We start from the raw sequence: 288,358 nt of genomic DNA on the forward strand, positions 1-288,358 counted from the left end.
CAGCCAGTCCTTGTGACTCATTCCCTGTTTCTGTCCACTCTGGTCTGAATGCCTTGGCCAAGGGGCCTTGAGGAGGTTGTAACATAGGCTGGCCCCTTGCCCATCTGGGCTCAGCAGACAAAAATTAAAGATCTCACCCCTCAGGAACTCACACAGACAGCGGAGGCATGTTCAGTGTGCTGCCTCAGAGACCAGACCTCAGGCCAGATAACGCTGGTTGCCAAGGAGGAGGGAAAAGTCTTTGGCTCCTCCCCCTTCCCTGCACCCCACAAGTCCAGCCCTAGAGGCTCCTCTGAGAGCTGCTCACCCCCTTCTCATTTCCCCTATGGTCTGGGTCTGAAGGTGGCAATGCCAACCAGTGTTTCCTCAGGCTACCCTCCCCGGCCCCTCCCCACCTCTGCCTGAAGACAATGGGCCACGTCTTCCAAGAGAAACGGACTTGTAACTAGCTCTCCATACATTTCTGGACTCACAGTCCTGATTATGTCACTTGAATTGCTCAACAACCTTCAGTGGCTCCCCAGTACTTCATTAATCAAGTCCAAGCCTTTTACTGGGGCTGGCACACGAGCTTGTCTCACATCAGACCCTACTCGATTTATGCTGAAACCCAGCACATCCACTTACTCAGAATCTCTTCCTCACTTTTCACTGCCCTGTGCTCTTACCCCAGAAGCTCCTCGAGCACCATTTCCATCACCTGGAACGCTCTCCGAGACCCCCACTTGCTCTTCGTCTCAAAGGCCACCTCCTCTACAAACTTCCTAGATTACTTCTTCCATCCGTAAAGCTTGCTGCCTCCAGCAAGCCTCTCTATCCTCAGTGGTCCTCACTATGTCCTATCTGGTCAGTCCACAGCCGCTGACCCTGGAGCAGTGGAAGTCCACGGAACACAACCATTGACCAGCCTCAGAGCCTGAGCTAAGTGACTCTCTGAGCCAGCCATTCTTTGCCAATAAATGAGGGGCTAAGTGGACGTTTTCCTATACATAGCTCCTAGAAAAATCAACCATGTATCACCAGTGATGCAACAACGCAGATCACAAGGGACTGTACTGGGTATGAGCCACCATCTTGAAAGCAGTCTCTTCATTGACTGTTGGCCTAAGATGCCTAGGATAGGACACAAATATAGACATCATGGAATGGATCATACTTTCAGAGAGAATTTGACTGAGGAGCCAATACTTTGAAAACCCAAACCTGGAATTCCAATATAGCAGCAGGTAAGTGTCCATTCTTCAGAGGTCACATTCCAGTGAGGGTCATTTAACTGGAGAAGCACAATGATTGGCTAGTTAGTAACACAGTGAAGGCTGGAGCTTGGGTCTCCAGGAACGGGTTTGGTCTAGATTAGTCGGCTCTTGCTGTAAGCTCAGAAGGGACACAGCTCGGAGCTGATGCTCTGAAGACTAAGTGCCACCATGCTATTGTGCCTGCAACATGGAACACTTGGTGGCTTTGAAGTGAGGGCTCTTCCATTCCAGAGGGTTCAGGCCAAAGACAGATGGTTACAGGAAGCAAAGAGCCTGAGTCTAATCCTGCATCTGCCACTAATGGGACTCCCTGACCTGCCCTTCTCCCTCTCTGGGACTCAGCTATACATATATATGTGTGTGTGTGTGTGTGTGTGTGTGTGTGTGTGTGTGTGTGTGTGTGTATACACACAAATTCAAATCCCTGTCAACACTAAACCTTTGATTTGAGGAGCAGACAGACAAGGAAGGGGTCTGGAGCCAAGAACTGTAAGGTCCAGAGAACGTGCCTGCAGGAGGGAACTTCCTTAGGGGACCAGGCAGCCAATGCCGTTAACTTACAGTTCAGGAAACTGAGGCCCAGCAAGGGAAGAGAGGCTTGTCCAAGGTCCCACAACTGATTTTGGCAGCTCCCAGCACTTGAATCGGGCTCTCCTGACTCCCAAAGCCTTTCAGTTCTTTCTCTTTCAACTCCTGTGGAAAGCTGGGAGTGATTTGACCGTCTGGGCACGGGAGGCCAGCAGTCATAAGCATGTCAGAGTCAGGGCCTGGGAATATCTCTGATGGGGAGTCCATGTGCCAAAGCTGCTGGAGGAGGGGAGGCGTAAAGGGCCGGGGGGGGGGGACACCCCAGAGATAAGCTGTCAGCATTCAGCTCTTCAAGTTGGCAAAAGGCAGGGAAGGATACATAGTGATGGAGGAGAAAACAGCCCCACTTCTGGTTCTCCTTGGAGGACCCCCCTCCCGACACTGCCCAGTCTGCCTCGATGCTGAACACTTCCTCTTACGGCCCCATCTAGTAAAGTGTATTTGTCTAATCAGGCACACTGACATGTCTCTACACACCTGCTGCCTGGAGCTCCGCCCATTTGACAAGGATCACAATGCTCTCCCTCTCACTCCACAGAGGTTTTGAGGACCTAGTACATACCAGGCACCATGCTAGGCACTAGGGAAAGATGGCTAGGGCATCTCCACTACCTGTGCAGTGGTTGGTGTTACCGGTTGACTTTTCTTCATAGGTTCATGTGCTATACGCCTGGTCCCCAGTGGGCGGTGCTACTCAGAAACTTTAGGAGGTGGTGTCTAGCTACATGTAGCTTCCTAGAAGCATGCTGTGGAAGACTATACCTGTTGCCTATGGCTGAAATGCATGGGACCAAGTGGCCCTGACAGAACCACTTGAAACTGTGAGCCAAAATACAATTCCCTTCTTTAAGTTGTTCTCTTGGGTGTTTTGTTCACAATGACATCAACGTAAGTAATGCATGAGCATACCATCCGAAAAATCAATAGTCCTCCAGGTTTCCTGGAAACTGCTAAGCGTTGCATAGTTGCAGGTTAAGAGGAAGGCAAACTTGGGTCAATGAGTAGAGGGCTTAACTCTGGCGATCTCCTTTCAGAAAAAGGGACCTGTTTCACATCCTAGTCACCAGCCATCCCTGGAGTGTACAGACTGTCAGCCTGGGGTCTTATTGTCTCTTGATGTCTCTAGTCAACGGTAAAGAATCAACATTAGGGAGAAGAGGCAGGGTGTTTGTATTTCCACCAACTGACCCAGTCATCCGGAGAAATATCAGTGGACACAAAGCCCGGCTTCAAGCCAGCCTGCCCCGCAGAGGCATTCCTCAGTTTGACAGAAATGGGGAGAGCCACCTGCACTTTAGGGAAGCCTGGCTTCTGGCTCCTGCAATGGTGACCTGATCAACTGGACTGTGTCCCTTTCCTCTTCAACGTGTTCTGATACCTGCACCTTTCTGAACCCAGTCGGAACGCCTCACTTCGGCACTCGGCTCCCCTGGCTGCTGGCTCGGACTCAGTTCACAATCTCACCACTGCTGACAGAGCTTCACACCGCTGGCAATGTGGACATCCTGCAGTTTCCCCCATGGCATGGCTCTGTAGATGGGCGAGTGTGCTCGACAGCCATGGTGGCGCCCCAAGCTCTTGTTTCTTGAGTACCCTTATAAAGGAACATGCTGAAGAATAAGGCAGAGGGCAATCCCTGCCCCCTGGTGCTTTCAGGGTAGAAGAAAGGCAACAGCTGCTCAGTACCTGAGTCCAAGGATAGAGCACCCACCCGTGGCTGAAAGATGAGATGAGTAGCCAGGGAGGACTCTCGAGGACTGTCTGGGCTGGGCTGGGAAGTCTTGGCCAGGAGAAGGTGGAAGAGAGGGTAAGGAGGAAGCATCCAATGACCACCAGAGGCAGGATTGTGAAAATCAGAACCACACCTTAACCCTGTTTCCTTTATGTTAATTAGGCTAGGCTTGCTGGCAGTGAGCCTTAGGTCTTCTCTCCCACACTGGGATTACCATTGTGTACCCACTACACCTGGCTTGTTAACATGGGTGCTGGGACCAAACTCGGGTCCTTATGCTATGAAATAAGCATTTTACCCACTGAGCCATCTTCCCAGATAGTCTGAAGAAATGTGAGGCCCTTGGTAATGCAGTTAGACGGTGCCTAGCTGTCAGACACCCATCCCCCACAGTAATGGATGAAGGTCACAGAGGCCAGTGCTCATTCGAGAGATGGAGCAGGGACCAGCATAAGACTTCTCACAGTTGGGGATCAAAGAAAGCATTTTTCCCCTCAGTTTTCACATGACATAGGACAGAAGGAATAAATGATAAAATTGGATGCTGGAAACAAGATATGAACTAAAGTAAATAAATTGAGAGTCAATAGAGATAAGTTTTTTAAAAAAGTCTTGCATCTTGGTCCAAGTAAGTAAGTGAGGAATGGGAGATGCTTGTGGTTAGAGCCAGTTGTATCAAATGGCCCGGAATGGGTGGATGGGGGAGAGGGTCAGGGTAGGGGATTACAGAGACTGATGGAAATGGAAAGCCTAGTTTGCCAGTGGTTAAAAAAAAAATGAACCAGCTGTTGGGCATGGTGGCATTCACCCTTAATCCCAGCACTTCGAGGCAGAAGCAGGCAGATCTCTGTGAGTTCAAGGCCAACCTGGTCTATATCGTGAGATCTGTCTCTTAAAGAATAAAAAATAACACTGGTGCCCACTAAAGGATCTGGAACCTTCTTTTATTCTCCAAACTGTCTGGATGTAATGGAAGTTCTACACTATTATACGGAACTTTGAGTGGCATGTTACAACCCTGAGAGGAGCCTAAGGGGAGGTGGCCAAATGGAGGTTAACGCAACCCAGTGGAAGGACTGAGGCCAAAGGAGAAACGTTTTCATGAGCAGATTCTGACTATACACAGGGATCTGTGGGACTGTCACACAAGAGAGTGGGTCCTTGTTCTGTTCCGTGTTTCCAATAATCAAAACAAGTTGAGAGCCTCCAAGGCCAGACATGGTAGCACATGCTTTTATTTCCAACACTCAGGAGTCAGAAGAAGGTGGATCTTTGTTAGTTCAAGGCCAGCCTGGTCTCTATAAGTGAATTCCAAGTCAGAGTGATAGTGATACCCTGTCTAAAAACAAACAAACAAAACCCACAAAACATACCAAAAAAAAAAAAAAAAAAAAAAAAAAAAAAAAAAAACCTAACACACAACAAGAAACAAGCCAGGGTGTGTGGTTAGTGACAGGTCCCTTGTTTAGCCTGCTCTAGGCCAGGGCTCAAGTTCCAGCACTTAACACAAGTTTGTTCCTGCTTGTGTCCACACAAGCTTCAGGGACCTGAATCCTACCACTTACAAAATTTCAGTATTTTACAGAGATTCTTCCTCTGTATGTGGAAAACTAGAGCCTCAGCAGAGCCTTACAATGAAGAAAGAGTTCAGGAGTCATCGAACTAGCAGCCCGCCCCACCAGCCACCCCATAATGCTTCCTGTTGACAGACTGTTCCATGTTGCCTTCTCTGCTGTTTCCTCAAAGGAGTCCCAGGGCCCAAGGAGTCCCAGATGACGGCACCTTCACTGTCACCTGTGCCAGCTACTCTCCCTGTGCCGTGACCAAACATTTAGACAGCAGCAACTTAAAGGAGAAAGGCTTCCTTTTGGCTCATAGTTTGAAGGCAGGAAAGTCAAGGTGGTGGGAGTTTACGGCAGCTGGTCACTTCGCATCTGAAGTTAGGAAACCAGGAACTTGCTTGCGTACATCGGCCTATGTGGTATGGGAACCAAGCCCAGGGATAATATTGATTTCCTTTAAGACAGGTCATCCCACCTCAAAGAACCTACTCAAGATAATCCCTCAGAGGAATTCCCCCAAACCAACACTAATCTAAGTAATCCCTAAGAGGTGCGCCTGCAGGCTTGCCTCCTGGGTGATTCCAGACCCTGTCAAACTGACAGTGAACAGTAACCATCGCATACACAAGCATTCCAAGTGCACGGGCCAGCTGGAAGCCGCGTTTTCAAACGTTTAACCACTACTCTCAGCAGGAAGCATGTCTTACAACACGGCTGGATACACAGGGACACATAAGAACCGAAACCGGGCATCCTTGCTCACTGGGAGGCATGCTCAAGTTCTCTATTACCTCTCTTCTGTTTTGCATTTTTATTGCTGGTTCTGATTCACTTCGGTGACTTCACGGCCCTCGGATGGATCGAAATGCTCAACTCAGCCCTGGAGTTCCAGACAGGAGTCAGGACGCTCGGGACAACCTCAAAGGCACCGTGTGAAGTGGCAGCCAGGATGGGTGATGTGTCGAAAGGCCGGAAAGCCCAGCAAGTGGGAGGAAAAGGGAGCAGTAGGGCATTGTCTCCATGGCTTCATCTCTGTGGTTTTCTTCGTGCTCACTGAGGGTAACGCTAAGGCTCATTGGCCGAAACCGACTGGGAAAGGTTTCAGCTCATAGAGGATTGGCAACTGTGTGACTGTGTGAGAGGAGTGAGGGCTGTGAGATGTTCATGGTGAAGAAGATTTGTGACATTTCCACTTATTCGTGGTGAGCTGAAAGCAGATGTATTAAAAAACAAACAGCAAACCTGGTTGAACTCTCGTTAATCTAGGATGATTGTAGTGTCCCAAAAGACAGAAGAAAGGCATGCTGGCTTATGGAGAAGCCATCCAGACGATTTCTACAGGGGTTCATGAGCATTTCAGCTCACCCTGCCTAAAGTCTGCCTGTGGACCTTGATTCTGGCTCATGTTAGCTAAAAATTCTCAAGCAGAAAGACCCCCCTGGCCTGCAGACCCCAGAGAGAGAGCCAGGGTATTCGAGGCTCTGGGAGAGAGAGATTTCAAGAGGGGGTTCCAAGGGGGCTACGTCTGTGTGTCATGATAGGTGAAGAACAGTAGTTCTTCAAACCTAGTAGAACACAGTCATGAGCTCAGTGCTGGGAAGGAGGCAGGTCTAGCCCATGTCGCGCCAGCAGTAATGTGCTGGAAAGAGGTGGAAATTGCCAAACTTGTGAAGGTCAACAAAAGAAAGGTCTTCCCCGTGCTAGCTGGGTAGAAGAAAACAGAGCAGAGACACAACAGACCCATCCTTTCCCCATATCCCGAGTCTCATCAGAAGCTGGAACTTAGGTGAAGGCTTCTCAGAGGAGGCCGAGATAGACCCCCCATCCCCCCTGCACAGTAGGAATATAAAAGGTCTTTACAGAGCCTGTTGCAATCAGAAAGACTCAAGAGTTGCAGAGGCTCTGAGCAAAATTAGGGAGAGGGGAAGCCCTCCATGAGCAGGTCTCGAAGAGAGATGTTTAACAGAGGCAAAGGTGGGGCTTAATGACAGGCAGAAGGGATTGGTGCTCCCTGGCCCATCAGGGTAACACAAATGGCCACAAGTATTTGCAGACTGTAAACACTAGGAGGGACAGGGCTTGTCTGGATCTGCAGGGATCTGGCTAGAATGGATGGAAAAGGGCCCAGGGTAGGAAGGAAGCTGGAGTCTGGCATCTTCTCTGGAGACTGCCCCAGACCATGGTGGAAACTTTGGGAGTCTCCTGGACAATTTAGAAAACCTCACAGAGCCAAGAACTAGACACCACCCCAGATAAAGATCTGGGACCCGCTTGTGTTTCTGTACACACCTACAGGGCTTCCTTTGGAGCCCAAAGTCCAAAGCCTCAGACTGGCATTTCTGTTTAGACTCTATACGTGGTGCTGTGAAAACAGGAGAGCTGGGCCTACCTCCCAGGACCAGGGTGCATCAGGGCAGTTCAGCAAATATTTATGGAGCATGACCATTAGCCTATCACATGTGGGATGACTCTCCCAGTGACTTCCATATGGACTTTCATCACCCCCATCTTTCTTGTATGGAAAATTTCTACCAGAAGCAGAGTCTATGGATCTAGTCTGAGCTTCTGTGCAGCACTAGGCTGGTGAAATGTTCAAGGCCAGCTGCAGTTAGAACCTAGGCTGTGACAGTGACACAAAGGTCCTAGGCTAGAACTGCCTCTCAACCTGGGGCCTCAGTTCACCCAGCTTTAATACGAGGGGACTTAGTCCTCTGGCAGTTACAGTCCTTGGCTTAGCTTGTAGTTGCTATGAGAACAGCCCATACAGGTAAGACGGTATTCAGCAGGTTGGAGTGTTACCCTAGTTCTGTGACTACCTTGGGCTGTGTCTGCCCACTATCCCTTGTTTTATTCTCACACGACCAGCCCTTTTCCTTTAGAAAACTGCCCTTCTGTTTTTAGGCCTTTTGATGAATGGCCAGTTACTGTACTTGCCACGAGGCTCATAGTCCAAGCTGGCTCAATTAGATTCTCTCCCATGACTTGACCCTGATGCAGATAAACATTTTAATAGAATCATCCAATTTGTAGCTCCCCCAGAAAGACATGGCCTAAGGAGTCCCTGGGGCTGAGTACAGTTGCTGCTAAATTTCTGGCTTTCTTGAATCTTCTGCAGTTCATGAAGATGAACTGCAGGCTCTTCCTCCCCACTGCATAGCCCAAGGGTAGCTTAGCTCTCCCATAACACCCAGTGGAAGTAGGAAGCATGGGATGGAGGATCCGTTTGTTCTACAAGACTAGGCGTAGCTTCACGTTAGGGTATGTGCTCAGTAATCATGAGACCCTGAGTTCAAACTTTCAACAGCAAGAAAGGAGAAAGGCTGAACAAGAATTACCAAGCATATCCATTTTCCCAGACTTGGCTCGGGACCTTATAGACTGTAGGAGTTCCACTGCACAGAATTGGATCCCCTTTTTAAAGTATATTTTTATTTTATATACAGGTGTAAGGCAAGAGGTTTATTTTCCCTGACTAGAGGGTGACCTACTTTTTTTTTTTCTTCTTTCTTTCATTCTTTGGTTTTTTTTTTTTTTTTTTTTTTTTTTTTTTTTTTTTGAGATAAGGTCTCTCTACTGTCCTGGAACTTGATCTCTAGACAAGGCTGGCCTTGAACTTTGCCTCTGTCTCTCAAGAGCTGGAATTAAAGGCTTGAGCCACCACCACTGGGTGGAACCAGAACTCTTACCACTGAGCTATCTCCTCTGCCCTCTGAGGCAGAGTTTTGAAGCCAGTAACTCCCCTGAGAACAAAGCTTAATGGGTATCAGGGGATGAGACTTGGAGGAAAGGCATAAACAGCTCTGCAGACCCTGCTCTGGAACCAAGCAAGTCCCATTAAACACACGTGACTGAAGCATCCAGGGAGACGTGGCCAGGATTTGCTTCAGGGCACCTGAAATATCATGCACTTCTTCACTGTTACTAGCCCTAGAAGAGAAAAGAGGCTTTCATTTACTCTGCAGTGGAAGGAATGGATTCAACTGGTTTCCTGAGGGATTAGCAAAAGGGGCAGGCAGCTGGAGATTTGGGGGTATAGAGAGTCACAATGATTGACAGGTAAAATGTAAGAAAAGCAAGAAATAGAAGCTGGATACAAGGGATAGTGAGGGGCTGGAGAGATGGCTCCGTGGTTAAGAGTTAAGACTGCTCTTCCAGAGGACCTGAGTTCAAATCCCAGCAACCACAAGTTGGCTCACAACCATCTGTAATGAGATCTGATGCCCTCTTCTGGTATGTCTGAAGACAGCTACAGTGTACTGTATATATAAAATAAATAAATAAATAAATAAATCTTTAAAAAAATAAAACAAGGAATAGTGAGGCATGGTGGCTTTGGCTGCTAAATTATAGAAGCTGGCTCTAGCAACTAAATGGGTGGGGGGACTAGAACCAGCTGAAAGATGGGGAGCACTAAAAGATGGGGAGCATTGAAAGATGGGGAGCACTGAAAGAGGTGCTCAATTAGGCCTGGGAAAGCCAGAGACGAGGGCAGCTCGGGGCTCTGATGGCAGGGACTCATGAGTTATCTGGCCTCCGGATGGTTCTAAACCTTCACTGTTGGTAGTGACTCCCACCCAGACTCACAGTTCTCAATAGAGTCTGACAAGTTCAGAGTCCACCCTTGGAGTGGAGGGGTGGGGCATCCCATGGCTTGCAACACCACTAGGAATAGATGGAATTGTTGGGGTGGGGGGGCGTGGAGTCCCCCAAAGGAAACTTGGTTTTCTCTTCCCCAAAGAAGAAGGAGCTCGGGGCATATGCACACAACAGACGTTCACAACACATGAGATGTCAACTGAGAGAGGAGGGAGATGAGGGGGGGGTGGTATGAGAATTTCCAGGACTCTTCAGATTCTGCCATAGGGGCCAAGAGTCTTGCTCCAGCCCTGGATTGCATCCCTCTAAAAAAGCAAGCTCAGAAAAAAGAACACTGTTTTTACTCTTGAAGGCTTGATAGAATTGTCCCCTTAGCTTCCAGCCACGGTCTACTTCTGCTAGAATAATTACCACCCACCTGTTCTCTGGGCAAGCATTCACAGCCAGTGGATGCACATCTGGCCTGTAAAAAACATGCTTGGAAGTCTCCCAGGCTGCTTGGAACAAGCCGGGGACAACACAGGGTCAGCCACTGATTTGAAAGCAAGGAAACAGCTGGCCTGAGAAAGCCATGGTCACTTAGCCTGGACAGTTGCCCACCCATTGCCTGCAAGGTAGCTCAGTGGATGTGGAGTCGGTATGCCCCATGACCAGAAAAAACACTCCCTGAGACTCAGAGGAAGTCTGAATCAGGAGGGTGGGGTTGGGGGGGACTGCCTTGTTCATTCAGCACACCCATTTCTCTAGGTGTATGGGTGGTCTTTGGGGGGGATATTTTGATTACTTTTTCCTTAACATTACTGTCTACATCACTCTCTTCTAAGCAGCTCAAAGTTAAGAAGACTTGTGGTGGTGGTGCATGCCTTTCATCCGAGGACTTGGAAAACAGAGGCAGGAGGAGCTCTATAAGTTAGAGGCCAACCTGGTCTACATAGCAAGCTCTAGGACAGCCAGGGCTACCTAGAGAGACTCTGTCTCAAAAAAAAAAAACAAACAAAAAAAAAAAACACAATGACAATAGAAAAAAGGGGGGGGAGTGATGTTAATATGTTAATGGCAGATGGAGGCATCAGCAATCCATTGGTGATAGAAGCAACTGTGCTTTGAGATATGAATGAACGGACCTGTGAGCTTCTCACCCATTGATTCCAGGCCTTACAACTCTAGCAGCAGAAAACTTTGCTCAGCGTTCCACCATTCAACCAGCATTTATTAAGTGACATTGTGGGCCATATATGTTAGAAGATACAGCAGCATGGAGTCCAGACCCCGTCCCTACCTGTGTGAGCTTACTTACAGTCCAGTAGGGGAGATAGATGGGGAAGTACTCAGGTAACTAGATCAGCTCTCAAGGGAAGTAGAATTAGGAAAGAGACCCAGAGAAGATATGGGGTTAGGAATGGCAAAGAGAGACATCTGAGCCAAGATCTCAAGGATACCAAGAGGGAAAGAAGTCAGGGGTGAATGAGCCAGGCAGGAGAGATTAGGAGAGAGGCCCCTAGTAGGAAGATACTGTGTTAAGTAGCTGCCCTGGGCAAGACATAAAGATAGCGTGGGTGGCATTGGCCATACCCAGAGACCAGACTACCAGGGCCCTATAGTCCAATCAAGGAAGTGAACAGAAAACTTGGGAACCCCTGTGGCTGAAAAGGGGCTCACCATAACCTCCCCACCTTTCACTGGTTTTCAGCCAATGAGTAATCTTGGCAGAACCACGGGCTTAGTAGACTACAGCTTTAAAACCGCTATTCCAAAGCTAGACCTGTGTGAGGCACATACTTGGGTTGCTAAGGCCGAAGGATGATAAGGTTGAGGTCAAGACTCTGTCTCAAGAAAAACAAAAACAAAAAACAAAAACAAACAAACAAAAAACCGGAAAACTACTGTCCCAGCCTGCTTGCCATTAAACTTTTTTACATATTTATTTTATTTTATATTTATGTGTTTTTGTCTCCCTGTATGTCTGCATGCACCACATATGCACCCGGTGCCCAAGGAGGTCAGAAGCGGGCATTGACTCTCCTAAAACTGGAGTTACAGATGGTTGTGAGCTGCCATGTGGGTGCTGGGAATTGAACCTAGATCCTCTGCAAGAGAAACAAATGCTCTTAACAGCTGAGCCATCATCCCACTCCACACTTTAGACAATTTTGCGACTTGATCCCTGCACGGCACAAGGGGCCGACCCCAGTGCAGCTCTGTTAACTCTGGGCAGCTCCCCATCTATTCTATATGATGTGGGGATAAGTTCCCAAGACACTGCACACCTTAGCAGTTCACAAATGATAGGAACAGTCTCAGCAGTCACTCAAAGCTGTGGCACAGAGGCCGGAACCCAGGATCAGATACTACCCCCTGAAATCCTATGCTGAAAGAATCACTGACTTCCCCCACCCCCAGCCCGTCCCCATCATTGACCCCAAGGCGTAGACAGACTGCCTGCCAGGACAGCAGACCCTACTCAAGCTCCAGCCTTAACATTCCTCTTCACCCAGGGGTCAAGTGCAGGGTATTTTCCCAAGCTTTAAAGAATAGCAGCGCCTCCTGATAATTCTAGTTACTCCTTGGCCACCAGGGCAGTCGGGCTGGAGAACAGAGTAGTCAGCTGGACCTCAAAGTCAGAGTGCAAGGGAAAGAACGGGGTCTGGGGAAGAGGGCCTGGGATAAATCAACAACTTCAGCCCCAGGAAGTAGAAATCTAGCAAGACAGGAGTCTGAGCTGAGGCTCTGACAGCTTCCAGAAGAGGCTGGAATCTTCTTGCCTAAGCCAAGATGGTTCTCATCTAACTAGCCAAGGGTCTGGCCTCTCTGGAGACCCCTAACTGGTCTGTCTGCAGCCGAAGCAGGAACCAAAAGTGGCTGCCAGCCTGAGACAGTAGGTAGAGAGCCCCAGACTGCAGACAGGTGGTATAGGCACTCCAGATCTCTTTGCAGACTGCAAAGGTTCCCGGGCCCAGTAGGTCTGGCTGGAGGAAGGTTTGAGAGATCGAGGATACAAAGGTTATTAGCAGATCAGGAAAAGATGCAGAGTCTCTTGGGTCCTGGAAGAGAGTTTCATCAGCCAGACTGGCTTGGGGCACACTGGTGTAACCACGGCCTCCTCTCTTCCCATCTTCTTCTGCCCTCCCATAGCACACTGCTCAGTGCAGAGAACCTGCTGCCCTTCCCCCACAGGAAGGAAGTGCAAAACATAGGAGCAGGAACCAGAAGACTTGAATTAGGTTTAGCAGCTCCTTCTCTTGCTGTGTGATCTTCAGCAAAGATCTTGGCCTCTCTAAGACTGTCTTGTCTCTAAAAATGAGATGTAGAAAGGTTAACGTTGGCTTTCTATATCCACAGATTCAAAATCCTCAAATGTGACTATCCACAGACTGAACATTGCATCTGGATTGAATATGTACAGACTTTTCCCGTTGTCGTTGCTCCTTGAAAATTCAGCATAACTATTGTATAATGAACATTTACCTTATACTATGTATTGTAAAGAATCCAGAGGTAATTTCAAGTAGGTCCTGTGCCATCTGACAGAAGGGACTGGGCATCCATGGGTTTTGGTATCTGCAGAGGATCCCCCCCAAGGATCGAGAGGAACAAGTACTCTTTGGAGTATAGAAACAATTAGATGAGCAAATGAAGGTAAGACTCTTGTCTCCATGGCTACGCCTAACAGTATGAGGGGGATAGGAAGGGAAACAGGGACAATAAGAGAGAACTATGGAGTTTAAAATGAGGTACTTGATGGTAGAGCTTCAGAATGGTCCAAGCCCTGTGGGCATTGAGGACCTGGGGTGGGAAGATCATTCTCCACTAAAAAGAGGAAGGAGAGAGGAAGTCCAGTTCACAAGGTGTGTAAGCCAAGAGACTGGGGAGACAGCCGCTCCTCTGGGGGATGGCTGGTGTGCTGTGCTCTGGACTTCTGGCAGCCATCACTAAGCTGCTGCTATCCTCATCATCATGGCTGCTGCCTGGCCCGTCCACAGTGATGGTAAGAGCCAGAATGAGTTCCAAGTCCCCAGGCAGACAGCTGCAGCCTCCTTCAACCTCCTCCTCAGGGAGCCAGCATCAGGGGACTGAACTTGGTGGACTGGAGGGAGTCAGGTAGACAACGGCTCCCGGGGTGGAACCCTGTCAAAAACGTGGCCAGCATTATAGACGCCATAAAGCAGTGAATGTGGACAACTGTTGGACACACACTTTGCCAGGCTTTGGAGCTCAGCACTCGTGTGTGGTATTTCACTGGATCCACACAGCCACTGGATGAAACTTACAGCGTTGTTATTCCTAGTTTACAGACAGAGAAACTGAGGCACCAGGCGATAATACCCACCAATAGGCTTATAATCTGTTAAGAAAATAAGACCAAAAGGAGACACTTTGGGTGAGAAAAGGACAAAATAACTGTTTACTTTTGTCCCAAATAGCTCACTTCTCAGTTTCCTTCACTGACCCCATTTGCCCGTAGTCCGAGCTGCTACTATGGTGGTTGGGTACAAAAGGCAGCCCTCACCCACTGTCCCAAAATTCAGTGACGCGCAATCTGAATTTTTCAAAGGAACTAGAAGGGCTGAGGAGGTGGCTTAGTGGATAAGAGTGTTTGCTGCACAGGCATGCAGACCTGAGTTCAAATCCCCAGCACCCACATGAAAAGCTGTGTGTGCCCACAGGCCTGTAACCCTAGGGTTGGAAAGGGGAACGAAACCAGGAGAATTACTAGGTATTGCCGGGTCAGCAGCCTGGACCTAGAAGAAACAGAACAAAATAAAAATATAAATTGCTGGGTATGGTATTGCATTCTGTAATTCTAGCACTTAGGAGGTTAAGATGAAAGGATGACAAGTTCAAGGCCAGCCTGGGCTTCAAAGTGAGTTTCAGAACAGTCCAAGAAACTTAGCAAAGTTCTACATCAAAGCATATGCACTGACACACACAAATCATATGTATTTAGTATAAATGTGTAATATATAGTATATATTCTCCAATAATCTAGGAGGGTGAAAGTTTAGAAGCAATATTTAAAATGGGTGAGGTGGCACATGCCTTTAATCTCAGCACTCAGGAGGCAGACAGATGGATCTCAAAGTTCAAGGCCAGCCTGGTCTAGAGTGAATTCCAGGACAGCCAGGGCTACACAGAAAAAAATCTGACTCAAAAACAAACAATAAAAAAATAACAATATTTGTGTCCTAGGATTAGGAAAATGACAATAAATGGTTGTACTTCTTAAGTGTGTGTGTGTGTGTGTGTGTGTGTGTGTGTGTGTGTGTGTGTGTTTTAATGTTGATGGTAAAGATTATCTGCACCTTTATGCTATTAATGCATGACATTTTCTTTCATCCTCATCATACGGGGCCTGGGTTGTTATCCTCACTTCACAGATGAGGAGAGTGATGCTCAGAGACTTAGGCCACCTGCCAGCTCAGACAGGAGGGGAGTCATCCTGCACACTGCCCTCCTTCCTCCTCTCTGTCACCCCCCCCCCCGATCTCTAACCCCACACCTTGTTTCTGTTGAGATAGACTGTTGCCGTGTAGCCCAAGTTGTCCTCAAACTTGAATCCTCCTGCTTAAGCCTTCTGTCTGCCACCACATTTGTCTGTGCTCTCAACCCCTAAATGAAAGAGGTGGTGACAAAGGGGTACTCCAGACCTCCTGTCTGTGTGTGGAGAGAGGTGACTCTCAATGGGAGAGCTCGGGTTGCACCACGACTCTGTGGGATGGGTTCCCAGATTTTTCCCAGGAAATAACGAGTGCTTTTCCTCTTCCAGTTCCTCTTACGATCCTCATATCTGCTAGCCAAAAGAAAACAAAGAGTTTAAACACTGTAAATTTCCACCATTTCAAGTTACCTCGTGACAGGCTGCATTTCCATATTCTCAAACCGTGGTTTCCCAAAGCTTGAGATGATGTGAGTGGAGTCTCTAAGCCAGATCCTGGCTTAGAGTCAACAGTCAGTGCTTATCACCTAGAGGCCTCTTTCTTCAACCACATCAACAAGTCACCCTGGTCCTCTTGGTCTCTTGGTACGTAAAGCATTCACTGGAGCTGATAGTAATAGTTACTGAGAAGGAGTAGTTATTGAGTTCATAAGCTGTCTCTTTTAATCTTCCTAGCAATCCAAAGATATAAAAATTCTTTCTGCTTTCTCCCATTTACAGAACATGAAACTGGGCTCAGAAAACATGAAATAAGAACATGGCAAGGACGCACAATTCCTCGGCGACAGGGCTAGAATCTGAGCAGCTAAAACAGAGCCTGCACACCCTTTGCCCCACCCTGCTCTCTATGAGGACCTGACAAGAGATGCAGACCACCAAATAAGGGAGGGAGATGGCATCATGCTGGGTGTGAGTGTTTTGGAAGAAGCATATCCTATTGTACCCTAGAAGAAGGACCAAAGAAGGAAAGGAGGGGCTGGAGAAATGGCTCAACAGCTAAGAGCACTTCTGCTCTTACAGAGGACCCAGGCTCAAATCCCAGCACCAGACATAGTGGCCTGCAACTGTCTGCAACACCAGTTTCACGGGATCTGATACCTTTGTCTGACCTTCTTGTATACCAGGTATACATATGATATGTGTGTGTGTGTGTGTGTGTGTGTGTGTGTGTGTGTGTGTGTGTGTAAAACACTTATACACATATACAATATTTTAAAGAGCTAAGGAAAAAGAGAGATGTTTTAGGATGGAAATGATACTTGTATCTACTACATCCCAACTATAGGACATCAGACCACATGAAGATTTGTTTCTCCTTTGAGGAATGTCCTTGGCCAACTGGTCTACCCAGGAAAGCACTCAGCACTTTAAGAGCCTGAGGGAGTGAGAGCTTCATCATGTCCCCAGAAGCACTGTCAAACAGAACAGCAAAAGAATCCCTAGAAGGCCCTGAACAGGGTTGGCCAGGGTCCAATTGCCTCCCTGTCAGCTCCATATAAACTACAAGGCTGGCCTTGATGAATTTGTGTTTGGTACCCTAGGAAGAACGGACAAAGGAAGAACTCACGAGTCTCAAGTCTATACTAGTTCTCAGTAATCATAAGAAGACACTTCCACCTCTCAGAAGCTATATAACTGGTATATGGGGCAGAATGTACTTCAAGACTGAGCAGCTAACAACAGCATTGGAGTCTTCCCTACAATCTGACAAGATACAGTTGAAAGATCAAATAAGGCACACCTGGTGTGTGGCAAGCATCCTAGGAGATCCAGCCTACCTTCTCTAAGCCCATCATGCATGGGACCTCACCTGCATGATCAAAATCTGTCAGCCAGACCCCTAGCTGCCCCATTTGTCAACACATGCATCTTCCTACACTTTGCTCCTGTGTGCATGTATGACAACCCATCCATGAAGTCTCAGTAAGATGATCATCTGCAGGGACCCTGGTACCTTGTACTTTATCTTCCTGGAATTAAAGCCCAAAGTGACCTCAGATGCCCTGAGATGCTCTGAGGAGAAGGTGCTTGGAGGACCCTGTGGCTGTGTTGAGGATTGGGTGAGAGAAGGGTATAGCACTGAAGAATATGGCTTCAGAGACTAGTGAGGTGCCATCGGGTCTGCAGCCTTGTGAGAGACTAATTGGTAGAAACAACTTGCCTTTCTGGGTTGTCTGACTCTATGTCTGTGAACAGTCTTACATCCCAGAGAGCAATGGAGGATCTCTGGGGAGCCACACATCATGGCCATCACTTCTTGCTTGCAAGCTGCTCAAGTACAGATTCCAGAGAAGGCTGGGCTGCTGCTGGGGGGCTGAGGTCTGAAGAGGAACATGTGTGCTCCCAAGGCCTGGGCCTGGCTGTCATAGGTACCAATGGAATTTCTGAGTATGTCTGTAAGTCTGCACCTGTCCCTTCTCACTTAGTCCCAGTCTGGCCCAGGCAAGACAGGCTACAGCCAGAGGCAGAGTAGAGAGGACTGACCAGCACTTCTGAGACCCAGTCTGAGTTCAGAAATCGTGCAAAGCCTGGAGTTCCCACAGTTACTCAGGAATCCAGGTAAGGAGCCCAGGCTTTAGCTGCCAGTGCTCGCAGCTCTCCGCACACAGTTCTGGGGCCATTTTTTTTTTATGGATGTGTATATGCAAAATTTGTGATCCTATCAGATATCATGCCATTGCTACCCACTGTGTGGTCTGTGGACCAGCAGCAGCAGACGTGTATGAGAAACACAGACCCTCAGGTCCTCCCCACTGGATCATAATCTATATGTGAACAAGATCTCTGGTGATTTAAATGCATAAAACTTAGTTCTGAGCAACGTTTGAAGGGTGATCAGGCTCATCCTTATTGGCTATCTAAACACCCCACTTCTGTATCCCATGTGCTCAGGGAGTAGTAAGCACTCATACACATATGATTTCACCTGCATTACCTGAAGTAATTGGAGACATAGTGAAAAGTTGCACAAATTAGTACAGAGCATTTTCATACACATCACCCAGTCTTCCCTTATAGTGGTAGCTTGTATGACCATAGTATAAGTTACAAATGAACAGGAGGAAGTTAACCTAGGCATGAGACTATTAGCAAAACCATAGACCCCTTTCCAATGCCATCAGCCCTGCCCCCATCCTGCACCATTGGCCTTTTATTCTGCTCTAGAATGCTCATGACTTTTAGTCATTGATCTCTTTAATGTCCTACAATCTGTGATGGTTCCTCAGCTGTCCTTGACTTCTATGACCTTGTCTCCTCCAGTGAGACTCTTGAGACACTTGGCAGTCTGTCCCTCCACTTGGGGCTGTTTGCTGTTGTTTTTTTTCTGACCTGTCTGGGATTAGGCTTTCTTGTTTGTTTTGTTTATTTACTTTTTGGTAAAAGCCACTGTGGTGATGTGAGGCTCCTCCCAGGACATCATTTCAAGGGGTAGCAGATGTCGGTATGTCTTACTACCAGGGATGGTGACCTTGATCATTTGGCAAAGCTTGTGTCTGTTGACTGTTCTTTCTTTCTCTCCTTAATAAACATCTCTGAGGAGATTTTTGGTGGCTCTGAAACTGTTGTTTCCATTTCAAGTTTTCCCCGCTGAACCTAGCACCCCCTCCAGTGGGTCTCCAACATGGCTGCTGTGTCTGTCCAGTGATGATTTTAAATTTCCTTTCTATATCCATTAACTGAGATTCTAGTAAAAAGGTAGTCTTTCTTCGTTCTAAAACTTCGCTATTTATTTCAGTAAGGCCTTTGTGGAAATTTGTTTGATCCTGTGGCTTATAATCTGACATATCATTACCATTATTTTATTTTGCTGCTTAAATTGTGTCCCAACTTACTCTTTTAAATTAGTTGTTGAGTCTGTACAACATGCTCCACTCTTTGCTAGAAGCATCCTTGTTTACTTCCAGACTCATCTTGTTAGTAAAGTTCTAATAAATCCATGGTAGATGAAAAAGTAGACAAATATATAAGACCATGTTCCTGCTGGTCTTCAGCTTGGAAGCTATAGGTGATTCAGGTCTCAGTCTGGAAGAACAGATGTTCAGATGCCTCACAGAGTCTCTTGGCTCCATTGTTTATCAAGGAAGAGCTAGAAAATCTTCTAACCTGAAGGCAAAGGCAACAAAGTGAGGGCTGGGAATTTGGCTTGCCCTGACATCCCTTCATGTACTGCCCACATCTACCATATAGAGTAAGAGTGCTAACTCGTTCACATAGCAGAGCCAGATTCCAAATTGTATGACCTCCCTGTGCCTCTGTTTCCCATCAGTAAAATGCAGATCATCAGATAAGCACTTTGTCACTGACCTGACTGATGACTGACTTTGAAGTGTGAAAATGGCTTAGGCCAGTCTGTGGTACATATACACAATCAATAACCAGTAGCCAGGGAGCCTAGCATTCCTAATTAGCCTGTGCTATTGATTCCATTCAGTAATTATCTGTCAAGCATCCACAGTGGAGCACATAACACTGAAACCTCTCAGTCCCACAGTGAGTAAAAGAGATGACAATGCTCTCACACAGTAACACCCTTCTGGAAGAGAAATGGCCTAACCCTAAAAGGCCTTAAAAACAAAACAAAACAAACAACAACAACAACAAAACCACCCGAAAACCAAAACAAAACAAAACAGGGTCTCTCTATATAGTCCTAGCTGTATTGGAACTCATTTTATTAGACCAGGCTGGTCTTGAACTCAGGCTGGCCTTGAACCTCTGCTTCCTGAGTGCTGGGATTAAAGGCACGGACCTCCATACCATGTCTGGCTACAGCAGAGGGAGGAAAGAAAATAACAGTGATATTTGTCAACTATTTAAATCAAACTTTAGCCAATCAAAACCTTGCACTATGCTACAGCAAGGACTCGTGACCCAGTTATTAGCAGGACTTGCTTCCCAGTTCCTCATGGTAAGGACCATGTGCGCTCAACCTAAAGAATGAAGCCAACATTACCACTGCAGAGCCAGTGTGAAGCGAAGAGTCCTGCTGACCTTGTCCAAGCCTCTAAATCAAGATTATGTCCGAAAGTGGGCATGGTGGTACTTGTCTGTGCCTGTATACCAGCAATCAGGAGGCTGAGGCAGGAGGATTGGGGTTCAAGGCCAGCCAGCTATCTAACGAGGCCTGCCTGACATGGGTCCTATGGTCTGCTCTTTAGTTTACAAACCAATAAATCTCCTTCCACTGCTTTTGTCTTACTTTAACCGTTTAGAAAACAAGTTCATTACACACACACACACACACACACACACACACACACACACACACGTATATACATACATGTTCATAGCCCACCCTTGACTTCTCTCTTGCTTGCCTTGCTCTTTCCCAAGCTACTTCCTCTCAGGCTAGTCAGAATGAATCCCCAGTCCCCAGTTTGGTCCCTGGTGGCCTTGCCTTCTCTTCTTCAGAGGATTGAGGGTCCATAGCTTCTCTCAGTCAGCCAGCAGGGCAGAGGCTCCCACTCTGGAAGGTCCTCTTGTGCCATTACCTCATCTCCTGTCTCTGAGATCTCCTGTAACTCTAGGCCTGGGTAGATTAGGATGTTTAAGGCTTTTCATCCACACCCAGTTAGAAAGCTATATTCTAAGGGCAGACCAAGAAAAGCCAAACCCAAACTCCCTCATTCTTTGGGAATATTCTCACCTCCCTTTCCCCTAAGGAATTTAGTGTCCAAATCACTTATGCATACACTGATTGTTGACATTTCTTGTGCTGTTTTCCAATTTCTTTAATTGGGACGACTATAAGCCTAGCGTGGTATCCAATCAACAATGAGGAAATTATGGCTGAAGAAATGAATGGTTGAGTAGTTGGAGAACCGGGTGAATACATGAGAACAAAGAGGAAGCAGTAAAAGGACCGGGTAGAGTAGCAGAAAGTAGTGAGAAAGCTCAGGGAAAGAGCAGAGAGAAAAAGGCCAAGTGGGGAGGGGACAGCTAGCCTGATAGATTGTCAAGAGGAACATAAGCGTCCCAGGTCTCTAATTCTGTGTTTCCATAATAAATACGGCTGGCTCTGGACTCTTTCACAATGTATAACACAGTGCCATTTCTCAAGGACATTGCGTATCGCGCTTTGATATGACCAGTCATGGCGGATGAGGGCTCTGCTCTCACACCCCAACTCCCCGATGGAGGAAGGACAGAGAGGCAGAGTCACCAGCACACTAGGTACAGCCTCTCAGGTAGGGCCTAGGAGGTCCAGTGAATCTCAGGTGCCTCCCTCAGTCCTCTGCCGGCCAGGGCTGCAGGGGCTCTTCTCCCACACAGATCTGCTTTTTCTCTGTGCCACCGATTCCCATGCCTGGTCCTACACTGGCACTGCCCCAAGCTGATGAGACCTCAGGCAACCCAAGAGAGCTTTGGGTGGCTGCATGGACGGATTTGCAGCTACGAATGAGAAGCCACGTTTTGTTTTGAATGGATTGTGCTCTGGCAGGAAAGCCCGGGATGCAAATCCACCGAGGGAGCATGCAGATGGGAAGCAGATGTGGAGATGTTGCAAGCCCTACTCCAGTGCCTTAGGCCCACCTTTGAGAATGTGGACCTTCTGTTGTAGAAAGCAGATGGGCAAGACTGTGCCTAGACACCATGGGAGCGCCAGCTGCCACCCTTGCTTTCTCACACCCCTCCCCCACCACACACACACACACATACACACACACACACACACACACACACACACACACACACTCGGGACAAAACATTCCTTTTCTTACATTCTTAGAAAACATGTCTGTCCTTCCTGCCCTCTCCTCTGCCCCCCTCTTGTCCTGTCTCTTTATGTCACTTGCCTCTCTTACTCTGTCTCTCTCTCAGACATTCTGTCTGTCCCGTCTCTGCCTCTCCCTCCCTTGTCCTGGCTGCTTCCCAAAGCTTGTGCCCCTACCCTCAATGCTTGGATAAATCTGCCAATCAGCTTGAATCCCTGGGGTGAGGAACAGGAAGAACCTGCCAAGGGCAGACAGCAACCCCGGTTCCCTGAAGGAAGCAGTTTCAAGCCAGCTAGGCCTGGGCGGGCTGAGGCCAAGAATTTCTCACTTACCCTCAGGGCTCTGATATTTAGTCTGAGTTGGGGAGGGCAGGTGGCAACCAGCCTGGAGCTTCTAAGCCTGCAGGAGCCCCGGAGCTGTCCCGGCCCTCCATCCTTCAGTCCCTGCCCCACTGGACACTGTTCTCCCCTTCCTGGCGAGGACCCAATCCTTTCCAGCCTTACAGAGGTAGCACAGCTGGGTACTGTGCTCACCATTTCCCAAAGGCACGGGTCCAGGTGAAGGGCAGGCAGGACAGGAAGAAGGATATTTTGTATCCTCCACTGCACTGCTAAGCAATCCTTCCCTTCCCACCCCTGCAAGGCCCCAGCCAGCCTCCAAAGTCACACGTGCTTGTTCCTTGGCGTGTATGCTGGATACATACTTTATCCAATTGATACTGGGCTCCACATTCGGTTGTCTTGTTTTTCTTTATGTTCTGCAAGCCCTCTTTACGTTCTCAGACAAGACCTCAGGACCATTTCTAGCACATTCCAGAGGCCACCAGCCATCTCAAAATTTGATTTTTGAACTCTTGAGTGCTACTCAACTTTTGAAAACTTGAGAGTCATACTGAAAATCGTCTAAAAATAGGATGTTGCCATTCCCAGAAGACCGAAACTGTATAGAGGGACATTTCACAGAGGCTTCTGTTCGTGTGAGTGGGGATAGGAGGTTGCTGTCAAAACACAGCTGGGGCCTCTCTCTGGTGCTCTCCAAGTCTCTGCTCAACACCATTCCTCCTCTCCAGCAAGCATTTGCTCCAGGACCCATGGGGACTTCATGATCCTCAGTACTGGAATGTTCTGTATCAAAAGATGTAGTCTCAGGAGCTTGGCACTCAGTGTGGCACCTAAGTGTGGCTCTGGAACCCTTCCTGCATTGAACATTCATTACACATGTGCCTCACATGATGCTAGGCCATGGTTTTGAGTGGGGAGTAAGCCAGGAAGCACATCTCTCTGCTCATGAAGGAGATGAACAGGCTGCTGACACCTGGATCACGGGGGAGAGTCCCTGCAGCTGAGGAGGTCATGGCAGGTCATGGCAGCAGTCTCTAAGATTCAGTTCCTTTATCCATCAGAGTGGGAGGTAGTTACAGGCCCTGCCGTGAGGATCCAGAGACTATCTCAGTACATGATAACAGGGAGTGATCATAAGACACCGATGAGAACTGCAGAGCTAAAGCCATTAGTGCATAGGATAGCAGATGCCAGAGTGGTGTTCTTTGTTTACTTGTCCCCAGAGCCCTATGTTAGTGCAGAATATACAGTCCCCTTCCAAAAGCCAGCACTGTGTCTTTGTCAGAGGCCTGCCTTTGGTTATTTGATCCTGCTTGGGCCACCTGCATAGAAATCAGGCAGGTCCTTGAGTGGTTACTTCCCTGAGCCCCAACGGGCAGCCCTAGGGACTCTGGGAGTAAGGGAGAAATGCCTAGTCTCCCTACAGAGAGAGCCACATCCCCTTCACAGTTCTTTGGTTGACACTGGACCCTTGCTTGGCCTCCTTGTCCCTCTACTTCCACCCTGGGAAGATTCCTAAGAAACTGTCACTTTCCCATAAACCCTTGTTTATAAATCTGTGCCTGGGGAACACAATTTAGGACCCTGGGAAATGCTAAGTAAACCTTAGGAGGTGTTTCCTAAGCTATGTGACTCCTGCTTCCTCTGGGCAAGGCAAGTCCTCCCAAATCTCTATGGACTCAGTCACAACACACTGGCCATCTAACTTCATAGATATCACGTCTCTGCTTTGCGTACATGGCAAAGGCCGGCCCCACAGAAGCTGACAACACGGCTCTGGAATATGGCCATTCTGCTTACAACTCAGGAAACTGCTTCAACTATGGGTCTCTTGGTTCTGTGTCCTCCCTCCAAGGATCAACACAAAAATCCAAAAGGTAGTATAACATTCATCCTCGACAATCATCACCTCCTCTCATGCTAGATGCACTAAGGTCTTACTGAAGTTAATCTTTTGTTTCCTACATGGGGCAGACATGAGGCGGTCAACAAGGACCACATGGAGAGAGGTCAGCCTGGGTATTTTTTCCTAACTTAGTGATATGTATGGCCATTGCCTTTAAAATTCTCTGACTGGGCTGGAGAAATGGCTCAGTGGTTAAGAGCACTGACTGTTCTTCCAGAGGTCCTGAGTTCAAATTCTAACAACCACATGGTGGCTCACAACCATCTGTAATGGGATTTGATGCCCTTTTCTGGTGTGTCTGAAGACAAATACAGTGTATTTATACATAATACATAAATCTTTAAAAAAAAATCAACCAACCAGAGCACCCAGGTACCCAAAGAGTACACATGAAGGGACCCATGGCTCCAGCTGCACATGTAGCAGAGGATGGCCTTGTTGGACATCAATTAGAGGAGAAGCCCTTGGTCCTGCCAAGGCTCAATGCCACAGTGTAGGGGAATGTCAGGGTGGGGGAGGTGGGAGGGGGTAGGTGGGTGGGTGAAAACCCTCATAGAAGCAGGGGGAGGGGGGATGGAATGAGGGAATGGAGGGGAAAGAGGGAAAAGGGCTAACATTTGAAATGTAAATAAAACATATCCAATTTTTAAAAATGTAAAAAAAAAAGGAAAAACAAAATAAAGAAATAAACTGATTTGTTATGGTTGTTTTTTCTTGTTCCAAAATATTCTTCTTAACTAATTTTCTGATTTTTCCTCCATAAAAATGACTTTCAAAACTAGAGAAGCTTGAGACAACCTAATCATCTGATGTTTGGGAGACTTTGCCAGACCCAATTCTCCCTCCACACACTTCAACCCTTGCTTCTCTACTCATCCCTGTTAATCCCTGGAACCAAACTGATACATTGTAGCAGGCCAATTTAAAAAAAAAAAAAAAAAAAAAAAAACAGAAACCACACCTAATTCGATTCCTCCAGTTTCCAGATGTCCGAGCCACCCATTACTACCTGACACTGATGGCAGAGGAGAAATCGAAGTAGAAGGAGAGAATTTGAACAGTTTTTTTCCCAAATGTTAGCAAAAAAAAAAAAAAAAAAAAAGTAAAACATATAACCTTGAAAAAAGATCTGACTTTGGGAACAGCTTGTACAATTGATGGGCCCTGAATAGAAGCCCAAAAAGCTTACAAAAACGGCCTCTGGTTGCCGGACTTAACAGAGTTTTAGAGACACAATATGTTACGGTCTGGGGGTTTTAGACATGTCCCAAATGTACAATGTATGGCTGTTCTGTTCACGGTCCTTTCCTTGATACTCCTCAGTTGTGGCAGGAGGACCCTACCATATCCAGGTGAGGCTGAAGAGGAGCTGGAAACTTTCACTGTGGTTAAGGCTAACAATGTTTGACTTCTGATACTGGTCTTAATGGCAGAAGGTGTCTGTTACCCACAAGCCCAAGCGGTCCTCTCCTTCTGCACATTTTTGTTTGGGGTGACCTCTCCCTTCATTTTCAAAAATTCTTCTAAAAAAAAATTCCAGGTTTTCTTTGGAAGGGCAAAAGGATTAGCTCTGTCTAGGGAAGGCCAAGTGGGAGGGAGAGCGACTTCGGCGCTTTTAGACTCCCTCTGTACTGCACGTTGTAGTTCATATCAGAATCAGTCTTTTCTAGTTAAACAAGAGACTAAGCTGTCCATGTCAACAGTGGATACTCACCCTCAGTTACACTCAACATAAAGAGAGCTGTGGATATTGGTGTACCATTGGAAGTACTTTTTAAAGAGGACAGGGGCCACAGTGTAACTCACCAGTGGAACATTTGCAGGGAATTTTAAGACTCTGGGTTCAATACTTAACACCACAGAAGTAATGATGAGAGGTTGGGGAGATGGCTCAGCTGGCACAGGGCTTACTGCTCAAGAATAAGGACCCGAATTTGCATTCCCAACCCCACGAAAAAGCTGGATGCAGGAGTGTGAGTCTATATAACTCCACTGTTTGAGAGAAGGAAACAAATCCTAGAGGCTCACCACTCAGTCTGTCTAGCCAAAATGGCGAGCTCCAGGTTTGGTGAAAGACTGTCTCAAAACGTAGGATGGAGAGTAAGAGACAAGGGCATCTGATGTTGACCTCTGGCACACACCTGTGCACACCTGCTGCCCCTGCCTCCCAAATGCTGGCAGGCATTTTTGCAGGTATCAGGCACCACACCAGTTGTATCTAACCTTTTTTAGAAGGCTATGTCAAGACACTCCCTACCACACACACACATTCTCTAACCCTCATATCCTCTGACACAAGCTGAGCCAAGAACAGGAATGTTCCCCATTGAGTGCATAGTATAAGCCATGAGCTGAGCTTGTTCAGACATTCACCAACACCTGGCCATGTGTGCAGAGGGGCTGAGACCTGGGGCCCCACCAGATAGACCTCCTAGACCTCCCTCCGGCACATCTTGTCTCAGTGGAAAGAGGCTGCTCCTATATAAACAGGGCTCTGGCACAGATCTAACTGGAAAAGGCCTGTGGCCTGTCATTGCCCATATGGTTTGTTCTCAGTGAGACAGAGAGAGGGTTGCCAGGGTGAGCTGGTATGTCATGAGGGCGCCCACATTTCCAGCCAAGTGATGGGCTTGGCTTTTACCCCGAGCTTTGAAACGGCAGCCCACAGCTTGGCCAGCTCTTGTGCTTTTGCTTTCTTCTGTTCTCCACAAGGGCCTGGGGCTGGACATGGGGCTAAGGCTCTTCTCCAAACATTTGGGGATTGAGAGATGAAGGGATGCCAGCTGCCCTAGAAGGAGCAGCAGAATGTACAAGCACGGCCCTGAAATGATCAGTAATAGTCTCAGGAGTGTACAGTGACAGGATTGGCTGGGGACATGCCCACCAGATGGCTCCTGGGGGACCTAGAAGTCAGAGGCTCACACAGTCTGCCTCCTTGCCAGGAAGATGAACAACATCCTGGCCAGTCTCTCACAGGGAATCCTCTGGACTTGGCTCTCTGCCCCCAAGTCACCTCATTTGAGCTCGTGTGAGGTGAGGTGTTGGGACCAAGCTGACACCAAGATTCATCTAATAGATATGTAACATTGCACAGACTGCTCCTTTGTGCCTCAGTCTCCTCCTGTGAAACAAAAGTACTGACTATACTTATAGACAGATGTGAATATGAACTGACTATAGGCAGATGTGAATATGAACTGAGTCAACACAAGCCAAATGCTTACACATTTTATTCCACATAGGGTCTGTGTGGAATAAACATGATTTACACGTCACCTGTTATTACACAAGTTCTGAAATTATCCCTTTAGGTTATTTCCTGTTACTTAGCAATGGTCTGAGATTCAGGAAAAGTGCTAGAGAAACAGCTTCAGCCTTGTGAACCCATTAAGGATGCTGTGATTGACAGCTCCTCTGGCTGCTTCCCACTGGCCACCCAGCGGCAAGCTAGTTTTTAGGCTCCAACTTACTTGGATCTGTTTCAGCTTATAAGCCAGGCAGAGGTGTTTAAGGACCCATTAGCACCTCACTGCTTGTCGTAGGCACTAACCACCTCTGCAGGCTCCCTCTGGACTGAACTAGTTCTGCCATGGGCCAGGCTTTCTCCAGCTATTCCCAAGGTCTTCCCCAGGTCACTCCCCTTACCCAGAAAGTGAAACAAGTTATTGGTTAGATTTTGGAGGCATATTTGCATTTTAAAAATTGTGTGTGTGTGTGTGCACGCCAGCTTCCTAGTCTGCTGTATTACCTGAAAGAGATCTTAGCGAAGCTTTACCCAGAACCTTCTCTTCTTCCCCACCCGATACCTACAGACCCATCCTCACCTTTACTACCCATGGTTTAGTATGCAATCAGGCAGAGAAGCAAGGGCTCAAATTCGAAGCAGATGTTTGGGATGAGGACTGAAGCTGGGGTGGGGACAATAGAAAGGATGTGGACCCTTCTAGAACTGCTTGCTCTGACCTACTGCCAAGGCTGAGGGAAAATGAGTGAGTGTTCCTGGTTAAATACCCAGCTACTCTGTGTGCCAGGCTTTCTTGGGCCTTGGTCCTTGGAGGCTCTGGCTCTGTTTCCAGAGTTCTCCACATCCTTGTGCCAACCACTATCTTGGCCTCCTGTTCTCACTGCACCAAGCCCCTAAAGCCCAGGCTCACCTCAAAAGTCAGAGCTGGAGTTTTGCTTCTCTTTGTCTTCCCATAGCTGATCCACAGTGACATTTTTAAAACCAAAACTCAAGATATGGTCTGACAAAAGAGATTTGTGTTGGTTCCTGGTGTGAGTGGCTGTCTGGTAGACATAACTTAGATGCCAAGACAATAGAATTTTCAAGGTTCTGGGGCAGAAATAGATGAGAATCACTGTAGAGTCTGCAGATGGACAGCTGCTACCCGACCCTTCCCACAAGGTTCCCAGGGCAGCCCACATGAGCCTTCCTAGATTCGTTCAATGTGTTCATTTCCCCCAGTGAGACAAAGTACCCTCTATAGAACAGTCTCATGTCCATTTCTGGGACTGTCTGGGGAAACTGTTGGTATTATCATGAGCAAGGCTCCAAAGAAATCATTTTAAGGGAGCAGAGCTAGACAGTATTTTTGAGGCAGGGTCCAAACTAGTACCCATCTAGCTGTTGAATTAACCAGAGCTGCCCAACCCCTGGGGAGGAACAAGATGGTCACACTGCACAGCAGAGAACTCAAGACTCATTTCCTGGGTTTGACTGACACTATGGGAAAACTGGAATGGAGTTCAATGTTTCCACCCATGGTGGTCACAAACCAATGTCACGGCTTTTCAGTGTTGATTCACTTCTTCACGCTTTGGGGTTCACTGAAAATGGCTTTTTTTTTCCCTCTACCATCCGAATTGTTTCAACCAAGCACAAATCTGTTTGACTGCTATTAATGTTGAAAATACTCCCTTTCCTCATTCACTCAAGATTTTAATTTCATTCACTGAGCTGGAGGCAACCAGCCAGGTCCCTGCTGCCAAAGTCAATATCCAGGTCTTCTGTGTCTGGGAGAGCAGGTTAGAAGAGAACTGGTCTAAAGATCATGAAGTTCCCTTTCCCAGACTGGTCCAGGATCTACTAGGTGATAGACTATTTATGGTACAATGAGGACTTGCCCCTTGGGTCTATCTGAGTCCATCTTTATAAGAGTTCTTTCTTCTCTATGGAGAGTAATTCCCCTTTGTTAAAGAAGCTAGGCATTTCATTCGCCGTTACTGCTTGATACTGTCTCCAAACACATAAACATCCCCTACCCCTGTGAAAATAAAACACAGTGTCACACATGGAGGCATGTGGCCCCGAGTTTGTATGCCTAAGCCTCAGGGAAAGGGCACAGAACTGAGGCACTCACAGGCTGGGACCACATTCTATCCAGTGTTCAAAGCTTTCTGTGGTGTCCCATATACACGGCATGTTTGCTGACATACAGCTATGGACAGGACTGGAGGGAAAAGAACACCACAGATCCAGGGGTGGAGCCAGATTGCAGAAGTCTTTTGCAGAAGTTGAAATGACAACTTGGGAGAATTAAACCTAGGACTTTTCGAGACCCCAAAATGGCACATAATCTCCTTACACAATAACCCAACATTTTACATTCAAAATAGTCTAACGAGTCATCCACCTTCTCCAGCTGGCTTGCAAATTCTGATATCCCGGACTCTGCTAATGGGCAGAGGAATGCCTTGGCAACTTCTCTGAGTGGGAGTTCTGGAGAGAGGGAACATTTGGCCTATAAAGGAAAGAAAGCCTCAGATTCCACCTTTGACAAACCAACAAGCAGTGCAGGTGACAAGTGGGGGCCTGTCAAGATGACTTCATCCTGGAGAGGTCCAGGATCCTCTCACCAGAGACTGACCCTGCTTATAGCTTCAACAGAATGGTGGTGTCGCTGGCATGTTGGGGGATGGGTGTTTCCCTTTTCTGGCACTCTTGAACTCATGTTTTTCAGTGGAGTGTGCTCCAGGAATTTGGCCTTTACTAACTGGTGCTGCTTCATATAGGAAAGTATAGAGAAGAGGTTTATCCAAATGTGTCTCTCTCTGCAGACACAGTTACCAGAGATAAACATCAGAGTACTGTGTCTGACCTCATTGTAATTATCCCATTTGCATGTGACTAAGGATTTTCCAACGTAGAGATAAAAATAATTTTAGGGCTCTCCCCACTCAGTTACATCCTCAAGGGTATCTTGTGTTCTTTATGAGGGATTATTTCAAACTTGGCAGTCTCTTTCCCCAGGTTATTAGCTCACAGTTCTGCAAAAGTTCCTCCATGCAAATTTTAAAGCCATGATGACTACTCACTGCACCTCTTAGAAATTCTCTACCCTGGAGTAGAGCCTTCCTTCCACCAACCCCAAATCACAGTGACTAGTAGGTAAACCAAGGTATAAAGTGTTCGTTCATCTGTCATGTCCTTCCCAGAGTGAATGTGTGGCAGGCGGGAAGCACTGGTGACCCAATGCCTGGATTCTCTGTCTAAACTAATCTTTAAAAGAGACAAACCAAAAATGTCAAGTTTGGGTTTCGAAAAGTAATGGATTTATCCTCAAATACAGTTCTGGAGCCAAGCACATGATGGTACATTCAGGAGGCAGAGGCAGGAGAATCCCTGTGCGTTCTAGGCCAGCTTAGACTGGACTACATAGAGAGACCTAGTGAGTCTGAAACACTAGCCCAGTCCTCAAGGTTAGGGATAATTTACCATTGAGTCTTTTTCAGTTCCACCATACTTATATACCTAATAACATCCTACTGACTACCACAGAGAATCACAGTCATGCCAGACCAGGCCACAGACAGTTCATACATGCCAAGGTGCATCCAACACAGCAATCTCAGAACATATGATTAATTAGGTTCAACACCAGGCATCTGGGCTAGATTCTCATGGGGCCAAGATGGTCTGAGAGAGCTTTTAAAACCAACTATGAGGACTCAACCAAGGGAACAGCATGTGGAGGATGGTGGCAAGTAAAGATGAATGATGTGAATCTGGAAGGCTGTCAAAGTGCAGACAGTGCATACCTCTGGAGGCCAGGTGACTTATCCCTGGACACTTCTCTTATGGTTTTGTTTGGGGCTTTGTTACTGTTAGCTACAAAAAGCGTTTTGTTTTATGAGGCAAGGTCCCACTGTATTACTCAGGCTGTTCTCAAGTGACCCTCCTAGCTCACCCACCCAAGCGGCTGGGCTACAAAAGCACTACCACATCCACCTTCCTTGACCCTTCAAGCTGTGTAAGTTTGTGTGCACCCTGTTTGTGTACATGCCTGAAGACATTCTGGGTCCCTGGGTCCTCTGGAACTGGAATTACAGGCAGTTGTAAGCAGCTCAGTGTAGGTACCAAGAACCAAAGCCAGGTCCTATAAGAGAAGCAAGCATCCTGAACTGCTGAGCTGTCTCTCTAGCCCCCTTTAACTTATTTAAAAATTCTCTCTACTGACTTTCCTGATGTAGAAAACAACAAATTAGTGCTTAAAGACATAATAGATAACCCCTTGCTCATATCGAACTAGTTTCCTCCTCAGGCTGTGAGCACAAACACTTTCCCCACTGAACTGTTATCTACAGTGAGCAGTGTGGCCCTTTATGGCCCTGAGGACAGGTATTGGAGGTAAGCCAAGGGCCCCAAGTTCACACTCTGTCCACAGCAGATTGCTTCCTGCTTCCAAGAACACATCAAGCATCTCTAAACGGTTTCCTTCCCATGTTCCACTTAAGCACTGCCCCACCTCCACTCAAACAGTCATTTAGCCCTTGATTGTTGTAGGCATTTTATTTACTGTACAAAATATTTACAGCTCCAACTGCAGACACCCAGACCTGGCCTGACGATGTGCAGCAGAGCTCAGCCTCTGCCAAGTCCTAGAGCCAAGCTGGCACTCTCCTTGGTGCTCATGACTGGTCTCCTCAAGGACACCGAAAAGCCAAAAGCCAGGAGGGCAGCTGGCCTCCCAAGTACCTATGTCACAAAGCATAAACAAAAGAACTGGCCAAAATAAAGAATATGAATAGAAATTTGACCAAGAAATAACACATCTTTTTATCTGTCCAACATACTGTATCTCTTCCACACTGGCTAGTACCAAAGCAGTATTAGAAAAACAAGGTAAAAGAAAAATGCAAAAGAGAGCAAAATGCTTCTGAATAGTTAGGAGAGAGAACTAGAATAGAAAACCACACAGTACTAGAGAATTTTTTGTTAAAGACTCTGGTGCCTAAAGACCACCCTGGGATACTAGCTGCCCCGGCTGGGCTGCAATAGTGCCTAGGAGACTCTGAAAAAGTGCTACGACTAGAGCTTAAAATGAGAGGTCTAGCCACATAAATACACTGACAGCCCCCAACCCCCGTGTAGTCTGCAGAGGGTGCTGGAGCCAAGACTGCAGAACCTAGGAGGAAGAACCACCCCAGACAGCCAAGCAGCCATGTACCCAGCTGGAAGCCCCAATGGAGGCCTGAGTGGGTAGTGACTAAATGATCTTGTACTTTTTCCTTGGGAAAGTGGGTAGGCGGCAGCACCTTGTCCCGGTCCCTGAGGAGAGCAGTGACCATGTGGCATGGAGGATCCTGGGTGGAGAGGTCCTGATGGCAGGTTCCAAACCCCGAGGATAAGTGAGGTGAGCACCCATGCCAAGAAAAGACAGATGATGACTGCAAAGGAGGTCAGGCAGGGTTCTAGCAGCTCAGGAGGGCTTGTTTCTTGTGATCCCTGGGAACAGGAGGGCTCAGACTGCTTCCAGGAGGCCAAGGCACTGTCACAAGATCTGCCTTGTCTCAGGATTCTGTGTACGTGCTGGTTTTGGCAATAAAATGGCTTGTAATATTCTAAGTGAGTGCCCCATGGAAAAATAGTGGCTTGTAGAAAAGCCTTATTAAAGACAGAAATTGGGAAATCCATGTGATATTGAGCCTTCATGTTGTTTTCATTCAAATACTCATGAAAAGATGCTATCTTCCTCCAGACTGAGAAGTTCTCTTTGATCACCATGTAACTGTGAACCCAATAGAGCATTCTCCCTCCATGGTTCCCCCACTTCCTGGTAACTGAAGAAGCCAAGTACTTGGAATTGCTAGGTATTTACTGCTGCTGAATCTCCATCTGGTCTATCCCCAATGGCTTGACCTAGGACCTGTGATCACAGTTCCTTTGCCTCAGTGCTGCCAGAGATCGCCATCTAAGAGAGCTGGCAGGCTATGTTCACTGTCTCAGTCTGTTGCTCCCAAAATTCCTCCAGCAGAATGCTAGAGACAGCTCTTAACAAACTTCATAAGTTGGAGGGCAGGCCAAGCCCTCCTTCAGTGCAAACTAGAGAAAAGCATCAGTAGTCTTCAAGCTGTCCCCATGCTTGGACTCTGCCCTTCCCCAGGAGAGAAGTGTAGCCAGCACTGGAGGCTACAGCATAGCCATCCTTCACATTCTTCTGACTGCTTTCTCACTGGCTCAGATTCAAGAGAAAGCTTACCAAATTCCTTATAGGTTAATGATCATCTTTAAAAAATGCCCACAGGGAGTGTCTTTTCCAGTTCTGTCACCATAAAGAGATCCTTCTGTACTACCAGTCCCTGCGTGAGAACTAATCCAGTGCCATGGCCTGTGCCTGCCATTATGTGGGAGGACAAATTAGATGGCTTGTGTGAGCCACTTTCTAGCTGTGCTTCTCCTGGCCACTGATGAGAAGAGGTGATGGGTTGCCCAGTCTGGTCAAGTAGTGAGACTGAGGAGGGCGTTTCCAAAGAGCAGAGGGTGCTGGAGTGAGGCATGGCTTCAGGGTCTCACAGTCCGGCTTTCCAACAGAATTGAGTCCTCTCTGTCATCCATCTCTCCCAGCCATTGAGGCAGATCCGGCCACAGAGATCTTCCAAGGACCAACAAAACGACAGCAGCACGGTCCTCCTCTCATGACTGAGTAGAGCTCAGACAGATACCATGTGCTCAAGTGGCCTGTGGTAAATGTGGACAAGGTGAGATAAGAACAGTGCTTGTAGATGACAGAATACTCCGGACACAAGGGAGCATGCAGTATCTTCTGGCTAATGGGTGTAGTTAAGGTCAGTGGTTATGCTTGTTAACATGTGTCCAGATGCTCTAGAGAGCGTGGGAGCCAAGCAGGTGACAGAGGAACGATCAGAGCATGCCAAAGCCCTCGCAACCCTCACTGATGGCCAGCTGTAGCATCCTGTGCACCTCTTCATATGAGTCATATGTAGGGAGGCACAGTTGGTTAAAACTGGAAAAACAAGGAGGAAGATGATTAATTCATACTACAAGACACATGGGGAAAGGCTTGAAAGAGAATCTCCCACAAGGGATGCTTTGGGAAGCCCAGCACCTACCATGTGTGTGCAGTAGGAAGGGTGCTGTGGGTTGGAGCAGCAATAATCTGAAATGAGGGACAGAGGGCAGCAAATCCTCCAGGTGGGAGCTGAGAAGAACCTGTTGTGAACTGAAGTAGCCGAGCCAGTTCCTCCTGGGTCAGACTAGAAACCACAGTCCAAAACCACCTCATGACCTGGCAGGAAAGTATAGGGCTTTAGTCAACATGGTGTGCAGCCTAAGATCTGATTTCTAAGGAAGGACCAGGATACTGAAGATAGGCATATGCTCCTATTTACAGTACTATGAGGCATGGGTAACAACCCCTGCAAGAATTTACATTGCCACAGAGTCAGAGGGTAATCACCAATTGATTGTGTGGCTCCTTTCCTTGCATTTCCACCCACTACCCAGTGGTAGTCAAGGTACCCATCTTTAGGGACCTGAGCTCCTTTCTGCTGGGATAACCATCTGTTTTCCCACATGAACTATCTTTTTGCCAGTCAACTGTGAACTTCTTTGACTCTTCTACCTGTGTCTTCAAGTTGGTACCAACCCACCAGTGAAAGCTTAGCCCACTACCTTTTCTCTGAAATGCCAGGATCCACCAACCACTACAGCATGGGCTTTGAAGTCAGACACACTGATGTCTCCAGTCCCACACATCAGCAGCTGGACAGACAGGAGGACAAAGACACACTATTTAGTCAGTTACTTATTAACATGAGAATGCAGAATAAAACCAATGCCAGGAGAAAGACAGATGAGATCACAGTGCTAGAATGAACTGCAATAGGCCAATGATTCCTAACCAGTGTAGTATTAAAAATCTGCAGGGTTAAAAAACCTACCCAGCTTCTTAAACACACACACACACACACACAAACAACTCAGCAGAAAACAAAAGTGATTATTGTGCAAGCTGACCTGAGTTGGATCCCTAGAACCCACAGTGGAGGGGTGTGACAAATTCCTAGAAGTGTCCTCTGACCTCAGATGCATCATGGCACACAATAAGCTCTGTGGCATATGTGTGCCTGTATCACAGACTCAATTAAAGAGACAAACAGGTGAATACACTTGTATGCAACCTAGGTGTATTGCATCAGAATCTCTAAAGTTGGATTATAAGCTTATATAGCTGAAAAGGTTTCCTAGGTGTTACTGACGAGTGTGCCTCGTTAAGAGCTGCTAAGGATTCTTTGTAATTACAGAATGAGAGGAAAGAACTAAAAGAACTGAGTCTGTGTGCTAGTCAGCAGAGGACTGCCAAGGGGAAAGGCCCCTTTATGAGTGCCTCTCTCAGGTAGAGCCTCCTTTTGTGGGTTGAACTTTTACTACTTCCCTTAGCTCTGCTTTTAGTTGAACAGATAAACTAAAAGGTACACAGAGAAAGAGAGAGAACATTAACGACATCGAAGCCTTAAATATCTTGTTGATGTCCTAATTTGGCTCAAGAGCCAACATGTTACTTAGCAGACTGTGAGTATCCATCCAATAGCTGTAAGAAATGATACCTCTTAATAGAGAGAAGAAAGAGCACAACTTAAGCCTTGGAATCTTTCGTTTCTTGAAGACCATGCCAAGTCAATGAGTCACTAGGATGGGCCTAAGGAAGAGCCGTGGACGCAGCTCTTCTTCCCACTCCAGATGTGTTGTTTCCAGTGCTCGTGCTACAACACACTCCAGGGCCAGAGCACTAGCACTAGGTAAGAGGTCTCTTAGAAACCTTAGACTGAGAATTCATCGTTTGGATTTTATATCTCAAGGCACAGAAAGTGATCAAAATTAAAGAGTGCTCTGACTGTTCTCTGAACAGCTCAGCTAGCAGAGTAAGAATTACACATCACCTGACACTGGCACGAATGCTTTTCCTACAAATTTTAAAGTTCCTCTTTTTTTTGTTGTTTTGTCTTGTTTCTGTTTTTGAGACAGGGTTTCTCTATAACCCTGGCTGTCCTGAAACTCAGAGATCCAACTGCCTCTGCCTCCTGAATGCAGGAGGGATTTCTAACAGGAAACATTTTGAAGATGTGAATGCCTCAGGAAAGCTATGGCAAGTTAAAAGTCATAACTTTTACTGTACATATCATAAGTGAGGAGGAGCAAAGGAAAGACAAACTGACTCGTGTTGACTCAGCTAACCATAAAAATGGTATTTACCATCTCAGAGCTGTGGGCTGATACAAAATGAGAAATTACAGTAACTATAGATATGCAAGTACACACACATTCCCACACTCTGGTGCTATAGGCATGTAAACACACGGGACTATTTTGTGGGTGGTTTTCACTAGCATATAGCCCCTGAGGGACTTCTGTCTTCTTCGATGCAGTTTCTCTGGTTTCTCACACACAGTTCACACACACACCTCAACAAATACAATCTATCCACTTAAATATGAAGACTGTTTGTGATGCAAATACTCCTCGTTAGCCAATTAAGATCAATAAATCTTGACAGATAAATAACTACTACTCTTCATAACTACTTGCTGCTCTATGACTCTCAACATTTTAGTTTTTAAAAGATGAGGGAAGAGTTAATGAATAAAGAGTAGCCAAGTGAATCCAGGGCTGGAGAGAGGGCTCAGTGGTTAAAGCACTGCTGCTCTTCCAGAGGTCCTGGGTTCAGTTCCCGGCACTGACACAGCAGCTCACAACTGTCTAACTCAAGTTCCAGGGGATCCAACAGCCCTGTAGTGGCTTCTGCAGGCACCAGGCATACACGAGGAACACATTCAGGAAAAGATTCATATGTTAAAAACATTTTTTTTCAGTGAATCTAAGTCCTGTATAATAAAAGTCTTTCTGGCTATACAGTGAGACTGTCTCAATCCTCGCATTTCCCAGAAAGAAGAAGAAGAAGAAGAAAAAAAAAAAAAACAAAACAAAAGAACTTTCTTGCCACACCACTAACAGAAGGTGCAGCAAGCAGGAGCCCACAAGCCATGCCCTCAAGAACAGCAGTCTTGGGGCTGGTGCGATGGCTCAGAAGGTAAAAGCACTTGCTGCCAACCAAGCCTGACCACTTGTGCCAATCCAGAGACTCACGTGGTAGGAGAGAACTAAACACACACTTTCTGACCTCCATATACCTAGATGGCACTCGTGTGCCCTCCATACAAGAAAACGAGAAACAATACAAATGGGGTAAGTTCAAATCCTAAACACTTACCTCAAGCTCATTCTCATCAAAAATAGCCAAAAGATTCTCAGGAACCAACTCATTCAAGCCTGAAACAGAAGTATCCAAGTTAAAGCCACACTGCAACTATGGCCCCGCCATCTGAAGCACAAGGAGACGGGAGCCCACCTTTCAGGAAATGCTCCACCTCCTCCTTCACTTGACTGGCCAGTCGATACTGAGCCAGCAAGTTTAAATAGAAGATTTTGTTTGCATTGGTGACTGGGGTTTGAGCTCCACCTGTCATGAGTTCTACAATCTGAAACAGAAGGCAAAAGACAAGACAAGGAGAAGTTGTGGGTAAACTGTGAGCTGTGTCAGCCTGAAATGCTGTACAAGCAGTAACTGGACTCCCTCAAGTTTCTAATCTGTCAGTCTTTCTAACACTCTTGTTTTACTCTCTGTTACTGACCTTCCAGGCTCACAGCACTACTTCCACACTACTAGCTATGATTTCCAAAGCCGGCATTAAACAGGGTCCTCAGGCAGTGAACGGAGGTGATGCAACAGGAAGGTCTCCAATTAGCAATACTTTAATTCTTCTCCCTTAATTAAATCACTAGTAGCCTTTTCTCAAAGAAGCTCTTTCCTGTCTCTGAAATTCTAATGAGGAATTTTTTTCCTTTTTCCATACATTCCTCGACCTCCCAAGTACACAGATGGAAAGAACAATGGCTTGAGACATGGAGATTTGGTGCTGGAAACTCCAGACCTGATACTAAGTTGCTACAGAACTCCAGTCTGTTAACTGTGTGCTCCTCCTTTGTTCTGTGACTTGTCTATCTGCAAAGAAAAGCTAAGCAAGCTTCCTAAGTCACAAACAGAATTATAAACATACACACACACACACACACACACACACACACACACACACACACACAAAACAACTACCGAGGGGCATTTGAAGAAGTCCCGAAGTGTTAAATAATTACCCTGGAGAGTCTGTATGGAAACCAGAGTTGTCTCCATAACTGAATGAACACCTCCAATAGTTGTGAGATCAGATATTTTAAGGACCTGATAACATTTTAATTGCATTGATGTAAATAAATCTTAATACCATTTCTTAGGCTGTAGCTAGAAGTGCTTAGTCACAAAAAACACACCAAATTATAGCAGTAATGTCCATAATTATAGAAAAAGGTTCTACTGTCTTAATCTACTGAGAATCTTGCAGGCGAGCAGCCTGCTGCTTTCCCTATGGCTAAGAACTACAACACAAAGTTCTGTTCACTAGCTGCTTTGTTATGTCAGCTCAGGAAGCAATACAGACTTCACTGGTGCAAAGGCAGAAATCTGACAGTCCTAGCCTTTTCAACGGAGCATTTAGTTTTGTTCTCTTGAGATAGGGCCTTGGTATACAGACCAGGCTGGCCTCAAACTCACAAAGATCTGCCTGCCACTGCCTCCCAGTGTGGGGATCAAAGTACATCTTCACATTCGGCTGCCACATCTTTGCAGTCATTGTCACCTTCCTTTTAATTCCATATTGCAGTGGCAATATCAAAGCTAATAGGTTTAATTATACTCTATTATAATAGGTTTAATAATAATAGTTACTATGACTAGCTTTACTATTATCCTTTGATACTGCATAACTCTACAATGTAACAAAAACATATTTGTAACAAATATGTATCTGGCCAGTAATCTCAGCATTTAGGAGGCAGAGGCTGTGGATCCCTGTGAGTTCAAAGCCAGCCTGGTCAGTATACCAAATTCAAGGCCAGCCTGAGCTACACAGTGAGACCCTGTGTCAAAACCAAACCAAACCAAACCAAACCCAACGAGAACAACAAAAAAGGTTTTACTATGGACAGGCATTGTGTTAAACAAAGAATCGGACAACTACATCACAACTGCTAATCACTGACCACCCCCCCCCCCAAACCAGCTTAGGCAAGGATGCTTCATTAGCATGTTACTCAGTCCTCTGCAGAGTCTTTCCTTCCCTGGAGCAAATCCTACTGGTAGTGCCTTAGAGGGGTCCAGGCTGTAGGGACTTGCACCTCCTGGTCTCTCTCACCTTATCCAGTTGACCTGATCTGTTGTATTTCTCTTCGGCAAAGACCAGCTCCATCTCACTCATGTCATTGTTGAGGATGAAGCACACTTTGGATTTGTAGAATTCTGGGTCATCTGTTTCAAAGTACTGAGGAGACAGGAAGACATGGAGCACATGAACACTCTCTTTGCCATGAATGAAACTTTAACTGTTTGATGCCACTCACACCTTCATTCAACCTTAAATAATCAGCTCAGGAGGCTGGAGAGGCGGCTCAGAGTTTAAGAGCCTGAGCTGCTCTTCCAGAGGACCTGGGTTCTGTTCCCAGAACCCAACTGTAGGCTCGCAACCACCTGTAACTCCAGTTCCAGGGGACCGGATGCTTTCTTCTGACTCAGTGGGCACCAGAGATGTATCTGGTGCATGTACATACACACAGGCAAAACACATACATACAGAATAAAAATAAATCTTAAAAAATAAAGGGAAAAAAAGTACTTTAGAAAATCAGCTCATGTGGAAAGATCCCAAAGTTGATGGCTAGCCTGTCTTAGTGAAATGCACACCTAACAGGTTACCTTGTAATGCATACGGAGTCCTATGATTTGGGCCAGGAAAGACCGAGTGAAACGGGCCCGGACCAACTGCTTGTAGGCTCCTCCTAGAGAGGATTCATACAAACACTTGCCCACCAACCGCCCTGCAAACTCATACATCTTCAAGCGCAGGTGAGCCGGGCGATTAGGGTTAGGATGCACCTGTCAAAGAAAGAAAAGGCCTTTGACTAGTTTTCATCCATTCTAGTGAGTTCTGGAAAAAACCCCAATTCCTATGTATTGCAATTTGGACCTGGAATGTTTCCCAAAGGCATACATATTTAAAAGTTTTGGTTCCCAGCCCAAAGCGCCATCAGTAGGACTGAGGCTGCTGAGGTATGCGCTGGAAGAGAACTGCTTGGTCTCTCTCTGTCATCCTAGCCCTGTGGTGAATGATCTTGACATACTCTGCCACCATGATGTGCCTCACCCAAACCCAAAAGCAAGGAGGCCAACCAGCCACACAGTGAAGCCTCTAAAAGTCTGTGGTGAAGAAACATTTTCTCATTAGAAGCTGACTGTCAGGGGCATTTGTTACAGTAACAGAAAGCTGGCTCAGACCCATTGCTATGGGGATAACATTTCAGTTTAAGGATTACAGAGAAGACAACTGAGTGAGTTAAAGTGACTGGAGGACAGTGGCCACTGAAGACCTGAGATCAGTCTGTGGTCTTTAGCTGACTTGATGCCTGTCCCTAAAGGAGAACTCTTTTCAAACAGTCATGTACTCTACTCTACCCGAGACTCCTTTCTAGTCAAAGATCTAACACAGAAACCAACTGCGCCAAGCTTTCTTCTTTAAATAATAGCTTAATTATTATAAGTGAATAAAGTTACAATGTAATGCTCTTAGCCAAGTGCTCAACTATCTATTTTTTCCCATTCTACAGATGAAATAATGGAGCCAGATAAAAGGTAGGCAGCTTGATTACCAACAGCACATTAAGAGCAAGATTCAGGTTGTCTAGCCTCCAAGGTCAGCGGTGTGAACCTGTGTGTTCACTGTAGCTTTCCACCCCCCATGGGGAAGGCACGGACTCACTAGTGCTTGGTTGTTGTCACTGAACCGGGTGAAGAGCTGACTGGTGGTGTCAAACAGTGCTTTGCAGATTAGCTCAAACCATTCCCGGCGAGGCCCTCCCCAGTCCAAAGCTGAAAAGCATGATGAAAATTAAAACTGATGCTGGCTTACACCACCAGCTATTACTTTTCTTCCTTTAGTTACCACTTAACACTCTCCCATTCCACCTCTCTATTCCACTACCTGTTTCTTTGATGTATCTCACCTACATGGTGAACTGTTCTTGAAATCCCACTTCTTTCTGTAGATTCCAAGGTATTCTGATCACTAAGCTAACAAACACAGAAGGTCAGAGATCCAGGAAATGGACACTCAGCATCTGCAGTGGTTATTCTGTCCTTCTGGTGTGAACTGTGATCACTCACCCCCATGTCTCTGCTCTCTAAACACCACCACGCCATCCAGCCAGGCTTCTATCCTCACTCACAGAAGCTGGGTCTTTGAGGGAGCTCCAAGGGGCTAGTCTAAACTTTTTTTTTGAAGACTGGAACTAAGAAGGAGAATTAAAATGATAAATTGAAACTTCAAAACCCACCTTCTTCATCCTGGAAAACCACTTCAAAGTTCTTGCTCCAATCTGAGATGGAAAAGTTCCGAGTGGCCTTCAAAGACTAAAAAGCAGAGGGAGGAAGGAAGCTATTTGAACACTGGCTGGCCTCCCTCAGACTCTAAAGACAAGTCCTCATGAGCACCACCACTGCCCACTGAGCTAACCACTATGTGGAAGTGACAGATGCACACAAGTAAAACTCACTGATATTATCTTATCTTCAAACACACAGATCTCCAGGAAAAATTCAGTATTTAAAAAAATTGGGGACAACCACACCACAGACAACCCCAACTGACTCCATGCAACCCAAGTGGGCAGACCACACCCAAGATAACCCCTGCCTGGTGCCACACTCCTGAGATGACCCCAGACACCCAGAAGCCCTGTGTGCCAGTAAGATGAACAAGTAAGTGTTGGAGAAATGGACGAGAAGGAGATAGAGGATGTGGGCACAGTGAAGACAGGCGGAACTGAAGACTCCAGGAAGAGCCTCATGTGAGTAGCCAGCAATGCCACCTAAGGCCAGGTTAAGGTCCTGGCCTGTGCTGCCTCCGAGGGCCATGTCTGGGTCCATGGCCCTGCAGCAGAGTGGGTATGTTACCACCAAAGGTTAGGTAAACATTTCTTGTCTGGGCTGCCTCATAGAATCAAGATGATGTTCAAGGGCTATGCAGAACTGCCTGCAACTCTGAGGGCATGGTGGACGAGCTGCGTCCCCAACCTCTCCCAGGGAAGCATACAAGTGCTGGCCCTGGTTGTGGTGGAGGAAGGTGGAGAGGATGTTCCAGGTGAGCTAGCCCTGTGGACGTGAATGCGGGAGAGCTGGCCCTGGCCCTCTGACAGCAGCACTCAGGAAAACAGGCCCTGTACCTTGCCTTGGCAGCAAAGTAGAGCTGGCCTTACTGGCATGGGTGTGAGTAAACTAACCCTGAGGATGAGTGGGAAAACTGCCTCTACCCCTTGCCAGCCTCAGCATTGGGTGAGCTAGCTGGGGCACTGATAGAGAGCTGGCCCTGGTGTGGGTACAAGAATGGTACTGACCAGTTTAACTACCAACCAGGTCCATAACCAGGGCTTTGAGTTGGCCCACCCCAACATATACCCCATGTATGAACTGCTGGGGTGCATGAAGGGGGTCGAGTCCTATAGATCCAAAGCTGTAGGACCTCCATGACACAGAGAAACAACAGAATATCCAAGAGAAGTCCCAGTGAGGATCCAGTATTAATAGTGTAGCAAAGCCAAAGGCCTCAAATCATTGCAATGACTCACTGCAACGAACATTTGCAAGCATAGAAGTGTGGACAAAAGGGTGTACTGCAGGACACACTGTGACAGACTATAGCTTCCACAATGAGATTTTTTTCTTCTTCTTCTTTTTTTTTTTTGGACGGGGTGGGGCTAGGGGGAACTTCCAAGGGCAGAAGGCAACTACAAAGGGATGGGGAGGTGAATGGGACTGGGGTGGATGATATTTATAAAGAATCAATAAAAAGTTAAATGAAAAAATAATCTAAGCCATCCTGAGCTATACTGTGACAACTTCTCCCTGGAGAAACAACAAACAAAATCATCTAACCCAGATTTAAAACTGGAATTTGAAAGTTTTTATTTTTTTTTAAGAACTTCATTTTATTAATAAAAAAGCTCTTTCATAAAATGTTTTTTAAAAAAGGATTCAAGTAGTGAGCCGTAAACACAAAAGTCGAGGAGTCTTGGTTTCAGAGCAAGGCTGCATAGTGAGCCAGGCCACACGAGGTGTGTGCCTAAGAAAGGGGTTTCCAGTCATACCTACCAGACCAACCATCACGCACTTTCTGGACAGGCACGGTACTGGCTGGTTTTGTGTCAACCTGACACAAGCTGGAGTTATCACAGAGAAAGGAGCCTCAGTTGGGGAAATGCCTCCATGAGATCCAGCTGTAAGGCATTTTCTCAACTAGTGATCAAGGGGGAGGGCCCAGCCCATTGTGGGTGGTGCCATTCCTGAGCTGGTAGACCTGGGTTCTATAAGAAAGCAAGCTGAGCAAGCCAGGGGAAGCAAGCCAGTAAGTGACATCCCTCCATGGCCTCTGCATCAGCTTCTGCTCCCTGACCTGCTTGGGTTCCAGTTCTGACTTCCTCTGGTGATGAACAGCGATATGGAAGTGTAAGCTGAATAAACCTTTTTCTCCCCAACTTGCTTCTTGGTCATAATATTGTGTGCAGGAATAGAAACCCTGACCAAGACAAATTGGTACCAGCATAGTGGGGTATTCCTGTGACAACCTGACCATGTTTTGGGGAGTACTGTGGAAGGACTTTGGAACTTTGAGCTAGAAGAGCAATTGGTATATTAAGAACTCTGGGATGTTCAGTGGGAGCTTGGAAGATAATGTTGAGAACAGTGCAGAAGATGGAGGCCTGGCTTGTGAAAGTTCAGAGGGAAGATTAAAGACTCTTTGATTGGGGCTGTTGCTGTTTGTGAAGATTCTGTGGTTTTGGTTAGCTGGGGCTGAAAAACCAGCTGTGATTAACAAGATACCAGAGCTACTAAAGCAAAACCTTTGCATTACTGGGACTATTGATGCTGGTCAGCTGGAGCTAAGAAATTAGTGGCAATTAAGAGACCAACATCATTGAGGTAAAATCTGGGAACTGTTTTCTGAGAGCACAAAGAGGCTGTGTTCCAGAGATAGCCAAGGTTGTACCTTGTGCTGTGGCTGGACTTGGTAATGTGTAAGAGTCACCCAGGTGGTACTGGTTTTGAATGAATAAAGGGGTCATGGAGAGCAGCTGAGGCTAGGCACTGTGAGAGGCCATGGAAGGCCATTGGTGAAGGTACATCCTCAGTGGCAGTTAGTGCCCCAGGACTGACAGTAGTGTTTTGGAGATGCCAGTAACATGAGATGACCACCAAGAATAGCAGCAGCAGTGAAGAACTGGCATCTGGAACCTAGAAGAGGTGTGTACTTCAAAGGGCAGAGCTGTAGAAGTGACCCAAGCCCTTGGAGGAGCCCAAAAGTTCATAAGTGGATTCCCAGACACTAGATGGTTAGAGATTAATTTGCTTTGATTGTGACTGTGCCCTGATATCTTTCCCTCTTGAAGGAAGAAGAGGAGCCCACAGTTTAGAGACTTTGAATTGAAAAAAGACTTTGATTTTTTTTTTTTTTAAAGACTGAGTATTTTAAAGGTATTACAATTTTAAAATGTAAGAATCGGTAAAGACTGTGGGACTCTTAAGGTTATCTAGATCTTGGGGATGAACAAGAAAGTATGGATTGAAGCTTAATATTGATTTGTGTGTCAAGTTGACAAGGGGTCAATTGTACTGGCTGGTTTTGTGTCAATTTGACACGAGCTGGAGTTATCACAGAGAAAGGAGCCTCAGTTGGGGAAATGCCTCCATGAGATCCAGCTATAAGGCATTTTCTCAACTAGTTAGTGATCAAGGGGGGAGGGCCCAGCCATTGTGGGTAGTGCCATCCCTGGGCTGGTAGACCTGGGTTCTTTAAGAAAGCAGGCTGAGCAAGCCAGGGGAAGCAAGCCAGTAAGTAACATCCCTCCATGGCCTCTGCATCAGCTCCTGCTTCCTGATCTGCTTAAGTTCCAGTCCTGACTTCCTCTGGTGATGAACAGCGATATGGAAGTGTAAGCTGAATAAACCTTTTTTCTCCCCAACTTGCTTCTTGGTCATGATGTTTGTGCAGGAATAGAAACTCTAAGACAGGCACCAAGCCTTCTCACTCTGGGGGAATGTTAGGCCCATACAAGTGTCTGTGGTGGGGCAGTCATCAGGTGTTCCACTTCTATCAGACCAGAGTAACAAGAATTACTTCCTTCTAATCCAGCAGAAGCCTCTACCCCAGGGGTGTACTATCAGACTGTTTCTCAACCACGACTTCCACTCCCTACACTGTAGACTTTCCAGGAACTAATCAGCACAGACCAGAGAGCTGATGGCTGTCAGTCTCCCCCACATTGGATGGCTCTAACCCTGTGGCCCCAATCCAGTATAATAAAGTATATACAATGAGAAGAACAAATAAATATTTTAAACAAATATGCTTAAAGGCAGAAATTTACATTTCATTGAAAGAAAGGACCCACAGCAGGATATAGCCAAATACTGAAGAGCTCCTTAGGAGAAATTGCATTTGAAGATTTTACATACCGATTCCAACAAGGCATGTCTGCTGACCTTCAGGGTGACTTTGGAGTGAGGTCTCTTCATATGTACCTGCCGAAGTTCTCTCTGGAAAAAGTTCACCTTGTCTTGAAAGGTTTCAGAGCCTCCTGAGAAGCAGCAAGGTTCATCATGACTTACTCTCAGACATGCAATGGAAACCACTCAACAGATCCACACTCTTGTGGTTCACCACCTTCCCCACCCTTACCGATGTTCTTGTGCAAGGAACGGATGAAAGTGGCTGCTAGAATGTTCCTTTCCTTGCAGCTAAGCTCTACAGGAGGTTGAATGCCATCATCCACTACCAGCGTGAGAAGCTTATGAACAGGGTCAGGGCCAAGGTATGAAAACTAGTAGAGAAAATGTAGAAGAAAGTGGTTAATTCAACCCATAAATCCCTTCATTCCAACAAAGCCTTTCACATGCCTACTCTGGTACACAACAAAAACAAGGTCATCTGGTTTTTCCAAATACATACCTGCCAGGAGTACATATCTCCTTTACCTTATCCATTCATTTAGTTCGTGTGTAAGTACATGGGCCATACATGGAGGTCAGAGGACAGTCTGTGAGCATTGGCCCTCTTCTTTGACCATATGGGTCTGGAAGATTGAACTTGCTCACCAGGCTTAGCTGGCATGTTTAGCTGCTGAGCCATCTCATCAGCCCTATGTCAGTGTTCTACAATTCAGCTTTCTGTTTGTCTCTCTTTTTTTTTTTTTTTAGTGTATGTGCCTGGGCTGTGTATAGTCTTCAGGAGTTGGTTCTGCCTTGCTGGATAAATCTCCAGGATGCTTGGTCCTTAAGCTGCCAAACGATTCTCCTGTTTGTGCTTCCCAACCTGCACTGTGAGTGCTGGGATTATGTGCCATCACATTTGCCTTTTACGTGGGTCCTGGGGACCAACTCAAGGGGTCGGGTTTGGTTGACAAGTGTTTTACCCACTGAGCCATCTTGTTGGTCCCTTTTCAAGTTGTCACTACCTTCATTCGAGTCAGAGAAAGTGCCTGTAAGTAAGGCCTGTAGGCAACACTGCGTTTTCACTCTGAAGTCTAAGAAGGGAATACAAGTGAGGACATATAAAACTGCAACTATTGTTCCAAACTCCCTGAAGAAACAACATACCCAGCTAAAAGCTTAGATTCAGGCCCAGAGCAATTAAAAACAACAAAACCGAAAAAAACAAATTCTTTAATATTTGAGAACATTCCTTCTCATAGGCGCTCCAGCACACAGCAGACCATGTATGGGAACAGAAACTGACATTGGTGGTGCTGAAGACAAAAGGCACTGGTAACACATTCTAAATTGCTTTGATACATACTGGTAAAGTCTCGGTACCACACTTCTTGTTAAGAGTTATATGTTCATGGCCTTTAATGAGAGGAGATAACTTTTTCTTTGGAAATAAATCTGTGCATAGAGAACTTCCAGAAATACTGAAGGCCCTCAAGAATAAAAGAAGACTAACACCCCAGAGCCCAGTCTGTTCAGCATGAGGTTTGACTTACTTTTGTTCCAGGGCATACTCGGAAGGTATAGAGGCGCCAGGGGATAATTTTCAGGTAGAATTCCTTCACTGAGAATTGCTGGGGCCAACACAGAAAATGAAGTGAGTGATAAAGCAGAGTGTCCAGTCTGGGTATTACAACAAACACCAAAGCCTCATCTACATTCTTCATAACAAGAGGATAATTTAGTCAGTACTAAAACACGTATGTCCATGGATGGCAAAGTTCAACCCCCACCTCACACCACCATTTCCCAGGTGCATGCCATCCCAGTGGTCCAGTCTGACACTCACTGTGCAACACCTGCAATTAGGTCTTCACTTTATGGGCACAAAAAATTTCATCTCAGAACAGCCAGTACCCTCTGCCTTGCCTGCTGCAGCTCAGTGACTCCCTAAGCCCACACAGGAACAAACCACGGCCATCCCTACCTCTCCCTATCTACCTGATGTCGCTGGTTTGGTTTGAGACAGGGTTTTACTCCCTAGCCCAGGCTATATTGGGACTCACCAGGCAGCCCAGGCTGTCCTTGATGTCACAGTGACCTTGTTTCAGCTTCCTGAGAGCTGAGATTATAGGTGTGAGCCACCATGCCTGGCTCTTTCTTCTGAATGGTACTAAGGCATGGATGGGGAGACAGGAAGAAGGCACATGTATACACGTGCAGAGAGGGCTGGAGAGAAGCACAGTGGGACTTCACACACAAGTCATCTGAACACCTTTCATGACAAGAAAGGCTCTTCCTTGCCATTTATAAGAGAATATAATGCAAAATCTTTTAAAATCTGTTATGTAAATGTTGTCATATACCGTTTCTTTTTTCCAGTGCATAGACTGTCCCTCAGATGTTATAGGCATGTTCTGACTTGAACTACTTCTCCAGCCCCCCCATTTTCCCCATGACTTAAAGACCAATGTTCTTTAAAGGAGACTTCCAACAACACTAGAAACACTTTGCCAATTTCAATAATGAACTCAGTGCTGCTCCTCTGCAGTTTTTCACCCCACTCATTACCTCACTGCCATCCCTTCTACTCCACACAAAGACTAGATTTGTAAATAAGTACATATTTACATTAAGTTAGAAAGCACAAGGGTCTCTGAGTTCAAGGCCAGCCTGCTCAACAGAGCAAGTTCCAGGACAGCTGGGGCTGCACAGAGAAACCTTTGTCTCAAACAAAAAAATAGAGAGAGGGAATTTGAAGCCAGTCTTGATTATGAGATGGAGAGATGTAATAGTCTCACTTTTGTGAGGACTAGATAAACACAGCCAAAGACTCTAACAAGGCCCCTTTAAGTTCGGAGCTTGGGAAGTTCACCTTCCTGTGTCTTTGCCAAAACTTCCTCATTACAGTCTTAAAGCCTGGTAGTGACAACCATTTAATGTGGCTTCACAGAATGAAAGATCAAACTGTTTCCATACAGCAGAAGGGCCAACAGGGATGTTTATCCTCACACAAAACAAGCCACTGCAGCAGCAGAGGTGGGAAGCTCCTGCACCATACTAGGAAGCGTCTCTTACTGTCACAGAAACGCTACATGGAGATGCCCCTGCCCTACTAACACCCAGACTGTCACTTTAGAGTTTCTATTACTAAATGCTGCCCACACTTAGACTTGGGAGCAGGAGTTGGGGGGTGTTAAGGCAAGATTAGAGATTCCAACCTTTGGTGACACATAGCAGTACACCTTCTTCGGTTTCTTCACCTTCTCAGGGGTGTGACACTCTGAGGGTGAGTCTTCATCGTCCTCCTCAATAGCAGTGGAGGGCCGGCGTTGAGAAGAGCTCATGTGCATGGGAGGAAGATGCCATGGTGTGCTGGTACAGTTGTTAGCATTGTAAAGGTAAGCCTCAAAGTAAATGCTCACTCCTGAGGTGGACACATTGCGTTCAACGATATTCTTCTCATTCTCTGAAATATAAGGAGTAAGGTTTGAAATAGGAATTAGGGGAGGGCAAAGTGACCCCACTGATGGTTATTTAATGGACCATAAGGCAGTTAGGTAAATATGGCTCAATTATCAAATGTTTGTGGGTTGGAGTCAAAGAATAGAAATACAAAGAGGAAATGGCTAGGAAAAGACCAAATCACAGTTTTCAACTTACCACTAAGGACAATAATGTCAAATTCGCCATTATTGATGGGTTGGTTCTGATATGAAATGCAGGCATGAAAACAACCTCGGGAATGTAGGGTGAGCCGCAAGAACACTTGGCAAGTCTGCCTGTTGGATGTCACTGACTTCTCAAATGAGACCTCATTATTCTCTTCTTCTTGAGGACCAAGCTACAGGAGGCAAAGTGTAACACCACACATATCACTTCCTGCTTAAGAAAGAGAGCTTCCCCCATGGCTCCTTTAATCTATGCCTCCCACTTTCTAAAAGGACAGGCACTACCAGAAAAAGAAGGCTCAGAGTCAGGGAGAAGAGGTGGTAGTGAAGACACCAGGAGAGCATGACTGTTCTGAACAGGGAAGACAGAGGGCGGCACTCACCTCATGAATGGCTAGGCTGTAGCTGTGCTCATCTCTCAGGGACATGGAATTGTTGGTTGGGTTGTCATACTCATCTCGGGGCACTATCTGCAGAGTATGTGGCTGCCCACACGTCAACACAAGAGTGGAAAAATGGCACACAATTTTGGTTTTAGAAGGAACCACCATTCCTGAAACAAGACAATGAAGACAAGAAAAAACAAACTCACAGAAATGAACTATGAGGACTTAGTTTTCGTTGTTACTTTGGGAAGTATTGTTTTTGTTATTTTTAACCACGTTCTGTGCCAAGGAAATGAAGAAAGAACTGAGAAGCACAAATGCAATGCTGCAGTCCCTCAGGAAGCCTTGGGGGCAGACCTTTACAGTGAGTGCTAAACCACAATGGTGATTTAATCCCAGCATGAGGGAGGCAGAGGCAGGTGGATCTCTGTGAGTTCAAGGCCAGCCCATTCTACTGGTCTATGTGGTGAATTCCAGGTCAATCACTGATATATAGAATGACCCTATCTCAAAAAAACAAAAACAAAACAACAACAAATGCCCCCCCCCCCCAAAAAAAAAGTGCAAGGAACTGGTGCAATCACTTAACAGTGAGGTGCTGTGGAAGCATGGTGAGCCAAGTCTGACCCACCCGGCTGATTTTTGACAAAGGTGCAAAAGGTCTATCCAAGAAGGAAAGACAACTCTCTCAACACATGGTCCTTAGATACCAGAGAACTTCAAGGAAAAAAAAGTATCAAAGAACCTTGTCCCAAGTGTCACATATAAAAATCAACTAAAAATAGAGCATGGCTTTGACATAAAATGTGAAACATTAAAACTTTAGGGAAAAAAAGTCATTAGAATCTGGAATTAACCAAAGACCTTTGACATCAAAAGCATGATCATGAAAGGAAAATATACACATATATGTGAACTTTTTCAATATTCAAAAGGGTTTTACACCATAGAAGATCCTAAGAGGACTAAAACAAAAGCCAGATTTTAACTGGTGGACAAGAGACGAGCGTACAGCATTTATATAAAGAGGCTCTCAAAACACAACAGTGGAAACCCAAAAATTTCTATTAAAAATATGTAAACATCATAAAAAAAAACATTTTACCAAAGATGATAACATGGCTGTTAAATGAGTTCATGAAAAGATGTCTATCATCCCTAATCGTTTGGGAGATGCAAGTTAAATCCTCGCTCAGCAGAATGTCCAAAATAAAAAGATGACAAGATCACAGTGGCGAGGATGTGAAGAAATAGGGCCCAAACACCACAGTTACGCTGGAAAACTAAAAACGCAACTATCAAATGTCTTGGCAAACATCTTCTCATAAAAATAACAACAACAACAAAAACTGTACATGAATGTTAATGGTAGCTTTGTTGACAATCAGGATGCCCTTTCATGGGTGAATAGTTAATATTCATACCATTGAATGGTACCCACAAAACAGACCAAGCACTCATATACCTGACAACACAGATTTCCTGAAAATTCAGTCCGTTTTGAGAAGTTACATCAAACACTCTTCAAATGACTTAGTGTGGAACTGTGGTTGAGAGCTTTGGTTTTAGACAGGGGCTGTGTATCCCTGGTTGGCCAAGAAAGATCTTGAACTTCTGATCCCCCTGCCCCTACCTCCAGAGTGCTGGAATTACAGATCCCTGTAAGAAATGGGGAAAAGATTCCTGACTTCCCAGGGTGTCAAAAGCAGGCCTGTGGGAAGAATGAGGACCGTAGCTACAGAAGGAGAAAGCTGTACAGGTCAGAAATGTTTTGTGTCCTTTAAAAAAACCTTTAATTTTACTCTTGTTTTATTTGTATGTGTGCTGTGCCTGCATGCATATGTGTGCACTACATACACACCTGGTGCTCATGGAGGCCAGAAGAGGTTGTTGGGTCCCCTGGAACTAGAGTTACAAGATGGTTGTGAGCCACAATCTGGGTGCCAGGAATTGAACCTGGGTCTTCAGTCGGCTCTGAACTGCTGAGTCATTTCTCAAGCCCCATGTAACTTAACTGCATTAATGTCAGAAACATGGCTGTGATGCTGCACTTTATCACCATTATGCTACAATCTGAAAGCTGTCCACTGGGGAGCTAGGTAAGAGCATCCCCTATCTCTTATGCATGAGAATATAACTCTCAATGCAAGAAGTTTAATTTCAAACAGAGATGGCACATAACGATACAGATGGTGCTCCATTGGTGGCAAGAATGTGGCCAATCAGGTGGACAGTCTCTGAAGGGTTCAGGCAAAGGAGACTGACAGATGCAGACAGCGTGTTCAGTTTCTTTTGCTCTAGAGAAAGAGCACTGGGGACCAGTCAAACAAAGAACAAGTTCAATCATTAGGACAACATCCTATTATTTCTGTAGATACCAAACTAGCCAGTATCTAATGACATCTTCAGAACATGCCAGAAAGGTACAAGCAGATAGGACTCCCAAACACTAAACACTGATACTGCAGAACCAAGAGTCAAGAGTCAGAAATGACAGTTTAGACCTCAATAGCATTTGTTGTCTGGCACAAAGGCAGGACTCATGGACAGATGTACTTCGGTATGAACTAAAATACAGACAGTACCAGTGGATTTGGGCCAACGTGCTTTTACTTGAAAAGGTCTTTAAAAAAAAAAATCAGAAAAATGTATCTCCTTTCTATTCTAGTATCCTAGGCCCTTCCGAACCCATCAGACTGACTACTCAGCAGTTCTATTCCTGGAGAAATGCAAACACATGCCCACAAAAAGACTCACACACAGATGCCAGAAAGACCACAAAAGTAATATTACTTCTCTTATTTGGAAAGAAAGCATTGGCTTTGAGCCTGCTGACCTGAGTGCGGTCCCCAGAACCCACATGATGAAGGAAAGGGTTGACTTCACATGTCATCCTTCCACCTCCACATGCACACAGTGGCCTGCATATGCCCCGCCCTCGATAAATAAGTGAATTAATGAATCCTGGGTTGGTACATTGATAGAGAACCTGTACACAAAGGTTTATAGTAGTTGAGAAGTCACATGTAAAGAAACAGCCTAGATGTTCACAGCTTACAAAAACACAAACAACACATGGCATGTTACTTGGCAAGTAAAAGGAATGAAGGAGGAAACATGATACAGCACAGATGGACCTGGGAAGTGCCTCGCTAAGTTAAACCACAGTCAAAATGGCCTCATGGTTTATGGTTACACTGATAGAACTGTCCAGAGAAGGTGTTTTAGTCAGGGTTTCTATTCTTGCACAAAATATCATGACCAAGAAGCAAGTTGGGGAGGAAAGGGTTTATTCAGCTTACACTTCCATATCGCTGTTCATCACCAGAGGAAGTCAGAACTGGAACTCAAGCAGGTCAGGAAGCAGGAGTTGATGCAGAGGCCATGGAGGGATGTCACTTACTGGTTTGCATCCCCTGGCTTGCTCAGCCTGCTTTCTTATAGAACCCAGGTCTACAAGCTCAGGGATGGCACTACCCACAATGGGCTGGGCCCTCCCCCCTTGATCACTAAGTTGAGAAATGCTTCACAGCTGGATCTCATGGAGGCATTTCCCCAACTGAGGCTCCTTTCTCTGTGATAACTCCAGCTTGTGTCAAGTTGACACAAACCCAGCCAGTACAGAAGGCAACTAAATAGCCTCTGTAGTTGGGGATTTGGCAAACAAAGCTGCTAATGGATCTGGGGTTTCTTGGTACCATAATGAAAATCCTCTAAAATGGACTGTGGTGATACCTGCTGAGCAATGGATTTTAAAACAATTATATTTTAAATTGATGAAGTCTGTGGCAGGTGAGCAAAATCTCAATCTAAGTGTTATTTTTGAAAGGAAGAACTGGGAGTCCCATTCAGAGGCAGAGCCCATACTTAGCATGAGGCCTTGGATCCCACCACACCCTACCAGAAAAAAAAGCACAAAGACTCGGTGGAGTAAAGGGAGAACCAAGGAATAAACCAAGAACCTACCAGGCTGAAAAATTTTGTAGTAGGGACTATAGGCCACATTTAATCCACCAAGCTTCACGGTAATCTCATAGCGCCCAGCCTTGCGCACAGTGAAGGCCACCTTTACCACATTAGAATTTGGCTCCTGGAGGACTTCCTGGGTCACTGGAATTTCCACTGCTAGTTCAACGTGAGAGATGTGAACTCGCAGTCCCACGGGCCGATGTGCCGGGAAAGGCTGTCCATTCTTATAGAACAACTGCAATGGAGAGGAGTGGGTACCCATTAGTGAAGAAAAGGGAAAGGACCACTTCCCATGTGACTAGAGCACGGGGCAGAGGAAGCAGCCCCCCAAGGTCACAATGGTAAACCCCAGTGCCCACCTGCTCCTTTCAGTTCTGGTCTTAGGAACACAGCAAGAGGGAAGTTTATACACACAACAAAAAACCCACTAAATCATGGACAAGTTCTTTGTCTATGCAGAGGACAGGGCAGCAGAAACTACAAAGTCAAGGAGATGCCAAGAACGCTTGGGGTCTCTGAACAGTAAATGTCGCCTCCTCAGTGTCCCCAGCACTATTCTAGTGTCAGTGCCAACCCAGATGTGGAGGCAGATGTGGAGGCAGATGGCCAGCAGCACAGCATTGAGCATTGGCACTGAGGGGAAGGGAAGCACCAGGCAATGATTGACAGATTCTGGCTCATACATCAAACTTAATGCTACCTAGTGGAGAGTTCTGCATGGGTTGTAAAGTTCCTTTATAAAATGTTCTCTTTTAAAAGAGAGAGAGAGAGAGAGAGAGAGAGAGAGAGAGAGAGAGAGAGAGTGTGTGTGTGCATGCGAGGCTTTGTGGACCACACACAGCTGTCCTAACTATGCAGATGAAAAAGCAGCCCAAAGACAAGTGTGGCTGGGTTTCAACTAAAAAGCAGCTATAATGCCAGACAGTCACTGTGGCCCACACCTTTAATCCCAGAATTTGGGAGTCAGAGGCAGGTGGACCTCTGTGGGTAAGGCTAGCCTGGTCTACATAGTGAGTTATGGGACAGCCAGAGCTACATAGAGAAATCCTGTCTCAGAAACAACAATGAAGGAGGAGTGGCATTTACAGAAATGGAAGGTGGGCTAGCTTGGGCTTTCTGGCTATATTTACTATCCTGATCTACAATACCTCCTCCCACCTTTCCTTCTACCCTTTCTTTCTTGCCCTGCTCTCTTTTTTAGATAAGGTCACACAATATAACCCTGGCCCTGGAAATCAGTATGTAGACTAGGCTGACCTAGAACTAAGAGACCTGCCTGTTTCTGCTTCCTAAGTGTTGGGATTAAAGATTTGGGGTTTTTTGTTTTGTTTTGTTTGTTTGTTTTGAGCCAGAGTCCCATACAACTTAGAATGGGCTTTTAGATCCCAATGTACACAGGATGACCTTGAACTCCTGACCAGGAAGAGTTCTGCCTCCCAAGTGCTGGCATCACACCAGGGCATCCAACCAGCCTCAACACTTTTTTTCTTATTTGAAAAAAATAACATTAGGCTTTACACTTCCTCAAAGCTATGTACCCAGTAAACCAAAGGGCAGGAAAATTCAAGGTTCTCCAGATATTAACAATTCCCAAGGTCCTGGGAGGAACTGAAAACAAGGGAAAATGTTAACATTCCAGCCTGCACCACCAAGAAAGCACTGGTCTCTGGAAAACAAATGACTCAGAAACCATGATGGGTATGGAGACAGAAACATTCCCTTACATGCACTCGGAAGGCCATGCTGTGGCCCACCTCATAGGGGTCCTTCCAATCCCATGACACTTTGCAGGACCGGGGATCCAGGTAATTTCCCCGCACGTAGTCATAAATAGTCCGGTCCCCTCGGCGCTCACGGTCTTCATTCTGAAGGAAGCTGACTACACGTGCGGCAAGCTCAAAGAGGAACTTAATTGTGAAGAAAAATGCAACCACAGACACTATGATTCCACCTACATGAAAGAGAAACACAGAAACCACCTGCCAGTTACACATTACAGCTGCTACAGAATAGACTGTCCAGTTCACAAAGCTGGAAGGAAGGAAGGAAGGAAGGAAGGAAAGAAGGAAGGGAGGGAGGGAGGGAGGAAGGAAGGAAGGGAGGAAGGAAGGAAGGAAACACTGTAACAAGTAGAGAGAAGCCTCTAGACCTCAAGTGGGTAACTAATCTCAGGGCAACCCCACACTGCTGTTTTCTTTAAATGAAGTTATGCTGGGACATCGCCTCGCCAGTCCTAAACAAACCGTCTATAGCAGCATACCACCCAGGCAGAGCGGAGTGTGTGGAAGGAGACCACATGTTGGCCAAAACAGGAATGTATGTGCTCTCTTGCCTTTTACCCTGGTCTCTATCATGAAGCCCAGGCACGGCTCCTTCCCCAGTCCTGCTGTGCTGCCCTCACAGAATGGTCAACACAGTGTGCTCTTGCTTCTTTCCACTTGGAAGCCTTTTGTTTTCTCATCCACTTAGCAAAAGCCTTCCACAAGCCCCATTAGTTAGGTGTTCCTTCTCTTGGACCCTCTCAATCTTCTGTATCTACCAACTTCTTCCCTACCTCCCCTTCACATTGTGAACTCCTTACAGGCAGATTTTTGCCTTGACTTGGACTTTACAGTAAACAGTGTCTGCCACAGACTATAATTACTCAATAAATATTTCCCAAATGAAGGAACTCTGCCAACTGTGTGAGGGTACGTTCTGGCACAAGTCGGGGTATTTCTAGCTCCATTTTCAAGGAGAAGGTGAGATAAGGAGGCAAATGGGAACTTGACAACATTAACCAAAAGATAAAAAAATTCGACCACATACCAATAACGTAAAACATCAGGTCTCTTCAACACCAACAGACAGCCAAAGATCACAGCTGCAACTGCAAAAGAAAGTCTGTTCAGTGTCTTCCAACTCTCCTTAAAGCCACCTCAGGAGATAAAATAGAGCACATGTCAAAAGCTTACCAGCTCTAGTCTAGTGCCTTAACATCCCTGTTCTCTCTGCCAAGCTTGATAGGAGCCCTATGCCATGTGTCACACAAATAAAGCAAGACTGTGGCATTCTGCCTAAAGGTTTAAGATCTACTGACTGCTCTTAGAACGCCATAAGCAGCCACTTGCTTTAGTACTAAATACATATGAAATGATACAGCTTAAGACGCTGGGCTCCCTCTTCCATGAAGAATGCTACTAACGAGCACAAGGAAAGAGTGTTTCCCTCATGCTATCTGCCCTCTGAAAGCAAGCCAGCTAAGCAGAAAACACAGCTATATAAATTGAAGGTATTTTCTACAAGTAAATATGGTCATCATGCTAGCATTGTATAACAAAATGAACTCTGGGTCATCCCAATAATAAGCAGAGCATACAAAGGAGAAGTCATTCATGACATTACCAGATCAGACAAACTGATGGGCCCTAAGGAAGATGACTTCAACAGAAATATGAGTCAAGGGAAAAAAGGAACCTTCCATCCTAAGTGGTATCCACTAAGACCAGAGTCTGAAGGGAAATTTTCACTGTTACTCAGCTTGTTTCCCCACAGTGGATGTCAGCACCCAGAACTCAGAGACAAAACATCTAGAGATTTCTAGACTCCGACCTTGGAGAGCACAAAGCAATTTGAAAAGGGAAAAGGGGAACAGGCACCTGTGTGCTTTTTATATCTAGTTGTGCTTCAAGTTTTTAAGAGAGAGAGCGAACGAGAGATGTCACATGGCTTGAGGCAAGGACAGGAAAAGGCCAATCTGTCTCTGACAACTACAACCTTTTCCCCACCATAAGGCAGGAGGCAAATAGCAAAGCCAGAAGCAGAAAATGAGGGCCAGGGCTATAACTAAGCGTACGACCTCTGTGGGTGTGACAATTTTCACTGCTGTAACAAGTTAAGATTTAGTATTTTCATCTTAGCATGACTTTGGCATAACTCACCAGAGCAATGACAGCTCTAAACTCAGGGCCTGTAATAAATAGTAAAATATTGAAGCAAGGCAGAAAGGCACCTTGATCCTGGAGTTAGACTCAAAGGTTCAAATTCTGAGCCTGGCCAAGCCATCTAATTTCTCTATTCAGTGCCAGTTTTATTCTCTGTCAAATGGGGATGATACTCACGTGTATCTCATTTAGGTGTTATTAGGATTTAATGAGCTGACATGTTAGCCTAGAGCCACATCAGGGACAGTGAGTTCTTAGTCTTCCTGATGCTTACCTACAGAACCAGCATCATAACTCCTTTGCTTCAGAGCTGACAGAAAAGTCAGGGAACCTCTACTGACCCCAACGCTCTCCAGGAAGAAATGTATTAACAATAACAAAGAACATGATTTTTCACTGGATCAACAAATCTTACCCTTCAAGGGAATTCTTTGCACTATTCTAATGTAATGAGTGAAAAATCTTTATAAGAAGTTAAGAGCAAGCCATCCAACAAATACTAAGTGCTTAATGTGTCAGGTACTGAGGGAAGAGCACAGAGCACAACATCCGCTCACAACACCAGCACTAGTCACCTTTGCTTTCTTGAACCCTCCATCATTATTTTTACCTATTAGGTTGTTTCTTCACCAAATTATTAGCACTGGCTTTTACATCACCTAGACCTTTTCCAATAAGCCATTTCTATTACCTCTACCACAATCCTCTTCAGTACTTAAAACCCAGTACCAATGACTACTTTTTCCCAAATGACTCTCCTCTTCTTAGAACATATGAGTAAGGCATGCATGAGCTCTGTGACTTGCACACTCATTCGTCTGACCTTTCTAAACCATCCTGTCCCCTAACATCACAGCCCTAAAGCCTTCCTAAAACACTCACCCTGCTCCGAGTTCCCCAAGGTCACATTCTGAGTCTGGAATTCTGTCCATCTCCCTCCCTCTCCTTCCTCCTGGCACACAGCCTCTGTGATTGTCATGGGTTCTCTCTGCCCTGTCTATCCTGCTCCACCCTACACTACTCTCCTCAGCCACACCTCACGTACTCTTTCATCATTTCCCCTCAGATTCCTGTTACCACATCAGAAGCTTTATACTTGCATATACACCCCCATGTATATACACAGAATGCCCTGTCTCCATGCCCTTTCAAAAGCCATCCCCTGGTACAGTAAACCTAGTCAAAAGCTATGAACGAGGTCCAAGACCATAGCAGAAGAGCCACTGCTGTAGTTGAGCTAAATGGAAACGATGTCTATTAAACTGCCTTCTAGGGAATGCTTGTATTCACAGGGCACTGCTGTTGTCACTTGTGATCACTGGAGAACTTTCGACTGCCTGTGGATGGGGTAGCTGTATTCATGCCTAGTCAAATGATAAGAATAGTGACTTGAACACTCAAGAATAAATGAGACACCTGCATCACCCTATTCAGGGCTCAAGGAGCACTGCAGAAAAGAAGGCCACAGAACTTAAGCCAAAGATGGAGGGAAGTGGTAGGATACTGTTTGCCAGACATGGCATGGCTGCCACGCCTTTGAACTCACAAGAGCTATGCCTACCTGTACAAGAGCTGCACAAGATGGAGCCTGTTAACATCCTAGCATGGAAAAGGGAAGAACTCACGAGGTCCCACCCTTCCTGAGGATTTATGGGTAGTTAATGGACGATATTTGGGGAGATATTTTCTTCTGTGACACAGCCACTGGCAAAGTGCCTATGCTCCTGCAAACATAACTAAAATGTATTATATAATTATATTTAATTAATAAAAACTTTATAAAAAGTCATGCCCACTGACTACACATCCTCCCATTTTAGTTTCCCTTCATGGAATAACTCCTGACCTCAAGCTTTAGGGAAACCTAACCCCTTACTCCTTAAAATTTTTAATTTCCAATTTAGAAACTCTTTCTACTTCTGAATTTGTACAGAACTTTAAAATTTTTGTTTTATGGGATTTACATTCTTTTCTTGTTTTGTTTTTTCAAAAAAGATAATGACTATAAGACAAAAAAGTAATCTTAAAACTTCTAAGGGAGCCGAACACAGCACAAGAACCTGAGTTTGCGTCCCCAGAACCCAGGTAAAAAAGCCTGCAATCTCAGCCCTGTTGGGGACAAAAACAAGCAAATCTCTGAAGCTCACTGGCCAGTCAGCCTAACCAACTGGTAATAAGCTTCAGGTTGGGAGAGATTCCAGCTCAAAATATAGAGGTGAGAAGCCATCAGGGAAAGACACTTATCAACCTTGGGCCTTCAAACATGTGTGTGCAAGTCTTAGTTAGGGTTCCATTGCTGTGAAGAGACACTGTGACCAAGGCAACTCTTATAAGGGACATTTAATTTGGGCTGACTTACAGGTTTTGAGGTTTCAGTCCATTATCATCATGGTGGAAAGCATGGCAGCATCCAGGCAGGCATGGTGCTGGAGGAGCTGAGAGCTCCTGGCTCCCAAGTGGCTGGATCTCAAAGCCCACCCCCACAGTGACACACTTCCTCTAACAAGGCCACACCTACTCTAACAAGGCCACACCTCCTAATAGTGCCACTCCCTGGGACACGCATATTCAAACCACTACACTGCACATTTGCATCAGCATGCACATTCCATACACATCCACAACACATACAAGAAATATTTTACATCCTTATAAGCATCCAGCCTAATTGTAGATAGAAACTATAATAAATATGACTAAAGTATTGATTAAATAAGTATTGTCAACTGTCCTTTCCTTCATTCAGATGCCTAGGGTTTAAGAGTTTTACAGAGGGAACCTCTCTTTTAGATGAAGATTAGTAAGCTTAGTTTTTGATTGCTGTAGTCCTGGGATGGAAACCAAAGCCTTGTGCATTAATCAGAAGTCTACACTAAGCTACAATACTAACCCTAATACAGTTTTTGATTATATATTTTGAGACAGGATCTCTCTACATAGTCCTACCTGAACTGGAAACCACTGTCAAACAGACTAACCTCAAACTCAAGAGATTCACCTGCCTCTGCCACCTGAGTACTGGGATTAAAGGGCATGTGGCCACCCAAGGCCTAATACAAGGCTTTAAAACATTTACTTAATTACCAGTATATTCATTGAGCCAATATAGTCATTATGCTATTTAAGGCCCAAAATTATTAATTTACTTCAGTTTTATAAGTATATCAAATGGTCACAGGAGTTGTACAGTGCCCTCTACTTTCTGCTGTTCCCACTTTTATACAAACTACACTGGAACCTTTCCACTCAAATCTAAGCATAAAAAACATGGTAAACACACTACTCAACACAACTTACTTCCAAGTTAGCTGACATTCCTCTCTACAGTATCCTGGCCCTAATAAAGTCTCACTCTAAGCCTACCAGAAGTACCGATAAACTAGTAACTCATGGGTATGTACAACTGTAGCCAGTGGGCCACATGCAGCCTAAGATAACTCTGAACTTGGCCTAACACAAAGCCATTAACTTGCTTAAGCATTATGAGATTTTCTTTTTTCTTTACTGGTAACAATGCACAGTTCTAGAGTATGACCTCTGTAGATGACCAGGTTGCATCACAATATTCAAAGGTTGGACTTGTCTCGGTGAATGAGAGTTGCTCTAGCACTAAATACTTAAGCCAACCATTGCCCAATGAGCTTTACAAGTCTTACCCTAAGAACCTAATTGTGACCACAAGATAAGCACTATTATTCTCACTTCACAGGTGAAGCAAACAAAACAAACAAGCTCGGCCTAGAAAAGTTAACTTGCTGAGGCTCTCCTGTAAAAGTAATTCTTGGGGGTTTTCTCTGCCCCTTTTGTACCTGAATAACTGCCGGGCATTTCTATGCCTGCTCTAGTCCATTTAGCTCCGGGATAAAGACACAAAGACCTGGTATTTTTATTCTAATCTATTCTAACACAACTAACCTGCTACTACCCTGCCAAATGTCCCATTACTTGCCATCTGGTCTTGCCCTGGTTGGCTCTGGTCCATGTGTCCTGCTTTCTCCATGTGGTTTCTCCATACCTTCTCCTCCTCTCTCTCCTCTCCTTTGAAAGGGCCACCACACACTGGGTTGGTTGGTGGTCCTGCTCTATTCTCTTCTTTGCCCAGCTATTGGCTGAATCAGTTCTTTATTTAACCAATCAGGGGGTAAGACAGGGTGTGTTTACACAATACTGAGGCAGGAGATACATCATAAAAATTACCAAAGTCCAGACTGTTCTCAACTCTCTAATTCTATAGAAATCAGCATTTGATTAACACAAGAACAGTCTTTACCCAGTGTCCAAAAACATCACTGCCACAGTGGTTTAAGTAGAAAGTCCACATCTAACTGAAGTAATCAACTGTGAACCTGCAACTCTGAACCACGAAAAAGAAAGAAGTAACAGAAATAGCCAAGTATTTGGAGAAAAAGGATTTAAGAATACAAATAATTAAAAGAAAGAAGTCATCTTATCTAATTGTGAGGAATCTCACAGCAAAGCTAAAATTAGGACTAGAAATTTCTACAGCTTTTTTGTTATCTTTTGAAGTAAAAATAACGTATGGCAACACAAAGCAGAGCATGGTGCCAGCTATCTAGTCCAGAGACATCACTTGCTGACTGCAGGATCCCAGCTATCTAGTCCAGAGACAGCACTTGCTGACTGCGGGATCCCAGCTATCTAGTCCAGAGACAGCACTTGCTGACTGCGGGATCCCAGCTATCTAGTCCAGAGACAGCACTTGCTGACTGCAGGATCCTAGGCAAGTTGCTTAATGCTAGCACTTACTTTAGCTCACAGGACTTATAAAAAGGGAAGGAATGCTTGAAAAATACCTATCTTCAGGAAATGCCAAAATGATAACAGAGATACATATTTTAAAGTCTGCAACATCCAATACATCTTAGTCCCACTGCTGAATATCAGTTATAAAAACATCATTTTTCAAAAATAAAGAATTAGTTCAAAACTCTTCTGCTAGAGCACCTGAATCTCACTGCAGCCTGTGTTCCCCCTGTTCTCTTGCCAGAGAGAGTGAGGGTCTGATTACAGACCCACATTCTCCACCACAGTAGCTGAGTCCCAGCAGTCTATTAGCTTGGTGTAGAGATCACATTGTGCCCTGTCCTAAGTTACTCCATGTTGTATAAAAAAGTGACCCACCCTGAGAAACTCCAATTTTATCAGCAGCAACTGACTCCATTTTGAGGATGGAGGATCAAGGATGACTGCCTCTTGGTGGACAAGTGATCTGTCCACACCTCCCATGAGCATAGTCTAACACACAACTTTTTCCTCAATGTAGAAAGGGCCCTCTATGCATTGATCAAAGTAAGTTAGACTACAGGAGCATATGTGTGGATTTGAATCTTTTTAGGAAACACCAGACTGAGGAAAGGGTGTACCTCTCTCTCACCTTAACCACCCAGAGTGTGCGTGCCCATATGGTGTGTGTGGGAAGGGGGATAGGAAGGGGTGGTGGTAGTGGTGGTGGTGTGCGTGTTTCACAGTGGTTTCAGCTCAGCTCACTCTCTACTGTTGGCAAGGCTTAGTCAAACTGGCACCTGTCTTGCCATTTCTTCATCTCTCTCAGTCCATGCACCTTACTTCTGCAGCTCTACTAGACCGAAAACTGAGGCTAATCTCAGTTCTGATCCTGCAGACTGACTTTGGTGGTAGCAGTAGCAGTGTTCAGCAAGTTCACATTTTATTCCTATCAGCTGCCCAGGTTCTTTCTCCCAGGCCTCTCTGAAACACTCTGAATCAATTCAACCCATTTAACCCCTTTATAACCTTCAACTGGACGAAAATGTGTGTGCATGTGCATATAGTCAATATATTATATATACAATATGCAATATAGATATATTTATCTACCTATAAATACGGGTATAGTTATATCTATATAGATATACAGAAAGTTTACTCCATGATATATAATGTGTGAGCTAAGGGGAAATATTAAGATTAGAGTGAAAGAACCTGTGTTAGGCGAGTTAGGAAAATGGAAATACTTGGCAAATTGCTGCCAACAAAACCACTGTGAGTTTACTGATCTCCAATCAACAGACATTGTAGAAAGATTTGTGCCTATGTTTCTGACACAGTGCACTTCACCATACTTACCTTTAAGCGAGGGCCCATGTTCTAAGAACCAAGTTATTCACCAAAGCAGGCAACTCTCCGTTCCTTTCACTTGTCTAACTTGCACATTAAAAAGAAAGAAAGAAAAAAAAAAAGCCAAAAGTCACCAGAAAGGATCTGTCCATCAAATCTTCATTGAGGTTAAGTGTGTCCCAGGAAGTGAAGAGTCAAGTGTTTTTGCACTGAAGCCGTTGGATGCTGGGTGAAAAAATAGAACCCACGAATATGTCATCCCTGGGCTCCTCTAGTATAAGACGCAACCAACACTGAGAGAGGCATCTGCTCTGCTACACCAGGATCCTCCTAGGGAGACAAAATGGCAAGTACAGTAAGTGTTTGCTTCTGCAAGAGATTTAACACACACACCACCATCACCACCACCAAAACAAAAACAAAACCCACCCCAGCAGCAGAGGAGCTACACCATGCCATAAATACACTAAAATAATCAAGAGCTGGTAAATTCTGACCAAGCTTTCCAACACAAACTTCATAGTTCTGGAGCTAATCCACCAAGTCCACAAGGTCCCTTAGCAACCTCACTGCCGACAAGCATGTCTGTCCACAGAACCTCCAGTTCTTCAAATGCCCCTGTCCTTCAGCAGAGGTAAGCTAGGGTACAGATTTAGAAACTCACCACAGCCTCATGCCTCATTGCAGCTTAATGGGACAGGGACACAAGGCGTGGGAAGCATGTGAAGAAAATGGAGATGGAAGCAGGACAGAGGCAGCTTTCAGAGAACACACCATGGAGACAACTCAGGACTCAGCTGGAAAGGAGGACCAGCAGAGCTTTAAAGCCTATCTATGCGCCTAGGCAGCTCCCTCCTCTGCACTCGTGCACACAGTTCCAAGACATGGTAAAAGATGACAATATCACAGACATTTTTTTTAATTAATTAATTAATTTTATTTATATGGGTACACACCGGAAGAGGACATCGGATCCCATTACAGATGGTTGTGAGCCACCATGCAGTTGCTGGGAATTGAACTCAGAACCTCTGGAAAAGCAGGCAGTGCTCTTAACCGCTGAGCCCTCTCTCCAGTCCATCACTGACATTTATAAATCTGGCTGGTGTGGTAGTGTGTACCTGTGATCCCAGCACCTGGGCAGCTAATGCAGGATGATCATGAATGAGCTCAAGACCAAAAAGGGGAGCTACCAATTGTCAACTTCAAAATAAAGTTACCAAGTAAAGTCATTTCATAACTCTCATTCAGGGACCAAATATAGCAAGAAGGTTATGAGTGCACACACACAAAGAGCAACCATAAGGCAAAAGAAAAGAGGCTACGAACCAGTAAATGGGAAGAGACAGCCTCACCAATAGCACAGACTATTATCAGCCTTCAGAATTCCCAATGCAGATACAGTTCTCTTTCTTAGGGACAGATACAGAACTACTTATTCAGATTTTACAGTCCAGACATAAGGAGTAAGATACTTTCTCAGTTAACTCACAAAAGCAGCAGACAGTCTGGTCCCAGAGACCACATTTTTAATGACCACTCTCCTATCTTTCTGCTATGGAAAACCAAGAGAGAAAACACAAAATGCTAAGCAAGCCAGAATAGAAAGACTGGAGGCCAGCAGATCAAATAAGTTGGCAGACTTTTATAATTAAAAATGGGTAAGTATATGCAAGTATTTTAACACATGGTGATGGACTTGCCAAGTACATGAGCCAAAACACGGGTCAACCAGCAACTGGAACCAGTTTAAAGAATCTACAAACAAGGGAATAGTTATGTAAACTATTAAAGATCTCCATGATAGAATGTTATATGATAATTTAAAAATGAAACTTTCAAAGAACAAAAACACCAGATTGTGAAATGTTCACAAACAAAATATTGAATGAAAAGGCAAGCACAACATTGTTCATATAGTAAAAGCCCAATCTTAGAAACAGCATTATATAGTTATATAAAGACTTTAAAAGGGTGGTTGGAGATATTCCTCGGTGAGTAACAACAATTACTCTTCCCAGCACCCACATCAGGCAGTTCACAACCACCAGGAGATCTGATGTCTTTTGGCATCCATGGGTACACACACATACAAATGGCATATATACACATACACATTAATAAAAATATTAAATAAATCTCTAAAAAAATTAAAAATCAGAGGAAGAGGGCTGGAGAGATGCTCAGTAGTTAAGAGCACTGACTGCTGCTCTTCCTGAGGTCCTGAGTTCAATTCCCAGCAACCACATGGTGGCTCATGACCATCTATAATGGGATCTGATGCCCTCTTCTGGTGTCCAAATGTACATGCAGATAGAGCATTCATACATAAAATTAATAAATCTTTTTTAAAAAATCAGATAAAACCAAAAATGTTAATAGTGGACATCTCTTGGAATATATATATAATTGCAAATAATTTTTGCATCCTACCTATATTATTTTGTTTTGTTTGACATAAAAATGTTATGCTCAGCTGGCGTCAAACTCACTATGTAGCCAAGAGCAGTCTTGACCTGATGAATACAGCTATACATGGTTTATCAAATTCTTCTCTTTCTAAAAATATTTTAGAAAGAGAGAAAAGGGGGGATGGATATATGTGCCTGGGTGCAGATGCTTGTAGAGGCCAAAAGGGGATGTGGGATGCTGTGGAGATGGGGTTATAGGCAGTTGTGAGCTACCTGACATAGGTGCTGGAGACTAAACCTGGGTCCTCTAGAAAAGCAGTACACATTCTTTTTTTTTTTTTTTTTTTTTAGGAAGTCATTTTGTTTTATTTTACTATAAATCCTTATAATAAAATAGCAGTACACATTCTTAACCACTGAGCCATCTCTCCAGTCCCAGTTTTCCAAAGTCTTAATAAAACAAAGACAATAAAAAGTTCCTACTTCTGAAGAATATTTAATTTTGGGGAGACCTACTTTCTTTAAAAGAAGGGTAGAAAATAGGAAAATTATCTTTTGGGGTTTTCTATTTTCTCCTTTGGAGATAGGAACCTCAAACTCTCCATACAGTTCAAGGAAACTCAAGGATGACTTTGAACTCCCCTCCTGTCCCCACCTTGGTTTAATAACCAAGTAGCTCCTAATTCTAATATACTCTGTCCCTGCTATGAACATGCTTATCCCATGTTTCAGTACCTCTAGCGAGCTTCCAGACTCAACCTAAGCACTGCTGTTTCTAGCCCAGCTCCCAAGCTTCTCTATGGATTCTACCCATTTTAGGCAGAATCAATCATCTCCTCCTTTATGATACTCCTAAAGCAAAACTACCTATATTACAGCACATATTAGTCTGCATTATAATTTGTTTACATAACACTGACACAGTAAAAGATGGCAGCTCTGAGGATTCTGAGCATGTCTAACCATTGTTAGTAATGTGCTCAGCCCTGGGCTCTTATCAGTTCCCCAAGTGGGTTCTACACTTAAATGTTTCAGGAGCACTGACTCAACTGTAGAGCAGGAAGCCCCAGTGCTCCCCATGTTCTAACAGGTTTACAGAGAATCCTTAATGCTGCTAGTATTAGAGACTATACTTTGAGGTACAAAAGACTTAATTCAGGTGTTAGTAAAATAATTTGTAGGTCAAATTATCTGTTTGGTCTTTTAAAAAAAAATACAAACAATAAAAATGGCCAAGCTCATTCATTCACATACCCAGTCTATATTCAGTTTTTGCACAAAGCAGAGCCAAGTAACTGCAGTAGAGATATATGTATATATTATCTGATGTGTTTGAGGCAAGACAGGACATCTCTACATAGCCAAGGCAGGACTTGAACTCACAGTCCTCTTGTCTCAGCTTCCAAAAAGCTGTGCTTATAACCCTGTGCTACTAGACTCAGCCCAAAGGTTATATTTTAAAGTTATGTGGCTGCCTTTTGTAAATATCAATACAATCCTATAAAAAATAACCAAAAAAGCATAAAATTATTTTCTTCCCATTCTACTATACCCCTTCTAGAAAAAAAAAAAAAGCTAGAAAACTCACAAAATTATGCAAAGCCTTCTCATTTCAGTTCTTTTTCCTCTTCTACCGTTGGGGAACAGGCTTTCAATATACAGGCTAGGATGAAACTCCCCACCCTCCTGTCTCTGCTTCCCAATTGCTGGGCTTACAAGTGTGTATAATCATTCCTGGCTCTTATTTTAGCTCTTATGTAAAAGCCTCATGTCTGTATTCATAAAACAACTAAGAATTTTATTTAATCATTTACAAAGGCTAAGCAAGAGAACTTTTGTTACACAATGTATCTGAAGGAAAAGATACATTATTGTTCCAAAAATTATTTTAATACATACTAATGACTCAGTTCATTTTCAAAATGCTATTCAAATATTTTAAAGATTTATTTAATTTATGTGTATGAGGGTTTGCCTACATGTATGTATGTATATGTGCACCTCATGTGTGCTTGGGGGAGATCAGAAGAGGGCATTGGATCCCCTGAGACTGAAATTATGAATGATTGTAAACCATCAGCTGGGTGCTGGGACCCAAGTCCAGGTCCTCTACAAGAGCAGCAAATACTCCTAACCACCTAGCCTTCTTTCCAACCCTTGACATGCTATTCTAAGAAGCTAAGAAAACACCCATGTGAAAGTCGACTTCAGGTGCATTTAGAGGTGGTGACAGCATGCAAGAATTCTGTTGTCGCCTACTGGTTTCCACAAAACAAGGCAGAATTTAAGAAAAAAAATGTAATTTTCCAATGTATTCTCCAATGCTTAAAAGAAAAATCATTCGGCTGAGACAAGGTCCACAGGGTAGAGTGGTCTAACTAAGAAGAGTCCCACAAATAAAGTATCCTATCATGTTTTGAACTGCTAGTTTATAATTATACTGTCTTAATTTTACTCTTGGATTTTTTCCCCATCCCAAACTACACCATAAAGAGCTGCCTTCCCCCATCAAGTCATCAGTCAGCCTCGTTGGTCCTTTAAGCATCCCTGGGGGTCTCCTGTGAACTCTCTCCAACTGGTCTCCAGCACTCATGTAATGAGGTGCCTCCAACTGACTGCAGCCTTCCAGGAACAACCCAGTCAATCAGAACGAGATGAGCTCACCCTCCTCTGTCCCATGACATAATACTTTTGAGTGGGCAATTCCCCAAATCACAGAAAGCTGGTGAGCTGCTGGACTAGACTACAACCCCATTCCTTGCCTGTCAGACCTGGGCACTGGGCATGCAGAAGACACCAAAAGCTAGAAAACAGATGATATATGTTCTTGCAATATCTCTCTTACCAGAGGAAGTGAACAGAGAGAAAAAAATATTTAAGTTAAATATGCGGAAAGAACACAAAGTTCCATGAGTTTCTAAAGCTAAAACATGGGCATATTCAAATAGTCGTACATATTTTATACTTAGGACCAAAAGGCTCCTTGGTTCTCCGAGGCCAGCTTCTGTCCTCTGCCAAGGCCCTTAAAGCTCTTGTGCATAAGAGTCTGAAGAACACACACCTCTTCTGAACTCTGTTACTACCCACTACCACCCATCACACACTTAAAACATCAATTTGCTGCCCCCATCCCTAGAGAGCTATATTTTCCCTTTGGTTAGAATTTTCTAAAACTACAGACAGTTCAACATGTAACTTACCAACAAGCACCACCTGCGGTCACTCGGCACACTTACTCTTCATTATACATTTCTTGAGCATCTGGCCTGACTACCTGCTAAAAGCTGAAGTCCTGAGGCACAGCAATAAGTAAAACAGGACTTTCCCTCTTTGTTTCCTTTTTCTTTTGCCTTTTAGTATTGGGAGTCAAGCTCAGTCCTATCATAGAATCACCTCCCTGCATGTAACACAAGGTCCTATCATAGAGCTAATCTGGATGCTACACATGGACCTATCATAGAGCTACCTCCCTGCCCTTGCTTTTTTCTTTTTTGAAAGTGCCTTAACCATGAACTTAGACTGGCCTAAAACATGCTATGTTGCCCAAGACACAATACTTTCCTTTTTTTAAAATTAAGTTATCTGACAAGTTTATAAATACATATAATGTATTTTGGTCATTTTCACCTCTACTATCCTCTCTCATTTCCCTCCCACTCCTGCTGAATCTCCACTTCTTCCTAACAAGTAAGCCCTTTTCCCATGTCATGTCTTTCTGTGGTTTTTGACTTCTGTGATCGACTGAGTTTAGTTATGGTTGCTCACATGAGAACACTTAGGGGGCTATCCACTGTACTGTTGGCAGGTTCCCAGTGGCCATTCCCATGAAGAAAATGACTCCCCTTGGACAACAGCTATTAACTACCAATGTTTCATCAGGAAAGGGTAGGAAGACAGTTAACCTTGATTCACTTGATTCAATATGGAAAGTGAACAATTAAATGTACTAAGTGCAGTGACAGAGAAGTGTGAAGGACAAGGCAGATAAGAGGTAACCTTGCCTTGTGAGACAGAAGTCTTCACAATTGAGGCAATAAGGCCAACTGACTAAAATCAAGGTCAAGGGCTTATGGTCAAGACTGCACGTTGCTGTGGAGAGAAGATCTGAGTTTGGTTCTCAGTTTACACCCTTCTATAGCTCCAGTTCCAGACGCTCTGACTCCCTTCTCTGGCCTTTTTCAATGAAAATGCATTTTCAAAGACATTTCCCTTCCAGATACACAAATAAGTAAAGAAAAAGTAATTATTAAACATAATTTTAAAATGCTTTTTGAAGAATGAGTGAATACTTGCTAAGGTAAGTGGGGGAGTCTGATATACTAGAGACAGAAAAAAACACCAAGCCAAAAAGGGGAGTGATGACAAATTTCAGCATCATAAAAACAAAGTATTTAGAAAGACCACTAGGGACAGGGTTACTGCTTCTAAGTACAGTCTCAGGAATGGAGAAGAACATGAATTTGGTCTTGGACTAGTCACTTAGCTTTTCTCAGTTGTAAAGTGGAGATATGTTGAAAAAAGAAATCCAGCTGCTCTAGAAGAGCCAGTCCTGAACTACAGGGAAGGAAAGCTGAAAATGAAAATCCTAGACCAAGGTGGTCTTGTTCTAAAGGTCACTGCATTGCCAAAATATGACTGTGGCCAGTGTCTGCCCACGGCAGCTCCAGTAAGTGAGGAGGGTGGTTATACTCTCCCCCGAGAGATTAACTAGTTTTCTAGAGAGATCCCATGTGGAAACAATCATAGCAACCAACCAAAATACTGATGCTTTGAGACTCTCTCAAGGATGATGATAGTAACAAGAGTCTACTTTACTGAGATTTACTGTGGGCCATGTACTGTATTAAGTCTTTCGTCTGCATTACATCATTCAACCCTCACATCAACCACAAGTCACACACATCTAACATATGAGGAAACAGGTATAGAGAGCTGAAATACATTGAGATAAAGCCACCCATTTGATAGCTGAGCCAGATTTGATTTAAGAGCCTATGGTATTAACCAGGGATTCTGATTTAATAAAAGAACCCTTCCTCCCTGACCAGTAAGAGTAGTAGTTGGGAGAGAGCTCAAATTATATATTTAATTTGAAAATTTTAAAAACTATTACTTAATTTTAGACTTTAAGCAGCAAAAAAAAAATGTTTTTAAAGTTATTTTTCTTTAACCAAATGAGAAAGAGGACAACAGATTTTAAGAGAAATAACTCTAGGGGTACAAGAATGAAAAAGACAGATTCCTGACTGAGAGGCAAGATCAGAGCAGCCATGGTGCTGATGCTGGCAGTCCCATCACTTGGGAGGCTGAAGTGGGTGGGCTCAACTCTGAGGTCACTCTGAGCTATGGAGTAAGATCCTGTACTTCACAGAGCCCCCAAGAAGCAAACCGAGCCTGATGGCAGGAGGCAGACACAAAACAATCAAAAGTCAAGGCTTCAAGAAGAGCCTGCATTTGTAGAATCGTTTTAAATAAAAAGTTTTTTTTTTTTTAAAGTGGGGTGGTGGCTGTAGATACACTTCAGTGGCTGAGCCCGTATTTCACACGCATGAGATTCTGGACTCAATTCCCAATAACACACCCCACCCCCCAAAAAAAAAATCTTAAAGGAGACAAAAGTGAAAGAGGAGGAGGAGAAATAGTTAAAGAAATAGATTGTAGTCATGAAATGGAGGAAAGAGAGGCTGGATATTCTTTGTGTTCCTGGAAGTAACCTGTGAGATGAGAAAGAAACAAGCTAAGCATCAATGCAGATTTTCTGACCTTGGGCGCCTAGGCAGAGTGTGAAGGACAAAAGGAAGGAGAGTTGGCAAGTTCAGAAGAGCGTGTTAAGCCTGTGTTCTTATAGGATACCCAGGTAGACAAGTCGACAAGACAAATGGAAACAAACACATCCGCAAGTATAGATCCAGGTGGCAGCCTGAGACCTGAGAAATGGGAAAGACCACATGGAAAGCAGGCAGACACAGAGACGGGCTAAGTGAATCTAACCCAAAGGCAGAGGGCTGAAAGAAAAACAATATGAATAAACAAACAAACAAACAAACACAGGGAAGCACTGAAGAGCTTCCTGTCACATGGTTATACATTCCAAACTACAAACTGTGAGCCAGTAGAACTCAAAATCTTAGGAAAAACCACTTGGGAGAGAATTACAGCACTAATTTTGGGGAGAGTCTATAGGGAAGGAGAAAGCAGGCAATGGTGACACAGACTTGCAGTTCCAGCTACTGTGGGGGCTAAGCTGAAAGGTCATTTAAGACTAGGAACCTAGGCTAGAGAGATGGCCCAGAGGTTAAGAGCACTGTCTGCTCTTCCAGAGGTCCTGAGTTCAATTCCCAGCAACCACATCATGGCTCAAAACCATCTGTGATGAGATCTGGTGCCCTCTTCTGGCCTGCAGGCATACATGCAGGCAGAATGCTGTATACATAATAAAGAAATCTTTAAAAAAAAATTAAAGGCTGGGAATCTGAAGTCACTCTTGACTACAGGGACCCTATCTCAAAAAGAAGATGCAATGGAGGGTGGGTGCTGGAGAGATGACTCAGAGGTGAGCACTGGCTGCTCTTACAGAGGACCTGGGTTCAGTTCCCAGCAACCATGTGGTGGTTCACAACTAGTTTCACTATGTAGCACTGGCTGGCTTCTAACACACAAAGATATGCTTGCTTCTGTCTTCCAAGTGCTGGAATTAAAGGCTTGTGCTATCAAATCTAACTTAATTTGCATTTTTGGAGAGCTAAGAGTTCTGAGCATCTTTTCAGGTATGTATTAGCTATTATATAGCTTCTTTGATAAATGCCTATTCAAATACTTTATCTTCTTACTACTGAGCTCTAGTTCTTTATAGACTCTACATGTAAGTCCTTGGCTTGCCCTTTGCTTTCTTTCTTTTTTATTAACTTGTGTGAATATTTGTGTGTGTGCCGTGTGTGATACCTGTAAAAGCCAGAAGAAAGTGTCAGATTCCAAAGACCTGGAGCTCCCAGCTATTGGGAGCTACTCAACATGGGTGCTAGGAACTGAACTCAGGTCCTCTGGAAAAGTAGTAAGTGCTCATAACTGCAGAGCCATCTCTCTCGCTCTCCTTTTCAATTCTGAAACTTACCTTTTCTTTTACACTTTATGTTTATTTTTAAATTGTGTGTGTGTGTGTGTGTGTGTGTGTGTATGTGTGTGTGCGTGCGCGCGCGTGTGTATGTGTATAGCACCTAAGCCAGAATTCATCAGGTCCCCTGCTGTGACCATTACAGGCATGAACTGCCTGACAGGTGATGGGACCTGAACTGAAGAATAGTAAGTGCTCTTAACCACTGAGCCATTTCTTCAGCTGTTTCCTGTGTTCTGCATTTTAAAAGATTTTGCCTAACTCAAGATCACAAAGACTTTTTCCTACTTTCTTCTAAAGTTTGTCTAAAAGTTTTATAAGAAAAAAAAAATCTCTTGTCAAAAATCTTAGCAAGATTTTATTAAAACCCTGCACTCCATTTATCTAATAATTACTCGGTTTATTATCTCTTTGTTTCTCTCAGAGTCACCTCCCACACTACCAAGAACTACTGAAACAAGAGTCTATTTCTGAATCTGGGAAGACTTTGATCTTTTAGAAGATTCCCCCATCCACCCAGGAATCGGCATACCTAAATTTAGCCACATTTTAGCCCCTGTTCTGTCTTTAGATTAGCTCCAAATCTCTGCAGCTCTGAATCTGCCTCTGTAGACAAATTCTAGAACCCAGAACACATTCCTTGAAACACAGGCAGAAACAATGAGCCACATACCATTCTGGTTCGAAGATTCCAGATCATTCTCTCTAGTTCAAGTGTCACTCCTGCCTATGGAAAACTGGAGTAAGACATATTCCTCACTAATCAAATAAAAAGTTAGCTTTATAAAGGGTAAAGTGATCAGAACCAAAGTAACTCAACATTTCTTAATTCTCTTTAGATTCTCTTTGCACCATTCTCTTTAAAACAAGACTGAGTTTCTCAAAATCAAAACCAAGTAAGAAGCAGAGATACAAAAAGAGAGTTCAGCATTCCACTTCTGTCTGGACCAGTTTGCTAATCTGAGCCCTGTGCAGACACAGTAGGACATCACAGACATGGCCCATAAGGAGAGGTCTGAAAATCTAACTGCTTGCGCTGCATGTGGTGTGTATGTTTGTTTATGTGTGCCTATGGAGGCCAGAGGTCACACGTCAGGTTTCCTTGGTCTCTGCCTATCTTTGTTTTTTCCAGATAACTTCTCTCACCAGACCTGAAACTCAGTGCTTCTGTTAGACTGGCTGCTGGCCATCATGGCTCCAAACCCAGTCTCTACCTCCTTGGAGCTGGAATCACAGTGTTGCTACATCCAGCTTTTTACTCAGACACTGAGGAACTGGACTCAGGTCCTAAAAACTTTACCAGCTGAGCCTCTGCCCAGCTGCCCTGTTTGATTTTTTTTTATTTTTAGAAGAAAGTCCTGTGTAGTTAAGGCAGCAGCCTTTATCTCCTCATTCTCCTGCATCTACCACCCAAGGGATGACATTACAGACACCATGCCATCATGCTTGGCTGAAAATACCACTTTTTAATTTCAGCAAATGTTACAACAGCAGTATTTAACCTGCAGCAATTAAAACATACAGTTTTCTAAACTAATAGGGGCTTTTGGCTCTACTTGGTAGCACTTTTTATTAGGCCTGGGCATACAGCTTAGTGGTAGAATGGTTGTCTTAGTATGTGTGAGACCCCAAGGTGACTCTCCAGTACCCAGTATGGAAACAGAGATACAACTCTGCTGTGGACCTGGCCTGACACCCTTCATCACTAACCCTGTCGCTGTCAAGGCAACTTCACCAGCCACTGACACCTGTCAGGACAGGGCTACACATCAAAGACAGAAATGGTATGCCATCCTTAATACCAAGAAAGCACTGCCCAAGCAGTGTTTCCCCAAGCACAAAATGACACTATCTAATGCTGCTTCACGGGGAATTCCGATGAACAGATTCTCTCCTTAAGTCCTCATTTGCCATACAGCAAGTGAACTTCTGTTCCATGGAAGATGAGGAAGAAACCGTATTGCAGAAACCATCTATGTGTGTGGCAAAAATCCTAACAGTGATGGGGAAGTGAATAGAGTTCAGGAAATACTGGCCCTAGAAGATATGTTGAAAGACAATAAAACCTCTCTTTTGAACTTTAGAGACAGCTGACAAGGTGCTTAAAGCTTTACATATGGGGCTGAAGAGAGGGCTCAGTGGTTAAGCCAAGTACTACTCAAGCTGAGGACCTGAGTTTAGTTCCTAGCACCCACGCCAGGTGGCTCACTACTACCTCCTGTAAAACTAGCTCGAGGGGATCTGATGCCCTTTTCTGGTTTCTGTGGGCAATGGTGTTCACATATATCTTCATATTGACACACATGTACATATATAATTTAAATAATATTCACACATCTTCCCAAACTCTCTCATTCATCTTAGCTGGGTGAGTTCTGACCCACTTGTTCCTTCTATCTGTTAGGGATTTTATTTGTTTGGTCTTTTTGAGATACTGTCTCACTCCGTAACACACACTGCTTCTAACTCCTAATCCTCATTTTGGCATTTACTGAGATTAAAGACACAAGCCGCCGCACCTACTGTCTGAATTGATTCTCTTGGCTTCTTCGTCTCTTATTTTTTAAAGCTGCTTCTTTATATATTCAATCCAGAACGTTTGCTGGGCCACTTTCTGGAGCCCTGTCTAGCTCAGAAAGATTAAGGGTTTCCAAAAATTTTAGAGTGGACAATATGTCTAAATCAACAACAATTTTTAGTATTTTTAAAGGAAAAATAAATTATTAGTTCAATTTATTACTTCCTCTTACTCTGATTTTTTTCTTGTCTATAAAATGAGCTCTTCCGAGTTGATCGGCAGAGTGAGGACAGGCCCCCATGTCCCCTCCCACAGCAGCTTTTATGCTCAGGTAACCCTGGACTACTGAAGCTTGGCTGCAGCAGGAATATTTCAAAAGGAATTCTCTGAACCTGACAAGCCGTCTCCCTCAATAAGTCTAGGAAGTTGTTATTTTATTAACCGTGCATGAAATGGCAGGCCAATGGCCAGATATACAGCCCAGTGGGGTAGAATTTTGCAACTGTCAAACACACACACACACACACACACACACACACACACACACACACACACACAAAGAGCTAAAATTCCTGCCTCTGTTATGATCCATTACTTTCAAGTTACTTTTAAAAGTAACTTTAAATGTTTACTTGCTTGTTACTATTATCGGCTTATGGACATAGGCACGCATGGGCCATGGCTTGTATAGAGGTCAGAGGACCGTTTCCAGGAGTTGTTTCTCCCTCTCCAATATGGGTTCCAGAGATCAAATCCAAGTTGTTAGGCTTATGTGGCAAGTACTTTCAACCGGATGCACCATACTGCTGGCCCTCCCATCTTTTATTTTATTTTATTTTATTTTATTTTATTTTATTTTATTTTATTTTATGTGTGTGATGTTTTGCCTGCATGGATATGTATGCCCTTCCTGTAATCATAGTGCTCTTGAAGGCCAGCAGCAGGTACTGAATCTTCTGGAACTGGCAGTTGTGAGCTGTCATGTGGATCTGGAAATAGAACTTGGATCCTCTAACCCAACAGCAAGCACTTGTAACCACTGAGCCATCTATCCAGACCTCTCCAATCTTAGTTTTTAGGGGGAAAAAATTATATAACTGAAGGAAGAACAATTTTTTTTCTGTTTGTTTGGTTATTCTATGGGAAGGAGGGAGGCAGAGTTTATGTAGCCCAGGTTAGCCTTAAGCTTGTTATGTAGCTGAGGATGACCTTACTCCTACTCCTCTGTTCCAATCTCCCAAATTCAGGGATTACAGCCATTTGCCATCACTCCCAACTTAATATAAAGAGAAGCTCGACACTTACACATTCAAAACAAATTCCTGACAATTTTGAAGCTATAGAGAACAAGTTCTAAGCTACAAGAGCTTCACATGAGACTATATTTTTTTTAAAAAATTACACAGTTTGACTGCAACGTGAAATTCTGGATTGTGTTCTGCATAGAAAAGGGTGAGTTGAAATTCTTATGATATCCAAAAGTCTGTAGTTTAGTTTAAAAAAAAAAAAGTCTACCAGTTCTTAGATGTGACAGATGTACCATGGTTATGTAAGAAGTTAACATTAGAAAATGCTGGGTGAAAGCAGATAGGAAAGCTGTATTTCACTTCCCTAAGCACTTATAATTAATAGTTAATACTATTATCATATTACAAAAATGTATGTTGCTTATTATTAAATTAACATTATCTGATCACTGGCCAGAACACAAAATGTAATGAATATTAGCATTTAACACTAATACCAAACTGAACCTAAACAAATACATTAGCTATAAGCATGTACACATATGAACACAGACATACATGTACACACACCCTAAAGCATACACATATATGAACACAAACACTCACATCTCACATGTACACACACAGGACAACATAAGAAAAAGATGAAGGTTAAGCATTTAATAATCCTTCAAAAAATGTCTCCAAAAAACAGTAACTGAAATTTAAACCTAAGATAATTAATGGCTAGAGTCATTCCAAAGCTACAATGAGGAACTCTGGATGTCATTCACTTGGTAGAGTCGATACCCAACATGAGGTTTGATCCTCAGCAATGCCCAAACTGGGTGTGCTAGTTCACACATGTGTTCTTAGCACTCAGGAGGTTGAAGTAGTAGGATCAAGAAGTTCTAGGTAGCTGGGCATTATAGAGCACACCTTTAAACCCAGCACTTGAGAGGCAGAGGCAGGCAGAATCTCTGGAAGTTCCAGGCCAATCTAGTCTACATAGGGAGTTCCAAAACAGCCAGGGCTATACGGAGAAACCCTGTCTCAAAACATACAAAAAAATGAAGTTCTAGGTTATCCTCAGTTGTTCAAGGCCAGCCTGTGATATACTAGACCTTGTCTGTAAAAAAATTTAAAACAGGTAAGATAATATACTATAGAACTTACTAATGTTACAAAATCTTAACTGTTGTAGGGTATGTTAAGCAACCATACTCTAGCCAGGACCCTTGCAGAAGGCTGAGCATGTGCAATAATTTCTCCAAAGTATGTGAATTTATATAATCACTTGGCACTGTATTTAACTATTTACAAGTTATTCTTCAACAGAGGCTTAGTTGTTTGTTTATTTTTTAACAGTAACTAGCATGCTGTCTGGGACAGAATGGCCTCTCAATAAATGCCTTATGACTAAATATGTGATGTACCTCTGAAGTGTCAAGTGACCAATCCAACAGGAGAACATAAGGCACACTATATTATCACATTTCAAAGATCTTTTTTTTTTCTTTTATGTATATGGGTTCTCTCTCTCTCTCTCTCTCTCTCTCTCTCTCTCTCTCTCTCTCTCTCTGTGTGTGTGTGTGTGTGTGTGTGTGTGTGTGTGTTTGGTTTCTTGTGAAGGTTAGAAGAAGGTGTCAAATCCCCTGGAGCTAGGCTTATGGGCAGTTGTGAGCTGTCAGATGTGGGTGCTGAGAATCAAATCTTGTGTCACCGAACCCAGTGCTTTTAACCATCAAGTCATCTCCCTAGTCATGCTACATCATTTAAAGTCATCTGGGTTAAATTAAAAAGTAATTAACAGCAATAAATGTTTGTTGGTGAAACAACAAACATGACCGATGATAAATGTAAAAATGTAGTTTGAAACTAGAAATAATATCTCTAAATGAACTTTAAATACAATGTTCTCTAGGGGTTCTCCCACTAGCCATAACTGTTATTTCAAATGTATTTAGACCATTTAATAAGGATAACAAAGTCCAAGGCCAGTAAGTATTCAAAATGTGGACTCAGGGCGCCAGAGACTCTTTTTCTTCAGGACTACAGAAAATACACAATGATCCTCTGAACCACTAAGAAGGACTAAAATAATCTTTTTTCTCACAAGTGTGTAGTCAAAAGGAATTACTTTCCGCATCCATCCAACACTGTCAAAACCACTCTACTTCCTGTCCCTATCAAAGGATGGCATATAATGGTTGAGTGCTTTAATTGTAGACTTTAAGACTCCCTGATTATCCCTTTCCCCTGGCTGGCAGTGCGGAGGCTGCACGAGTTACTGTAAAAGTTACTGTAAAAAAAGATGTTAACCAGCAGGAGTTCATCAGAGCTCAGCAGGAGTTCGTCAGAGCTCTGGCAGCCTTCCTCAAAAAGTCCGGGAATCTGAAAGTCCCAGAATGGGTGGACAAGGTCAAGCTGGCCAAGCATAAAGAGCTTGCCCCGTATGATGAGAACTGGGTCTACACACGAGCTGCATCTGTACCTCTGCGGTGGTGCAGGGGTTGGTTCCATGACCAAGATCTACGGAGGACGGCAGAGAAACGGTGTCAGGCCCAGCCACTTCAGCAGAGGCTCCAAGAGTGTGGTCTGCCTGGTCCTCCAAGCCCTGGAGAAGCTGAAAATGGTGGGAAAGGACCAAGATGGGAGCCGCAAGCTAACACCTCAGGGGCAGAGAGATCTGGACAGGATCGCTGGACAGGTGGCAGCTGCCAACAAGAAGCCTTAGAACATAGGATGCTGGGTTTAATACATTGCCTCACTTAGAAAGAAAAAAAAATCCCAGATTATGACAAAATTACAATGCAGCAAAAAGACTTTGTTAACTATGTTCTCAACCCCCACAGTGTTCCTGCACTGATTCAGCTCCTTAAGAATTAACAATCAAGGACCAGAAAGTTCTCAGAACAGAAGCTGCAAACCGATTAAAATAAAAGAAGAAAAATACCAGTTCATGGGTTTCAAACTTAGAGGAAAGGGCTTTTCTTTCAGTCCCTGAATTTAAAAGCAAACTGCAACTAGCTGCAATTTTCTCTTCGAGGGCTTTCAATCAAGTGCAGTCTCTCTCTCTGTCTCTGTCTCTCTCTCTGTCTCTGTCTCTCTCTCTCTCTCTGTCTCTCTCTCTGTCTGTCTCTCTCGATCTCTCCTAATCAGTCTCCAGATTTAAAAAAAAAATGACTGTTTACTTAAAAGGCTAAATGCCTAATCACTAACATATTTCAGTTTTTAAAAATATGGGTGCTGCTAATTGCACCCATGAATGGTATCCGGGCAGTCACAACCTGTTCTGAAAAGATAAGGAACTCCCAATGGGGCAAAGCAGGAAGTAAAATCTGATGATATGTCAATAATAAAACAATTTCAACACCAAAACTTCACAGCCCACAGATACGTGAACAACAGAGAGACCTGCACACATGTGTGTCTCAAAGAGAACAACAGGAAGAAACCAACACAAAATGACCCGTTAAAGGGACCTGAAAATTTAGTACGAGTTCTGAGGTTCACCAGCATGATCAAGATTCAAAACAGCAAAAACACATGAACATGCAAGTGGTATAAATAACATTTCAGGTTGGAAAAACATAACAGGAAGTGACTGAAAAGACGTTAATGGCAAGCATTTCTAGAGACTTACTGATCATGAAAAGACAAGTCCTGATGACATCGGTAATACAGGACTGTGATGATGAGCTTTATAGACAAAGAAACAGAGGCACCAACTAATGGCCCAAAGTCATGTGGCAAGTAAGCAACATAAGAGAGGGTTTAAACTGTAGCCAAACTCCATAGTTCTATAACCAATGCGCTGCCTTGATGTGTTATACCGTGAACATCTTTTTAACCCAGTAACATTAGGTCAATGTCATGCAATAAGAAAAACACGAGCTTTAGAACCCAATGAACTCAAACTGACCTCTGAGCGTTTAGGGCACAGCTTCAACATCAGTAAAACAATGGTATCTAAAGTGCCAACTAAAATGAAGTTTACGTAGCTTTCACGTCTCATAAGCTGCACATCGATTGCCAGGAAAACTGTCCCTGCCCTTCCAAAGACTTTCGAGGAGTAAAAGAAACCCCTGCAAATGGCTAAGAATAACTAGAATACATTCTAAAATGAAAAAAAAAAAAAAAAACAGAAAACAAAAACAAACACTGCAGAAGTTATCTTTCTCGTTCCCATAATTCTCCCTCTCCCGTTAAGGACTGCACACCAGGCTTCACAACGAATAGCAAAGATTCCCCCACAATATTCCAGGCTTGGTACGTAGTTGCATATATAAGCTTATGAACCCGTTTCCTTGTGATCGTCTAAAGAAGGCCGCCGCGACTGAGGTAGTAGGCTCAATGAGTAAAGTGTTTGCTGACTAAGCAAGAAGACCCGAGTTTGGATGCCCAGGATCTGGTTAGAAAACGAGCCAGGTGTAGTGTGCTTGGCACTCCAGGGCCGGGAGCTAGAAGGCTGGGATGGGAGTGGGAGTATCCCTGAGGCCTTTTGGTCAGCCAAACTAGCAAAAAAGCAGAGGTGGGGGTCCGGGGTGCTTCCAGCCACAGTAAGACAAACTGTCTTAAAAAAAAAAAAAAAAAAAAAAAAAAAAAGTGGATAGTACGATAAAGACAACAAACTCCTCTGGCTTCTGCTCTGAATTTCTGCTCTGATGCACCTGCACGCTCGTGCTCGTGTACACACACACACACACACACACACAGAGAGAGAGAGAGAGAGAGAGAGAGAGAGAGAGAGAGAGAGAGAGAGACGGAGGGAGGGGAGAAGAGTATTGAGGGGTGTCCTCAATCACTATTACATTCCTCTCTTCCCCAAAAATCGTACAACCAGCCTCACGAAGTACCATGCCGGCGAGGAAAACCAATCAATAACCAGAGGCTGAACTACAGAACCCTGATGTGCCAGAGGAAAACCAGAATATACTGTCAAACTATGGGACAGCCCAAGATTCCCGACCCCGATGCCCTCCTCCCCTCTTTTCTCGCTCGCCTTCAGCAACTCTGGTGCCTGCGGGTTCACTGGGCTCTGCCTCCGGCTGAGGCGTGAAGAGAAACGTTACCTGAATTGGGGCTGCAGCGTGGCCAAGTCCTAGTTCTGGAGTCCGAGAAAGCAGCGGCTTCATCCAGTACAAAACCTACTCTCCACCCACCCCTCAGAAAATCTCCAGTGTCGATCTCCGCCAGCTTTAAGAGCCGGCTCGGAGCTTTTCCGTTTCCCAAAGTAACTTCCGCCTCCGGGTTGGCTTTTGCCGGAAAGAGCGTGTGGATGACGTAAAGTGTCGCGCTGTGAGCGATTCCGGAAGAAACAGGAGTGCGGCGTGAACATGGTGAGTGGAGTAGGAGCACTTAGAGAGCTTTGGGGAGCAAATGGGAGCTCAGCCATTGGCGAAAATATATTGACTCGGCGATTCCTTGTTTTTATTTTTGTTTGTTTGTTTGTTATTTTAATTCCAGTCTGGTCTTCTTAGTTCGAAGGGACCTATGTTTTAGGGAGTTGGGTGAGGGACTGGGTGCTGTTTTGGGAAAGGAAAAGGGGCAAGAAAAATAGGAGAAGAGAACTTTAAAGGATGTTTCCAGCTCTTTTAACTCGAAAACTTCTGTTTCAAGGGGAAGCAAAAGAAAACAAGGAAATATGCGACTATGAAGCGAATGCTTAGTCTCAGAGATGAGCGACTGTGAGTGATCAGAACCAACTGGTTTCTTAAACTGATACAAGAGTCACGGTGGGCTAAGTAGAAACGTTTGATGTTTTTGTTTTGCTTATTATGTGCTTAGGTCTGTATTGCATGGAATTATAGTCACACATTTGGTGGGAATGGAGGATGGGAAAAGTTCAAGATAGTTCCATTTTATAAATTATAAGAACTCAGAACCTTAGAAGAAACTAGAATGATATTCCCATTATAAAGACTCAACCAGTTTCTCTGTATCAGTAAAGACTGGTCTTTGTGTTTAAGAAACAAGAGAGTGGTCACTAAAACCTTCAGAAGTATTATTCTCAGCTTCTGATATGGATTTTTATTTTATATCTTTTAGAAACAATGTTCCACTGATAACTGCTTTGTGTTAGGTTTCAGGCCTTTATAAAGAATGTGGAGAAACTTTCTTACTAAACTTGTGATTTGAGTCCTTTTTGATTTGGTTTGGTTTTCTGTTGTTTATTGAGATAGGGTCTCACTAAGTAGCATTGGCTAACCTGGAGCTTGCTATTCAGACCTGACCTCAAACTCAGAACTCTGTCTTCCTCTCCTTCCCTGGTGCTAAGAGGACCATCCTGCCTAGCTTGGGCTATTCAGAAGTCTTCAGCAGGTTGATACCAACCTTTTCACCTTTTAGAAGTGGATTTTTATTATCATATATTGTACATAACAATAAATTTCGTTATACCATTTTCAAGTGGGTAAATCATGTACTTTGAGTATAATCAACCCACATTTATACTGAGAAAAAATGTTAATAATTAGAATTTACTCATTAACATTTTGAGTTTATTGTTCTTATTGCTTAATTTTTATATTTTCAGGCTTCTTCTTGCTGCATTTACATGTTCTCATAGTCTGTGTTGATATAAACATCTCAAAGTCCAAAATTGGATTTCTTTGGTAGCAGAGAGAGAATGGAACTTGAGATCATAGAGATTGAACCCAGGGCTTCACACATGCTGGGCCGGCGCTCTGCCACTGGGACACATCCGCAACAAACTTGAAACTTCCAAATGAAATTTTAACTGCATCATTTTTCTTTTCTCTGGATTTGCTTTTTTGCAGTAAAGAAAAGGATAGGTTAAAGCCTAAAAAGAAAGAAAAGAAAGATCTGAGTGCGCTGAAGGAAAGAGAAGTGTAAGTACTAAAAAACGTCAACTTTTCTCTTCCCACCCAGGGATTCTAAAACAGCAGCGCTGTTAAGATTCCAGGCCTTCCCTGACTCCGTTTGCTTAGTCAAATGAAAGTGGTATCAATGGGCACATTCTGATTTCAGTGCTTTGAGGTTTTGAATCCCATTGAGCAGTAAATTTTTTCTGAAGGCACTGTGGATAAACTTTTTGTTTTCAAAGACATCTCATAAGTAAATGATTTCCATTGTTTGCCATGCCAAAATGTCACAAAAGAGAGGCTATAATGCCACAAATCGGTGAGGTTATATATAAGTATTTTTAACTTCACGGGGGAAAAAAAAATCTCACCACGTTTTGCATAGTTTTCTCTTCCTGCTCTGGGTTCACAAGGGCTGTAGTATCACAGCAGACGCTGGTTCAGGAACATCGTGGATTTTGAGATGGGTAACAGATTCCCCTATAGTGCTAATGCGACACAGTCTGTTTTCATTTCATTTATCTTAGGATTTTGAGAATGGCAACGTGCTGTAGCATTGATTTTAATCCTGATAACTAGATTCTTTCTGTACCCCAAGACTAGCTCCTGAATAAGGAAGAGCTAGGTTAGGAATAATTGTATTTTTAAAGTTATGTCAGAGCTTTCCTATGGGCCTGAAAATAACATGCTGCTAACTTTCTTTTTAAGATTGTTCTAAATTATATGTATGTGTGGACATGTACACATGAGTTGGGGAGGCTGGAGCTGTAGCACCTCCCGAAGCTGGAATTACAGGCAGTAATAAACACTCAGTGTCAGTGCTAGAACTGAGTCTGGGTCCACTGTGAGAGCAGTATTACATGATTTTCATTGCTAGGCCATTTATTCTGCCCCTTCCTGCCTTATTTTAAACTCTTACTTGCCATGAACAAGGGGAAAAATGACATTTATCTGTAGTGAACTTTCCCAGATACTTCAGTTCCAATTTGTTAGCATCAAAATTATCAATGTAGGCTTTAGCCTGTGATCATATTTTCTTTCTCCTTTCAGCCCCCAGCATCCTTCCTGCTTGTTCTTCCAGTATAATACACAGCTGGGTCCGCCTTACCACATCCTTGTGGATACCAACTTTATCAATTTTTCCATTAAGGCCAAACTGGACTTAGTACAGTCAATGATGGACTGTCTGTATGCCAAGTGTGAGTATCATGCTTTTATATTTCTGTGACATCTGTATAAAACAGTCATTGTTATCCAAATGCATAAAAAGAGGGAAGTGAAGATCCCAGTAAATGAACTAATGGCCACTTATTTCTAATACACCTAGCAATGGCAGTTTTCAATATGTCGAAATCTAATGCATACTTGACTAGGAGTAATTAAATTCTCACAATTCAGAAAGCAATGCTTTCATTCTCATTAGAGATGTCAATTTTGAGCCTGGGTTTTAAAATTCTAAACAAATGAAAATCTGTTTCTGGTATATACATTTCTATTAAGCAGGATACATTCTCAATTCCAATTTACTATAGGAAAGCTGACTAAACCGGTGACAGAGCCAGAAGTCAGATAATAAATAGGCAGTTCTCACATTTATTCGGTTAGAGGTTTGTTTTTTGTTTGTTTGTTTGTTTTGTTTTGTTTTTGTTTTTTGATTTTTTTATTATATATGAGTACACTGTAGCTGTCTTTAGACACACCAGAAGAGATGGTTGTGAGCTACCATGTGGTTGCTGGGAATTGAACTCAGGCCCTCTGGAAGAGCAGTCAGTGTTCTTAACCGCTGAGCCATCTCTCCAGCCCCCGATACTTCAGTGTGCAGAGTCCCCTTGTTTATATGGGTATCCCCTCCTATTGTAATCCTCAGTGGGAAAAAGAAAACTTAAGCCATATTCAAGAGAATAGCTTCCTAATAGTTAGGTATGTTACATTTTTGAGTTATTGGTGGCTCGGTGGTTCAGTAGTGGAGCACTTCCTAGTGTATAAGAAACTCTGAGTTTAGTTCCCAGCACTGCAAAACAGCAGTAACAACAACAAAAAGATCTGCTGCATTGTGTGATGGGTTTCTACTCAGAGGTTGTTACTCTGTTAAAGGGACAAATGGCATGCAGAGTGGTGCTTTGCCATATTATATATGCTGTAATCAAAGGGAGATTTTACACCTCTTCCTCAGACAGATGTGATAGGCATGAATTGTGGTTTGCAGCATCACAGATGTACTGCATTCTCTTGCAAGTAGAAAGCGGTTGTAGCTGCTACAAGCAAGCCTGTTGCCATTTTTTTAGGCTTATTTATTTTTTATTTTATGTGTGAGTGTTTTGCCTGCATGTGTGTTTTCCATGTGTCTAGGTTGTTAATCCCCTGCAACTGGAGTTGCAGATGGTTGTGAACCATCATGCGGTGCTGGGTCCTCTGCAAGAGACACAATGCACTTAACCACCCTACACTTCAGCAGCTTGTGCCCATTTATGTCTTCATATTTATAATTATTTGAAAGTATTTCAAGATTTGCTTTGTTTTTGTTTTTCAGGAGTGAGGGTTTGAAACAGTCTAGCTATGTAGTTCTACCTGCCTTAGAATTCTCTATAGACCAGTCTGGTCTCAAACTCACAGAAACAGACCTACCTTCTTCCTTCTGGGAGCTGGGATTAAAGGTGTGTGCCATCATGCCCAGCCTCAAGCTTTTTCATTTTGTCTTTTATGTTGATCAGTAGGTATTGTTTGGTTGGTTTTTGGGTTTTGGGTTTGGGGGTTTTGTTTTGTTTTCTTTCTTTTTTAAGACAGGGTTTTACTGTGTAAACCTGACTGTCCTAGAATTCACTCTGTAGACCAAGCTAGCTTTGAACTCACAGTGATCTTCCTGTCTGTCTGATCAGTGGTTTTTTGATGTTTACTATTATAATTGTTTTGGGTCACTACAAACTAAACCAATATACATATATAAACATATCAAATGATGTGTAACTTTTTAAATTTTTTATTTTAGTTGTAAGCTTCCATATGGGTGCTGAGAATCAAATCAGGGTCCTGAAAGAACAGTTGGTGCTCTTAACCTCTGAGTCATCTCTCCGGGCTCTATATGTAATTTTTTAAAATTTACTTATTTATTTTTAAGATTTATTTATTTAGTACACAGTGTCTGCATGTATATATACCTACACACCAGAAGAGGGCATCAGATTTTATTATAGTTATGAGCCACCATGAGGTTGCTGGAAATTGAACTCAGAACCACTGAAAGAGGTTTTTAACCTCTGAGCCATCTCTCCAGCCCAATGTAGAACTTCTTACTTATTCTAGTATTCTAGTAGCAAACTGTCTATTCATCTCTCTCCCTTTCATTAGGTCTTCCTATTTCCTGAGACACAACAAAACTATTAGCTTCCAGTGGCTTATAGTTGTTCAAGGGGGAAGGAATATCAGATGTGTTTCCCTATAAGTCAGAAGATACACATGTCAGCTGAGGACCTATAAATGATTCTGCTTAGGAAGGTGTGTTAGGGCTGGAGAGGTGGCTCAGTGGTTAAGAGCACTGACTGCTCTTCCAGAGGTCCTAAGTTCAAATCCCAGCAACCACATAGTGGCTCACAACCATCTGTAATGAGATCTGATGCCCTCTTCTGGTGTGTCTGAAGACAGCTACAGTGTACTCAAATATATAAATCTTTAAAAAAAAAAAAAAAGAAAGAAAAAAGAAAAAAAAAAGGTGTGTTAAGCTGAGAAAGAAACCAGGAGTGATACCCTACTCCTGTAATCCCAGCATTCAGTAAACAGGAAAATCAGGTTCAAGGTCAAAATATCTTGAAGATTAAAAATATCACACCAGTGAATATGTGAACTATTAAAAAGCAAATATAGCATTATTGTTGATAAGGATAAGTTTTAGTGGTCTGAGCAGGGATAAAATTATCAAAGTTGCTAAATATTCCCTTAATACAGAGTCCAAGAGAGAGCAAGGTCCTAACTCCTCAGTTCTGTGAATGTGAAGAGAGGAGAGAAAGCTACAGAAAAAGAGAAGATCGAATCTTTTAAGAGTTTGGACGATGAGGTTTAAGGAAAGACACCATCTCCATAATGTGGAGCAGGTGAAGCAGCAAGTGCTAAGATGGAACTGTAGTAAGTTCTCCAGGAGCTCAGCACAAGACAGTTAATCAGTAAGGATACTATGTAGAATTTTCAGTGTGCACAGTACACCTGAGACTTTTCTACCTAGAGCAGAGTCAATGTCTGGCTTCAAAGGACCTACTATTGGTTGCTGACTTTAAGCTAAAGCTAGTCCTAATTTACATTTTATAAGACCCAAAGCAGGAATATAGCTCAGTGGTAGAGGGTTTGCCAGGCACATATAATACTCCAAATCTATTACCCAGTATCACACACACTTGAACTACAAAGCCAGAGAAACCTAGGGCTAAAAGGTAAGACAGGAATGGGAACTGGAAAGCTCAGTGTAAAACACTGGAATGATATGCACGTGATCCCTGGATGTTCTCCAGCACTGCCTCACCACACACCAAAAAGGTCCTAGGCCTCCTCAGAATTATAATAGATCCTTTCTGCCTGTGCTTTATAAATAAAATTTAAAAATAAATAAGTGAGCCCAGGTGACTGCACACCTGTTTAAATATGATTGATGGACATTTTTAAAGTCTAATATTGAGATGGGCTGTTCAGCAAAAATGGTTCTTTGAAAACTAAAACTGCTTGGGGGTGGAAGGTTATGGTGATGGAGAAGTGGCTCAGCAGTTAACACTTGTTAGTCTTGCAGAGGACCTGGGTTCAGTTACCAGCACTCACATGGTGGCTCACAACTGTCTGTAACTCCAGTTCCAGAGGATCTGATGTTCTTGTCTGACCTCCACATGTGCCAGGCATGCACATGATTGCACATACATGCAGACAAAACATCCATACACATTAAATAAATATTTTAAGAGGACATTTTTAAAAAGTACACTGGGCTAACAAGTTCATCTGGTAAAAAGCACTTTGCAGCAAACATCCTGAGTTCGAACCCAGGAGCCCAAGTTTTGGAAAAGAGAAAAGACTCCTACAAGTCTACTTCTAATCTTCACTTATGCAGTATAATCCACGCTCCCAACTCCCCCATTAAATAAATGAATATAATTTAAAGTTTTTAAATGTATACTGATACTTTTGAAGACAAGGAGGGAAAACTGAAAATAACTAAGTGAGAAGAGAATGGAGATACTAGGTCAGTGAAATTAGTTAAAGAACCAGAAGGCAGTGTGTGCTAAAGAAATCTAACTTCATAGCCATATGACAGTAAAAGTGTAAGGGCCTACAATGGAGTAGGACATAGGCTCCAAGAAGAAATCCCAGTTCTTTCAATTATCACACCCCACAGTGGGCAGTGTGCTCTATTTTCCCCTTCCCTAAGTGACATTTTTCTAGTTCTGTCTCTAGATTTGCATATTCTGGACATTTCATAAAAATAGAACCTCTTGTTTGGTTTTTCTTTCATTCAGCTTGATGTTGTCAAGAGCCACTTAAAGCATCATTTTGTTTCTAATCATGCCTTTAGAGACCACATTTTAGCTGCCTGTTCTTGGTTTTTTTGTTGTGTTTGTTTGTTTTTGGTATGTTTTGTCTTGGTTTGGTTTTTGCCTTGTGTATATTTATAGATGGTCCTCATTCTTTCACACTTATAGTATTCTATGGTTTAGACATATAATTTTGTTTGTCCTTTGGGGAAGCTTTTATCACTGTTTTGAGACAGGATCTCATGTAGTCCATGCTGGCCTAGAATTTATTGAGTAGCTTAAGGATGACCTTGAACTACTGAACCTTCAGCCTCTACCTTCCAAATGCTCAGATTACATTGTACATCACTCCCTCCTCGCACCAACCCCAAGTGCTGAGGATTGGACCCAGGACCTCCTGAGTATTAGGCAAGCCCTCACTGTACCATTGAGCTATGTCCCCAGCCCATGTGTACTTTTTGTTTTGAGACAGGGTCTCACCAAATTGCCCAAGATGGCCTTGAGCTATTTCTGGCCCATGCTGGTCTTGGATTTTCAGTCCTTCTATATCAGCATCTGGAATAGCTAGCAAGCTTTTGTCACTGTTCACAGTTCTCTTAGGTTTTTGGTTTTTGTTTTGTTTCTGTGCATTGGTGGTTTTGTTGCATTCATGTCTGTGTACGGGTGTCAGATTCCCTGGAACTGGAATAACAGACAGTTGTAAGCTGCCATATGGGTGCAAAGAATTGAACCTAGGTTCTCTGGAAGATCGGCCAGGGAGTGCTCTTAACCACTAAGCCATCTCTCCACCCCCGTGTTTTTCTCCCTTTCTTTTTTTTTTTTTTTTTTTTTTTTTTTTTTTTTTTTTTTGCCACTCAGTCATCTCAGGCCTTGACTGTTTGCACAGTGGGTACAGCTGTTCCTTCCAGTGCTACTTCTTGGTTTTCAGCTTCTCCTCATGCTTGGTGAGCCTGAGGCGCATGGCTCTAGTTTTCTTGGGTCGCAAATTCAGGAGCTTGTACTTCTTTCCCTTGTATAATTTCCTGAGGTTTTCCTTTTGAGTCTGATTAATGACCATGAGGACATGGGCGATGGATTTGCGTTCAACTTGTATCTCGAAGAGCTTGGACGTAGTGCCACCTGTCACTATGGAGACTGGAAGCTGGGACAGTTCCCCCTTCAGATTGTCCAGTTGTTTTAACAGCTCTTCCTTCTTGCCGAGCAGGTCCTGATCCTTAATCTTGGCCATTGCTGTGTTCTTCATGGCTGAGACCGCCTGGTTGGAGAGAAGAGGCTACCCCCGTTTCTTTTAGTTCTTACAGGTGATTTGAGTGGACTTAGTCTGCTGTTGTTGCAGAAGTCTACAGGATTCTTAGAGACTGAATGAATTACAATTCAGATAATATGTTTACAAGTTCTGTTACTAATTTCTGTGCTATGTTTTGTTTGTTCCTTGTAGGTATTCCTTGTATAACTGATTGTGTGATGGCTGAAATTGAGAAATTGGGGCAGAAGTACCGTGTGGCACTAAGGTAAGAAGGACTTAGTCTAGATCTGCTGTACCTTGGTATACTGCAGATACTTTGAAAATATCTCTTTGCTGTGATGGTTTGTATATGCTTGACTAAGGGACTGAAATTATTAGGAGGTGTAGCCTTGTTGGAATAGATGTGTCACTGTGAGTGTGGGCTTAAGACTCTCATCCTAGTTGCCTGGAAGACAGTATTCTGCTAGTAGCCTTCAGATGAAGATATAGAACTCTCAGCTCCTCCTGTACCAGGCCTGCCTAGATGCTGCCATGTTCCTGGCTGATGATAATGGACTGAGCCTGTAAACCAACCCAATTAAATGTTGTCCTTTGTAAGATTTGCCTAGGTCATGGTGACTGTTCACAGCAGTAAAACCCTAACTAAAAGATACTAACCAAAGATTTCCTGGCAAGTTAGTTTAAATAGAGAGAGAGAGAGAGAGAGAGAGAGAGAGAGAGAGAGAGAGAGAGAGAGAGAGAGACTGACTGATTGGAGAGATGACAAAGCAGCTCAGAACAGTTGCTTTCCCAGAGGGCCTGGGCTCAGCTCCTACTGCCATGTTGGGCAGTTCACAACTGCCTGTACTCCTCCTCCACATTCATACTGTCTGTACTTACAAGAATGACAGCTGAAAGGAATAGTGAACTTGAAAGTGTCAAGAAGACGTGTCTCCATCCTCTCTGGATCTTACACCTACATACAGTTCACTGACCTGTGTTTCAATGAGTTGGCAAGGTCCTCTTATGGTCATACATTCTGTCTGTTTGTAATCAGACAGACACAGAAAAATGTATTTAGCTTTCATATTGCTGGTTGGCTATGCCATAGTGACCATCCTTATGCCTGTCTTGCAGTATATTTGTGTAAGACAACTTCCTAAAAATGTTTAAGATGGATTTGATTTTCATTACTGGCTTCTCTTAACACTGTAGGTTTGAGCAACTTAATATCTGAACTCCTTCCCCTTTTGTAAAATAGAAATACAAACCTCGAGCATTTGGTGCTGAGTAAAGGAGCCCCAGTACTATTTGTCTATGGGTTTGATGCCCTTCCTTATGGAAATGAAAGTATGGAAAATGGTTTTCCAGGGCGAGAACACACCTTGTAATCCCATGAAGATCATGTAAACCGTGTTGCTTTTGCTTTGCTGGTTGGACAAAGTTTTCAGATTGTTTGAATGTTTTCTTTAATCCAGTTTTATCATGAATCCTGCAGAATCGCCAAGGATCCACGATTTGACCGATTGCCATGCACACACAAAGGAACCTATGCCGATGACTGCCTGGTACAGAGAGTGACTCAGGTATCACATCAAATTTCCTTTGTGCACAGGTGGTGTTTCAGTGGTTAAGAGCACTAGCTGTTCTGGCTGAGGACCCAGATTCAGATGCCAACACTCACATTAGGTGACTCATAATCTCCTATAATTTCACTTCCAGTGCCTTCTTCTGGCCTCTACAGACACCTGCACACACGTGGTGCACACATACAGTAAACACACACAAACACTCCAGTGTTTATATAAATAAATCTTAAGGAAATAAAAGGCACAAGCTGGGTGAGGTAGCACATGTTTTTTATCCCAGATCTCAGAGGTAAAGACAGGTGGACCTCTAAGTTCAAGTTCAACTTTCTGTCCATAGCTACCAGCCACACAGTGTATCCCAAAAAAGGGATACAAAGTATTTTCTTCTGAATATTCAAGCTCAGTAAAGTATCTAGGATTTATGTATGTATTTATATACAGTGTATCTTTTTATGTCATGATATAGTGTATACATATTATTTGGTATATATAACAGTTGCTCATAAATAGCATAGCTACCATTTACTTGAACAAATAGATTTTTAAAATTGTGTTCTAACCATAATAGGAAGAGGATGTGTTTGGAAAGGAAGTTTGGTTTCAAATCTCAGCTTCTTGGCCATTGGTAGGCAGGCACAAACCAATCTTTTTTAGTTTAAAGCCAGCCTTCTTACATAGTGAGTTCCAGGCTAGCCAGAGCTACACAGTGAGATCCTGTCCTGAACACAAGAAAGACAATCTCAACATCTGCATTAACTCTGTATATAATATGGGACAGTGACTAGGATTAGTCCACAAATCCTCTGTAATGTGTTTAAATGTATTTGTTTAAAGAAGAAAAGAAGAAGAAAGGAAGAGGAAAGAGCCTGACCCTTGCATTTAAAAAAAAAAAAAAAAAAAAGAATGGAGAGAGGAAAAGCTTTGCACTTGCAAGGATGGCCATCTTCATTTAAGAAGCACTTTGCCCTTTAGCAACATGATCTATATGGGGCCACATCATAGCTGCCACCACAGTGGTAAATGTTCTATAAAATTCAATGGGGATTTGTATATGAACTAAACTATTGCAAAATAGCTTTCAGATAATAGTTAAGATTAAGCTAAACTCAAGTTTTGAGTCACAGAGATCCTTTTCCTGGTGAGGGGCCACTTACCTATGTCACTAAAGAACTTCAGAGTATACTAAGCTACAAGAGCAGAGGAAGGAAGATCTGTGCCCTCCAATCTAGGCATTTACATGCAGTCATTGGTTCATTTTCCCAAAACTAAGGAATTGTCTTCCTTAACTATAGTAGTCCCTCCCATGTGTGGGACAGAAAATAGTTAGAAGCTTATGAACACTTCTTACCTTCTCCACACTGAAGTCAGGTATCGTATATGTTTTATTCTGTAAATATCTTGTGGGTCTCCATAGTTACTGTGAAAATGAGAGACTGATAGTGGTTTTGTGTGCATATACTGTCTGAGTTGGTTGTAAACATCAGTGGCTTCTCTTTCAGCACAAGTGTTACATTGTGGCCACAGTTGACCGTGATCTCAAAAGAAGAATCCGGAAGATCCCTGGCGTTCCTATTATGTACATTTCTAACCACAGGTGAGAAGCTGCTGTTGGAAAGTGATTAGAGGCACATAGTTGCTCAACAGTTATAGTGAAAGCAGGTTATAAAGTTATAGGAGACTTCAAAGAAATCACACTATCATGTTTACATTTAAAGTTGAAGAAATGTGCTAAAATAACAAGAATAGGTGAGAAGATAAAGGATTTGGAATGAAGCAAAAATCAAATTAATAATCAAATTACATTAAGATTATTAGAAATGCATGTGTTGCTTTATACAAAGTATTATTTTAAGTCAAGCTTGTCCTTTTGAGTAGAAATGTCCTTTTTAAAGATGTTTTTAGAAGGAGCTTGACTCTTAGCATGGAGTAAAACTGGGCATAGTAGAACACATATATTCCCAACACTGAGAAAACAGTGACCAGAATCAAGATCATTCTTGTTACTCGGTGCATTTGAGGCCGTTCAGGTAGAGGGACTTGGGGGACAATAGTCTTTATTAACACCTTATCTGGGAAACTAAAGGTTTGTCTTAATAAACAAAACCGTTCTTTATCCTTTTAGATATTCCAGTGTCTACCCTATAAGAACTTCTATGCCCAGCTTTCCCATTTGGGGAGAGCACAGTATATTGATTAAAATACAGGCTGACTCAGGCTTACTTTTATGACGAGTCCTGGTTGCCCCTTGCTAGTGCTTTGTGGCTTTGAAGAACAAAAGTAGTACAAACAACATTTTGTTATATGTCACTCATCGTTGGGTCTCTCTGAAAAAGTTACCTCTGGCTTTAAGAAGTGACTCAGAATGGCTTTGTCCATACCTCCTCTCATAATGGTGTCTGCTTTCCTTCCTGGTCAGATACAACATCGAACGGATGCCAGATGATTACGGAGCCCCTCGCTTCTAATTCTCACTCCACAGAACCCGCCTACCATTCTTGGACCAGCTAATTAAATACACTTTCTGTTTTTAAAGATGCTATATTGTCTCAATTTTTAAAATATCTGTATCTTTTTAAAAACTTAGATTTTTAAATGTGCATATGTACCTGTAAGGACCAGAGGCCTCGGATCCCCTTGGAGGTGAAGGTGCAGGAAGGAAGGTGTCTGACATGGATGCTGAGAACAACTGCTGAGCCCGTCTGCACCTTTTTATAAATCAGATGCTCCAGTGCTTGTTCACATAATTTGATTTACTTAGCAAACTTTTAAATATAGCAAACAACAGTTTTAGGGTAAAGTATCAGGGGCAAGTTGAAGACAAGAGCTTTGTTTTGTTTTTTAAGGAAGCCTAGTATGATAGCACATATACCTTTAATCTTAGCACTGGGAAGGCAGGTGCAGGTAGATCTCTGTGGGGTCAAGGCTAGCTTAGTTTATATAGTGAGGTCTGGGATAGCAAGGCCCTGTCTCCAAAAAAAAGGTAGGTTTGTTGTTGTTTACTTCATTCTGTTAGGAAGGGAAGAAAGGATGTTTATAGTAGTAATCTCAGAGTTTTGTTGTTGCTTAGCTTGCCTTTGATTTTTAAATATTGTCTCATATTTGCCAGACTGGCCTCAAACCTCCTGTGTACCTGAATACTATCCTTGAATCTGGATCTTCCTGCCTTTCTACTTCCTTAATATTGGGATTATAGGCATATACCACCACACCCAGGTTTGTGTGGTACTGAGGACCAAATCCAGTGCTTCTTGAATTCCTGGCAAGCACTTTTACCAACTAAGCTACATCTCCATCTCCTGTTGGGATAAATCTTACAAGTCAGTGAGGCAGAGCAGATGAGACCTGGAGCAGATGGAGCAGAAGCACAGACATGGACAGTGCAGTGGAGTGACAGAAATGTGGTTGGGCAGCCAGAGTTTTTATGACTAGGCGTGGGGAGACAGATAGGGAGCCTACAGCAGACCAAGGTGTGGGTAACACCAAAGTCCAACTTGGCGAAACTATGAGTTTTGTTGGAGTTACTTATAAGAACATGGGTGAGAAACTGGGTATTGGTGGTGCACACCTTTAATCCCAAATGCTCAGGAGGTAGAGTCAGGTGAATCTCTGAGTTCAAAGCTAGCCTGGTCTACTGAGCTCCAGGACAGCCAGGCCTACACAGAGAAACCCTGCTTTCAAAACCAAAACAAGAATATGGGTGAGACGTTTCAGGGACAGAGATGACTCAAAGACAGCTGCATCACTAAAGCCCACCCCAGCATGGGTGACAGATCACAAAAGCTAGCAACCTGGAGCACACCGCACAGCCTTTAGGCAGCTCAGCAGGTTGGAGAATGGCCTAGGCCCTTCAGTTGGTCTGAGCTCTTTTAAGTAGTTCAGCTGGTTTCTACTTTTGTGTTTTGTTCTGTTTTTTCAGGATAGGGTGTTTCTGTGTAACCCTGATTGTTCTGGGACTCACTCTGTAGACGAGGTTGGCCTCAAACTCATAGGTCTGCCTGCCTCTGCATCCCAAGTGCTGGGACTAAAGGCATGAACCACCATGACTGATCACACACATACCTATATGTGTATATGTCATGGTTGAGATTTTTGAAAACTATACGCTGGAAACACTGGGTGACTTACTATAGTCTAGTTCCTTGAGACCTAGAGAAATGTAGGGAATAAGATTTCATAGTATCTGTAGCAGTCTTTTAACTTGTCATGAAAGGAGGAGAATGTGAAAGCGCCTGTTTAAACAGTGGTGCTAGATGACAGCTCAGTGGATAAAAAAACACTTGATACAAAAACTGAAGACCTGAGTTCCTTCCCCAGAACCAGTGAAAAGTCTGACCTCAACACTTGCACAGTGTGCAGTGATGTACATACATCTCCACCCCTCGCCCCTCACAATAACAATAAATGTTTATGGCACATAAACAGTGGTGCTAGGCCAGCAGGCTGGCTCAGCAGGTGAATGCACCTGCCCCCCGAGTCTGACTCTTCTTCAGTCCCCAGCACCCACATGACAGGAGGAACCAACTCCTAAAAGTTTTCCTCTGTTCTCCACACACACCACGGCATGTGTGTGACCACACATGTGTATACACAAAATATGAAACAAAATTAAACACTGCTGCTCCCTAGTAGGGGCCAGAAATGCCTGAGGTTGAGGGAAGTTCTGATGGAGACCTGGACAGCTAGAACTGACAAGGCAAGAAAGGAAAGGGAAAACCTTAGGGAACCTCTATTTCCCTATTCTGCTTCACCGGTTCCCCTGTTGTCTTTTCTCCCCTGCTTCATTTTCTATTGGCTTGTGTAGCACAGCCCACAAGTGAGGAGGTCTAAAACGTACATTCCATACATTTCAAACCTGTAGACAGAGCAAACAGCTGTGAAATTACCACTTGGTACAAAAACAAAACAACATGCCAGCATCCTGGAAACCTGACTAGTCATCTTCTCTTTCACACTGCAAAGACAGTTTGAAGTGCTGCATTTACTTTCTCAGGCAGGCGGTACTGGCTCGTGCAGGAAAATGCCTCTGAAAATGCCTGGTCTACAAATTGAGTTCTAGGAGAGCAGGGCGGCACACAGAAACCTTGTCTTGATAAACCTAATTAGTTCATTCTCTTTTTGAGACACAGATATGCCCCAGTCTACCCTGTGTGTCCAAGGATGGATATGAACTCCTGATCCTTTCACCTCACCTTCCACACACTGGGATTGTAGACATGCTCCACCCCAGCCAGTTTTGTGGGTGCTGAGGATCAGATAGCACTCTTATCTAAGCCATATTATAGTTTTTTTAAGGTTTGGGGTTTTTTGTTTTGTTTTTCAGAAACAGTCTCTATGTAGTTCTGGCTGTCCTGGAACTCACTGTGTAGATGAGGCTGGCCTCAAACTCACAGAGAGCTCCACCTGTCTCTGCCTCTGAAGTGCTGGGCTGTGTGCCACCATGCCTGGCAATTTTGCCTATTTTTGTACTGTGCATTACATTATATAATAAATAGCCATTAGAACTGAAATCACTGTACACTTCTGTGGGAGAAAAATGAATAACACTGTTTGTTCCTCTTTGCTCTGACCAATAAACTGACAAGAAGCACCTTAAAGAAAGAAAGGTGTGTTTTAGCTAACAGTTTGAGGAAGTAGGGGAAAGATGATAGAAAAGGCCACTGGGACAATTACCAAAAAATACAACTTTTAAGCCACAACTTTCCATCCTTTGGCCAAATAGGCTCAAGGCCATCTCATAATGCAAAATGTATTCAGTCCAAGGTCAAATGTCCCCATAGTCTATAATAGTTTCAATATTGTTTATTAGTCCATATCCCTTCAGAGACTAAAGGCAATCTCTTAAATGGATCTTTTAAATGATGTTTTCATAACATCAAAAACAAAGAATGAACATTCCGTTTCATAAGGGGAAAACAGAGGCATTACAAGGAAAGATTGGACCACTATAAGACCAAAAAAGTCAGGAGGGTAAAACACCAATTCTTGCAGCTAAATTCAGAGATTTGTGATAGAATCTTCTGAGACCCAGTGTCCTGAGTAGCCCCTTCTTTCCAGATCCCCACTGTCACCATACTTGGGCTAGCTCCACTCTTTAAATGCAACCTTCCTCGATGGATTCCTGTAGTCCTGACATATCCATCATCCTGTTTTGTGTTGGCTTGTGTTTTGTCAATTTGACACAAGCTAGAGTCATTGGGAAAGTGGGAACCTCAACTGAAAAAAAAGATACTCCAGTCAATTGGTCTGTGGAAAAGCCTGTGGGGCATTTTCTTGATTAGTGATTGGTGTAACAGGGCCCATTTCATTGGGGCAGTGCCACCCTGGATTCATGGTCTTGGATAGTATAAAGAAAGCATGGCTTTCTGGGAAAGCCATGAGCTGCAAGCCTATAAGCAGTTCTCCTCTGTGACTCCTACTTCAGTTCCTGCCTCCAGGTTCCTGCCTTGCTTGAGTGTGGTCCTTCAGTGATGGACTGTTCCGGAGGTATAAGCTGAGATAGCCCCTTTCCTCCTTAAGTTGCTTTTGGTCAAGGTGTTTGGTCACAGCACTGGAACCCCTAATGAAGACAAGCCACCATTGCTTTACCTTTGCAGCCTAACATGTTGGCCTCAGACCCTCCTATACATTGCTTGACCTCTGACTTTCTCAAAGTGTGGTACAAAACTGTAACTTCTTCAATCCTGTATCCTTCGTGCCTGAAAATCTACTAAGTGGACAACATTGCCAAGTTCTACTGGCACTTCATGATAGAGCCTATTGGATAGGACATTAGCTTCTGAGTGCCATCCCTGGGAAAAAAAAACACTTCCCAAGGAAGTTTTTCCCCCAGGAGGATTGGACACCCCACCCCCTCAATGGCATTCTCAGTTTAGGCTCTTTCCTTTTGAAAGAATCCCCACTTGTATAAAATGTAGCTTTTGATGATTCCAGTCTTGTGATCAGGAAAGCTTTCAAATTGTGCCAGTTCAATGAATCAGTTTTCTCTTTAGTGATGATGATCTGTTTAACAATTTCCTATGCTTTCAAACCTGCCTGTCTTTAGGACTGGATTTAAACGTCTTTCATGCCAAGCTGAATATCTTTCAGGTCTGATAAACAGTAGCTATGCTACAGACTGAATGCTATCTCCACCAAGCAAATGAACCCACGGCCTGGAACCGCATCCTCAACCATGCTGTCAGGGCACAAGCAGAATACAGCCAGATCAGTGTCAGCTGGTGGCAAACACCTTTAATCTCAGGCAGGTGGATCCCTGAGTTCCAGGCTAGCCCAGTTTACAGACCAAGATCCAGGACTGCCAGAGCAGAGAATTGCTGTTTAGAAAAACAAACAGATAAACAAACAAAGCAAGAAAGACTGTTAGACAGTCACAAGAATGGGCTCTCTCCTGGCTCCTAAAAGTCTTGTTTCTCTTTGAAACCTTATGAGCCTGGCCTTCATTGTTTTTCTTGGCATTCTGGTCCTCCAGAATCCTAGCAAAACAGTCCATTAAGTTCTGCTTACAGCTTTCAAGATCTTTTCTAGGCTAAAGGTTTAAATAATTCTACAACCCTCTTACAAACCAGTTCCGAAACATGACTGGGTTTTACCATCGCCAATTTTCTGAATGAGTTGAGTTATATTCCTTATTGCTGTGACTAGATGTACCTGGAGGGAATAAAATTTTGTTTCAGTAACAGTTCATTAGTGAAGGCATGGTGTCACAAAGCTGAGGAGGCCGGTCATCAGGCAGTGAAGCAGAGTGCGGTGGCTCCGAATGCTCAGTTCAGTTTCTTCTAGTATCCAGTCAGAGATCTCTACCCATAGAATAGTATAATTATCCTGCAGGGTGGATCCTTTACACCTCAACTCACCTGATTTAGAAACTCTCCCAAATTGACAAACAAGATTAGCTATCATAAGTACAAACAAAAGTACATCAATCATGTGTACTCTAACTTACAGGATGTTTTTAAACTGAACTACTTATGTAACTAACTTACCCACAGGAAAAATCAGTTATTTAGTTGGGCATGATGGCACACATCTACAATCCTAAAACCTGAGAGGTAGAGACAGGAAGATCAGAAATTCAGGGTCATCTTTGCTCACACAGCAAATTCCAGGCCAGCCTGGGATACATGAATCCTTGTCTCAACAAACAAAATAGGGCTGGGGGAGTGTTAAAGACTAAAAGGTCCATTTGTGACCCACTTATCACTATTTGTATTAGATTCTCCCAGAGACAAAATAGGTTGTGTGTGTATGTGTGTATGCATACACATACTTGTATGACCATGAATAGACATGGTCATGAATACAAAAAAGAAATGGTTTCCTTTACAGTGCCCCCCCCATTCTCTTTGTTGTCTTAGGTATCTTCATATGGCCATATTAGTATAAGAACTCCTATTTGTTATAGAAGATTGGGTACTGTCTTAGTGTTTTACTGCTGGGAGCAGACAACATGACCAAGGCAACTCTCTTAAGGACAACATTTAATTGGGGCTGGCTTACAGGTTCAGAGGTTCAGTCCATTATCATCCAGGTGGGAGCATGGCAGCATCCAGACAGGCATGGTGCAGGAGGAGCTGAGAGTTCTACATCTTCATCTCAAACCCACTAGGAGAAGACTGGCTTTCAGGCAGCTAGGATGAGGGTCTTAAGCCCATGCCCACAGTGACACATCTCCAACAAGGCCAAACCTCTTAATAGTGTCACTCCCTGGGCCAAGCATAGACAGACGAACACATTCCATTCCCTAGCCCCCATTGGTTGTTCAAACACATGAGTCTATGAAGGTCATACCTAAATGTAGCATAATAAAAATAATACATTTAATCTAACCTCCAAAGTCCCCTTAGTCTAACAGTCTCAACAATGTTAAAAGTCCAAAGTTCAAAGCCTCTTCTGAGATTCATGCAATCATTTAACTGTAATCCCCAAAACAAGACAGGAAACCTGCTGGGCAAACTCCAAACTCTGTATCTCCATGCCTGATGTCAAAGCAGTTTTCAGATCTCCAACTCCTTTTTCATCTTTGTAGAATGCAACAAACTTCTTTCTCCTGGTCTGGGTCCATTCCCTGTTAGCAGCTTAACTTAGTAGATAGGTCACAGCTCTGGCATCTCAAACATCTTGGGGTCTCCATCTTTTTTTTTTTTTAAAGATTTATGTATTATAGCTAAGGATACTGTAGCTGTCTTCAGAGACACCAGAAGAGGGCATTAGATCTTATTACAGATGGTTGTGAGCCAACCTTTGGTTACTGGAATTTGAACCCCTTCTTGTTCCAATGTCTGGGATCCACACATGATCTTCTGGGCTCCTCCAAACGGCTGTGGCACTTCTCCAGCTCTGCCCTCTGTAGTACTCTAAGCTCAGATTGATCCACTGCCACTGCTGTTTTAAGTGATCATCCTGTGGTACTGGCATCTCCAATACACTGGGGTCTTCCACTGCAACTAAGCTTCATCAGTAGCCTTTCATAGGCTTTCTTCATCATGCCAAGTCTCAACTCCTTTCTTTGATCCCTTTGGTTCTAGGCCATCAACTACAACTGAGGCTGAACCTTCACCAATGGTCTTCCATGACCTCTCATAGTGAGAAGCCTCAACTGCTCTTCATGACCCCTTCTTGTCTTCTATGCCAGTACTACCTGGGTGATTCTTACACATTTCCAAGTACAGCTGCAGCATGAGGTACAACCATGGCTATCTCTGGAGCACAGATCTGTGCTCTCAGGAAACACTTCCCAGACCACCTAAGTAATGCTTGGTCTCTTCTTAATCACCACTAATTTCTTAGCTCCAGCTAACCAGCATCCATTGTCCCAGTAGTTTCTGCTATTCTAGAATCTAAAAATAGAGCCACATGTCCAAATTCTGCTTCCTGTGGCTGGAACATGATCCCCCTCATTATCTTACCACCTTTCTGTTTTCCAACTTTGTTAAGGTTTGTATATGCTTAGCCCAGGGATGGCACTACTAGAAGGTGGGTTCTATTAGAGTAGGTGTGTCCCTGTTGGAGTAGGTTTGTTGCTGTGGGTGTGGTTTATAAGACACTCATCCTAGCTACCTGAAAGCCAGTCTTTTCCTAGTGACCTTGAGATTAAAATGTAGAACTCTTAGCTCCTCCTGCACCAGGCCTGTCTGGAAGCTGCCATGCTCCCACCTTGATGATAATGGACTGAACCTCTGAACCTGTAAGCCAGCCCTGATTAAATGCTGTCCTTTATAAGACTTGCTTTGGTCATGGGGTATGTTTACAGCAATAAAACCCTAACTAAGACAAACTCCCTCACTAACTCCTGCCTAAGCTTGGCTGTCCTGGAACTTGCTATGTAGATTGATTTTGCACTCAAGAGGCTCTGTCTCTAGGGATTAAAGGTGTTTATCACCATGCTTAAATTAAGTTTTTCTTCACCTAGAACTTGTCCAGTCACAGGCTGGCCTTGAACTCAGAGATCTGCTTGTCTTTGTCTCCTGAAATTAAAGGTGTGTAACACCATGCCTGAACCTAAACTCAGCTGGGTAAGATCTTGCCCCATAGTCCCATTTCTTTAATCTGTTATCTCCTAAAACACAGGATTCAATTCTCCATTCTACTTCCTGATGCCCTTTTAATAGCTGAACCATAAATTTTGTATTCTTCATTTCTCAACTTGCTATGTTTGTTCAAAATGCTCTTCATCAGACTTAACCAGATAACAAAGTCTCTGTTGGGGTTTTTTGAGACTTCCTTGGTCAATGCAATTAATATAAATCTCTTGACCTTGGCTTTAGACAGTGGCAAAGAGCAGCCACGCTCTTCACCAAAACATCACAAAAACAGTCTTTTGGCCACATATTAAAGTTCTTCTCTACTGAAATCTCTTGGGCCATCAGGCCTACAGAGTTCAAATGACCCTCAGCACCACTGTCCTCCATATTCATACTAGGATGGCCCATTAAGCTCCATCTAAAGAATTCCATGGCTTTCCAAATCCAAAGTCCCCAAATTCACATTCTTCCAAACAAAAGCATAGTCAGGCCTATAATGGAAATACCCCACTCCTGGTACCAACTTCTGTCTTAGAGTTTTACTGCTGTGAACAGACACCATGACCAAGGTAACTCTTATAAGGGCAACGTTTAACTGGGGCTGGCTTACAGGTTCAGAGGTTCAATCCCGTATCATCCAGGTGGGAGCATGGCAGTGTACAAGAAGGCATGGTTCAGGAGGAGCTGAGAGTTCTACATCTTCGTCTAAAGGTTGCTAGGAGATGAGCTTCCAGGTAGCTAGGTTGAAGGGATTAAAGCCCATACCCACAGTGACACACCTACTCCAACAAAGCAATACCTCTTAATAGTACCACTCCCTGGGCTAAGCATATACAAACCATCACAAGTGGTAACTCTTCTTCAGTTTGATCTCAGCTGTAAATATCCTATTTCCACAAACACACTCTGGCATACTGGAATTACAACTTTTATATGTCTTTTTAGGTACTACAAAATTCAACTCATCTCAAATGTGATTATCATGAATATCTGCTCTTGGTCTCTGTGAGAAAACTAAACTATTCACTATTTAGACTGGGGTCTGATGTAAGTTTTTTTTATTGTGTTTGTTTTGGTTTTGGTTTTCGATTTTTAGAAACAAGTTTTCACTATGTACCAAGGTTAAACTCCCAAGGGCTAGTATTATAAGTTTGTGTGACCACACCAGCCTCTAGCTGTTTATTAAATACTTTACTAAATGAAAGACATTCTCTATTTTTTGTTTGCTAAATGTACTAGCCTCTGCTGTGACAAGTCCTAAATACAAATCAATTTAGCTGGGCAGTGGTGGCCCATACCTTTAATCCCTGCATTCCAGAGACAGAACAGACAGATCTCTGAGTTTAAAGCCAGCCTAATCAACAAATCAAGTTCCAGGACAGCTGAGGTTACAAAGAGAGACCTGTGTCAAAATACACACACACACACACACACACACACACACACACACACACACTCACCACCCACTCACCCACCCACACACACACACTCACCACCCACCCACCCACACACACACACACACACAGAAAGAGAGAGGAGAGTTGACACTGTTACTTTGAGCCTGTGGCAACACAGTACATTAGGAGTGTATTGTTGTGGTTATTTCTTACCCCAATAAGTCAGTATAAAAAACACACAACACAGTTATTATATTTATAAGTTATAAGCCTAGACTAAACAGATCTATCACTATACTTATCTATTACCCAGCTATGAGACCCCTTGTTCCTTATGGCTTCTTCAGGCCATGTGGTTCTGCTCTATCTTCCTTCCACTTCCTCTTCCTCAGTTTTCTGGATCTCCGGTCCCACCTTTCCCCTCCATTGCCTTATCATCATCTTGCCTTTATTTGACAAGACAGAATAGGGAAAAGTTTCCATAAGATCACTTGAGTACATGATCTACTCCTCCTTGGGGGCAGCCCCTCTTGAGGAAGCAAAATTAACATCAAAATACAAACAGCACCAGGGCAACCCACAACACTTTCCCCTCTAAATCCAATTAAAAGGCTTTTTTTCCCTCTCAGACATAAATTAAGCATAACCATAACAATTATGTAAGTTATAAAATATGATATACAATTAATATCTAGTCCATCTGTTAGTCAATTAAATTTCTCTACCACTTATCCTAACTGAAGAGCTTATAAATCTATACCTGAATTATGTTCTGATTTTAGCATGTATCACTATCTGCAAACCATTCTTTCAACTTTATATCATATCTCTCAATGCTAAGCAACTTAAGTTTGCTTATGAGACTATTACTAGTCTTCAACCCTGTCAGAAATCTGAGAATGAATAAATATTACCTGAGTATACAGGAAGCAAAATACATAGCTTTTAAAACTTAAATGAATTGTAAGAGACAGTTGACTACCTGGACAGCCCCTAATTTCTTATTACGTTGGAGCATGTATTCAGCCTCTGACCCAGAACCATCTGGCAGACCTTATGAGAAGCAGAAAATATGAAGGACTAGCTTACCCTGTAATGGCAGAGCTTAGCAATCAACTATCCCACACCTGTTTGTCCATTTTGGATAGTATTTTGTCTGCAGATGATATAGGCAATTTCTACCTAGTGGCTACCTTGCCATAATAAGCAACCTCGCCTGGAGGTAAAGATGTTCAATATCTTCTTTGAACCATGAAGGGGATATTGTCAAGAGTAGACATGTCTTCAGTCAAATTTTCTTTTGAAGACTATCTATCTATATAAAGTATCTTTGAGTTGTTAGCCTCAACTACTCTTAGCCATTTTTTATCGGTTATTTTATTTACATTTCAAATGTTATCCCCCCCCTCCACTGGGGCAGTGGTGGCACATGCCTTTAAGTTCCAGCACTCCTGAGGCAGAGGGGCAGGTGGGTGTCTAAGTTCAAGACCAGCCTGGTCTACAGAGTGAGTTCCAGGACAGCCAAGACTATACAGAGAAACCTGTCTCAAAAAATGAAAACAAACAAACCACACACACACACACACACACACACACACACAGAGAGAGAGAGAGAGAGAGAGAGAGAGAGAGAGAGAGAGAAATTTACAGACTGTAAAGATTTATTTTGACTCAGAATTTCAGAGTAAATGGAAACACTTTATTATAATTAAATCAGAATCTAACATAACCATGAGTATACTCTCTGACCCTTGTGTTATGTAATCATCTTAAACAATATGTAATAGCAGCTAATAGAAAGAATGGGTCAAAGCCTTGCATTCTTAAATGATTTGCATAGGCACAATGCCTATCTAAGAGTAACAATATTAATTTCAAATCTTGTATTAATATAAAGAATTCATACTAATGAAAACCTGAAATCTGTATCAATCTATACATTTTGTACCAATGTAAAAATTATAAGTATGTGGCATAGGAGACCTGTTCAAGAATCAAAGAAAAAGGGCAGACCAGGGTCCCAGTCTCCCCTTGGCTATGCAACAGAGGATGACCTAGGACTTCTCACCCTTCTGCTCCCATTTCCAGACTGCTGGGAAAGAATTGAAGTTATGTGGTGCTGAGGAAGTGAACCCAGGATTTCATGCATGGTAGACAAAACTCTACCAACTAAAGCACTTCCCAAGCTGTTGTGTAGCAGTTTCCTCTGAGATTGGAACTTTCAGACAGAAAGGCAACCACACAAAACAGCTTCAGCAAGTTCCTGAAACTGACCAGACTCACTAGGCTCCTCCCTCCCAGGAGTAATAGCAAAGACTTCCTAGAGTAACTCTCAGACAAGCCTAGACAAGCTGGACCAACAAGGAAGACTCTCTGACAAGATTAGCCGCCTGAAAGGAGCAGAAACCTTCCCAGCTTAAGGATCCTTGTTAGGGGAAGGATGAAGAGAGTGGGGGGGCATATGGCCATGGAGGTGCGGCAAGGCCTGGGGGCAAGGGAGATGCCTCTGGGGGGCCCATGATGGGAATCCCTTCCCCCTGAGGGACCAGCCACATGACGGTATAGTACAGAATAGAGTTTATTCAGGTCATGGGAGAGTTAAGAGGGTGGTAGAGGCAGAGAGAGAGAGAGAGAGAGAGAGAGAGAGAGAAGAGGCTGGCCATGAGCACTTGGAGGGAGAGGGGGGAAGGGCAGGGGAAGAGGAGGAGTAGGGATGGGAGAGCAAGGCTGCAAGAGGCCAAGAGGCCTAGGGAGGCAAGAGAGCCAGGAGGCAAGAGAGAGAGGGGAGGGGCAAGTAGCCCCTTTTATAGTGTCAGGTCACTGGGGTGGAGCATACCTGGCTACTGCCAGGTAATTGAGGGGTGGGGTTTACAGAATCCAACAGGAAAAGTTTCTAAGTTAAAAGATTCTATCTTAGCTGGGTTTGATGGTATATGGGAGGCAGAGACAGGAGGATCTCTATAGTTCGAGGCCAGCCTGGTCTACAAAGTGAGTTCCAGAACACTCAGGGCGGTCACACAGAAAAACCCTGTCTTGAAAAACCAAAAATTAAGGGTTGTGGAGAAGGACCAATCTAAACAATTGCATTTCCCCCCTTTTACAGCACCTGTAGGAAAGAATCGGGGTTTTTCATATTCCTTCTTCAGAATCCATTTTCCATTCTTCATATCACTGTTCCCTATCAGCCTGTGGGTTGACTAAGTTAAATCGATTTAACTTGGAAGAACTGTCAGTTTTTTACAAGACTCCCTCTTTTTTTACTTTGGACTATGGTAAGCCTCTCCGTTAGTTCAAGTTTAATTCCCATTCTCAGGTGGGATTCTGCAGTTTTCTTCCTATAATTTCTGGAATTTTCTTACTAGAGTTATTACTTGTTTTATGTTCTTGTTGCTACTGTGAATGGAATATTCCCCCCCCCCCCCCCCCATTCAAAACTGAACCCATAGGGCGTTAGGACCTCTACCACTCCTTTTGGCTGTGAGACTCTATGGTTTCTTGGTTCTATGACAACATTCTACTACCGCCTACATTTTCAGAACCTGAAGGAAGGCGGCAACAGCGAGTACCAACGCAAAGGTCCCCTCTATCTGGCCTTTGTTCTCCTCTCGGTGCTACTGCGCATGCGTGGTTACCTCAGCACGGTCCCCGCCTTCCCGACCGCGGGCCCAGCTCCGTAGCGCCGGCGCACTGGCGCGCTCTGTTCACACGCTCCGCGGCCTGTGGACACCGCGAGTTCCGGCTGTCGCAGTCACCGCCGCGGCTCCTGGAGGTCGGTTGCGACGAGTAACGGCGCCGGGACGAGCCCCGCGCCTTCCTTTCCGATATGTACCCGAATTGGGGCCGGTATGGCGGGAGCAGCCACTATCCGCCGCCGCCGGTCCCGCCGCCGCCGCCACCGGTGGCGCTTCCCGAGGCCTCACCGGGGCCCGGGTACTCCAGTTCGACGGCTCCCGCGGCCCCTTCCTCTTCGGGCTTCATGAGCTTCCGAGAGCAACACTTGGCGCAGCTCCAGCAGCTGCAGCAGATGCACCAGAAGCAAATGCAGTGCGTGCTCCAACCCCACCATCTTCCTCCGCCCCCACTGCCGCCCCCGCCGGTGATGCCCGGGGGCGGCTACGGAGACTGGCAGCCACAGCCGCCACCGCCACCGATGCCCCCGCCACCTGGGCCAGCCCTCAGCTATCAGAAGCAGCAGCAGTACAAACACCAGATGATCCACCACCAACGAGATGGACCTCCCGGTTTGGTTCCAATGGAGCTGGAGTCCCCTCCTGAATCCCCCCCTGTACCTCCAGGATCCTATATGCCCCCATCTCAGTCGTATATGCCTCCACCTCAGCCACCACCCTCGTACTATCCTCCTTCCTCCGCTCAGCCCTACCTGCCTCCTACTCAGCCGTCCCCTTCACAGTCTCCACCTTCACAGTCCTATTTGGCGCCCACCCCTTCTTATTCTTCCTCTTCCTCGCAATCATACTTGAGCCATTCTCAGCCCTACTTACCCCCTTCTCAGGCATCTCCTTCCCGCTCCTCCCAGGGCCCTTCTAAACCCCAGCTACCGCCACCACCGTCCATCCCTTCTGGGAATAAAACAACTATCCAGCAAGAGCCTATGGAGAGTGGGGCCAAGAACAAGAATGCTGAACAGAAACAAACTGCTCCTGAACCAGATCCCTCTACAATGACTCCACAGGTAAGCAATCACCTGCCGGAGTCACATTCTTTTAGGCTTTACATGAGCAGGCCTTAGGCTTTAACCAGCTAGTGCCTACATAATTCCAACATCCAACGACTAGCCCATTCCTACTCCGAAGATCACCTAAGAGTCAGTCAGCCCTGAAAGCCAGGTTTTTAAAGAACTGGACTACCCAAAGAACAGGAAAGATAAGACTAGACACTTGGAGAGTAGTCTAGGGTTGGCACAAGATTTATTTCTCAGACCGATGCCTTGGTTTTCTTTGACCAGCATTCTAGATTTTTTTCCTTTTTGCACAAAGCTTTGTTTTCATTTTTTTTTTCAAGCTAAGATTTTCATGGGGGAGGCAGTATAAAAGAAAATTCTCAAGGGGCTGATGTTTAAATACATGTAAATATCAACCAGTTCATTTCTCCAAAATAATAGCCTTGGAATTTAAAAAGGTTTAGTGATGGCCGTTCCAATGAGAGCCAAACCCTTAGACATCTCTTTTAACAATGTTGCTTTCCACGGAACAGTAAGAGGTTGACAGGGTTGCCTGACTATAGAAACTGGACATGGTAACTTGTGTCTACAACCAGTATTTGGGCAACAGAAGCAAGAGGATGGAGTTTGAAGCCAATTTGGGCTACACAGTGAGACCCTGACTCAAAAATAATAGGAATTGATCATCTGTTATGATTATTTGAAATGCACAGTAATACCTCATCTACCTTAAATTCATTAAGAGTAAAACATAATCTTATGATATACAAGCTCAGGGTAATGTATGAGATTCCAAAAGATAATTGTATATTATTCTAATTTTACAGTGGTTCAGTATTTAAGAGAAGCAGTTTCTGCACAGGGGACACTCAGGATAGTAGAATAAGTGATTTTGCTTTCTTATACCAAAGTTACATCAGCTCATCAGGATCATTTCCTCCAGTTGCCCAGTTAATTCAACCAAACTATGACCTCAGTCTGACTTTTTCTGATCATGTAGAGAAACAGATGAGTTATACAGTTGGTTTGTTGTTGTGCTTGGGATTGAACTCAGCGCCTTGGGTATGTTAGTCAAGTGCTCTACCATTCAACTGCACACTCAGCCTTGGCTTTTTAAAAGAAGAGTGTGCATACCAGACTAATAGAAGTACTCACCATGAACACTTTCAGTGTTTTGAACATGGAGTGCTTTTGATTCTTGCTGAAAGAAAGTAATGGAAGGAAGGGTGAAGCTTGAGTTCTGAGTGTAGACCAGATCAAGAACAGCCTTGCCTGTGGTTCTAGATGGAGCTCATTGAGTACTTGCTTAGCATCTTCGAAGGCCTGGATTATATTCCTAGCACTGCATAAACTGGGCATTGTAATACAAAAACCTGCAGTCCTAGCACTCTGGTGACAGAGGCAGGAGGATCTGGATTCAAGGCCATCCAGACTACACAACCGAGTTCAAAGCCAGCCACCGGGAACACGGGGAGGAATGGAATGGGGCTTTGCATGTCCTTTCTTTCTTAACTCTGTGGAGTTTATCCCACTGTCCTTAACTTCTCTTTCCTTTAAATGGAGTTCTTTCAAGGCACATCTCAAAATTCAGTCTCTGTGAGCCAGGCATGCAGACCACCCATGTGATTTGGTGCTATTGTCTTCTTAATCCTCTGCAGCACCTAGGACAGTGCCTTGCACTTTGTGAACAACTATAAAGATTTGTTGTGTAAGATTCAAGAGTTATCATTCTTTATACCTTCTGCATATTTTCATTCATATTTTAGTTTAAAACAATGGCATTAAGTTTATTATTATATATGATAGGAGTACGAATCTTTTGCACATGTACATGCCACAGTGTGCATACGGAGGTCAGGAGGCGAGAGGACAACTTCGGGGAGTTGGTGTTCAGGGGATTGCATTCGGGCTGGTAGGGTTGCTTGTTATGTGATTTTACCCATTGTCCCTAAAAAACTTTTATGGTGAAAGATTTAACCATTAAGTAGAGAAAATATAAGTATAATTTTAAATATTTTAAAGCAATTCATCCATCTTCTGGTCCCTTGCTTATGTTTTTTTGTTTTGTTTTTTGTTTTCTTTTTTCTATCTTTTTTTCATACTGGAATCAAGCCCCAAGGCCTTGTGCATGCTAGTTAAGTATTTTACCAAGCTATACCCTCCTCTCTATTTTTCTACATTTTTAATTAGGTTCCTAGTTGGTTTTCCTAAAAGCATTTTTTCTATTACATTTTATCATTTACTGTGTGTGAGTGGCAGGGGTGGAGGGGTGCAAGTATGCTCCTGTGTGCATATGGGAGTCAGAGGACAGCCTGTGGTTGTCTGGCTCTCTTAGGCATCTTTAGTCTTGGCAGCAAGTGCCTTAACTGCTGAGCCATCTCTAGAGCCTCAGTTAACTAGTTTTAAAAAGAAAGAAAAGAAAGGGGTAGGGGTGGTTTTTCATTTCTTAAAAAATAAAACAGTCTTAGTATGTAGCAATGGCAGGCTTGGAACTTGCTATGTAGACTAGGCTGGTCTCCAATTTACCTCTGGTCTCTGTCTACTTCTGTTTACCTTAAAGGCATGCCCTCTATGCTGGGTCCAGATCTTTTTTAGATTGAGCACATCATAAAAGCTTAAGTCTTTCTGTATTGTCTAATGCTCAGTCTCTTTAGATTTCCCTTTTGTCTCCTATCAGGATTCAGAGGGATTCCTTGTTAAATCCTCCAATTGTCTCTGTAACACTTTGTTCAAATTAAGGTCCAATATAGGATAAAAATCTACATTAAGCCCTGAATTAGATGAAAAATCTATCATTCTTTTCAACATCCCACATTCTGACTGCTTCTGTCTTGATAATTGTGCCATTTTATTTGTTGAGTCTTCTATTTCCTTTTTAGAAATTAACTGCAAAACACTAGACTGAAGTTGAAAGTTGATAGTTGTCAAGTGTAGTGTATAGGTGTTACACTATACAAGATGTTTATTTACACTCATTGTGAGTGCCTAGTTGTCCCACAGTCCTGACACTGAGCTTGATCAACGGATCTAGGTGGGGGCAGTCTGGCCTCTCAGCTAAGCGTCTCTGTCAGTCTTGCATCTGTCAGTGTTTCTTGATGGTTTTTATTTGACTAACTCATTCCAGTGGAATTTTCAGTAATGTGATTTTAAAACCCCTTTGCAGTTTCTTTCTAGGTGTGTGGAATTCTGTAGAGAAGACTCACTTTTGAACTAGAGCTGTTTGATTGGAAATAGTATTGGAAAGATGGGACAAATACTTCACTGTTTCCTTTTATTCCTTTTAGTCTCTAGATACCTGAATAAAACATTGTTAACTTAATGGAATATTCTTTTTTTTTTTTAAAGAATTTATTTATTTTATGTATGTGAGTACACTGTAGCTGTCTTCAAACACACCAGAAGAGGGCATCAGATCTCATTACAGATGGTTGTGAGCCACCATGTGGTTGCTGGGATTTGAACTCAGAACCTCTGGTAGAGCAGACAGTGTTCTTAACCACTGAGCCATCTCTCCAGCCCCGGAATAGTCTTTTTGAAGAGTTAGTTTTTCTGTGTTGAAGGGGTTGACAAGTTAAAGTGTATAGTAGTCTTCTCAATGAGTTGTGTTTTTCTTTCTTTCATTCTTCAAAACACTCATGTAAAATGTTGACATTGAGTATAGTGTTTGGAGGTGTCATTTAAGGTGAAATACTGTGCTTAGTACTATTGATAAAATGGTGAATGACATAGATGTGGTACTTAGTGTCAATGACTTTTTATTTTAATAAGGAAGAGAAATACAGAATGGCATGGGATTGGAAAGTATAAAATATTGCTAGAATATAAGAAACTAGAAAAGGTGAGGTTTAAAAAGTTTTACTACTGTTATTTTGGCTTTTTGAGACAGTGACTCTTGTAGCCCAAGTTGGTTTTAAACTTGGTATGTAGCTAAGAATGATCCTGAACTCTAGATCCTTCTGTCTGAATTGGAATTACAGACATTTACTAACACACACACACATCCTCTCTCTCCCTCCCTCCCTCTCTCTCTGTTCACAGTGCTTTGTATACATTGCAAGTGAAAAATAGATGTCTTTTAAATGATTGACTAATGCCAGGAGCTCTATCCTGATTGAAGAAGCCACCTTTATAAAGTAATACTTAGCTGGCTTGGTGGCATATCTCTTTATCCCAACAATCAGGAGTTCGGGGTTATATAGAGAGGTTGAAGCAAGCTTGGGCTACATGAGACCCTGTCTCAAAAAAAAAAATAAATAAATAAATAAAAACCAGCCAACCAAACAAACGTATATATGAGAAACCTAAAGTATAGGCAGGAATTATCCAAAAACAAGTTCAGGAAGGGTCTCTGACAACACAGGTTGAAAATAATAGCTATGTAATAGAGAAATCTTTAAAGACTTTATTTCAAAGACAGTATTTAGCCATTGAGGGATTTTATAAAGGCAAGTGTGATACATTGATTATTTTAGTGGTGCACAAACATGTTAGGCTTGTACCACTGAGCTACTCCTCCCATCCTAGATTAGCATTTAGAATTTTTTAAATTAATTTCTGTTTTATGTGTATGGGTATTTTACCTGTGTGTATATCTGTTTGCTACCTGTATGCCTATCACTTGTAGAGCTAAGAGGGTGTTAGATCTACTGTAACCTGGAGTTACAGATATTTGTGAGCCATCATGTGGATGCTGGGAACCGAACCTAGATCTGATATAAAAGCAGCCAGTGCTCTTAACCACTGAGTTATCACACTAGCTCTAGCACTTAGAAAGGTTGGTTTTTTATTTTATGTGTACCATATGTATACACTGCCTGCAGAGGCCAGAAGTGGGTGTCAGATTCTTTGGAAATGGTATTAGTGGAGATGTAAAGAGGTAGAAAGCTGTGTCTGGTTGCTAGAATCCATCCAGTTAGATAGTCATGACAAGGGGAGGATTTGCAGCCTTGGGGGTAAGCTCCTGAGTGGTTAGTAATACCACTTAATAAAATAGGAAACCTAGACAAAGAGAAGGGAGGAAAGGCTTAGGGATGATGTGGAAAATAGGAGTTAAGCTTTATGTATAGTTAGTTTGAGGTCCTTGGTCATAAATTTCAAATGGAGATATCCATGTAAAAGTTAGATTCAGACATAGAGTTTAAAAGCAAGATCTGGTGAATTATCAGTATAAAACATACATATACAATAAATGTTCTAAGACATATTAATAGGTAAGCTCTTCTGGGGGCAGTGTGTATGTGTGGTGTGTGATGAGTGTGCGCATGTGAGTGCATAGGATAAGAATGGAGGCTACAAGACCTTTGGCTAACCTCTGAATCACCAGTCCAAATTACCAGTAGAGGAGTTAAGGCCAACATTAAGAGGATGGAAAGTGAAAACAGAGCAGGGCTACACAGACTGAAGGGAAGACATTTCTGGAGCAAGGTAGCCAGCTGTGTCAAGTACTGCTAATCGGTCAAGCAAGATAAGATTCTGAGTTATCTTTCCCCTTACTGACATAGAGATTATTGTTGACCTTGGCAGGAGCAGTTTCATAGTGACTGAAGCCATATTGCATTGATTTGAGAAGTGATGGAAGGTGAGGATGGGGATGGTGAGTATAGAGAACTCTTTTAAGAAGTTTTTAACTGAAGGAGTAAGAGAGGAGTGCAGGAACTGGAGAAAGATGAAGTAAGGGAGTATTCTTTTTAAAAATAGAAAGTAAATTTACCTGGTGACCTTAGTTCTTAAGGGAGAATGTGAATCTTAATGATATTAAAAGTAGTCATTTTAAACTAATTTCAAAAGTAGATATTTGATTGATAATCAAGTTTTCTCACATCACTTAAGATCTACACAGATGACAGTCATTATTACAGGTGTTAGTAATAACCTAGACAGGGATTGTAGCTTTGCAATATTAATCTCTAAAATATTGCACATAGACACACTTTGTAACATTCCCCTTCCTGCAAAATCATGTAGTCCTTGTTTTTATGGTGATGCCAGTAGCAGGTAGTTAGTGCTGCCTGTAAATTAGCGTCTTTATCAGTAACAGTATTTGTGGCAAATAGTTATAATAGAGTTCTTAATGTCTCAGGTCCCTTCATTCAGTTTCTCTGTGTTGAATGGTGGTGGTGGTAGAGTTTGTGCACTTGTGTGCATGTACTGTGGAGGCTAGAGTTTGAGGTTGAATATCTTCAGTTGTTCTCCACCATGTAAACACAGACACGGGGTCTCTTACTGAACCCAGAACTCTGACTTGGCTAGTCTAGTTCTCTTGGCTAACTTGTTCTCTTTTTCCCTAAGTGCTGGGATGGGCAAGACATCATGCCCATCTTCATTTATGTGGGTTCTGGGAATCAAACACAGGACCTTGTGTTTCCACAGCAAGTGCTTGACTTGCTGAACCATCTTTCTGGCTCCCATTCAGTCTCTTAAAGGTAACATTCTACCTTTTCCTCTTTTTATACACCAACATCCCATAAGCCATGATATTATCCTATATGCTGGGATGTTCAGAAGAACTGGCTCCTAGTCTATTGTTAACTAGTCCAAACTTGACTTTTCCTTGAGGTCACTGAGGATATTTCTGATGTCATCCTTATTGCAGAGTTTCAGAAACATACTGAAGTAGTTGTGTTTCTTGCTTATTGGGTTCATCATAAATAGAAAGTGACCTACAAACCATACTGTCACTGAATCAACAATGACTTAAACCCTAACAAAGATTATATACTGGATTAGATCTAAGATAAAGATGGGAGGAGTAAGAAGAGGTTATGATCTTATTAAAGAATCTAGACTTGTGTCATAGGCAGATGGCTTAGTAGATAAAACATGAGGACCAGAATCTATGTAAAAGCCAGTGTGGTAGACACCAGTAATCCCAATAGATACCGAGGAGGTAGAACAAAAGTCTCTGGGGATTACTAGCCAGTCAGCCAGACACAGCTCAGCAGAATTGACTTGCTTCAGGTTCAGTGAGAGACCCTAATTTAAAGAAAAAAAAATGAAGTGGAGAAAAATGAGTAAGGTATCTGACATTAACTTCTGGGTGTCATGCACAGTACATATCTATTCATCTATATCTGTTAATCTTCATCTTTGTAGCCACTATCTTTTAACTCTTGAAAGAGCTGGTGTCTTTATTTTTTACTGATACTTTAAGCAACTGAAACAGCTACACATGACAGCCCAGGCTCCGATGCCAGTATCTGCAGACAAGCAAGAATTTCTCACAAATAAAAATGAAGATGGTTTCAGTTGCTTTGCTTTTTCATCTTTGTTTTTTAAAAAATATTATTTTATGTATTTGGGTGTTTTGGCTGTATGTATATCTGAACTGCTTGGAACTGGATTATAGATGGTCGTGAGCCACAGTGTGGTTACTGGGAATTTAATCCAGGTCCTCTGGAAGAGTAGCTATCATTCTTAATCACTGAGCAATTTCTCTAGCACTTAATCCCAATACATACCCCATTTGAGACAGATTCTTCGTGTAGACCTGGATAACCTTTAACTGACTATTAAGCTTAGGATGACTTGAATTATGGCCTTTTGAAAAATTGAGTGTTTTTGTCTGTCTCTCTCTGTCTGGATATGGGCACATGTGCTGTGGTGCATGTGGAAGTTGAAAGACAGCTTACTGCTGTTGGTTCTCTCCTTTTATTTATGTGTAGTTCCTGGGGTCATTAGGCTTTTGCTCAGCAAGCACCTTTACCCCGTCTCATAACCTTGAACTTCACATTCTTCTGCCTCCACTTCCTGAGTGCCAACATCACAGGCAGGTAACACCCTACTTGGTTTTATTTTGTGCAGGGAAAAGAACTCAGGGCTTAATGCATGCTTGGAAAGTACTCTGACTTAGCTTTTTAAGGTGAATGATGTATCTATTGATAGTTTCAGTATATTCTTTGTTTTTTCAAGTTAGGGTTTCTCTGTATAGGCTTTCCTGGAACTCATTCTATAGACCCCTGGCCTCGAATTCAGAGAGATTAGACTGCCTCTGCTTCCCAAGTGCTGGAATTAAAGGTGTGTGCCACCACTGTCTTACTATTTTCTTAAAGTAGTAAAAAAAAGTTAAATTCTGTTTTTTTTTGTTTTTCTGAGATGAGTCTGATGTTGAACTTACTTTTTTTTTTTTTTTTTTTTTTAAACTATTAGTATTTTTTGAGACAGGGTTTCACTGTGTGGCTTTGGTTGGCCTAAAGTGGGTGACAGAGTGACAGTGGTCTGGAACTCAGATCTGCCTGCCCATGTTTCCCAAACTTTGTCATCTTGTTCTGGGAACGGATTGTTGTATGTATGATAATAAGCACTAAAATAGAGTTAGTAAGATAAAACTTATCCTTGCCAATAAATTAGAAACATTTTAATCAAAATGAGTGGCTTATGGTAGTTAGTATCATTTATTGATATCCTGTTATGTGGTTTAGCACTTTGCCAAAGTTACAAGACTAAATTAAAATAGCAGAAGATGAGCTGGGGCATGGTGGCAGTGCCTTAAATCCCAGCAGTTAGGGAGCAGAGGCAGGCTACGTAGCTGGACCCTAGCTAAAAAAAAGAAAAAGAAAAAAATGTCCTTTCCCAAAGGAAATTACACTCTGTAAGTGGATAAATAAATCAGTCTATTTGGGGGGAAAGTGTATTTATTATGTTTATTATATATATATATATATATCTTTGCACAGGAAATTAGAAGAGATTATAAAATATTAACAATGTAGGAACTGTCCACCCAAGATAATTGGGTTAGAAAGTGAGCATGTAGCCAGGTGTGGTGACATACACCTTTAATCCTAGCACTGAGAAGCAGAAACAGGTGAATCTCCATGAGTTTGAGGCCAGGCTGTTTTATAGAGCTAGTTTCAAAACAGCTAGGGCTATGTAGAAACCCTGCCTGAAAAAGCTAAAAATAAATATTTTTAAAATGAGCTTGTAAAATTAACCCTTTTATACAGAGATGAAAAGTTTATTATCAAAAGAAAAGAAATCTGCTGAATGTGGTAGTGTACACCTTTAATCCCAGTACTCAGTAAGAGCTAGGTGGATCTTTTAGTTCAAAGCCAACCAGGTCTACATAGGAAATTCTAGGACAGCCAGGGGTTCCTATCTCAAAATAACTAATAAGGGGTGGGGAATATTCTTATTAAGTCAAGATTAACAAGGTTCAAAATTATAATAGTAAATAGATTGTTTTAAATAGGTTTTTGTAAATTAAAATTATATCTTGAGTTTTTGGGAGAACAAAGAATGAAATGTAGATTGAGTTGTTTTTTCCTTTGAAATAGGAGTATCACACTCTGAGTCACAGACTGGCCTAGAACGTGATATATAGACCTCACTCCCCTCAAACTCACAGATCCTTCTACCTCTGACTCTGAAATGCTTGTGTTAAATGCATATATCACCACACCCTGCTAGATGGGGTTTCATCCTGTGTGCATACAAATATTATTTTAAATGTGTCTTATTTATGTATTTAGTTTTTGGTTTTTCAAGACAGGATTTCTTTGTATAACCCTTGCTGTCCTGGAACTCACTCTGTAGACCAGGCTGACCTCAAACTCAGATCCACTTGCCTCTGCCTTCCCAGGGCTGGGATTAAAGATGTGCACCACCACTGATATTAGACCTGTGTTCTAAGGAAAATACAGATGAAATTAAACGTCTGATCATATGTTCCTCAACATACACCATGTTTTTTTCTTTAAAGACATTCTATTTTTTGTTAATTCATTAGTATCAAACTCTTGGTAAACAGGAATGCCTTCTTGGATTAAATTTATGGAACTTAGATTTTCTTGTAAGGGCAGTCACAGCCTGCTTAGGGATACCAGACAGCACTAAGCATTATGACTGTGGAGCCTTGTGCTTTTGTTTACTTTTTCTTGTTGGTTTTTGAGGCAGGGTCTTACTGCCAGCATGTCTGATTGGGGGTGGAGGTGTGATGACATTTTAAATGGCAAAATAACTTGCAAAAATGTTGGGTTTTGTGGTAGTAACTGTACTGTGAAAGTGACAGTGTGGCCAGAAGGCTATGTCACCTTGTTACCTCAGCTGAGAAACTCCTGTCAGGCCACTCGGGCCTTTCACTGTTCTTCGTTTGCTCATAAAATGACTGGGAAAACTTACCAAGCACTGTTATTGGAGTTAGAAATAAATTTTAGCAGATAAGCAAATTCACATATATTAGGGTCTATGAATAATGAGAATTGGTAGTTTTTTTTCTGTTTCCGTGTATATGTGCATGGATGCAGAGACACTTGGAGGCAAAGGGTTAGTTTATACAGGGATGTCTATTTTCAATTTCACCTTTGGTTTTTTTTGTTTTTTGTTTTTTTTTTTTTTTATACAGGATCTCTTACTGGGGTTTTTAGTAATACTGATTTGCCAGTGAGTGTCTAGGGATCCTCTGTTGTAGGATATTTGATTACACTGTGAACACAAAAATTCTGTTATTTATTGGGGAAAAAACCTGTTTAGTTGTGAGTCTTGGCCTTTGCACATATCTTTTATTTTTTTAATTCAAATATTTATTTATTTATTTGATGCATGAGTACATTGTAGTTGTCTGACTGCTCTTCCAGAGGTCCTGAGTTCAATTCCCAGCAACCACATGGTGGCTCACAACCATCTGTAATGAGATCCAATGATGCCTTCATCCGGTGTGTCTGAAGACAGCTATGGTGAACCCATATTTTTTTAAAAAAGTGTTATGTTAGCTGGGTGTAATGACAGGCCTATAATCACAGCTGCTTAGGAGACTGAAGCTTCTGAGGCTACAGACCAAGTTCAATCTGGATAATTTACTGGGATTCTGTCTAAAAGAGAAAGAGGAATTCTTGGTCTGTAGCTAGGTAGTGGAGTTGCCTGCCCTACACAAAACCTTCAGCTCAATACTTAGCACTGAAGAAAAAAAAACAGAAACATGCTGAACTGTGGTGTATGGTTTAATTTAAATTTATAAATTTGGGAGAACTTAAAACCTTCTCCATCTTGCTAACATGCCTGTCTTAGTTAGGGTTTTATTGCTGTGAACAGACACCATGACCAAGGCAAGTCTTATAAATGACAATATTTAATTGGGGTTGGCTTGCAGGTTCAAAGGTTCAGTCCAGTATCATCAAGGTGAGAGCATGCAATATCTAGGCAGGCATGGTGCAGGAGAAGCTGAGAGCTCTACATCTTCATCCAAAGGAAGCCAGGAACTGATAGAGCATCTTCAGGCAGCTAGGAGGAGTGTCTCCAAGCCCAGCAGCAGAGTGACACATTTTCCAACAAGGCTATACTTTCTAATGGTAGCACTCCCTGGGCCAAGGATATGCAAATGATCACAATGCCTTTCTCTGTCCAGCTTTGTTTTTTTTTTTTTTTCATTAGATATATGAGCACAGTATAAATGTAACTGTCAGCACCAGCTACAGAGATATGTGATCATCAAATATTATTCTTAAAAATGAACCAGAGATGGGTCATCAGGGAAAGCACTTGTCAGACATGGTGACCTGAGTTGTATCCCTTGGGACTCACATGGCAGAAGAGAACTGTCTCCTGAAAGTTGTACCTTGACCTGCACACACTGTGGCACACTTGTGCACAAACACATGGAATAAATAAAATTCTTAAAAATGCCTTGTATTGTAGGAACAACAACAATATTGGTATCGACAACATCTACTTAGCTTGCAGCAGAGGACAAAAGTACATTTGCCAGGACATAAAAAGGGTCTTGTCACAGCAAAAGATGTACCAGAACCCATAAAAGAAGAAGCTCCAGTGCCAGCTGCCAGTCAGATAGCAGAGCCTCTTGCAGCTGAGGAGCCCCCATTACCACCTCCAAATGAAGAGGTACCACCTCCGCTCCCACCTGAAGAACCCCAGGTAATTGTTTATTGTTTATTCAGTCATCTTAAGTTTTGTCTGACTTGCTTTCGAAGGCTTTTGTCATAAATGGATATATATTTTCATGTACTCAGGTACCTGTAAAATTCTACTTTTGAAGTAACAAAGTGTCAGCTTATCAGGTTTAAAATTAGCAAAGGGATTTTGGGAAGGTTGACTGAAAGAGAAGTGTTAAGCTACTCTTGAATGCAGTGTTTCAGCACAAAAGAGAGATGTCCATGTGTGTTTGATCACATTTTATCTTTAGCTTTTAGGGTCAATTACCCAAACACTGCCACTTATGATGGTGACTCTGAACAGATTAGCTAATCATTCTCTACTATTTTACTCATCTGAAGAATGGGCATATTCATTTATAGTAGCCGTCTTAACAGTGTTAAAGCATTGAAAATGACCATCATTGTCACATTGAGATGGTGACTGAAGCATAGAAAGTTCCCACATTAGTGGAATGTTGTTCTCACAACTTTACTGATAATTATATTGTAACTGCTAGTGAACAGTGACAGGGAGAGAATGAGGGAAGGAAGACACAAAGGTTCCCTACTGCTCAATGGGTTGAAAGCACTAGACTTACGGATTCTCTTCCTGCTGGGGAAATGGTTGTCCTGTCTAAAAAGAATAAGATTATTACTCTAGGGCTGGAGAGATGGCTCAGTGGTTAAGAGCACTGACTGCTCATCCAGAGGTTCTGAGTTCAATTCCCAGCAACCACATGGTGGCTCACAACCATCTGTAATGGGATCTGATGCCCTCTTCTGGTGTGTCTGAAGACAACTATGGTGTACTCATATAAATAAAATAAATAAATCTTTTTAAACAAAAAAAAAAAATTATTACTCTAGTGAGATGGTGGCTCTTAAACATTGTCCTACCACCCACAATAACTATGTAGGCAGATGTTAGCTGTTCTCAGTTAGCCTGAGTTGGAGGGACTCTGGAATTGATTGATTTGATTGCTGTTTTGTGACTTACAAAAGCTTATATTTTTTCTTTTATTTAGTCAGAAGACCCAGAAGAGGATGCTAGGTTAAAACAGTTGCAGGCTGCAGCGGCACATTGGCAACAGCACCAGCAGCATCGGGTCGGCTTCCAGTATCAAGGAATAATGCAGAGGCATACTCAGTTACAGCAGATCCTACAGCAGTACCAGCAAGTTATCCAGCACTCGCCACACATACAGGTAAGTGTTTTCAAAATAAGTGAGCAAGAAGTATTTCCAGGTATGCATAAAATATTTGTTGCTCCTAAAAGAGACTTGAGTATGAAAAACTAATGATGAAGAAGTATTGAAAAGTAGCTGTTTTAAAGGATACTCAAGTAATGTGATACATCATTGAGGGCACTGGAATGGGGGGTGTTGTAATGGAATCTCTTGAAGAGGGAGGGTTAGCTAGGATGGGTCTCTTAGACTACAGTTGCTAAAAGATTTAAGATCTATGGATTGTTTCCACATAACTACAAGTTAATCGGCTATGTCTAAAAAACCACTATAGTGACAGATAACTCACTAAAAGGCCAAGGCATAAGTGACTGACTTAGGTGTTTGTCTTACATATTTAAGGTATAATCTTTTGTCTATGCTATAGTAATGGATTTCCCTTTTTTGCTTTTTCCAGACAGGGTTTGTCCGTTTTAGCTCTAGCTGTCCTGGAATTTGATCTTTCAACCAGGCTGACCTTGGACTCAGGTCTCCTACCACTGCCTGGCTGGATTTTCGGTCTTTTGAAATAATCCTTAGTAGCATTGCTCAGTATTCATTGCTGACATAGCTATTTGCCCTGGAGTGGGGTTGGTTTCTCCAAATGTGATGTTATTTAGCCCAAGGTGGGGTGAGGGGGGATAAACATCACGAAAAGGATCGAGCAGTTTTATCTTTCCCCTTGGAAAGTTTTTTAATTTTCTAAAATTTTATGTAGTCTTGATTTATTAATAGAAATTCGGACAAATTCTAACATGGCTGTCTTGAAGGAATGTTTGTCCTTTATTTGTAGACCATGTCTCTTGATGTGCAACTGCGACATTATGAGATGCAGCAGCAACAATTTCAACACCTCTATCAAGAATGGGAGCGAGAGTTCCAGCTATGGGAGGAACAGCTCCATTCCTATCCTCATAAAGATCAGCTGCAGGAGTATGAGAAGCAGTGGAAAACATGGCAAGGACATATGAAAGCCACTCAGACCTATCTCCAGGAGAAAGTCAACTCATTTCAGACTGTGAAGAACCAGTACATGGGAAACATGTCAATGCCACCTCCATTTGTCCCATATTCTCAGATGCCTCCACCTCTGCCAACAATGCCCCCTCCAGTATTACCTCCATCATTGCCACCACCAGTGATGCCCCCTGCCCTGCCTACCACCATACCACCACCAGGCATGCCTCCACCTGTGATGCCACCTTCTCTACCAACCTCTGTTCCTCCACCAGGAATGCCTCCATCACTTTCATCAGCAGGACCACCTCCAGTTCTCCCCCCACCTTCCCTCTCTTCAGCAGGACCACCACCAGTCCTCCCTCCACCATCTCTCTCTGGAGCACCACCCATCCTGCCCCTCCCACCATTATCTTCGGCCACACCTCCCCCAGGAATACCTCCCCCTGGAGTCCCACAAGGGATGCCTCCTCAGTTAACAGCCCCAGTTCCACCAGCCTCTGGTTCTCAGAACTCACAGGTCCCAGAGAAACCTAGACAGGCGCTGCTTCCCACACCTGTGTCTTTTGGTTCAACCCCACCTTCACCATACCACCCTCCACCTCAGTCAGAACAAGTGAATTCCAAACCTCTGAACAAAGTGTTCTCATCTGAGCAAGGACTGGGCGAGCCTTCTGCTCTATCTCAATCCATCATTGCAGCTAAGGACACACCAGTGAAGTCAGGTGGACTGCTTGCAGACCCTCCTAAAGGCAGTTTCTTGGAAGGTCCGAGAGGTCCAAGGTAGGTCAGTGCTCTTACTGTGGCTAATTTTATATAAGCTATAGTGGAATCCAAAGTTTATACAGTTTTTGTGTTTCCTTTGTACTTTTATGTGTACACTCATGGCTTATAGTTAAAATGTTAGCATTATTTGCTAATTAAACCTGACATAATTTAGGAAAGATTGCATATTTCTGTTTCATTAATGTAACTACTTTTATCTTATCTGGCCATAATAGTTTAAAATGAATGCATTTTAGAGTAATGCTGACCACTTTTTACTGACTTTGCAGTTTTAGAAATAATATTTTAAGCCAAGTATAATGACACACTATGTAATCCCAGCACTTTGGGAGTGGAAGCAAAAAAGAATTAGGATTTCAAGGATTATCTTGAACTATATGTTAAATGAAGTCCAGTCCCAACCTAGGCTATATAACATACTGCCTCATAAAACAAAAAGTATAAGACAGAGACAGAAAAAATGGGAATAATATTTTAAACTTGCCTGCTTTCCTTTGGTTTTTTTTGACAAATAATTTAATTAGCAAGTATCATTTGCTAGATTAAGTAAATAGGCCCTTTTAGAAAACCATTTGCTCTATAAATACCAAATGTCTTAGAGTTTTACTACCGTGAACAGACACCATGACCAAGGTAACTCTCATAAGGACATTTAATTTGAGCTGGCTTACAGGTTCAGAGTTTCAGTCCATTATCATCCAGGTGGGAGCATGGCAGCATCCAGACAGGCATGGTACAGGAGGAGCTGAGAGTTCTACATCTTCATCTGGAGGCTTCTGGCTTCCAGGCAGCTAGGATGAGGGTCTTAAAGCCCACACCCACAAGGCTACTCCTTGCACTGAGCATATACAAACCATCTTAAAACCATGCTTTTACTCAAAATAGTCAACAGAACAAAAGTTACAAAATCCCTGCCACCCTGGAACCTTGCATCTTTTATATTTTCCTTAGGAAGATGTCTGTCTTTTCTTTAGGCCAAATATACAGTTAGAAAAGAAAAAAAAATAGTGGTTGCTGTTTTGTTTTTCTTTAAAAAGCATTAAATTCAGCAAGGAATGGTGGTGTGTGCCTGCAAGCCTAGTATTCAAGATGCTAAGTCATGAGCTTGGGAAAAGTTCCTGCTACTGTGTGATCAGCTGAGTTCTGTTTCTAAAAACCAGATGATGGTCATAGAGAACTGTCTCCTGTCAGTTATCCTCTGAGCACCATATGGGCCAAAGAGGATATGCACCCACATACATACAGAATGTAATTTTAAAAAAAGCAGTGGACCATGTGCCTGGGCTACATAACATACATAGTACAGCAAGCTTGGTCTTCATATCAAGTCTCTTAAAATAAACATGTTAAATTCATGTTTCCAAGCTTAGAAGAATCTGATTTTCTCTCTGGGTGACATAAATACCAAGTTTTCTATGGAAAATTATGTTTTGTTTTTTGTTTTGAGGCAAGGTCTTGCTAAGTAACTGACTGACCTGGAACTTGCTGTGGAGACCAGGCTGGTTTTGATCTATCTGCCTCTGCTTCCCCAGTTCTGGGATATGTCCATCAGCACATCTAGCTAGAAAAAGATTTTAATCTTTGTTTTTTTCCTGGTCAGAAATTATAGTAGAAAAAAGTTATATTAGAAAAATATATATATATATAATTCTATTATTGAGAAATTTAAAATATCATATACAGGATTACACTGAGGGTTTTATAATTTCCTTTTTCCACTTATTTGTATATTACTTAGTTTCTGGTTTCAGTGTCAGTGCATTAAGGTCATTTTAAATTTAAGCCTTTAATATTTAAAAACAAAAATATGTGGTTTGGGTATGTTGCTCAGCTAGTGGAATGCTTACCTGGCCTTTACAAAGCCCTGGGTTTGATCTCTTGTACCACATTAGCTGAATAGGATGGTACATGCTTGTTTTCCCAGAATTTAGGAAAAAGAGGTATGAGGTTCAGAAGTTCAAGCATAGTCCTTGGCTAGAGGGTAAGTTTAAAGACAGCCTGGACCACAGGAGACCTTGCCTCTCAAGAAAAAAAAAAACATGGATCTTTTCTGTTTGTTCCCCAATTTAAAGTTATGAAACTAACATGATCAAAACTCCGTTCAAAACTGAAGCTGAGAAAAAGTTAAGTGTAATCAATATGAGTTCCTCTGTGTACTCTGAAGCCATGTTAGAGCCTGTATATCTATTTTTACCTTGGGGAGTCTGGTAAATAACCTGTGATACTAGGTGAGTTACTTCACATTACCACCTACAAACTGGAACGGAGACAATAGCTGACTTGCTAGGTCTGGGTGGTGTGACTGGGACATAGAGCTGAGGCACTGCCCAAAGCAAACTTCTTTAAGCATTGTGCGAAATGCCACCATTCAGATTCATGCTGTTGTGATTACATTTGTGCTGTTCATTCATTTACAAAATAGCTCATCTTGATGGTTTGAACTCATGTCTGTCTCTTGGATCAAGCTTTGCCTTTTAGCAATCTGTTGTCAGAGACATGTAGTCTTACCACCTCATAAAATGTGTTTGCAGCTCCTTAGTTCCCAGGATTTCTCGAATACTGTTTTCCTTTTTTGACTGCCAAATATAGGACCTATTTTAAGTTTTTTCTTCCCTCAAAGGTACAATTAATAATCATAGTTCTAAAGGATTTTAGGAGTTATTGTATTCTCTCTCTGGCAGCCCATGGTCATGTTGTATTTTAGCTTGCTGTGATAGGTCTTGTGTACATCATCTTATTTATTATATAAATCGTGTCTCAATGATTTCATGTCTATAAAGAGGTAAAGAATGCTGAACTTGGGCTGATTATAAGTGAGTTACCTGGATCAATGAGGAGGATTTCAGTGGTAAGGTGATTGCCAGAGGGTGATTCCCCAGAACTTACATACCAGTTGGCACAGGTTGCTGTGACTTGGATGTACCTGCACACACATATACAAACACAAATAAATGATAAAATGTATAAAGATCTTTAAAAATTATCCCATTTCTAATTGAGATGAGATTAGAATCACACCCTTCTGATCCACTTTTAAGTTCATTGTATTTTTTAATGGCAAGAGGTTTATGGGCTGTACTTGAATATCGGCATGAAAATAAAGGAACATTGGCTTTTGAGTGTTTTAGAAAAGATTTTAAACATTCAGTCTAAGTCCATTTCTGTAATGTCTAGATCTGCCTCTGTGGAGCAACATAGAGTGGGTTATTTTATTCCTTAGTGCATTGTTAAAGATACTAAAAACTGTTCTTTTATCTCACTGCCTTAACTTACCTGCTCTTTCTGCCAGCCATATAAACTCAAGTTCTTTCCACATTTTCAATGGTTCTAGCTTTTTCCTGCTTCTGTTTTAGGAGCTGGTGATTTGTTGGTCTCCTTCACAATGAACATTTACTCAGGGCCTTGAAGGATCATGGGCCTGTTTACAACCTAATTCTATATATTGTAAATATATATTTTTAAAGATTTACTTTATTTGTTTATTTATATTTATATGCATATTAGCATGCATTTAGGTACCCAAGGATGCCAGAAGGCACTGGATCTTCTAAAGCTGGAGTTATAGGTATCTGTTAGCTACCTGAAATATGTGCTGAGAATCAAATTCTGGTCCTATCAACTGCAACTTTTGTTTTCTCTTTTTGATTAGTTTGATTTGTTGGTGTTGTTTCTTGAGACAGAGATACAGCCTTGCTATTTAACCCAGGTTGACCTGGAACTCATTGTGTAGCTTAGAGTAGTTGTAAACTCTTAATCCTCTTGCTTCAGCCTCTTCATGCTGAGGTGGTTGGCATGTATCATCCACCGTGCTGCAGCTTTGATAAGGTTGGGTTTTTAGCCCTAAAATTGAATTCTGCTTATGCTGTCTTTCTCCAACATTAGTTTGTCTCATTTCCATTTCTGCCCATCTTCTTTTTCTCATACATTCTTATTTTTACTTTATTTTACAAGATAAGGTGAAGCCCTGGATATATGGAACTCTGTGAAGCCCTGGATATATGGAACTTGCTATGTAAACCAGGCTAGCCTCAGACTTGAGAGTTCTGAGGCCAGCCTGGTTTACATAGCAAGTTCTTCTGAATGCTGGGATTAAAGTTGTGGGTCACTCAGCCCCATCCTACTCATACAGCTCTTAAGAGACAAGTTAGTGACTGTTACTCAGAAACATCTTTTTTTCTCCTTTGTAACTGAGTTAAAAACAAAGTCAACAAGAAGCTGATTAGTCAAGGAGTTTGAGTTAGAACAAACTATACTCTTAAGGAAACTGAACTTTTTATTATTAGGTATTTCAGGGATATGTAAGCCACACTGGAAAAAAATGTCCTAAAAGAAAACTGGTAGAAAGATAAGAATTGAGAGTGGAGCTAAACTGATTTACTAAGAGCAGCAATGAATATTTATATGTACTGTAAAATGCATTGAAGAATCGCAGAAGCCCAGATTGAGTGAGACAGCCTTCTCAACTCTGAGGGTTTCTCAAAGTCAAGTGACAAAAGCATATCACAGTATATTATGTTGTTGAACACCAAGGGTGTGTGTGTGTGTGTGTGTGTGTGTGTGTGTGTGTGTGTATGTGTGTGTGTGTGTTGTCAGATCTCACATAAGTGGATTTGAGTTACCCAGAACTTGTATTTTTCAGTAATGAAACTTTGTCTTGAAAGTAAATGTAGAAAAGTACCAGGTTGTTATATACAGCACTAAGAATCTTCACAAAGACAGGCTCATGTCATCACTACTCAGATCAAGAAATAAAAAGTACTAGTGTTTAAGTAGTCTTCATCAGTGGGCTACAGAGAGATAGCTCAGGAGCTAAGAACATTTGCTGCTCTTGCAGAGGAGTTGGGTTTGATTCCCAGAACTCATGGTGGTTTACAAACATCCAGTTCCAGGTGATCCAATGCCCACTTTTGACTTCCGTGAGCATGAAACCTGCACATGGTATTCAAACATGCATACAGGGGAAATAAATATAAGAGGAATAAATCAAGTTTTTAAACTTTCTTCCTAGTCATTTCTCCCCAACCCAAAGATGACCACTATACTGTCTTTTATACCATATGTTGCCTATTTTTTGAGCTTTATTATTAATGGGGTCACATTTTACACATTCCTTTGAATATGGTATATTATTATGTGAGAATATATCATGCATAACATTCTCATCTCTGGGGAATAGTCCATTAATATGATTTTATCATAACCTGTTTATTCTAATATTAATGATCAATTATGGTTTAAAATGTTGAAATATGTTTATTGCATTTATTAGTGCATCTCTATATCTTTATTTTATGTGTATGGATATGCATTTGTTGCAGCCTGCTGTGAAGATCAGAAGACAACTTGTGGGAACTGGTTCTCTCCTTCCACCATAGGGATCCCAGGGATGGCACCTAGGCCACGAGGCTTGGCAGCAAGTGTCTTTACCCACTGAGCCCTCTCACTGGCCTGCACTATGTCTTCTGGTGCTGAATATATCTTGACTGTGCCTGAGTGTATGTATGTGCTTTTGTTCAGGTATTTTGTGTGTGCAGCTGTAGTCATGCTTTATGTACATTTTGAGTTTGTCATTTTTACTTGAATGTTGCTGTCAGATTCATCTCCTGCTTTGCAAGTGTTGAAGTAGTTTGTTCTTTCTTGTTCCCATACAGTTTGCCACCGTGTGAACATACCACAGTTACAATTGGAATTGTTTGGCCATAGGGTCCGGTCTGTACATGTTCTACACTGGTACATATTGTTAAATAGGTTTTCCGAAAAGTGTTTTTAATTTGTCCTTTCAGCAGTATTATTTCATGTTTTTGTTTCGTTTTATTTTTTAACCTTCGTGTCAATTCTTAGTGTTGTTAAACTTGTTATCTTGGAGGATGGATAATGCTTTTGTTATAAGAGTTGGAATTTTGTATTTTGTGATATCAGTAGAGTTACTCTGCTTTCCATTCAGTTGTCACTGGGTTAAGTTTCCTCTTGTATGAAATGCTAATCCAAGGTTTTTCTTTAAATAGACTATTTTTCTATTTCTTACTGATAGAGGAAATTTTCATATATTTTAAGAACCAGTTCTTAATCCATTGTATGTATTACAGGTTTTTCAGTCCGTAGGTTATAGCAGAAAAGGCATCATTGTTGACTAAGTTCAGTGGACCCCTTTTAGTTTCAATTTTTCAGTGATTTACAAAGGAATTTAAAAGGATGGTGAAAAGTTTTTTTAAGTAAATTTACTTTTGTATCAAATAGTTTGACACAAAATCATAAAGGATAATTGTTACTGTATCCTTTTAGTGAGACAAGATGGTCCAAATTCTTGCCACAAAATATGCAATCTTTCTTGTTTAATGATTTAAGAGGTGGCAGTACTGCATGCTTTTCATTGATGAAGGGGGTTGGGCTAGGGATATGGCTCAGCAGTTAAGAGTAAGGGCTGCTCTTCCAGAGGACCTGGGTTCAATTCCAGCACCTACATAGCAGGTCACAGCTGTCTATAACTCGTATTCCAGAGATCAAGCATTCTCTTTGACATGCATGAAAACAAAATACCCATACATAATAAACATAAAATTTATTGTTTGCTTATTGATTCTTGAGCTTGAATATTCATCTAGAATATGGTCATCTGAAGGTTGGCAGATTTACTTACATGACGAATTGCATGACTTTAGAGCCTGGAATTCTGGTCTCTTTGCAAATATCTTTAGATTCTCATAATTTAAAAATATAAATTATTTTGTGTGTTGGGGTGTTATGCCTACATGTATGCCCGTGTACCATGTGCATACCTGCTGGTGGGAGAGGCCAAAAGAGGGTGTTAGACTCCCTGTAAATAGGGTTTCAGATGGCTGTGAGCCACATAGGTGCTGGCAATCTAAGGCAGGTCTGCTGGAAGAGCATCCAGTGTTCTTAACTACTGAGCCATCCCTTTAGCTCCCCAGTTGAAGTGAATTTGAAGCAGCTTTATCTGTCACCTTTCTTCCCTTTATTACTACAGTCAGGAAATGGAAGTTTTGAGCTTAATGAAGCCCCAAAGCAGTGTGATATTTTGGGTAATTCTAAGGTGATAATGTTTTCTTTTATCTTTGTTTCATTCTCTTCAATGATTCTTTTTGTGTTGTAATTTTCTCCTTATTTTGGTATTTTAAAACATAATTAAGAAAAAATTTTATGAGTAATCAAATCTAGGATAAGGAAATGATAGTGTTTCAGGATATATGGGGAAATCACTAATATCTCAAATTTTGTAAGTTTAAGAAAGAATTCAACGAATCCAAATAATAGTTGCAAGATAATATACACATTATTTTTCCCCTACATTTATTATTGTGTCTGTGTGTGGGAGTGGAGATTACAGGACAACAGGTGGGAATTAGGTCTTTCCTTCTGTCACATGAGTCCCAAGGATAGCACACAGGCCTAGTGGCAAGCACATTTATGTACTGAGCTGTCTTGCTGGCCCTGTTCTGGTTTTTAAAACTTAAAATTTTTGTTTGTTTATAAGTTATACCTACAAGGAAAATTATTGATGAAACATATATATGAGAGAGAGAGCGAGCGAGCGCTATTAAGAATTTTTCTAAGGGGGCTGGAGAGATGATTCAGAGGTTAAGAGCACTGACTGTTCTTCCAAAGGTCCTGAGTTCAATTCCCAGCGACCACATGGTGGCTCACAACCATCTGTAATGGGATCTCATGTCCTCTTCTGGTGTGCCTGAAGACAGCTTTGTTGTACCCATATGCTAAATCTTTTTTTGAAAAAAGAATTTTTCTAAAACTAAAACTGTAAATGAAGAAACACTAAGGGCTAATGATATCCTTTTTTGGTTCATTTTAAAATATTTGTATGTCTGTATGCTTTGCCTGCATATATGTATACTACATGGTGCCTGGTGCTTTTTTTTGGAGGGGGGGGATTGAGTGAAAGTCTTTCTGTGTAGGCCTGGCTGGCCTGGAACTCTGTGGTAGACCAGGCTGGCCTTGAACTCAGTGATCAACCTGCCTGTGTCTTTTGAGTTCTAGGATTAAAGGCACATGCTGTCAGACCTGCTATGCCTGGTGCTCAGAGTTCAAAAGATGGAATCAGATCTCCTAGAAGTAGAGTTATGGGTGGTCATGAGCCACTATATATGTTCTGGTAACTGATCCCAGGTCCTTTGCAAAAGCAACAAGTTATTTCTCTAGTTGAGTAGTTCTCAACCTTCCTAATACTTTGACCACTTAAATAGTTTCTTGTGTTGTGGTGACCCCAGCCATAAAATTATTTCATTGCTGCTTTATAACTGTAATTTTGCTACTGTTATGAATTAGAACGTAAACAAGTATCTGACATACAGGATATCAAAAGGGGTTGTGACCCATAGATTGAAAACCACTGCTCTAGTTCTTGTTGGTACACCACTGCTAAACTGCTCATGGTTTAATAAATAACTTTGAATCTCTGCTCGTCCAAGCATCCCTAATTAAACTCAGTGGGATACAAATATGAATTTGAAGGAAGGGTAATTCATTGGAAGTAGTTGGGTCAAAAGAAGGTAATGGGAGGTATATGTGGTCAAAATACTTAATACATATTTGAAAAAAAATTTTTTTAAGTTGTAAGTTCTTTAAAAAGATGCATGTCCTATCACCTAGTAGTTGAGAGTTTCTCAACTGGGCCATTCAGATCTGAATTTTGAACTGTGCTTAGCAAACAGGTTTGTTTTTTGTTTTTTTAAGACTTATTTATGTGAGCGCACTGTTTTTATCTTCAGGCACCAGAAGAGGGCATCAGATCTCATTACAGATGGTTGTGAGCCACCATGTGGTTGCTGGGAATTAAACTCAGGACCTCTGGGAGAGCAGTCAGTGCTCTTATTCGCTGAGCCATCTCTCCAGCCCAAGCAAACAGGTTTTATCAGTGCTGTCTCAGTTCAGTGTTCAACATTTTTTAGCTACCAACTTGTTTTCCTGAATGTCACATGAAAAACACTCTGAAATGCATTCTTAGTCCAACTCTAGGATGGTGTGCCATCTCCTGGTGAATAAATTTTGATTTTTATAAGATAATTTTCAGCACAGAATGATTGGCTCTTTCTGCTCTGAGCAGTCTCTAGAGTGAGGAGCAGAGCTCGGTGCTAAGTGGCAGGTTTTCCAGCCCTGGATCACAAGTGCTTTCTATTCTAAGACCATTAACCATACACGTGAGTGGCTTGTTGCACCTCTTATTTTGGGAGGCTGGGTAAACATTTTAACTCATGTCTTTCCTCTATATCTCAGTTACTGAAGAATCCTAACTGGATTCTGCAGGCAGCCAGTTACATTTTTATTTTACCCACTCCTGTTGCCAGCACAGTTCTTCTGAAATTTGTTTGTAATATTTTTTTGTTGTTTTTTATTTTTGTCTTCCAGAATTTACAAGCAAGAGCCAAGGATATAGTGCGGTTGGCAGAGTATTAGAGGCTCTTGTTGATCCTCAGCTTCACAAACTGGGTGGTGGACTATGTATATATAGTCCCCGCACTAGGGAGGTAGAGGCAGGAGAATCAAAAGTTATCCTTGGCCACATAAGAAGTTTAAGGCCAGCCTGGGCTAGAGACTTTGTCTATAAAGACAAAGCAAAACAAACCTAAGATTCTGGTCTATTACCTATTCATTAATGTGGGTTTATATATATTCTACTATCTTGTGATAGTTTTATTAATTATCAGCCAGGTTGGCTGAACTTCATTATCAAAATCATTTTCCATATATTTCTTTTTTTTTTTTTTTTCTTTTAATGTTGGGTAGTACAGTGAGCCCTGTGGTTTTCTCCAATAAGGGCTGCTCTCTCCACCCCTTTTTCTAGGAGGAGTGTATCAGCAAAGTCTTGCTTCATCAGACTCAGCCTTCTTGGTCCTCCAGTTTCCATATATTTCTAATTGCACTTGTTCCTAGGAAGATTTTTATACCTACTATGAGACTTTTATACCTAGACAACCAGAAGCACTCTAATCCTATCCCTGGAAAGAAGTCTTTGGTGTGTTCTTACTACTACTACTACTACTACTACTGCTACTGCTGCTGCTGCTGCTGCTACTACTACTACTACTACTACTACTACTACTACTACTACTACTACTACTACTACTACTACTACTACTACTACTACTACTACTTGTATATATGTGTGTGCCAGAAGAGGATTCCTTGGAACTGGAATTACGGGTGTCTGTGAGCTACCTGACGTAGGTGCTGGGAACTGACTCTGGTTCCTCTGCAAGAACAGCTGTCACTCTAACTGCTAAGCCATCTTCCAAGCCTATTTTGTCTTATTTTGTGGGTGTGTCTTTATGGTGTATGATGCATATGTGGATGTACATGTGTGGGTATGTGTGTGGAAGCTAGAAATTGACATTAGATGTCTTTCTTTCATAATCTATGTTTACTGAGACCAGGTCTTTTGTTGAATTCAAAGTTGGCTAGTCTGGCTAAGTTAGCTAGCCAGTCAGTTTGTCCAAGTGATCCCTGACTCTCTACCTCCTGTGCATAAGTAAACTGCCATATTCGCTCATCATTGTTTGTTTGTATGTGTATGACTGTTTGCCTACTATTTGTATATGTGGACCTCGTGCTCGCCTGTTGCTTGCTCAGGTCAGACAGAAGAAGCAATCAGATTCTAGAACTGGAGTTATGGGTAGTTGTGAGCTACCATGTGGGTGCTGGAACCTGAACCCAGGTCCTCTGCAAGAGCAAGTCCTAAAACTGAGCCATCATTCCAGGTCTCCATCCAGTTTGTATGTGGTGCTGGAGCTCTGAACTCAGGTCTTCACACTTGCACCACAACATTTTCTCTTCTGAGCCATCCCTACAGCCCCTCCATTGACTTTAATTGTCAGGCATGGAAGTAGTGAGGGCTGACTTCAAGAACCTCTTGTGCTTCAGAAGTACTCTTTACCTCATGTGGTTCAGTGTCCTCCCAGAAGTTGGAATCAGTTGAATGTGGTGGTACACACCTGTAACCCTAGAATTTACACTGACACAGGAGGGTCATAGCCTCCAGGCCAGCTCTGACTACATGGTAGGACCCTGTCTCAGACAGGATCAGCTACTCTCTGTACAATACCTTCCATTTTGTTGATTCAGAACCTCAAAATAAACTTGTAATCTCATCTTCCATTTCTTAAGGTTAGTGTTGGTTCCCTGCTATAGAAGTAGTTTCTCTCTTTGAAACCAAGACATTTTTACACTAACAAAGCTCAAAGTGATAAGAGATTGAGAGGTAAATATTTTGCTGAAAATGCTTTTATTATTCATCATTCGTTTCCCACACAGTGAAACAAAAACCCTTCATGAAAGAGAAATGTTGACTGCTCCATAGTCACCTAAACCATAAACTTTGCCATCATCCTAAATGCTTTCTTTTCAGTACTTACATAATTCCAACTGGCTACAAAATGTTATCAGTTCTAACTTACTTTACATCATCATGTTACTGTTACCTTCATTTACCCAAATTGTTGATCATGAGTTCTATTGGCCAGCTGGGGCTGCATAGTGAGGCCCTGTCTCAAACAAATATCAATTACTCTGTAAACTTCCTTCCTCTTCATAATTTTTTAAAAACTAAGCTTTGAAAATTTGGACTATATTAAGTGGCTCTTAAGCAGTTATAAAGTAACTTTAAACTCTGTATTAACCAGTTGAATTAATTAATCAACCTTATAGAGTTCCAAAGGCAGAAGAACTCTCTAACAGATTAGAACTGTATTCTCTCAGGATTTATATGGTGTCTTAGGAATTTGAGTTCTTTGCTGTTTGGTTCCGTCCCTTTGTGTATTGCCCTTACGTACATAGTACAGTATATTTGTTTGGAAGCAACATTAAAAGAGGAAGTGTGAAGAAGAATCATAATATTTACGAGGACAACCCAGAAAGATGTGTCAATCATGTTTAGTTCTTTTGCTAGAGCTTGGTGCCAGCTCTAAGTATAAAAGAGATTGAGAAAGTCTACAGTCTACAGTAAGACTGAAAGTGGGGAGGATGGATTACAGTTAGAAAGGGAGTGGGTTTTGGAGATGGTCGGTTAGTACCTGCTATACAAGGCAAGCAAGCAAGTTCTTTTGGAGACTGACAGTTGCCCAATTCTTTGCCTTCATCTTTAGCATGCTTTTTTTCTGCTCTCCTCTGCTTTAGCCACACAAAACCATTTGCATTTCCAAACACGTTATGTGCTTCTCTGCCTTTTCCCCTTCCATATTGCTGTCTTAGTCTGAGGTACCCTCCATACCATTTCTGTCATCACTAACACCCTGAATCTCAGATGCTGCCTTTGAAGTCTCAGTCAAAGCATCTGTGTTCTGTAAACCCTTTGCAGGGCAGTACTCTTATCACCTGGGGGAGGGGTGAGCATTCTCTCTCTGTTGTCTTTTTACCTATTGACACCTTATCAACACTTACAGGGTTGGTTTTGTTTTTTGGTTCTTTTTTTCTTGATTGTTAACTCTGAAGGCCCCAGCATCTTATTATGTTTTATGTGTAGCATACCATCTGTTGGAAGGAGCATTTCTTTAATTAGTGAGTGGTTCATAGCAAACAAATTTCTGTCCAGACTTTGAAAAACTTCAGAAAAAAACCTTTAAAATGTGTGTATGTATGTATGACATTATGTATGATGTGTGTGTGTGTGTGTGTGTGTGTGTGTGTGTGTGTGTGTGTGTGTGTGACAGTTGCTAATGAAGATTTTAGTGCTGGCTTCCACATTATTTACAATTATATGGTATTTTGCTATTAATTGTTCCATACTTGGTTTTTAGTTATAATTTAACTATAAAGTGCTTGTGGTTATGGAATTATTATTTTTCTATTAAAATGGAGTGGGCTATTCATGTATCAAGGCACAATACTTATAATTGCTTTTAAGCATTTCAGTAGGTCAATCTTGCTGCAGATTGGTTGAAGTATGTTAGATAATGCTGACATGATTTCTACCTCTAGACCTGAAGTCTTCCAAGTGCTGCTACCTTAACATTTTGTTTTTGATAGGTGACATGGGATTTGCTAATGACCAAGAGGCACTGTTGTAAACAAAGTCTAAGGCAAGAGTGCCTTAAATAATCTTACATGGAGAATTTTCTTTTCCTGCTTTACTGTCTTGAGTAATATCTTTTGTTTTACTTGTAGATTTGATGGTCCTCGAAGATTTGAGGATTTAGGGTCAAGGTGTGAAGGACCGAGACCCAAAGGGCCTCGTTTTGAAGGAAATCGCCCCGATGGGCCAAGACCCAGATATGAAAGTCACCCAGCAGAGGGCACTAAAAGCAAATGGGGAACGATCCCCCGGGGCCCAGCATCTCAATTTTATATAACTCCTAATACATCCCTAAGTCCTCGACAGAGTGGACCGCAGTGGAAAGGCCCCAAAGCAACTGTTGGACAGCAACATCAGCCTAAGCAGCAACCTAAGTCACAAGCAGAACCTCTTTCAGGAAACAAAGAGCCATTAGCAGACACAAGTAGTAACCAGCAGAAGAATTTAAAAATTCAATCAGCTGCATTTTCCATTTCTGCAGATGTCAAGGATACCAAGGCGGCTCAGTCAAATGAGAATCTAAGCGACTCTCAACAAGAGCCACCTAAAAACCAAGTCTTGGAAGGACCCATAGAGCCCTCTAATTGGAACCAGAATTCTCAAAGTATGGGGACTGAAATGGACAAAGCCCAAGGTGTTACTCAGCCTGTATCCCTTGCAAATAAACCTGTACCTTCTCAATCTCCTTTCCCCTCAAAAGTAGGGAACATGGAGGGAGGAGCTGTAGTAGCAGCAGCAGTAGCATTGACTGCAGATGATTTCAAACCTTTGGGTGTTGGTTTGTCCCACTCAGAAAACCATCAAGAAAAAGATCTTCCTCAGCCAGGCAACAGAGAAAATAGATTAGAAGGCAATAAAGGCAGCAGCTCATCCTACAGAGGTCCTGGGCAAAACAGAGTGGAAGATTCACGGGATAAAGGACTAGTAAACAGAGGTCGTGGCCAGACAATTAATCGAGGTCCAGGTCTGGTCAAACAAGAAGATTTCCATGATAAAATGATGGGTAGAAGAGAAGACAGTCGTGAGAAATTGAACAAAGGAGAAGGCAGCCGGGACAGGGTGTTTGTGAGGCCGGGAAGCAGTCGGGATAAAATACCAGGCAGCTTACAAGACAGTCAGGACAGTAGAGCCAACAGCCGAGAAAGGGGGCCACCTCGCAGGGCTGGCAGTCAGGAGAGAGGACCTCCTCGAAGGGCTGGAAGTAGAGAAAGGGGACCCCCTCAAAGAGCTGGGAGCAGGGAGAGGGGACCACCTCGAGGGCCAGGTAGTCGAGAAAGGGGATTAGGAAGGCCAGATTTTGGTCATGATAGAGTTCCATTCAGACCAGAACCAGGAGATGGTGGAGACAAAATGTATCCTTATCACCGAGATGAACCTTCTAGGGCTTCATGGAACCATGGAGAAGAGAGAGGACATGAAGAGTTCCCATTAGATGGTAGAAATGCACCAATTGAACGAGAAAGACTTGATGACTGGGATAGAAAGAGATACTGGAGAGAGTGTGAACGTGACTATCAAGATGATACACTAGATTCATACAGCAGAGAGGACAGGTTCTCAGCACCACCATCTCGGCCTCATGATGGAGACAGGCGAGGCCCTTGGTGGGATGATTGGGAAAGAGATCAGGATATGGATGAAGGTTACGGTAGGGAAGTGGATAGGGACTTAGACAGAGATGTGGATCGGATTAGAAGACCCATGGATATATATGATAGAAATGTGGATAACGAATGGGACAGAGATTATGGGAGGCCACTGGATGAACAAGAATCGCAGTTTCGTGAACGGGATATTCCATCTCTTCCACCTTTACCACCCCTTCCACCTCTTCCACCTTTGGATAGATATCGGGATGATAGATGGAGAGAAGAAAGAAACCGAGAACATGGATATGACCGAGATTTCCGAGATAGGGGTGAGTTGAGGATTCGAGAGTATCCAGAAAGAGGAGATACATGGCGGGAAAAGCGAGATTATGTTCCTGACAGAATGGACTGGGAAAGAGAACGGTTGTCAGACAGATGGTACCCATCTGATGTGGATAGACATTCCCCCATGGCGGAACACATGCCATCCTCACATCATTCCTCTGAAATGATGGGGTCCGATGCAAACTTAGACTCTGACCAAGGCCTTGGCGGGGTAATGGTTCTCAGTCAGAGGCAGCACGAAATCATTTTGAAAGCTGCACAAGAACTGAAAATGCTTCGGTAAGTTCACTCCTTAAGATCGTTTCTTTTCATTGAAACAGATTTTCATACTGCTCTTTTTTAAATGAAGTGACTTTTTTGATTTTGTTTATTTGGTTGGTTGGATGGTTTTTCAAGACAGGTTTTCTCCATGTAGCCCTGCATGACTTGGAACTCAGAACTCGTTCTATAGAGCAGGCTGCCTCTCTACACTCAAGAGATCTGCCTGCCTCTGCCTCCTAAATGCTGGGATTAAAGGCATGCCACAACAACCCAGCTGAATGAAATGTTTTAATGGAACCCTTTAAACCCTCTTTCTTATTATACTTTGAATTTGTATTTCTGTTTATTCAGTGCTGTTTTGGGGTTAGGATGGGTATTTGGAAACTGTTGATTATTTACCTATGTCCTAGGGTGTGCAAATGAATTGCTCTTCTTGGTCATTGTAGATGTGTTGCTAGCATGTCTTGAGTGTGTCTCAAGTGTTAAAACTCAACATTTCAGGACTCTGGTTTCATGGGCTTTGTCTGTTGAGCCTTTGTGGTTTTCAGTAAGCAGCTCCTGTTCTTTGGCATTGGATCTGATAGGCTGCACAGTCCCTACTGTTTGGAATGGTGGAAGGTGCTTTATTTTCTCTGCCAGAGTTACAAATGGTTACCTGGGAGCGTCTTCAGATTTTTCTGACTACTGATACTTTGTTTTGGGGATGTTCATCTTTGATTTTAACTGGAAGCAGATTTTCTTCCTATATTTTCATTGTGAAATTGAATTTTTTAAACCTACGATCAACTGTGTGGGCGTTGTGTAATGTTCTCATATAGCTGCAGTAGTAAGGCTTTTTTGTTTTTGTTTTTTTTTTCCCCAAACAGGTTTTTGAGAAAAATAAATGGTTAATTTTTTGATAGATTCTAATGTGTTTGCTTCATCTGTCAATTCTGGTCTACATTTGTGGGTTGTACTAATTGAAGTTTGTAACTGAAACAGTAGTACTAGAAAAATGTGATGGCAAAGTGTAACTGTAGAAGAATGAAAGTCTGAAGGTTCCAGGTGGTGAAGCGGTCTCGTTGGTGTATAGTCTGAAGTGGTCCTCAGTCCTTATTCTAGATTGCTCATGAGTGTGACATGAGGCTTGCTGCAGAACATTGAGCTACTTGCTTCTAAATTGTGGGCACTTTTAATTGACATAACTGTTCATGGCACTGCGCTGATCTTCCCGCTTTAACCTCGTCTGTCCAAAGGCTTGCAAAGAAAAGCAGTGTCATCCCCATTTCGCAGTAACACTAAGACTTGCTAAAGTTCACTTGGTTATTAAATGCAGCTCCAGAATTTGAACTCTGTCTGACTCTGAAATCTTTTTTTCTGGAGAACATAAAACTGATTGGTGATTGGTTACTAAACTGTTAGTTTCTTTCCTTTCCTTACCTTACCTAAAGTTACTTTTTTATTCATTGTTGTTTTGCATAGAATTGCTGGATGAAAGGTGCTGCAGGTTTATCCTTTTTTCCTTCAACCCCTTCCCAGGCAACAAAACCTAATCAAAATATATGGACTAATGGATAATAGTTATCATAGTTAGAGCACATAGGTTATATTATACCTTTATAAAGACAAGGAATACCATGAGCAGTATTTGCATGAGCCAATAACAACCTTTATGAACTTTGTGTCCTTTGGGTTCAATACTGTGTATATGAAGAGGTATTGTAAACATTCTAGAGACATTGTAGTGGATATTGTAAATGTAGAAGGTAGAAATTATAAGAAAAGGTAAAGGATGTTAGCTGGGGATTAAAATAAAGAAAGGCGTATATAATTAATCTTTAGGAATACAGAATATTATTTTTAAGAATATAGACCTGAGTGGTCTCACCATCTAAAGCAGATAGTAACCTAAGATGCTTTCAAGAGTCAGACAGGTGGGGCTGGAGAGATGGCTTAGTGGGGAAGAGACTTGACTGCCCTTTCAGAGTAGTCAGGTTTGTATGGATACCCCACACCCCCATGGCAGCTCAGTCCAACTGTCTCCACAACTGTCTGTATCGCCCACCAGTTCCAAGAGAATCCATTGCCCTCTTCTGGCTTCCGTGGGCTCTGCAGGCATATGGTATACATACATGCAGGCAAAACATACACAAAATAAAAATAATGTAAATAAGTTCAAGACAAGGTTTCTTTGTGTAGCTCTGGCTGACCTGGAACTTAGAGATCCATTCTCTCTCTGCCTCCAAGTGCATCACCACCGCTTGGCATGAGACTTTATTAATTGTGTCAGATAAGTTAACAAGTTATGGAAGTGCGCCAGAAGGAACTCTGGAGTGTGTTGAGGACTGTGATGGACTGCTTCATCTAACATGATCAGCCATGGCTCCATGTATGTCTAATACTAATCAAAATGCTTTAAAAACTCGATTTCTGTGTAAAATATTTCCGTTACAAATAATGACAGCTAATTCAAGTTTTAAAAACTAATATGAGAGGTAGGTATAGTGATGCATACCTTGTAATGCAAACAGTTGGCAAATGGTAGCAAAAGAATGATGAGTTCAAAGCTATTTGGCCAGTTTGAGCCCAGCCCAGGTACCTGAAACTGTTCTACCCTCATCTCCCAAACAAAGCACGCCTCCTTCGAAAGCCTAAAATGCCCTTTTAGAATGTATTTTACACAGCGTCCATTTTCTAACTTGTGGATATTGAAAAAAAAATTAGCCAGAAAAAAATTGAGATTGCTTAAAAGAGAAACATGATAGGTAGGTAACCTACTGTCAAGGCAGGTTGTCAACTCAGTTGTTGAAGATCATTGACAGTTTACGGTTCTTGGCCTTAGATGGGTAATTGTGTAAAAGCAAGAGAATGTTAGCACAGCTGTGGTGCTGCGTGGGTTCTGTATAGGATTTTAGTCTTTAGGTGTTTTTCTTGTACTCTTTTAAAAATTTGGCTTTAGTGATAGTTGTTTGGGATGATGTAAACATACTTAAATACAAAGGCAATTTCATTTGTTTACAGAGAACAGAAAGAGCAGCTTCAAAAGTTGAAAGACTTTGGGTCTGAGCCACAGATGGCTGACCATCTACCACCCCCGGACTCAAGACTACAGAATACATCAAGACCTGGGATATATCCGGTATGTGAAAATGTGTGCTAAGAAAATGAAGTGGGTTTTTTTTGTTTGTTTGTTTTTGTTTTTGTTTTTTTACCATGTATGCTTATATGATGTTGAATTTATTTTCTTTTGGTTTGGTTTTGGTTGTTTCCATACAGGGTTTCTCTGTGTAGTACTGGCCGTCCTGGAACTTGCTCTGTAGACAAGGCTGACCTCTGCCTCCAGAGTGCTGGGATTAAAGGCATGGGCATTGCCTAGCAGTGATGTTGGATTTTTAAATTCCAATAAGCATAAGTTTTGGAAAAGTGAGAGCTTTGAACATCTTTAAAGTTAAAAGTAGTTAGACATATGCAAGAATTCCTCCTTTCCCCAAGCTTTAATAGATAGACCAAGCACACCTGAGCTGTGTAGATCCATGGATTCAGTCATAGGTACTACAGTCTTCTCAAAACCCCCGAGTTTTTAAAGTACAAGGGCTGACAATAACTTAAGTTTCCCTAATATTGTATGTGTTTGTGTTTGTATGTACATGTGTGTATTATATGGTATATCTACACTTATGGGAGTGGTGTTTTCTGTGTATTAGCACACATGGAGATCAGAGATCAACTTGAATTATCTTCCTTCATCTTTTAAAATTCCATTTATTTATCTACTTTGTATGTTTGGGAGTAGAGGAGGGTGCATACCATAGTGCTCGTGGGAAAATCAAAAGATAGCTTTATAGAGATTTTTTTTTTCCTTCTACCCTGTGGATGCCCTGGGACCAAACTCGGGTATGATACCTTGGCAGCAGGTATCATTTATATTTCTGCTATACAGATGGTGGTGGGAATCAAACCTGGTCCTCTGAACGAGTAAGTGCTTGTAATCACTGAGTCAATTCTCTAGTCTCACTGTTTAACAACTGTGTTGACATAATAAATTTTGATCACATCAAAAAAGTTTTCTCATGCTCAGTGCCTACAATTAGTACTTTAGATGATACTAATATGTATTTATCCAAACAGACATTATGTGGGAGAGTATATCTTTGTGTATTGATGTTTATGTACAGGCTGTAGTGCCTCAGAGCTCAAAAATTGGTGTCAGATGATTGGGAGCTAGAGTTAAAGCAGTTGTGAGCCTGATGGCAGATGCTGTGGACCAAACGCTAGTCCCTTGCAAAAATCAGTAAGCACACCTAACTCTCCAGCCCCATATTCTAAATTGTGTGTGTGTGTGTGTGAGAGAGAGAGAGGGAGAGAGGGAGAGAGAGAGAGGGAGAGAGAGAGAGAGAGAGAGAGAGAGAGAGAAGAGAAGAGAGAGAGATATCTATGTTATACCATATATATGAAGGACAGAGGACAATTTGTAGGAGTTAGTTTTCTCCAGATGACTTCTTTTGTTTTATATATTTACTTATGTATTTATTTGTGTATTTATTTATTGTCTGAGACAGGGTTTCTCTGTGCAGTCTTTGCTGACCTGAAACTCACTTTGTTGACCAAGCTGGCTAGCCTCGAATTCACAGAGATCTGCCTGCCTCTGCCTCTGTCTCAGCAGCGCTGAGGTCAAAGGCATGTGCCAAGAAGGGTTTTAGTATGTAGCCATGGTGGGTTTGGAACTTGCTGCATAGACTAGGCTGACCTCAAATTCACAGAGATCTGCCAGTCTGGAACTGAAAACATTTATAAAAACATCAACCTTAATATGCTGCTCCCTGGCCTACAACTGCTGAGGATGTAGTTCAGTTGATAGAACATCTACCTAGTATGCATGAAGCCCTGGGTTTAGTCTCCAGTACCACATAGAACAGGGCAAGGTAGCACATGTCTTTAATCTCAGCATTTGGGAGGTAAAAAGCAGGGGGATCAGAAACTTGCTACATAGTGGTTTCAAGGCCAAAACCCTGACTGAAAGAAAATGTCTTCAGTTTTCTAATTACTCTCAGGATACAATCTACTTTTCATTGGTATTTTATGTTTTTTCCTGTGCTGTCCTATCTCTTCCTGCTTGCTACTATACTTACCCCTTAATAGTTGTGAGGCATGTATGTGTGCATTGTTCTCTATCCCCCTCTCCATCTGGTTGTTTCAGGTTTATCTTTTCAGACTGATCTTGTTTCTTTTTCTAATCTCAGGGTAGTCTCATCAGCATTTAGCATGTAGCCTTTGTTTGATTTGTTTATTTTGTCATTATCTTTTCTTTCTAAACTGATCCCCTAGGATAAAAACTGTCTTCAGTCTTCATGTCTTGTGGCAAGTGGTAGAATCTCTAGTTCTCATCCCCTTTCCGCACAGCAGACATCCTGCATGTCAGATATTTACAATTTATAACAGTAGCAAAATCACAGTTATGAAGTAGCAACATGAGGAACAGGTGTTAAAGGGTCACAGATTAGGAAGGTTGAGAACCACTGCTCTAGATTATAGATCCACATTTCTGTTTTGTTCATCTGATAAATCACACTTTCCCATATTGCCACGTTACTATTTTTATGCACAGCAATTCATTGAACTGTTCTGTTATTTATGTTGGATAGTTTCTTCTGATCTTCCACTATGATTAATGCAACTTTAATGAATTTTTCTCTATCTGGATTTTATTTTGGGTATCTCTCAGATATTTGAGTATCTTCCTAGAGTGGGAAACTTCAGTAAAAAAAATTAGCAAAAATTCTTTCTGCTCAAAAAATGTTGCTTTTTAAATCTATAGCTCCCAGGTATAGATAGAGACAATTGGTCTCATATTTGTTAATAAAATTATGTATTGACCTACCAATAAATAAATTAAACATTAAAAATTTTCCCTTAATACATTCAAATAACTCTCTTACATAGTTCTATAACATACCATATCTAGTTAATCATCCGCTATTTAGTATTTTTAAAAATATAACACCACTTTAAGTGTATGAGCATGTATGTGTGAACTGTGTATCAAATGTGTGTAGATATTTTAGAAGGCCAGAAGAGTTTTCATGGATCCCCTGAAACTGGAGCTACAGTTGGTTGTGAGCCCCGAAGTGTAGGTGCTGAGAACAAACTCCATGGCCTCTGAAGTGCAGTGAGAGCTCTTAACTCCTGAGCCATCTCCACAGCTTCCTTACACATTGTTGATAACTAGTAATGTTAATATTTTTTCATGTTAATTACTATTTCTTACATACTAGCAAAGTCCATTTTTATTCCAAATGTTTCTTTTTTTTTTAAGGTTTATTTATTTTTAATTTTATGAGAATGAACATTTTCCTGCATTTATGTAAGTATACCACATATGTGCTTCATGCACACAGAGGCTAGGGAAGTATGATAGATCCTTTGGAACTGAAGTTACAGATTTTTGTGAACTCAGAACCTCTGAAAGAACACTCAGTACTCTTAACCACTGAGTCATCTCTCCAGCCCCTATAGTTCTTAACCCCAAGTAGTATGTTTTCTGTCTCTGTAGTTTTGCCCTTCTGAGCATCTCATACAAATTCGGTGTATGTAACATATGGTGTCCTGTATTCTGGCTTCTTTCACTCAGTATAACATTTTTGAGTTTATGTCATAGCATGAATTAGTACTTCATTTCTTTTTATTGATAGGTAATACTCACTGTATATCTGTATTCTCTGTATTGTTTATTCATGCACCAGTTTCCAGACATCTGGATTGCTGACTTAAAGCTTCTGTGAATATTTATGTGCTAATCTAATTAGAGCAGGCTAGTTTTGAACTCATACAGATACATTTACCTCTATTTCCTGAGTGCTGGGATTATCAGAGGCACAACATTCTTTGAGATAGTGTATCATTGTCTACATTGGCCTCAAACTTGTATGTAGCTGAGGATAGCCTTGAACTGATTGATCACCTTTACCTCCTTAGAAGAGTAAATGGATATGCTGCCATTGAACTATTCTTTGCACCTATGACCACTTTTTTTTAAAAATATGTGAGTTCTGTTACTTTAAGGTCCTCATATTGAATTGCAGGCATCTTACTGGCAGAGTTATCTATCCATCTCCTGCTGGTATCTTTTATTTTTTAAAAAAAATTTGAGATAAGAGTTTCCGTATGTAGTCCTGGCTAGCCTAGAACTCAATATGTAGACGAGGCCAATCGTGAACTCTTCAAGTGTTGAGATTAGAGGCATATACCATTATGCCCTTAGGAGTGTGTGTGTGTGTGTGTGTGTGTGTGCATTTGTTTCTAATTACGTGTAAATGTGAGGTAGGCATATGCTTATAGGTGCTCACAGAAACAACAGTTCTTAGATCTTCCTTAAGCTAGAGTTACAGATGGTCCACTCAGTACTAGTAACTGAACTTATGTCCTTTGCAAGAACTAGTGCCTACAAGTATCTATAAAAACACAAAAGTTTAGGGCTGTAGAGATTGTGTCAGGAACACTGGCTGCTCTTTCACACAACCTGGGTTCAATTCCCAGCACCCAAATGGCAGCTCAATACTATCTGTAACTCCAATTCCATAGGATCTGGTGTACATACATATAGTCAAAACACCAATGCACTGAATAAGTAAATAAATAAAAAACACAATTTTTACATTTTTGACTATGTCTTGTATTATTATTATTTAATTGATTAAAAACTAGATTTTAGTTTTTACTGATCTGTGACAGTGTGGCAAGTAGCTTACTAAGCCATTTACTGTCTTTTCTAGCCTCCAGGATCCTATAGACCACCCCCTCCTATGGGTAAGCCACCTGGGTCAATTGTGAGACCCTCTGCTCCACCAGCAAGATCATGTGTTCCTATGACTAGGCCTCCTGTGCCAATACCACCACCGCCTCCTCCACCTCCACCACCACCGCCTCCTCCTCCAGTTATAAAGCCAAAAACTTCATCTGTGAAACAGGAACGCTGGGATGAAGATTCTTTCTTTGGGCTCTGGGATACAAATGATGATCAAGGACTGAATTCAGAATTTAAGCGAGACACTGCAACAATTCCACCTTCTCCGGTATTACCACCCCCACCTGTTCATTCTTCCATTCCCCCTCCTGGCCCAATGCCTATGGGTATGCCACCAATGTCCAAACCACCACCAGTGCAGCATACAGTTGACTATGGCCATGGCCGAGGTGAGTAATAGTGGGAAATTTATGGTTGGGTTCTACAGGAATTGTTTGGTGGTGTTGGTTGGTGTTTTGATTTTGTAAGACAATCTCTTTGGCAAGGCTGGCTTCAAACTCACTACGTAGCAGACTATTTCTGCAATGAAGCCCCATGACCAAACAGCAAGTTGGAGAGGAAAGGGCTTACTTATTTGGCTTACATTTTCACATGGTAGTCCATCAATTGAAGGAAATCAGGACAGGGACTCAAGCAGGGCTGGGACCTGGAGACAGGAGCTGACGCAGAGGCCTTAAAGGGGTGCTGCTTACTGACTTTCTCCTATTGGCTTGCTCAGTGTGCTTATAGAACCCAGGGCACCAGTCAAGGCATGGTACCACTCAGAATGGGCCAGGTCTTCCTTCCCCAGTAATCACTAGTTTTGAAAATACCCTACAGTTGGGTCTTAAAGGGACATTTTCTCAACTGAGTCTCCCTCCTTTGAGATGACCCTAGTTTGTGTAAATTGACATAAAACTAACCAGGACAGTGACCTTAAACTCCTGATCCTAACCTCCTACATTCCGGGATTATAGGTTTATACCACAGCACCTGGAGGGAATTAGTTTTCCAGAGAAGAGATTTTTAAGTTTTTCAAGACCCAGTCTTGGTGGCTCTTAAACTCCATATTCCCTGAAACTCTGGGTCCTCCTACCTTAGAGCTTCCTGAGGGCTGGGATTATAGGCATATACTGCTGGGCCAGACTTCTACAGGAATTACTAGCTTGAGATTTGGTTTTCTTAAGCTTCATGCTTACATTTCATCCCTGGTTTTCTTTGCCAGATATGCCTACTAATAAAGTTGAACAGATACCATATGGAGAAAGAATAACTCTACGCCCAGATCCATTACCTGAAAGGTCAACTTTTGATGCAGGTAGGATTCCTAGAGAGGAGAGTAATTGTAAGCTTAACTTGAGGGCCTAATTATTACAAGAATTTTCTTTTAGCAAGGTTAGTCTAGGCTTTCCTTTAATATCACTGAAAGATTCTTAAATTTAAGACATTGACTTATATTACTTCTCAAGTTAAAATTGTACTTGCTTTAATTTCTGAAAATGCTTCTATTTCTTAATTTGTATTGTTTTTATAGATCATGCAGGCCAGCGTGATCGCTATGACAGAGATAGAGACCGGGAACCTTATTTTGACCGTCAAAGTAATCTCACAGATCATCGAGATTTTAAAAGGGACCGAGAGACACATAGAGATAGAGACCGGGACCGTGTTCTTGACTACGAGCGGGATCGATTTGACAGAGAGCGCAGACCCCGAGATGACAGGTATGCTGTGAAAACCTTTTGATATACATGTGAAATATCTTGTGTAAGTTCAGGGAAAGTCGGTTTTATCGTTTGTTTTTTTTTGATGGGGGGTTATTATTGTTTGATTTTGTTGTTGGTGATGTTTTTGAGATAAGGTCCTCTGTATTATGTATCTCTGGCTGTCTTGGAACTTGTTATAATGATCAGGTTGGCTTTAAACTCAGAGATCCACCTGCCTGTCTCTTGAATGCTAAGAGTAAAGGCATGTGCCACCAGGCTCAGCCAAAAGTCAGCATGTTGAAAAGAGATTTGGTGAATAATGTACTCTTTCCATTATATGTATAATTTGGAAAAGGAAGAGCAGTTTCTAGACAAGTTAATGCTTGAGATCTACTAGCTTGAATTCCAGAGAATTGAATTGGAATGCAGACAGCCAAATTAAAAGGAAGGAAAGTGCAACCAGTACTTAATTTACAGACAAGCAATTTGTTTTTACAGTTCTTGATTTTTAGGTAGACATAAATGAAAAAGCAAGTTTAAAATTTAAACATAGACTATGGGTAGATAATGATATGTTACAGAGCAGAGACCTTCCAAATATTTATGTGTTTACCAAAACTTCCTGTAATACCCTGTAGGAATCAATCATATCGAGACAAAAAAGACCATTCTTCATCCAGAAGAGGAGGATTTGATAGGCCATCCTATGACCGGAAGTCTGATAGACCACCCTATGAAGGCCCACCCATGTTTGGAGGTAGTGTAATGCCATAATGACAGTTACTGTGTTGCTAATGTAAACAAGAAGAAGGTGTTTTTCATTGTAGCTATGCATTTTAAACATTCACTGCAAACTGTACTTGAAGATTTCTTAAGCAATGATAGCATTATTTTTTTTAATTATTCATTTATTATATAAGTACACTGTAGCTGTCTTCAGACACACCAGAAGAGGGAACCACCATGTGATTGCTGGGATTAGAACTCAGGACCTCTGAAGGAACAGTCAGTGCTCTTATCCACTGAGCCATCACTCCAGCCCCAATAGTATTATTATAATAAATAGTAATGTATGGCTGGAGAGATGCCTCAGTGGTTAAGAGCATGTACTGTTCTTACAGAGGACCCAAGCTTAACTGCCAGCACCAGCATCAGGCAGTTTACAACTGCTTATAACTTCAGCATTCAAGAGATGCCCCAAAGTTTGGGCACGTGTACATATACACACATGTACATGTAAATAATAACAAAAATGTTTCTAAAAATAGTAATGTAATAAATGAAATAAAATTTAATTCTTCAATTAGTAAAGAAATCTTGAAAAATAGAATGAAAGTTACTTATAATCACACCACACACCATACTGAAATATATTATTTCTCTCATTTTTTTTCTTTAAAAATTATTTCTTTTTTATTTGTATCAGTGACCAGAGTGCCCCTTAAAGTGGAGTTGTAATCCACCATGTGTGTACTGGCAATTGAACCTTGGTCCTCTGAACACGCAGCCAGTGCTCTTAAGTGCTGAATCATCACTTCAGCCCTCTTATTTTCTCTTCATGTTCTTATTTATGAAGTTATAATCAAGAATAATAACTAGGAGTCTTGAGTTTTTTTCTGCACTTGTCATCACATCCAGAGCCTCATATGCTGGGCAAGTGCTACAGCGATAATATACAGTGATTGTATATCCTCCCTATGTAAGGTTATCCGTATTTCTACTTATTAACTGCATCATATATATTCCAATATTCAGACCTCTTGCTGCCTCTATGACATTTCATGGAATTGATAAAGTAGAAGGCCCTTCCAGTTAGACATTAAGTTGCTTTTATCTCTTCATTACCATGAGTTGCACTTAAGCTAGAAATTTTCACCTATTAAAAGGAATAAACTTTCCTAATCGATGACCCTTCCTCTTAAACTATAGAGTGAAAGACATGGAACCCATACGTTATCAGTTATGCTTTGGTTTATCCAGTAAAATATTTATTCCTTTTTGTCCTGTTGCTGAATGTTTTCCTATATTTAATATAAGTGAAGGTGAATTAAGTATTCTACAGAACAATATGTTCTGGTTTATTTTTCTCAACAGGCCAGTCTTTTTTCTTGATTACAATTGATTTGTATAATTAATTAAATTTAAAAGTGGCCTTTGGGCTGGAGAGATGGCTCAGTGGTTATGAGCACTGACTGCTCTTCCAGAGATCCTGAGTTCAAATCCCAGCAACCACATGGTGCTCACAACCATCTGTAATGGGATCTGATGCCCTCTTCTGGTGAGTCTGAAGACAGTTACAGTATATTCATATATATATAATAAACAAATCTTTTTAAAAAGTGACCTTCAATTAATTAGACCTGATCTGAATTGTAATTAAGGTGAGAACAGAAACAAACCAGTTATTGGTTTTCATAATGGTTACTGTGTAAATAATAATGTTATTCAACTCCTGTAACTCTAGGAGAACGAAGAACTTACCCAGAGGAGCGGATGCCCCTGCCAGCTCCTTCCCTGGGCCACCAGCCACCTCCAGTTCCACGGGTTGAAAAGAAGCCTGAGTCCAAGAATGTGGACGACATTCTGAAACCACCAGGCCGGGAGAGCCGGCCAGAAAGAGTGAGTCCTATAAACTTGACTAGTTTACTCTGAAGAGGGTAAGGTCCTTGTTTCTTTTCTTTTTTCTTTCTTCTCCCTCCCTCCCCTCACACCCCATCCTCTGTTTATTTTTAAATGTTTATTAGATTTTTTTTTTCAGTTTTCTACAACATAAAAATACTGGTTTCAAAGCTTCATAGTATCCAAAAATCAATAATCTCAGATACTGCCTACACTTTAAAATTTTAAAGAAGTTTAGAGCCAGTAATGTTGGAAATTTTTCAAAGTTTTTGAGAGCTTAACTGCATTTTGAAAAGAGGAAAAGTAGATTTGGCTTCCTGGTATACAGAACAAAAAGGGGAAAATTAGGAGACCTGATTAGGTTTAATTTCCTGATATTTTCTCTGTATCTATAATCATATGATTCAGACTTTATATATATATATATATATATATATATATATATATGGAGAGAATGTGTCATGATGTGGATAGATATACACATGCATATATAAACACACATATTCTTTTATTGAAATTTGTCTAAGAGTGAATAATTTTAAAATAATGATTTCAGCCAGATACTTGGATTACACATATATAGATAGATAGGTCATTGTTTTCTAGGTTTTTTTTTTAAAATGTGTATGAGTATTTTTGCCTGTTTGTATGTGTGTGCATTGCATATGTGCCTGATACTCACAAGAGTCAGAAGAGGGAGTCAAATTCCCTGAGACTGGAATTACAGGTGGTTGTGAGTTGCCATATGGGTGCTAAGAATCAAACCAGGGTTCCCTGCTAAAACAAATACTGTAACTGCTGAGCCATCTCTCCAGTCCTGTCTGCCTACTTTTTTTTAACTATAGCTATCCCATATGTCCTGTGGTGGTTGTTTGAATGATAAAGTAGTCCACCAACTTGTTATGGTTGCACTTTCTGTAGATCTATTTATCGAAGTCAGCAATGGTACAATAATTTTAATTAAAATATTAAAGTTAGTGCCTACTGTGGTGGCACATACCTTTATATCTAGCACTCAAAAGGCAGAAGCCGGCAAATCTATATGAATTTTAAGTTAGTCTGGTCTGTGTAGAAGTTCTAGAAATAATTTAAAATCATATGTGTCATGGTGACATCTTCCAGTTGAGTCATCCCTTGCCATAGCCACACGTCCCACCTGTTGATCACTTAGTAGTTATCTTAGTTATCAAATTAACTGACATGGTATCTGCTAGGGATCCTTAGAATATGTTTCCAGTGATAATATAGCACTTGCGTATATCTTTTACTATCCCTTTACTTTCAATGTGCTTCTAAAATTGCATTTATTTTTCTGTGCATGCATCATGGCACCATACTCTGTGGAGGTCAGAAGAGAGCCTTTGGGAATTGGTTCCAGCATGTTTATCCTAGGGAATAAATTCAAACCATCAGACTTGACAGAAAGTACCTTTACCCAGTGAGCCATGTCAAGAGACTTCTGTTTGTGGAGACCATGTGCACACGAGTTTAGTGCTGGAGTTAGGGCCTAGAGCAGGTGCTCTACCGTTGAGTACCACCATCCCAGTTTCTACCTTTTGATTATATGATAAAGTCTCACTGTGGAGACCAGGCTGACTCGAACTCAGAATCTGTCTGCCTCTGCATCCCAGTTAATTTGATTGGATTGTTTAATCCATTTACAGTTCAAGTTATTTTTATATAACTGGCTTTATTTTTGGCTTACTTGTTTTAGATATAGAAATATGAGTTACGTTTATGTATTCATGTTGTGCTCAATAACATTGGTGAACATTTAATTTCTAAACCTTTAATTTTTATTTATTCATTTTACGTATGTGAGTACACTCACACTGTTTTCAGACACACCAGAAGAGGGCATCAGACCCCATTATAGATGGTTGTGAGCTACCATGTGGTTGCTGGGAATTGAACTCATGACCTCTGGAAGAGCAGCTAATTCTCTTAACCGCTGAGCCATGTCCCCAGCCCTTAGTTATGGATTATTATTATTGATTATTGTTACTGTTGTTGTTGTTGTTATTATTATTATTATTATTATTATTATTATTATTATATGTTCTTTGTAATGAGCCTTTGCTGGACCAAAGGCCTCTCCTCCCATTGATGCCAGAGAATACTATTCTCTGCTGCATATGCACCTGGAGCCATGGGTCTCTCCATGCTAACTCATTGGTTGGTGTTTTAGTCCCTGGGAGCTGTGGTGGGTTTGGTTAGTTGATAATTTTGTCCTTCTCATGGTTGCAGATCCTTTCAGCTCCTTCAGTTCTTTCTCTAGCTCCTTCATTAGGGTCCCCGTGTTTAGTCCAATGGTTAGCTGCAAGCTTCCTCATCTGTATCAGTATGGCTCTAGCAAAGCCTCTGAAGAGGCATCCATATCAGGTTCCTGCCCGTAAGCACTATTTGACATCAGCAATAGTACCTGGGTTTACTGGCTGCATATGGAAAGGATCCCCAAGTGAGGCAGTCTCTGGATGATCTTTTTTCTAATCCCTGCTTCTCTATTTGTCCCTTTATTTCCTCCCTTGAGTGTTTTGTTCTCCCTTCTAAGAAGGATCTTCTGGCCTTCCTTCTCTTTGAGCTTCATAAGTTCAGTGAATTGTTTCTTGGGTATTGTTCAGTGAGTACATACTATGTGTGTTCTTTTGTGACTGGGTTACCTCACTCAGGATGATAGCTTCTAGTTCCATCCATTTACCTAGGAATTTCAATGAAGTCATTGTTTTTAATAGATGAGCAGTACTCAATTGTGTAAATGTACCACAATTTCTGTATTCATTCTTCTTTTGAAGGACATTTGGGTTTTTTCCAGCTTCTGGCTATTATAAATAAGGCTGCTATGAATGTATCGTTCTTAGATGCTGGAGCATCTTTTGGGTATATGTGTAGGACTGGTATAGCTGGGTCCTCAGGTAGTGCTATGTCCAATTTTCTGAGGAACTACCAGACTGATTTCCAGAGTAGTTGTACCAGTTTACAATCCCACCAACGGTGGAGGAGTGTTCCTGTTTCTCTACATCCTCACCAGCATCTGCTGTTACCTGAGTTTTTTATCTTAACCATTTTGACTGTTGAGAGGTGGAATCTCAGGATTGTTTTTGCATTTTCCTGATGACTAGGAATGTTGAGCATTTCTTTAGGTGCTTCTCAGCCATTTGATATTCCTCAGTTGAGAATTCTTTGTTTAGCTCTGTACCCCATTTTTTAATAAGATTATTTGATTCTCTAGATCTAACTTTGAGTTATTTATATATATTGGATGCTAGCCCTCTATCAGATGTAGGATTGGTAAAAATCTTTTCCCAATCTGTTGGTTGCCATTTTGTCCTCTTGCTTGACTGTGTCATTTGCCTTACAGAAGCTTTGCAATTTCATGAGGTCCCATTTGTCGATTCTTGATCTTAGAGCATAAGCCATTGGTGTTCTGTTCAGGAAAATTTCCCCTGTACTTACATGTTCTAAGCTCTTCCTCACTTTCTGTTCTATTAGTTTCAGTGTACCTGGTTTTATGTGGAGGTTTTTTATTTTTATTTGTACATAAAAGAAGGCTACATGTGCTACAACGAACTTTTGGCGATCACAGGACAGCTTGCAGGAGTTGGTCCTCTCCACTGTGTATGTCCCAGGGGTAAAACATAGATAAGACTTGGAGGCCTTTACTCTCTAAGCCATCTTGCTGGGCCCAGATGTGAACTTTTATGGCTGTTCTTTGTCAGGTTGAGGAAGTTCCTCCTCTTCCTTCTTTGTTGAATATTATTAGTTACAAAGGGTTGTTGGATTTTGTTGCATGTTTTTTCTAAAAGATTAGTTGGAATGATGCTATAATTTTTGTTTTTTAATATAGTGCTATAATTTAGTACATTAGTTGACTTTCATGGCAACTTTTTTCTGTGTTGCTAGATAATATCAGAGTTTTCTTATGTCTTTGCCTGGTTTTGGTATCAGAGTGATGCTGGCATCATAATATTGTTTGGAATTTTTTTTGTTTTTTCAGATAAGGTCTTAGAATATAATATGCTGGCCTCAGACTTGTTAAGTAGTCAAGGATGACCTTATAACGTTTAACTTCTGACCTTCCTGCCCCTGCCTCTCAAAGGCTAACGTGCAAACTGTGACACTAGCGCCAGGTTTTATTCATTTACTTGGTGTTTAGCCAGGTCTCACTATATCCCTGGTTGTTCTGGAATTCACTATGAAGCCAGGCTGACTTTCGTAGAGTCCACCCGCCTCTGTCTCTGCCTCTTCCTGTTGGCCCCCTGCCCCTTAAGTCTCTCAATTCCCTCTGCTTTGTATGCTTCTTAGGCAAGTTTGGTCACTCACATCATTGTAGATATTTGTTTGATCTAAGTTATCTTCTTTGTTAGAATGCACTTGTGTTTCCTTCAACAGTACAGAAGTTGGCATTGTGATCTATTTCTTTAGAATTTCTTTACATTTCTGTAATATTAGTAGTGACACCTCCATTTTTTATTGTAGTAATTTAAGTCTTTTTTTTTCTTACTTAATCTAGGTAAATCAGTTTCATTGTTGTTGGTTTTTTTGTTTTGTTTTGTTTTAAGAGTGTTTTTACTTTTTAGCTCTAATGAAATACCTGATAAAAGCTTCATTATTTCTATTCTGCCAGCTTCTGTACTGTTGAAGAAAACACAAGCCATATCCAAACTATAAAATTTTACTGACTTTTCTCTGTTTTATTAGTATGTGTTCTAATCTGTTATCTTCTTCTGTTCTGTCAGTTTTACCTTGTTCTCTCATAGTGTTCTAGGTAGAAAAATAGGTTTTTAATGTTAATTTTTAAAAGACTAATTTGATTTTGAGTGATGAGTTTTGTCTACATGTATGGATGTACACCATGTGTGTGCCTGGTGCCTACAAAGGTTAGGAGAGGATGTTGACCTTCCTGGGACTAGAGTTATAGCCAGCCAGTTAAGAGCCACCATGTGTTCTTACTTGCTGAGCAGTTTCCCACATTCACAGAGTAGTGTTTTAAAGAGTTTTTTAAAAGGCGGGAGGGGTGTGCTGGTTGAATTTGCTAGCACCTGTAAGATCTCAGTTAAGCCATGTCTCCAGTCCCTAAATCTTTTTTAGTTCTTGATATAGACATGTACACCTAAAATTTCCCTTCAAATGTTTGTTCAGTTTTATCCTATGAGCTGTGGTATGATGTGTCTTTATTTTTATGAATGTCAGGGTAATTTTGATACCTTGTGATTTCTTTGAGCCCTTGGTTTTTTTAGTACTTTGTTCTACATATTCTGTACATTTCCTTTGTTCTGTTTTGTTTTGCTTTGTTTGTTTTGAGACAAGGTCTCAAGTATAGCAGACTAGTCTCAAGAGTCCCTAGATAGCCAAGAATGACTTTGTTGTTGACCTCCTTCCTCTGCCACCTGAGAGCTGGGGCTAGGCATGTGCCCTAGTGCTTGCTGGGTGCTGCTCATTGTTTTCTATCTGGGAGGAAGCAACTGAGCTACATCCCAACCTTTCAGAAAACAAAAAAATGTCCCCCTCCATTGTATTTCAGATTGTTGTTATAATGAGGGGATTGCCTGGCAGTGGAAAGACACACGTTGCAAAACTAATTCGGGTGAGTATGAGAAAATAAACTAAGAAAAAGGAAAAAAAAGAGCTGCTTGTTAGTGAGTAGTATTATATTCATCCAGGTATCTCCCATTGATAAGTTACAGACACCCATGGGGCCTTGTAAGTTTTCATCTATTTAGACAAATAATTTTGCCTCTGGTTGATTTGAAACCACCAGAAATTTTATTTTAGCCACATATGGGAACTTGAGTGTTCATCAGTTTGGCTCATAATTTTTTAAAAAAGACTTTCTTGATTGTTGTATTCTTAGGATAAGGAAGTAGAATTTGGAGGACCCGCACCTAGGGTTTTAAGTCTCGATGATTATTTCATTACCGAAGTAGAAAAAGAAGAAAAAGATCCAGATTCTGGAAAGAAAGTGAAAAAGAAGGTATGTGGTTCCTCCCAAACCTCTCAGTGGGATGTTAAGAAAGATGTTCAGGGAGATGTGGGAAATGGTTTGTTCATCTGTTCGGGCAGGGTTTGTTTGTTTGTTTCTGAGGCACGGCATTACTTAATGTAGCCCTGGCTGACCAGAAACTTGTAGACCAAGTTGGCTTTGAACTCACAAGATCTGCCTGCCTCATCCGCCCAGATTCAAGTTGTACACCACCATGCCTGGCTTGCACTGGGAGTTTTTTGACAAACTTTGGTGCTTAGGAGGAAGAGTGCAGAGTCATCTTGTTTCAGTTAGCCAGGCCAAGTTTGATTCCTTATGCCTGCTAACCTCCTCTCTCTGTGGGATCTCAGGTAATGGAATATGAATATGAAGCTGACATGGAGGAGATTTACCGCACCAGCATGTTCAAAACTTTCAAAAAGACTCTAGATGACGGCTTTTTCCCTTTCATTATTCTGGATGCCATCAATGACAGAGTTAGACATTTTGACCAGTTTTGGAGTGCAGCAAAAACCAAGGGTTTTGAGGTATAGTCTTACCTTTGAAGCACTTTTAGTGTGGGTTTTTTATTTCTTGGCCTAATTCTTATACATTTTCATTTAGGTGTATTTGGCTGAAATGAGTGCCGATAATCAGACTTGTGGCAAGAGAAATATTCATGGAAGAAAGCTTAAAGACATAAATAAGGTGATTTTTCAAGCACGTGTGCTGGAGAACATTAGCAGTGCAGTCTTGAGTCTTACTTAGCTCAGAGTCTTTTCTGCCTGCTTTAGTAAATGTTCTTGTTTGTGTGTTATAAGTGAAAGGGATGCTTAGCTCTTCTTGAAACTCATGTGTTAAAGTTATAGCATTAATTGTATTTCGCTTGATGCTTTCCTTGGTCTTTATTGGAGTAGTTGTCTGATTTAAATTGTCCTGAATATCTCAATAGATGGCTGAACATTGGGAAGCTGCACCTCGTCACATGATGCGTCTAGACATCCGTTCCCTGCTACAAGATGCTGCAATTGAAGAAGTAAGTGTGCCTCTGTCTCAGTGCAGTGCAGATATGCAACACATTCTTCGCTTTTTTTACTTTAAAAAATTAAAATTTCCAGAAAAGTTACACGAGCACACACACACCTTTTAATCATCTAAACCAATTCAGTTGTTAATATTTTCCCACGTTTTTCTTTATACTTTATAAATACTAAGTAACATTATTTCATATCATTACTGTACAATCATATGAGAGTTGAGTTGAAAAACTTCATAACCCATCATTGCAAAATATGTTGTTGGTGGCTCTCTTCTATGAACAAGGACATTCTCTAATAAATCCAGTAAATTATAAAATTTTAAAAAGTAAGCATTAGCCAGGCTGATGGTACACACCTTTAATCCCCTGAGGCTGGCAGATCTGTGTGAGTTCAAGGCCAGTCTGGTCTACAAAATGAGTTCTAGGACAGCCAGGGCTCATAGACCTGTCTTAAAAAACAAAAAGGAAAAAAAAAGTTAACATTAATATGACACTTTAAAATAGATTTTTGTGTGTTTTTATATACTTAACTATCCCTTTCTCCAGGTCATACCCCCAGCCACCTCTTAATTCAGTCCTTGAGTGTGGGGCTGATTCCCTCCAGAAGGTACATGAATCTGCCCCATCTGATCTCTCTTTTGAGGGCTAGCAGTCTGTTTCTTCCTTCTCTCTTTCAATTTCCACTTTCCTGAGAGATCAGACACAGGTACATGGTGATTGATACTCTCTAGCCAAGACTACTGCTTGGTGTGAGCCGAAGGCCTCCAGCCCTCTGTCTGAACCCTGACCACCCATTTGGGTGTCAGCTGTAACCCTTTATCTTTTTTTTCTCCTTGAAAAAACAAAGACTTGGTTACACATTGACTAGTTTAATGCCATTAGGTCAGTCAACAGTTTCTCTGAAATTTGCATAAAGGCTCACATCTGGGCCTTTGGGGAATCCCCTGTGAAGCTTCCCATGAAGTTTCTCTCTGACCTCAGCATTTCAAAACTTTCTGTCAAGAGAAACTAGGAGATTCAAAAAACAAAACAAAACAAAACCAATTGCCTCCTCAGTTTTGGTACTTCACTTTGGCCCAACCCAATCTGCCCCTCCCTCACCACCCAAGCAGCTCTGCGACCTGACCTTCGGGACTTCTGCCATGGATCTGGAGATCCAGGCAACTCTGGTTAATGTCCACCCACCCGGGCTGGACCCCTTCTCCAAAGTCAGATCGCCACTTTAAAGAGGGAATTTTCTCCACGGGAGCCCAAGAGGGCGGCCCAGCCATCAGGACATAAGCATCAGGTGCACCTCTGTGTTCCCTTCAAGCCTGGGACAGAATGCGGCTCTCAAGACCCTACCCCTGTCAGCCGACCCCTGCCAGTCCACCCCTGCCAACCCTGGAGGGGAGGGGAGGGGGCGGCAGAGGCGGTGGTACAGGGGAGGAGATGAAGGATGAAGGAGGGGTGTAAGGCTCAGGAGAAACTGGGAAAAATCTGCCAGGACCATTGGCAACGCTGGGATAAATCCTCCAAGATGATTGGACAGAATCTACCTGTTTATTTTTGTTGGAATGTTTTTTGGTTTTTCCCTAATATTGGGAATAACTCAGCATTAAAGTTCCCTTTATAGGAAATGTTTTTTGTTTGTTTGTTTATTAATAGCGTCAATGGTTCCTCCATGGGAGAAAAAACAGTGAACTAAACTTACTAGTATAAAACCAAACACATTCAAGGCATAAAGTACTAAGCCAAAACTGTTTAAATTTCCCATGGTATTAGTCATTCATTATATGGGTGATTCTTACTGGATGATTCAGATGTAGATACCTTAATGAAAATGTTTGAAATGAAAAGAAATATTTCATTGTTGGAGATTTTAGATTGTTCCTAAAGAAATATAGGGAGGGAGTTCTGTTGATTATTCAGGATATAAGATAGGTCTATGGAGGAACCTTACCACAGAAGGTACAGATCAAAAGAGATTGTTTACAAATTCTTGGTGACTTTCAAAAATTGCTGGGAGATACTAACTAGCTACGGACCACTGTTGGATTAACTACTCGAGCTAAGTAATTTATTTTAAACCTTACAAGAACATCATCGGCTGAGGCTGAAAGAAAGTTGGCTCTGGTGGAGACATTACATGAAGGAGGCACATGTAGATCACTTGGATCCCAAGTTGGATGGTATTTTAGTTATTCTGCCTTCTACTCATTCTCCCACAGGGATTACACAGAGAGAAAAATATATCTTAGAATGGATGTTTGTAGCACGTAAATAGTAAAAAATTAAAACCCTATGTAAAAAAAAGGTTTCTAAATTAATTATAAAAAAAAAGAATAGAGGGACTGGTGAGATGACTCAGAGATTAAGAGCACTGACTGCTCTTCCAGAGATCATGAGTTCAAATCCCACCAACCACATGGTGGCTCACAACCACCTGTAATGGGATCTGATGCCCTCTTCTGGTGTGTGGTATGTGGATGTATATGCGGCAGAGCATTCATACAATAAATAAAATTTGGGGTGGAGAACATTCAAATTTATTAAAAAACACAATGGGAAAACCAATGTTTTGCGTTACAGCTAAATTTCTTTTTCATTCATTGAATTAGGTAGCTAGTAGAATCTAATAGATAAAAATTTTTAAAAAGAATTGGACTTTATTTATAAAAATAGACTCATATGAGATTGCCTAATTATGGATAATCAGTAAAGACTAGCAAAGGGCTTGCAATAAGTTTTTTGAAGAAATTAACAACAAATATTCCAAAAGCAAACAACTTCAGTTTGTATAAAGAACTAACTGGAGCTGGAGAGATGGCTCAGTGGTTAAGAGCACTGTCTGCTCTTCCAGAGGTCCTGAGTTCAAATCCCAGCAACCACATGGTGGCTCACCATCTGTAATAAGATCTGATGCCCTTTTCTGGTGTGTCTGAAGACAGCTACAGTGTACTCATATACATAAAATAAAAAAAAAAAAACTAACTGTATTCTTCTTTAGTGAGAGGAACACCAATTTCTAAAGCTCCAACTTTTTTCACAGATGCCAATAAATCAGGAATTTATGACTTATAAGTCAGGAAATATAAGTAATTTGAGGCCCATAGGCTTCAGTCCAAAATTCAGGGCTATATGCAATTTTCAAGGTTCTATTAGCTGTTCCAGAATTTCTTAATATAGTCACTGACTCTAACATGCAGAAAGAGTTGTTTTTGCCTAAAAAAAAAAAAAAAAGCTAAACTTTACTTTCAATGATTCAAAAAAATTAACTTTGTTATTCATAATCAAGCTTCATTACCTACCAAAAATAACCCTGAAGTTACCCAAAGAAATAAAATTTGGTAGATGGATGTGTTTCATTTTACAGTTTGAATAATACTACAGGACTACACGTCAAGCAATTTGTGGAAAGATCTGACCAAACTTTAAAAGAAATGGTCATAAACCAAAAAGGAGGAAGGGTGTAAGGTCTCCCAAAGATAGATTAAATAATGCTTTATTGACTTTAAATTTTAAAAATGTCAATGAGACAGATAGCACAGCTGCTGAAAAAAAAAAAAAGACACTGAATTTTAGAAAGGACAGCTGCATTAAATCATCCTATGTACATTAAGGATGTATGGATCTCAGAATGGAAGTGTGTGCATTGGGGAAGAGGTTTTGCTCTTGTCTCAACACGAAGCAAAAAGCTGTGGATTCCTTCAAAGTTAATTAAGATTAGATTTAACCAGGAAGACCTCCTAAAAATCTTGACTTCGGACATGAAAAAAAGAGATTCAAAAAACCAACAAGACAGGTGACACCATTGCTGGCTCCCTCCATGGGAGCAGCACACAAGACTGGCTGAGATCTGAATGTCTCTGCAGAAACCAATGAACCTTCCTGGCTGCTTATGATTACATGTCATCTTCTCATATGGCATGGACCCATCATACCTCATATGGATGAAGACTTATATTACAGTTTGTTTATTCAGTCTAAACTGACTGATAGAGCCTTTCACCTGCTCAAATATAGCAGAGAATCATCATTAGCTGATTTGTGCACACTGCACATCCATACATGTATTAATGCAGAGATGTCCCTACAATGTTACCTTTAAAAGTTTGTGTGTTTTCAGAACAAAAGGACCAATGAAGGCCTATCTGAGTCCCAGCCAGAAATGTCTGATATCACCCCACCAACCAAGAAGATGGCCTGCACCTCATTGCCGGGTCAGGGAAGGAGGAGACGGAGGAGACGCCACCCCAAACCCCGGCCCCGATCCCAGCGGGGGAGAAAACGAGGGACTTGTGTTGTACTGGGGGAGGAAAGTTACTTTTAATTGCTTGGTTCCTTCCCCCAAGAGCCCATCCTAGCTATTGGGACCCTCCTTGTCCTAGCCCCCTGCCTTATTCAATTTCTACAGCGACATATAAAAAACATCACCAAGACTATTTCAGTCTGGTCCAGTACCAGAACCTCCCAACAAACAAAAATGATGACACCAATATCTGATGATACCACCTCTTTATAAAACAAAAAGGGGAGATGTGGGGCTGGGGTGCCATGGAACCAGGAGGAGCTGGTCCGGAGCAAGAGTGGGGTGGAGGCGTGTCCAAACCCCGGGAATCTCTTCTGAGATCGGCAGGAGTAGGACCACTCCCCTACTGCCCCGGGCCTGCATGTCTCAGGCATGTAGTCCTGGCCCCCAACTTTGCCCCATCAGAGGTCACATAGTCTGCAGCCGGGTTAAATTTTCTTTCTTATAAGGTCATATCCAATAAGCACCTGGAATCTGGAATTTCTTCTTATGCAAATGATGTGTCCCCAGCACACTGGCCCTGAGTAAGGATGTACACCCACCCTCTCTATCACCCACTTACCCACAAAGGTTTGTGAATGCGAACACACACTCCTGACCATTCCTGCTTCAATCTCCTCAAAGGATCTGCCCCATTTCCTGCTGATGATGAGTGGGAGAGCAGAGCCAGGAATGACACTTGAATTCAATTAAAAATAGTCTATGTTTATCTCCTGCCCTGATGATGTACTCTATAACACCTCTTTTTGGTGGCAATGGGATGAAGCGTTGTGTGCCCAGTCTGTCTTGGAACTCATTTGTAGATCAAGCTGGCCTTAAATTCACAGAGAAGGCATGCATCACCATGCCCAGCCTCAGTAGCACTTTTATGATAGAAAAAATGGCTCGTTCAGTAAATTGCTCACTGTGAGTTTTGATTCCCAACCTCATATAAAAACTGGGTGCATTGACCCTTGCGTGTAATTCCAACACTTTGGAGGGGGTATTAGAGAGCTCCTGTGGCTTACTGGCTAACTAGTCTAACCAAATTGGTAAGTTCCGGGTTCATTGAGAAACTTTGACTCTGAAAATAAGGCACACGCACACTTAATTCCACTAGTTTAGGTTTAAGTTAAATAGCAGAAGGTCTGAGGAGATGGCTAATTGGGTAATGACATTGAGGGGAAAGAACTACAGATTGTTCTCTGACCTGCTATGCATGAGGGCAGTGGGCATGTGTGTACATTCACACAGATGTAAGTGAATGAATGAATGGACATGTAAAAGTAAACAAATGATGTGAACCAAATGTGAACTGAGAACACAGAATTCATGTAACATTACTGCTAAGGTTTCGTTTACTTTTACATGTCTAATCATTCATTTGCTCACTTCACTCATGTCTGTGTGAATGTAAACATGTGCCCACTCCCCTGGTGCATTTGAGATGACAAGTTACTTCATTGTGATGTAGGCATTGGTCTAAACCTTGGCACACTGGTCAGATCTGTTGGGTTTTTCTACTTTTTTTTTTTTTTTCAATTTGTAGTAAGTGATCTATACATGTCTATTAATTTCTTGTTCCCAACACATTTTCAATCACTGGTAACTTGCATAGTAGTTATTAGTTTGGTGGAAGAACATATCCTGAAAGTTGAGTGACTTTTATATTTCAGTTACTTGTGTGCTTCTCTTGTCTTTGACCTCATTCTATGAATGGTGCTGTCCTTCCTGAGTGTGACTCTGACTCAGCAGCAGACACTTGTCCTGTTTCTCAGAATTCATAGCCCCATATGATCAGTCATGCCACCTTCCTAAAACACATCTTTTTCCTTGGCTTTCATGAGTCCACATTCTTCTGCTTTCCAGAGATCACTAGATCATCTCAGGACAATCTCCTTTTCTGACTTGTGCTTTCTAGGCCTTAAAAAAAGTTACTTAGGGCTTTATCCTTAGCTCACGTTTTACTCACACATGTAAAGAACCTATTTTTGAGATTATAGATTTGCCAGTTTCATATCCATCCTAGTTTCCTAGATTGCCTTTTATATACCTTGTAAAGACTGGCTTGTGTACCTTAAAAGTAACAAATTTTCACGTCACCTTTTATCCTAGCACTTGGGATGTCCTCCGAGTTTGAGGACAATCACATCTACATAGCCAGATCCTGTTGAGGGGGTGGGGGAAGGTTAATCATTTTGAATGGAGTGCTTTAAATTCCTTTTAAAATTATTTTCTGAAGTCCCTGAAACACCATGTTAGTGTAGCACACTTGCTACTCTTAAGGGGCTCTCTGTTTCTTTAGTAGATACACCATGTTGGAAACATCAGTCTGCTCTTAAACCAGCTCTTGATGGCTCTCATCACTGTGTTCTGCTATTCTTTTACTTAGTAAATACTTCTCACATCCATGTGCTCCCATTTGTATTGAAATCATTGTGGGCCAGCCTCTACCACACCATTGCTTGCTATCATTTCTTATATTTGTTGATGCATCCCTACCTCTTTTTCTTGTATTTTGAAATTTGATTAGAAAAATACTTATTAAAAGTTTTTAAAAGACTTTAATCTCTTAAGTATTAAAAACCCATCTACTTGGAGTAAAAGATTTTACTTAACTTTACAAAGATAAAGATGAAAAACGCAGGGAAAATTGTAGAAGTATTGTTCTGTGGTCTTTTAGTCCCACTTGAAAGTTGGGAGTGTTAGAATTCATGTGGGATGTGACAGGAGAGTCCCTGCTGTCTTGTGCTCATTCCAGATCCTAGTGAGTCAACATTGCTTAAAAGCTAATGCAATCCTATTTTTAAAATGATTATTGCCATATTGTAGGTAGAGATGGAAGATTTTGATGCAAACATTGAAGACCAGAAGGAAGAAAAGAAAGATGCAGAAGAAGAGGAAAGCGAACTGGTAGGAGACAGACCAACCACTTTGAGCAGAGTGTCTCTTTGTTATTCTTAAGGCGTGTTTATATTCAGATCTGTAGTTTGATTAGTAGTGTTTATACACACTCTTTACAGTAAAAGTTTCCATAACCATCCTTGTGGAGAGTATGTATTCTTTTTATTTTTTCCTAATCCAAGAAAAATTCTGCGGTGTTAGGGAAAATTTAAGAGTAATAAGAAACTCATCTTTGTACTCATCTAGCTGTGGGTGGTTGAAGGGGAGTATACTTTCCAAGAAAGTCAATTACATATGAGAGGACGTTTTTCCATTCCAGCAGGTATGTGGTATAGCCTACCCAACATATGCATACTCTTGTCTCTTTGCTGTAAGATCTCAAAATTGAGTTCTGTTACCTTGAGGCAGAAGAACTTACTGAATGAAGAGACAAAGGGCTGTCACTGGCTGCTGGACTTGTTCTTGTTTTCTCTTGTTAAATGATGGCAAAAATGACTGTAGGCAATGGGTTTTTACCCAGGCTGATGAGAAACCTGAGGGGAGTTTAAAGTTCTGTGTACCTCCTGTAAGTGCTTTGGTTACACCTCTGTGGAGATATTTCCCTTATTCTGTCACTTAAGAAGTGAAACCTATAAAATTACCGATGTTTCAATGTTGGCTAATAAGGTACATAGATTAAACCCACAGTATTACTTGATTTATTTGCCATTTCAGCTCTTGGCTAAAATTGCTTCTTCTTGCTTCTCTTAATGAAAATGTACAAACCGAGATCCCTGATTCCTATTCTCTAAAATGTAGTCTATAAGGGGTGGTCTCTTTAAAGCCGTGTGTGACATAGAAGGTTCGTAATAGAAACTGTGTTTATACAGCATTGATGTCGACCTCTACATTCCTAGATGTCTTAAAATGTGGATTAAAAACTAAGCTTTAAAGGTAATGATAATTGAGTCTCAGTATGTTTTTTAATAGTCTTATTTTTCTACCATGTTGCATTTTGACATACATGATCTAAACTATGAGGGGAAATTTACATAAAGGTCCAAGGTCCAAGCTGTTCTTAACAGCTAACAACCTCACTTGCTACTTGTAGCCTGTGCAGGAGACTTCCACAGTGCTTTGGCAGCTCCATCCATCTTTTGTGGCATTTTTATCTCACTTGCTCAAATATAGTCAACTTGGAGTTTTTAATTAAATTACAGTTACCTTTTAAAGGGAAGCATGTTGCAACACTCTAGCTTTACATCAGAGAACTGTTAAGGAAGCCTTAAAATTCTAATCTGCTAGACTATTTATTTCCGAGTGGCCTGCTACTTTAACAAGCAGAAGGATTGTAGTGTTTTAAGAATGAATAAGATGGTTCCAGCAGGGGTAATGAGTTCTGTTTACTTCAATCTAAAGCTTCTTTAACCGAATCACATGGCAGAACCCAGCTCTTTTACTCTTGGAACTTATCCCAGGGGTAAAAGATTCCTGGAGAATATTAACCAAGGTGATGTGAACAAGTTTCAGGTTTCCTGTCATTTCAAACAATTTAATAGAATCCTCAGTAAACTGCATCTTCAGTTCTGTACTGGATGAAATCCAAGCTTTTCTTGGGTAAAAGAATCCTTGGGGATCATTGGTAAGATACATTCCAGCCTTTAGTGCTTCTGCTAACCTAGTACACATGATTTGGAATCATAAATACATAATTTCAGTGATGCTTATGGTTTTCAGGTGGTTTTAGGTCACACTTGTACAAGTTTTCCCAGTATTTATAGGCACCATCGCTTTAGCAGAGCTTTTTCTTGGTTTGATCTAAAGTGTTTTTGGAAACTATGATATAATTTATAATCTGAAATATTACCTACTAAGTCCTAGTTCTGGCATAAAGACTAGCAATGTATAAGCCTAAAGGTTTCCTGGAGTTAGAGTGCTCAAGAAAACTCTACTGTAGAAATTGTTACACTGTCTCCAGCATGTTTTCTAACTTGGCTGGGTGTTGGTCTCTTCTATGACCTTGAACATTCTCCACAGTAGAGAAGAGGACTCATTTGAAAAACAAACAAACAAAAAACCTTCAGTCAATTGGTCTGGTTTACTAGGTCCTAATATTAATGTTTCTGTATAATAGGATCTATTTGAAAATACAGTCCAAATAAAGGAAAGGGATAATTATAATAAATGACATGGAATAAGCTGGCTAGGAGAATAAACAGAAGGGATTACTACATAGTTATAGACACCCTGGGACATTGGAAAATGTTTGGGGAGTTTGTTTAAAATAAGTTACTCAGTTATCTTATGTAAACTGTAAATTGCCCTTGGTAATTTCTGGTTTTATTACATAATAGGAAAATATAATATTACAAGGTATCAGAAATGTCTTAATTTTCATCTGGTGAAACAGAACTGCTCTGAAGTTGATTCAATAAAATTAGCCTTGGTATGCTCTAACTGGTACATGAATTGAGTCATTTTCAGTGAGTGTGAGCTTCATACTATAGTAGTTGGGCCAGTCTTTCTTTTCAAGTACTTAGGGTGACACTGAAATATCGAGCGACTGACTTGAAGGGCACTTTTGGAGATCATGGCTTCAGTTATTTGAGAAGAGCAGTTGTACTTTGAAAGTACCTCGCTAGTTTATAAATCTTCAGAATGATATTGATCCTACCTCAGTAACTGTATATTCTTACCATACTTGTTGTCCATCTGCTGTTGAGGGTACAGTTGTGAGTCCTCAACTGTACTTACCTCAAACCTCCTTCATGATCCTACCCTGACCAAAAACTGCAGTTCGTAGGGAAGTTTGGTGGATTTGGTCACTTACTTTCTTCAAGGATAATAAAGTTGTGTTTTCCATATGGATATAGTTATAACTAGTGAGCGGAAACTGAATCCAGTCCCAGTTTTAATGCTTTTCCAATTCAAACGTGTTATGCATGTATGTGTCTCTTTCTAACCCTTCGAGCTTCTCTCTGTGTACGATTTAGGGTTACATTCCGAAAAGCAAATGGGAGATGGACACTTCTGAGGCAAAGCTAGGTGGGTATTTCCTTTTTCCTGTTTTTATATGTGGTACCTGATGGTAATGGTCATAGAGCTTTTCACTGCACGAGGAGTAAAGGGCCGGAAACTTCTGCTTAAAGCAAGATTTTGGCCAGCCCACACCCTTCAATCATTTCACCAGCTTTTGCCTTAACTACCTATATCTGTGAATGATTAAAAAGAATATTTTCTACAAAAAAATGCTTTTGGTATCATTGGACGTTTTTAGGGTAATTAGAAATATTTGATAAGCATAATAACATACTGTCACTTCTAACATTCATTTTTTTAGTATTAATTAAAAATCTGTCCCTAACATTTTTTTTAAAGAAAAATGTATCTGTAACTGACAGTTGAGTTTGTGCGTACTTTAGTAATAATTTTAGTAAATATTTGGGTTTTAAAAGTAACTAAAAAGAAAATATCTTGGGTAATAAATTTGAGTTACTGTATTAAGGGAAATAAATACATAATTTGAATATTTAAGGCGACTCCATTTAAATTTTCCTTCAGACTATCTTTAATGCTGTTACAAGGTAAACCTTTTTAAATAATTGTTTAAATTAAACTTTTGAGTTGCTTGATTTAGTCAAGTTAAAAAAATTGTATTAAATGGATTCCTTCAGTATTTTAGTGTGATATTTGTAAGGTAGTGGGGGTTTTGTTGTTGCTTTAATTTTTTTACTTCACTTAGACTAATTTAACATGTCAACTAAGATGCGTCAATAAAAATTTGAGGAAGGATGCCAGGCCTTCTGATTCTGAAGGCCTTGCTAATTAGGAATGGTGACTCTCCTGTTTCTCTTCCTGGTGTACTGTTACTCCAAAACTAAGAAACTGTCTGTCTAAATATTCTCAATTTGCAGAGTTAGTCTGGCTACACAGCAGTCTTGCTGCTTAGGTTTTGTGTTTTATATCAAAGTGGATACATTGTGTGCGTACTTGCATGGGTCTTGTCTTGTATTATGCCCAAGCACTTATGTAGTTGGTTTTGTCTAATTGGTATATTAAAAAGTTCAAAAACTCTACTATCCTTGTATTATAGGAATATAGGTGTGTTTGCTATAAAGTCTAAAAAAGTTTTAACTTGTGTCAAATGAAAATTATTTGTGGTTTATTGACATATTTATCTATGAGTCTTTCTTGAAAGAAATCTTAATAATAGTCATCTGTCTCTTTTCACATACCATAGCCACTTATTTGTTTAAATGCACTTAAGTTTTTAAGAAAATAATAGCTACAACTTTTAAAATAGCTACTTTTAAAAAAAGGATGGTGTTTTAGTTTTGCTTGTTTTGAATTAGGTTAGCCCTGTTTGAAGTTCTGTACTTTTAAAGTATCCCGAGAGACTATGAGATTATTTGTTTCTATTAGTGCTTTATTGGTTAGCTTTTGTGGCAAAGAACACTTATAAAAATAAGGGATTGTCAGAATGGTACATATTTTAACAAATATTCTTCCAAGGCTCTGTGTTATATGAGATTTGGGATTGTGCTTTGTTTAAAAAAATATGCCATTCCACTTTCTATTTTCCTTTCTAGTTTTAGAGGAGAAAAGAAAATGGAATATAGCCATGATAACTGTTCAAGAAAAATGTTATTAATATTTGTATTGGTTTCTGGGAAATATGATTGTCTTTATTTATTTCTCAGAAATGTGTCTTACCCAGTCTGTCAGCTCTGAAGATATTAAACAGTAAATTGCAGAAATGAATTTGTCATAAATCCTTTCAGTAACGGCACTCATGGTCTGGTGATAAATCTAGAAAGGGGAAGTTTTAATTAGTTCTTCAAAGAGTGATAATGTTTTTTAAAATGATCTGGCATCTGGCTCTGCTGGATTGTCTTGAGAGCTAATCCATCCAGCCTTGGAAGAAGGAAAATTTGACTATAAGATTTATCAAAGTGTTTACTTTGAGATTGGGCCAGTTGAAAATTCTCTCCTAACTCATGAGGATCATCTGAGAATTAGCCTAATTTGTGTTGCCTTTCATATCAAATTGAGTGTTTGGTTACTAGGTAGAGATTACTTCCCTGAGTAATCTGCCAGCATTCTTAAATTTCTTTTAGCAATGTAATTATGCTGAGGTGGGAACACACTTCAGCTTTACCTGTGTGGCATAATTGAGCTTAGGTGAAGAGTTCTGATTATGGACGAGTCTTACAGTAAGAAAATACTTCTATGCTCTTTTAAGCAGATTGTCAGATTCTTTGCAGAATCTTGGCTTGTGCTTAATATACAGGTTAGCCTGTGTCTGTTAAATTGGATGCAGCATCAATATCAAAACAGTTCAGAACTGGCCTGAGCTGTATCTAGCATGGTACTACAGTGTGATTGACAGCTGCCTGACCAGTGTTGGTTACACCCAACTGCTCTTTCCTAACTGGAAGATAGACATGGTGATGTACAAGTTGGGTTCTACCCATATCTGCTGGGATTTAATAATGAAGCTACTTCAGTTCAGTAATGTGAGTTCAGTTTCTCACACCTGTAAAACCTAGAGTATTCGCAACTGTTACCATCCTAACAGGTGTCTCAACAAGTGTTCTGCTCTTGTCATCACTTCTGAGTTGTATCCTAGCCTTCTTCTCATCAGATAGATGAGATCATCTTTCACAGTTGAGATGCGATTGTCAGCCGTGTAGACACATAACTCTTGTATGTTCACTTGGAAAAATTTTCAAATACCATTTACATTTAGAAAATAATAGATGTATTTATGGAATTTTCCTGTTGTGCTGTAGTAATATGCAGTGTTTTAAAGATGTGGTAAATTCTGTGACCAAGTTGAATCAAAAACTTCATTCTCTTTAAAACTTCATCTTTTGTGATCCAGGCCTCTAATGTGTGAATGGATTGGACACCAGTCTTTTCTTCTGTAACCAACACCCAGATGCCTCTTCCCTTACTTTATACCATCTTGAATGTTTGGGATTCTGGTATTTGTTGGACGAGGTGTTGAGCCTTTTCATACTCAAATGAAACTTGAAACATGATTGCACAATACAATCTCAAATTAAGAATGCTTTGACTAGAAATGCCGCTCTGGGGCTTTGAGGTGCAAACACCTAATACCTGGTCTGTGCCTCTTGCATTCCCTAGAGTACGGGAAAATACTATTGCAGTGTTCACCCTGCCTTTCCATATTTCTGCCTGGCCGTGCTTTGTTGCTAGAATTGAAATGTGAAACCTTCCCTTCAGAGTGTTCACAAAAAGTCGATTGTACTGAGTTTGGGAATCCTTAAAGTTACTTACTTAATGAGTGGACTGGAGCTTCTTACTCTTTTTCATAACACTGTTCATTGTTGAACTAAGGTCAGCTTTATTGCTTATGGGGTGTCATGGGTTTTCTGATACCATGTTTTATGTCCCTATGTAGTCAGGGATCCTGTACAATGTGACCTGTCATTAGAGTCATTTAGTGCAGCATCTAATCAACAGAAGAGGTAGAAGATTGGTTCTGTGGAACCCATCAGAGGAAATTTTATTGAAACAAGATGATACAATTTTCTTGAATTTTATAAACTGTTGTCATTTACATTACTGATTTTCCAGTGATAATTGCTTTTGTGAGGGAAGGGTATGGGAATTTAAAACTGCCAATTATACAAAATCTTTATGGCTTTTTAAAGATTATGTAGTTAGTTGTGTGTGGAGTTTGTATATTTGAAAGCATAACTCCCCTCCCCCCCCCCCCCCCCCCCCGCCACTGCTTCCATTGCATGTTCCATGTAGAATTCTCTCCAACTTGGTGCTAAACATTTCTACCACAGACATTCCTTATCCTTTATGGAGCTGAAGGTTTGGTGTGTGTCTGAAACAGTTAGGCTTTCCTTTATCAGCCTACTTTAACAATAGTGTGTTCAGATAACTTCAGGGGGTGCAAGTGCTTTATTGAAACTCAAATGTGTATAACTCATAATATTCCACATCTGTATTCAGAATCAGTATTAACCAATAAAAAAAAGACAACACATTCTCACTGTGTATTATTTAAGACACCTAATCTTATAATTCGTAATTTCTGAATGTGCTGCTTATTTGATAATAGTGAGCTATTAGGAGGCCAACTTCTTTCAATTTTATGATTCAGAAAGAAATACCAGATCTGGTTACTTGGGCTGACTTACCAGCTTTTAGCATGGTAAGTCAACAGTGTTCACAATGTAGTCAAAGCACAAAGTGGTCATCAGGACTTACGTTAGACTCTATGGCGCCATAGTTGTCTTACTCATTAACTCATGGGCGCTCTTAGGCAAAATCATAATTAAACACATCTTTAAACATGATCTTTAACTATCTTGCTGCTGTCCGATTTTCATACATCACACATCATTGTAGATCAACTGAATGGGATTAACACTGTGCTAAAGAAAAAGGCAATAATTGTTTTTAAAGAGACCTGTTTTTCCCTCTCATAGCATAATAGCTGAAGTGTGATTTTTTTTTTTTCCTGAGGGTGGGAACCTAGGAGACAGGACCTTTTCTTGCCTTGTCTATATTTATTACCAATATCGTCAAAATATAAATATAATGACTACCAATACAAACACAAACAGATGGTGGGAATCGCATACAGTCTGATGTTTTCTTAGCCAAGAAGATGGCTTGAATCTTAAAATGATGCTGCACTGAGAAATGTGGATGTGCCCTCTGGAAACACTCCAGCCCTCCTTGTCTTTTGTGTTTCCAAATTCCAAAGCAAATGCGCACACTTTTAATGCTGTGGCCCTGTGTTTGTCCCTCAGACAAGTTGGATGGCTTGAGGACTGGTACTAAAAGGAAACGAGACTGGGAGGCGATTGCCAGCAGAATGGAGGACTACCTTCAGCTCCCTGATGACTACGAAACTCGTGCTTCTGAGCCTGGGAAGAAGAGGGTAGGAGGCTTTGGTCATTAAAACGTTGGGGATGGAGAAATGACTGTCTGTAAAAGGTTTGTTGTGCAAATATAAGGACCCAAGTTTAGTCTGTAGCTCCTAGTAAAACAAAAAGTGCTACAGTTACAGACATACCTACTGTTCAACACAGAGGAGTCGATTCTTAAGAGCTTACTTATTTTTATGTTATTGGTATGATTGTTAACCTACATCTGTGTTGTATGTAACATGTGCATGCCTGGTCCCTGCAGAGGCCAGAAGGAACATCATTTCACCTATATCTGAGTCATCTCTCTAGGCCCTCTGTATTTCTTTAAAATTAATTTCCTTGGTGCTTGAATATAATACTTTAGTATGAGAGAATATAAAATGTTAGTAGATTATTTTTATGGTGGGTATTATTTCAAAGAATCTATATTTTAAAGCTCATTGCTATACTGCAGACGAATGTGGTATGCTGGCATCATGTAATCCATCACTAAAAAAGCAGAAGCAGGGAAATTTCTGAGTTCAAGGCTAGCCTAATAATCTATATAGTGAGTTCCAGGTTAGCTTTGTATGGGAATCAAAAAGTTCAAATACTGAAAATAAATCGTAAACCCACTTTTTTTTTTTTTTAAGTTAAGATTTATTTTATTTGAGTACACTGTAGCTGTCTTCAAACACACCAGAAGAGGGCATCTGATCCCATTGCAGATGGTTGTGAGCCACCATGTGGTTGCTGGGAATTGAACTCAGGACCTTTGAAAGAACAGTCTTAACTACTCTTAACTGCTGAGCCATGTCTCCAGCCTGTAAACCCACTCTTATCTATTTAGTTTGAGGAGATGGGGAAGGGAAATCCCAGTAATGGCCTTAAACACACCTGAGGACTTTAACAAAAGGCCAGGTGACATAAAATTGGCTCAAGCCAGGTGTGGTGATTCACCCTGCCATCTTAGCGCCTTGGATTAAGGCAGGAAGATTGTCCATGACTTGAGGCCAGCCTGGGCTGCAGAATAAGACACAGTATCACAGAACACAACAGGTTGAACAGTAGGAGTGGAACTGCTTGGGAAGTGGCTTGAGGTTCAGTTCTGATGACAGGGAATAGTTTGAAATTACCATGACTATCTTCAAAAAGTGATTCTTTAGAGTTGGTCAGATTACCTAAGTGACTTGGCTTTAAAATGTAATTTATGCTGGTGATGTTAGGCAGAGTTTGAGCACTTACATTTTTCACACATAAACTAGAAAGGGCAGTCTCAAGAGGCAGCATTTAATGCAACTTGAAAGGGTTAGAAAGTGATTCCTCTTCAAGAAGTTCTACGTTTTTTAGAAATATTTAAATGGCAATGAATGAAACATGTACTCAAACCTTTTGAGTGCTGATCAAGTTTTTAATTTACTTATCTATTTCTTATAGTTAAAGTGACCCTCCCCAACAAAAAAATGACATGATTTAAAACTCAAAAGTACCTGTAGGAAAATTAGAAGGAACTTGGACATTTTGAATTTTCTAGACATAGTTTCTCTGCGTAGTCCTGACTGTCCTGGAACTCTAGGACATCTAGAGCCCTTGGGACACCACACCCAGCAATTTTTAAAAATCATAAATAATTCATGCTGATTCGGTGTTGTATCTTTTTTCACATGTGCCACAGCATGTGTTGCATGTGTGCAGGTGATTTATTAGGCTTTGTGGCAGGCACCTTGTCTTAGTTAGAGTTTCTATTGCTAGAATAGAATACCTTAAAGAAAATTAACTTGAGGATAGGGCAGGGACTCTGCTCCTAGAGTGCTCTCAGCTCACGCTCCACTGACTGAAGTCAGGGTAGAAACATGGAGACAGGAAGTAAAGTAGGAATTATAGAGGGGTCTGCTTCCTGGTTCCCCATGCTCAGTCTGCTTTTGTACACGACTCAGGATCACCTGCCCAAGGTAACATCACTCCCATATGGTCTGGGGGTCTGGCTTTACCCACATCAATCATAATCAAGAAAAGGCTTCACAGACTTGCCCATAGACCAATCTGGTAGGGTTCATTTTCTCAGTCCAAGTTTCCTCTTTCCAAATGACTCTAGTTCTGTCAAGTTGACAAAACAACAGCAAACTAGCCAGCATAGCATCTCAGTGACCACTCAATAAGTGTTTTCTTTTAAAATAATAATAACTAAAAATGCACTTTCCGTTCCAGAGTCTAAACTTTAGATTTAAGGTTTGGTTCCTAATATCAGTATAGTGACTTACAACTGTCTTAATTCCAGTTCTAGGGAATCTGATGTCATCTTGTGGCAAGGGACACTGCACGCATGGGTTGTACATACAGGCAAATCACTCATACACAGTATAGAAAATAAATCTCTTTTTCTATAAGATCTCAGTGTCAGAGTTAAATAGCTGAATACAATTACTTAGTATATTTAACTGTTGAGGATTCACTGGGCATTTAAATTTACCGTGAGCATAATTAATTTTTTTTCTTTATTCAGTGGTCACTGGATTTCAGCCCATCCATCCTTTTTCACTCTTAACACTAGCAATAGTTCAATAAATGTGTATTATTAATTCTAAGAGGAGCCAAGAGCATTTATGAATTACTCATAGTGCATGTATTTTAACTATAAGTCCATCTTTTAAAGGAACCAATAGTAAATACTCCTGAACCCAAATATCTTCAGTTGAAACCTTATAATAACATTTGAAGCAGTGTTCTCTGTAGTTTATGAATGAAAATAGCACTACTAGCTCCCTGGGGTTTTTTGGGTTTTGTTTTTTGTTCTTTTTTGTTTGTTTGTTTGTTTGTTTGTTTTTTGGTTTTGTTGTTGTTTTGTGGGGGGGGGGTTCTAATTAAATTTGAAACAAGGGTTATTGTACAGAAATAAAGTTGCCCTTGATCAAAGTTCAAGTATATATAGTATAGGTTGCTATTTACAGGAACATAGTCATATAATATGGAAATTCAAAAGTAGGTATGTCAAGCACCAGACAGGCCTAGGAAAGCAATGGTTGATCGCAAAGGATAAAGTGGGGAAGGATCTCTGGACTGACACTAACTGAACAGGGCTCAGAGCTATAAAATGAGAACTAGAAACAAATGTTTTACTCATATTATAAAATGCCTTTGGCCAGAGATACCAAGGAGCTGATGTCAAGAGACCTTTAGTGGTAGGTTTTGTCTTATAATTATGGGAAAGTTTAAAACAGGTAAGAGTCTTGACTATATTTTAAGGTCACTATGGCAGAGAAAGAAACGTTTTTTAAAAGATTTATTTATTTTGTATTATCAATATACTGTAACTGTCTTCAGACACACCAGATCCCATTACAGATAGTTGCGAGCCACCATGTGGTTGCTGGGAATTGAACTCAGGACCTCTGGAAAAATAGATGGTGCTCTTAACCACTGAGCCGTCCTTCCAGCCCCAGAAACAGTTTTTTGACTTGTAGTTTTAAGTCTGTTAATCTACCCAAATAATAATAACAAATTATCCAAAGAGATTACCTTTGAGGTTCCCTCCCTCAAACAACCCAGTCTAATGCTTTTTTTTCTCTTTAGGTGAGATGGGCAGACCTAGAAGAAAAGAAGGATGCAGATAGGAAAAGGGCCATAGGTTTTGTGGTCGGACAGACTGATTGGGAGAAGATCACAGATGAAAGTGGTCACCTGGCTGAAAGAGCCCTCAATCGGACCAAATATATATGAGTCTTAGTTTTGAATGGAGTCATATTCGTCTGAGGTAAGGGCACCCAGCCATAAAAAATAGCCTGTCGTGTGGTTACTTCAAAGGTACTGAGGACAGCATGCTTTACTAAACATGATTTTTCTAGTTCTAATCAAGTAAGTATGTGCTAGTACTAACATTTGCAATTCAGAATATTAGAAAAGAAAGCAGCTATTTGTAAACTTGTAAGACTTAAGAAAAGCTTGGGTTCTTTGTTCTCAGGAAAGATGGAGTCATGCTAGGATAGATGCTGAAGTCTGCTAAATCTTCTGTGCACCCTTTCCTGGAGTGACCCTGTTTTCTTTTCTTTCCAGGTGGTTCGATTTGAGGTGACCTGAAGCTAAGACCCTCATGAAGCTTCTTTGTCAGGAAGCTTCTTGTGTCTCCATGTTTCAATTTTGTTTGTTTTACCACTTTTATTTTTAAAAGTTCTCCAGTATCCCCAAGAAATTTTAGAATCTTGCTCTATCCAAGCAAGACTTTATTAATATTTTTTTTAACTAATTTGGGGAGGGAAGGTTAGCTTAAGTGCTGAAGTCAGGTGTGGATCCACAGGAGGGTTCCAGCAGAACATTGCCTCCACTGTACACTGTCACAGACTATCATCATTGCTTTGTGGCTGTTTTTGTTTTTTTACTGTATGTAACTAGTAGCTGATTGTACTTGGATTAAAAACAATAAACTTTGACTATAAAGCCAATGAGATTTCATAGGCTGTGCAGCATGGGCCCTTTTCTCTTATTTTCTCAAATTTATTTTTATTGTTGATTAAGTGCAGTATGTCCTGCTTGATGAACACCCCCAAACCTCTTTACTGTTGAATATTAGCACAGTTGTTTGGTAGCACATTGTAAAAACTCAATGATTTCAAAGTGTTCCATGATAACTAAAACATTCAACTTTGCTTTATAGATAAATTTCTTTTTCAGAAATTTAACAGAGATCAAGTCTAAATATCCATTAGTTCCCTGGGGCATGTCTCTCTCTCTCTCTCTCTCTTTTTTTTTTTGTTGTTGTTGTTGTTGTTGTTGTTGTTGTTGTTGTTTGTTTTTTGTTTTTCTTTTAGGAGGGGGAAATAAGGTGTTAACCTCTGTATTCTTCCTTCCTCTTTTTTTTCTCATTGTGCTACTTTATGTTTGATTGTCCCCCTTCCCCCCTTAGCTGGTTTTGAATACAGGTGAACAGAACTAATACGTTCTATAGAACTCAAATTGTTGCCTTACTCTGAACTTGAGTTGTTGCTTTCTAAGTCAAGATCATGGTGAAGGAGTATGAAAAATCCACAGCCCTCTGGCAAGCAGCCTTTGAGCCTGCCAGCTTTTCAGGCTCTTGCCAGATTGCCTTCTGCATAGACTTTCATCTCCTGGGGAGATAATCCTACTCAGAACCCAGAACAGAGCTTATGCCCAGATAGCATTCTCCTTAAATACAGAAAGGAGGTACTTTCATCAGTCTTCAGATGAAAAGTCATTCTCTCTCCTGAAGATAGAGGTGAACTGTTTTCCTCACACACCAGGTCTTGGTGGTAAGCCAGCTTAACAGCTTGGGAACATGTCAAGAGAAGACCTCAGCATTGTATCATGGCTTTAGTTTTGTGTCATTGTGTTAGAGTTTTTCAACCTACATTAAATACTGTGTGTGCTTGGAGCTACTATTTCTTAACAGTTCAGGAGTGTCACTTTGGGTTCAGTAATGGCCTTTTCAGACTGTAGGCACTAATGGAAACCCCAATTTCTTCCTGTACTTTTCTCTGAAATTCTGAATGTTTAAGCCTAAAAGACTAGGTGCATTAACAGGTTAATATTGAATGTATAATTTGCTTCATTAAATGATTTTCACTGTTTGTAATGTTTAATTAGCTATTTTGGTGGCTAAGGCCTGTAATATATTTCTGCATACTGATCCACTTCAGCTACCTACCTTTATTATATTGAAAATGTTACATGGCAAGATAGCGAAATCAAATTGTTTGTACAAAGACTTACTTAACGCTTATTATTAGAGCTCCCCCATGTCTTTTTTCACTAAAGTAGGACTTACAAAGTTGTTTTCCTGCTTGAGACAGAAGGAAGGCCTCTTTGTTTCTCAGTTACCTTTAACCTTTCTGTAGTATTTGAAACACTCAAGATTAGTGGTGGTTACCCATGAATCTCAGGTCTCAGCAGCGTCAGCCATGACCTGCGCCAATTCTCAGAAAGTAGAAGAACCGCAGGGATGAAGAAAGAGTTGCCTGCTTTCAGAAATGGGTATAGCAAATAACCTCCATCTACAGAGGAGACGGAACCAGGAAAAAGGAACCAGGAAGCAGTAAGAAAGATAACCACTTAATACTTGATTCTGCTAGGCCAGTAGGAAACTGTTAAAAAAAAAACCCCATTTTTATTGTCACCAAGACCAAGAGAATAGAAAGTCCAGTGGTATCTTGGGAAAATTTGGGTTGGGTAAACATTGTAGTGAGATCTTCTAAGTTATAGTACCAAACCCAGAATCTGTATTTGCTAGTATTTGCAGCTTTATTAATGTTGTCTTTTTTATTATTATTTCAGAAAGCAATTGAGTGTTCTTTTGCGTTTTTATTTAAATTATATTAGTTGTGGTTTCTTTTATCTGGCTGGATTTATTTCTCTTATGGCAGAAAGAGCAAGTCAAAGTAGATACCACCCTATCCAGAGTCTTGACTGTACATTTTAAATTGAACTAATGGTTTTCCACTTGTGTTTCTTTGGTTTGGAGCTACTTGGAGTTTGTGTTGAATGTTTTATCCTGGTAACTGCAAGGTGCAGATATTTGCTAATTGGCGTCTAGGGGCTTAATTGCCAAGATTATAAAAGCAACAAGTTCTCAGATAGAAATAGACTGGATAGAGTTTAGAATTTTAATTGAAGTGTTAAGGCAAGCCACAGAAAGAGAATGAATTCTCGTTTTGTATTAATAGATTGTATTGATAGTCATACAAACTGTTCCTCTCTCAGAACCTATGTGACCTCAAGTGACTCTTACCTTTCTGAATATCAGTTTTACCTGTAGAGATGAAAATGCAATTATGAACATCTATTTACCTAATATGGATCATAGTAAAATATCCCTCAGAGTTATTCTGAGGATTAAATTGGGATAATAAACTCTGCTGCTATCATAGGACCAGCCACAAAGTAAAAGATAAAAATCAGTAATGCTGGGCAGTGGTGATACAGGCCTTTAATCCCAGGCAGAGGCAAGTAGATAGATCCCTGTGGACAGCTTGGTCAACGAAGAGAAACATTGTCTTGAAAAACAAAAAGCAAATGAGTAATAAATCACTTAACTTATTCTCACATGTCCTAAAGATGGTTCTGCCATGGTATATCGTCAGCTGCTATAGATTGAGCTGAGTGGTAGGAAACAGTGCAGGATATGAGGAGGTGGGAGAGCGATCATTTCAAAGCATTTGTAGGAAGCTGGTGTCCCATCCTCAGGGCCAACATGGAGGCTTAAGAGGCTCCAGAGCAAAGCTGGAGTAATGACAGAATGGAATCAGCAGACCATAGGCATGAACACAGCATAACATGAAAAAAACCCAAACCCATGGTGCTTGTGAGTGTCTCTCACGCTCATGCAGTATAAAATCAGAAATGGTCAGTAATGTCCTTAAAGTCGCTGCCATCTGCCCCCTCAGCTTCCCGCTGCACCTGTAGCCAATGTTAAAAGTTAGTCTTGTGCTTTGTAAGAAAAATGTGCAAGTTGGCTAAGTATTTACTTTGTCAGTGGTCTTTGTGAACTACTTTGTATTCCTTTTAAGAGTGAGGTTTAGCGGCCATTCAAGTCATACATAAAATACTTCTGTTATCTCCCTTTAGTTTTCCAAAGTTAACATCTTATTATAAAGGGTATTTTCCGAAAACTTTTAGAAATGGTTTCAACTATGTCACTATTTTTTGTGGCATTGAGCATATGATACAGATGTTCTACATGACTCATCGTTTGCTGGTTTGAGAGTCGCCCCTGGAATTCCTTGCACATTTCTGAGTCTAGACAACTACCATTCTGTTTTCCATTTGTATAATCTTGTCACTTAAAGAATACTATACATTTGAAATACATTACATCATCCTTTGGGATTGGTGTTACCGTTTGTCATTGGCATAGTTCCTTTGAGGCTTTTTCAAATTGTCCTGTATATCAGTTATTCCCTTTTATTGCTGACTAGCATTAGATCCTGTTCTCTCTTGTGGCTGTGTCATATAACCGATGTCATGAAAATTTACTTACCAGGTCTTAGTTGTTGAGTAATCCTGTTGTCTTTTGCTGCTCTAAATTGTGAATTTTCTATGCACTCAATCTGCCTTCCTGCACCTACCTAATATCTAGCAATGAAGGAACAATACCAATGACATCCTTTGCACAGACGTCCTCAAACTGTAACGCTCAGCGTAAGCACAGCGCAGTGCTAGACTGCTATCAAGAGACCATGACTGTAGTGAGGTGACAACGGCTGACTTGCTTTCCTAGAAAACCCTTGATGATTGAACTGTGACAAAGCAACGAGGACCAGAATGGCCAGAGATTCTTGGCTCCCTGATCCACACAGGACTTGGGAGCTGAGACCCCGGGCTACCGTCCTCAGGATCTGGGTGTTTATATGCTCCAAGGTGTGAACTGATCTCAGTTCTGCAGTTCACTGGTTCAAGATCCTGGGACCCTGCAGTCATGGATGGCCCTCTGCATGCCAGCAGCACTCTGCACTTGGAATTCCACGGGGAACCTGGGAACAGTGCTTTACGATGTAGGTAAAGCTTAACCTTGAGTCTTCCACTTAAGAAATTTGAATGTCCTGCCAGAGATATTCATAACCTTGTTTTTAATAGTAAATCATAGATAGTAATTTTTTTAAATCTCAATTTATATTGAGGAATAATAATAATAATCCATTCCATTGTCATTCAAAATCCCACTCAGGTGTACTACTTTGCTGAGGCTCTACTTCCCAATTAGGAATGATATTTGTGAAGTGTTCTCCCTGTCTCTCCTTCCCTCCCTCCTTTCCCTCTCTCCCTCTTTTCCTCTTTCTCATTTCTTGGTACCTTCATGACTCCATGAAGAAGACATGGAACCTCTGAAAGAGCAGTAAATGCCTCTCTCACCTTCCTCAAAAAACATCAGAATACTTTGGATCCCTTTATGTGGTTGCCAGAATTGTTGCAAGATTACCACAAATTAAAGACCTGTTGTTTGTTTTGGGTTTTTTGTTTTGTTTTGATTTTGGGTTTTTTTTTTGTTTTGTTTTGTTTTGTTTTGTTTTTAGTTGCTGTGCCAGGTGCCAGAGCTGGGCACATTCCATAAAATTGGTTGAGTGTTCTCTCATGCTTATTTTTTTCCAAGTGTAGCCTGTGTGTAGCCCCTATGTTTGCAGAGAAAATAAATAATGGAATGCTTCTCATGTAGGTGCAGGAAGCACAAATTTATGTAGAATTGACAGGTGACACCAGAGGCAGAGGGTGCTCACTATAGTGCTTGGATGTCACGGCAGGTCTGGTCAGAAGAGATCAGCACTTTCCAACCAGTGAAAATTGTAGCTATGGACTGATTTGAATCTTTACTTGCCAAATTTTCTATATTTTTCTCGAACACTTTCTGGGCACATAGTAGCACATGCTGTGACCTCATCACTTAGTGAGTGGAGTCAGAAAGACCAGGAGAGTGGGCTGGAGAGATAGCTCAGAGGTTAAGAGCACTGACTGCTTTTCCAGAGGTCCTGAGTTCAAATCCCAGCAACCACATGGTGGCTCACAACCATCTGTAACAGGATCTGATGCCCTCTTCTGGTGTGTCTGACAGCTACAGTGTACTCACATACATAAAATAAATAAATTTGACAAAATAATCTAAAGTCAAATAAGTGCTTACACTCACCCTACCCCCAAGAAACATTGTGGAAGAGGGGTGGGGAGCATGTAGTATCTGGGTGGGTCAGAACACTGTCTTCTGAATACATAGCCTGTGCACACATGAACTCACCCCCGCTAGGGTTACCTGCACAAGCTCAAACCAACATGACCACCCAGCATTCCATCAGGCAGCCTTAATTGAAATCAGTTCCTTAAAACAAAAAGGTGGGGTGGAAATTGTATTTTTTTTTAATGTGTATGTTTGAGATTCACTGAATACACACAGGGAATTATTAGAGAATAAAACTGCTGAGCCATCTCTCCAGCATCCCTACCCCCCAGATTATTTCTTAACATGAGAATTTTAGTATTTTAGCAACAAGAACTTTGTTTTGGCATTGGGTTGTAAATGGCTTGGCTCACAGAACCTCCCTGCCTCATCTGACTCAAGGGCTTTGAAACATTTGACATTTAATAGATTAGAGAAACCTTTGGGCTCATTCTAGTCACACACACACCCTACCTCCTTTTATTTTTCAGTTTTTATGTAAAAATAAGCTAAACAAAATGACTCCATTAACTTCTTACAGTGAGTGAAGGGCTGGAGTTTGGGTTTCTTGGTCTACAACTCATCACTTTGGTTTTCTTTACAATTTCTTCATAAGGATTTAAAAAGAATCTTAGGATGGTAAATTCTCTACTAATGTGTATATAACTAAACTATATGAACCTGAAATACATCCTGTAAGTTTCTCTTTGAGGAACAATGCCATATGTTTAAAACATCTTTCTGAATTCTCACAATTGCAGGGGAGGGAGCTGTACACCTAGGTGCAACAATTATTGTCTGTCTGATATTTCTTTTTTCCTCACAGCATAAGAATTAGTAATCTTAAATGTTGTCCTGGTGCAAAAACAATGGAGTTTTCTCTCAGAGTAAGGAAAAATCATGATTTTTTTTTCCTTATCTCTGTCTCTGTGGGGTATGTGTGTGTGTGTGTTAGTGTTATTTCTTTGTTTTTCAGGAAAGGAAAGGATTTCTCTAACCCCCTTTTCTGTAGACCAGGCTGGTGTCAAACTCAGAAATCCACCTGTCTCTGCCTCCCAAGTGTTGAGATTAAATGCATGCACCATCATTGCCCTGTAGTAGCCTATTTAGCTCTAGTGATTAGCATCTTATCTACTTGAATTTGTAATTGTCCATTAAGCATGTGATTAAGGACAAGCTCACACACTTCAAATGGGGTCTGTTAGCAACCTAGTTCCCAGCACTAGCTCCAGCCTCTTCCAAGCTTACTGCAGGGACACTGTGACTCAGCTCCCTGAATATCCCCTTCCAGTTTTCCTGTGTTCCCTCTTCCCTGAAGCTGATCCTCACCTTTACCCTCCTCTGAGCTCTCATGGATTTGTCCTACTGTCTTGGTTTGCCTTTATAAGTTGAGTAGCCAGGCATATGTTTTTCACATCCTCTCTGTCCTAAGAGCAAACGCTTAGAAGGTAAGAACTTTGACTCCTCCTCTGTCCTGGTATTGGCCCAGATCTGGTCTCTATCCTTACAGTTGGTGCTCAGCATTGGTACCTGGAAAATTTAAATATGGTATTAATTCATGTAGGTCAATATATGTGCAGTTTACAGAACCAGGCTTTGTGTTTGCCTTTTCACTGTCTCTGTATCTTGCCACTGATGGGGTACCCAGTCATATATTACATAAATCAGGCATCATGAATTCAAATGTCTTCAGAGCAGAGGAAGATAATACAAATAAGAGGCTTGGCCAATACAACAGGATAGTCTTCAAATAAGTAATATTCTCATGGAAAAATGCCCTTCCCCACCCTTGAAACAGTGTATATAGACTGCCTTTCTTTCTGGGACAGTTATAAATACAAGTACTGTCCTTACTGTGGGGAAAAGCATCACCTGAAGTACAGTGACACATGGCAGTGGGAGGGAGGAGAGCATGACTACGGGTAGTAATTACCTGCAAGAAAATACCAACACTCCCAGATAAAAATAATTGGAAATCTGGACTTTTATATGAAGCAGTTTTTTACAAAATAATACAGAGACTACTAGAAGCTACAAACTCCCTGCCATAATCTTAGGGCTTCTGATATATATCCTGAGGGATGGTGATAATTCTGAAAGGCATTATTAGGAACGGTTATGTGATAAAGCTGCATATATAAATGCATGATCACCTTTATCTGACATTTTGGAAAGGTAGTTTTCCCTGAGCAAGGCAATATAGTTCACTCATAGTGGAATTGCAATGGGCTTACCCTTAAACAATTTCTGAAGATAGAAGTAAGCCGTGTACACGTCCTCCAGTAGTATGCAGAAGAAGGAGCCAGTGAGCAGCTGAGTGGCTATATTGAGCTGGTGAGTTTGACCAGAATATCTGCTGTGAATATGCTTTCTGTTTAAAGCTGCCTTCTTAGCACCGGCACCATCAAGGTAGGTATAATTTGTTGTTTCCAGAGTACTGGGCATTGTCTCTCATTTTTAAAATTGATGTTTTTTTTTCAAGCACAATATATGAATTTATTTTCATTATTAAAGTTAAATATTACAGCCAAAACTTAACCGCACCCACATCACCTTTTAGGAAATATTTAGTGGTGCCATTTGAAGGTTGGTTTTACAAATGTATAGATACATTAAGTATACAGTTCTTTTTTTTTTTTTTTCCCACATCTGTGATAGCCCTTCCTTACACTTTCTGTACATTCACTGTCTTGGATGCACATAAATTTCTTTGCAGGCATTCATTTTGTTTGTTTATCTGTTTTTTGAGAGAGGGTCTTACTGTAGCCCTGGCTGTCCTTGAACTCATTATGTAGACCAGGCTGGCCTCAGACTCTGAGAGCTGCCTACCTCTGCCTTCCTTTCAGAATTAAAGGTAAAGGTGTGTGCCAACACACACACACACAGTTTCCCTCCTGGTAAGTTGCTGCCCTATTATTGGATTTCACATCCTTTCAAATGTTCCTTATGTGCATGTGTTCTAATTTTCCCAGTGAAAGCAGGGAAGAATCTGAATCCTGGGCCATCGGGAAATAATTTCTCTTTTACTTCTTCCTAGTGAAGACTGTGTTTTAAAAAACAAAAAATTAACAATGTTTGAGGTAGTTTTTTTTAATGGATTTTTTTTTACCCTATAGTGACACCTATTTATATTTTGGTCCCATTAGGTTAGAACACCCTTGTTTAAAATAATGCTTTACTACTTTGAATAATAATAATACTGTGTGTGTGTGTGTGTGTGTGTGTGTGTGTGTGTGTGTGTGTGTGTGTGTGTGTGGTCAAGGGCCTTCAGGATCATTTCTTCCATGGATCCTGGAGTCGAAATGAAATTAACAGACTTGGCACCGAGCACCTTTATTCACGGTGTCATCTCACCAACCCAGTGCTCTTGCTATTTTGGAATGCCACTTGGTGTGTAAAGGGGTGTGGTGCTCTTGCAGAGGGCCTGGGTAGAGTTCCAGCATCAGGCAGGTTCTTAGCTTCCTGTAGCTACGTCTGCGGGGGATTCAACGCCTTCTGAGCCACTTAAGGCACTGCACTCATGCATAAGTCCACACTTAACAAATACACATAATTTAAAAGTAAAAATACAGCTGATGTACCCCATTGGTCTACACTCAGATCTGGGTTAAGGGTATGCCTGATGTGCATGAGTTCCAGGCCAGCCAGGACTACACAGTAAGACTTTATCTCAAAGCACAAGAAAAGGAAGGGAAAAAGCCAGTTTTATGGTACCCTAATTTAAATCTAGAGTTTGATGTATGTTTGGAATTAATATAGGTAAACAGAATAGATTCTAGTTCAAAATAAAGTTTTTAAAATAGACATCGAATGGTTTTGAAATAGTTCACGTCTGGGATCTTTCTACCTCATGTAGTGAATTCTGCAACACTTCATGAGAACTGTTCTTTAGTTAGACATGAAGCTCATTAAACTTTTTATTAAGGGATCTTCTCTGCCAGTCTTGGTGTGTTAGTTGGAAAGTTGCTAGCTAATAAGTAATGATTCAATGTTGTGAATTCATTAGGCCATGGTGGGGTACTTTCTCAGAGTCAGTAAACTTAAATACATGATTACCCCTTCCGTTGTGTGTACATATCCAGAAGGACAGTGAGGTAGAAAGAATACGCTGCGTGAAGTCATGTGAAAGAAACTGGTTTTGGTTTCTTCTGAATCCCAGGGTTTAGTGTTTGTTTTTGAGATAGAGTCTCCATGTGTAGACAGACCAGGCTGGCCTTAAACTTAGCCTGCTAAGAGCTGGGATTACAACCTTGCATCACACATGTGGCCTCTGCTTTGGTAACTTTTAAAAAATAATCTTATATTTACTTACTATGTATATGTGTGTATATCCGTGTACACATATGCCACAGTGAATGTGTGGGGTCAGGGGGCTAGGTGTCAAACATCTTTGACCTTAACCCACTCCCCAACCTCGGTTTTTTTGGTTGTGGGTTTTTGTTTTGTTAAGAATTTAACTTTGCGGGGGCTTGAGAGACGGCTCAGTGGTTAAGAGCACTGACTGCTCTTCCAGAGTTCAATTCCACATGGTGGCTCACAACCATCTGTAATGAGATCTGATGCCCTCTTCTGGTGTGTCTGAAAATAGTGACAGTGTACTCACATACATGAAATAAATAAATTAATTTAAAAAAAAAAAAAAAAGAATTTAACTTTGCAGTTCAGGCTGGCCTCAAATTCCCACTCACTCTACTTCAGTCCCTGTGTACTAGGATTGTAGGCTTATGTTACCATGCCTGGCACATGAATAGTTTTTTAAAGATCCCAAACTGTGGCTGGCCTTGAGACATAAAGGAGGGTTGTTTGTTTATTTTTATTTATCTCCAGGTTAAAATGTATTCGTTAAAAACAACTGCTAAACACCCCAAATCTGTTGGAAGAATACCACAAACAACTGTAAAATAAGCTGTATGTTTGTGTTTTGGTGCATGCCTACAGTCTCAGTACTCTAGAGGCCACAGCAGCAGGATGAGGTGAAGGCCAGCCCTAGTACATAGTAAGTCTGAGGCCAATCAAGGCTATATAGATTCAACCAAAACAAATTATATGTATATATATATATATATATATATATATAGAGAGAGAGAGAGAGAGAGAGAGAGAGAGAGAGAGAGAGAGAAATACTTACTATTCACCCAGCTTCAGAGAGTTTCTTGAGATGCTTCATGCCACAAAAGAGCTTACAGGGAGAATCGGACTTGGGACAACACATAAAACCAAGATTTAAAATGCCTTTAAATTAGCCAGGTGTGGTGGCACAGTCCTTTAACCCCAGTGCTGGGGAGGCAAAGGCAGGCAGATCTCTGAGTTTGAAGCCAGCCTTGTCTACAGAGCAAGTGCCAGGCCAGTAAGAACTACAGAGAGAGACCCTGTCTCAAAAAACAAGACAAAACAAAAGTTTCTAGTCAGCCAGGCCTTCATTGGAGAAAAGATAAGGAAAAAAGATAAAACTTCTTGTTTTACGTGAGACAACTATACACTTGCTTTGAGCCTACAGAAGTTTATTAGGAAAATACTCAAAAACTGTCTAATCAGTGGCTCTATTAAAGATGGAAAATTGTATAATCTTAGAAATACACTAATTACCTATGACTAAAAGGATGTCAAAAATTGATTCTATTGTCCTATAGAAGCAAGCTTAGAAATACACTAGTCAGCAGAATGACAAGCACAGCAGCACAGTGTCATAGGAAAAGCAAAAGACGTTCATAACGTTTACAGCATGGCCTTAGTGGAGTTTCCTCCCCCTCACAATGTATTAACATCTGCTCAAAGCCAAGTTTTACTCTGCATAGAACACATTAGTATATGTTACTTCATAGTTATAAATAGTGCCACATAGTAATTCCACTCAAGTCTTTCCCACTGGAAAACACTACAAATGTATGACTTTGCTCACAGTTTGACAGTGGAAATGACAACGTAGCTAACATTTCTAGGGAACATACCAGGAGGCTAAACATGTTACATGTACTATCTTCCCCAAAGCTAGGGCAGAACTAGGAGATAGGTGCTTTTTACAGATGGCAAAGCTGAAGCCAGAACTGTAGGTAACCTACACACGGCCACAGCTGGGAGGTCCCTGGGCACAGGCTTCTTAGGGTAAGAAAAGGAAAGCAGAGGAGCAGCATTAGCCCTGAGGAGTGGAACAGCTGGCAGGGAGACTGGTGTTCTTGCATAAGGTGAAGGAGAATGAGCCACAGAGGCCAGGAAACAGGGAAAAAACACTGATATTTGAGAGTAAAAAGCATTTGGACATGGTAAAAACATTTATAGGCATTAAGAAGCCAGATAGTGGGGCAGTGTCCCAGAAAAACTTGATCCAAGAGGTCGTCCTATAAAGCTGTGCAGTTTGGGGGAATCTGATTCTGTTTCCCTAGTGGGTGCTTCTCTTCTGCTTTCCTTTCTGCTTTTCCTCTGCTTTCCCTTCCCCAGAGGCCAGCATCAGTGTGTAAGGGTTGTTCTTATTCATGACATCATTCAATATCTAGGCCAGTGGGTTCTTGGCCTTCCTAATGCTGTGATCTTTGAATACGGTTACGCATGTTTTGGTGATCCACAGCCATAAAATAATTTTCATTGCTACTTCATAACTGTAATTTTACTACTGTCATGAATCGTATGTATCTGAAATGCAGGATAGTCTTAGAAGAGCCCTGTGAAAGCGTTGTTTGACACCCCCCAGGGGTCACAACCCACTGGTTGATAACTGCTGTCCTAGGCACTTGCTTATTCTATTCAGAATTGTCTCATCTAATGTAGAAATTGTATACACACACACCACACAGAGATAGATAAGAAAAACATGATTTTTCCCTATTCTGAGATATATAACTGTAGATGTGTGTGTGTGTGTGTGTGTGTGTGTGTGTGTGTGTGTGTGTGTGTGTACACACAGGTACCCAGGTCTTCTGCAGGGATTACAATCCTTGGTCTTGGTGGCCAACTTGACAGGACCCAGAATCACCTAGGAGACCCTTTACAGACATGTGAGCCTCTGTAAAGGTCCATCTTAACTTGGACTGCACCAATCCCTGGGCAGGGACCCCAGGACTTCAGTGGAGGGATGGAGCATCCATCACTCTGCTTCCTGTCATGGATGAGCTGTGTCTTGCTGCCTTACCTTCAGTGATGATAAAATATACCCTTGAATTGTGAGCCAGAATAAATCCTTTCTTACATTGCTTTTGTGGGGGTATTTTACAATCTGTGGTGTGTATTACTAGTTACAAATGTAGGTCACAGAAGCTCTGTGTATTAGTGCCTGAGACTTACTGTATATCTGATTGAGAATATTGTGAGAAATACCATGTTTGCTATATTGTAAGCTTTGCCCTAAGCATTAATCCAAAGGCGATTAAAAACTGCTGAGAATTTGCAAAACTCAGTGGTGGGATGTGTGCTTAGCTCATGTAATGCCCTGTGTTCAGCTACGAAACCCCTCTCAAAAAAACAGGGACAGGGTGGGGAGCGTGGGGGGATGGAGAGCACTTTTCACATGCGAAAGTACATCATTCTGTCAGCATGGTAGAGTGCTCTTTATCTCCGATGCATCACTAAAGTCCTCGTAGTTCTCAGTGCTGGGAAATAATGTTAGAGTATGTGAATCTGCAAATACCCTACAGCTTGTATGAACCATCAAAAAGACTTTCATTTGGGGGCCGTACATATCATGAAACTGAGCTGCTTTACAGAAGTGGTGATTGCGCCTCAAAAGAGGGGTGGGGACTAGAGTGAATAATTATGAAAAATCAGACTATAAATAGGTAGGTGATAGATAGATAGATAGATAGATAGATAGATAGATAGGTAGGTAGGTAGGTAGGTAGGTAGGTAGACAGACAGACAGATGAGAGAAATAACTACTGAGAATCAGGAAACCAATGAAATTTCAGTTGGATTCCATTTATTTTTGAGATAATATCTTATATACCCAAACTAGTCAAGAACTTGCCCAGACTAGTGTCCAATTTGCTGTGTAGCCAAGAGTGGCCTTGAATTTATAATCCTCCTACCTCCCGTGTTCTTGGATTTCTAGCTGTGTGCCACCACACTAGATTTATGCGGTGCTGGAATCCAGAGCCTTGTGCATGCTAGACAAGCATTCTCCAACTGAACTAAATCCTCATCCTTGAGACCATTTTAAAAATAGACCTCCAAAATGGGCTTTGTGGTGCATACCTTTAATCCCAGCACTTGGAAGGCATCCTAGTCTAAATAGTGAGTCCCAGGACAGCCAAGGCTACACCTAGTAAGACCTTTTCTGGGGGGGGGGATCAATAATGGAGCCAGGATGTATAAAAGAATTTATTAAAGAATATTCTTTTATCTCTGCCCTTTCTTTGATGAAAAATGAATATGAGTCAAGTACTTACATGCCAAGAAGGAGCCTCTGGGTTTCTTTTTTTGTTTGTTTGTTTTTTTAAGGTTTATTTATTTATTATATATAAGTACACTGTAGCTGTCTTCAGACACACCAGAAGTGGGCATCAGATCTCATTAAAGATGCTTGTGAGCCACCTTGTGGTTGCTGAGATTTGAACTCAGGACCTCTGGAAGAGCAGTCATCTCTCCAGCCCGCCTCTGGGTTTCTACTGTTTGAGAAGTGGTAAAGTGAAGGTTCTCATGCCAGGCAGGGTGGAGGTACATTCCTGTTACCCCTGCCCTGGAGATGTAAGGCTAGCTTGCTTTATATGGCTCATTCTAGGCATTTAGGGTTACCAAGATTTGCCTCAACAAAAGTTTCCTAATGTAGATAGATATTCTACAGAATGTCAGAGAACTGCCTGCTCTTGATAGGTAATCGAGCACACCCCACAGCCCATGACTACTGTCTGCCATTGAGGGATTATAGCATTCTGTAGTACTTGACCCAACTCTGAGAATGTCTAATTGGGGAGAAACCAGCACCCACGTATACCTTAATAGAAACATGATCAGACCTTTGGCTGTGTTGTAACCACTGAAGGAACATAACTGGCTTAGCTTATGCTCACAGTATAACAGTTCCCAACACTGACAAAAACATACTTGGTAGAAAGAGAAAACTGGAATAAGACAGGATTCTTTAGCTGGCAGAGCTTACATATTTATACATTCCTCTGTATCAAGCTCAGTGGTTAGAGAATACTTCCTGGCTAGGCTGCAGTACACAAATGCTTTCAATTTGAGCTAGCCATTTGTTTTTTCATCTAATTAGCATTCAGGATAAAGTCCAAAGCCCTGGAGATGGCTTGGCTCAAGTTTTTAAGACATAGGCTAATGAAGCCAGGTTTGGAACAAGGGATGGTCATTTGGACTTGTTTCCTATGAATGTCTTAATAGTTGTGTGAGATTGCTCTGGAGAAGTATTTCTAATAAATCAGTTTTCTAACAACTGATGCCCTGCACAGGCTGCTCAATGCTTTTGAATGTTCAAAACTTAAGTGTGGCAAATGCCTTGGTTTTGATGAAGGGGGAGCTTTGTAAGCATAGTAATAAATTAGATTGGTTGTATATAATTAGGTATATTAAGGGCATTTAAAATAAAACTTGCCCTGGATGTAGTGGTAATGCCTTTAATCCCAACGCTCTGGAGGCAGCAACAAGCAGATCTTGGGAATTTGTGGATAGCCTGTTTTACATATTTCCAGGCTACAAAAACCCTATCTCAAAAGACCACACACACAAAATTCCTAACTGGGAGTGGAGTCCAGTGGAATCCAATGATAGAACACAAACTTAGCGAGAGGGAAGGAGGCACTAGGTTCAATATCCAGTAAAAGAAACATCCTAAAACCTTAAGTAGTGTATAAACATTAGATTTGCTTAAATATGTTTCTTTTCTCCACCATTTGAGCAGAAAACTCAGAGGAAAGACTTTGTTCATATTAGGGCAGTCTGACATGTCTAGCAATAGCCCCCACCACCACCCATCAAGTCATGAAGGTAGAGGAGCTAGATGTGGAATCTGTTCTAGGCTGATAGCAGGAAGGGGAGCTACTGTAGGCACAGTTGCCCCTCATTTAGCACTGTGAAACCTGAAGGATACTCTGCCCTGCCCGCCTTCAGTAGTCTTTGCAGGCTTGGTTCTGACTAGAAAACACAGTTGTTCCACTTTATGAATGCCTTGCCTAGGTGCTCAGGTCCCATAGGGGGGAAATGTAGATGTCCTTGTTCATCTGTGTGAGTTCAATCATAGACTGTAATAATTTTGGAGTAGGAAAGTCTCCGTTTGTGTCTTTGTCCCAGCCCTGCCATTCATGGCCTGTGAGGCCCTGTAGAGTGTATGCTAGCCTCAGTTTCCTCTTCAGGTTAAACAAGGTGGACCAAATGGTCTCCAGGGCCCATTCTGGCTTTCTCATCAGTAAGTTCCATTTTTATTTTTATACATGTTGTGTGCATAGGCAGTTGGAGCATCAGTACATAGGTCAAATAGGACTGATAGAACTGTTAGCTGATCCAGTGTTCCAGCAGACAGATGTAAGCTACAGCAATGGATGAGGCAGCACTCCTGAGTGCCAGCCTGGTCATACAGCAGTGCCACTCTGCCGGTGCCCTGTTGGTATGGATTATTCCTGTTGGAGATCCCGAGTGACATCATGAGCCCAGCATACACAGTCATTGGTTCCTCCACAGTCCTGACTGATCCCGTACCCTGGCACAAGGATCAACGGGGTACCCACAGTTCAAAATTTCTTGGGGTTTTTGTTTTTTTGTTTTTCAAGACAGGGTTTCTCTGTGTTGCCTTGGCTGTCCTGGAACTCACTCTGTAAACCAAGCTGGCCTTGAACAGATCCACCTACCTCTGCCTCTCTGGTGCAGGGATTAAAGCTGTGTACCACTGCTACTTGGCTGTGAATTTTCTTCCTGAGTTATGGAAATACCAGAAAATTACCAGTGTCACAGCACTGAATGGCTTTAAGTCTCCTGATTCCAAACTTGTGTTCCTTTCCCAATAGACCATGAACACACTGATAGGCTGAGTTGGTGCACTGTGGTTAAGGTTAAGTCTCTGATGCTTCTGGACAAGAAAATGAGTATTCAAAATGGAAATTGTACCTACCGGAAAGTTCCTCTTGTACTCTCTTATGTGACTACGGCTAAACTGACATTTATGACAAATCTTGGGCCACCCTGGGCCTGTCTAATCCTTTTGTTTGATCTTTGTCTTTGTGGCCAAGGCTGTCTATCCTTAAGTTCCTGATCCTCCTGCCTCTACCTCCCATCTTAGATTCAAAGGCCTGTGCCATCATACTTGACCTCATTTTGTTTGATCTTAACTTGGAAACAGTCCCTGGTGGTAGTTGGAAGATTTGAGTATCTCTGGTATATCACTGTCCAGTTTTGAAATAATTTTGTAAATGGGTTTCTTCCAGGAAGGATCTGAATCTTTCCCTGTGGAGACAGCCCTGAAGAACTCCTGTAATGTCAAGGTGGCAATTTCCAAGAAGCAGTCTGGGACCTGTAGCCCCAAAGACACCCCCAAGAAAAGGAAGAAATGAGACTGGTAGTGCTGGCACCAAGGAGAGTCCACTGGCTGATGCTGGTTTATGCTGCCTGCTGCCGGTTCAGAGTATCCCTGCCCTGGGCTCTGCAGCCTAAAGCTACCCTAGAGAAACACAGACCTTAAGTGACCTTTCAGGGAGACAGTCTTGGGTGCAGGTATTAGAGCCTTTCAGGACTTGTTGGTTCCAACAGGGTATGTTTTAATGACTATGTGGGAAATGTCAGGTTTGAGCTTTCATTTCCTTAGACCTGTTGTGAAAAAGGCCATCCTCAAGCTTATGACTGCCACACCTCATCCTCATCCTGTTTTTAGATTGCTAACTGTTCTGACAATACACAGCTTAGATCTCGTGGTACCCAGTGCATGACTTACCTCAAAGTCATTCCCCTTGTTATAATGTGTATTGAGAACACGAAAAAGCTCTGAGTCTCGAAGGACTGCCAGTGCTTGGGCATTCGTGACACCATCTGAAATTGCTTGCCGGGCATACTTTTCCATCTGGATGTAATAAAATTCACGGAAGTTGCTGAACCACTTGATCATCTGGGAGGTGATGCATCGGTTGAACTGTATGGACAAAAGCGTTCATCAAATCAAACTTTTACCTCAGGGTGCTCAAATCAGAACTGTCAAATTATCCACTTCAGCATGAGATTAATGTGAATTGGCCCCAAGCACTAACCATTACCATTTTACTTTCAGAAAAAGAAGCTATGGGTACTGGCCAATCCTGTGCAGTTAGATTTTAAAAAAAGAAAAAAAAAAACAGTGTTTACTAGAAAACAGATGTTATGTCTATAAAGACTTTATGCTTTTGTCCATGTGTCTAAGCATGACTTTGGGTTTGTCCCTTTGAGCCCAGAGGGATAACTGGCCAAGGGGGTATAAGTAAGGTAATGTAAGTAAGTAATGGTAAGGGTGTAAGTCCAGGAGCAGTCTCCTGACAAGTGGTGTTTCAGAACAAATGGAAATGTGAGTCAGTATTTACTGTGGGGATCGCAGACTGGCCTGTGGGCGCATGCAGGGTTTGGTTCTCATATTGTTTGGTTGTCCTTACCATTGCACTTGATCTCTATGTACTTACACTCAGTTTTGAAACACAGCAGTCTGGATGTAAGGTATCAAATCCAAGTCTTTATGCATGCTAGACACATACTGTGCCACTGAGCTACATCCTTAGCCCCTTACATCTCTGTATTTCCTTATCACTTACCCTTCCTTTCTCTCTCTCTCTCTCTCTCTCTCTCTCTCTCTCTCTCTCTCTCTCTCTCTCTCTCTCTCTCTCTCTCCCTTCCTCCACCCCATCCCTTCCTCTACCTCTCTATCTCTTTCTCTCTCCCTTCCCCCCTCCCTCCCTCTCTTTCATTTTTTTCCCCAGACAGGGTTTCTCTACATATTCCTGGTTGTCCTGGAGCACAGTCTATAGGCCAGGCTGTAGACTCAGAGATCTGCCTGCCTCTGCCTCCTGAGTGCTGGGATCAAAGGTGTGTGCTACCGCCACCACCTGGTTCACATTCTTCTTTAAAAAAATATTTGAACTGACCCTATAGGTAGTAGAGCTCTTGCCTACCATGCCCAAGGCCCTGGTTTTAATCCCCAGGGTTTTTTTTTTTTTTTTTAGATTTATTTTTATTTATTTGTATGAATAACCTACATATATGTATGTGTACCATATTCATGCAGTGCCTACAGAGGCCAGAAGAGGACATCAGATTCCTCTGAACTAGAGTTAGAGATGGTTTTGAGCTGGGAGTCAAATCTGAAGACCTAGGACTTGCCTCACACTGCGGACAACACACAGCAACTGAGGAGTTAGAGGCTGAAGTGCACTGTGAGACTTTACCTGAACATCAGGGAAGTAGGCTTTCAGGAGGCTGGAGCTGGGGTACCGAGTGAAGAAAAACATTAGTTTGGCCTTCTTCAGGTGACCAGGGCTCAGGCCTTCCTGGATGTGTTTTGGTGTCAAGGAAAAGAACATTTAAAAACGTGAGCTTACATCCTGTGCCGATGACATCTCCACAAATATGGGGAACATTTCTGCAAGACACGTGGCAAGCACCAGCCTTTCCGCGCAACATGGTATAAGAAGAAGGGACTCTCTGTCTGCCCAAGGGAAGCAGCTTTGTTCTGTGTGGGGGCAGCCTAAGCCCTTTTGCTACAATTACCAAGAAGACTGTTGAGGCCTGCCTGCTGAGCCTAGCTCCAGAGCTAAGCCAGTTGTGGTGTTAGGAGATGTGAGCATTTTGGATGGGGAGATGATAAAAGGGAGAAGTGATCCAGTCTAAGCCAATTTTGTTATTAAGACAATAAAATTATGAGTTGTATTTTTTTAAAGTTTTAAACTCTGGTGATGCATACCTGTAATCCCAGTAATTAGGAGGTAGAGGCAGGCAAATCAGAAGTTCAAAGGCATCAAGCCTTAAAATTCATGAGACCCTGTCTCAAAAAAGTTAATGAAATAATAATCAGTTTATTAAATAATTTCACCAGATTAAGTAATGATTACCTATTCCTTGTAGTTTCCATCTTAGTTTTTTTGTTGTTGTTTAGTTTTGTTATTTTCTTGACTGAATGGGGCATTTGCTGTCTTTTTCTTTTTCTGGAAGCTGATCAGATAAGCTGGAAGCCATCCACATGATTCTGTTGCACAGTTTTCAAGTATCTTGGTGTTCAAAAGTCATATCTTGTGGCTTATATGGGATAGTGCAGCTTCTGTAGCCTGGGCTAGGAAAAGATAGCTTTGCCACAGAAAAATCACTTGGAAACCTCAGGTAGAGACTGTCTTCCGTTCCACCTCAATATTCTACAAAATAAGAGGGAAGTCACCTCCATGATCTCCATTCTGGCCTTGGGAAATGGGAGCCAACAGACATCTAGCCAGATACCAGGTCCCTTCTGCTTCCTGCAACTGCCTCTCAGACACCTGATCCTCAGTCATAGCCCTTATCTGAGACACTGTACCAAATGGTGTTCTGAGTTCAGAATTTGTTAATTTATAAAGGGCTAATGTGGCCTCTGGGGCTAAATGGGAGAAAGTCTATAAACAGCCTCCAGTAAGTTGCACCACCAAAAATATTTGCATTCATCTTAGTAGACCTTTTAGAGTATGGGGGGGGGGGTGCTAGGAGGCCGGAGGCTTAGAGATTGAAAGTTCTGACTGCTCTTCCAGGGGACCTGAGTTCAATTCCCACCAATCACATGGTGGCTCACAACCATCTGTAATGGGATCTGATGCCCTCTTCCGGTGTGTCTGAAGACAGCAGTGATGTACTCATACATAAGAGTGTGTTGTGGTGTGATGGTCATGTTTGTGACCCACCTACCACAGAGAAAGTCCTCACTAAACACTGCCATTATTATCCTGCCCAGCTGCTAGGCATGCATGGCGCTATGCATACTTCTTCCTTTAAAGATGTCTACTTGTGTGGCTTTCATGGCCCATAGAAAGCAAAGTACATTCTACAGGCAGCAGTATGCAGGGAAGGAATAGTTGAAGGAAAAGACAGTGGAACCATGCCTGGGCTAGGGCTGTCTTAGCCCCCAAACCTGAAGCTAATCCTCTCTCACCAGGCACGGTCAAGCATATATTAGGTGCCTACAAATTTTGGTAAATTGACTGCTGTCTTCTGTGGGGGTTGAGGATCTCTCGTTGAATCTGAAACTCCGCATTTCTGCTAGGCTACCTGACCAGAAAGCTCTCAAGCAGGATTGACCTGACTCCTGTCATTGGGTTACAAGCATGTGCAGCTGTGCCTGGCTTTGCTATGTGGATGCTGGAGAGTCCAGCTTAGGCCCCCCTGCTTGAGGAGTGGACACTCTTACCCACAGAGCCATCTACCGAGTCCCAGGAAATTAGTCTTCTTAAGGAGGGTCTTTCAATAGGGAGTCTAAGCCAGTAGTATGTTATCAAAGGTCCAGACAGGTAGAATTTCCTATACCCAATCTGTATACATGATATTCATAATCCCATGGAGGGAATGGTGGAGAATAAGGTCGTTTTTAGCATTGCTTTTAGGGTTTCATAACCTTCCAGGGAAGTCTGAGCTTTGGGGTACTCAGTCTACTGCTAGAGACCAGCAGGGGGCGCTCGTGGCACTTAAAGAAAGGCTGGCCCTGGCCCCCAGGACTTAGAGCCTTGTAGCTAGCTGCCATATGAATCTGAAGGCAGGTCTTCACACGGCCAATAAGAAGCTTCCAATCCACAGCTTGCTAAATATGCTTTCAGGCACACTAATTCTACAAGATGCTGGTTGGAAGGTTCTTTAGCTCTTAAGAATTCGGTCTTCCTATATTCTCTTGAAGCTTCGCCTCTGACTTGAGCACAGTGAAGGCTCTGGGAAGTCTCACAGTTAAGAAACTAACCAAGCTACATGTTTTTTCTAATTTAACAATTTCCAGGTGGGTGGTGGTGGGGTACACTCTCAAGGCAGGAGGCAAGGTCAGGTCTGAGTTTGAGGCCAGCTTGGTCTATAGAGCTCCAGGAAAGCAAGGGCTACACAGAGAAACCCTGTCTCAAGAAAGAACAAAAACCAGTATGCTGGGGATTATTGAGGGGAACACTAAGGTAGTGGGAGCTGGGGTGTGGTGGCACACACCTTTAATTCCAGCACTTGGGAGGCAGAAGCAGATGGATCTCTGATTTCGAGGCCAGCCTTGTCTACAGAGATCCAAGATATCCAGAGGTAGTTTGGGGGGGGGAGCTGCAGGCCATCTTAGATGGCTTGAGGTTCATGTGCCCAGTCTTTCAGCTCTTGCTAGCTGCAGTCCCTGCCCCTCTCCTTTTTGGGGGGGTTGTATGTTTTGGGGAACAAGAGTTCTCTGCTAATCCTAGGCTGTCCTCGAACTCTGCCTCCCAAATGCTGGGATCAAAGGCATGCACTACCACCATACCTGAAGACTTCTCCCTTTCCAGCTGCTTGGGGGTGGGGGATCAGTTCTCTGAGGGAAACTACCCTTCCGGCCCTTAGTTCTTGGTCCCTTATGTATTTATCATGACTCCCAGGACTGTGCAGACCTTCTATGCTGAGGACTATGTGATTGGGGAGGACATACCTCAGATGAGGTTGCTCCTTTAACCTTCTCTGCCTGAGAGAATGGGCAGCTTGCAGCCCAATTATATACAGAGTTCTTCCTTCCATGGGGCGGGCATTTCTCTTATTTTTGGGAGCTCATTTGAGTTTAAAGTAAGCAAAACCATTTCAGACCCAAAGGAGCAAGTCAATTACAGCAGAAATCTGATGGGCCCTAAAGTCCTGAATCGTCCTGTGATACTTCAATCCTAGAACAGTTTCCATTCTGAGGCATGAGAAAGGAAGGCCATAGGCATATTAAGTAAAACCTAAAAAGCCAGGTATCATAGCTCCTGCTCATAATCCCAGCACTTTGAGGTTGGAATAAGAAAACTGCCAAGATTCAAGGCCCCGCTGGAGTACATAGTTCCTGGCCAACCGGGGACCCTGTTAACAAAACAAAAGCAGCCCAACAAAAACCACGGGGGAATTAAAACCATTCCCTGTATAACTTCATTACTCCCACTCCCTGCTCACATTCTGGTTTCCTGTTTCTCTGTGCGGGGACCACGACACATCCGTGACCAGTAAAGGATATGTGGATGGAAGAGAAAGGAAGTGAATCAGCCACGCCCTGAAGCACGCCCTGCTCCATCTTCACAGCCGGCAGGAGAGGCCGGCTTTCCAGGTGGACAGGGGTGAAAGACAGGGGGAGCTGCTGCTGGCTCAACCCCCAAGGTTGCTGGGCAGACTCTGGGGGTGTACGACATTGGGAAGGTGCGTCCTGGGGGGAACTGCCACTCCAATGGCCGTCGGGCCCACGACCCAGAAGCTGGCTAAGAATATGATTTTCCCAGATGTGGGAAGGTACAGTTGTCAAGGGACAGTTTGGTAGGGGACTCTGATATGATTTGGGGACTCCTCTTGGAGATACAGGACACATAGAAGAATCTAGAGGCCTAGCCAGCGTTGAATTGCCCATGGGAACCCCAGCTTGTGGCTGGACCTTTCTGGGCAGGGTGGCAAGAGTAAGGGGGTCTTTATAGGTACTTCTCCCTGGAGGTGAAGGCTCGCTTCTGCCCTCTGATGCTAGCCCCTGGCAGCTTCGGTCCTGCTGTGTGAGCTGGCTTCGCGGATCAAGTAGCACCTGTTGTAATACTGAGTCCACGGCCTCGGATACAGCTCTGCTCAGTTCTTTCCTCAGAGTCTCCACCAAAGCCCGTGGGCCAGAAGGACAGAGCATAGGCTCCTCGGACTGCTGCAGAACCTCAGCTGCTCCGGGCTTTACTGCTCCACAGATGTTCCTGCTAGAACTCTGGGAAGGTTTGCTCTCCGCAGTCCAGGCACCTGATGGGAGGCTGTTCCTCGGCTTTGCCCTCAGGGAGCCTCTTGGCTCAGTACCTCCTGGGCTCTGCGCTGGAGTTCTGGGCTCAGTAGCCTGTAGGACATGCTCCTGCAAATCCCTTAGCTGTTGCTTCAGTAGATGAAGCTGTTCTTTCACCCGGGTCCCCCCCTTCTTGGGCCCTCGATCCCAAACAGGGCTATATTTCAGGGAACCTTGGTGCATTGGAAGACTCTGCTTTCTCTTCCTCTCCCGGACCTTTGCTGGACAGAGTGAGCTCTCCCTGGTTCTGCCTAACACCAACGAACTAGGAGAGAGACACATGCCTCTTACAATGGTCTCTACTCTGGCCCTCTTTGCCTGTATGTGCTCATCCCAAAACCAATCAGCATCAGTGAGGCTGGAGCTGGGCAGCTGATTACTGGGAAAGAAGGAGTCTCTGCCCACCTCTGCGGTGGGTGGGCTTCTCTCCGGTTCCATGCAGGTTTCTGCCAGATGGGTGCAGGTCTGAGACTGAGGAGAAAGCAAGACAGCAGTTGGATCCATCACCTGCCTCTCCAGGTACCCGTAAAGAGCTCCCAGGAGTCCAGGGTCTTTGAGAGCCTTGCTAAACGGAGCCAGACATTGCTGAAGGGTTTTCTTCACACAGAAGGGTGAGAGTCAGCTGCTTCGGGATTCAGGAAGGCCAGGCTGATGGGCTCTCTGGGTCAGACTCCTGAAGCCAAAAACAAGAAGAAAACTAGATACCAATTAAGAGATATGCTTTTCAAACTTGAATATGCAAAGGAATCACCTTGGGAGCTTGATAAAGCACAGGTTTCAATTCAGCAGCCAATCTGGAACAGGGCAGAGATTCTGCATTCCCGACTAGCTACCACTCCATGTTCATTGGGGTCTCACTTTGAGACACTTCCAGAAGAAACCCTCTCGGGGAAGAATATCTGTTTGGGCAGAATAATAAATAATAATAGCAGGATGTGGTGGTGCACACATTTAATCCCAGCCCTCATGAGGGAGAGACAGATGGTTCTCTGTGAGTTAGAGGCCAGTCTGGGCTACATAAGGAGTTCCAAGACAGCCAGAGAGTGCCACATAGGGAGACCCTGTGTCAAACAACAACAAAAGATGATGATGGGGCCAACTGAACAGCTTACCCAACATCCCTGGGCTCTGAGCCATGAAGGGGTTACTTTGCTACACCATCCATACACAAACTAGTGGCAGGTTGAAGTCAAACTAAGCCTGTTCAGATCCACAGTGAGTGAGAACAACAGTCTCCCAGCTATTCCTTTAAAATAGCAAAGTCCATTGGTTTCGTTGGAATAAATAGGACCCTGGAAGTGGGCCAGGAACTCCTCACCTCAGACTGGGTTGTATGTAGCCCAAGGTAACCTTGAAGTTACTATGTAGCTCAGAGTGAACCTCAACTTCTGATCCCCCTGCCTCTACCTCCAGCATGCTAAGGTTACACATGTGCACTCTACCAACTTAGCTACATCCCCAGATTTATTTGCATTTTGAAACAGTGTCTCCCTGTGTAGCGCTTGCTGGCCTTGGCCTGGAAATCTGCCGCTTCTGGTGTCCGTGTCCAAGTAGTGAGAGCTACCACACACCTGAACCCAAAAATCTCATTTGAAACAAGTTTGAGAGTCATTGATATTTTTACTGCAATACTGCCCTGTATCCTTGAAACCAGATAATGCATTGTAAGCTTAACTATCTATTCAACAGCCACTCATTGAACACCTTCTAGGGTCAGGCCTCTGCAGTGGAAGGGCTGCAGTGATTAAGACCGGAAGTCTGCTCTCAGGAAACTGTGGGGCTAGGAGGGGAAGCAGAAAGCTGTTCTTAGGTTATGAGGCCTGCTATGAAGAAATCGCATAAAGAGCAGAAACTGGGAGAAGATGTGAGAATGGAACTGTTTTAGGAAAAGCCACTTAGAAGGGCTCTATCTACCCAGAGTCTGCCGAGGAGGTTTTTAACAGATGCAGAACAGATAAGAGCACAAAGCTCTCAGAACTACCAAGCTGTCCCATGTGTCAACTCACTGTGTCCCACGCCAATCTTGAGTGGGGATTATTTCCCCGTTTTTGTAGACAAGTAAACATGGGCTTTGTGATGTCAAAAGCAGCTCCTAGTTACTAGAATCTTCTGACCCGAGGCGCGCACTTGAGCTGCCTCCATTTGATTGGTTTCTCTGTCCATTAAGCAGATTCACCATTTTTCTACAGGAGATAAATGAATTTGCCTTCTACAGACTTCCACCCGTGTTTGCCCCTCTTGAACCAAATACTGGCTGAAGGAGCTGAAGAGGTGGTCTCTTAGTCAGGGTTTCTATTCCTGCACAAAACATCATGACCAAGAAGCAAGTTGGGGAGGAAAGAGTTTATTCAGCTTACACTTCCACATTGCTGTTCATCACCAAAGGAAGTCAGGACTGAAACTCAAACTCAAAAACCAGGATGCAGGAGCTGATGCAGAGGCCATGGAGGGATGTCACTTACTGACTTCCTTCCCCTGGCTTGCTCAGCCTGCTTCCTTATAGAATCCAGGTCCACCAGCCCAGGGATGGCACCACCCACAATGGGCTGGGCCCTCCCCCCTTGATCACTAGTTGAGAACATGCCTTACAGCTGGATCTCATGGAGGCATTTCCTCAAGGGAGGCTCCTTTCTCTGTGATAACTCCAGCTTGTGTCAAGTTGACACACAAAACCAGCCAGTACAGTTGGCTCAGCAGCAATGTGCTCAGCACACAAGCATGAGGACCCCCAGCACCCACACAAAACCTAGTTATGGTGGTGTGTACCTTTAATCCACCAATGGGGAAGCAGAGAAAGGAGGATTTGGAGGACCTAGCTGGCCAACCAGTCTAGCTGAATCAGTGATGTTCAGGTTTGATAAGAAGCACATGTGCACACACACATGGACATGCATGAACACACATAAACTACTGACAGCAGAGAACCAGCTTATTTCTGCCGATTACCCTGAGGCTTGCTCTTTTATCGGTTTGTGGGTCTGCCAATGATATCTGCCCTCGGCTTCTGGATGACTGGCAAAGACACTCAAGTTCCCCACATTCTGCAAAGAAGCAGAAGGCAGTAATGTCTGCAATGCCATCATGGGGAAATATACCACTGAGAGAAAGTTGGGATCATGGATCAGACTAATTAGGGGATTTTTCATTTTGAGTAAGACATTTGCAAATTAGTAAGATAAAGAGTCAGATATGGTAGCCCAGGTCTTTAATCCCACTATGTAGTGAATTCCAGGTTATCCAGGGGCTACACCGTAAGACCCTGTCTCAAAAATATTTTTAATTAAAAATAGCCAGGTGTGGTGGCACACACGTTTGATCACAGCACTCAGGAGGCAGAGGCAGGCAGATCTCTGTGAGTTTGAGGCTAGCCTGGTCTAAAAAGCAAGTTAAGGACAGCCAGAGCTACACAGAGAAACTCTGCCTAAAGAAAAAATCAAAATAAATAAAATAAAAATAGATTACTTGAAAAATTAACACAGCCTGAAAACTTCATTATTGTTACATTTGTAATAATAATGGTTTGCCCCTGTTGAAGAAATATTCCTTAACTTCTTTTGATAATTTGACAATTTGATCATGAATATTATAATGTACATATAAAATATTTTTAAATTTACCGTATTTCTATTTACATGTGTGTGCATGTTGCATTTGTGCATGAGTGCATATGTGTTTGTGAGTGTGTGTGTGTGTGTGTGTGTTTGTGTGTGTGTGAAGGTGTGTGCTTCTCTGTATGCACATGCATGTGAACTCACACACAGGTCAGGAGAGGGCTTTGATTCCCTAGGGATAGAGTTACAGGCAATTCTTACAGGTATTAAGAACTGAGCTCAGGACCTCTGCAAGAGGAGCAAGCCATTGAGCCATCTCTCAAGCCCTTTGAATAATAATTTTTACTTTAAATGTATGAATATTGGCAAACATCACCTTCTTGTACAGTAAGGAGAGGATGAGCTCTCTCTCATATGTGGGGCATCATGTGGTCAGGTGTGTGTTGTGATGTTCTAAATTCCCTTGCAGTTGATGCTGCTTTCTCGGTGACATTAGCTATGACATTAATTTTCTAAAACGTGGGTCATGTATGCCTGTCCATGGAATCAAAGCTTCCCTGGCTTCCCACCAACCGTTAGCTGCCTCAGCTCCTCGTGAACACAGTTCATTGGAAGGCTGCCGAGGATGTGCTCTTGAGCGGTCACATCTGTCACCCTCCCAGTCTTTCCAAGAACGGGTCCTCCTGCTTCTACTCTTTTCCCTGGCCTTTCAAAAATTTACAACACAAATCTCATCTCTAAACATATCAACTCTTAGGAGCTGGAGAGATGGCTCAGTGATTAAGAGCACTGACTGCTCTTCCAGAGGTCCTGAGTTCAATTCCTAGCAACCACATGGTGGCTCACAACCATCTGTAATGAGATCTGATGCCCTCTTCTGGTGTGTCTGAAGATAGCTACAGTGTGCTCATATGCATAAATAAATAAGTCTTTTTTTCAAGTGTTTAATTTTAAAAAAATTAAAAATAGATGACTTGGAAAATTAATAGAAAGATAAAGAGAGGTAGATGGACCCATTGAGCAGAGAATGGCACATGCGTGCACGCAAGTGTACACACACACACACAGCCTTTGCCAGATTCTTTATGGGTTACTTAAGTTATTGTATTGCTTCTAAGGGTCAATATAGTCTGTGTGTCCCATAATACAGAAGTGCTAAGCTAAGAGGCAACAATACAGTAGTTGTTGCTTTGTGTATATATGTGTGTTTTTGTTTTACTTTGTTTATTTTGAGGCAGAGTCTCACTGTGTTACTTTAGCTCGCCTGGAACTTGCTGTGTAGACCAGGTTGGCTTTGAAGTCACAGACATCCACCTGATGGGATTAAAGGAGTGCACCACAACTCTGAGCCACAGTGTGGGTTTTTTGTTTTTTTAACATTAATGTATTTAATAGGGTGGGAGAGGGGAGCACACAACAGCACACATATGAAAGTCAGAGAAGAACCTGTGGAGTCAGTTCTCTTCTCGTGGGTCTTGGGGATTGAACTCAGACCATCGGGCTTGACAGCAAGCACCCAAGGCCGAGTCTGTTCAATAAGACAACAGGGAGCAGAGATACTTTAAGGCTGGAAACTGGAAATCCAGTTAGACTCCACATGGTCAGATGCTCAGAAATGTTTACAGCCATGTCTGCAGAACAGTCTTGGGGACAGAAGGAGGGTGTGTCCTGAGGAAGCAGGTTCTGTATGCTGAGGCCTGCATGCTGCCCAGAGCCTCTGTCCGGCTGAGCATAGCTGAAGCACTGATGCCCTTTGAAATTAACTGGCAGTGCTCCCATATGCAGTGACACGGGCGGCAATGTCATAGTCACAGCCTCAGAAACAGCTTCACTGCTCTCCTGAGATTTGGAGAGCAACAAGGGCTCAGCTTACTCCAGATACAGAAAGGTATTAGGAAAGAAACAAAACCCTGTACTGCTGTCTCTCGGGAAATCACCGTGGCCATTGTGGTGTGCTTCCTTTTCTCCCAAACGTCTTTCCCTGTGCACGTGGAACTTCACATAACTTCCTATCATAGTGTCACTTCGAAAGTCAAAATAGTGTTATGGATATAATTCTGTAGTCTCCTTTTTCCTCTTTCATGCCCATTAACATCAATTTCAACAACACCATGAAAGACGACAGTAATTATAGGTATTAATTATATAATAAATGTTATTGTAATTTAAAGTTCTCTTTTAGCCATGTGTAGTGAGCGGCTAAGAGAGAATTTTGTGAGTTCAAGGACAGCCTGGCCTAATTAGTGAGTTTCAGGATAGCCAGGACTACATAAGGAGACTCTGTCTTGAAAATAAAAACAAAACCAAGACAGTTAGTTCTCTAGTGGTAACTAAACTCCTTCCTGTCTCTTGCTAGTATTGAAGTACAAGCTGTATTTTGGTATTAATACAAAAATGGGCCTCCAAGCCATTTAACTTGCTGTGAGAACTCTCTTTGTCTTATAGCTTTCTTAGTTGTGTGCTGGGGAAAACTCTTAACATCTGAGAAAGGTTTACAGACCCCCTGACCTAACACTGGCTTGTTTTAGAATACTGATTACACTGAAGTGTTAACTATCAGCACACACATGCACACACGTGTGCACTTATACACACAAGTAACAAACACACAAACACATTGCTATAAAATGTCAACCACAGTACAAACCTAGCATTAGCATTCACACATTTATCCTTGAGAACTTTGTTTGTGTACTTGCTTAAGACAGTGCCTCATTATGTAGCCCTGGCTGGTCTCCCAAGTAATGGGATTAAAGTCCCAAGCCACCATGCCCACCTGTGAATTCTTTTATTTTAAAATTTATTTATTTTCTTTTTTGTGGGCTTGAGTGTTTTTGTTTTGTTTTTTTGCTGTGCACCACATACCTGTCTGGTGCCCGTGGAGGTCAAAAGAGGCCACGGTTCCTGTGGAACTGCAGTCACAGATGTTTGTGCACTGCCATGTGAGTTTGTTGGGAAATAAACCAGGGTCTTCACAGGAGCACTCTCTGTAGTCTACTTACTAATCTGGATACATTTCTAGATGTAGTAATACTGTATCAAAGACTAAATACCTATTAAGCTTTTATACTTTTTACCCAACTGCCCCCCCAGTAATATACTAAGAAGAACTGAGGAGCCGAGGGAAACTTTTAGCCTTCGCTCTGTACCAAGGCTGATGTGTTTGTGTGTTTGTTACTTGTGTATATAAATGCACATATGCATGTGTGTGTGTGTGTGTGTGTGTATACTTTTAGTTAATTCTTAGTTTACTCTGTTAATATATATCTATCAAAGAACCTGCAACCTCTACTTAGCAATGCAACCTGACATTGTCATTTAAATCTTTGTCACTTTGATGGGTGAAATTTTAGGGCATGAAATACTGAATGAATATGTTTTGTTGGCATGGGTACAACCATGCCAAGCCCCCCCCCCACAATGCCTCAGCCTCATGGGAGTGGCAAGCCTCCCCTGGGTAAGCCTCAAGGGATGGCAAAGCTTGTTCTAGAGTGTAAACGTTGACAATATGTGCAGAAAATCCCACTGTGGCTTTCTCCTTCTAGATGTTCACAGACTGCTCCTTCCAGGATTAGCTAAACCAGCCCCAGATGTGTACCTTGAGCCCTGCCTCCGTGTTTATCTCTATGTAAAATAACCCTGCCTCGGCGTTCGGCTGAATGCAGTAATCCCATCTTTCTGTTCAGCTAGGTTGAATAAACATGCTAAGCTTCTGAGGATGTTGCAGCCTCTTTATCCAAGAGCTCAACCCACACCCAGATATTCTATGTTTGACATTTCTTAATTCTCTTGTGCTGTCCTCCTTAGGTCAATCCCAGAAGCTATGCACATGTGCAGCACAAATTATCTCATTAACTGTGCTTCTTTTATTTTCATTAACCCTGATCATATATATTTTTAGGTAAATATGCTGTACATATAAAGAACCGTGGGGCTGGTGAGTAGCTCTGTGGTTAAAGAGCTTGCAGCTCAAGCATGAAGATCAAAGTTCATTTCCCCAGCACCTTCATAAATGGGTGTGGTGGCCTACCTGTAACCCCAGGGTTCAAGAGGCAGCTGGATCCCTGGAGCAAGCTGGCTAGCTAGACCAACCAAATCAGTTATGTTACATATGGTGGATAGCAACTGAGGAAAACAGTCAACAGCAACCTATGGCTTCCACATGCACAGGACCTCACACACAAACATGTACTGACATACATGTAAACATGCATGCACACTGTACAGTTACACACACTTGCATGGGTCAAAAAGAAACCTTAAGACATTTTTAATATGAGTGAATGATTTTATGCACCCAAAGCTAGAAGAAAATTACTACGATGATTTCTGTGAATTTATGTCAAAGATGGCCATCCCATATTAATTTAAAGCAGGAGAATGGGTTAAATCTATAAGCAGAAGAGCATCTACATGACACTATCTTGTGTAACCACTTACAAATTTATATTTAGGCAGAGTTTATGGAACACTATTTTATAATAGCTTCGAGGTTAAGAGAAAATTGGATATTAAAAACACAGCAAAATCTGGGCACGGGTGTTTACAGTTTTAATCCCCGCACTCAGAAGGCCGAGTGAAGGGCAGCGAGTTTGAGGCTAGCCAGGGTAGCACCAGACTGAAGCTGAGGTTGAATGTCAAGTGACAGACAAAAGAAAGGCGCTCTGCATTTACCCGGGCAGCTGATGTGCTGGGGCCCCTGGGCAAGCTGGGAAAAGGAACATCTGGAGTCTGCCATTTCTGCAGCTGCTCCCATACACTCCAACCCAGGGCCCTTCTCCTGAGAGTCTGCTCACCTTTGCTGAGCTCTCGAAGCGCTGCCCAAGTTGGGGAAAGGGATGGCTGCCCAGGGGCCAGCTCAGGTGTGCGCAGCTCCTTTCAGGCTATGTTTCCCTTCTGTGGCGAGTACAGATTTGGGCCACAGCATACTCCAACCAGGACACGGGAACCAACTGGGAAAGCAGATGGGTTCTGGGAAGCCCTTGGATGAAGGGCATCATGGGAAGCCTGAGAGATACTACCTCACTCTCATGACTGCAGCTGAAGCAGAATTCTAACTTATACAAGAAAGTTTCTTCTTACTTCCTTGATGAAGCTCCTGCCAGCTTCCGATTAGGACAAATTAGGATTTGCGTTTGCTCATTCCTTTCCTTGACTCTGTCATAGTTTAACTGGTCTAACCTTGTGTCCTGGTAGTTGCCAATTCCGACTGCATTCCGAGAAATATGAAGCAAACTGTCTTACCCTATACACACGGCAGAAGACCTAAGGACCCCTCCTCCACCAGTGTTCATTCATTTACACAAATGCCTTTTTCTTCACCTGCTGATTGCCTAACAAACCTCTCCTCTAAATGGCCAAATATCAGGCACAGCTAATGGCAGCTGCTGACATGAGACCTGCTCAGGGTAGCACGTCTCAAAGTCCTGTGGTGCTTTCTGGCTAGACTGAGGTGTTTTCCTTCCTAACCTCAGCTCTGCCATTCTCCACAGTGAGAGACCCTTGGCATTGTCCTCACTCCGAGCTGTACATGCCAATGGTAGGAATGGGGGACATAATTCCAGACCCCATTGGCGGCCTGAGGTGTTGTCTTGGTGGTGATTTGTGGAGTGATCAAGGCTCCTGGGCTTACACCAGAATGGTTAACTCTTTATTGACCTTATTATGCAAGTCCTTTCTTCCTGCCTATTTTTTATTGTTTTGTCTATAAAACAGGGTTGACGGTAGTTAGTCTCCCAAGCTTGTGTCTCCACAGGAGACCATGTAGTCAGGCATGTCTAGAACCAGGGCTGGGAATAGGTGCCTCTTCCATTGCAGTCTCTTCCTGTGGTGGTTCAGAGACCCCCATAGCCACAGAACTGTGGCACCCATATGGTCTTAAGGAGTGCCCGATACAGCAGTTTCCAAGTCTTAAAAACATTGACCATTAACAAAACGGAAAGAAAAAAAAAAAAAAAAAAAAAAAAAAAAGGACCAGTGGAGGAATTGCTGAGATTTTATTTGGAAGGTGAGGGCATAAAAAGTAAGCATATAAAAAACTATAATCTATCTTCTAGATTCCATAAAGGAGAATTTTAACCGTCCTGCTTGTCACAGGAGGAGGAAGGGCATTACATACGATAAACCTAGCCAGGAGGAAAAGTCTGTCCTGCCTTCTGTTATTTCCCTGGAAACTGATATGAACGCCACAGACCTTGGACCATCATGGCATGCCTCTCCACTTTGCAGGAACCCAGAGAGGAGGAGCGGCGTGTGAAAGATGCAGAACTTCAACAAGACCTCTGGATATCAGAGATGATCTTGCACAGCTGTGCGGGAGTTGTGCGGGAATCTGGGATAGAAGTAGGGGTCTGGGCTGTGCCCTCAGGAATTGGCCCTGGAACCTCACTTTCTTAGGGTTCCATTTTTCTGAAATGGAGATGTCATAATCAAAAAGATGGTGTGAGACCCTAAGGAAAGAGGAGCTTCAATTTGTCTCAGATATTGGATATGGCATAGTTCCAGGGAGTAAACTATCTCAGTGACTAGAATTCACTTGAAAATATTTTACCCCTCCCCAAAATAGATAAAGCAAATGTGATAGAATAATTTAATATTTAAAAGTTCCATAATAAAATTAAACAATAATGATTAATAATAATGATGATGATGATGATAATAGCAAGGCAAGTGGAAGGAATAGCATTACTTACTGAGAAGTCCTCAGGGAGGTCTGCTCTCCTTTAGAGCTTTCACCAGCCTTGGGCAAACAGAGCGAGGGCCAGGAAGTGATTTTGGTTTCCTTTCTTCCTCCCCAAGTCAGCCAGGTGCGGTAGCTGGGTGAGGGGAGCCTCCTGCCCCTTCTTAATGCGAGTCACTATCTGACAGACCCAACCCTACTGGGGCCCAGTGGGCTGCTAAGCACAGCCAACCAGCATGGGGGGGTTATGAATATGCAAATTAGAGCCCCCGAGCTGGTTGGCTGACCCCTGTCATTTCCCACCTCCATGGCAAATCAGGTTCTCTGAAAGCCCAGCTCAGAGGGTTTCTTGAAATGCCATCCTTTCCATCCTTGCAAAGAATTTTCAGAGCCCTTTGAAGATTTGGAGCGTGGATTGCTCAGCTTCCCCACTGCTCTGTCAGCTATGCTGTGAGACACTTCCAAAGTATCATCTTTCTAGACCCCTCCAGCAATCTCAGGGGTCTGAATTCTATCTTGCACCAAAATCTCGAACCTCAGATCTCAGGAAGAACAGGTTGTGAGGCCTGCCCCCGCAGTAGAAGTTGGAACACTGGCTGGTTGCTGCCTGTCTCTGATAGAGTTGAGAACCAGCTTACACCTAAAACACCACCCAGAATTTTCCATCTTCTCTACTTCAACATGGGAAGCGAAATGAATGCTGTAAAACACAGCAGTGGAAATCAGTGCGCTGGACTGCTAAGGATGGCTCCACAGGTAACAGCTTCTGCTACTCTTTCAGAAGCTCGGGGTTCCGTCCCTAAATAAAACTTTAAAGCTTAGGAAAGAGAGAAAATCAATGCACTGTCACTCATCTTATCAACATGAATTAATCCTCAAAGCATAATGCAGAGTAAAGAAAAACTCGGTCACAGAGTGATACAAGGACTGTGACCCCCATTTCTATTATGTTCAAAAGTAGCCCCTCCCCACAGAGGGTGTGGGTTTTCACTGTGGATAAATCTATTCATTGTTTTACATTATAACTGCATTTATCAATAGATGATATCTGGGTACCATTGGTATACACTGTAACCCTGTATAGGTTATATTCTATATAGGTATATACTCTAAAGGGGCCTAGAGATGGAAGGACAGGCTATATACTTCCATCTAGTAATATTCATATAGAATGTGTGTGTGTGTGTGTGTGTGTGTGTGTGTGAAGGTAGGATTCATACCACATACACATATTAGAAGATTTAAGGTGAAGAGAAAGAACTTTGTGTATATTATTTAAGATGAACTGACCACTGAGCTGCTTTTTCCATTCACGGAACTAGTTAATCCTTTCTTGAAATCACAAAACTTTTGTGTAGTTTGAAAGTGTACATATTTAAAAGCTTTAAATATAAAAAATTTAAAACGAAAAAAAGTATGTGTATAGGTGTGCAAATGGAGGCTGTGATGGAAACTCGAACTCAGAACCCTGAACCCTGTTACCATTTGCTTTCATGGGTGCGTGTCCCTGGAGGCCAGTGGTTCTCAACCTGTGGGCTGCCATCCTTTGCAACTTGAACAACCCTCTCACAGGGTCATCCAAGATGACTGGGAAACACAGACATTTATATTGTGATTCATAGCAGTAGCAAAATTATAGTTATGAAGTAGCAACAAAATAATATAATGGTTGGGGGGTCACCACAAGGGTCACAGGACCAGGAAGCTTGAAAACCACTGCGAGACAATGCTGTGCCTAGAGAGACTGCAAACTAGGAGAGCGTCTTAGCCTATCGAAGCACCTTGCAGACCATGGAAGCTCATGAGTAAATTTCAAGGAAATTGATTCCAACCATTATTCTTGGAGGAGGACTTTGAAGGTTATCACGTTCAAAGGCTTTTGTATGTATTAAAAAACGTTTTTGGCAGTACTAGGGATTAAACCTAAGGTATTATACATGCTAGGCTTTGGCAAACGGTCTACCATTGAACTACATTCTCAGTTTACTCTCTCTCTTTCTCTCTCTCTTTCTTTTTTTTGAGAAAGGATCCTGCTACATTGTCCAGACTGGCCTTGAATTTATAACCCTCCTACCTTGGCCCTCTTAATTCATGGATTATGAACACGCGTGAACATGCCCCAGCCTGAGACTATAAAATCAAAGATGAATTTGGGTGATCAGTAAAACTCCAGGAGATATGCTTACCACATTATACCTCAGCTTGAGCTTTTAAACCTTAGAGAAGAATTTCAAAAATTAATCATTAAAGCCATGAAAAAAAATTATGTGACTATGGGAGGGGAGGCGGGGGTGTAGCCTAGTGGCAGAATTTAGCATTCAAGAAGCACCAGCTTCAACCCCACCCTCCCACCCACCCACCCCAGCACAAAACAAAAGGATTAGGCAACTATCTAAGAAATGTTAGCAGCAACCTCAGGAGCTAGAGACGGACACATCTTAGCTATTCTTGTATTCTCAAAAGTGTTGTGAGCATGGAAGTATGTAGTCATTTCTCAATTACTTATTGGCTAGCTTTGAGCAGACAGCTCAGAAAGGGAGTGGTTTCTTTGCTTCCCTCCTGATTAGTCAATAGAAGTGACAGGTTTGTTTTTTTGTTTGTTTTGTTAACTTTATTATTTTTTAATTATGTGTGTCTGTTCTGGGGCAATGTACAAGTAGGTGCCCATGAGCCAGAGGAGTTTGATCTCTTGGAACTGGAGATAGAGGTGGTTGTGGGCCACGAGATAGAGCACCAGGAACAGAACTCTGGGCCTCTGGAAGACCAATGAATGTTTTTAACCACTGAGCCATCTCTCCAGCTCCAAGATAGTTCTAAACAAGTCATCACGGTATCAGTGCACTGTAGTGATAGAGACGCTACTTCGGAAGCATAAAGTACCTGCTCATTCTGTCAGAGGGAAATAGGAAAGCTTTCATGAAGAGATTTAAAGGGGGATTTAAAAGCCCCTAGATAAAGAGGAAAGAACAACCCACACAAATATGGGGAATGAAATAGTCCACAGGGGGTGTGATGTGGTGGGGTGGGGCAGATGGCCAGCAGTGAATTACGGCTAATATCAGCATCTGTGAAAATGAGGATGAAACTCAGAACCCACAAGCTGGATTACTAGCTCAGGAGTTTGGCTTTCTAGACAGGCAGTAGCAACGAGTAGACTTTAAGTAGGAGAGCGGCCAGATTAGCTTCCCACTATTGAAGGGTCTTTGGCAGAGTGGAGAGAGTGAAAGTGGGGCCTTAAGCCTGTTAAGGAGGCTTTGGAACTAACCAGATAAAGGGCATTTCAGGACCAATAATGAGCAGCAGCTGGGAACGGGTGACTTCTCTATTTCTAGTCAGGGACTCTGCTCAGTGCTCCAAGATTCCAATGGCATTGTTTCCAGGCTCTGGTGAGTGGAGGCTATGTGAAGGTTTTGAAAATTAGGCAAAATAACTCAAGTAAAAAGAGAACAGCACTAGGTGGTTCGTTCATTCAATTCATCCACTAATTTGTTATTTATTCAGCTGGAGCTCATGGAATACCTCACCTGTTAGGAAGTCCAGACTAAAGGCCTAGGGATTTAAGAGCGGGCCAATAAGGACTAAGGACCCCGTATGCTTTCTATGCAAGGTAATGGGCAGAATGGTATACCCAGTGCTGGGAAGCCTACAAGTGTTTCTACAGCCTATGGCAATGGGGTGTGGCACTGTACAAAAGTTTAACCCCTATAAGGTTAGAATGTCACATTCCCAGAGTTTGGTAACAACTTCCAGAGTGCACAGGATGGGTGGAGAACTGTTAGCTAGGCTGGAGAATTTGCTTAGGGGTGGGAGAAGATCAGGAGATGAAGCACAATGAGGCTAGTTGGTGAAGTCTCCTTCCAAACAGTTCCTCTGGTTGTGGTGACCCCGGGCTATAAGATTATTTTGTTGCTACTTTGTTGTAAATTTGCTACTGTTATGAGTTGTAATGTAAGTATCTGATATGCTGGATATCTGATACACGATCCCGCTGAAAAGGGTCATTGGACCCTCCAAAGGATCGCGAGATCCACAGCTTGAGAACCGCCGGTCTTGAAAGGATACATGAAAGAGCCTTTTACAAGTTCCAGTTACCTCTAGTCTCTTTCTTTTGGGGGTGGTGGGAGAGAGTGTAAAGTGCATGCATATACTTGAGGAGTTCCAGGCTCAGCTAGGCAGCGTCCCCTGCCCAAGTCTACATAAGTGTAACCACTGGCCTGAGATCGGAGTTCTTAGTCAATGACCTCTCTTCCTAGGGTGCAGAGGCAGAAAGGCTGGGGGGTTTGGGGGACAGCAGAAAAGGGCGCCAAACAGAACTAGCTCTGAGGAAAGGTAGGGAAGGCTTGAACCCGGGGGCGCTCCGGTGGCCGGATAGTTGTCCTGTCCTCGAAGAATACTAACCCAAGCTGGCCCGATCTTGACAGCGCCACAGATTCCCCAGCGCTGGGACCGCTCGTTATACTAGACCGGCTCACGCTGCCGGGCACCCAACACGGTTATTGGTTCGCTCCGAACACCCCTCGCTGCTTGGCTGGTGCTGCAGCCGGTCTCACTTCCGGTTGTTGCCGGGCCCTATATCCGGTGTCCGCCCGCCCTCCATCCCGCTGTCTCCGCGATGCTGTCCCGGTCCCGCTGCGTGTCCCGGGCGTTCAGCCGCTCGCTTTCTGCCTTCCAGAAGGTACTTCTGGCGGGGCCCGTGCTCCGATGGGTGCCGAACCTGGCTGTGGACGGACGAGCAGGCTGAAGGGCAGGGACGCTATGTGCTGGCCAGGCCGGGCACCAAGGGCACCGGGACGCGGAGGCTGCCGACGCCCTCGGAGCCGCCCAGCCGCGTGTTCGGAGTCCCGGAGCCCTAGTCCTCTCCCAGGCAGCCCGCGCCAGCGGTCTCCTGCTGTCGCGAACCCTTTGCTCCCGGGCTGGGAGCCGCGCCCGCAGCGACATTGACTTAGAGTTTAGAGAGGAGGCACGGCCCCCAACCGTATTCCGGGGCCTGTGTCCTCCTCGAGGTCTCAAAACCAATGCTTGTCCGTCTCCTGGGGAGGTTGACATAGTTTGGCCAACTCGGCGTTTTGCATTTACTTGTGGAGTTAAGAGGATAATTCACCTGTCAGCAGCAGGATAAACGTGCACTTACAAAAATGTGTTTTTTCCCCCTTTTCATTTTGGGTGACGTCGATAATGTCTTCTTTCTCAACAGGGGAACTGCCCTCTAGGGAGACGTTCCCTGCCTGGTAAGTTCTGCCCTTGCGGTCACCTAAAATGCTCTTCTCGTGGGCAGAGCAGCATGTGAGGAAATCTGATGTTTCTTCTGATGGTATTTAAGGACAATACATTCAGATAGATGGGAAGCAAAATATTCCTTAAGTATAACGGCTCTCGTTTATTCACTTGGCACATGCTTACTGGGTTTTGTTGAGCTTTTTGTGGTACTGGGGATGGAACCTAGGGAATGAGAAGCAAGCACTTAACCAGGGAGCTACACCACTTACCCATGGTTACTGAATTTACAGTCAGGCACCGAGCTAGGTACTCATGAGAGATACAACAATTAAAAAGTCTTGTCCTCTCCTCTGGAAGCTTCTGACTTAAAGGCAAGGTGTAAATTGCCGACGCTGAAGATAGGGGCAGTGAGTGTAAACGGAACAGACTTCTTTTAAGTAGGTGACAGAGCTGTGGCTTGGAGGATGTGACAGTCAGTGAAGAGCAGGAGAGAGAAAGGGGTAGGATACATGAAGTCAGTGAAGAAGGAAATGGGTGTATTCTTCTGGAATTGGAAACAAAGTGACTCTCCAGAAGCCATTAGTTAAAGGAAACGGTATCCTGTTTTCCCCTTAAACTTATTTGTCTTTATGTGTATTGTGTGTGCTTGCTTGGCATTATGTGCCCGTGGAGGCCAGCGGAAGTCTGTGATCCCCTGTAATTAGAGTTTCAGGTTGGTTGGGAAATGCCTGTTGCGGGTGCTGAGAACCGAGCCTGGGTCTTGGAGGGAGCATTACAGGTTCTGAACCCCTAAGCCCACAATTTTTATTCTCATAGTTGTGTGTGGGTTGTTGTCTTTGGTAGAGGGAGAGAGAAAGTTACTAACAACCCTCCGTAGCTTACTTTTAATCAAGTGCCTGGCAAATATGCATTTACCCACCTGCCCAGCCCCTCTTTTTTTTAAATTTTGGAGACAAAGTCTTGCTGTTTAGGAATGGCTGGTCTAAAGCTCAGTATGCATACACCAGGCTGGTCTTGAACTTCCTCTTGCCTCTGCCTCTGAGAGCTGGGGTCACAGGCTTCTGCTACCCCATTTGGCCCTGGCAGAATATTTGTTGAAAGATTCCATCTTACTGTAGGATTTGTTGTGCCAAATGTCGTTCTGAATGCTTTCCATGCAGTTTTGGCTTAATCATAACAAAATGAGAGTTAGTAGCATATTCCTAGGTTTCTGGGTCAAGGTCACTCAGCTAAAACTATTTAACCAATAGTTTTGGCCTACCTGACTCCTTTCTCAGCCCAAACTGGTTTGCTGAAAGAAGTGTTCTCATTACTTGTAGACTCAAAAGAGTTTGTGTCTGAGTGACAGGGTCTGATCTAGCCCCAGCTGAACTCAGACTACATAAGTAGTCCAAGGCTGACATTTTACTTTATCATTCTGCCTCTCCTTCCCAAGCGCTAGGATCCCAGGATTGCACCACCATGCCTGGTTTTATGTAGTGCTGGAGATCAAACCCAAGACTTTGTACATGCAGGGCAAGACTTGCCAGTCATCTGAGCAACAGACTATAGTGCTCACTAGGTTAGCTGTTTCTAGGTGGGAGGGAGACAGATGGTGTCCATCTGCAAGAATCTCTTGGGTAGCTGGATAAACAAAGCAAATATACATTTATGTCCACATAAGGACAAGATAACATTGTGGTTACTGAGAAGTATAGGATGAGACATGAGGGTAACATGGGAGGTTAGAGAGTAAAGGGCCCAGAGAGGTGACATTTAAGATGAGACGTAAAGAATGTATGAGTTAGCCAGGGAAATGCTATTCCAGGCAGAGGAAATTACTTGGGTAAATGTTTCCAAGCAGGAAGAGACTTGACCAAGTTGTACAGTGGTCAGCTGGAAATACAGAGACGGCTAGATGGAGGGTTGTAAAGTGCGTGGTGGACTTTATCCTAAGCCAGGAGGGCATAAGGCATCGAGCACAGTTCACGGAGCACTCTCAGTTATGACCTTTCTGTTCAGCTGAAATGCTGGAAGATGCCACAAGTATTTTCTCCACTTGTTAAGCTGTGAGGAAAAGGAAAAGCCTTGTGCTTAGGGGTGGGCATCTTGGCTCAAGTATTCTGGTTAGGCTAGTTACCAACCTTGTTGTATATGAAATAGAAATAATGGCAGGTGGCCATTCTACTTCAGGGAGTAGCTATTGAGAGTGGAAAATGAAGAGGCCATTGTGTGAAATCTCCTTATAAGCCTAAAGTACCGTACAAACAAAACTTGTTATAGGATAACTTTTGTACTGGACTCCAGTTTCCAAAAAGCTCTGTGGGCTGTTGTCTTCTAAGGCTCTGCTTAGAGTCTGCACTGCACTCACGGGCTGCTGAGCATAGAGATGACTGGCTGACCTGACTCTGGGAATGTTTGTGAGGGAGTATATGTGCATAAGGACCGGCTTTCTCTCAGTCGATGTCACTTGCACCCAGAGTGTAGAAAGGATAAGTAATATATTCTGAAGAAGCAGCTGTGGTTAGTAGATATTGGGGAAATGAATTTATGATAAGGACAGTTTGTTTAGTGGGTAGAGACTCCTCTCCCTCCCCCCTCTCATGTTCAGCTGTGGAAGCTGTGGGCTAGCAGCTATAGAAAGGGCAGGGAGTCTTCACAGAAACTGAGAAAACCCAGAGTGTCATGGAAAGCGTGCGTAGGCCTTTGGCCAGTGTCAGAAAAAAGGGCAAGTTACTCTTTTTGAACTGGGACTCACAGGGACTTGCCTTTCATTAAGAGTGACCAGGTGGGAGACGTACATCAGAGGAAGGTAAACTGACAGGAAGAGATGGTTTTTGCTCAGTTGAAGGACAAGTGGAAGACCCTAGGCCTAAAGCTGCCTGTATAATATAGTCTTTGCCACTAGGGTTCAGTCAGTACACTTTCTAGCCTCATCCACAACACCCAGATCAGTGCCTCAGGTTATGAAGTCACAGGACAAGCTACCATATGTCTTACTTTCAAGTGTCAAAGGTAATAGAGACAATTTATTATGTAAACATAGTAGGCTAATGAAAATTAGTGACTTTTTAAAGCAGGTAGATTTTACAATCTGTAGGGCTGTACATCAGATCTCTTTCCCCTCCAAGTGCACATTGACCCTTAACCTCCCATACCTATTTGCTGCTAATAAGGCAGGTAGAAAACTTGAGAAGCAGGATTCTAGATGATAAAATTATTGCCTGAAGCTGGTCTACTCTGTCTGGGATCTATGGGATGAATTGTTTCATTTAATACACTGTGTGGGGTAAGAGCTGTTGATTAAGAGCTCTTTTGTTTCTTGCAGGGGTCTCCTTATGTCAGGGACCAGGTTACCCTGACAGCAGGAAGATAGTGTAAGTATCACTGGGTAATGCAGATATGTGGCCGTGGTTGATTTACTTAGACACAGATTCTAAATTTAAACACTTGTTTTCACAGACCTGCAGTTCTAGAAATAGAGAGTATTAGGTTGAATCTGTAGACCTGGATGGTCATGGTCATTTTTATTATAATCTACCTTTGTCAGTTCAGTGGTCAGGTGTTAGACCAAAAGTATCCTGAACCTTCGCAGGAAGTTAAAAGGTAATAAATGTTCACTTGAAGCTATCTTACTCTTTTTCTTTAAAATGAGAATGGCCATCTAAAAGAACCTAATGATATTCTAGTTGGATACAAGTGCAGCTGAGGACTGGAGGTCACATTTGTTACAGAAACTGAGAGAATTCTCTCTTGGTAGCATAGTTACTAATCTTAAAATTAGTAATGCAAAAGACCAGTTAAGTCCCAGGACTTTTGACTGGTTTGTAAGAATGCTATTGTTGTCTAATGAGGAGTTTGGAGGAGGGCCGTCCACGTGTGGTCCAGATTAACTTGTACTTGTCAATGTTGTTTTGAGTTACTTTGCATTCCAAGTGTTTTTAGGGTGCTGAGAGGCTGCTTTCTAGTACCCTTTACAAGAGCTGTGGGGCTGCCTTGTTTACAGGGTGAAGCTTTGGCAGGAGTGAGAGCTTTCTCTTTATACAGCACAATAGGTTTTGCTTTCATTCCAAAATGTTTCATTAGCATGCTGTTAGAAAGTACAAACTCTTGAAATTTTTGTTTGTTGGTTTTTTCAAGACAGGGTTTCTACCCTAGAATTAGCTCTGTAAACCAGACTGGCCTCAAACTCATCCTCTGAGTGTGGATTGAAAGCACGTGGTGCTATGCCTGGCTCTGAAATGGCATTTCTAGGAATCTGTACAGAAGAATTTATATATTCAGATATCTTTCAGATAGGACAAACAGCCAGCAGTTAAGCTTTAGCATTTTAAACATTTTCCTACTATGCTAAGTAGGAAAAAATTTATAGAATATTTCATTTTTTGATGTGTAATTTCATTATAAAGTTTTTTCTGTTTCTCATACTCAGCAGTAAGCAAGTGATGCTTTCATAATTTAAAAAATAATTCAGAGAGTCAAAACATATTACTTGTTCCATTTAATTGGAGAGTGGGGTAATGAGGAAAAATCATGACTGTAATAAATACAACACAAAACTGTTTAAAGTTAATTGTGGAAAACTCTGAACTTCCACTTGAGTCACCCCCAACTGTGTCACACTAGTAACACCATCTGTGTCGCATGCTGTCTTTTCTTCTATGCATGTCTGTTTTGTTTAAAAGATCTTTTCAAAAAAAAAAAAAAATCCTTTTATTGCATTTACTCGTGTAGTAGCAGTAAAGGGAGTGCACCATGCAGGAACTTGCGGGAAGTTGGTTCTCTCTTCCCACTGTGTGAGTCCCAGAGAATCAAGCTCAGGTCTCGGGTCTTGATCTTATCCACTGAGCCGCCTCACCTGCTTAAAAGATCTTTTAATGTAAGCTTTTTTTACTTTGGTTTTACTTAATAGGTAATTTCATGTTTCTAAAGGCAAAACAAGACTATGAGTTTTGTTTTTTATTTTCCAAATTGGGTTTCTCCCTGTATCCCTGGCTGTCTCAACTTGTTCTGTAGTCCAGGCTGGTCTCAGACTCGGAGATCTGCTGCCTTCTGCCTCCTGATGCTAGAACTAAAAGTGTGAACCACCACTACCCAGTAATAAGTATTTTATCCTTGCACATTGAACACCTCTTCCAAGACATAACCAGTACACCAGCTTCCAGCTTCCTGGGTGTCTGCCAGAGCAACCCCTTCCCTTCCACATTAGCCATCAGTCTTAGCCCTTGGACATATTGTTTTTATTACATTCTTATGTGTGTATACAAACTTTATACACAGCATTCTTTGTTCTATATTTTTGTATTGTTCCCCTTGATACTATATATATATACATTTTAAAGTTAGCCCGACATAAAAGAAAAAGGCCAAAAGGGAATTAAGTGTACTTATGTACTGTAAAGATAACCTGTTAAAGTATAATGTCTCATGCCTTTAATCCCAGCATTGGGGAGGCAGAGGCAGGGCAGATCTCAGTGAGTTTGAGGCCAGCCTAATTTACAGATTGAGTTCCAGGACAGCCAGGGCTACATAGTGATACTTAGTCTCAAAAAAACAAAATAAATAAATAAATAAATAAAATGTGTTGAGAACCCCTAACTCCTGTGTAAAAGGCGAATTTTTCTATCAGTTTAACTCATCCCCTCAAACTATATAAATAATCGTTGAATGACAGCTAGCCTCCATAAGTGGGCATATCTATTACTTCACTCCCCAGAAGTAACTTAGTGAGTGCACGCACACACAGCCGCTTTCACCTTCCTGCTTACACTATGCGGTGTTCAATTTTCTAGCTTTGAAGTTCTTTTGCCGTGAGTCCAGGGTGGGCAGATGTGCTGCCTCTTTGTAAGGGAATGCTATAGGAAATACCATCTAGGTGGGTTTTTGATTTTGTTTTGCTTTGTTTTGGTTTGGTTTTATTGCTGCTGTTGTTTTTATTTTTCAGGAGGGAAAAATTTTTTAAAAACTCTGCTCTTTGCTTCTGAGTTTGCTGTCATTTTGCTGCCTTATCTAAATCTAATCCTGAGGATAGTAACACATTTGTATTTGGCATATCTGTTCACTGCTAAGGGTTTGGTTAAACCTAATCAGGAAGAAACATCATTTTGGCTAGTTTGCAAAGGACTAAGATTCTTTTTACTTTATAGAACTAGTGGGTCTCACTCTTGAGAGGTGACATTTCATTATAGTACTGAGTGCTAGTTAAGGCACCTAGGTCATCAGGCTTTGGGGTCCTACTTGCTGAGTCAGACTCTGTCCAGGTCTGGCCTGACATGTGCTTTGACAAGTTACCCTGCTTAAGATTCACCAGTTTAAAGAGGTAATCCTTGGCACCTGGACTAGACTGAAGTATTAGTGGTTCACATTCTAAAAGAGTTAACATTTGTGTTTCTTTTGTAGCATTAACAACAGTAACGTCTTCAGTGTTCGCTTCTTCCAAACCACCACTGTGTGCAGTTAAGTACCTGATTTCTTGTGAATGGACTTTTACTGGAAAGAGAAACAACTGAGTTTATTAAAGAAAACCATTAAAAAGACAGAATGAGCACTTGTGGTTTTCCTGTTTTGTTTTTCCCTAGAGAATGACGTGATTACAGTCCAAACCCCAGCGTTTGCAGAGTCTGTCACAGAGGGAGATGTCAGGTGGGAGAAAGGTGAGATTTTATTTCCTCTCATTTAGGTTAAAAACTAAGATCTCTTCATGAACCACAGCAAGTGAAAACTGTGGTCCCACCTTTTCTCTACATACATATCTACTTCCTCCCAGTCTTGTAGGAAAGTGGTCTTTTAACACAGTGGGCACAAAGGGGACCAGAGTTTCCCAGCTAACAGGTGTCCTTTGACTGTCTTTCAGCTGTTGGAGATGCAGTTGCAGAAGATGAAGTGGTGTGTGAGATTGAGACAGACAAGGTGGGTTTATCCTAAAGATTTATTGCTTAATTCTAATTATTCAGGTGGTATGCAGTATGCAGGCTAGTAACTTTAATCTGTAGCTACTTTGTTTTCTTTGTAGTTCCTGGGCTGCTTTCAGTCTTCTTCCTTGTATCACAAACATAGTAACTAAAGTATGTTTTAGTGTTTCTATGAAAGGACAGGTGAATGCTTGCTATAGCAATAACTTGTCCTTTTCTCACTGAAATGTGCCTTAGGTGTTGCTGTGTGTAGAGATATAATATCCAGAAGTAACAGAGTTGTAACTCGTTCTGCTTGACAATGCCAATACAGATGTGGAATCTGTCTCTATCTCTTTCTTTTTCAGACTTCTGTGCAGGTTCCATCACCAGCAAATGGCATCATTGAAGCTCTTTTGGTACCAGATGGAGGCAAAGTTGAAGGAGGAACTCCTCTGTTCACACTCAGGAAAACCGGTGGTAAAGAAGTTCTCCTGGTGGTCAAGGTCTCCAGTGTTTCCTGGTGGGGTTGAGGCTGATCATACACTGTCCAGCCTCAGACTGCCCCTGCCTCAGACTGACATGCTAGTCACACCTTTAGTTAGGGATAGGAGAAATTCTGTTAACATGTATGGTGAACTTTAATTGTCAAGTTCTAAGCCAACAGGATAATTCGAAAATCCACAATACTCTTTTCTTTCCCTATTTCTCAGATTGGATCTTTTTCTTGTTATTTTGTCTTTTTTTTTCCCCGAAGGGCCTTGAGTTTGCTAGGCAAGCGCTCACTCTACCACTGAGCTAAATCCCCAACCCCTGGATCTTTTTCTTAAAGAACTAACAGAAGGCAGGAACCCGAAGACAGTCATTTTCCCCACACTGACCTGGATCACATGGAGCTTTAAAAATATACAAATGGAAAGGCTTCGAGCTCCTGAGATTTCTGATCTATCACCTCGCTATAATAGTTGGATCATTGTTAGTTTTGTAGCATTCCCCTAAGTGATTCTGACATAGTCAGGCCCGAGAGCCACTGAAATGTGAGAATTAGCAATTTTATGGTGTGTGTTGTAGACAATTGAACATAGATTCCTTTTTTTACAATTACATTTGTGTGTGTGTGTCTGGGGAGTGTGTATCCAAAGGCATTTGTGTGGAGGTCAGTGGATAACTTGAGAATTGTTTTTCTCTTCCTGTCATGTGGGCACTAGGGTTGAACTCAGGTTGTCAGACTTGGTACTTTCTGTATAGTTTCTTCTCATGTGTAATATGTTAGGAAAATTGACATTTCTCTTTGGAAGAAATGCCAAAGAAAGATGTCTGTACTGGACCTTATATTCAATATTGGAGATTAAAAAAATCTGCTTTTCTGACTCATAAGTGAAGATTTTTGTAGTTAGAGCATTTAACTGTAAAAATAGCCAAGTAGAAAGATGGTAGATTGACCACTGAGGTTGGCCAGGGCAAGATTAAGTTCAAAGTAAGGGGGTGGAATCTAAAGTAGTTAGGAAGAACGGATGGCATTGTTGATGCTGGGAACTGAACCCAGTTTCTCTGTAGGAGCAGTATGTACTATGCACCCCTGAGCCATCTTTCTGGCTCCCAAAATAGAATTTTTATCAAATGCTCACTTAAGATTAAAGAGTTCAGAGGCTGGAAAGATGGCTCAGTGGTCAGATACTGCTTTTTCAGAGGACCCATGTTCACTTTACAGTGCCTGCATGGCATCCCACAGTTGTCTGAAACTCTACCTCCACGGGTTCCCGTGAGCCTCTTCAGGTACCTGCATGCACATGCACATACCCTCATGTAGATACACACTTACACACACTTAATAATTATTTAATTTGGTTTATTTAAAATAAGCATTTTTTAAAGAATTATTTATTTAATGTATATGAGTAGACTGTCGTCTTCAGATACACCAGAATACGGCATCATTGGATTCCATTACAGATGGTTGTGAGCCAAAATGTGGTTGCTGGGAATTAAACTCAGGACCTCTGCAAGATCAGTCAATGCTCTTAACCACCGAGCCATCTCTCCAGCCTCCCCTTCCCCTTTTTAAAATTTTTAATGGTTAAAAGTATTCCTTTTGCTGGTGGTGGCAGTGCACACCTTTGATCCCAGCGCTTAGGAGACAGAAGCAGGTAAATCTCTGTGAGTTTGAGACCAACTTGGTCTACGAAGAGTTCCAGGACAGGGCTATACAGAGAGAGAAAACCCTGTCTTGAAAAACAAAACAAAAAGAGTATTTCTTGTACATGTTAAGTTAAAATTGAAGATGATTAGCAGTATGTCACATATATGTGTGTATTTTAACATTTTCATTTGCTTTGTTACTTTGCTTAAAACAGTGGTTCTCAAGCTGGTTACAACCCCTTTGGAGGTTGAATGACCCTTTCACAAGGGTCATCTAATAACCTCTGCATATCAGATATTTATATTATGATTCATGACAGTAGAAAAATTACAGTTATGAAGTAGCAATGAAAATAATTTTATGGCTGGGGGCAGGTCACTATAATGTGAGGAACTCTATTAAAGGGTCATAGCACTAGGAAGGTTGAGAACCACTGTCTTAAGTTCCATTTTCTTGGGCTTAGTATGTGCTTTGAAAGTACTTGCTGAATTTGAAAGTCAGTAGATGTTAGTTAATATTTGTGAAACCGGGAAGGCATCTGAATTGAGCCAGTCGGACATTTAGGAAGATCTGAAAATAGAGAGTAGTGGCTTATATCAGTGTGTATCACGGATTCTTTGCCTGTAGCAGGTACCTAGGAAACGTGTTTGAGGACTGGAAATAGACCTTTGTCTAAATCCTCCTTTAGTAGCTGCAGTTAGTTGCCTTCCATGGGGTGGTGCCAATGGCAGCTCTTTTGTGTGTGTGTGTGCAGCTGCTCCTGCTAAGGCCAAACCAGCTGAAGCCCCTGCTACAGCCCACAAAGCAGAGCCCGAAGCACCGGCGGTCCCTCCTCCCCCTGCAGCACCTGTGCTCACTCAGATGCCACCAGTGCCCTCACCCTCACAACCTCCTTCTAGCAAACCAGGTAAGACCCTGAATTAGTTAATTTTTCATTGCTGTAACAGAACACCTCACAGCAAACAACTTAGAAAAGATTTATTTGGGCTTGTGTTGGGGATGAGAGTCTTTTATGTCAAGGAAGGTGTGGTGTCAGAGTACAAGGTCACATGGTCTTTGCAGCCAAGAAAGATTGTCTGCTTGTTCACGTTGTTATTTAAGAGCTACTCACTCTCAGACCCAGCCTACTCCCAGTGAGTCTCCTCACTCCAAGTGCAAGAATTCAGTTTCTCTGGAAACACTGTAATGATGCTGGTAAGCGTCAGGATCTTGAGGGTAAAGCAATAATACTGTGTGAAAGCATTGCTTTCCATGTTTGATGTAATTGTGCCCTCTTCATTTTCAGTGTCTGCAATAAAACCCACTGCTGCCCCTCCACTGGCTGAGGCAGGAGCTGCTAAAGGTCTGCGTTCAGAACATCGGGTAAGCCTCTGACAGCTTCTAGGACAGTGACAGAGAGTCACTGTGGAGAGTGATAGTGTGGTGTTCACCTGGTACCACATTGCCTTGGCCTTGAGAATGGGGAGAAAGTTACTTGTTCATGGTCTCATAACTGTCAGAGAGTATATAACTAGAATGTAAGGTCTCCTGAACACTTGTGAGTAGGTTTTCTACTGTAGTGTGCTGCTGGTGAAATGCTTCAAATGAGTAAAATAATCTGCAGAGACTAGCACATCCTTTTTCTCCCCACAGTGACACGCACTTCACAGAGATAGTCTGCTGAGGGCTCTTACTAGACTTCCGGGATATTTTGCCTCAGCTTGGGAGCCAAGGGAGGGGGCAGATTGTTGCATTGTAACAATGTTCCTTCAGAGCTGACTAAGCCCCCAAGGAAGTATGGTCAAGAGTGTGGGTTCTTTGCCTGAGAGTGCTTCCTAAAAATACCAAAGCCTCAAAAGGTTTTTTATTTTGTTTTGTTTTGTTTTTGAGTTTCCGTTCCCCAAGTAGCTATTCTCACGCCAATCTTTATCAAGAGAAGTTGCCCTTTCTGAAATGGCTCTTAAGCTGGCTGGATCTACACCACAGTCTTCCTTTCATGAATTGGTTTTGGTTTTTAAATCACACTATTTCCTGAGCCTCTGTTCTTGGTTAAACTTCAGGTACATGTGAGTGAAAACTTTGGTCTCTGATTCCGTTTCTGCTGAGGCCACTCAGGAAAGGGAAAGCCTCTCTAGCTTTAACTGTAGTGATTGGACCCAGCATCGAGGACCATGCAAGGAATCCCAGCACTTTGGAGGCAGAGGCAGGAGGATCACTAGTGCTTGTCACTCATCGCTGGCAGGCTGAGTCGGCTCACTGACTGGGGATGGCCAGATGGTCATTGTTCCACTTCCCTTTCAGGAAAAAATGAACAGGATGCGGCAGCGCATCGCCCAGCGTCTGAAGGAGGCCCAGAACACGTGTGCAATGCTGACAACTTTCAACGAGGTTGACATGAGGTGCGTCTCTAGTTCTAGTCCCCACGCCTGTGGTTCTAGTAGTAGAACATGAAAACTTACCCTAAGTCCTTACCAAATGTTGATTCCAAAAGTAGCTTGACCTGGGAGAGGTATTTCTCTGCTTCACTCCTTGTTGACTTATGCCCCTGACCCACTGGTTTAATGTTTACTTTCCAATACTATGGAATAGATGAGAAAATAGTGAGCTTTACTGCAACCTAAAAAGCTTAGCCATTTGACGTTCCTACCTGCCTGAACTAGTATGGTCTCTGATAAGTTAGCTTGTTGTAATCAGTGTTGGTGGGGGGTGCCCACAGAGGTCAGAACAGGGCATTGGATCCCTTAGAGTTACAGGTGCTTGGGAGCCCCTTGACACTACTACAAGGAACCACATCTGGGCCTTTGAAAGAGCGATATGTAACAGCTTGTTTGATTTTTGAGACAGGGTCTCAAATATGTAGTCCTAGCTAGCCTAGAACTCACTATGGGGACCAGACTGGCCTTGAACTCACAGAGATTTGCCTACTTGTGACTCCCAAGTACTAGGATTAAAAGTGTGTGCCATTATGCCCAAGCTGGTTGGTTTGTTTTGAAACAGTGTCTCATGTTGCCTGGGTTGAGCTTGAACTCTCTTTGTAGCTGAGGATGATGGTAAGGGCGCCACCTGCTGCTAGAAATGGCCCACTTCTTGCTACCCTTTGGAATGGGAAACCCTTCACAATGTCCCTAGAAGGACACCACAGTCTGCTGTTTTCTAACAGTGACTATTTCTCCCCCCCCCCCCCCCCCCCAGTATCACAAAAGTTTATTTAGCAAAAAGTTTCATAAGAAAATGTGCATGACCTAATTCTACATCACAATCAAACAGGCCTTTGGGGAGGGATGTGAACACACTGCTGGACACTGGTCAGGCTCTTTCTAAGGCTTCTAACATGATGATGCTGTTTTCTCGGATGACCACCATCCAATGTTGTTCTGTGGCCCACTGGCTGCCATCTCCCCACACTCATCAATCACAAGGTTCATGAAGGGATCAAAGCCCCGCAGTATTCCTTGTACATGCCTGCCACCATTTAACTTCATAACTTCTTGTCCATAAATTTCTTCAGTTTGGGAGGGTGGGCTTTGCTCATGGTGACTCCTCAGCGGGCTCGGCCCAACGGCTAAGGAGTGAGTGGCCTCAGAAACGCCACAGTGACTATTTCTTGTGTACCTTCCCAAGCAACTTAGAATCCAGCAGGCAAAAGGACCTCTTACTCTACCCAGTTTTGATTGGAACTAAATTGAGAGAGAGAGAGAGAGAGAGTGTGTGTGTGTGTGTGTGTGTGTGTGTGTGTGTGTGTGTGTGTGTATACACTTGTGCATGTACATACATACATATATGTACATATATGGGAGTATGTAGGTGTGTGTGCATGCATGTATATAAAAGCCAAAGATCAAGTTTAGTTGTTGTTCTGAGGAGTCTACCTTGTTTATTAAGGCAGGTTTCTACTGGTCTAGAGTTTGTTAAATAGGCTAGGCTGACTAGCCAGAGAGTCCTGGGATCTGCGTGTCTCCGATCTCTGTAACTCTGAGATTTCATGTGTGTGCTGCCAAACCCAGGTTTGTTTGTTTGTTTGTTTTTATGTGGATTTTGAAGTTCAAACTCGGGTCTTCATGCTTACCTGGGAACAAAGGTGTTCTCTAGGTCCCAAAGAGTTAAATTCTAAAATAAGAACATCAGTTTACTACACCTATTCCTGTAATGACCTAATAGTTGATTTCCTTGTTTTCTTCAAGATTTTGATGTATCCAAGTTATCAGCATTGTAATGAAGAGAAAATTGTTTTATTTAACAAGTATTTTAAGTGATTATCATATGCATATTACTAATGTATGAAATTCAGAGGTTATGAAGATGAGTGTAAGCTTTTTGGAACTTGTTATCTCATTTTGGTGAACAAGCATCAAAAAAATAAAAATGAGTAGGAAGTGGAGAAGCGAATCTGTGCTTTTGGAGTTTGAATGGGCTATCAAAAATGGCAAGTGGGCTGGAGAGATGGCTCAGCAATTAAGAGCACTGACTGCTCTTCCAGAGATTCTGAGTTCAGTTCCCAGCAACCACATGGTGGCTCACAACCATCTATAATAGGATCCAATACCCTGTTCTGAAGTTTCTGAGGACAGCTATAATGTACTCATATAAAAAAATAAATCTTTTTTTTTTAAAAAAAGAAGGCAAGCATGTAAGCCAGGTATAGCATGCACATCTGTCATCCTGGTGCTTGGGAGGTGGTGTAAAGTTTAAAACCAGTCTGAACTATGTTAAGTTGAGAGCCTGTCTCGATTTAAAAATAAAACAATGTGAAAATGATAAATAGTGTTACAGAGAAAGTCATTCCAAATAGTTTTAGCAATTTGGATCATGACACTATCAAGAAAGTGTAAGAAACAGAAAACTTTTTTTTTTTTTTTTTTGGCCACAGTCTACATAGGATAGGATGCTAAAGGTTGGATCTGTATTTCAGAGGGGTTTGAATGTCAGTGTAAGAATGAATTAAGACAAAGATCACGTCTTCAAAGTATCCATCTCCTTTGCTTTGAGTATTAAGTCTCTCCATCTGCTTCTCAATGACGAAGTTTGTTTACTGAAGTATGTAGGGGTCTAGTTAATTTCACTAGATGTCATTATTTTACTGGGAAGTCCACAATGTAGGGAAGGACTTTTCCTAATGAATCTCAAAGGCTGCAGCTGTGTTTCCGTCATTAGGGCAAATTGAACACAAATTAAATTGGACTTTGAAATTGTACCCAGTTTCTTAAGACAAAGCATGTAAATATTTATGTCTCTAAAAGATGCAGTTGGCCCAACATGTTTGATGGCAAGTCTGTGTAATAGCTGGATCTTCTTTCAGTAGCTCATCTAGTGTCACTTAGCAGTGGCCTGAGGCCTTGATGGTAGCCAGTAATGTGGTTTGGATTGAGTGCCCTTTGGGTCTTACGCCTATCAGCTAACCCAGAGGAGCCTTTCTGAGACTTGCTCCTTCCTCCATTGTCCCAGCTTTGCCTCCAAGGGCTGAGCTCTGAAATAGAAACTCCTTAATGACCAGAAAATGGCATTCAGGCAAGTCTGAGACCAGAGACACCCACCACGCCTCTTTCCTGCAGTAATGCCTTTAGGGTGGTAATTCTAGCACTAAATGAGGTTAGACTCAGGAAAATAAACATTTAAACCCAATCAGTCCCCTTAGGAAAATTTTCTTTTTTAAAAAACAAAAGGTCTGAAGTGGGCAGTTAAAGAGTACCACATCTTGTCTTTCCTGCTAATGTTGAATTAAGCCATTATAGGGGGAAAGGGAGAAGTGAACATTTGGGCCTGAGATAAAGTTAAATTTAATTTTCTTCATGGTATGTTATTTCTATAATCATAGACGTTCCTGTGGGAAAACTATGGGAGAGATGTTTCTCACTAACTCTGCAGTGCATATGTGTATGTGTGTATGTGTGTGGGCAGGGACCCTAGTTGGTAAACCAGAGGATGTTCAAGTTGCAAAGTCTTCTCAGGCAAGCCCTGCGCTAAATCTGAAAGATAGGCCACAGCCCACACGGAACCACTTTCTAAATACCAAGGAAACCACAGTCGGTGAAGCTAATCTTAAGAGCAGACGCTGTGTGTTGTGTCTTGGTGCCCAGCCCAGTCCTCCCCCTCACGTGTGATGGGCACTAGTAACTGTTTGATGAGCAAGTAGCAAGAAAACAGTGAGTCTGCTGACTTTGCACAAGCCTGGAGGAATATTGGACTCACCAACTGCACATAGAAACGGTTACTTGTGGAGCCCACACTTCACAGGTGGCAGTTTTTCTTTTCTGCTAGTTAGGAGAACTATTACAAAGTAAGAAGCTTTCATTTTTTAAAAATACAATTCTAACAAAAGGAATATTGTTTTTTAGTGTTTATAAACCTAATTTGAAACTTAAATCTGTGTCTAATGTGGATAATTCATGATTTTAGTGTAGGGAAATACACTGTTTGGTATGGTAGTATTCAATGTGATCTTCAGATTCTCTGTCACTGAAGTCTGTGACTCTTAGAACTCAAAGGATTGCCTTAAAAGGGCTCAGCCATCTTAAGGACAGGTTGGCGCTGATTCTCCTGGGTGTTTAGTGTTTAGTGATGGGCACTTTATTATATTGACCACTAGAAAATGTGTCAGTGCTTGAACTTAGATGGTCCGGGCTCAGGGAAACCTGTCCATTTGTGTATATGGATAAAACCTGTGAAAGTCCAAAATGGGGCTTTAGCTGTTCCTGCTGGGTAGCGCAGGCCTGTGATCCCAGCTAGTTGGGAGATTGAAGCAGAGAATTGCAAATTTAAGGCTAGACCATGCAATTTCAAGACGCTTAGTCTTGAAACTTTAAAAGGGCAGGATGCAGGGTGGGTTGGGTGGTTGGAGAACATAGCTCAGGAGTAAAGCCCCTGCCAACACTGCTCAGAGATCATGACACAGCCTAAGGCAGTGTGCGCATGTGCACACACCAGAGCTTCATCGACAGTTTCTTTGCATCGTGTATTTACAGTAACATACAAGAGATGAGAGCTCGGCACAAAGATGCTTTCCTGAAGAAACATAACCTCAAATTAGGCTTTATGTCAGCATTTGTGAAGGCCTCGGCGTTTGCCTTGCAGGAGCAGCCTGTTGTAAATGCAGGTAAGTTTCTTGAGATCGGTATGGCAAAGATCTTTGGAGCTGAATGTGTGAATACAGACTTGCTGTCACATTTAGGCGTCTCCAAGGCTTTTTATTCACAATCTGTAGAAGCCTGATAACCTTTACCAAATACCAGCATGATTCTTTTCTCTGCACTAAGTGGGCAGAAAGCTTTCCCTACTGTGTAGCTTGGCAGTTGCTCTGGCAGTAGGTAGCTCTGAGATAGCCCAGCTTCCCAGGCTGTCTCATAGCATGGGAAATCTTGAGTTCTGGCTGTTCCCCCTCACCCTCCACCATGCACCCTTTACTTGGAGGCTTGGCTTTCATGTTTGGCATAGGCTCCAGGTTGACCTTTGACCTTGGGTTAGGGCCCTCATTGGGAGGGAAGGCTTGCGCTTTATACTCATTTCCTTTCCTCTTTGCTCTTATTGTTGAGGTGTTGATCTAGCTTACAGTTCTTGTTTCATACTGAGGCACTTCTGTGTTCCTTGGAAGATAGAGTGACACTTTGCGGTCCTCACCCTAAAATCCCTAGTCTCTCCCCCATTGAGTGCTGTGTGCTCTAGATACTCAGGAGGGCTTTCTTTGCTCTTGGAATCTCTCAGAGTTCTCATTCCCTTAACATGCATTTTAACAATCCAGTGTAGACTCTTTGGAAGATTCCCAAGCCTTTTCTTATAAGTACAATTTTCAGCAATTGGTTTTCTATTTTAAGATGGTAGATTTAAAAGCCAGACCTTCTCCACTTCCACCTGGATCTCTAGAGAGAATAAACTGGGCAGCATTCTCCTCCCTCCTTTGCTTTTTACAGAGCACTTGATATCTAGCCATTCTCTGCTCAGGGAAGACTTGCCTAGATAAGCAGTTAATGTGCTTCTGCTGTGTTCCTTCTGTGAGCTGTGGAACAACATGCTCCTACGTTCAGGTTGATTCAGAAGCTTGGGAAATACTGGTATGAATTGGGATGGACGCCAGGAGGGTGTCAGTTACTTGTAGTTATTTTCATGTTGATTAGTCAGCCCACACTGCATTGGCCACAGAAGACTTTAACTCCGTTAACTCCTTAGCCTTGGCCAAGAGGGTTGTATGTAACGTGCGTTTTCTCTTTCATAGTGATTGACGATGCAGCCAAGGAAGTGGTGTATAGAGATTATATTGACATCAGTGTTGCGGTTGCTACCCCAAGGGTATGTTGGGGCAAGAGTTATAAGTGCTTGATTAAATCCTGTCTTAGTTATTTTTATTTCTATACTAAGACACCAGGACCAGGGTAACTTAAAGAAAAAAGAGTATTGGGTGGGCTTCAGTTTCGGAGGGCTAATAGTCCATTGCCATCATGAAACTGAAATGGCAGCAGGCATGGTACTGTAGCAGTAGCTGAGTCACAAAGTATTGAGACAGTCACAAAGTAGAGAGAACTAACTAACTGGGAATAGCATGGCTTCTCTGAAACTTGAAGCCTACCCACACAGCAACATACCCCGTCCCAGTAGGAAGCCACACCTCCTAATCCTTCCCAAACCATTCCAACTTCAGACCAAGTATTCAGATATATGATCTTGTGGAGACCATTCTTATTCAAACCACCATAGATCTCATTTATATTAAAAAGATGGTCATATGAAAGGGGTTATTTCTACAGTTCTGTATTTTTAGGAGATGGTTAGTATAAAGTACATTTACAAAAATAAACAAAACAAAAAAACAACCAAGTGTAAGTCTTTTTAATCACAGTGAGTTTAAGGTGTTCTGGTTGGGGAAATTGTAACTATAAAGAGTACTGTTATTTGCAACTTAAAACAACTTTTCACTTCAGGGTCTCGTGGTTCCTGTCATCAGGAATGTGGAAACTATGAATTATGCAGATATTGAACGGACCATTAATGAACTAGGAGAGAAGGTACAGTAGACGGAAGTGTGTGCATGCACTGCTGGGCAGTTGAGGGAACAAAGCCTGCAGAGGTTGGCTTTGCTCAGGCCCCTGGAGCCTGGTTCTCTTGAGAATATATAGCCTCCAAGGAAAGCAGTGGCCACATAAACTAAGGAGAGGCATCTGGCAGAGCCCAGTATGCTCTAGTGATTGAAGTCTCTACATTCAGAATCTTCTGAGTAAAGAAATGTTGATTGTAAAGTCCTGGTTTCTCTGAAGGTGGTCACAGTCACCTTAGCTGAGCCACTGTCCTGTTCACTGGAGTTTGCACTTCTGATCTCAGATAAGAGATCAGATTTACTGTTTTGGAGCAAAGAAACCTGGTTGGATTTAATGTTTTTTATCCTTAGGCCCGAAAGAACGAACTTGCCATTGAAGATATGGATGGCGGTACTTTCACCATTAGCAATGGAGGCGTTTTTGGCTCACTTTTTGGAACACCCATTATCAACCCCCCTCAGTCTGCCATTCTGGGCATGCACGGCATCTTTGACAGGCCTGTGGCTGTAGGAGGCAAGGTAGGAACCATTATTTTTTGAGATTTTTAATCGCTAAATGGCTGGCTGTAAGAGAGAAACCTAAGCAAATCCTTATTATAAAGCATCCACTGTAATTTCAGACTTAAGTTCCAATTCTTAATTACTAAATGATAGTTAAGGCAGTGGTTTTCAAACTGTGATCTGGGGGTATTGACGTCATCTGGGAACTTGTTAAAGATGCCAGTGCGTACTGGAGAGAGAAATCAGCAGTGAAGAACACTTGCTGCTCTTGGCAGAATAACTAGATTCCATTCTCAGAAGCTACAGAGTGGCTTGCAGCCATCAGTAATTCCAGTTCTGAGGTACCAGGCACCCTCTTCTGTCTTCCTTGGCCACTAGGCATGCATGTGGTTGGTTGCACATGCATACATGTAGGTGAAATGCTCATTCATGTTAAAATAGTAATTTTTTAAAGTAAATTCTTAGACACACACACACTCAATCTCCTGAAGGAGAAATACACAGTTCCAATGCATGTTCAAGTTTCCTCTGAGACTTATTGACATGTTGTCAGCACCTTAGGGAGTCAGAGATGGGTAGATTTGACCCCGGGAGACGGCACAGGGCACAGGAGTCTATGGGCTACAGAATTGTATAAGAAAACTTGCAAGTTTTATTTTGTTTTAAGAATTATTTATTATATATAAGTACACTGTAGCTGTCTTCAGACACACCAGAAGTGGGTATTAGATCTCATTACAGATGGTTGTGAGCCACCATGCGGTTGCTGGGATTTGAACTCAGAAACTCTGGAAGAGCAGTCAGTGCTCTTAACTGCTGAGCCATCTCTCCAGCTCAGCTTACAAGTTTTTGAGAGTTCAAGGCATGAGGGAAGCCAAAGGGCTTGAGTTAGCTACTGGAAGATATGTTAGTTTAAAAATATAAGGTTTTCTGAGACTTCTGTGTCTAGAACATTTCTGGGTCACTGACCTCTTTATAAACCCAAAAATCATAGGTCTTTTTCTTGGAAAACAGCTACATGCCTAGCTTTACACATAACAGACTTTTTCTTTTTCTTTTTTTTTTTTTTTTTTAATTCATGGATTTTTAAGACAGGGTTTCTCTGTGTAGCTTATTTGACTGGGATTATCTATGTAGACCAGATTGTCCTTGAACTCTGATATCTACTTGCCTCTGCCTCCCCAGCATCGAGGATTAAAGGTGTGTCACCACACCTAGCAGATAGCAGAAAATTTAAACTCAAAATTAGTTTTTCCTCCTCCGGCTTTGGGTTGTTGAGCAGTAGTAAAGTGTTTGCTAGTGTGTTCAGAGCCCCAGGGTTGACACACCTGGCGTGGCAGTGCACGCTTGTGGCTCTAGCTCTTAGTGGTTTGGTGTCTTCTGTGGTTGTGCAGTGGGCTTGAGAACAGTCTGTGTTTCACAAACAAATAAAACCCAGTTTGTAAATGTGACTTCAAGGCAGTGCTGTTGTCTAGAAGTAAGGTGCTTGCTCAGAATACAAAAGGCCCATTGTTGGATTTGCACATTGCAAAAAATAATAGTAATAAGATTGTAACTTCAAAGTAGCTCCTACAGGCAGCCACAGTTGAAGAACAGTGTCAGGTAGAGTCCAGGGTTGCTTATTTGTTTCAAGGCAGTTTTGAGTAGCCTGTTTCCTTGTTAAACTTTGCTTCTAAGTTCCAGAGCTTTGCATGAAAGAAAATAAACCTAAGTTATCTGGAGGCAGCTGTGGTAGGAAAGACTTTGGAACTAGAAACATTGGTGTGGGCTTTGCTTTCTCACCTTTTTCCCTCAGCAGGGCTTTTTCTCTGATCTGCTGGATACAGATCTGTTGAGTTCTCCTCTCTGCAGGTGGAAGTTCGACCTATGATGTACGTCGCCCTGACCTATGACCACCGGCTGATTGATGGCAGAGAGGCTGTGACTTTCCTCCGGAAAATCAAGGCTGCTGTAGAAGACCCACGAGTCCTCCTCTTAGACCTTTAGGAGGAACCACACACCCTACCTATTGATCACGCAGGAACTGAAAACCAGTCTTCTCCCTGACCCCTCATCAGTCCCAGGTTAGCCTGATGACAGGCAGGCACTACTGTTGGCCTCAAGCAAGGAAGCCGGGGCACTATGTAACCAGCTTTCCTGGGTCTTTTCTCAGTGTTCCTTCTAGGCTCTTCCTCTCTCTGTGTGACTCTTACCTTCTGCTCTCTTGGGCCTGAGAGAGAGAGAGTGAGAGCCTAATGGATACTCATTAATATTCCTGCCTTTATTCCAGTCCTCTACAAAGACAATTTTGCTTCTCTCCAGTAACAGTGTACTATAGGGTTACCACCAGGGACCATGTGATTTGAGTTTCTATCTTTGGAAAGCGTTCTTCAGAGATGCCTAGGGGGATGCTTTGCCTCCCAGGCTCAAAGCAGCCTCTGTCCCAGCTGTTGACATTCTCACTTGATGCCACCTGTGTGGAGGTATTGACCACAGGCAACGAGGTGCTGCTCTGCTTCCTAAATGCACCATCATTCTGACCTGTCAGTGGCTTCAAGGTGCCTCTCTACCTCTTCCAGGAAGCACAGGCTGGGGGATTTTGGGGATAGGCAAAATTGTGGAGTGTCTCTTAAGGTTACCTGTTGTAATCACAGATGGGAGTTGAACCGTGGCTTGCCCTCACAGGCTTAGTTGTATGCTAGCACTGGGAAGATTCATTTTGGCGTAATTACGTACAACTGTCATCATGCCAACCCTTTCCAGCTTCTAGGAATCATTCTAGGACACTGTCCTCACTTAAAGCAGATTTTAGGATATCATGGCAGTGGGACAGCCTGAGAAGGGACTGTTCGCACCAAATCAGGCTGATGAGAGCTTTTAAATTCAAGGTGGTGTGTGCATGTGCTGGGAAGAGGCTCTTCTCTCCCTTCCTGGGATGTGGCAAGTCTTGGTGCAAGTGTGGAGCAAGGTCTTGGTGCCTCTGGTGCAGGACACAGATATAGGGGAGGATGGACTGTGGTGGGTTAGGCCTCAGGAGCTCGGACAGTGAAGAGATGATGTCATCTCTAAGATCACTCTTCAGGTGCAGGTACAGTTAGAATATTCTTGAGGCATGGTAAAATTCAGGTAACTGCTTACAGAAGCTCCTAGGCCTTGTATCCTGCACTGAGCCTGAGACTGCTGACAGTTGACATGGGGCCATTAGTGCTGAATGCCCTTTTTTATAATCCAAGACAAGCTAGGGGGAGGGGAGGAGGTCAGTATTGAGTGCCTGCAGCATCGCTACTATATCTACACCATTCATAACTTGTAATTAAAATATTTAAAGACTGATTTTGGATGAAAATTAAAGGGCAAATGTTCTCAAACAGGGCTCCAGGGTCTGTGCTCCTTTTGACCCTTGAGGCTGTACAGCCCCCATCTCTGTCAGCAACCACAGTGCCATTATCACTGAAAGCTACTTCATCCTGAGTTGGCTATCCTGGTGGAGCCACTGGTGGAACCCAGGATCTTTGTATATTTTTATCTCTAAGTAGCATACCAGGGCCCCATCTCATACCTTAGATGTATACATACAGCCAGCCAGGGGAGTCCACTAACGTCTCAGTGCCCTGGGTTATTTTCAGGGAGCCCCATGGCCCTGACAAGCCAACTCTTGAAGAGAAATTGTGGCTCCCACCTATGTGAAGCCCCTTCAAAAGAGTCCTTCAGGGGCAGTTTCCCTTTGAAGGACTTGCATCATTTCCTAGATAGAGTAGGGAGGGGCGAGCACTCTTAATACCATTAGGACTTGCTTGCCACGTGTGCGCATTATAACCACAGGTCTGCTTACAGTGAAGCAAGGGGTTGTCTCCTAGGAGCAGTATTTGAGGGGCAATGGACAGGACAGGGTTGGTCACCAACCCAGCCTTCCTTTCCCACATCATCTGCTGATCCTGTTTGCAGTTAGGCCCTCCCTCTGGTGGTTTGTCCCAGGAAGAGTTGGGGTCTGTGAGCAATTGCAGCTGGTAGCCTCAGTGAGTTATGTATTAGGTCTACAGTTTGATATGCTGCACATTCTAGAAGTGTCCACTAAACTTCTGGAGTAGCTGTTGTATTTTACTGAAAGGCCATTCATAAGCCCTGTCAGAACTGGACCATGGTATTCCAAACTGATGGCTCAACACAGTGCTAGATGTACAGTGTATAGGCTGGGTAAACCTGGAAGTGACATGTTCTCCATAAAGCAGTGGCCGAAGTTGTCTGACATTATGGGTTACCACAGAAGGAATCTACACTTATGAGCCAGCTCTAGCAGGTTCTAAGTTAACCTTTTAAGAGTCTCTGTTTTCTCAGGAGAATCTTCTATGAGCTGACTGAAGATTATGTGCTTCATGGTACCATGACCAGCTCGGGCATCTGCCGCCTCTCCTTCCTCTGTTTCTGAGGCTGTTCCTCAGGCTGCTTCCTTCTAGATCACTTTCGCTATATTAATGATGCAAAGATGCCACAGAAAAAACAGGCTTTATTAGAGAGTAGACAAACCCTAGGCACTTAGAGGACCAGAGCACACACGGACATGCACACATCAGGGAATTGGTCAAGTGAAATTTTGTTGCATGTGCCATGTCCCAGCAACTGGGTTGTCTTGAGGCAAGCCCTCAAACCCAGGGGGGAGGGAGCCTATCTTTGGAGATACCTCTTACTTAACCTGTCTGAAGGCACTGGGTAAAACTGGTTCATATGTTCTGTGGTGTCTCATTCTAAAAGTCAGCAGGCGGTGAATTGAATAGAAGCTCATACCAAAAAGCAGAGTGGCAAACAAGCAACACCTGAAAAGAACCAACTGCTGGTCCTGTGGAGCAAGCTCTTCTGACACAGGAGAGCCAGCCAGAGAATAAAATGCTTTATTCTGTTTCCAGACTCCGTCTAAGTGGTACAACTGCAGCCTAACCTCATGCTTAACACCTCTGGCTTCTCTTTCCCTTGTTTTATTCTCCAAAGTCAGAAATTAGAAGGTTCAGGACTGGGGAGTGGATCATGCTACACCCCACCTCTCCCCACTTCACCCTATAGACTAACCACCTTCCTAGCACCCAGACCCCTATAGGAACAGCCTCTGGTTGTAGCAGCCCACTAGGTGCATGACTATAGTAAACTCAGGACAGTCCTGGTTTGGGTCTACTGAGCTGGAGGCCCAGTGTCCTGAGATGTCTCCAGAGATGCCCCACATGGTGTACAAATGGCAGTGTCCCCAGATCCGTCAGTTGGCTCAGCAAGTGTTGAGTGCTTTGGAACTAGAGCAACAGAAGGCACCCTTTAACATAGTAGGTCCCAGCTGAAGGTACAGGTGTGTGTTCAACTGTTGACTGATGCGTAGGTTGCTCGCTAGGGTGCAACTCACTGCCCTTCCAGCAGCTTCTCTAGGCCTGTAGCAGTCATCAGTCTGAGGCCCAAGCAGGTGGTGAACAGAAAGAGGAGCTGCTGCCCCCATATTCTTTCCTCGAAGTCCACTGATGAGAGGGGCCAGCCCAGCTGGTAGACAAGAACTAGGCCAGCGGTTTCGTCCACTTACCCACCTCTTACCCCATTAGCCTGCTCCACTGGATAGTACTGAAAAAGGGGTGGGACTTGAGTTTGCTGATGCCACCACCTCCAGCACCTAGGCGCCGCTGGGGGTCGAACTGTAGCAGCTGTGGGGAGAGATCCGATCGGTACTCTGCAACCCTTCCCCATTCCGGAGGGTGACACCTATCACCAAAATCCCTAGGGTGCTCTTTCCTTGCTAACCCAGTAAGCTCCTTCCCCCATGACTTTGGTGGTAGCTAGCACAGGCATTTATGGGCATTTATGCTTTCCAACACTTGAGTTAATGTGCACAGGTAGTTTCTTTCGTCCCCTACCGATAAACCAGTGAGCCACCGTTGGGCAAGAACCTCACCTCAGTCAGCAGAGAGGCTGCTGGGCGGCTGAGCCACTCAGGCAGCTGGAGTTGGGTGTGGGCCTGGAATCCTGAAGGGTGGCTCTGGGACAGTGCCTGGAGAGGTGGGGGACACAAGGAAAGGCCACTTTAGGGATGCTTACACCCTAGTGGCAGCCCAGACATGCACACACAGGCACAGGACACAGTCCAAGAGGAAGATCTTGGTAGTTGCTCATTGCTAGGATCTATTAATGACTCATACTGAGCTAAACCCCAGACACTAAAGAAGTTGGCTCAGGAAGAGGAACTAGGGTTAGCATTAGGGTCGGAGCCTGCAGCTTTTTAGAACCGTTGTCTTTATAGAGTAGACACTATCGGGAGCAGCACTAGACTTTTTTCCTAAGTCTCTACAAGCTACATATGCAATGGCAGGCCTGCCACACAGCCATTGAGGCCAAGGCAGGATGTGAGGGCAAGCAGAGCAAGCTAAGGGTGCACTGCAGGAAGAGGGCGGGAGAACCATGTGGGGCTTGGGGTGTCAGCCTGAGTTAGGACCAACAAAGGCACATTAGGTCTGACCTTTAGGTCACTCACACTGTAGCCTTCTGGTGCTAAACCATTTTCCTGCTCAAATGTAGTTCCCTCTCTTGCTTCCCAGCCTGACTGGTCCCACATGTCATTCTGGGCTCATCTGAGTGTGTAGCCTGGTCAAGTGGGTGGTGTATGTACTGAACCCAGCTGGCCGAGCAGCAAGCTCTGGGGATCTGCTGTCTCGCCCCAGACCCTGTGCGTTACAGATGTGCGTCATCACACTTGACCTTTACACGGTTGCTGGGGACCAGACTCATTTCATGCTTGAACAGCAGGCACTTTACCCAACGGAGCCACGTCCCCAGCCTGCAAGTGGGCTTGGCTGACCCACTGACTTGTACGGAAGAGCCTTCTCCCATCTCAAATCGAAGTCTAGGGATTACATAGCCTTGAAGGGGGGACTGGATAGTAGGGAAGAGATTTAGATTATAATCCAGAAGCCTTCAGGGAAAAGGTTGCTGTTTCTCCAAACCTCAGGTCAGGCATGCTCTTCCATAAATCTCTGGCTATGCCAACAAGAAGCCAACAAGTCTCCTTAGCTACAGGTCATCATGCAGTATGATCATTGCCGGTGGTCTGATGGGTGGAAGGACGTGTAGCCCAGTAGCCAGGCAGGGAGAACCAGGCAGCCTCTGTTTTGACTCCAGCTGGCTCAGCCTAAACCCAATGAACCCCAGCAGAGCTCTAGACCCTCCCTGCTCAGCCACTCACCATTCCTGTGAGCAGTTCATACAGAAGTGACCCATAGCTCCACCAGTCACAAGCTTCGGTCAGCTCAGAAATCCCTCCAACCTCTGAGAACAAGAACACATACATCCCCACCTCACATAAAACGGTCCTTTCTCTTGTAGCACCCACTGCCCATCTTCTGTTTTTAACCCATACAAAGGTAACCAAGATTTAGAAACATCCCCCAACTTCCTTCTTGCCTGGAGCACTGTACAGACAGTCCACGGCTTCCTGGCTGCACTGGGGCTCCACTTCTGACCACTGGCCAAAATATGTGAGTTGGATGTGACCTTGTCCAGTGTGCAGAGAGGAACGGAGGGACAAAGGTTGAAAGTAGCGTCAGCTGGATTCTCCAGGCAGCCCCAACACAATCATGTCAGGGGCCAAAGGTCATCCCAAGTGGAGTCTCCCTCAGGGTGTGACCCCTTATTGCCCAGGGCCCAGGGGTGTTCCTAAAGCTGTTTGCCCACCTCTGTGTCTTTAAAGGAACAGATGAAGGAAAGGGAGAGGGGGGGAAAAGCATGGCGCTTTATAATCTTGGGGGTTCTGTTGATTCTTGGCTCCCACGTGAGGAATCGGGTTGGAGCAGGGAGGCTGGGGCTCTTACCTGCCTGGTCCAGGAGTAGGTTCTGGGGGTTGAGGTCCCGGCACAGCACCCCCTGTTCATGCAGTGCCTCCAGCGCCAGCAGCATCTCGGCTGCCCACTGCTTCACCTGTCCCTCCCTCAGGCTCCAGGCAGCTCTTCCGCTCCCTAGGCTGGTCCTGTTTGCTGATGGGGTGCTCTGACCCCTGCCTCGGCCATAGGCCCCTAGCACCCGGTCAGCCCCTTCTCGTACCCAGTGGAGCCTCTGAGTGGGTGCTGGGTTCGAACTCTGGCCAGCTCGCCTGACTTGACTGTGCAAGTGGCCACCCGGGGCCTCTGTGAGATCTGAAGAGCAGACGGTACTGGTCCTGGATGAAGGTTTACCATCAGCCTCTTTCTGAAGCTGGAGGGCTTGGGCTAGGCTCTGGGAAGTCCATGGAGGCTCCATTGGGATTCTGTCCTGCCTCGAGGTATGGCCTGGTGGGTGCTTTGCTGGAGTCATGAGGCTGAGTTGGACTTTGGACTTCTCCTGGGCAGAGCCAGACTTGAGCCCAGAGTACTGAAAGTGGGCCTGGGAGAGTAGATGTGACCAAAGGGTGCCTCCTGGGCCAAAGGGAGTGAGAGTGTAGGGAGGAAGAAGAGCACGCACACTAGGCCCAGGCCTGATCCTCCCTTCCCCCCATTTCATCACACCCCCTCTGCCTCCTCAGCGGCGATCTGATCACCCTGCTCTGCCCCACCTCCTGGGAGCTCAACTCCACAGCCTTCATACCGGATCAAGCTCCGGCGTTCCTGTTACGCTTCCTCTTTCGTTTTAGGGAGAGTGGCATAGCAGACGTTAGAGGCCACGCATGGATTGACAGCGACCACATCATGACCCAAGGATGTGCCTCACATTTTAGAATCACTAAATGTCTGCGGCGAGGCTCAGTTCCTGTCTTTACAGGTTTAGTCACCGGCCTCACCATGTGGTCGGTCAGTCAGGGATGGGCACTGACCAGAGAAGCCAAGACTAGAGGAAATGGTAACAAAGAAGACAGCTGAATAAAGTCCCCCTTCACCTGCCTAGGATGGAGACATCCTGCCCACGATTTCCCTGCCCCCTCAGCACCATACAGATCTCCACAGCAGCCTGGCCCTGCCCTCAGCCTTCTGAAACTCTGGGTTCCCTGTCTGTGCCACATATGTAAAACAAGCCATATTCCTCCTCAGAGAGCAGAGTTGGGGAGAACAGTAATACCTCAAAGCTCTGAGGAACTGATGGGCCCTCGAAGGTCCCCTCACCTTGCACATGCTCCAGGTGCAGGAAGATGGAGTCCTCGCTCACGAAGTATCGCAACAATTTTGTCATGTAGGGGACGCCATGTGGAATGATAGTCAGCCTCTCCCGGCTTACCGTGTGACACCTGGGAAGGCTCTGGGGAGGGGACAGGGTATGTAAATGACCTGATATTCCCATATTCCCATGCTCTGGGTTCAGGATAGTAGGCTATGAATGGGGAGACAGGCTGAGTAGCATCTGTTTTCACCAGGTCTAGCCCTGAAATCCCTTGGAATCCACGTCCAAGGAAGAAATACTGTACATGCATTGTCAGTCTTGGAGCCTTGGGCAATGCTCAGAGGAACAGGCAGATTTTGGCTTGGAGGAAGCATGGACATCATATGCACATTCTGGGGGTGGGGGGTGGCTAAGCAGGGATCTCAAGAGCTCTGAGAAAGTTCCAAGAGGAACACAACATGGCAGCAGCTGGGCAGCACCTGCCTTCACGACGAAGGTTCCTCCAGTTGTTGGGTCCTGGACCACCTGCACCTGCCAAAGTCCAGGAGACACTGGTCAAGGTATGTGTTAGTCCCTGGGCTCTCCAGGCTCTGAGGCCAACATCCATCCTGGTTTAGTAATCTACCCCTACTATACCCAAACATCCAGGTTCTGGAGCTTTTTTTCTCCAGCATCTGGGGCTCCTACCTTCAGGGGAGCTTTCTCAACCATCTAGCCTCCTGTCTCCCCTGGTTGTGAGCTCAACAAGGGCAGGAACCATCCCATCCAGCTTAGAATTCCCATAATGCAAGGATAAAGATCGACTCTTCACTATGACGGCAAGTGGTCTAAGTACCCTCTGTTGGGTTTGCTGTAACCCTCATGAGAACATCTCTCCCACTACCTGCCTACACCAGGCAGGCCCTGTGTGGCCTGAGGTGGACAGCCAAGATCAACACTGTAGGCTTTGGCCAGAGGCCATCGTCCCAGCAGGGATTGAAGGTGGCATGGCTGAAGCATCTCGGAGGTAGTCAATTCTTCTGAGCTTTGCTTATAACTGAAGCTAGGCTAGGTGAGGTGGTACACCCCTTTAATCCCAGCAGCGATGGAGAAGAGGCAGAGACAGGCAGATCTCTGTGAGCTTAAGGTCAGCCAAGGTTACATGGTGAGCCATTTTCTCAAAACTGAACAAAACAAAACAAACAGAAAAACAAAACAAAACCCCCAAACATGAGGAACCTGAGGCTTCTGAGAATGTGCTTGCAGATCGGGAGGGCTGACTGCAGAAGGCTCTGCACGCTTTCTCTTCTTTGCTACATTTCTTTTTAAATAAAGTGAGTGTGGTTGTGCACACCAGCCACCTGGGGAGCCGTCCTCTGATAGGAGCCCTCTCCTTCTCAGAGTGCCTTTGGAAAGTGGGGAGCTGAGTTCACACTAGACAGTGGTGAAAACTGTAGCCTAGCAATGGAGTAAGAGAAAGAGTCCTATATTATGTTTAATGGTGCCGAGCCTCATACACACTAGGCTAGAGCTCTGTTACTGATTTATAGTCCCTAGCTCAGGGCCCCAGTTTTAAAACTTGGGCAAATAAACTGACTTTCTTAACCACCACTTTCTTAATCTGCAAAGAGGAATTATAAATGTCCACCTTGCTATATCACTGGTTTGTTAGGACACAAATAAAAAAGTCTTCAATGAAAGCCATGACACTATCACACAGTGGCCAAGTCATGCACCTTCTCTGAATCTTGTGCTCGTTTCTGGTATGTGTGTGTGTGTGTGTGTGTGTGTGTGTATACACAACATATGTGTGTATGCAGTGTATATATATACAGTGTGTGTACACAGTTTATGTGTGTATGCACAGTGTGTGTATACAGTGTGTGCGTATACACAGTGTGTATATATACTGTGTGTGTGTGTGTGTGTATGAGGCCAGACTTGATGATGCTGGATGTCTTCTTCCTTAGCAGTTCTCCATCTTTTTGAGGCAGAGTCTCTTACTGAGCTTGGAGCTCACCTTTTCACCTAGGTTGTCTGGCTAACAAGCTCCAGAGATCTGCCTGTTTACCCTTCAATATTGGGGTTATAGCCATGTACCCCACTATGTCCAGCTTTGTATGTGGTTTCTGGGAATCAAACTCAGTCCTCATGTTTGATTGGGAAGTACTTTGCCAACTGAGCTGTTTCCCTAAGTTGCCTGACAATGGGGATCACAGCAATTCATTCTTCGTAACATCATTGTGCTTGTTGGTAAAAGCAGAGAATCCAAGTGTAAATCCTCCTCAGCCCTGGTAATTATCAACGCCCCGTTGTAGAAGAAACAGACAGTGTTCACTGTGTGCTAAGGGATTTAAATGGCTTATTTCATTGCATTCTCCCTACCAGCTTTATTGGTGAAATTGAGGTTCTGAGACATGTGATCACTCACTTTCAAGCCTACTGCTAAAAAGTGGTAGCATCAGAATTTGACTACAGACAGGCTGACCCAAGAATGGGGTAAGTGCCTGCCAGGCTGGGCCTTATTTTCTCCATTATCAGTAAAGTGAAAGCAGGGGGCTAGGCTCGCCCTGCCCCTCCTTCCTATACCAGGACACCAAACCAGAGCAGCAGTACCCCTTTTGACCACAAGAGGTCTCCCTCTAACGGCTAGAGCCAAGGCTGCCCTTGGCTCCCTGACCAAACTTGTGCAATGTTTGAAGACAGAGGCAGAAAACACTGGGGTCATTTAGGAAAAGATTCCCACAAGTATTACCACCCCCCAGATAGTTCCCCACCATCCTTTCCCGAGTGGTATTCCCCGGCACCACCTCCTTGGCCAAGTCCTCTGATTTACAGTCAGAAACTCAGACAAACATGGGAGCCAGAAACTAAAGAGGACCCATAAGTCAAAAAGCCCGTGTGTTCAAAACATATTAATACCCATTTTTTTTAAAAAAGGAATTAGACCTAAACATTAATAACAATTACTTTGAAGTTAGGTAGGGTGGTAAATTGTTTTCTTTTTTTGTTTGTTTGTTTTTTTGTGTTTTGTTTTAAACTCGACATTCTCTCAGTATATTTCTAGCAGAGGGAGCATTTTCCCACCGATACAACCAAACAAGCAAACACATCCTCTCCCTCGGATAAGTGGCCCAGGGGACAGAACAATAGCTAACACCTGTCAGGAGCTGGAGATGTCAGTAAAGTGCTTGCCCCACACACATGAAACCCCGGATTTGCATAAACCGGGAATAGTGATATACATCCCAGTACTCAGGATATGAAGGCAGGAAAATCAGGAGTTCAAGGTCAGCCTTGACTATATGACAAGTTTGAGGGCATCCTAGTTGCATGAGATCCTGTCTAAAAAGTGGGGGCAGTTATTAAAGATACAGCACTGCTAAGCACAGCTTTCTGTGTGATGGAGATGTGGTCCTGCACTGTACAATGGGGAAGTTGCATGATCTCTGTACAGTGGCACAGATCATGCAACTGGGACACAGGGCACTAGACTTTAATCCACCAATGGGATGTTAGCCTTATAATTGGGAAGATGAAAGGCAATTGTGGCCACTTTTGAGTGTGTGCATGGGTGTACATGTGCATACACACACACATACACATATACACAATCCCAAGAGGCTGGGAAAATGGCTAAGTGGGCAAGAGTGCTCAGTGTGGGAGTGTGAGACCTGGGTTCAAGTCTTCCCATGAAGAGAGCCTCACTGTTGAGCAGGGATAGGAGCTTTGCTGGGGCTTGCTGGCCACCAGCCAGCTCAGCGAGAGACCCTAAGGCAATCTAGCAGAGAGTGATGAAGTGGGGTACCCAGCATCCTGTGTGTGTCCATGGGGAGTTCTTGGGGCACTGAGATACACCATTGGTGAAAGGTGTGATATGGCCTGTTTTTTATTTTTAACATTTTATTTATTTACTTATTTTATGTGAGTACACTGTTACTGTCTTCAGACACACCAGAAGAGGGCATCATATCCTGTTACAGATGGTTGTGAGTCACCATATGGTTTCTGGGAATTGAACTCAGGACCTCTGGAAGAGCAGTCAGAGCTCTTAACCAATCTCTCTAGCCCCCAATAAGGCCTACTTTTAAAGATACACAGGAACTCTAAATCCTGGGTGGAACCTTTCTTGAAGCAGGCAAACCCCAAAGCTTTAAAGGTGTTCTTGATTTTTGTTTGTTTGTTTGTTTGTTTTTAAGACAGGGTCTCTCTATTATAAGCTCTGACCCAGAAGTTATTATGTAGACCAGGCTGGCTTCCAACTCACAGAGATCTGCGTGCTTCTGCCTCTAGAGTGTAAGAATTAAAGGTATCTACCATGCTCTGCCCAGATCAAACAGGTTCTTAAAGGCTTAGAGGGGAAGATACACTTGAGCAAAGTTGGAACAGAGAGTGGGCAAGGCCAGTGCTCCATCTGAAGTGGACAGCTCCTCCTTGGATCCCTAGAGCTACATGGGACTGTGAACCCCACCATCTCAAGATCTGATTTTTGTTTTCCAGGAGAGGCTTGAAAGGTGGACTTTCATATGAAATATACACATTTGAAAATGTTGGTAACAACAACAAGAAGCCCCCAACCTGTATTTGAGCCAAAGAAAACAAGAAGCAACTCAGGAGGCTTTTCTTCCTCTTGCCCAATTGAGACTCTCTGAGGAGGTCCAGAGACAATCACTGACAAAAGCCCACAGGTGTCCTGGCTGCCTACGTGGTCCCTCACATGCCCACTTCGCTCCTCCCTGCCACCTCCATCCCTGCCATTCCTTCTGCAGCTCTGTCAGCCCCACAGCCAAAACCTTTAAGGGGCCCAGGGTCGTCCTGAGCAAGCCCTTGGCTCCCTTCCTGGGCCGAGGGTAGCCACTAGCTGCCTAGCACAGCTGCTGCCTGCATCTGCCTGGGCAGAGCTGTGGAGTAGGACTGACGGCCCAAACACCTTTCCTAATTTGGGGAAATTTCTGTCCCTGGTTGGGACATAACCTAGAGGAGAAAAAAGACCCCAGGAAGGAGCTGGCATTTACCACTTGGGTATGAAAAGGGAGCCAGGCAACCTAAAGATCTTAATGTGTCTCTTCCCTCTGCATGGGCCTCAGGGCACTGAGGTCTAAATGCTTTGCACATGTGTATGTCTCAGGGTTGAGCAAATCAGAGTTCTCCTCTAGATTTCCTCTTGGGGGCTCCTCCTTTATATGAGCATTCTCCAAAGCTTTGAGAGTGTCCAAAGTTAAAGTACCAGGGGTGGAGCTTTCATTGAGTGTTTCCCAAACGTATTTAGTTCAGGGTGCCTCTCGTCAAACCTGGCATCTCACTCCGAGATAGGGTGTCAGTCTGTCTGTCTGTGAGAGCAGCCACGCTTAGCCAAGGTCTGTCTGTGGCCACTGTGCAGTTCTGGGGGAGGGGAGACTGCAGCAGATGGGAAGCTGGCTGGACCTTCCCTGAGCCTGGGGCCTGTTCCAGGGACCCAGGAGAAGCATCTGGAGCAAGGCCTAGAGATGGGAACTTAGCCCTCCCTGCTCCTGTCGAGTGTACTCAGAGCCATCAACCATGCATGTCCTATTATGTGCCAGGCCTTTCCCAAAAATGGTTTCATTTCTTTCTCAGGTCACCACCACTTTGGGGGGTGGGGGGGAACAATTCTCAGAGCTGTGAGGGGACTTATCCATGGTTCACTGGCCAAGCCCAGGGCACACTTCCCCGGCAGCATGCTGTCCTACTACATGACAGAGAGGCACACACTGCTCTTTTTTCTCTACGGGCTCCCAGACCCACCAAAAATGCCCAGTGCTTTAAACTACATGCTTTTGGTTTCAACCCTAGAAATTCTGATTCCACAGGTTTGGCATGGGGTCCTGACATCTGTTTAAGAAGCTCACCAGATGACCCTTAGAACTGTTTAGAGAGCCCCGGGCTAGAGGCAGAGGGCAATCTGATAGAGGCTCAACTTTTACATGACATCTTTGTCCCTCAGATTTCTCCACTTTAATAGGGCTTGGAACATCATCTCCTGAATTCTTGTCCACTCTGGAATAAGGGAAAGGGGAAAGGTGCAAGATGGTCGAAGGATGAAGGCAGGACTACCAGAAGAGAAGGGGTGGAGCTGCCAAGGCCCTGGACGATCCAAGCCATCTCAAAGAAATGCATGTCCACTGGTCAAGCTAGAGAGAGGGACCTTTTCGTGTAGGAAGTGTTCAGCTGTGTGTGTCAAGAGACTGGGGCTGCAGCCCTGACTGGCGGGCTGTAAGGAGGCGGGCTGTGAGAAATGGGCGGAGCAGCGAGTGCTGGGCAGATCCCTGGGTATAGCTCCTCCCACAGTTTCCGGTCGACCAAAACAGACTGCCTCTTCTACCTTCTCCGATTCCTCCCTAGAACCTGACAGGTTATTTTGGGAGAGAAGTGGACCCACTGGGCCTGGCACCTATCCCCTCCGATGCAGGCAGGACTATAGATGCCTTCCATCCTCTCCCTCATCTGCCACGGCTGACTGTACGCATCTGCTTCCCTTCCCACACCCCGTGCTCGCTCACCTTCTTGATGACCCCAACCACCCTGCATCCCTTCAGCTGCTCCAGAGCAGAGCTCAGTGTGCGGATGGGCCGAAGCCTCAAACTGCTGAAACCCTGCAGAGGAGAGAGACAAGGTCTCAGCTGTGGCCGTGGGTAGGGTTTCTGGATGTCAGAAGGGGCTACAGTGGGTAGGACTTGGGGTCTAGGCAGACCCAGCCTCACAGGGACAGACTGAATAAAGAAGCTGCTCTTGATTCAGAGTTTGGGGGCACACTGGTTCAAAGCACCCCAGCTAGCTTTCTGCTCAGCCCCCTACCCAGCCATATTAGGACGGCTTCTAGGGGCTTTAGAATCCTCCTTTTCCAAAGTCTTGTCTATGAGAGGCAGATGCTTTCAGGGGTGTCTGGTGGGAACATGTGCATCTTTGGCCTCAAAATGTAAACAACCTACTTTTGTGAAAGGTGAGTTCCAGGACAGTGGGCCTGGGAGGGCCGTGGTAGGGAGCACACAGTTGGCCACAGAATCTGGAGACTGGGTGCTCGTGTGAGACTGGCTTGGAGTCACACACAGACTGGGGTGGGCGTTTAAGTCAAGGATGCCAGGTGTCCTGTGAGACAGAGGGAGAAGGATGGGAGGGGAACCCTGGCTCACACTCAGACTCACATCCTCCGCTACCTACTCTTCCCTGGGGCGGGAGGGGAGTGAGGGTGGGGGGGTGCCTCTCTCCAGAGTCCTCTTTCTCGTCCTCGGGGATGCAGGGAGGCTCTCCTCACTGTGTTCGGACTGGCTCCACTGCCCAGTGTCCGCTGCAGGTGGCAGTTGAAGATCTCCTCCGCCCTCCGTAGGTACTTGGTAATTTTCAGTTTTACAGCTTCACATCTCTCCTTGTTGGGGTCAACTGTGGGGAGCCAGAGGTCACCATCTGTGATCACCAGGACCCTCTATCTCGGGCTTACTGGTGGCAGAGATACCAACTGCATTAACCATGTCTGCCTGTCACAGCTGATGCTAACTCCCAGATGGCTTTAGCGGGTCCGCCCCCCAGTTCTGTGTTTGCAAGCAGGGGCTGAGAACAGAGATGCAGGAGGAAATGGGGAACCACCAGGGCCCTCAGCCACCCGTTCTTTTCAGCTGGCACCCACCACCTCACTGGCTGTTCTCCCATCGCAGGAAGGAACAAGGTGAAGATGTTCATGTCCCTTTTCTTTAGAAGAGGAGAGAGAAGCGTCCATAGTACAACGCTTCCTCTCTCTCTGCCTCCCAGTATGAAAAAAGGCCAGGGTGGAGACCAGGTTAGACCGACAAGGAATACTTCGGACACTCCTGAAGCCTGGACATGGCAGGGTCTCCTCAACAACGGTGACACTAGTCATCATGGTCTGCCACAGGCCCTTGAGTCTCAGAGTTAGCATGGAAACGCCTCATTCTGCCCTGATCAGCCCTTCCCTCTCCCCTACTCACCTGGGCCTCCCTCCCTCTCTGTGGAACAGCGCTAGGCAGCAGACAGCACACACACCATCTTCAGCATTCACATCTAGATGTCCCTTGCTGGGCCCCTCTGATCCCGGTTCTCCTCTTTTCTCCCTTTGCCTGCCCCTCTTTGCTCTTCCTACCCAGGATTATAATTAGACATCCACCTGTCAGCCAGCCCCGCCCTCCTCCTCTGGAGTGCAGTTTCCAGAGGGACACTGCCCAGCCCAGCTCTGTGGCCAGCCAGGAACAGCGGGCCAAGAACACAGCCACGGGAGCTGAGACAGTTCCACCTTCTGATGGAGCCCTTGGTAGCCTTGAGCCCTTTAACTGCTCCATGCCTCAATCTCTTCACCTGAAAAATTAGTTGCTGCTGGTACTGGAGAGAAGGCTCATCTCTTAGGAGCACAGACTGCTCTTCTAGAGGACCTGGGTTCGATTCCCAGCAAGACTTGGCAGCTCACAACTGTCTGTAACTTCAGGTCCTGACCATCTGACACCCTTACACAGACATACAGTCAGGCAAAACACCAGGGCACATAAAATAGATAAACAAATGAATCATTTAAAAAAAAAAAAAAAGAAGATGATCAGTTCTTGCCCAGAGCCACACACACTTGTAGCCTGAGCAGTCAGGAGGCTGAGATAGAAAGATTAGCCTGGGCAACAGTTAAAGACTTATCAAATAATAATAATGACTAATAATTCTTAGATACTCGTATCTATTGATGTGAGTTCATTTAACCACGAGTTAACATGGTTAAAGCCTAATGGGGTCTGCCAGGTAGAATGTCTCCATAAATCCAAGTTCTCGTTACTCTCCTTCCTGGAGGCCTGGCAGGGTTAACACGATGCCGTGGTATGGGCAGAGACAACGGCTCCCGCAGCGGCCCGCCCCTGCCCACCTTGTGTCTGGGCACATCCCCACCCTCACCGTGCACACCACGGAGCAGCACATCCACACCATTCTGGTAGTGGTTGAAGGCAGCCTCGTAGTCCTCACTGACATCTCGCTCCAGGGCCAGGTGGATCTGTGTAGCTGCATCTACCAGGTAGTCATGTTTGGCCATGTCAGCTGTCCCTGTAGCTACCCGGTTCCGAATCTGTTCCAGGTACATGCAGGTCTGGGACCGTGCCCGTGAACAAGGTTCTGGCTCCAGGCCTAGGCCAGGTGGGCATTCACAGGCTACCAGGCTCATAGTGGCCCTGCTGCTGTGACCTACAAGAAGCAAACACATTAGGAAGCCACGTGTTTAGAGCCACAGCCCACCTGTACCCTAGCATCCTCTACTAAACACTGGAGAAACTCGATATTCACATCCAAAGGCTGCAGGGACAAGCAATGGTAAGGTCCTGTCATTGAGCTGGGCCTTGCTTTTCTTTTCTATTCAAATTCAGTTCCATAAGTATCTCCCAGTCACGTTGTATGTATGGAGCACGGAGGTCTGGGGATACCTGGGACCCACAGCTGCCTTTAAGGGGTATCCACAGACCAAAGTCTCACACTGGCTCAAAGCCTCTGGTCTCGCTCCAACCCCCACTGGCTTCTCCCCCTCCTCCCTACCTGCCTTGTGAAGTTTCATTCAGCTCAGTGGTACCTCTCCCAGAGACAAAACATTGTTACCTTTGGCCCTGAGAGGTCAGGAGTCAGTGAGTGGGGAACGCCCCCCTCACTACCCAGGTACCAAGCCGGAACGCAGAGCTCATCAAAGCCCCTTGGGAGAAGAGGTGACGGACAGATTAGATGCTAGTTCATGTGGTCAGGGTGACCGCGCCATGGAGGCTATCCCAGAAGTCCAGGGGCCAGTGAGTCCTCCCAAGGACCTGACAGTAACTCCTCCCCAAGCTACGTGTGACACCAATGGCTCATGGGATAAGAGTGGCAGCTGCCAGAGGGGAAGGGGCAAAGAGAAGTCAGCCAAGCAGCATGGCCTCTGTCCCTCAGAGCAGCACAACAGCCACCTTTGCTGTCTCGGGTACCCTGGAAAATGGCCAGGGGATAGCTTTTATCCCCGGATCTTCTCGGTTTCGGCAAGGAAGAGACACAGGATAAAGGATGCGGTGGGAAGGAAACGAACAAATCCAAGCAGCCAAAAGCTGAGAGTCTTGGCCAAGATGAGGCCAGGAGATGGGAGAAGGCGGCGTTCCTGCTCTGCCAGGCCCAGAGGGACAGGTAGCTTCGAGGCCTGTACTGGGGCATCAACGCCTAAGCGTTGCGGGTTTCGGGTCCATCTCTCGGAACCACAAGCCTAAGCTACACATGTGGATCAAGCAGCGCGTGCATGTACCCACACCCCCACCCCACCCCCGCACTTAAGGTGCATCACTACAGGGAAGGTCCAAGGAGGTCGGGTTGAGGCAGGGAGGGGAAGGCTCCTCCTCGCCTGGGAGGATGGGTGAAGAGCGGAGCAAATACAATACCTGTCCGCAGGCCCGAGCTCCGGGCCTTCCCGCCAACGCTGTCCCTGCTCTGCAAGGTTCTGTCCGTACCTCCCACCCTTCCGCAGGTGCCTGGGGGCAGGGGTGGGGCGTCTAGCCGGGTGCCTGTCAGCCATTGGTTACGGATGAGCTCATCCTCAACCCGTTAGAATAAACCTCCAATCATCACCTTCCTCGGCTTCTGACAGCCCTTAAAGCCCTAGAGTTTGCAAGGCCAGGAACTCAGGACTGGGGAGTGGGTGAGGGTCGGGGTGGGTGTGGGGGAGTGAGTGTAGGATGGAGAGAAGAGGTCTATTGTCACCCAGGGATGTGGGAGGGGCTGCCTCAGACCTCTAAGCCAATAAAACTTACTACAGCACTTCCAAGAGTCTGCTCATTCGCTACTTGGGTTTTCCTCTGTTGGACTTGTACTCTGCCCCAGGGCCTACTATAGGAATGCCTCTATAGCTTCACAGATCAATCTGCCCAAGTCTTCCTGGGCTCTAAAGTCAGGTGAGTGGTTCAGAGTTGAGCAGCACTGAATCCCAGCCTGGAGTCAGAAAGACATTCCCAAGAAAGCCACAGATGACCTGACCCCCTTATTTGTCAGAAGCCACGCTGCACTTCGCTGTGTTTTTGTCTCTTTGATTGTTTTCCACAGGGGTCTCCTCTGGCTCTTCTTCCTCCTCCACACCCCCTCTCACCCAGAGCTGCTGCCTTCTCTGGGGATCAAACTCAGGTCACCTGGCTCAAATGACAGCACTTTATGCACTGAGCCACCTCACCAGCCCCAGATTTCACTCTTTATTAATAAAATGTGATGGTTTGTATATGCTCAGCCCAGGGAGTGGTACTATTAGGAATGTGGCCCTGTTGGAGTAGGTGTGTCACTGTGGGCTTTAAGACCCTCATTCTAGCTGCCTGGGAGCCAGTATTCTGCTAGCAGCCCTCAGATGAAGATGTGAAACTCTCAGCTCCTCCTGTACCATGCCTGCCTGGATGCCACCATGTTTCCGCCTTAATGATACTGGACTGAACCTCTGAACCTGTAAGCCAGCCCCAATTAAATATTGCCTTGGTCATGGTCTGTTCACAGCAGTAAAACCCTAACTAAGACATGAAATAAAACAACTTTTAAAAATGAGTATTTGGGGCTGAAGAGATGGCTCAGTGGTTAAGAGCACTGACTGCTCTTCCAGAGGTCCCGAGTTCAATTCCCAGCAACCACGTGGTGGCTCTCAACCATTTGTAATGGGATCTGATGCCCTCTTCTGGTGTGAAGACAGCTACAGTGTACTCACAAATAAAATAAATCTTAAAAAAATAAAAGTGAATTATTTATTTTTATTTTATGTACATTGGTGTTTTGCTTGCAAATATGTCTATGTGAGGTTTGGATTCCTTGAAACTGGACTGTCCTGAATTACTTAGTGAGTGCAGGGAATTGAACCCTGATCCTTTGGACAAGCAGCAAGGGCTCCCAACCATAAAGCCATCTCATTAACCCTAATAAAACATCTTAAATCCAACACTCTGTAACTAAAATAAAGCATAACCCACAGAAAGGGGGAAATAGTTGGAAATTATGTATTTGATAAGGGTGTGGAATTCATAACATATAAAAAAATTCTTACATTTTGTCTTAGTCACTGTTCTGTTGTTGTGAAGAGACACCGTGACCATGGCAACTCTTTTGAAAGAAAACACTTAACTGGGGGCTGGCTCACAGTTTCAGAAGCTCAGTCCATTATCATTATGGTGAGGTGCACCGTGGCGTGCAGGCAGGCACTGGAGCAGTAGCTGAGAGTCACATCCTGATCCACAAGAAGGAGGACTAGCCTGGGCCTGGCATGAACTTTCAAAACCTTAAATCAAAGCATACTTCCTCCTGTGAGACCATACCTCCTAATCCTTCTAATTCCATCAAAGAGTATGTTACTCCCTTGTAACTAAGCACTTAAACATATTATTTTATGGGGGGCCATTTTTATTCAAACCACTACACATTTAATAAGACAAAGACAAAAAGTTCCAAACTAAGGAAAGAATTTTTAATAATTTCTTCAAAGAAGATATGAAAGTAACCCGTAAATTGATGAGAAGATATCAAATATCATTGATCCTTAAGGGGATGCAAATTAAAACCACAACAACATACCACTGATACCCACTGGATGGCCATATAATAAGAAAAATTACTATAGCAAGGCTTGACAATGCTCTGGATTAGCTGGGGCCTTACACTGCTGTTGGGGATGTGGATGATAGAACGCTGCAGAAAGTGAGTTAGCAGATGCTCACAAAGTTCAATTTACATACGCTCTACCACTGAGATAAATCCCCAACTTATTCTTTATTTCTGTGTTTGTGAATGTGCCCAAGGAGGTGAGAGAGGCACCGGCTTCCTGACGCTCGTTGACACCAGGCAGTTGTGAGCTCCCTGGTGTGGGTGCTGGGAACTGAACCTGGGTCCTCTGCATGAACAATATGTGCACTTAACCACTGAGCCATTTCTCCAGTCCTATTACACATATTTTTAAATGACATGCATGTTTGTTTGTATGTATGTTTGCATGATGCCCCAGCATGCAGTGGGAGGTCAGAATGCAACTTGCAGGAGTCAACTCTCTCCTACCTTTTGCATTCCCGTAACCAAACTCAGGTCTTTAGGCTTCGTGGCTAGTGTCTGTATCTGCCTTTTCTGAGCCTTTGTTTGCTTGTTTTTCTCCCTTCCTTCCTTCCTTTGAATGTGCCGTTTTGGTCTTTAAAAAAAATTTTTTTAATGATTTTAATTATGTGTGTGTAGGTATGTGAACATGGAGGCCAGAGGAGGGTATCACATCCCCTGGAAAGTTACAGGCAGTTGTTCACTGCCCAATAGGCTGCTGGGAACCAAACTTGATTGAGGTCTCTGCAAGAAGAGCCAGCACCCTTAACAGTAGAGTCATTTCTCCAGTCCTTTATCATAATTTTTAAAAGTAATCATAACAAAAAACAAACAAACAAACAAACAAAAACAAAGACTCATTGGTCCTTTGAAACTCTTTCTATCCACACGGGGTCCCAGCTCCATCCTGTGTCCATCACGGGCATCCACTGAAGACCCTCACTGCTGGAGTCATTCCAGCTCCTTCTCCCGTCTTTTCACGATCGTCCCCCCCCCCATCCAAACATTTCTTTTCCATCCACTGCAATGTGTTTAATGAGAACATCTTTAATTGATAACCTGTTTACTGTAAGAACATTTTAAACTCATTTTGTTTCTGTCTCTGTTTTCATTTTTTAAATTGTGTGTGTGTGTGTGTGTGTGTGTGTGTGTGTGTGTGTGTGTTTACACCATGGCACATATGGAGCTCAGAAGGCACTATAGGAGTCAGTTTTCTCCTTCCACCACACAGGTCCAGGGATCACACAGCTCAGGCAGTCAGGTTTGGCAGCAGGTGACATTCCCACCCTGGACCAGCTCACTGTCTCCAGTCTTTGCTTTTAAGACAGGATTTCCCAGGGCTGGAGAGATGGCTCCGTGGTTAAGAGCACTGACTACTTTTCCAGAGGTCCTGAATTCAATTCTTCAATTCCCAGTAACCAAATGGTGGCTCATCTGAAGACAGCAACAGTGTACTCATACAAAAATAAACAAATCATCAAAAAAAAAAAAAAAAAAAAAAAAAAAAAGATAGGATTTCCCTGTGTTGTCTAAATTGGTTTCCAACATATTGTCTCCTGACTCTTGAATGTTGAGCTTACCAGCATAAGTTACCTTGCCTAGTTGTATTAATTTATTTTTCAAAAATGCAAATAAATTGGAGGCTGTAGAGATGGGTCAGTGGTCAAGAGCACTTGTTGCTCTTCCAGAAGACTCAGGCTTGATTCTCAGTTCCCAGTTCCCAAGGGTCAGTAACCCCAGTCCCAAGGGATCTAATCTCTCTGGTCTCTAAGGGCACAGTCTTCGTGCATACAAAAGACCCTTACACACAAATTAAATAATCATAAAATTTGCCCATGTTAAAGTTCATGAACCAGAGCCAGGCTGTGCATACTCAACTTACTGTGGAAGACTCCTAACCTCATCCTCTTTCTACTCTTGCCCTGATTGCAACGGACACCACCATCCTGGGAAGCCTCTCCAAGCACCAGTCAGACTCTGTGCCTCCTTGATTCAAACCTGTGAGAGTTCCCATCTGGCTCCAAGATGTCCTTGGGATCTCCTGTGGCCCCCAAGGTCTTCCTTCACCACCCTTTCTCATTCTTCTCCTTTATTACCCTCACCCACCCAACTTCAGCTCCTCCTACCAAGCATCTCTTACCCTAGGGCCTATGCCCTGGTGCTGCCCCCTTCTAGAATAATCTTCTTCAGAAATCTGCCTGGCTCCCCTCTCCCTATTTTTAGTCTGTGCCTTGAAATGATTTTCTTCCCAGTCTGATACTCTCTCCCATTTTCTGTCGTCCTCTCCTCTCCTCCCCTCTCCTCTCCTCTCCTCTCTTCCTCTTCCCCCACCCCCTCTCTCTTCCCCTTCTCTTCCCTAGACTGAGGGCATGTCCTGGACTGTACTTGCTTCTTTCCCTGTGCCTGTTTCTTTCCTCCCTCTGATCTGAGATCCATGTGCACAGGGGCTTTTGTTCACTGATGTACCTCAACTGCCAAGCACAGCATATGTCACGTAAGATTACTCAAGAGATGTTGTCGAGGGGATGAGTGGGCTCTAAAGCTTAAGAAGAAATTAACCAGGGAATGCAATTGAGGAGGGCCATGGAGAAGAAAGCTCTGGACAGAGACAAGATAGGCAGGAATGCCCTGTATAAAGTAAGGGAGAGGATCACATCTGCTGACCAAACAGAAGGCATGAGGTCACTGTCAGACATTAGCACCACTTCCTGAGAGAGACAAACACTTCTTCACAAGCTCTAAGCGAAGCTCACAAATTTTCTTCTTAACTTGATAATGGGTTATCTTCTAAGCACAGAGCAAACCCCATATGTAACTTAGGAACGTTCCCACAGTCCGTCATCCTGGCTTGAAGCAGGATCACACTTCTCCACCCCTTTGCAAGTTGGGCTGAGTCATAGAACTTGCTTTGAAGTGCTCAGGGATGAAACATGTGGTAATTTAGGGTGGGAACTTCAAAAGCCAGTGGATAATTCATCTTTCCCCTTCCTCCCACCAGAGTGGGCTTAGAAGCAGACAGCCTAGATCTCTGGGAAGTAGCAGTATGTAAGCTCTCTTTCCTCCAACCATGACGTGTGTTGGATGTGAATAATGACTGACAGAGAAGGTTTTATTGCAGTGAGTAACTGGATGGAGATTGTGCAGGAGAGGGGTGCCTTTGATTTTCACAGCTCTTGCTGTAATTATGAAGCAAGAGATTTCTGCACACAAGGAGCTGTCTAGAAGGATGCTCATCCCAGCTTTCTCTATAGTAACCACCACCAAAACCTAGATGTCCAATAGTGTGTCTGTTATGGGAATCTTAGATGATAAAACACAAGTCAGGTTTGGAATGGCATCATAGGAGATAGATAATGTTACTGGAAACAATCCAGACCAGATGGTGTTTAAGGTTTTGTTTATTTTTATTATGTGTATGAGTGTTTTGACTGCATGTATTTAAGGGTACCACATTTGTGCCTAAGGCGGGGGGGACAAAGAGGCCTTAGATCCCCTCGATATGGAGTTGCAGAGGGCTGTAAGCTGACATTTGGGTGCTGAGCAGCCATTGTTCCTAACCACTGGGCCACCCCTCCAGATTAAGTTTTAATAGCAGGCTGTGAAATAAACCGTGTTTCATTTGGGTTTTAAGCTAAGAAGATTTGCAAGGACTCTGCACCTCTTGCTTTGTCTCCTGGTGATGACAGTGGTAATAGTGGGCTCTTTTGACATGAAACCTCCTCATCAAATCTATGACAAGAGGCTTGATCTGCTTTGTCCAAAGAGGTTGAAGATGATGTTTGTTTGTCCTGTAGACGATCTACAAGGGGACAGAGGAGGACAGGCCACAGCCATACTGTCAGGATTCAGCAGGGTTCTGGTAAGAGATAAAGGTATAATTTTTGTCTACAGCCTTAACCCATTTTGTACCAAGCTGGAGGAATAATTTTTGTCTACAGCCTTAACCCATTTTGTACCAAGCTGTAAGACAAATTTTGTTGCTTGTTCTTTGGATTTTGGAAGAATTTGTGGTAGATTGTAAGAAAGATTATTGGAGGAGAATATTGAAAGGAGATAACACCAACCAATTATGTGAAACAAGAGGCATTTGCTGCTGTTTAGGCAAAGAGAGAGCGGTACTAACAGGGACAGCATCTCAGGATGGTAGAGGATTGTTGCTATACAGTAGTGGGGTAGGGATGTGTTCCAAGACCCCAGCTAATGCTTGAAAACCTGCCTGGTACCCAAGCTCATATATAAGCACCGTGACATCACCACAGTAGAACTGCAAACCAACAGCAGACAGCTACCAAGTGACTGTCTTGGAGGGTAGCACATACAGTGTGGATACACTGAAGAAAGAGACAGTGTACATCCCAGGTGGGGTAGCGCATGACAGCCAGAGATTCCATCATATTACCAAGAACAGCCTACGGTTTAAAAGAAAAAAATTACGGATTGTTTATTTCTGGAATTTTCCACTTTATATTTTGCAATTCTAAGTAACGGAAACTCCAGAAAGTGAAAATATAGACAGACTACTTACTGTGGGGGTTTGGGGAGAGGACAGTGTTCAGGAGTGAGCCAACTTTAACTGGCTGTTCTTTGACCCTAGGAGCATGGCCAGTGGAGGAGGCTATTGCTAAGTAGTTATTTTCAGAGGTGTGAGGCTGTTACAAACGGAGTGTGAGTTTCTGGAGCTTGGGTACTGAACCAAGTGGCCACGTAAAATCAGGTTTATAATCAATCTGTCCTAAGAGATACCTGTTATCTTAGCCACATGATAATTAGACTTCCTTAAGAGAATTAGATGTTATTCCTCATGGAGAAGCAAGGTAAGGAGCAGAAAAGTCTCCATACATAGAAACATGGAGTTGCAGCGAAGCATTGTGGGTATTTTTTCCTTTTTGAAACAGAGTCTCCCTATGTTGTGCTGGCTGTCTTGGGACTCACTTTGTAGATCAGGCTGACTAAAACTCACAGAAATCCTCCTGTCTCTGCCTCTCTAGTGCTGGGATTCCAGGCACAAGCCACCACACCTGTCACCGTGTGACTTTGGGAGAGCTAAACTCCACTGGCCAGGGCTTCTCTCTCAAGAAGGAGTCAAGGGCACCCAGGGCTGCCTAGAGAGTCTGACAGGAGAAGAGTCCTCAGGATTCCTCAGCTTCCTGTGGGACGAGAGGTTGTATTTCCAGTTTCCCTGGGAGCACTGATCTAGGATGTAGGCAGTTCTAGCTGTGCCGTACCCAATCTACCAAACATGAACTCCATAGCCCCGCAGGCCTGGCCCTGATGCCTGGGGGAGGGAGGCAGGATACTACATGTGAATCCCAGCCTGCTGGGCCTGGTTCTGCTTCTTCAGACTGTGGCTTCTGTGTCTGTGTGGCAGCCAGCCGTAGCCAGCTGTCAGTTTCTGACCCTCCAAGATGCTGGGGAAAGAATTTCTGGGGCTGATCTCACCCCTCTGGGACTTGTCTAGCAAGTGGGAAGACTCCACAGGCTTCAGGGACCCTCTGATGGTGCTGAGAGATCAGATAACCCTGTAGGGGGGTTATCTCAGGCTAAACCTGCTGGGCCACCATGCTTCCAAGTATTATCACTGTGGACTAGGAAGCCTGAGGATTGTGTTACTGCCGTGGCCTTGTTGGGTGGCCCTGGCTGAGGCATGGAAGGGTAGGACCACAGAGGCAGGGAAAGAAAGACAGAGCATGGGTCTTCTCCACTGAACAGCTTTACAGAGGGGTCAAGAGTGTCTCACCTGCCATCCAGGTGACATCCCATAATCCAATTCACATCCTCAACCCCTTCTCAGACTGCTGGTCCTCTGATGTTTTCCATGGCTAACAGGGACCAGAAACACACCATCTTTTTGGCCTGGAGTCTTTGAGGTGGAGCCTCATCTGCCTCAGTCGAAGCCAAAGTCATGGGAGGGGGCCTTCGGGCTTCCCTCAGGAAAGGGAGGGGTCCGGCTTCTCCAGAAAAACAGCTGTTAAGTTTTGTTACTGACAGACAGCCATCTTTCCACACCAAGACTCGGCCCTGCCACCGCCCCGTCTGGAGCCTTGATTTCCCACCCGAGTTTGTGGGAAGGCCGTTTCTGCCGACCCACCCAGGCACACCTCACAGATGGTTTGGCTAGCTCCTCCAGTGGGGAGCACAGTTCTATCCTCCTCCTGGGGAGGAGGTGCTGTCTGGAGGGGCAGGAAGCATCCGCTTTGGGTCTGGATTTCATCCCATCTCGGTCCTTCCTGGGAAATTTGAAAATTCTGGCTCACTCAGTCTGCGTAGCTTTTGACAACTCAAGCTCAGCATCTGCCTCTGTATAACAAGGAGGGGAAATTTCATACATTTTCTTTAAGGCCTGCGTATCGTTTGATTGTTTAAAAAGTCAGTGACTCCCGCCTCACCGGCTTCAGAACTACTTGGGAGGAGACGCTGTTGAACTATGACTTTCCCAAGTCCACCCACAGTTTGCCTTTACCCAGAACTGGGGTGAAGGGGGAGGAGGGGGAGGGGTGATTTGCTTTCTCGTTTTTGTTTGTCTGTGTTGTTTTATTTGTTGAAACAGAGTGTGATTATGTTGTCCAGGCTGGTCTTGAACTTACAATCCTCCTAAGTGTTTATGATGTGCCTGTTTTTTAAGGAACAACTCAAGTGTCACCAACTCTTCCTTCCTTCTAATTATAATCTTAATCCTTTGACTAACTTTTCCCCCCCTAGTTCTGAGAGTGGAACCTAGAACCTCCTGAGTGCTAGGCAAGTGTCCTACCCCTGAGGTGTACCCTCAGTCCTTTAAACAAATATTAAGATAACTGTAGTATTAATGTAAATATAATTTTGATAAATACTCTTTAAACTTTTGAAAATTGAACTTTTCTTTTCTGGGTATGAGCATTAAGCCTGAGTGTGCCATATGTATACCTGGTACCCAGGGAGGCCAGAAGAACGTGATAATCCCCCCAGATCTGCAGGTAAGGATGGTTGTGAGTCACCATGTGGATGCTGAGTTCTAATAGGAACAGCAAGTGCCCCTAACCACTGAGCAAGCTCTTCAACCCCTTTAACAAAGACTCTAAAGGCAGAGACAGTATCTCATCTTCCTCTGTGTGACCTTGCCGGACTCAGCCTCTGTCTGGTGTCTCGTTGAATAGATTCTCAAATCCCACAAGCATATAGGGGAGTCACGGCAGTGTGTTCCCAAAGCTCTTCTTTCAGGATGCAAAGCTGTTCTTTACCATCTAAGGCTCCTTGACAAAACTCCCAACTCCTCTACTCCCAGAAACCCTCCTCACTTGCCTTCTCTCTACGTCCTAGGTAGCTCCTAGCTTAGCCTCTCAGCTATGACGTCTTTCTGGCCTCCTAAAGTTTTTCAGAGTGGAACTCCCTTTCACAGGTGGGGAAGTGGGAGGACATTTGCATATTCATATATCTTGCTCCATCATCAGTCCCTCTACTCCAAAACACCTGGTCCTAAGACTCAGCTGATGCTCAGGAAGCAGCAGGACAGACAGCACAGGAAGCAGCAGGACAGACAGCACAGGAAGCAGCAGGACAGACAGCACAAGCAGGAAGGCCCTACATCTCTTCGTACCATGCCCCTCTTACTAGACCCACCTACTGTAGCTGTGCCCAGTGACCTCTCGGTTTTGTGTCCCTAGAGAGTATTTTCTACTGGGAAACAGGTAGAATGATCTTTCACAATGGTGATAGTAGGGCAGGCAGTGGAGGTGCTGCACATATTTAATCCCATCACTCAGGAGGGAGAGGCGCTGGATCTCTGAGTTCAAGGACAGCCTGTTCTACAAAGTGAGTTTCAGGACAGCCAGGACTATGTAGAGAGACCTTGCATCAAAAAGGTACTGTGTACCTTTTTTTTTTCCTATGGCTTGACACCCTTCAGTGGTTTCCTGTCACATTATAGCAAACCTCAGACTCCCTACCCTGCCTTCAGGGTAAAGGTCTGGCTCTTGAAGACTTCCTTTCTTCCTCCCTCACCCACCATACTCTGGCCATCTTGGACTCTTTCCTAACCCCACTGATGTCTTCAGTTTGGAGCATCCTTGTCTCTGATCTTTATATGACCATCATGTCATAAATGCTGTAAATGTCCCCTCCATGGTGAGGCTTCCTGAGACCTGGTCTACAGCATTTCCCTTGAACACTGCCTTTTCTGTGTTCTGTCCTGGTTACTTTCTGTTACGGAACAAACTGCTCTAAAACAATCTGTTGTTACAGTGTCTCCCCATTCCAGCAGTTAGGAAGGGAAGCAGGGCATGGTGGGGACAGTTTGTCTTTGCTCAGTGGAGTCTTATAAACGCTTTTATTTTATTATTTTTCTAAAGGGTTTGTTTAGGTATAGAAAGATAGCTCGTCTGTTAAGAACCCTGGCTGCTCTTTCAAAGGACCCAGGTTTGATTCTCAGCACTCATATGGCAGCTCACAACTGTCTGTAATTCCAGTTCCAGGGCTCTAGCATGGGCACACAGATATAAATGCAGGCAAAATACCAATGCACATAAAATATTTTTAAAATTTGTTTTGTCTCTCATGTATGGATGCTTTGCTTATATGCATGTCTTCCTTCCTTTCTTCCATCCATCCATCCATCCTTTCTTTTCTTCCTTTCTTCTTGCCTGGTACCTGCAGAGATGAGAAGATGAAACAGAATATAGGTCCCCTGCAAGAGCGACAAATGCTCTTTCCCATTGAGCCCTCAGTCTGGCCCCAGCACCTTTACTTGTAATCATGTGTATATGAATGGGTCTATGCACTCCAGTGCCTTGTGTACTCGTGGCCTGGAATTCTAGGCAGGCTTTAGGACTTGAACTCAGGTCCTGTGCAAGAGCATCACGTGCTCCTAACCACTGAGCCCTTTATCTAGTGTCCTGAGGTGTCCATTGAGGTGATTATAATGGATGGAGCCAGAGGAGTTTGGGGTTGGCTGAGCACTTCCCTCTCCTCCCCATCTCTATAGTCAGTCTGAGCTTCTTCCTTACATGGTTTCCTCAAGATGACTAACACCGTGAGAGAGCAGAGTTCCAAGGGACCGAGGTGGAAGGACCAGTGGCCTTGGAAACTGGCATAAGAGCCACTGTCTGGGCCAAAGCAGACCAGCCCAACTCAGCCAGAGGAAGGGAGCTAAAGCTTCACTTCCAATGGAGCAGTGTCAGGGCTATCTCTGATGTTCCACAACTGCACTTTCTTCCTTTTTCCTTCCTTCCTCCTTTTTGTTTAACCTTGACAGAATCTCACTGCGCAGCTCAGGCTGACGTTGAAATCTTCGTTCTCCAACCTTGGTTTCCACAGTGCTGGAATTACAGGTATGTACTACCAGGTTCAACTGCTCTTCAGTCTTAAAAACTTCAATTTAAATATTTCTTGTTGTTGCTTATCGTCATTAGTGTGTGCATGTGCATGACGCATGGATAGGTGTGTGGCACACGTGCTACAGAACACGTGTGAAGGCTCCAAGACAACTTTGTAGGATTAGTTAATTCTCTCTTTCTACCCTTTTGTGGGTTCCAAAGATTGAACTTAGGTCACCAAGTACGGTGGTTTGAATAGGAACGGCCCCCATAGACTCATGTGTTTGAATGTGTTGCCCATAGGAAGTGGCACTATTAGGAGGTGTGGCCTTGTTGGAGGAAGTGTGTCACTGTGGAGGTGGGCTTTGAGGTGTCAGTTATGCTCAAGCCACGCCTAGTGAGACAGTCTCCTGCTGCCTGCGGATCAAGATGCAGAGCTCTCAGCTCCTTGTCCAGCACCATGTTTGCCTGTGCACCCCTATGCTGATAATGGACTAAGCATCGACAATGTAAACCAGTCCCAATTACATATTTTCCTTTACACGTGTTGCCATGGTCATGTGTCTTCACAGCAATAGAACAGGAAGACACCACGTTCTCAAGATAAGCAACTTTACTTGATGAGCCATCTTCCTAACCCCTCCTAAAGTATTTCTGTCTCTGCTTACCATCCCATCTATCTATCTATCTATCTATCTATCTATCTATCTATCTATCATCTATCCAACGAGTATGAATGTTTTGCCTGTGTATATGCTTGTGTACCACATGGGGGCTTAGTCCCTGAAAAAGCCAGAAGAAGGTGTTAGATTTCCTCAAACTGGAGCTTCAGACAGTTGTGAGTTGGTGTGGTGCTGGGACTCAAACCCAGGTCCTCTGGGAGAACAGCCTGTAACGGCTGAACCTTCTCACCAGATTCCTCCCTATCCCCTTCAAGTTTATTATTATTATTATTATTATTATTATTATTATTATTATTATTATTAAAGTACATTGTAGCTGTCTTCAGACACACCAGAAGAGGGCATCAGATTCCATTACAGATGGTTGTGAGCCACCATGTGGTTGCTGGGATTTGAACTCAGAACCTATGGAAGAGCAGTCAGTACTCTTAACCTCTGAGCCATCTCTCTCCAGCCCCCCCCCCCCACTTCATGCTCTTAATGAATCTCTTAGGCAAGTGTTTCTGGCCCCAGATTGTTTCTTGCTTTAGAATCTTGGGTGCTCAAGAGTCCCTTTGTCTTAGTTTTGAGTCCAGTCATCAATTTCAGCAATTAAAATGAACCCCTATACCCGCTAACACACATCTCTGTGGAATGAGAGCCCCGGGGGCAGGGGGAGGGCGTGCACGCTCCATTCCCCACTGCTTCTCAGAGCCTGTTACTCAATGGCATTCCACCAATGAGTGACAAGCTCATTACACAGGTCCCTGAGGACCCAGGTGACCTGAAAGGACCGGGAGTTTGGTCAAATGCACCATCACGATGTTCCTTCCCTAATTGTTCCTGCAGTGAACACCCTGGCCAAGGACAAGGGTTTCTTCTTCTAACCCAGGAACTACCCTGCTCTCTGTCTGGGTTACTGTGGAGGTTGCTGGCCGGGTGAAAACTGATGTTCTGGGTGGGGTTGGGGTCCTCAGGGCCCAGCCAGAGGCCCGAGGGAGAGAGGGAGGGGTGCTTTCCTCAGCGAATGCAGCCAAAGACGATATCTTTGAACAGCTGCAGCTAAAGAGAGAAGGAAGAAAGTAATTTCTTTAGCTGAGTCCCCTGGGGCCAGCCCACGCCCTCTCTGATCCCCAGCCAGGAGCACATGCTGACCGAACGCAGGACTGTCCTCCAGCACCCCGGCCTCCACGAACAGACGAATGGAAGGCAGCTGCCTGCATAGAGCCCCTCTGTCCTGGTCATTATCCTGGTCTTCACCCAAAGCCTAGAGCAATGGTTCTCAACCTGTGGGTTACGGCCATCAGAAAACACTTATTTCTCATGGTCTTAGGAGCTGAGACACCGCTCAGTAGCAAAATTATAGCTATGAGGTAGCAATAAAAAATAACTTTCCATGGAACCACAAGATGGAACTGCAACTGAATGTTGCAGCATTAGGAAGGTTTGAGACCCATTATTCTATAGGCCTTTCTGTCCCTGAGTTCTAGTTAGTATGTTTCAATGGCAACAGATTAAAGTAGGGCTCTTCCACCAGCAAACACACACCATAAAAATGTATTCACACCACCTCATGGGTCAGGAGCAGCTGGGTGTCTGTTAGAAAATGGTTAGGACTCAGAGAAGGAATACATTTTCCCTCCTAGGGAGGAAGGTGAACAAGTTGAGGGGTAGAAGGAAAAAAGGTGGCCACAGATCCAGATAGTGACATCCACAGAGGCCCAAGTAGTGAGAAAACACTATTGCTTCAGCAAGCCTAGGACAGGGTGTCCTTGGGACGGAGGACCCTGGGAAACCCACCTATTGACTATGCAGTCTGCGCTCCACGCTGGGTGTGGTTGGCCTTGGCTTAGGAAAACACGGCCCTGTTCTTGTGTTTGATGGGGCTTAGAGGAGGCTCGAGCTAGATCTGTCCCCAGCTTTTAGAGGTGAGACTCCGGGGCTATCCCTGAAACAGTTCCAGGTAGAGACGGTCTCTGAAGACCATCCAGGGCCATTAAGACAGTAGCAGGGCTCTTTTACCAGTGACAAAGCCGGAGAGGTCTATCCAAGCTTGAATACAGGGAAACTCAGTGTCACTTGGCAAGTCTGGGGTAAGGCTAGCCTGACTCTCTGCCCAGTGCTCCCTTTCCTCCACATCACCCATTCTGCTCTCGGGCCTCAGTTTCCCCAGCTGTCAAAAGGGAAACACATATGACGTCACCCATGGCATGTCCCCTCACAACCTGAGAAGGCTTTCTGAGATGAGGAATCTTGGATCTGCCTCTCCCACATCCTCTCTTATCTGTCTTGCCTCCATGTTCTCCCCCATGGCTCCGGAAGACATACATCCTAGACATGTTGGTTCCAGATTAGAATGCTTTATTCAAGAGAATCTGGCTTGGCAGTTAGACAGTCCCGGCAGAGACAACTGGTGGGCTGCAAGGGCTCTCCAGGAACTGGTTCACTTTCTGTAGCTGTGCGCAAGGCCCAGACTTGCAGTGGTCAAATTCCACGGCTCATACTCTTCATCCAGCCTGCCCTCTGTTCAGCCCCAGGCCACTCTGCCTTGGTCCCAGAGAGGGGACAAAGTGGTGGGTACTGTGCAAAGGGTGAAGCATGAACTTCTAGGCTGAAAGACAAAGCCCACAGGAAGCTGTATTCTCCAGAGCCAAATGTCCTGTCCTGGTCTCTAGGGTACAGTAGACGGGGTCCTCTCTTTGTGCCTTCAATGCAGCTAGGGCCAGAGCTGCTGTCTGGGTGGAGCAGGGGACCAGGGCAGGTTCTAGGCTTCCTCTTTTCTTCTCCAGTTCCCAGGGCCTCTGGAGCCTGGCTTGCCCCTTGTAAGGCCATGTCTAGGTCTTGCTTCTTCCCAAGCCGAAGCTCCCACAGTTCTGTGGCTGGCTTCTTTCTTTCTCTCACGTTCTGTTTTAAGGCACTGAATTCCTGAGGGTCTTCTCCTTCCATGCCCCTTATCTTGGAGGGAGCAAGTCATTCAGCAGGGATGAGTTGGCTAATAAATAGAGGGTAGGTACCAGCGGGGAGGATTCTGAGAGGGTGACGGTAATAAATATATGAGCTGGGTGTGGGTCTCTCCTCTGAGTGGCTGGTTACCTCCAGGAAACAGCATCACCTGCCAGAGACCAAACACAGACAAGTCAGGGAGAACAGGATGCTGTGGAGGGTGACGTTCCCTCCTATAGAGAGAGCTGGGCCCAGAGGGACACGGGGCAGCATGAAGAAACAGCACCCTTGGAGCCTGCTCACACCAAGACCAGCAAGCAGGTGTCTCCTCACCAAGCACTTACTCAGGGGCCCAGATTTGTACCAGGAACTGCCTCATTCACCTTTCGTGACTCTTTTACAGATGCTCCTGCTCAGAGATATTAAGAAACTTGCCTGAGATCACACAACTGTTGAGTAGCAGAGACATTTGAAGCCAATATGGCATCCTGTAACATTGTTTCTGGTTTCCCATCCCAAGACAGCAATCTTCAGATAGAATTGGTGGGAGTGGTTTTGTTGTTTGTACTTTTTTACTAGGTGTTTTGTGGCACTGGGGGGTTGAGCTCGGGTCTTAAACATGGTAAGCAAGCTCCCTACCACTGAGCTACACTGCCATTCCCCCCTCCCCCAAAAATGTATTTAAAGAAATCAGCCTTCAGGCTCCTTGGATATTTGCTTAAACTTTGTGTGAGGAATTGCTAGATGCCAGTGGTCCTTGGTACAGTAGCCTGTTCCCCTTAAAGAAGGATTAGGTGCTCCAAACCCAACTGTTTGTTAATACGATTTTAAAAGTTAAAAAAAGAGCCTGGCATGGTGGTGGTGCATGCCTTTAGTCCAGCACTCAGGAGGCAGAGGCAGGAGAATCTCTGTGAGTACAGCCTGGTCTACAAAGTGAGTTCCAGGACAGCCAGGGCCACACAGAGTAATCCTGTCTCGACAAACCAAAATAAACAAATAATTTTAAAAATTAAAAAGAAAGAAAGAAAGAAAAAGTTCACCGTAGCACATGGGGCAGGATTGCTGCGAGTTTAAAAACAGCTTGGATTACAGGGCATTCTATCAAAACAACAACAACAACGACAACAATAAACCCCCTCCTCTCTGCAAATGTTCAAGGCCAACCTAAAATTAAGCGAGAGGCACATGAGCTGTTGAAACTCTTTTGGGAGAGACCTCGACAGGACCCCTGAAAACTCATATTCGAGAGACGGCATAGGGCCACTTGATCTGTGTGTGGGGCCCTCCAGCTGTGGCCTGCTCAGTTACCAGGTGGGAGTGTCCCCCACCCTGATCCCTCTCCTCCAGCTACACTGTAACTCTGTGGCTATGACCTGGGACTCCAGCCTGCTGCCTCTAGAGGTGAAGCAAGGTTGGGCAAGGATGGGAGGGAGAAGAGGGAAGAAGGGATCCAAAGACAGAGACACTGGCCTAGGAGCGTGAGAGCAGAACACTGCACCTGCCCGGGAGATGCCCAGGAGTGGCCAGCTGTGTAGCAGAGGGCATGCCCTGGAAGATGCACATGGCTGTCTCCCAGGAGCCTGGCACACAGCAGTGATGGTGGAAACCTGCAGAACAGCCCGTTGCTTACTGTGCTCCCAGTCCCACCATTTTACAAGCAAAGTGATTTTCTCTTTTAAGATTTATTTGCTTGTTGTATATAAGTACACTATAGCTGTCCTCAGACACACCAGAAGAGGGCATCAGATCCTCATTACAGATGGCTGTGAGCCACCATGTGGTTGCTGGAATTTGAACTCAGGGCTTATGGAAGAGCAGCCAGTGCTCTTAATCACTGGGGCATCACTCCAACACCCAGAAAGTGATTTTCTTAAGGCCACAAAGAGATAAGAGACAAGAACTAAAGTCCCTTGATGCACCTTAGACTTTAAAAGACATGGATTCCCTGTTCTTATCCCAAGATCTCATCCCAGCTTTGCCTCACCCCTCTCTGACCATTGACTCTTGCTGCCAGGGCAGCTCCGACCCCACCCCTTAGGCTCAGCCTTTTTGCCATCCCTGGACTCACAGCATACTCACAGGTGGGGTTCCTCCGTCTGTGGGTTTCTGCTTCTCTTCCTCTTCTCCTTGGTTTTCCTCCTACAATAAGCCAAGCATCAATCAGTACATAGGGTTCCTTGTGCTAGGACAGCGGCTGGCAGGTCCGACAATCTCCCCCGAGCTGCACACTTACCTTTCTGCCTTTGTCGTCTCCAGAATAGGTCTAGGGAAACAGAAAGATGCAGGGGAGAAGAGTAAATGAACGTTTCCTGCTACCACCCACTTCCCCCAGAGTTCCTAGGTGCTGGTAAGGCAGTTGCTCCAGCGCCACTAGGGGGCAGCACGGAGCTGATGAAGAAACTGTAGCAGGGGCCCCAGTGCAGGCGCTCCTGCCCTAAGCTAGGTCCTGGCGATCCCCAGAGAAGTCGAAGCTTCCCGCTGGGGCTTTTCGTCACATGTTTCTGCTCGCCCTAGCCTCTTGGCATCAAACCTGGGATCTTTTGACTCTGTTCCCTGCTAGTTTACTTTTCTCTGTTCACTTTCCCCGTTCCTTCGGGGAGGGAGGGGGGCATTCTGAGAGTCCCCCGGGAAAGTAAATGATGAACAAGACTATGGACAGGGCAATGGTGACTACCAGCTAAGGCTGCTTGCCTGGGCTTAACCCCATCCCACCGTGGCAACGGCAGGGAGCCTGCTTCCCAGTCTCCAGGCATGTCCCAGCTCTGCCTTCTGGGGCCGTGGCTCTTGGCCCAGAAGTAAAAAGAAAGGTGTCCCTGTTGCCTGGCCTGCTGGAAAGAGATCTCTTCAGCAGTTCCCAAGAACAGTGTTCCAGACAGGAGGGGCAGCAGTATGAGCCCTGAATGTATGCTGTCCTGAGCTGGCCCACTTTTCCGAGTCGTACTTCTAAGTAGATGGGCAAGTCCGAGTAAAGGTGATGTAAAAGGTTAAGGTCACCATTCAGCCACGGGGGATGGGGGAGGGGAGAAGAAGGGTTTTCTCTGGGGGGAGGGAAGGGGGAGTCCTGACTGAGCTATTGGTGTCTGGCTGGAAGTGAACAGGTTGAGTCAAGGCCTCTAATACTGGCATAGTGGAGAGGGCCTGGAGCCAGGGCCCAGGTTCAAAGAGGGCAGCTAGAGTCCTGGGCACTGCCAGGCAGTGTAGCTAACTGTGGCTATGGAGAATTGGTGACTGCCAAGAAAGGCAGCAGGAGTGAGACAGGCCAAGTCCAAATCTAGATTCCTCTTCCATGCTGGCTAGTGGAGCAAATCGCAGAACTGCACAGAGCCTGTGAGAGGCAGACGAGGTGGCCACAAACAACACACCCTAGCTCTCTTGCTCACCACTGGAACCATCTTGCATCATGCACTTTGGCCAGCGTGTGGCGTGCAGTGGGCACTGAAGAAACACGCATGGAAGGTGGTTGCCCTCCCCTTCTTCCAGTTCCAGACCAGGCTCTCAACCTCTTAATCTAATTGGTGCCTTGTCCGTGACACAGAGAAGCATCAAAACCTATCTCGTGTCTCCTGTACCAAGGTGGCATGCCAGGCTGCCCTTCCTAGCAACAAGTATGCCAAGAGCCTGGGAACAGATAGCAAGGCTGGGTGTTGGCCGGAGCTCCCAGAGACCATTAGCAATGTGCTGTAACTCTGGAGACACCACCGTACCTCCTTTATCTGTCCCTTTCCTTCTACAAGGGTTTCATGCTGTCTTCTTCTCCATACAGTTTGCCCCACCACCACCACAGCAGGAAGCCTGGTCCAGAATCAAGCACTGGCTTATGGTGCCTTTGAGTATAGACACCAGTTCCAGCTCTATAGACCTGGAGCAGTTGAGAGACTTTTCTACTGTGCTATCTTGGCAGCCGTACTCCAGCTGCTGGGGCCAGCTCCTCAGGGTGAGCTGGCTCCCAGGAGCTATTAAATGAAAAGTCTGTCCCCAGGACCACTTGCTTAGAAAAACAAAAGCAGCCCGCCACAGGCTGGCAGCCTCCTCTTCTGCCCCAGGGGCCTGGCAAAGATGTGCTAAGGCCCAGGATCTGCTAAGTGCTAAGGGTCTGTCCCTGCTGTCCACCCAGGACCTACCTGCATTCGCAAAGCACATCCTGAGAAAATGTCATCTCCACATAGGAATGTGGAACCCGATTGGGGGGGATCTTCAAGATCTGTGGGAAATAGAGAGTTCATACCCAGTAAGAAGTCGGTGAGGAACTCAGAGCTGGGATGGGGGCTGGAGAAGGCTGTGCTGAAGTAAGGTTCCCATTGTAGGCCCCTGGCCTGCCTCTGTCCCTATCTGGGTAATTTCTAGAGGTTCTGTGGACATCTGGATATGGTGTGGGCTATGGGCAGATGGTACCATGTGGAGAGTTTCCCTACCTGCATAGTGATGTTGGCTGTCTTTAGTGGCACACAGTGCAGACCCTCGTCACCACAGCAGCCACTACAGCGACTCAGAAGGACACACGATGGACTGAATATGTGAGACACCTCATCAGGGTACTCATCCACAATGTACACCAGCTTCTCCATTGGCCGGCAGTAGCTGCGGCCCCACACTTCATTGAAAGGCACCACTATGGGAAGACAGAAGGGCCAGGTCAGGTCAGCATGGATGTCCCAGACTTGGCCCGCGGGTTCAGTTCACACAAGGCTCACTCCTTCCATGAAGCCCCTGGCCCTATCTGGGGACCCTCTACTCTGAACTACTGCTACCGTCATTCTAGGATGCCTTAGCTGCCGCTGGCCCCTCAGCTCTTTAAGCCTCAAACGCCAATGGAGCAGAATCTCTCAAGGTCCCAGCTTTTCAGTCTGTTTTTCGCACTGGTTCCAAGTCTTCCTTGGAGTTTTGACGACTCTGCCACGGCCACTCCTCAAGCTTGCTGAAAACAGTTCTCAAGTATACACGGAAGGGCTAGCCTTCCCTTGACCTCTGCCCCAACCCCATTATGGTTTCCTTGTGTCCCACCCCACTCCATACAACTCCCCTTCAGTCAAGAGCATGTCTAGCCATGGTCCAGCTTCATGTCCTTTGGGGCCCACCATGCTTTAAGGAGCCAGGACATGCCAGTATTGACCCCAGCTTTGGAACCTCAATCTGTATGGTCCAGGGGAGACCATGTAACTACAAACCCAGCCCCCCACTCCTCCCTGAAGCCTTTTCTGGCTATTCTCCCAGGGGCAGCTTTCCTTTCTGGAGCATAGCTTGGGTCCCCAGCTCACACCCTCCATCTCTGGTGCTTCTTATCTCTGCTGGAACCAAAATGAGGCTCTCTGAGAGAGCAGGAGCTGACCCCAGTAAACATAGGCCAAGTGACTCCTGACTGATGAGGTGACAATCGGCCCAGGATTACCAGGAACATTCCTGACCCCGGTGATGGCCTGGTGGTGGTAGTGGTATCTCTGAGGGACTGATCTGAAATCCCTCCAAAGGTGCTGCTTCTTCAGGGGGTAGCCTGGTACCAGGGCTCCAACACAGGCTCTCAGAGAGCAGCTGACGCCAGGCCATCTGGCTTCGGTGCCTATACTGGTTCTATGACCTTGTCCAGGTCACGTAGCCATCTCAGGTATATCGATTTCCTGCGCTCAGGAAAAAGAAGCAGGCTGGGAATAGATAGTTGCTAAGGTCACTTATGCCCTGACAGACTGTCTGTGACTCAGTGCCCTACAGCCCAGCTCTGGTCAGCCTTGAGACCATGCCTGGGTCAGCCTGTACCACATCTGATGACCATCCTCAGCTCATGGAAGACTTGGGACCTGGGTCACCTACAAGCCTTTCTGCCTTGACAGAGAGCGGTGGTCTTTCTTAGCAGATCCTCACTTCCATGGTCCTTCCTAAGAAGCAGAGGGAGCCAAAAACCCATCTCACAGATCCTGTGAGGATATGTGTCTCCGGGTAATCTCAGAAGAAAAATAAACTTCAGACATAGCAGAGGCCCTTGGGAAAGGCTGCACACTGGTGGAAAATACCCAAGAGGCGGCTCGTCCATGTGGAGCCGGTGGGGCAATCTCGGAAGCAATTAACCGGACTAGTCTAGGCGTCTGGCATTTCATCCTATCCTGCTCTGCTTTGAAGGTCCTTGGGCTAGACCAGGGATGGAGGGGCACGTGGGGACCCTCTGACACTACTTTTCCAGGCTACTGGACACTCTCCCTGCACCCGAGTGGGAAAAGCCAGGCTGGAAAAACCTGCTTTGGCAACATGGGTCAGAGGCCACCTCCCTGTCACCCGTGTTGTGAGCTCCATGTTCAGTCTGTAGCCTTCTTGAACATCAAACCACTACTAACATTTAATCTCTGCTGCAGGAGCATAAATAACGGAGAGGAGCAGTTAGCTACAAAGTATCACAGAAAAGCTCAGCTTCCAGGGAGGGGCATCAGTGAAGGGGGCCTAGCCCCCCACTGCACCCAAACAACCTCCTACTCCACATCTATTATGTGGAGGTACATCCCACCCCAAATTCTGAGACCTCTTTCTTAGTGGCCTAGAAAGGCCGAAAAAAAGCTGAGCTGAGGCTAGGAAATAGGGAAGTCCATCCCTGGAGGTAGCCCACCTGGGTGTACAGGAGAAATAAAGGCAGGTAGAGAGATTTCTTGTTCCCTGATGCGAGATGTGCTCCTTAGGACAGCGTTCTGCTCCACTAACCTCAAACCTCTTGTGGGTAGGAAGTGGACTGTGAAAGACCTGGTAGGTTGCTCCTGCTAGGACTGGTCCCTCCTCTGAGGGCCTCTTTGGGGGCCAGAATGGGTTCCTCAGCTACCTGTCTAGCCTGTGAGTGAGTTGTCACTATGTCCCCAGCTGCATGCTACCCGGAATAGAAGAAAACTCCTCCAAGAAGACCTCTGTTTTATCCTGATGGTGAGCTTCTGGAAAGACCTCCGTAGTAGCCACTGGCTACCCGCCGGAGCCTAGCTAGTGTCCTCCTCACTGGCGAGGCACCCAGCCAGCCTGCCCCAAGGGACACTGTCCTCACGTCTCTTCAGCTCCTGTACGGCCGGGAGGCCTGGCCCAGAGTATGCCGGCTCTGCCAGACACACGGAATAGTGCATAGAGCTCTGACTGATTTCTGGGACTGGCCTACCCCCAGCCCCCTGCCCCAGCCTCATATACATCATCTGGGACACACTGGGACCTTCCTCCTTCACAGTCTATGGTCAGGACAAGAAACAGAACAAGCCCATCCCTGGAACTGAGAAGAGCAGTGGTGGAAAAAAAACTGGTGCTGTACCATGCTACCTCTGACTCTGGTGTCAGCAGGAGCTACTAATGCCAGATTTTAACAGCTGGTATTCCCTTAGCCACAATGCAGGCCCACTTGCTGGTCAGGATTACAGGTGAGCCGGCCTACACTCTGAATCTATACCTCCAAGCTTTCTCACCCAGGATCTTGAGAAGTTTATACACTCATGTTTCTTCCAAGGACTCAAGAACCTCACAATCTTGGGAAAGAGTCTTTGATATTAAGTACTTAGCTAAGCTCTCCCATTTCACAGATGAAGAAACAGAGGCCGAGACATCTTTGGAAGCTGGTGCCTGTTCTACATACAAAAATCCTCAATAGCGGATATGATGTGGGGGTGGGAGACATGGCCCTCCTCAGATCCCAGGGATCATAGCACTGTGCCAGTCCCAGAGGGCTCAGAAAATGGGCAAGTCCCTGAAGCTGAGGCAGCTACTTCTCTAACCCATTCAATGGTCTGGGCTTGAGAAATGAGAACAGGCAGAGGACAGGATGCTCCCAGGGGGCTGGTGAACAGACAAGGGAGCAGGCCGGCAGAGGGTGTTCCCAGCCCGAGAAAGCAATCCAGCTATTATGTGTACATATGAGGCCATTGCTATGAGCACACCCTTTCTCCCATGCTGTTGGAAGCCTCAGCAATGGTATGTGGCCATCCTCCATGTCTCTGAGTAGCAGGAAGGGAGAAGGAGAAAGGACCTGGCATGAGCTCCCTGCCTTCGGAGTGCGCTCGTCTCTTTGGCAAAGGTCCTGCTGCCCTTTGAAGATTATGTCTTGACACAACCCAGGGCAGAGAGCGAAAGGGCCAGGGAGGGTGTGACAGAGCCCGCCTGTTTGTAATCAATGGAAAGGCCTGGTCAGCGCTGCACAGCTCCACCAGGGTTGGAATGGTAGGGAGGACTCTCCGTCCTAACCAAGCCCCTGGACCGCTTTCTTACAATATCCAGTTCTCAGACTCCAGTCTGGCCTCTGGCACTCAACACAAATCCTGTCCACCAAGACTCCATCTGCACCCTTACGGCATGCTGGGCAGGGGCCCTGAGCCAGCTGGATGATCCCTAGTTGTCATGTCCTGCTCTCTGTGCTTGGTGACCCTAACCCATGACTGCACCTCTATAGCCTGCTGGGTCACAAGAGGTGAACTCTTGGGCTTCCGCCAGATTGTCTAGCCTGCAGACCCTTCCCAGCTTGTTATTGGCCTGCCCCCACCCTTCAGACCGATCCCTTCTCTGCTGGAGCTCAGGAGGAAAGAAGAGAGGGGCTCAGCTTGCAGAGCTGGCCTGGCTTACCTTCCATTTCTGTTGAGTTGTTCCCAGCAGACAGGGCCCCCTGCGGTGGACACAAAGGTGAAGCTATGAGAAGGGAGCATCTTCTTGGGGGGCTCGGCTCTTCGAGCCCACCCTGAGCTCCTCCCCATCCTCTGCTAAAAAACCACCTGACTCTCTGGCCTCAGTTTCTTCAGTTGGAAAAGGATAGGAGGCATCTTATGTTCCAAAGTGCTTGTAATCCTGTGGGGTCTCTCTTTTACCCAGCCCCCAGGCCAGCCCTGCTGGGCCTACTACAGCCCGCCTTGGCTGGGTGCCAGAGCCCAGGGGGAGGTGATCAGCTGGTGGGAGCTCAGGGGCTGGAGGAGGCGGGGCCATGAGCTGGTGCTGCCTGCCAGTAACGTTACACCTCGAGCTCACGCTGCAGCGAGCAGGCTGATGGCCCGGCTACTCAGCAAGGGGGACTGTACAACCCACCCACTCCTGGGCTGGGGCTGAGGACTCCCAGGGCAGTGGGCAGTGCAGCAGGAAGGGAATGCATTGGCTTTGTCAGGATTTTGCTGCCCAATCTGGCGCCCAGCCAGACTCACCCAGCTCCTGGGAAAAGGGCCCTGCTCACTTCCCCAGGCCCTGCACTCAGGACCTTCTGACACCCACCAGGAGGAAAGGGCATGTCAGGATCTCTTGCCATATCTGAAGCCCACCCAAGAGCCTACTGCTCAATTGGAGCAATGGTGGGGGAAGGGCCTCATCTCCTCACCACAAGCTTCTTTAGCCAGCTCCTTCCCCACTAGGCCAGGTCAGAGGTCCTGGGGGCGCCTGGATGGTCATGGGGCCACAACCCTGACCACAGGGCCAGGGAACTGAGTAGGATTAGTGGACGGATGCTTTTTGCAAAGCCACTAGGGCTCCAGGGGCCAGACAGGAAACCTCCCTCATTCCCTGTGGCTTCCCTGCCCCCACTAAGACAGCCCCCAGGAGTTGGGGACTGCCCAGCCAGAGGTCTCCTCCCCGAGGTTCAGCCCAGCCCCTGGGAAATATGTGGGCATCCCAGCAGAAGCTGCTCTCTAAAGTGAGTCTGTAATTTAAGACCATAGCCCCTGTTTCTGTGGCTGGGATGAGAAGGTCAAGAGGAAGCCAAGTCAGGTCCTTACCTGGGAATGTACAGCTAACCCAGCTAGGACCTGCAAGAAGCAAGTGAACAGCTTCATAGCCAGCATCTTCTCAGACGTCCAGAGCTAAGGTCCTTCAAGGCACAATCACCATGCTCGTCCCCCTTGGGGGAGACGCTGATACCAGAGGAGAAGAGATGGATGTCCCGCTTACTGCTGTCCTAGGACTCTGCAGTCTGCCTGAGCATCCACTGGAAGCCGGGGAAGTCCGGAGCTCACAGGTAGGGCTGGGGCTGAGGAAACTGGTGAGGAGTGTCCCGGCGAGTCGGAGCGATGTGAAAGCGTCTTAGGCGTCCGATGATCCTAGCTCCTCTCGTGGGTGAGCAGAAGTCTGAAGATGCAGTTTCCTTCTCAGACTGCAGCTTCCCTACGAACTGAAGCTAGTCTGGCGGCTGGTTTTTAAGGCTGTATATGGGGCGGGGCTGCAGCCTGCCCCGCCCACTGAGCCCCGGGGCCCAGGAGCAGCCCCAAGCGCTGAGAGCCTGTTGGCGGTGAGACCTGAGTGCGCAGTGACCCCGCAGGGTGCGGAAGGGGCGCTGCCTGCGCAGATCTCCAGGCCCCTCAGAGCGAGGCGTTAGCTTGCCCGGAGGTCAGCCCGCAGCGACGGCCAAGATAGCACCTGGCTCCTCTGGAGCCTCCAGGTGCCGACGTCCAACATCTGCCATTGAGATGGCTTGGGTACTTTGGTGGCCCCAAGAAGGCAGCATCTTGCTGTGGCCCTTCATGACCAGTGCCATCCCTACACAGCCCTGGGGAGGAGGGGGGTGAAAGAATTACTAACCCAACCCCATTTTAAAGACTAATAACCTGATCCTATGAGAGAGCACCACCTGCGGATGCTGAACAATGTTCATATTCACACTGGGAAAGTGTATGTGTGCCCGCGGGCCTCTGCCTGCATGGACAGGGATCTGGCAGAGGCAGAAGACAAGCTACGTGCCTCCAGAACCGTCCCTCTAGTCCCTCTACTATCTGACCCGGTAGGCAGGTACAGGGCAGCCCAGCTGTGGGTGGCACACAGGAAGCACCCCAGGGCACCTGGCTAGACCTAGGTCTACCACCACCACTTCCTCCTGTCAGGCCAGGCCAGCCTATTAGAGGTAGGGAATGGACTAACCTGGCATCACCTCCTGAGGCCAAGCAGCAAAGGAAGTGTTCTAAAGCAGTGGGGAGGTGCTGAGGGGAGGTGGTGTCTGCATGGGCATTTGTGTGTGTGTGTGTGTGTGTGTGTGTGTGTGTGTGTGTGTGTGTGAGACCCACTGAACGTGCCCAAATGTGAGAGAGGGGAGGGGTGGCACTGAAGATGTTTGGTAGTGTGTCTTCATGTGTGTTTTGATGGGATAGTGAGTGTGTGTTGCCTGCCAGTGTGTGGTGTCCTGTGTGTTTGACGATCTGGGCATGGAGGTGTGACCATGTATGTCTGTGCTTTTGTGGTAACCTCCTTTGTTCCTGCGTTGTTGTCCATCACCTACCAACTCTAACAAACCTCTGTGACCGGCTGTGGTCTGGCTGCAAAAACCTGGCAGAATTCAGAGTCAGAAGTTGGTGGGTGGCTGTGGGAGGGGAGATGGGTCTGGGAGGTGGCTCTTGGATCACATTCCATTCAGAGGCAGGGAGGCCAGGGCAGTCCTGACTCTCACCCCCAGTGACCTCTGTGTCTGTGGCTTGCTGCCCACCCACAAGGGGCTGCCAGAGATGCTGCCTGTCTGTCTGGTAGGCCTTGAGCCTGCCGGTCCAGGAGCCAGGGGCCAGTCACTGGCCAGCTAAGCGGGGGCTGCAAAGAACTTTCTGACGAGCTCCAACACGCTGAGGATTGTACAGTAGACAGATTGTCTTCCTGGCTCCAGAGCATGGTGTGGGGTTACTGTGCACGTGGATGAGGGTGAGCAGACCCAAGGATGCTGTGGATAGCCGAGATATACATGTGCTCACAGCATCCTGTGTACACATGAACACTGAAGTGTGTCTATTCCCAGATGGATTTGTGTATGTGGACACAAGTGTGTGCTCTTTAAACATTTTTTGAAAATATTTATTTTATTTTGTGTGTTGCTATGGTACATATGTGGAGGGGAGTGGTCAGAGAACATTACCTCCTGATGTTGGCTCTCTCCTTCTACCATGTGAGTTCCTGAGATCAAACTCAGGTTGTCAGGTTTGGACAAGCACGCTTATCCATTGATCCACATCACCAGCCCAGGTGTGTATTCTTCATTATCTGTGTAATAAATATCTGCATAATAAATACTTGTGACTATCCTGAGCACTCATGGATTGGGCATATCTGCCTGTAATCATACCTGAGGATGAATGTGTACGTTGTGTGTGTGCATTTGTTCACTCGTTACTTCATTTGACATCTTCAGCTCTACAGAGCTGTAGGCTCTGCCCCAAATGCTGGGGGATTCCGTGCAGACGACCCCTCCACATTCCCATGTGCACAGATGGCTGTAGATGTCCAAGCACTCCCCTTTACTCCTGCATGGACTTAACCCCTTGGGTAACGTCTGGGTTCCCTACAAGTGCCTCTCAGTCTCTTGCTCCTAAACTTTGGGCCCATGTGTTTTGGTTCGTGAAATAAATCTGCTAAAGTGGGTAAGGGAGCAGAAACCTGGAAGACTCTAAAACCGCCATGGTGTGAAGACAGCTTCATGAACTGACATCTTTGCTCCCGAGTACTGAGGCTCTATTTCTGGACAGGCATATAACTAACTTCAAGCTGTGGCTTTCATTTTCTGAGTCCATCTTTCCATCTGCCAAGCAGGAAAAGTGACAATACTTTACTCAATAGGGTCATGGAAGACTATAAAGGTTCTCTCTCTCTCTCTCTCTCTCTCTCTCTCTCTCTCTCTTTGTGTGTGTGTGTGTTTGTGTGTGTGTGTGTGTATGTATGTGTGTGTGTGTGTGTGTGGAAGAGAGAGACAGAGACAGAGACAGACAGACAGACAGAGACAGAGAGACACACAGAGAAAGACAGAGAGAGACATTGAGAGGATAAAGAGGGAGAGAGAGAGAGAGAGAGAGAGAGAGAGAGAGAGAGAGAAGAAAGCTAGTGGTAGTTCTTGGGCATTCAATTTTGGATTTGTATTAGAAAACTAGAAATGCTACAGTTATAGACTCGGATCTTTCAGAGAACAGACAAGACAAAAGGAAATAAAGATTCTTCTGCTAGTTGGGGAAGAACCACTGGGAACAAGGATCTGCACACACTGAAGCACATGCCCATATCCACAACTGACTATTACAATCCATCCCATCGGCTCTCCTCAAAATCCTGGCCATCCACTGTCATTGAGATCCTTTGAGTAGATTCACCCACTAAAAGGATTGTTCAGTCCATATTCCCAGTACAGCCCTTAGCTGCTAATCGATATGTTTGGTGTTGTTTTATGGGAGAAATGATATTTATTTATTGAATACCTATAATATGCCAAGAAGCATGGTGCTTTCAACACCTTAACTCGATGAATTCTGCCCACAAACTCATGATGTAGGTTTTTAATTACTCCCACCCCTTACCTTCACCTGGTGGTTCTGCAGACAGTGTGTGGGAAGGGAAGGCCCTGGTCTGAGGAGCTAACCTTCCCAGGGTGCAGGGAAAATGTGTGTTAGCATTTGGAGTGAGGCAGTATGGAGTCTCCGTGCTATAGGTCAGCTCCTCTCTCCTTCATCACAGAGTTTCTCATCATAGTCTTCCTCCTAAATGCCTGCCCTAGCCCACCTCCACTTTGATATAAGGCTTCCTGATTCAGGTAGTGTTGGCTTCTCATTCCAATCCTAGGTACACTGAGGCAGGGGGGTGGCATCTGGGCTACACAGTGAGGTGCTGTCTCAAACAAGCACCTCTCTGACTTGTTTCCAGCCTTCCTAATGTCAGGACCTATGAACCTTTCCCCTACTGTGACCTCTCTTTCCTGGTAGTAACAGTCCAACTCCTGCCTCTGGTGATGTGTCTTGGAAAAACATCATGTCCTGCTCTTGGCCCCCCCCCCCAGCCCTAGCTCAGAGCTTTTCCTGAGGCTTATCCCAAGCACTATCTATAGTTTCTCTTCTAGGTAACACTTCCTCGGAGGTGTCATGACAGCCCTGGAAAGGTATCTTGTCCTGTTCTTGCCCCTCTAGCCCCAGCCCCAGCCCTAGCCCATAGCTTTTCCTAAGGCTTATTTCAAGCACCATCTATAGCTTCCTTCATAGGTGACACTTCCCTCAGAAGTGACATGACATTCCTGGGAAGGCATTCTCCTGCTCCTGGCCCGTCCCTCATCTCTAACCCAGAGTCCTTGTCCTGAGGCTTACCCCAAACACCACTGTATAGCTTCCCTTATTCAGGTTACCCCAGCACTTGGTCTGGGCTGCCCCCCCATAGTGATACCCTCACACCACCGCCCTGTTACATATCTGCTTACCTCAAAGGCCATAAACGTGTAAGAGCAAGTACTGTCTTTCGTATATCTGTGTGTCTCCAGCACCTTGCTTAGGAGTAGAGCACATAGTAGGGCTTAATTAATATGAACCAGCCCTCTAAGGGTCCTCCCCTCCCCACAAGGAAGACGTCCCGGGTCTGCCAAGGCATCAGCTTTGACACTCAGGATGTCTCACTGTGGGTAGATGTCTCTAGAGCATGGGCAAGTATGGACGAATCATCTCCCATTACTGTACAATCATGTCCCGTGATAGTCACCACAGACTTGTCAGACTCTAGAGGACAAATGTCCTGACCTCAGCCAGAGCCCAAAGCCCAGTGGGAGGCATGAGGTGGGACCGAATGGGAGTGTGGACAGAGATGAACCCATGGGTGACCAAAGGGTTCCCAGGGTGGGAAGCAAGATGGCACCACCACAGGGCCGGGAACAAGAAGAGCCAGGCGAAATGCCCACGGCCTTGTCCTAGGCCTCTTGGGCGATGTGCTGTCACCAAAGGAATGGTACCCTGTATTTTGGGAACTTGGCAGCTGGGGCTGGGTTTTTCGTGTTTTCTGTAATTATTTTTCTTTTGTTCTTCCTTGGTGTTTAGTAAAGCCCTTTGTGGAAATGCCAGCTGGTCTCAGCTGTGCTAAAGAGCAGTGACAAAGGGGGACTGTGTGCATGGTTGGCCCTGTGTAAAGGACTAGGAAAGTCAAGGACCCGCCAGGCCATGAGGAGGCTCTGGAGGTGACTGCCAGGATCATGTGTCCAGATAGTCTCTGGATGCAGATTTCTTCTAGACACTTACAGACTCCACCCGAGACATTCAGCTTTATGGAAAGCTAGAGATCTGGCAGGCTAGCCCACCCTGGTTGCTTTGAAGGAAGGCATTTGGCTTCCAGCCAGAGATGTGGAAAGCTCTGGTGAGACCCAGAGGCCAGGCACCTGCTGAGTTATATCTATCCAGCAATGGGGGTGGGGGGAGAAGGGGGCTCTCCGCAGCTGGGAGCTGCTGTCGAGGAAACAAGGTCGGAGCAGACGCTCAGAACTACTCCTTTTCTGCTAGCCCCCGTTATTTTTATTTTTTATTTTTTGAGCCTGGGACCCCTGTCTGTCTGCTGTGCATGGTGTGGACCCACACAGCTGATATGTCCACCTGCCTGGGACCCACCGCAAGCTCATTTCCTGCATCTGCCCTCTTTCCCTTCCTCTTCTGCCCTCCCGTGTTGGCTCTCAGCGATGCGGGGAGAGAGGGGCCCAGCCCCCTGAGGAACAATCACCCCTTTCTCCGTGTTGTCAGTGATACATGAGGAGGGCAAGGTCTCTGTAACTAATCAGCTGTGATGTGGAACGAAGCCTAAGGAGAACCTGATGCTATCCCGCCTTCGGATGACAGCTGGATGGCTCGGTAACTCAGTCTTCTGATGGGGACAGCAGGTCACCCCTTTCTCCGCTCCCTGTTCCCCTGCTGGGAGGCCCGAAGGATGCTGGCGGGGTGACCCACCTCCTCTGTTCGCTGGGTCTTATACATGCAGTATGGAAAAACCTTCTCCCGGCTTCCGGGGAAGAATTATTGTCTGTACATTTCAGAGAAGAAAACGGAAGTTTAGAGAAATGAAGTAAATCACTCAAGCACCACCGCCAGCAAGCAGTAAAGATGAGAAGGAAGGGCGAGGTCCAGGCAAGGGGCAAGGTGGCAGTTTTGGGCAAAGATCAAGAGTCTACTCTTTTCAAGATGTATATACTTGTGCTCTCTCTGTGTCTCTCTGTGTCTCTCTCTCTCTCTCTTCCTCTCTCTTTTTCTTTCTTGCTCTTTCACTCTTCCTCTCTCCTGCTCTCTCTTGCTCTCACTTTCTTACTTTCTCTCTCAATCTCTCTGTTTCGCCCACTTTCTTTCTGTCTCCGTCTCTCTCTCTCCCTCTCCCTTTCTCTCTCTCTCCATCCTGTTCTCTCAAGCTCCCTCTCTCTTCTCAGAAACTGGCAGTGTGGCTTAACTGGGAAGGCAGAAGCTGATCACTAAAGCTTGCTAACTTCAGCAACTGTTGTCTCTGTTGTAGGTGGGCAGAGGCCAGCTGGCTTCTTCCCGGCAAGGTCGAGCAGCCCCTTGTGGGTGCTGAGCTGGCAGGGCTACCCCCACAGACTTCAGGCTTCTGTGTTACTCCTTCACTGTCAAGGGTCGAGGGCATCCCTCCCTATGGAGCAAGAGATTGAGGAAGAGTCAAGTACAAGGGTCCTTCTCTTTGATGAGCAGGTCAGGAGGCAGACACAGCCCTGACTTATAGACAATTAGAGTCAATTAAGGATTCCATGTTGGACAGATAGAGTGGCACTTGGGACACACTGTGAGTTTGAGGCCATTCTAAACTACTAAACTACAGAGTAAGATTCTATCTAAAGAAAGAAAAAGAAAGAAAGGAAGGAAGAAAGAAAGAATTTGAGGGCTGGCAAGAGGCTCATTGGGTAAGTGTGCTTGCTGATAAGCCTAAGTTTGATGACCATAGGATTTACACTGTAGCAGGAGACAGTTGACTTTTGCAAGTTATCCTCTGATCTACACATACACACGCACACGATAAATAAATAAAAAGTTGGGCTTCAAGATGATGTCTGTCGAGGGCCTCGCTACACCTGAATTTGGTCCTCAGATGCACATGGTAGGAGAGAACTAACTCCTCCAAGTTGTCCTCTGACCTCTGCATGCACACACAGAGATAGGGTGTGTGTGTGATATGAATCCAAATCTCCCCAGCTTAGTACTTCTGATTACCTTTCCCCCAGGGAAGATGACGCCCTCTGTTATAAGCATCTCTGAAAGGCTAGGGGATCAAGGTCCAGGAAGAAGGTCTAGGCATCTCAGATGTCTTCAGGTAGCTACATGCCTCTGTGGGGTGAACACACCAGAGTCTCCATGAGCAGTTCATCTGCAGAGAAGGAAGAGCAGGCTCTTGCCTTGAGAATACTGGGTCAAAGGCCAGTCTGAGTGGCTGCCTCAGAGCTAGCAGAGTGAAGCATCTGACTCTGAGGCACAAACCACAGTGTTTGCTGATCCTAAGAGTCCTGGACCTTCAAGAGGCCAGCAAGTCAGGCAGATTTGGGCAAGTCACTGGTACAGCCTCAGTGACCAGATGGGACATCACTTCTTGGATTATCAACCTTGACCAGTTAGTTGTCTGTTCTTTAAATAAAGGGGCATCAGAAGGTCCCTTGATCTTGCTCTGAGCCTGTGCCCATACCTTTGTTAAGTGGGTGGACTGAATCTCCTAGGAGATAACATTCTCCACTCAACTTTTGACAAATGAAGATGCCAGCGTAATAATAGTGATCAAGGGGTTTCCAATCCAGAGGGAGAGACTTACAGTTGCCTTCAAAGATACCAAGTCTCCAAGGGCTTCTGATTACAGATTCTTGGTTCCAGCAGTGACCAGCCCCATACCTTCCAAATACCTGACTCTGAAGCAACTTGGTGATGTAAAAGAATGACCTAGGATTGGGGTGCAGCTTATTTGGAAGAGTACATGCTATCAATACATAAACCAGGTGTAGTACGTGTTTGAAGTCCCTGGACTCATAAGGTAGAGGCAGGGAGATCAAGATCAAGGTTGTCCTTAGCTACATTGCAAACTTGAGGACAGCTTGGGTTATTTGAACCCCTGTCTGAAAGAAAAGGGAGAGAGAAGGGAGGGAGGTGGGAAAGAGAAAGAAAGAATAGAATAGAGTGTTCTAGAAACTTTCAGAAGATAGAGAAGATCCACAGAGCAGACAAATAGAGTGAAGAAAGGTTTTCCTGTGGTGAAGATAGTGTGTTATTAGCACTCTACAGGATGGACCAGGTTGAATCTGGAGCAGCAGAAGGCTGGCAAGGTGTGGGCTGTTTAAGGGATGTGGTCATCTTTGCAGGAGCTAGAGTATGCAGGGAAGTCAGGGAGGGCAAACTGTGCATGGACGGGAAGTTGGAAGGGAAAGCAGGGCTGTGTTTTGAGGAACTTGAAGACCATGTTGAGATTCCATGGTTCTTAAGCAGAGGAGAAGCATAGTGTGACCACACGTACCATTTGAGGAAGCATCTGTGAGCAGATGGGGAGCTTAGCCTAAAAGCAGGCTTAGTCAAGTGTCTCTTGGGTAAAGGATTTCACGTCTCAGCTATCTTTTGAGGCAGCTGTGGCCTAGTCTTAGCTGCTCCCAATTTGTTAGGTCTTCTTTAGGTTATGGTTGGATGTGGCAGGGTTAGATTTAACCTCTTTAAAGGATCCTTAAAGTTTCTGCCAAGTTTTGGTTGACGCTTGAGCATGTAGGTAGGAGCTATGGCAGTCATCTTGGACCATGAGTTGCAGACGAAGTAGAGTTACCACAAAATATTATGATGTTTTTTTTTTCAGATTTTCCCAGCTCAACTTTCATCCAGAGTTAATTTATATTAAAAGGCAATAAACTTTAGTGTTGTTAAAGCTAGTATTATGTTGAAGTTTTCTATTAAAATGTTCTGTTTTACATTTGCTTCCCCAAGGTGGGAAGACGAACCCCTTTGTTCTATGAGTTTTACAGGAAAAAGGCTGGATTTGCCTTTGGCTTATCCTGGGGAATGAGTCATATCTTTGTCTCCTGGGAGGAACGGGGGCTGTCCCATCCCCTCCCGGCTGGAAGCAGGAAAGGAGAGGCCACTGTTAAGGATACAGATATTGGGGCCCAGCTGAGCTGGACCAGCCCTCCCAGATGCACCCCTTGCTCCCCAGCCCTCACCTTCTCCCAGAGAGCAAATGAAAGCAACTGGTGTAGGCACTAGGTACAAAACGGGGCCAGTTTGGTTCCTCTTAATGCTTGAATTCTCAGGGGTAGAGGAGCCAGAAAGTCTAGCAGAGCCTTCAGCAGACAGACAGTGGACCTCCAGCTGGATCCTTGGGCCCCAGACTCTTCTGAGTCAAAGAACATTTGGCTGCTCCTTCCAAGATCCTCTCTGCCTTTAGCGTCTCTAATCTCAGAGTGGGGCTTGAAGTCTGCCGTCCAGGAGGCCCCTACGGACAGCTCTGGA

At 43.6% G+C, this 288,358-nt stretch overlaps 7 protein-coding genes and 1 pseudogene across 19 annotated transcripts; 3 read left to right on the forward strand and 5 right to left on the reverse strand.

The window, feature by feature from the left end:
* Nucleotides 1–19,136: 19,136 nt before the first annotated feature.
* Nucleotides 19,137–82,537, reverse strand: AREL1 (apoptosis resistant E3 ubiquitin protein ligase 1). 3 transcript variants are annotated; one of them, XM_080914456.1, is made up of 20 exons: nt 82,396–82,537; nt 64,064–64,384; nt 56,844–56,904; nt 55,790–55,986; nt 54,033–54,270; nt 50,064–50,233; nt 49,673–49,853; nt 49,231–49,478; nt 47,566–47,643; nt 46,263–46,404; nt 46,040–46,161; nt 41,866–41,941; nt 41,292–41,401; nt 40,232–40,411; nt 39,675–39,800; nt 37,778–37,907; nt 37,640–37,698; nt 35,044–35,133; nt 34,482–34,657; nt 31,906–34,375 (listed from the first exon to the last, which is right to left on the reverse strand). In XM_080914456.1, the coding sequence occupies exons 3-20, from the start codon at nt 56,857–56,859 to the stop codon at nt 34,273–34,275; spliced, it is 2,442 nt and encodes an 813-aa protein (XP_080770582.1). In that variant the 5' UTR covers nt 56,860–56,904; nt 64,064–64,384; nt 82,396–82,537; the 3' UTR covers nt 31,906–34,272. The 3 variants fall into 3 exon arrangements, with proteins under 3 accessions (XP_080770583.1, XP_080770582.1, XP_080770581.1); XM_080914455.1 differs by having other exon boundaries at nt 55,760–55,986; XM_080914457.1 differs by lacking the exons at nt 31,906–34,375; nt 34,482–34,657; nt 35,044–35,133 and adding an exon at nt 19,137–19,272 and having other exon boundaries at nt 55,760–55,986.
* Nucleotides 82,538–82,639: 102 nt separating this feature from the next.
* FCF1 (FCF1 rRNA-processing protein) lies at nt 82,640–95,002 on the forward strand. Its single transcript, XM_080933636.1, has 8 exons — nt 82,640–82,662; nt 82,943–83,010; nt 84,103–84,174; nt 85,198–85,346; nt 91,090–91,162; nt 92,375–92,462; nt 93,965–94,059; nt 94,882–95,002. The coding sequence occupies exons 1-8, from the start codon at nt 82,660–82,662 to the stop codon at nt 94,928–94,930; spliced, it is 597 nt and encodes a 198-aa protein (XP_080789762.1). The 5' UTR covers nt 82,640–82,659; the 3' UTR covers nt 94,931–95,002.
* Nucleotides 95,003–108,144: 13,142 nt separating this feature from the next.
* On the forward strand, nt 108,145–177,650 carry YLPM1 (YLP motif containing 1). Of its 4 annotated transcripts, XM_080918904.1 has the most exons (21): nt 108,145–109,075; nt 120,692–120,928; nt 121,953–122,132; nt 122,944–123,890; nt 137,022–139,142; nt 142,125–142,242; nt 146,873–147,293; nt 148,109–148,201; nt 148,418–148,607; nt 149,228–149,346; nt 151,054–151,208; nt 156,730–156,792; nt 157,060–157,179; nt 157,539–157,715; nt 157,792–157,875; nt 158,120–158,203; nt 165,309–165,389; nt 168,353–168,404; nt 173,156–173,286; nt 176,825–177,005; nt 177,305–177,650. In XM_080918904.1, the coding sequence occupies exons 1-20, from the start codon at nt 108,206–108,208 to the stop codon at nt 176,969–176,971; spliced, it is 6,390 nt and encodes a 2,129-aa protein (XP_080775030.1). In that variant the 5' UTR covers nt 108,145–108,205; the 3' UTR covers nt 176,972–177,005; nt 177,305–177,650. The 4 variants fall into 4 exon arrangements, 3 of the variants coding, with proteins under 3 accessions (XP_080775030.1, XP_080775031.1, XP_080775032.1); XM_080918905.1 differs by lacking the exon at nt 148,109–148,201; XM_080918906.1 differs by lacking the exon at nt 137,022–139,142.
* A 16,510-nt stretch (nt 177,651–194,160) lies between these two features.
* On the reverse strand, nt 194,161–201,288 carry PROX2 (prospero homeobox 2; the record flags this gene model as incomplete). The annotated part of the gene is made up of 4 exons (XM_080940265.1): nt 194,161–194,346; nt 194,764–194,958; nt 196,235–196,336; nt 199,993–201,288. The coding sequence occupies 4 exons, from the start codon at nt 201,286–201,288 to the stop codon at nt 194,161–194,163; spliced, it is 1,779 nt and encodes a 592-aa protein (XP_080796391.1).
* Nucleotides 201,289–215,564: 14,276 nt separating this feature from the next.
* Nucleotides 215,565–239,614, forward strand: DLST (dihydrolipoamide S-succinyltransferase). Its single transcript, XM_080928508.1, has 15 exons — nt 215,565–215,689; nt 216,209–216,242; nt 219,539–219,587; nt 222,610–222,665; nt 222,789–222,863; nt 223,064–223,119; nt 223,469–223,580; nt 225,995–226,147; nt 226,526–226,602; nt 227,521–227,618; nt 232,179–232,309; nt 233,423–233,496; nt 234,126–234,209; nt 234,590–234,757; nt 236,591–239,614. Exons 1-15 carry the CDS (start codon nt 215,627–215,629, stop codon nt 236,723–236,725), a joined length of 1,365 nt encoding a protein of 454 aa, XP_080784634.1. The 5' UTR covers nt 215,565–215,626; the 3' UTR covers nt 236,726–239,614.
* Nucleotides 228,526–228,751, reverse strand: LOC308437131 (small nuclear ribonucleoprotein G-like; annotated as a pseudogene). The gene has a single exon. The product of its transcript is annotated as a small nuclear ribonucleoprotein G-like (transcript).
* Nucleotides 239,615–239,796: 182 nt separating the features above from the next.
* Nucleotides 239,797–252,947, reverse strand: RPS6KL1 (ribosomal protein S6 kinase like 1; the record flags this gene model as incomplete). 6 transcript variants are annotated; one of them, XM_080918635.1, is made up of 10 exons in its annotated part: nt 239,797–240,390; nt 240,639–240,734; nt 241,923–242,005; nt 242,141–242,233; nt 242,548–243,126; nt 243,808–243,940; nt 244,286–244,333; nt 250,300–250,392; nt 251,052–251,176; nt 252,713–252,947. In XM_080918635.1, 10 exons carry the CDS (start codon nt 252,945–252,947, stop codon nt 240,280–240,282), a joined length of 1,596 nt encoding a protein of 531 aa, XP_080774761.1. In that variant the 3' UTR covers nt 239,797–240,279. The 6 variants fall into 6 exon arrangements, with proteins under 6 accessions (XP_080774761.1, XP_080774758.1, XP_080774759.1 ...); XM_080918632.1 differs by having other exon boundaries at nt 242,141–242,230; nt 252,683–252,947; XM_080918633.1 differs by having other exon boundaries at nt 252,683–252,947.
* A 15,719-nt stretch (nt 252,948–268,666) lies between these two features.
* On the reverse strand, nt 268,667–279,271 carry PGF (placental growth factor). Of its 2 annotated transcripts, none has more exons than XM_080919976.1 (7): nt 278,912–279,271; nt 277,782–277,821; nt 273,635–273,831; nt 273,344–273,423; nt 271,456–271,485; nt 271,302–271,361; nt 268,667–269,391 (listed from the first exon to the last, which is right to left on the reverse strand). In XM_080919976.1, exons 1-7 carry the CDS (start codon nt 278,975–278,977, stop codon nt 269,388–269,390), a joined length of 477 nt encoding a protein of 158 aa, XP_080776102.1. In that variant the 5' UTR covers nt 278,978–279,271; the 3' UTR covers nt 268,667–269,387. The 2 variants fall into 2 exon arrangements, with proteins under 2 accessions (XP_080776102.1, XP_080776103.1); XM_080919977.1 differs by having other exon boundaries at nt 271,291–271,361.
* Between the last annotated feature and the right edge of the window lie 9,087 nt (nt 279,272–288,358).

This window comes from Micromys minutus, assembly GCF_963924665.1.
Source record: "Micromys minutus genome assembly, chromosome: 1".
Taxonomy (NCBI): Eukaryota; Metazoa; Chordata; class Mammalia; order Rodentia; family Muridae; genus Micromys; species Micromys minutus.

Bases quoted from the DNA above. Each gene is read 5' to 3' on its own strand.
- AREL1 (XM_080914455.1), bottom strand. The intron at 41,942-46,039 runs GTATGTAAAATC...TCTGCTTTTTAG, and splicing joins GACATGCCTTGTTGGAATCG to TCTTTGAAGGCCACTCGGAA. The intron at 35,134-37,639 runs GTAAGTGTTTAG...CTGTCTGTCCAG, and splicing joins TTGATGAGAATGAGCTTGAG to CTGCTGATGTGTGGGACTGG.
- FCF1 (XM_080933636.1), top strand. The intron at 83,011-84,102 runs GTGAGTGATCAG...GCTTTTTTGCAG, and splicing joins AGTCTCAGAGATGAGCGACT to TAAAGAAAAGGATAGGTTAA. The intron at 94,060-94,881 runs GTGAGAAGCTGC...CTTCCTGGTCAG, and splicing joins ATGTACATTTCTAACCACAG to ATACAACATCGAACGGATGC.
- YLPM1 (XM_080918904.1), top strand. From the start codon at position 108,206: ATGTACCCGAATTGGGGCCGGTATGGCGGGAGCAGCCACTATCCGCCG. The intron at 148,202-148,417 runs GTAGGATTCCTA...TTGTTTTTATAG, and splicing joins AAGGTCAACTTTTGATGCAG to ATCATGCAGGCCAGCGTGAT. The intron at 151,209-156,729 runs GTGAGTCCTATA...ATTGTATTTCAG, and splicing joins GGGAGAGCCGGCCAGAAAGA to ATTGTTGTTATAATGAGGGG.
- DLST (XM_080928508.1), top strand. From the start codon at position 215,627: ATGCTGTCCCGGTCCCGCTGCGTGTCCCGGGCGTTCAGCCGCTCGCTT. The intron at 223,581-225,994 runs GTAAAGAAGTTC...GTGTGTGTGCAG, and splicing joins CACACTCAGGAAAACCGGTG to CTGCTCCTGCTAAGGCCAAA. The intron at 226,603-227,520 runs GTAAGCCTCTGA...CTTCCCTTTCAG, and splicing joins GTCTGCGTTCAGAACATCGG to GAAAAAATGAACAGGATGCG.
- PGF (XM_080919976.1), bottom strand. From the start codon at position 278,977: ATGCTGGCTATGAAGCTGTTCACTTGCTTCTTGCAGGTCCTAGCTGGG. The intron at 273,424-273,634 runs GTAGGGAAACTC...TATTTCCCACAG, and splicing joins CAGCCAACATCACTATGCAG to ATCTTGAAGATCCCCCCCAA. The intron at 271,486-273,343 runs GTAGGTCCTGGG...CTGTTTCCCTAG, and splicing joins GATGTGCTTTGCGAATGCAG to ACCTATTCTGGAGACGACAA.